At 42.6% G+C, this 256,190-nt stretch overlaps 4 protein-coding genes across 7 annotated transcripts; 1 reads left to right on the forward strand and 3 right to left on the reverse strand.

The window, feature by feature from the left end:
* Nucleotides 1-11,128: 11,128 nt before the first annotated feature.
* Nucleotides 11,129-80,117, reverse strand: PSEN1 (presenilin 1). Of its 2 annotated transcripts, XM_081100439.1 has the most exons (14): nt 80,015-80,110; nt 66,765-66,845; nt 66,534-66,673; nt 53,262-53,339; nt 52,519-52,614; nt 46,964-47,217; nt 44,643-44,784; nt 42,110-42,177; nt 32,254-32,474; nt 28,988-29,086; nt 26,251-26,337; nt 22,684-22,857; nt 14,408-14,526; nt 11,129-12,359 (listed from the first exon to the last, which is right to left on the reverse strand). In XM_081100439.1, the coding sequence occupies exons 3-14, from the start codon at nt 66,618-66,620 to the stop codon at nt 12,204-12,206; spliced, it is 1,581 nt and encodes a 526-aa protein (XP_080956565.1). In that variant the 5' UTR covers nt 66,621-66,673; nt 66,765-66,845; nt 80,015-80,110; the 3' UTR covers nt 11,129-12,203. The 2 variants fall into 2 exon arrangements, with proteins under 2 accessions (XP_080956565.1, XP_080956564.1); XM_081100438.1 differs by lacking the exons at nt 52,519-52,614; nt 53,262-53,339 and having other exon boundaries at nt 66,546-66,673; nt 80,015-80,117.
* A 3,882-nt stretch (nt 80,118-83,999) lies between these two features.
* Nucleotides 84,000-131,840, reverse strand: RBM25 (RNA binding motif protein 25). 3 transcript variants are annotated; one of them, XM_081100461.1, is made up of 21 exons: nt 131,577-131,773; nt 125,276-125,392; nt 125,044-125,164; nt 121,952-122,001; nt 121,757-121,777; nt 119,926-120,093; nt 113,097-113,154; nt 111,921-112,081; nt 107,025-107,210; nt 105,671-105,724; nt 105,365-105,448; nt 101,697-101,983; nt 99,934-100,156; nt 99,737-99,826; nt 97,540-97,613; nt 96,116-96,266; nt 93,274-93,598; nt 92,635-92,909; nt 92,216-92,314; nt 90,505-90,552; nt 84,000-85,559 (listed from the first exon to the last, which is right to left on the reverse strand). In XM_081100461.1, the coding sequence occupies exons 2-21, from the start codon at nt 125,315-125,317 to the stop codon at nt 85,467-85,469; spliced, it is 2,610 nt and encodes an 869-aa protein (XP_080956587.1). In that variant the 5' UTR covers nt 125,318-125,392; nt 131,577-131,773; the 3' UTR covers nt 84,000-85,466. The 3 variants fall into 3 exon arrangements, with proteins under 3 accessions (XP_080956587.1, XP_080956588.1, XP_080956589.1); XM_081100462.1 differs by lacking the exons at nt 121,757-121,777; nt 125,276-125,392 and having other exon boundaries at nt 131,577-131,840; XM_081100463.1 differs by lacking the exons at nt 121,757-121,777; nt 125,276-125,392 and having other exon boundaries at nt 111,921-112,029; nt 131,577-131,716.
* Nucleotides 131,841-142,269: 10,429 nt separating this feature from the next.
* ZFYVE1 (zinc finger FYVE-type containing 1) lies at nt 142,270-194,767 on the forward strand. Its single transcript, XM_081100488.1, has 12 exons — nt 142,270-142,438; nt 144,933-145,877; nt 169,781-170,285; nt 173,687-173,901; nt 184,582-184,688; nt 186,657-186,765; nt 187,315-187,412; nt 187,505-187,622; nt 189,940-190,110; nt 190,834-191,014; nt 191,508-191,621; nt 193,133-194,767. Exons 2-12 carry the CDS (start codon nt 145,365-145,367, stop codon nt 193,363-193,365), a joined length of 2,364 nt encoding a protein of 787 aa, XP_080956614.1. The 5' UTR covers nt 142,270-142,438; nt 144,933-145,364; the 3' UTR covers nt 193,366-194,767.
* A 5,299-nt stretch (nt 194,768-200,066) lies between these two features.
* On the reverse strand, nt 200,067-219,045 carry DCAF4 (DDB1 and CUL4 associated factor 4; the record flags this gene model as incomplete). The annotated part of the gene is made up of 14 exons (XM_081100501.1): nt 200,067-200,340; nt 200,558-201,547; nt 203,021-203,135; nt 203,361-203,534; nt 204,792-204,889; nt 205,019-205,117; nt 206,774-206,853; nt 210,528-210,577; nt 211,447-211,590; nt 212,841-212,943; nt 214,354-214,436; nt 215,400-215,557; nt 215,972-216,072; nt 218,957-219,045. The coding sequence occupies 13 exons, from the start codon at nt 219,043-219,045 to the stop codon at nt 201,354-201,356; spliced, it is 1,488 nt and encodes a 495-aa protein (XP_080956627.1). The 3' UTR covers nt 200,067-200,340; nt 200,558-201,353.
* Between the last annotated feature and the right edge of the window lie 37,145 nt (nt 219,046-256,190).

Here is a 256,190-nt window from a genome sequence, read left to right on the forward strand (position 1 = left end):
ACCCTGGCTGTGGGCTTGATCCCCAGCAGGGGGCATGCAGGAGGCAGCTGATGGCTGTTTCCCTCTCAATGATGTTTCTATGTCCCTATCCTTGTCCCTCTATAATCAATAAATCATTTTTTTAAAGTCACAGAACCTATGATACAGCCCACTAGCAACCCAAAAAGAAAAAGAAACACCTCACACTTAAGGATCCTTCCATTTATCACCCGCCTTCTCCCACCCTCCAACATGTTCCCTCGACAGTCATCCAAGGCGGGGGATGGGGGTGGAGAGTCTGCCCCTCAGCTTGACGCTGAGCTTCCAGATGCCACCCGATCCTCTGTCCTGCTTCTTGCTGCCCTAAGCCAGTCAGGGCCTTGAAACACCCACAAGACCGCCAGGGTGAGGAGCGCATGCTCAGTGTACCTGACAAGGGCTGTACAAGACCAGCCGCCCGGCCTCGGGAGGGCAGTTAAGCCCTCAGAGCTGGGACAGCGGTGTAGCTCCGGACGCTCCTGCAGACCTGCGGCCATCCAGAGGGAAAGAACAGGATCCCTGGGATGTTTCTCAGAGGCATCGGGCCAGCTATGTATGCACCCCACCTGCCCCACCTTCAATCCAGATCCTGGGAAAGGGCGCCAGGAGGAGGGTGAGGCCTGTGAAGAAGCTGGAGTTGGGGCAGGAGGCCAGAGCCAGAGCAGCAGCGAAGGGGTAAAGGCAGGGCTTCCAGAAAACCTGACCTGGTTGGCTCCCACCCAGCGGCTGCAGCCTGAGATCTCATCCCCTCCCTTCCACATGGGTGCACGCGCGCGCACACACACACATTCACGCACACACTGCACACGCATGCACACGCACTGCACATGCGCGCGCGCACACTGCAAGCATCTGGGCTACAATCTCCAGGGGGGTGGGGGGGGGGGAGCGAGCTGCCCTCCCTCGCCCTCCACTTCCTGAATGGGAGGGCCTGGGGACCCAGGCCCCCACCAAGGTCAGTGTGAGCTGCGCCAGCCTGCAGAGCAGTGGCTGAAGGGTCCCTCTCAGCTCAGGGTGGGCGCCCCGGCCGCCACAGCAAACCTGTGTCCTCGGCTGGAGGGGGTGGCAGCTTCAGGGCTCAGTCCTTTGGAAAGAAGGTCACCAATCTTGCTTGGGCCCTGCCCCCCCCCCCCCTTCGCTCAGTGGCTCCTGCTGTTGCTGCTGCCCCCTGGCTGTAGGGTGGGGTCCTGGATCAGGACCACAGGGGCCAGCAACCAAGGCTTTTGGATCCTTTCCTCCTGGCCTCTGCCCACTGCACTCCCAGGGCACTTCCCGTCTCCTGCTCCATTTGGACAGTTCCCAGTCCAGAAACGGAGAGGCATCTTTGCCTCGTGCCAAAGGCCTGCAAACACTACCCGGGAAGTCAGAGAACCAGCGCCTCTCGATTCGGAAACAGACTTCCCAAAGCTCAACTGGACTGAGGGGAACGTCCCCCTAACTTCACGCCGCGTTTCTCCAACCTCAGCCACGGCACCCTGTGGTCCGGGACCCGCCCTCACACAATGCCTCTTAAAACCAGGTGTAAGCTCTTTATTTTTGCAGCTTTCTTATAACTAGTATCCGATTACAATAGCTACTTCCCATTCCCTTATCAGAAGCTCTTGGGGCCAAATGTGTTTCAGAATTTTTCAGATTTTAGAAGTTTCTAAACTGTCCATGATAAACCTCCCCCAGCAGGTTCCAGGATCAAAAGCAACCAACCAGAAAGTATGACAGAAAACAAACAAAAATAAAACACACATGCACACACTCACAGCTCTGCCGAAAACACAATATTCCCTCCTCAGGATCAGTCAAGACTCTCGAGGGCCTCGCAGAGCTCAGACAGGCCAGGGCTCACACAGTTATGGGAAACCTTCCAGTTTCCAAACCTTTTTTTTTTTTAATCCTCACCCAAGGTTATTTTCCCCATTGATTTTAGAGAGGGGGGGGGGGGGGAGAGACATTGGTGGGACATGAGAAAGACGCGTCAATCATTCCCCTCCCACATTCACCCCAACCAGGGCCCAGGGCTGGGGATCGAAACTACAAACCTTCTGTGGGGGGGGGGGGGGGGGCGGGCAACATGTATCCACTGAGCACACGGCTGGGGCTGCAGCGCCTCTGAATTTCCTAATTACCAGCAAGGCTGCAGCCGGCACAGGTTTAACCGGCAGAGCCGCGGAGCGCGGGGTTCTGGTGTCTGGTGAGCAGCATCAGCACCGCGAGCAGAGACAGCGCCCGCCGAATCCGTGGGGTGGGGGCCCTGCACGGCGCCCCGCCCGGTGTGGGGGCAGCGGGGTGGGGAACGCAAAGCCCGCTCACTCAGCCAGCCCGGGTTGGGGTCTGGCCTTGGCCCTCACTGGCGGGACATCTCTGGCAAGTTTAACCTTCATGCATGGCAGTTCCTTCATTTTCAAAAGAAGACAACAGAGTCACGTAAATAAAAATGAAGAGGCCCTGGCTGGGTGGCTTAGTTGGTGAGAGCACAGCCCCGATACACCAACGTTGCAGGTCAGGGCACCTAGAAAAATCAGTCAGTGATGCCCAGTGGTTGAGCATCAACCTAAGAACCAGGAGTTCACGGTTCGATCCCGGACAGGGCACATGCCTGGGTTTCGGGGTCAGGCTCGATCCCCAGTAGGAGCATGAAGAAGGCAGCCGATCAATTGTTCTCTCTCATCATTGATGTTTCTATCTTTCTCTCCCTCTCCCTTCCTCTCTGAAATCAATAAAAATATATTTTTAAAAAAGAATCAATGAATGCATGAATGAGTGGAATAACAAATCGATGTTTCTCTGTCTCTCTCATTAATAAATAAAAATAAAGAATACTAAAATTAAAAGTTTCCAAGACACAGCAGCAGCTTTAGTGAGATTTTTTTTTTCCGGCTCTCCTCCCCAGCCGCCCTGCTCACCTGGCGCCAGCCCCCCACGGGCCCCGAACCACCGTGACCCAGATCCCCACCAACCCTGGAGCCTGGCTGCCACCGCTCGGCTCGGGCAGAGTTCGAGGAACGCAGAACGCACTGCCCACTGCCGCCCAGAGCGGGACCGGCCCCCACCTTTAGTGAGAAATTTTGAGAAACATTGTCAGACTCTGCATTTTACAAAGGAGCAAATGGAGGCCCAGAGAGGTGACCCAGAAACGGGTGTCCAGCACCCCCTCTGGAGGTAAGCATAGGCTCTGGCCCCGGACCTCCCTGGGTGGGCCAGCTTCTCCCACTTTCTTGCTGTGTGTGAGTCTGGGACTGTTACTCATCTCAAAGCTTCCGTGTTCTCACCTGTACCGTGAGGATAACATGCCCCTACTCAAGGGTGGGGTGAAGGCGACCACGGCAATGCTTGCTGTGGGCTTAGCACAGTCTCTGGGGCGAATTCATAGCAGATGTTCAATGGACATTGGTTTTATGGGGCAAGTGTGTTCCTTGGGAGCTTTTCTTGGTTAAATGAGGGGCAAGCAGAAGTATTAAGAACTGCGCTGTTCCTCTCGCGTTAGCATGGAGACACTGACCCGGGACAAACCCATACATTTCTCAAGATGTCACAGACGTGCTCTGGGGGAGGAATCCTGTTTGGATTTAGCCCTGACCACCAGTTTATAAATCCTGGGCTCTTAAGCAGGTAAGGCCAGTGGGCTTCAGGCTCCACGCTGTCCACACAGCCTTGTACACAAAGGCAACACTGGTTGATGTTTGTTCTTCCTGAAGGCACATTCCCACATGCGGGCTGGTTATCGTCCTGCATGGAAAGCCCCTCCCGTGGACCCAGAATCCACTGTTTATTCACCATTGATTGAGCAACTCCTGGGATGGGATGGTGAAGACACACACCCAGCTCCCTCCGACCTCCCGGGGAAGCTGACCCTCGCACCTCGGGGAGCAAGGCAGCCACCTGAGGGAGGTGCACCCCTCGGTCTTTGTGAGTCTGTCCTTGGGCTCCCCTCACCTGGCTCAGAGGCATCAGGGTAAACAAGACGCTTCCCTCTGCCAGCTTCCCGGGGCAGGGAGCCTATGCAGGGAGCTGGTCTGCAGCCCAAAGCTGCCTTGCTCTGAGAAACACAAGGAGTGTGTTGGGGTTGGGGGGGAGCCTCAGGGGGGGGGGGAACAAACCTCAGAAAAATGGAGAGAAGCAGCAGGGTGGGGGTGGGGGGCTCCCCCCGAACCAGGGACAGAATCCTGGGGCTGGGTGAGAAACTTAGGCTGGGGTGAGTCAGGGAGGGGCTGTGGGAAGCAGCTGGGTTGGCCCAGTTCCCAGTGGGGAGATGGGGCCAGACTTGTTTCCAGCCCCGAGAGCAGGGGCCCGGCCAGGGGGCGCCAGGCCTCGCCTTCCTCCCCGCCTGCCCCACCGGCAGGATGGAGTGCTGCCAGGGAGAGACAGGCAGAGCCTTCCAAGCAGCCAGGGGCTGGAGGGGAGGGACCCAGAGCACCGCCTGCCAGGGACATGTCAGCAGGGCCTGGCACAGTGGCTGGCTGGCGGCCCCCAGACCTGGTCTGGGTGAACTCCCACTGGGATGGGGACTCTCTGGGTCAGATCACTCGCCTCCCCTCACAAAACTGTTTACTGGTGCATTTGACTTAAAAACAAAAACCCATTCATGCAACAATGATCAAATGCTCGGAGTGCCTTGGTGAATCGTGTCTTTCATGACAAAAGGTTGCGCCAATCACTTGCAACAAGTCTGTGACTTACCCCGTGGGTTTATCTATAGCACAAGGGGGGGCGGGGAGGGGTTTCTGACCCTTGCCCATTGGAAAGAGTCCCCCAAGGATGACCTGCTGCGTGTGCACAGGACCGAGGACCGGCTCCTATCCCTCCCTGTCCCGGGGGCCACTGCCATGGCCCGTCTGACACAAAATGGGCGCTCTGGCTTGCAGGGCAGTTTCCTACATCACCACGGTGTCCAACAGGCTGTGCCATCGATGGTGCTTGAACCCCCAGGCAGGCTGGCTTCCCTGTGGAGACCCAACGGGGCTGAAGGCCCTCGCACATCCGGGAACTCACTTCTGAATGCCACTGCGGGGACCTGAGCGCCTGGCCCAGCTCTCCCAGCCCTGCCCTGGAGAGCAGACACCCTCACCCAGTGGCTCTCAACCTTCTGGCCCTTTAAATACAGCTCCTCATGTTGTGACCCAACCATAAAATTATTTTCGTTGCTACTTCATAACTGCAATGTTGCTACTGTTATGAATCGTAATGTAAATATCTGATATGCAGGATGGTCTTAGGTGACCCCTGTGAAAGGGTCATTCGACTGCCAAAAGGGTTACGACCCAGAGGTTGAGAGCCGCTGCCCTCACCCCTTACGGTGTCCGCAGACTGTGCCCCGAGGCCCCTGCAGTTACCTAGGAAAGAAAAGCCCTTCCCCTCCACTGGGATGTTGCAGTCTTCAACCTGATGATGCTTTTCAAACAGGGTGACCTTCTGCCTGGGTTATTCCAGAGCTGAGCCCTGAACTGGGGGTGGGGTTAGGGGTGGGGGTGGGGATAGAAATGGGATGCAGGGGAGGCTGGGTCAGGAGTCTCCCAAACAAGGCTTCCAGGCAGGTCCCCACAATGACAATGGCAGGATGGTGCGGAGGTCCTTTTCAACATTTCAGAAAAGCTGAAGCAATCACACATTCCCATGAACCTGGCTCGGGCAAGTTAAAACCCCGTCCCGTCATCGCACTGAACAATTCAATGAGATGCTATTTCATAGCAGACATAGGAGACTCCAATTAGTGAGCAGAAAAACCAATGATCGCGTCAGAAGCCCCAAACCTCTCCTGCTCCTTGGCAGGTTTTGGAGGCGTGGCCGTCACTATGACAGCTGTGTCTGGAGGGGACACACACCATTAAAGAACTACTGAACGGGTGTAGCTATGCTCACCTGCTCCCTGTGTTGTTTCCACTTTTAAATCACCCTGTACATGTGCCTTTGATTCTAGAGCAGTGGTTCTCAACCTTGGCTGCACATTAGAATCACCTGGGAATCTTTTTAAAATCCTGATTTCTGGGACTCATCCTCCGGAAATTCTGTTTCTTTGTTACTAATATTGTGGCCCCACCCCATAACAAAGAAACAGAATTTCTAGAGGATGAGGCCCAGAAATCAGGATTTTAAAAAGACTGTGTGGGGCGTGGCTAGTGTTTGGACAGGTTCAAGCCTTGGACTAATGGGAGGGCACAGTCCTCTCGTGGCCACGTGCAAGTCCCAGCTTGGAGGGCAGAGCCTTCCCAGCACAGTTATAGCCAGCAGCTGTAGTATAAGCCTGAACCTAAGGTCCGAACGTGCCCACGTGCCTGAGTGATGTGAGTTTGATAGAGTTCAGGTACATGTAGTTGAGTAGGACTGAAACCCAGGAGAATGTTGTAAACATCTTGATCACGCCCTTACTTTGCCTTGTGGCATCTGCTATAAAATAAAGACACAGCTTGTGGGAGCTGGCGCTGTCCCTCAGAGGAGCAGCGTCCCACCGAGACCCAGCTTTTATTCTCTTGTCTTTCAGTCCTTTCATCGCCCCCACTCGGGTTCACCCTTGGCTGTGCAGGCGTGGCACTCTTGACTAGGTCTGCTCCCCCAGAAAAGGAATCACAGTCAAGTCCACCTCGAGGAATGCTGTGGGTCAGAGGTGAAGAGAATCCGTCCCTCTTCTGCATGAGGAATTGACCCTGAGTTACTACATAATTAAAACAAGTTTAGAAAGAAACCAACAGATAAACAGAGGGATCAAGAGTGTGTCACCCCTTCTCCCAAGAACTAGGCCTCCCAGAAACCTGGTTTCGGAGGCTCTCGCGTCTCTCCCCTCCCGAGGGCACGGCATGCCAGGCTAGAAGTGCCAGCCCAGTGAGAGGATCAGTCTTTGTCGGGCACGGCGCCCCGGTGGTGGGTCAGGTCACCGTCCTCCATGGTTCCTACAATCATTCAGAAACGGATTTGGCTTGCTAACTGAGTTTTCCTCCGAATAAACCATCTGAACTCGAACACCAATGATCCTTGGGTACCTCCCACAGATTTCTTCCTTCCTGATTTTAGTGTATGTTCTTTGCCTTTTTGCCAATTCAGATTCTCCCCTTCTTCCCAAATTTGGTTCAAATGTTATGTTTCTGGAGAAACTCTATCTTTACCCTGCCCTTGGTGGATCTTTGACCCTGCACTCCCATTCAAACCGGCCGCTGTGGTTCAGTGTTTGAGTGTTGATCTATGAACCAGGGGTCGCAGTGCCCAGATTAAGAGCTCAATCCCCAGTAGAGGGTGTGCAGGAGGCAGCCAACCGATGATTCTCACTCATCATTGATGTTTCTCTCTCCTCCCTTCCTCTCTGAAACCAATTAAAAAATGATTTTTAAAAAATTCAATGAGTGAACATTGTGTGGCTTATTCTCAAGTACGGTGCCATTTCACCTTTAACCAAGATCCTATCCCTGCCCCAGAGAAAATAGTTGGGCTACACAAAACGGTGGTACTTACCTAGTGATGCAGAAAACCCGGCCCCACTACTCTCGCTCCTCAACCCTGCTCCAGGGCATTCTTCACTCTCACCGAGAGCGCCAAGGCAAGGCCCCAGAAATCAGAAACCTCGCCCAGCGATGACAAGCCGTCATGCCTCTGTGGGACCCGAGTGACACTGCCTACAAGACTCATAAAAGCAATGACACCTCTGATTCCGGAGGACATGGGCGCCTTTCCTGTTTCTTGATGCCCTTAGCCACTGCCGCCAGGGACACATTCATCTTGTAAACCCTCCTTCCAAAGGCAAAGGTCGGCTTTGGTTTCTTCCGCCACAAACATAGTTCTGATCAGTAACTCCCAACATTCTGGGTGCTATTCACTGTTTAGAAACAAGAGGTTTGGTGGAGTTTGGGGATGGTGATAACCATCGATGCTCTACCAGGCCAACCAAAGTAATGTTGGTATTTCTACTGATATGACCTGCTCAACGGTTTTTAAAAGATAATCCTCTGGCACATGAAGTAATTGCATTGTACCGCCACCACAAGCGTGTCCTGCAAGTTCTTGTCTGGACAGTTTTTACATGAATTTGAGTTAAACATTATTTTTTAAAATATTTTTTCAGAAACTAAGTATTAAGAATAATTATGTTGAGACTTCTCATAGGCTCAACACTGCACCTTCAGAGGTGCGGCCTGCTACTTCCCGCCTCACTGTGCTCCGCGGGGAGGACAGAAACAATGCCTGTGCGTTTCAAACTGTTTCCTGATCATCGCCGAGTGCCTCTCACACATTATACTACTTTCATGGAAGAAAACTCACACAACTGGATCCATGCAGCCTTTATTCCTCTGACAAACACAAGAAAATCTGCAACCATCTATCAAAATAACCATCTCTCTTACCAAGAACTTGAAAGGCATTTTAAAAAGATGCATCCACAGTCTGTCTGAATCACGTACAAGGCAGTGTCTGCAGGAGCAAAAGCCAGACCGTGAACACGTGGGAGTAAATGATCCGCTGAACCCGCATCCCAGCCCCGCCAATCACACAGGAAACAGAACAGGCCTGGACTTGCCCCTCCAGACAGTTGAGTTTGAAGCTGCCATGTTGCAACAATTATTTATTTTAAAAGGAAAACTGCTTTCTGGCAAATCCTCCCTGCTATGCAGATCAGACTGAAGTGCTAACACCACACTCCAGGGCCCTGGGGGACCCAGCTACTTCCTCAGGGCGATGTTGCAGCTGCCGGAGGCCCTGGGAAAGGGGTTCATTTCAGCTCCAGGCTGGTTTTTAATACACACATCTGTGGTGTTTCCTAGCGGAGGGGGGACCGGGCGCCTTCAGATGGCCTGGGCCGCGAGCACGCTGGCAGCCTTGCTGGTACGCTCTGCTCGGCAGTTCCAACGAGGGCTGTGAAAGCTGAAATAGTTTTTCATCTTCTGTGTTTTGGAGATTTTAAAAACCGGAGAAATCACAAGATCCCTTCTGGGCTCACACTTAGGATGGTGATACTGTTTCTTCCCAGAGCAAAACCAAATGTCCAGTTTTCAAGTCTCTTCCTAAATCACGTCCCCTTTGTAACATCAATATTGTAAGCGCTCAACAACAGTAACCGTGAAGGGCGTTAATGACCTGTACCCGATATTTTAGAGACGTTAAAGATGGCATATGCCAGGAAACAAGAGACTACAGCTGCATTCTGATAGGTCTTTTTTTTTTTAAAAAAAAAGTTTTTTATTGACTTCAGAGAGGGAGAGGGAATTGATTGGCTGCCTCCTGCACAGCCTCTCCTGGGGATCAAACTAAACTGTGAGCTCCTGGTTCATGGGTCGACGCTCAACCACCTGAAGACGGAGCTTACTCACTGTTGCGTCTTTAGACTCCAGCGCCACGGAAGAGATTGAACAAACCTTTTCGTAGTTGTGTTGGAACTTTTTCCCCCAGGGCTAGATCACAAGTGGGGAACATGCGAGGCTGGGCACCGGGCACAGGGTCTGAGGCTTCCTCAAGACGCCTGGCCCTGGAGGTAGCTGAACTTCTGCCTCACATTCTACAAATTATGAATAAGACGACCGTTGCTTCCATAGTGAAATCAGTAATTTGCTCACTTATGAATGTTTGAAGTTGCTCAGAAAGCTTCTATTTTTTTTTTCTCATCAAGAAATTTAGTCATTCACACGGAGAGCTGTGACCCTAGACGACACACTAACCTACCAAGAATCAAACACAGGAAAGCGAGCCCTTCCTCTTTGAAAAAACTAAAAATCTTCCAAATGTGGTTGGTACTTCCACAGGCTGGTCTGTAGCGCCATGCTGTACACAAAACCTTCATTCTGCTGGCCGGACCCAGATGTTAGCAGCCACTTTTTCCTACTGTTTTCCTTCCTTTCATTGAGTGGGCTGGCCCGGCTGGCCCGGCTTTCTCACTTGTGTGGCCTGGCCCCGTGGCCACCCCCGGTTGAGTGGACTTGCTACTGTTCTCTTCAGTGACCATCGATATTTCCCAGTGGAAGACTAGCATTTTGAAATTTCAGGAATGACTGAATTGATTCTAAAAAGATTTGGAAACAAAGTTCTGTGTCTGAGATTGGTGATTTAAAGAAGACGATGTGTTCTCTCTGAGCTGAGATGTGGTTCCATCTTGTAGAAAGTGACAGATTTATTGCAATCGTTCTACCCCGGACAGTAACAGGATCTAAACACACGCACACGCACACACCCCCTTCTGAGAGGACCTTCGCACAGATAAATTTCTCCAGATTAGGGTTCCCTCAAGGCGGCTTCAGATCAGATAGGTGCTCAGGAGGCTCTGCAGCAGCTGTTGAAAGGTGTGTCTTTCTGGAGTACCCACAACACTGCCACTTGTCTGAGGAGAAAAAGAGAATCTTGGAAAAAAGGGGCTAAACAAACAAAAACAGACGGGAGAGCACCTACTCCTCTCAGCCTGGCTTTCTTTGCACGGCTGTTTTCCCCCAGTTCTCAACTGCCCAATACGAGCCAGTTTTCATTGCACTCAGGTCAGTCCCAACACGCTGCTCCTCGAGGCCGTTTCTGGGAGATATCCCACGGCAGGAAGCAAAACCCTACCCTCCTACCCTCTGGGAGAAGCAGCCCAGCCCGGGCTGTACGACAGGCTGGGAGAAAGCGGCAGCAGGACGAGGAAGCGCGGGTCTCTCTCCCGCCAGATGGAGACTACGTTCCTCACAGACGCTTAGGGTCTGGTCACTGGCCCAGGGCGGCCTGCGGCAACAGAAGGGTTGTGCCCTGGCAAAGCCTCGCTTAGAGGTGCCGTGTGCCCACAGGCACTGGCTTTATGTGCGTGCCCAGCTGAACGGCCTGGGCCTGACCCCACGGCCCAGTTCACACAAAGGCCCAGTTCACGAAAGGCAAGGCAGAAGGGAAACCACCAAGCGCCCACTGAGAGGTTCTGGAGGAGTCACTTGGGCCTCCCTATCTGCCCACAGGACATGAGCTCATCTGGTGCCACGGGCTGTGGAGGCCCCTCTTTCTTCTGTCGGCACCTGGCTCTCCGCCGACTCACCGAGGGCAATAATGGGTTCCTCATCTCCTGCTTGGCACAGACACACCTGATTCCTGCCTTTCTAAACCACCAGCTCCTGGCTATCGGTCTGAACTCTGACCTACTGTCAGAGACACTCGGTTGTACTAAAAAAAGAAAACCAGGACAGAAAGTGCTTCACCGGCCATTTCCTCTTCTTTAATGCGACTGTCTTTGGGCACACACTGCATTTGCTACTGAGAAATTATGACAGCGAGGCTGATAGCACTGATTCACAACACATTCTGTGCACCACACAAAGGAAATCCTGGATAACGGATCGTCTGCTTCCACAACAGAGCTGTCTTATGAAAGAACCGTGTATGGGGGGAGTGAAGGGAGAGACGGGGCACAAAGAAGGCATCGAGGGCAAGCAAACCTACAAGTCTGTCTAAAAATTAGGAATTTGGGGGCAAAACCAGAATTTCCTAAGGGTGATGGAGAATTGTTGTTATAGTTCCATTATTTCCAGAAATTACTGAACTTGGAACCTGAGGATAACACTTTTGAGATAAAGCAACCTCAAATAAATTCATACTGGCCTTGGGAGGAAATGGCAACCATAGATGGTAATGAGTTTCAGTGCTTGAGAACGAAAATCGTCAAAATCAACTTACACATCTGACTTGACCCAAGGTGAAAAAAAAGTCTTATTTAAAAAATGGTAAGTTTGCAGCAAAAAAAGTTTGAGAGTGAAAGTTTGAACCCCTTTTCACCTTCCCATTTTGCTGCTGGTACCTGCTTTCCTCACAGTACCTCCTGAAAAGGTTTAGAGTTCCATACAGACTGATTAGGTTTACACACGTTTACGATGATGAGTCCTGTTTGGTTTCACCACTCCATTTAACACCGTGCTGATGGCAGCCCTGAGGGTCTGCAGTGCTGGTAGAATCCACCTCTGAAGCTGCTGGTGGGAGCACAGCAACTTTTTGGCCCATCATTTTTCTTTGTCCTTGTCCCTAAAATCTGGTAGTTTTTTCCAAGGGACTCTGTCCACCACAATGATGTATGTTCAAAACCATTTTCTGTAGACACCTCCTTCCAATGGCCAATAGTGCAGGTGGTCAGGAAGACGTGGAAGGAAGCTACAAAAAGTCCAGCTGGGAACTGTGACTTTGTTAGATGTAGACACAGGAAAATCACCGTTGTTCTTCCCAGATTTTATTATAGTCAAAGGAGAAAAATCCATGGAAGTCTCATCACAAATCTGCTAAATATAAAATTGATGGAATGCTAACTGGTCCATAAAGGGCTGCACAAGATAATCTGTGGCAAAGTAGAAAACAAGCCCAAAGGTGATGGAGATCGGAAGAGCTGGCAATGCTTTCTTGAAAATGGCGAGGAGTAATAATGTAAGGCACAAACCCTGCGGGGGAGAGGGGCCAAGACACAACCCAGACATCATTTTGAAAGTATTTCGTGCAAAACAACTCAATCACAAGTCTCGCATTTAATTTAGTTAATTAAATACAATCCTCTGAGGTTAAATTTTAGAACAAATGTTCCCATTAAACCTGGAAACAACTTTTTTTTCCTTTGCAACACAGAATTCATGATGCACACATTCTTGATTCTTCATTTCCTAATTCTAGGTAAGGAATAGAACCTGAAAATAAGTAAACTATTCTTGAAAAAATTTAAGTAATACCAAAAATTCTATCTAAAATATTAAGTTGGCTACTCTCAGTTAAGTTTAGCTGCCTAAAATCCCAGAATTGCCCTAGCCGGTTTGGCTCAGTGGATAGAGCGTCAGCCTGCAGACTGAATGGTCCCAGGTTCGATTCCAGCCAAGGGCATGTACCTTGGTTGCGGGCACATCCCCAGTAGAGGGTGTGCAGGAGGCAGCTGATCGATGTTTCTCTCTCTCATTGATGTTTCTAACTCTCTATCTCTCTCCCTTCCTCTCTGTAAAAAATCAATAAAATATATTAAAAAAATTAAAATAAAATAAAATAAAATCCCAGAATTGAAAAGCATTTTTTATGCTGGGGGTGGAAGTGGGCGGGGGGGGGGGGGCAAAGAGGGGTACATAGAGTATGCCGATAAAAGTTTATAAAAGTGCCCCAGCCAGTTGGTTTGGTTGGTTGTGGGTTCGATTCCCGGTCAGGGCACATATCTAGGTTGCAGGTTTGATCCCTGGTCAGGGCCCATGGGGAAGGCAACCAATTGATGTTTCTCTTTCTCTCTCCCTCCCTCCCTGTCTCTCTAAAATCGGTAAACATATCCTCGGGTGAGGAGTTTTTTTTTTTTTTTTAAGTTTATGAAAATTATATTGCTGCTCTCTTGGAAACAGAACAGCCCTATAATATAGTCCATTTTTACTCTAGTTATTGAGACACTAACTATAAATTCTGGAAGCTAAGCATCATTTCAGGTTTATCCAGAATAAATACTTTTCTTTTTAAAAGATACAACACATCCAGAAAATTAACCTCAAAAGAGAAATAAAATACAAGAAAATTCTAACTGGTTAGATTATCACTATAAATCACAAAATAAATGCAACATAAAGGCTGTCATGTAACTTCACTTGCATATGAAACATCAAAGAGAACATCTTTAGTAAAAAAAAAAAAGGCAGTAAGAAATATCTTCTGAGTTATTTACTTAAATCATAGTTCTGAAAGCTTCAGGATTCATGTTGTGGCTCTATGCGCAAGATCTACAGGAGATCATGCATTGTGTTAACTTTTCTCGCCTCATACCTGCTGCCCAAAGGAACTCTGTACCCTGCAGGTTGTGGATCAAATGCAAAAACCACCAACAAACTCAGGCACTAAGTGAGGATCTACTCACCCCTTTAAACACATTGTGTGCGGGAAACATATTAATACGTTTTTTACAGACTAGCGGTAGAATGCGGGTAATGTATAAATATGTTTATTTTTATACATTTTTATTGCTCTAAAGGGATGCTAACATGCAGATATATGAATTCCAAAGGACAAAATTTGGGTCTCTAATACATACAATGGTGAATTATGTATGTACTTCCAGGTATAACGGTAATCAATCTATTCAACTGCAAAAATGGCCCGCGCCAAGTGGCGCACGATAAAAACTACCCGCAAACAATGTGTAAAGACACAGCTAATTTCCAACATGGCTATGCTGCCTGAAGCAGTGGTTCCTAATCAGAAGTACTTACAGAATTTCCTGAGGAACTTTAAAAATAAGATACACAATTGAAACAAATTAAATAAGAATATCTCAGGATGGGGACACAGTTTTAAAAGGTCTCAGGTGATTTTAACGTGTGGCCCAGTGGAGAACTACTCAGGTGAGGTCTAATTATTTGTTTTTGAAAAGCTCCCAGGTGACTGGAACGCTCAGCCCAGCCGGGGTTAAAACGGGACTGCCTGAATCAGAGCTGAGATGAGATGTTCTGACATGTTTTTACAAGTGTGTACTTACAATTAAGATGGCTACAAAACAGGCTATGGTTGTGTTCCAGTCTCCACTGGCTGTGGCGGAAGCTTTTCCGACCAGAACACTGTAGAAAATGAAATCTCCTAATCCGAGCTTTACTCCCCCTGAAAAGGAAAGATTACAAATATAAAAAGTTTGTCACTCTTTGCTATGATTTGACAATTCAAAAATGTCACTGCTCTACCCCACCCTGAATGAGAAGTCAGTAAATGATATCATACACAATTAGGCTTGAGCTAGGTCAGTGGTGGTGAACCTTTTGAGCTCAGCGTGTCAGCATTTTGAAAAACCCTAACTTAACTCTGGTGCCGTGTCACATATAGAAATTTTTTTATATTTGCAACCATAGTAAAACAAACATTTATATTTTTGATATTTATTTTATATATTTAAATGCCATTTAACAAAGAAAAATCAACCAAAAAAATGAGTTCGCGTGTCATAGGTTCGCCATCACTTGAGCTAGGTTTTTTCTTTTCTTTTTCTCTTTCTTTCGTTATTTCTTTCTTTTTAACAATAGGATTTTCAGCTTCTATGTGGCCGACTCTGGGATCTTAACAAGATACTGTTACATATCAAAAATAATAACAATAACTAATTGTCATCTCTTGAACGCCTAGTTTATACCTGGCACTTGTTCTAATAAATCCTCACAAGAACCTCTATGAGAAAAGTAGCATCCTCCCTTTTAAAAACAACTTTACTGAGGTACAATTTATTTCAAAAAACTCACCTATTTATGTAAGTGTAGAATTCAATGATTATAAAAAATTTAGAATTGTGTAACCATTTCCACAATTCCCACATTTCCAAACCCTTATAAAATACCTTGTGCCCATTGAGTTAATCCCCACTCCTACCCAGGCCTTAAGCAACCACTGACCTGCTCTCTCTGTAAATCTTCCTTTTCTAGACAGTTCACAGAAATGGACTCAGACATTCTGAAGTCTTTTGTGATTGGCTTCTTTCACTTAACGTTTTTGAGGTTTACCCATGCTGCTTCATGTCTGCAGTTTGTTCCTTTTTAGCGATGAATACTTCCCCGTTGTATGAACATACTGTAAGTTTGTTTATCCATTTACCAAGTGATGGGCATTGGGATTGTTTTCAGTTTCGGATTATTATGAATAATGCTGCCACGAACATGACTGTACATACATATTTTTGTGTGGACAGATTGTTTTCACTTCCATGGAGTCAATCCCTACAGGTGGAATTGCTAGGTTATATGGTGAGTTTATGTGCAGCTTTTTAAGAAACTGCCAAATTCCTTTTCATACTGGCTTTGTACCACGAGCAATGCAAGAGGGTTTGTTTCCTCAGATGCTCACCAACACTTAGAATTACTAATTTTTATTCTTTAGTCAAGCCATTCTTACGTTGAGTAGCTTTTCATGTGTTTATTAGCCATTATATTTCTCCTTTGGTGAAATGTCTATTCAAAGCATTTCCTTCTTTTAACTGGATTATCTTCCTATGATGGAGTTGTAAGCATTCTTTATATATTCTTTTTTTTTTAATCTTTATTGTTTAGATTACAGTTGTTCCTCTTTTTTTCCCCTCCACCCGGTTCTCATTCCACACTCTGCCCTTACCCCCCTCCCACTGTCCTCATCCATAGGTGTACGATTTCTGTCCAGTCTCTTCCCGCACCCCCACACCCCTTTCCCCCCGAGAATTATCAGTCCACTCCCTTTCTATGCCCCTGATTCTATTATATTCACCAGTTTATTCTGTTCATCAGATTTTTTATTCACTTGATTTTTAGATTCACTTGTTGATAGATATGTATTTGTTGTTCATAATTTGTATCTTTACTTTTTTCTTCTTCTTCCTCTTTTTAAAGGATACCTTTCAGCATTTCATATAATACTGGTTTGGTGGTGATGAACTCCTTTAGCTTTTCCTTATCTGTGAAGCTCTTTATCTGACCTTCAATTCTGAATGATAGCTTTGCTGGATAAAGTAATCTTGGTTGTAGGTTCTTGGTATTCATCACTTTGAATATTTCTTGCCACTCCCTTCTGGCCTGCAAAGTTTCCATTGAGAAATCAGCTGACAATCGTATGGGTACTCCCTTGTAGATAACTGTTTTTCTCTTGCTGCTTTTAAGATTCTTTCTTTGTCTTTTGCTCTTGGCATTTTAATTATGATGTGTCTTGGTGTGGTCCTCTTTGGATTCCTTTTGTTTGGGGTTCTCTGCACTTCCTGGACTTGTAAGTCTATTTCTTTCACCAGGTAGGGGAAGTTTTCTGTCATTATTTCTTCAAATAGGTTTTCAATATCTTGCTCTCTCTCATCTTCTGGCACCCCCATAATTCTGATGTTGGTACGCTTGAAGTTGTCCCAGAGGCTCCTTACACTATCTTCATATTTTTGGATTCTTTTTTCATTTTGTCTGGTTGGGTATTTTTTACTTCTTCGTACTTCCAATCTTTGACTTGATTCGTGCAATCCTCTAGTCTGCTGTTGGATCTCTGTATAATATTCTTTATTTCAGTCAGTGTATGCTTAATTTCTAGTTGGTCCTTTTTCATATCCTCGAGGGCCTCACTAGACTTACTGAGGTGAGGGTCTTACTAAATTTATCGGTGGATTCTAGAAAATTCTTAAAAAACCTTATAACCGTGGTTTTGAACTCTAAATCCAGTAGTTTGCTTTCCTCCATTTCTGTCATTTGTGACCTGTTTCTTTGTCTCCGCATTTTGGCTGCTTTCCTGTGTTGATAAAATGGCTTTCTGTGCTAGGTGTCCTATAAGGCCCAGTGGCTCAGCCTCCCTAATTACCTGAGGTGGACACTCTTAGCACACCCCTTTGTGGGCTGTGTGCACAGTCTTGTTGTAGTTAAGCCTTGATTGTAGTTGGAATCGCTGGAGGAATTGACCTCCAGGCCAATTGGCTGTGAGAATCAGCTCTGTCTACGGTGGGAGAACTTCTGTGCTGGAGACACCCTTATGGGGCAAGACTTGATTCTGTGGGGCTTTGGTGCTCACTGAGTCTGCCCCCTGAGTGTGTCCCTTATGGATCTGAGGAGTTGTAATCTGGATCGTCCCACTCTGACCACTGGGTACACTGGCACTTGGATCTCTAAGGAGTTGCTAATTTAGCCTCTGCCTGAGGCTACCCAACAGGAGCTATGGAGAGATCTGAAGATTCCTCTTCTTCGTTTGGGATTTGGAGGTGCCCAGATGAGGCCCAGCTGTGAAGCAATGCAAGCTGCTGTGGGGCCTTGGGCCTTCTTTTGGATGTTCTGGGTCTCTCTGACCCAGCTGCAGTTTGCTAGGTAATTTTAGATTGCAAAGGGCCAGGGCATTTATATGCAAAAGCCTCTGGGCACAGCTTGGGTGGGGCGGGGTCTCAGGGGATCAACAGGGCGGAGCAAACAACTATGGCTGATCCTCAGTCCTACCCTAAGAGGCCCCGGGTCTCAGTGTCCTGTGGTAATCGCTGCAAGCACCTCTGAGAGAAAGCCACCCTTGAGTTCCACCCGCTGCCAGACAGTCCAGTTTCTCCCCATATGAGTCTGGGTCCCCAGAGACTTGCCCAGAACTGGAGTCAGGGCTGTCGGGAGCTTGTGCCTCCCTCCCGATTGAAAAAGACAACCACGTCTTCAGTTGCCAGCCCTCTGCACTTTACTTCCACACCTCCTCTGAGTCTCAGTGTGCTTTTCTCTTTCCTTCTAGTTGTAGAATTTCCACTCAGCCAGCCTTCCTGTGGTTCTGGATGATGTTCGTTTTGTCTTTTAGTTGTATTTCTTAAGTGGTTGTGCAAGGCAGCAATTTCAGGTGTTTACCTATGCCGCCATTGGGTTTCTCGCATTCTTTATATATTCTAAATACAAGTTCTTTAACAGGACTTGCAGTATGATTTGCAATATTTTCTGTGGCTTCTTTTCCTTTTCTTCATGTTTAAAACAAAATTTAATTGTGGTAAAACACAGTTCAGTGGCATTACATACATTCACACTGCTGTGCTACCATCACCACCAGCCATCCACAGAGCTCTTTTCAGCATGTAAAACTGAAACTCTGTACCCACTAAATAGTAACTCCTTCCTCTCTCCCTCCAGTCCTCTGGCGATCATCTTTCTACTTTCTAAGTTGGACTACTCTAGGTACTTCATATAAGTGAAATCATATAGCATTTGTGGTTTTTTTACAGGATTATTTCACTTAGCATAATGTCCTCAATGCTCATCTATGTTATAGCATGTCAGAATTTCCTTGATGCCTCGGTTACAGAACCCATTTCCAGAAGATAGGGGCTGAGGGTCCTGAGAAGTACAGTCTGTTCCACATGTGGGTGAGAAGTGGAGTGATGACTAGTAAGATCTTCCTGAGAAAAACCAGTGCTCTTAAATCATGGACACCAGAATGAAGTCTTCTTAGTGGAAAAGATAAACATCTGACCCATGACATTCGATGCTATGAATGACAGGGCGAGCTAGCCTTCCCAGGGTGAATACACACCCATCATTACAGGGGTGCAGCTCTACTATTTAGTATTTAAGTACTTGTGTGTTCCAGGGCAAGTGATTAACTTCTTCAATCCTCAAATTTCTCAGGTATAAGATAGAGATTACAAAGCTATTTCATTGTTATTTTCAGAGTTAAAAATAATATAGGAAAAGTTCTTGCAACACACTAAACAAATGGTAGCCTTACAAAGAATTTTGAATACAAATAGTAAACACTATAAGAAACTATAAAAGAAACTTAGTTTTTCAGAAAAAGAATGCTACAGAAAAACTTTTTAAAAATAATCCAAGCCCTGGCTGGTTTTGCTCAATGGATAGAGCATTGGCCTGTGGACTGAAGGGTCCCAGGTTCTTTTCCAATCAAGGGCACGTACCCGGTTTGCGGGCTTGATCCCCAGTGGGGGCGTGTAGGAGGCAGCCAATCAGTGATTCTCTCTTGTCATTGATGTTTCTTTCCCTCTCCCTTTCTCTCTGAAATAAATTAAAAGATTTAAAAAAATAATAATAATCCAGGAGGAGGGGAGGAATTAGCATTTATCTGATAAGGAACTTGTATCTAGAATATATAAAGAACCACTATAACTCAATAATTTGAAAAAATATATAAAAAATGGGGAAAATTTGACTAGACAGTTCTCCAAAGAAAACACAAATAACCAATAAACACATGAAAAGATCCTCAACATCATTAGCCATCAGGGAAGGCTAATCAAAACCATAACCACTTTGTGGAATGATTATAATAAAAAAGATAGACAAAAACAAGTGTTGGTGAGGATGTGAAAAAATTAGAATATTCACATATTGCTGGTGAGATTGTAAAATAGTATAGTTGCTTGGAAAATGGTCTGGCAGTTCCTCAAAAGATTAAACATAGAGTTACCAGATTGACCCAGCAATTCCGCTGCTAGGTAAATACCCAAGAGAAATAAAAACGTATATAGTACACACAAATACATTTACATGAATGTTCATAGCAACAGTTTGCATAAAAGCCAAAAACAGAAATAACCCAGATGTCCATTAACTGGAAAATGGGTAACAGTTGTGGCATATCCATACAATGGAATTGTATTTGCTATAAAAAGTAATGAAGTACTGATATATGCTATAACATAGATGAGTCTTAAAACAGTACGCTAAGTGAAAGAAACCAGTACAAAGGACCACATTTTAATAAATGTCCAGAACAGGAAAACATAGTAAGACAGTACACACCGGTTGGTGTTGAGGGGTGTGGAGGCTAATGAATGGGTAAAGGTTTCTTTCTGAGGTGATGAAAATGTTCTAGAATTCACTTGTGGTGATGACTGCCTAACTCTGATTACAATAAAAACCAATGCACTGTATACTTTAAATGGGGGGATGGAGAGATGGCACCTAAGAAGTGTGGGTTTTATGCATGAATTGTTATAGTAAGTGAATTCTATGTCAACATAGCTTAAAAAAAAATAATGTATTGAATTAAGCTTAAAATTATGGCCTGACATTTTTTTCACTTAAAGTCTTGTGTAAATAATAGCAATATTATGATAAATGCTATAGTAATACTTCACAGAATTCATTTTAATGAAGAGATAACTATAGGTATATTTTATTAGCAAAATTAAAATAGAGAAAGAAGCCTGGCTGGTGTGGTTCAGGGGTTGAGCATCGACCTACGAACCAGGAGGTCACGGTTCGATTCCTGGTCAGAGCACATGTCCGGGTTACGGGCTCAATCGCTAGTGTGCAGTGTGCTAGAGGTTCTTTCTCACCATTGATGTTTCTAACTCTCTCCCTCTCCTTTCCTCTCTGAAATCAGTAATAAAAATATATTTAAAATAAAATAAAATAGAGAAAGAAAACAAAGAAGTAACCATCAATGTTTTTCTTTAGCACTTACCAAAGGACAAATTTTATTGACCTATAACCAGAAGAAACTGAATCAGTATATAAAACCTAAGAAAAATCAGTTGCTGGGAATTTGTTTTCTTTAAACAGCTCACTTTTATTTATTCAGTCAAAATAAGACATGGCTAAACAACTAAAATCACAGCCCTGGAAAATGCTGAAGTTAGACATAATGAATTAATTGTATGCTATTGCCAAGTATGCTAAAATTGGCTGCTAGCATTTTTCTACTATTTGCTAATAATGGCAATCTAAGCCTTCTGTTGTTTTTTTGTTTTGTTTTTGCCAACGCTGAAAAATAATTTTAAGTAATTATGGTATTCTTTTAATATTAAAAGGGGCATCTGATGGTCTACCAAACACAAGACATAGTAAAGACAATGATGGTGACTGTTCACTTTAATTGTAAGATTTCTCTATATGACCTCCAGCAGCATATGTGCCTAGCTTAAATATAATAGCATAATGACTATTTTCTATTATCTTTTCAATAAATATAAACATATTAAAAACTGCCTGAAACTTACTTTACCTTTATACTACTAAAATCTCTTCCTTGAAAAAATAGCAAAACCCTTCTCTCCTTCATTGAGGTAAATAGAAAAGAACCTCCATGAGTCAACTCCCCTCTCCTGAAAACAGCAGGTACTTTCATTGCTCTGATAATTTTAAGATTAACAGTAGTGCACTGGGGATGAGACTGCTGCCCACATGATGTTTGAAGGAAGAATATTTTTGAAATTCTATAGAAGAACAACTGCCTTCACACTGAAAATAAAAATGTTTTACATTTCTAATTAAAGGCTCTGTTTAGTTTTCTGATTAAATGTTGATTTTTAAAAGGCTGTCCTGGAAGACATATGTGTCTTTTTAGAAATCAATTTCTAGTATAAACAGAGACCGTTACCAGTAACCATAAGTCTGGTTTAAAACACTAATGTAATCGGAGTGTTTGTGTGGTAGTGGATCCTAAAATGATGAAGTATTAGTTTATATTGGTCCCAGACAAAGAAAATATTAATCTGAAGTTAGGAGGAGGTTGCCAACAAAGGGAATAACAATGTAAAAGACTGAAACATTCAAACTCATTGGTCTTTGTACAGCAAAAAGTAAAAAATATTAATAAGATATTTGTAATAAGAATACTGCAGCCATGAAATCTTACTGGAAAAATAAAAAAATCTTTGATCTGCCGAAACCGGTTTGGCTCAGTGGATAGAGCGTCGGCCTGCGGACTGAAAGGTCCAAGGTTCGATTCCGGTCAAGGCATGTACCTTGGTTGCGGGCACATCCCCAGTGGGAGGTATGGGGGAGGCAGCTGATCGATGTTTCTCTCTCATCAATGTTTCTAACTCTCTCTCTCTCTCCATTCCTCTCTGTAAAAAGTTAATAAAATATATATTAAAAAAAAAAATCTTTGACCTTATAAAACAAATGCTAAAAATCAGACTGTAAAAGGCCAATTTCAAAAACCTGAGGGGCAGAATTTGACCCATAAACAAATGATGCTATGAGAAAAGCACCGACTAGCTCAGCCGGCATGGCTCAGTGGTTGGGCATCAACCTATGACCCAGGAGGTCACAGTTTGATTTCAGGTTAGGGTACATGCCTGGATTGTGGGCTCGATCCCCATTGGGGGGCATGCAGGAGGCAGCCGATCAATGATTCTCTGTGATCATTGATGTTTCTAGCTCACTCTTCCTCTCCCTTTCTCTCTGAAATCAATAAAATATATATATATATATATGCACTGCCAATTGTCATTTCCCACTAAAAGCTGTACTGTTCTTTAGAAGTAGACTAGTGCTCTCAGTTCATTTTATTTTGGGAGGGTTTGATGCTGCAGCACCTACAGGAATCCATGACTTTCAATTAGAGAAATGCACATACTTTCCTCTGGGTCCTCACTGGCTAGGATGCTGCTGGAAATCTCCTGTACAGCACTTCGTGACTCAGTTGTAGAGTGATGAGGTCCCAGGCGACTGTCCCGCTGGGCTTCCCACTCTTCACTGAAGCCACCATCATCACTCTCTGTCACAGGGTTCTGTGACTCACTCCCTGTGTCTTCAAGAAAAAGCAGAAATCACAACTGTAATATTCACAAAATTTTCTTAATACCTTTAAGAAAGTTACATGGAAACAGCAACTACTTGACTGTCATTATAACTGGTTAGCTAGCTCCTAAACCACAAAACATGGGCTGTAGCAGGGCCTGCTGATTGCTTACCCAATAGCCATTTCTCCCCTTATTCCTGAGAGCAGTCCTGATGTGTCTGGATTTCCACCTCTCACTCATGTGACTCAGGTGGTAAATCCTGATCGATCCAACTCCAGCATTCCTCTTCCCAATGAAAGCTCAGAGGCTGTGGGTTTGGTACTAGTCAATGTGTGATGAGGCAAAGACTGCTGGAAATTTGGGGGAAATTTTTCTCTCTTTACTAACTGCCCCCTTTTTCCTCTGGATGTTGTCTTATCTGGATATGATGCCTGGAACTGTACTTGTTATCTTGTGACCATGAGGAGCAGTGGGCTAAGGACCAAGCCTATATTTAAGGATGGCACAGCAGGAAGACGGAAAGAACCTGGGTCCTTGATAACACTGATGAGCCACAAAATTAACCAACCCTACAAATGTCTACACCTCAGGACTCTGGTCATGTGAGAGAACACATTTCTTCTTGTTTAAAGCAAACAAGTTGGTTTTTCTGATGTTTGCTGCTGAAAGCTTTCTAACCACTCCTTTCTGAAAACTCAGCTCTGGCTTCAGTGCCTAAATTATACAAGGAGACCACTCCTGCAGGTAGGGAGGTGAGGTGGGGGGTGGGTAGAAAACACATTCTTATGGGCTATTCATTTTGTGATGACTGTCGGTCTGAAAATTGTGAGCATAACATGCGAGTCTTGAGAACCTTCCACACATCAAAAATAATTATAATACATTAAGTAGAGCTGATATTTTTTCTTTGTTTATAAAAGTGACAAATGTTCATAACAGAGGTAGATTTACCATGAATAAATTAAGCCTGCACACTTCAGGCCTCTCCCTTGCATACATTTTTTCTGGGAGGGGGCCTCACAATTTTGTATTTTTTCTTAACCAGGTCACCACAAAATGGAATCTTCCCTGGTTTGGAGTTTGTGAAGTCATATAAGCATAAGGTTTATAAATAAAACAACAGTCCCTCTTTTGTTTCTTCCCTCCTCCTAATTCTCACTCCTACTTCCAAACTGCTCAGCTGTTTCCTTTGGTATTAACCTTCATAATTAATTATAAATAGCATGTTCATAGTGTTATATCTTGATGTTTTTATTTTAAGTTAAAACTCAATCACTTCCTACAGGGAAATGAAGCATAGCTTTCATACTCAGGCACACATGGAAATTTACCTCTCCCCATATTCTCAATTCATCATAATTTTATGTTAAGTTCAATTTTTATACTATCACAATGCAAAAAGTATTCACAACTAAAATACTTGGCTACAACCAGAATATACTCTAATTACATTTGCTTCTTCTGTATGACTTTTTGTTTTCTCTGGAAAACTGCCCAATTTTTTTCCCTTAACTAATTTTCTATGTATTACGACTAATTCATCCTCAAACTCTTAACAGAGTTCATAGGAAACCTCCCAGCTCTGTTCTGTTCTTTCCTTGTGTAGACATCCCTCCTGGAGGCCTATGCCCTTTTGCCCCAGTGTGACGTCTAGCTCCTCTAGTGTTTTCCCAGGGGGCGTTTGGAACTAACTATGCTGGAGGAGTTTTGAGTTGTAAAACCTGGAAGTCACGATTAGCATTTAGTGGGTGAGGGGCCAGGAATGTCAGATATCCTGCAGTGGGAGAAGTCCCACATGACTACCAAGAACTGCCCCACCCAAAATACCAACAGCACTCCCCTGAGGACTCTGCAGCTTATCCAGCTCCTCACTTCAAGGCCCCTGCCCACCTCTTCTGGAAAACGCTTCCATTCTTCATCCAGTATCACTTCCCCAAGGAAGCTTTCCTTGACTTTCCAGAATAAATGAAATTCTTCTACATAAACTTTCATAGCAACTTAGACTTCTCCTTTATAGAACTTATCAACAACTGTATGAATTATCTGTTGAATGTTTGTGTCCCCCTAAATCAGTGGTTCTCAACCTCCTAGCCCTTTAAATACAGTTCCTCATGTTGTGACCCAACCATAAAATTATTTTCGTTGCTACTTCATAACTGTAATGTTGCTACTGTTATGAATCATAATGTAAATATCTGATATGCAGGATGGTCTTAGGCGACCCCTGTGAAAGGGTCGTTCGACTGCCAAAGGGGTTGCAACCCACAGGTTGAGAACCGCTGCCCTAAATAGGCTACAAGCTCCACAGAACAGGGTGTCTCGTTCAGTGCTATATCCCCAGTACCTAGCAAAATATCAGGCACAGTTAGGTGCTCAATCAACATTTATCAAAAGAATAAAATCTTGATATGCCAAATAAACACACATACTCACATACATATAAACATATATACTCATAGAAATCTTTTAATTTGCTTTAGCTTAACACAGGTTAACATAATAACCAAACTTGTAGCAATTATTTCCAATATATTTCCTACTTCTCTACCAGGTCGACTGCGGGTGCAATATCACCTTGTTCTGCTGCTTTGCTCACTGCAGAATGAACCTGGAATCTTTGGGTCCCAAATAAGAATTCCCAGTTGAAAGTGTCCTTAGTTACCCAAAAGCTGAAAAAGCAGTTTTCTTGGCTCTATAAAACCTAACCCCTTCCATTCCTGACAAACAGCAGCTCAGTGAAGGTCCTTTTCATTCTCTCACCAACTTTTATTCTACTTCTGTTTTTCAGCTTCCTCATAAGGCTACCCGTTTGCTTTTCTTTAAAAAAAGTTTCCTTTCTTCTTGACTATTGATATTGTTTTGTTATTCAACTCTTTCTACTAACTTCTAACTTATATTCTCCTTAATCTATTCACCAGTTTCCATGCGTGGGCCTTCCCATCTCCCCTCTTGGGTCATCATTAGCCTCCTCCAGAAAGTCATGTCCTCCCAGAATGTTTTATCTTCTCAGTATAATCATGATCACATCTAAAATAAAATTACTTTTAAGTTGGTCTGGCCATGTCAAACAAGAGGTTCTCATTTTCAACAGGTCTGGAGAGAAAGGCTACCTGTTCTTTTTAAAATCAGCCTCCACTTGAAACTTTCATACTGGTGTTAATGGTTCGCAACGGCAGAAATTCTTAACCTAGGGTGTCTTGGCTGTACTACTGGGTTTGGACCATCTGGACTCCTTAATATTTATCTGTATTTTTACTGGGTATTACCACAGCTTTCAGGAGATTCTCAAAGGAATCTATGACCAAAGAAAAAGGTTACAATCACCACTTTATAACTAATTGTTAGCCTGTAAGATGACAATGACCTAAACCCCAGGAAATTACCAAATAAAATTTACCTACTTTGTTCATTATAATTGGAGTTTTTGGATACCTTCCTTTGGGCTTCTGGGTCTCCTTTTGCCATATTCACCAACCACACCATGGTTGCTGTTGAGAAAGACAAAAGTCCAGGTAAGCACTGGAAACACAGAAGGAAAGTGCACAAATAGACAGCAGGCCATCAGTTCTCGACACAAATCACCAATCTTTTTTTATTTTCTTTTAATCTTATTGTTGAAAGTATTACCTAGGTCATCCTTTTTCCCTATTAACCTCTTCCTACCAATCTTCTTAATGTCCTCTAAAGCATGCTTAAAAATCAGAACTAAATGCATTTTAAAAAACACAACAGGTTCTCTTTGATTCTGGCATATAAAAAATTCTGAAATTAAATGTTTGCTGTAGTGTTAAAACTGCAGCTGCTATTGTAAAACTGCTCATCATCACTTACAGTCCCTGAAAAGTTACCAAAAGGAAAACTCTTCAGGCCAGCAGGATTCCACTGCAACAGTAGCTGGACTAGTTGAATTTCCTAAAATAGTGTGAATTCATGGATAAAAACTACTTCTTGGAACTAAATTAGAGGACAAAATAGAGTTCACAAGAGTATCATATGCTTATTATAATTCTAAAAATGCATGGAATAAGTTTCCTTCATATCATGTGTCATTTCTGGGAATTTCAATAATGCTAGCCTGTGTTACATATGGAGAATAAGAAAAATATATATATACATAGATACATACATACGTATCTCTGTCACATTTTAATTAAGAGATAATATCAATACTTTAAAATGGTGCTTCTCATATATTTCATGGAACTAAAAATGGCACAGAATGGACATAAGACACTGGGGGGTAGGGGAGGCCAGGGGATTGTCAAGAGCGGGGGAAAAAAGGAGACATATGTAATACCCTTTATAATACTTTAAGCAATAAAACAATAAAAAAAAATGGCATAGACCCTACTGGAGGGGAATTTGGTAACATCTAGCAAAACTACATATACATTAACCCTTTGACCCAGGAATACCACTTTTGGGAAGTTAACCTGAAAATACACCAACAGTAATATAAAAATTCATATAAACATGTACCATACAGGGCTATACCAGGAACCAAATGCCCCACCTGATCATAGTAAGCAATTTTAAACAAGATATTTGGCGTCTGTGTCTCTCTGGCTTTTTATCACAATTTTTATCATTATACCCCTGTTCCTAATACTCTTAGGTTTCTTGAATACCTTATGAAAAAAATATACAAAAAAGAGGCTGAAAATTCTCTAATAGGCATATTTATTCATGACTTTGCTATTCTGAGGTTAAATAAGTTACATTATACAATAACACAACTAACTGATCAAAGTCAACAAAAACCAGGCAGGCAATGCACTGTTCAACTAATCCAAACCAAATAAGAGAAACAGAAGGCAACCATCATGTACCAGGCTTTTGGATTTCTGTAGCCTTCTTGGCAACACAGGCAGCAAGTGTTTGATTTTCTTTCTTTATGCAAATGAGAAAATATTGCTACAACCTCTTTTAACATTTAATATTACTACAGAAATCAGGGGTCTACTGCCTTTTCCTATAAAGGGCCAAACAATAAACATTTCAGGCTTGTGGGTCACATCTGGTTTTTATCACATATTTTTCTTTCTTGTTTCTTTATTCTTCTGCTCAAGAACCTTTTATGGTTCTCCAGTGATCATGAAAAGCATAGAGAGCTAAACCAGTCACTCAGATCTACAGTTGATCTTGCTGTAATCTGCTTCTCTAAACTCTCCCTAGTATTCTCCCCATTTTGTACTCCATGTTCTAGTCAAATTAAACACTTTAAATTTGATAAAGAGGCCCCACACTTATACCTCCAAGCCATTCTTTGTGACAAGCCCACTTATGGAACTGATTTCCCTCTGTGCTTGCTGCAATCCTACCCTATCCTTAACAGATTCAATCCAAATGCTGTCTCTTCCAGGAAGCCTTCCCTGCGTCCCCAGCCAGACTTCCCCCCTTTGAATTCTCTCCACTTGATGCCTCTTCTCACTCTGATCACATTCTTCCTTATGATGCTTATTTGTATACTTTCTTATCGGACCTCTGAGGGAAGGCAAAAATATCTTAATCATCTTTTTGTCCCCATAGTGCTCTATGGGAAAAGACTGTCAATGCCCAATAAATATTTACTGAATTATTAGGAAGAGGATGATTCTAAAACAAAAAAAGGCAAGCACATTCTGAAGGAACAGTACAATTCTTTCATAAACTCTGCAATATATGTCTATAACAAGTACTCAATAACACTTTACTAGTAAGATTTTAAGTGAGAATACTGGCTCCCCAATTTCTAAATATTACTTCTATCTTGCCCTGGCCAGTGTGGCTCAGTTGGTTGAGCATTGTCCCATGCACCAAAAGTTCTCTAGTTCAATTCCCAGTCAGGGCACATGCCCAGATTGCATGTTTGTTCCTGGTTGGGGTGAGTGCAGGAGGCAGCCGATCTATGTTTCTCTCTCTCTTTCTCTCTAATATCAATAAAAACCTATTTTTTAAAAAAACTTTAATTATTTCTTCTCTCTCTACCATGTCAAGTGGAAGGTAATAATTTGCAAGGAAACAGAGATCTGCAGGAGTTCCATTAAAATGCTTGCATTTAAGATGAGACAAAGCACCATGATAATGACCTAGTCACATGTTTCAGTTCCTATAAACTTTAAGCTGCTTCCTAATTTAATACCATTCCAAAATACTTACAGGAGTAAATGAGAGCCGGAAAGAGAGTTTCATTTCTTTCCTGAGCTGTTTCAACCAGCATACGAAGTGGGCCCTTTGGACACAAAACAGCCACTAAATCTAGAAAGAGAAAAATAGAAAAAACATCTGAAAAAATGTATTGGCTAAACTTGTAAGTAGGTGTGTTAGAGAGAAATTAGCCAATGGAGAATATTTAATTTTTTTTAAACAAAAAGATGTGAAATGGCCCTGGCTAGTGTGGCTCAGTTGGGTGGGTGTCTTCCCATGCACTGAAAGGTTGCTAGTTCAATTCCCAGTCAGGACACACTCTGGGGTCACTGCCTCAATCCCCAGCAGGGAACATGCAGGAGGCAGCCGATCAATGTTAGGCTATCACATTGATGTTTCTCGCTCCCTCTCCCTTCCTCTCTCTCTAAAATCAATAAACTATTTTTTTAAAGATGTTGAATGAATATGAAATAAATAGCAGGTAAACAAGTATGGGGGGCAACCTAAACAAAACCCTACAGATCTGTGCAAATTTTATTTTGGTTCTGACGCTATTTGGTTAGTTTACAACGTATCATTATTGAGTTCTAGGAATAACTCTTCCCAGTTTGAAGAAAAGAGGCAGAGATAATTGCAAGACAGAACTATTCTAGAGCAATTGTCAATGTCCAATAAGCGGAAAACAGGGACAAGCCATTTGCAAACAAACCATACCTATGAGCCACAAATAGGAGCTTTATTCTAAGAGGAATTTAATAGAGGGTATTTGATTGAACTTTTCAAAATAGGAAGAGCAGACAAGAGATAAATCTTCTCTCCTTTTAAAAAATAGTATATGTACTACTTATGGGTACTTGAAATAAAAGGGCAGTAAATTTAAACAAAATAAAATAATAAACTTTTCTATGAGAGAGTTTAGCATTTCTTTAGTTTTCCTGTCAAAAGCACTTCATAAATATTTAGGTCTTAGAGTATACCTGTTTTCACAAAAATAGTAACTGAGAGGGGAAGCAATATGCCTAAATTATTCTCTTTTTTTGGGGTCTAAATTAGTCTTGATTCTACCATTATCTCTTTCCAATAACCGCAGTTGTTTTTACATTTTCTATCATGAAAATTCAGAATATGGAAAATAATTTCAAACATTTAAAAATATAAAACAGGTAGAGCTACATTTTAAAGGAAAACTTGATAGCTTATGGTGACATTCCAATCATTCCGATGCATTTAAGTAAAACATCTCATGCTTGCAAATGGTCATGTCTTATAAACTACTACTACTACTACTACTACTACTACTACTACTAAAAATAATATAATACACACAGACACACACATACAAATTGCTACTCTCACTGCTTCCATTTCAATTTGTTTTGGATAAGAAGAGAAATTTGTTGTGTTCCTAAATATTTTTTGGTGTGCCTCAGAATTTTAGTATTATTATGTGTGCCATGAGATGAAAAAGGTTGAAAATCACTGCTTTAAATATTAGACACAAAAGTTTTGCATTTTAAAGGAACTCAAAGTTCTGTAGAGGTAATTATTTGTATCATATTTGAAGGAAATAAAGGGTTGATGGGAAAAACAGTGTAATGTAGTAGAAAAAAATACTGAACTTGGGATTCCGATTCTATATCAAACAGGGTAAGCTTGGGCAAATACTTCACCTATATAAACTTCAGGTTTCTTAGCAAAATGTGGTTGCTGACAATGGCACTGAACAGAACATATTAGTAAAATCTTTGACTACAAAGTATTTATTAGTTACTGATTGGATGAAGTACATCACTGACATTCTTAATCATAGCTATAGAATAATTGATGAGTACTTTGCAAATCATCAAGTACTATTCTATTTTCCTAGAGGCCCAGTCATGGATTCGTGCACCAGTGGGGTCCCTTGGACTGGCCTGCAGGGATCGGGCCAAAACTGGCTCTCCGACCTCCCCTGAGGGGTCACAGATTGCTGGAGGTAGGTTCTCAGGTGACACACAATGGAACTGGGCTCCCTCCTCTCTGGTTCTGGGTGCGTCACCCTAGAACCGCAGCTGCCAAGTCACCACAGCTCCTGCATTGAGCATCTGCCCCCTGGTGGTCAGTGTGCAGCACAGCTACTGGTTGGAGTGTCTGCCCCCTGGTGGTCATTGCGTGTCATAGCTACCAGTCAAGTAGGACAGTCGGATGGTGGCTTAGGCAAGATAACCTAAAGTCAGGCATAGAGGGCATAGGACTTTAGTTTTGTATGAGAACGGAACCAATCCAATTCTATTTCCATACACTTTTTCTTCGACACTCAATTTGGGATGATGAGGTTTCCTAATATAGGTCCCTTGACATTTTTTAATAAGCAACTGTATAGGAATAAAAAAGCACTACCTACTTATAATGTAGAAACCACATACTGACCTCTAAAAATGGATCTCTTTTTGTGGCTTTCATGCAGGGCAATAGCCACAGAGTACACACTTGTACAAGCTGCCTTGATTATTCGTGGCTAGGGCACATTCTGACTGTTCAGGACCCATGTAACACTGGTTGTTTATGAAATTGAATCTCACACTGCCCAAATAAGTTTTATTTTTAATAGAATAATTCTACCCAAGTGCCTTATAAAAAGCAGATAACCTAATTTTTATTTTAAAAATTAAGTGAGCCCAGCCAGTGTGGCTCAGGGCTTGAGTGTTGACCTATGAACCAGGAGGTAACGATTTGATTCCCAATCAGTGCGCATGCCCAGGTTAGGGCTTGATCCCCCATTGCAGGAGGCAGCCGATCAGTGATTCTCTCTCATCATTATGTTTCTATCTCTCTCCCTCTCCTTTCCTCTCTGAAATCAATAAAAGTATATATTTTTAAAAACTAGAATGAGCATTTTATGTGTTAAGCACTCTAAACCCTTACAAATTCTGGGAAGCATTGTTCCCATTTTCCAAATGAAGCAAGTGAGGCTCAAATAGGCTGAGTCATATTCCTAAGGTCACAAAGGCTGTTGGTGGCACAGATAGGATATGAATCTAAGTCTCCTGACCAGAAATCTGTATCACTGAGTTAAACTGGAGGCAGTAATAAAATATTTCTAAAGATGTTAACCTCAAAAAATTGAAATCTTTATATGAAAAAGATGCCATAGCTAATTAATTATTTACTGAAGGGCTGTGGGGTATAATCATTATCATTTTCATAAGTTAAGATTACTGGAAGAGGAAGGAAAATACACCAGGTCAGGTATCTCTATGATAAAAAAAAAAAAAAGAAAAGTCAATCCCGGGTTTTACCATATACTGAAATCACAGCCAAGATGAGCCACGCAGTCCATTCTGGGAGGTACTTGATAAATACCAGGGCCATGAGGGCACTGATCATGATGAGATACGCCTGCTGGAGTCGCAGTGGACCTTTCCAATGAATGGCAATCATTCCCACCACACCAAAATTCCAGATCAGGAGGGCAATAGTAATGTAGTCTACGGCAACATTATAGGTTTTAAACACTTCCCTGAAAAAAAAATGAAAGAGATATAAAAAGATTTATGTATAAAAATTTTCATCAAAACACTGTTTAGAACTATGGTTCCCAATCATTAGATATTCATATCCCACCTTCATATTTTTAGCATATCTTGTATCAACTGTGCTATTATGTTAACATTTTTCTTTAAATTAATTCACTTTTCTCAAGTTAGTTTAATAGAAAACTGTATCACTCATATAAATGGGAAACCAGAAGCACAGACCATACCTATAAAAATAAGTACAAAAACTTAAACAAGGCCATAATACCACCTAAAATAACTAATTCTATAATTTGGGAAACTCTTGCTTAAAATATCTGAAATTATAACAAAGGGATGGGAGGAATGATTCATGTAGTCACCTGTAATGCTGGTTTTAATTCTGGGCAGGATTAGAGAGTGTAGAAATTTTATGAAAAAACCAGCACTTCGTTTTTTAAAAAACATGTTTTCCCCCAAAATCTATGGTAGATATGTTATGGTAGAACATGTGCTATCTGTTTAAATAAAATGCATTAAAATAGATAAATAAAATACCTAAAATAGACAAAAATGAAACATGAACAATTAATTTTCTAGCTAGGATGTATGATCCTATATAATAAAAGGCTAATATGCTGCCTGGCTGGTGTGGCTCAGCAGTTGAGCATCGACACAGGAACCAAGAGGTAGCTGGTTCGATTCCCAGTCAGGGCACATGCCCAGGCTTCGGGCTTGATGCTCAGTGGGGGCTGTGCAGAAGGCAGCCAATCGATGACTTTCTCATCAATGTTTCTCTCTCTCTCCCTTTCCCTTCCTCTCTCTCTAAAAATCAATAAAAATATATTTTTTAAAAAAGGCTAATATGCAAATTGTCCCCTCGACCAGGAGTTCAACTGGGAGTTTGACCAGAAGGTGGGACTCAGGAGGCAGGGCCGGCCAACCGCCCACATCCCTTCCCCCTGGCCGCCCCAGCCCAATCTGCCCAGATCCCACCCGTGCAGGCATTCATGCACCAGACCTCTAGTATCTTCATAAGATGAAATTTATAAATCCATTAAAAGACAGACATACACACACACACACACACACACACACACACACAGACACTGCTGCCTAAAAAAAAAAAATCTCATTTCTGAAACAGTGTGTGAGTAGGAAGAGCAATATATTGATATATATAACTCCTGAAAGGATGCAGGACTTTTCTATAGATGATGGAAATCTGGTAATTTTTCTACTACTTTTCTCTTTATAATTTTGTGAAATAGGTTTTTTTACAATGCATATTTAGTCATTTTTTTTAAAAAATGATTTCAGAGAGTGTGAGAGAGATAGAGAGAAAGAGAGAGGAACATTGATTTGTTGTTCCATTCATTGGTTGGCTCTTGTATGTGCCCTGACTGAGCATCAAACCCAAAACCTTGGCGTATTGGGATGACACTCTAACTAACTGAGCTACCCAGCCAGGGCTATTTTTATAATGAAGAAAAATACTATTTTAATTGGGAGGGGAGGAGGAGGGACACCACCATCTATAATAATAAAAGCGTAATATGCTAATTAGACTGGATATCCTTTCAGACGAAGCCAGGGCTGTGAGGGAAGCCCAGGTCCCGGGTGCCAGAGGGAAGCCGGTGCTGGCAGCTGGGAGAAGAAAGGCCTACTCTTGCACGAATTTCATGCATCAGGTCTCTAGTCTAAAAATAAAGAAATTACATGTAAAAAAGATACCCTGGGTAAATGAGAAAGAAAGCACCCGTTTAATTTAAGCACAAACTTTGGGCTCCAGAACTATCCAGACAAATGGTTTTGAGATTTTGAAAATTAAAAAAAAAAACGGTTGAAATTTCTGGACAATGTAGCTATTTGCATTAAGTATTTTAGATATCCTAGCACTAAATACCCACCCCACATAAATTATTATTAATCTTTGACTAGGTAATACCTGCATAACATATAAAAATTCACATCATATACTATGAAAAGTTTTCCTCCCATAGTTCCCCTCTTCAAAGGAAAGCACTATTATAATTTCATGTGCATTCTTTTATTTTTTAACTAGTAGCCCGGTGCATGAAATTCATGCACATTAAAAGGGAATTAATTAGCAGAGGTATTTTAATATTGCTATTTGCCCTTTCTCTATAATAGAAGTGTGACAGATGAACAGAAATTAGTAAAATGTATATGAAAATAATATATAAATTAATAAACAGTAACAAAAGGATATAACAACAGAGGCATGATATAAAAACAAAAACATGATATAAAAACAACAGTGATGCAAACAATGACTGATAAAGTGATTAAACTTTAATATCTCCCTATACATTACATTAAGAGTGAAAACACTTTCAGAGTGCTTGACTAATTTCCCTTGTGATGAAGTATTTAGAACTTTAACTGTAACGTCACATGCTCTTCAAACTCGAGAGAAAGCAATATATAACTGACCATGTGTGAAAATGGGTTCAGGTAGGAATATGCCTACTCTGTCTAGAGTCTGTCCTTGTGATTTATTAATACTCATCACAAATGCTGGCATCACAGGAAACCGTCATCGAATCAATTTAAATGGGAGGCCAGTGTCAGATGGTGACAAATCAATTCTTGGAATCAGAACAACCTCTTCCCTCTGCAGATCCTGTTAATACTTCAGCTTTGATAATGTTACGTTGTAATCTTTTGATAATACATCTGGTACCATTACAAAGACCCCATTTACTATTGAGATTTCTCAATAGCATGATTATGATGATTGCACCCACTTTCAATTTTAATTTATGACCCGGCATTCCCGAAGGAGTAATACCATTAGGAAATTTGATGGGAAAATTTTCCTTTTCAGCATCATTTGTGGAATCAATGGAATCATCACTCAAATATGTGTGAAAATCTCCATCGAGTATATCCAAAATTTCTTCATTTAATTTTTGAACATGCTCATTTTTGGACAAAGAATTGCACGTTTAGATATATTTTTAATATTATCTATAGATATAGTATTTCCAAAGGTAGCTTCAATAATAGATACATTACAAATCATTTCACAGGGGATTTCAATAATATCCATTCCTAACTGAAAACTGCTATCAAGTTTGCCATCTCCAAGTTTTACTAACCATCCACTATAAGCAGAATCCTCTGATCTCATATTTGTTGTAAGAGACAACTTTCTGAAACATCCCCAAACACTGCAGTACTTTAAACTTGTTTGTACTATGGCCGATCCCATAGCATGCGGTACAATACTGAGACATTGTTCAAAATCCCCTCCAAGAAGGAGAACTTTCCCACCAAATATAACATTCAGACTCATAATTTCTCTTAGTAATCTGTCTATGGCATTTATAGCATGACTAGATGCCATGGTGTATTCATCAATAATGAGAAGTTGGGTGCTTTTAATAGTTTTAGCAACTTCACTCTTTATATTGAGTCTAGAAATTGAGTTTCATTGAATGGAATCGGTAATTTATATTGGGAATGAAAGATGCTTCCACCGATAAGTAAATTTGCAGCAATTCCTGTAGATGCTGTGGGTAAAACAGTACCACCACGACCTCTAATATAATGTATTAAAACTTTATACAGCCATAACTGGTTTGGCTCAGTGGATAGAGCAGTCAGCCTGCGGACTGAAGGGTCCCAGGTTCAATTCTGGTCAAGGGCATGTACCTTGGTTGCGGGCACAACCACACCAGTAGGGGGTGTGTAGGAGGCAGCTGATCAATGTTTCTCTCTCACTGATGTTTCTAACTCTCTATCCCTCTTCCTTCCTCTCTGTAAAAATAAAATCAATAAAATATATTTTAAAAAAAAACTTTATACAGAAAGAACCAAGATGGTGGCATAAGGTATAGACCTGTGTGTGCTGTCTCCCACAACAACATTGAAACTACCAACTATAAGACAAAACAGCTATCATCCAGAACCATGGGAAAGCTGGCCCAGTGGAAGTTCTACAACTGGAAGGAAAGGAAGAAGCGCATTGAGACTGAGTAGGAGGTGCAGAGGTGCCAAGAACAGAGGTACGGAGTCGCACGCCAGGCAGGCTACAACTGGATGCGCGGTTTTTTTTCAATAGGAAGGGGATACAAGCTCTCGAATCCACTGAGCTTGTTTGGGGCGGGATTCTGAGGTCCCAGACCCCTACGGGAAGAGACGGGACTGCCTTGCAGCGGGTCGGAGAGCGAGGGTGGCTTTCTCGCGGAGCTGTGGGGACACGGAGACCCGGAGTCACGGAGAGACCAGGAGTCGAGGAGACGCTGACAACAACCATTACTGTTTGCTCCGCCCTGGTGATTCTCTGAGACTCCGCCATACTCAATTTACATACCCACCCAAGCTGTGCCAGTGGCACAAAAGGAACCACCTGCGCTTTTGCAGCCTAACCCAACAAACTGCATATTTCAACTCCTCGAATCCATAAGGGACACACTCAAGAAGCAGAATCAGAGAGAAACCAAGATGGCGGCATAGGTAAACACCTGAAATTGCTGGCTCGCACAAGCACTTCAAAAATACAACTAAAAGATGGAACGGACATCACCCAGAACCACAGGAAGGCTGGCTGGGGGGAAATTCTACAACTAGAAGGAAAGAGAAAAGCATACCGAGACTCAGAGGAGGCGCAGTGCGGAAAATATAAAGGTGCGGAGGTGCGTGCGGAGCAGGCTGATGGCTGAGGGCACGGTTGTCTGTTTCAATCCGGAGGGAGTCTCAGGCTCTGAGCTCCAGTTCTGGGCGAGTCTCTGAGGACCCAGACTCAAACGGGAGAAGTGGGACTGCCTGGCATCGGTCGGAACACGAGGGCAGCTTTCTCTCCGAGGTTTGCAGCGGTTGCTGGGACTCTGAGAGGCAGAGCCTCTGGGGATGCCCTGTTGATCCCCTGGGACCTGCCCTGCCCAAGCCTTGCACAGAGGCATTTGCAGGATAGCCTTAGGCAAAGGCTAGATTAGCACCTCCCTAGAGGACAGAAGTTCTCCCATTGCAGACACAGCTGATTCTTACAGCCAGTTGGCCTGGAGGTCAAATCCCCCCCAGTATTACCTACAACAATCAAGGCTTAAAAACAACAAGACTGCGCACAAACACAACAAGGGGGTGCACCAAGAAAGCATAAAAAATGTGGAGACAAAGAAACAGGACAAAAATGACAGAAATGGAGGCTATGGAGTTCAAAACCACACTTTTAAGGCCTCTCAAGAACTATCTAGAAGCCGCCGATAAACTTAGTAAGGCCTTCAAAAAGACTGGTGAGACCACCGATAAATATAGTGAGATCCTCAAGAAATCTAATGAGACCCTTGATGTTGTGATAAAGAACCAACTAGAAATTAAGCATACACTGACTGAAATAAAGAATATTATAGACTCCCAACAGCAGACCAGAGGAGCGCAAGAATCAAGTCAAAGATTTGAAATGCAAAGAAGCAAAAAACACCCAACTGGAAAAGCAAAATGAAAAGAGAATCCAAAAATATGAAGATAGCGTGAGGAGCCTCTGGGACAGCTTCAAGCGTACCAACATCCGTATTATAGGGGTGCCAGAAGATGAGAGAAAGCAAGATATTGAAAACCTATTTGAAGAAATAATGACAGAAAACTTCCCCTACCTGGTGAAAGAAATAGACTTACAAGTCCAGGAAGCATAGAGAACCCCAAACAAAAGGAATCCAAAGAGGACCACCCCAAGATACATCATAATTAAAATGCCAAGAGCAAAAGACAAAGAGAGAATCCTAAAAGCAGCAAGAGAAAGACAGTCAGTTACCTACAAGGGAATACCCACACGACTGTCAGCTGATTTCTCAATGGAAACTTTGCAGGCCAGAAGGGAGTGGCAAGAAATATTCAAAGTGATGAATGCCAAGAATCTACAACCAAGATTACTTTATCCAGCAAAGCTATCATTCAGAATTGAAGGTCAGATAAAGAGCTTCACAGATAAGGAAAAGCTAAAGGAGTTCATCTCCACCAAACCAGGATTATATGAAATGCTGAAAGGTATCCTTTAAGAAGAGAAAGAAGAAGAAAAAGGTAAAGATACAAATTATGAACAACAAATACGCATCTATCAACAAGTGAATCTAAGAATCAAGTGAATAAATAATCTGATGAACAGAATGAACTGGTGATTATAATAGAATCAGGGGCATAGAAAGGGAATGGACTGACTATTCTTGGGGGGGAAAGGGGTGTGGGAGATGCGGGAAGAGACTAGGTAAAAATCGTGCACCTATGGATGAGGACAGTGGGGGGGGGGGGGGGGCGGAGGGTGGGGTGGGAACCGGGTGGAGGGGAGCTATGGGGGGAAAAAAGAGGAACAACTGTAATAATCTCAACAATAAAGATTTAATTTAAAATAAATAAATAAATAAATAAAATAAATAAATGGAATTGGTCTACAGTTTCTTTTTACTTAATAATTTACTAGAGGCCCGGTGCACAAAAATTTGTGCACTCGGGGGGGGAGGGGTCCCTCAGCCCGGCCTGTGCCCTCTCGCAGTCTGGAACCCCTCGGGAGATAATGACCTGCTGGCTTAGGCCTGCTCCCGGGTGGCAGAGGGCAGGCCCAATCCCTAGGTGCAGCCCCTGGTCGGGCTCAGAGCAGGGCCGATTGGGGAGTTGGGGCGCCGCCCTCTGTCATGCACAGAGCAGGGCAGATTGGGAGGTTGCGATGCCACCCTCAGTCACGCTCAGCGTAGGGCCAATTGGGGGGCTGGGGCACCGCCCCCTGTCACTCTCAAGGCAGGTTCGATGGGGAGGCTGCGGCGCCACCCCGTCACGCACAGAGCAGAGCCAATCAGGGGGTTGGGAGCTCCCCCTGTCACGCACAGAGCAGGGTCAATCAGGGGGTTGGGGAGCTCCCCCCTGTCACGCACAGAGCAGGGCCCATCAGGGGGGTGAGGAGCTCCCCCTTGTCACTCACAGAGTAGGGCCGATAGGGGAGTTGGGGCACCGCCCCCTGTCACACACAGAGCAGGGCCGATCAGAGGGTTGGGGCGCCGCCCTCTATCACCCACAGAGCAGGGCCGATCAGGGGGTTGGGGCGCCGCCATTGTCACACTCAGGGCAGGGCCAATGGGGAGGTTATGGCTCTACCCCATCACACACAGAGCAGGGCCCGTGGGGGGGTGGGGAGTTGGGGCGCCGCCCTCTATCACCCACAGAGCAGGGCCGATCAGGGGGTTGGCGCTCCGCCACTCTCAAACTCAGGGCAGGGCAGATGGGGAGGTTATGGCTCTACCCCGTCACACACAGAGCAGGGCCCGTGGGGTGGGAGGGTTGGGGCACAACATCCTGTCACACACAGAGCCGCAGGGCGATCAGGGGGTTGGGGAGCTCCCCCCTATCAGGCACAGAGCAGGGCCGATCAGGGGGTTGGGGCGCCTTCCCGTAAGGAACAGAGCAGGGCAAATAGGGAGGTTGTGGCCCCGCCCCCTGTCACACACAGAGTCGCAGGGCGATCAGGGGGTTTGGGCAGGGGGTTTGGGCGCTGCCCCCTGTCACGCTGATCCCGGTGCCGGGAGGCCTCGCGGCTCCGCTGATCCCGGTGCTGGGAGGCATATTACCCTTTTACTATATAGAATAGAGGCCTGGTGCATGGGTGGGGGTTGGCTGGTTTGCCCTGAAGGGTGTCCTGGATCAGGGTGGGGGTCCCCACTGGGTTGCCTGGCCAGCCTGGGTGAGGGGATGATGGCTGTTTGCAGCTGGTCACACCCCCTTCAGGGTGGGGGTCCCCACTGGGGTGCCTGGCCAGTTTGGGTGAGGGGCTGAGGGCTGTTTTCAGGCTGGGACTGAAGCTCCCAACTGCTCCTTTTTTTCTTTTTCTTTTTTTAATTCTGGGCCACCTTTAGCTCTGAGGCTCCAGCTCTTAGGCCTCCGCTCCTGAAAGCAGGTATCTGGTTTGTTTCGGTTCTATAATCGAAACTCTGTATCAACTCCAGCTCTGAGATCCCAGCCGGCTGAAAGGTGGTTTCTGGGGTTTTGTTTAGCTTCTATATGTTACAATGTTTCTTAAACTGCAGGCTCAGAGGCCGGCAAGGCAGGCGGGGAACGCTGCAGTCCTCCGTCACTGAAGCAAGCAAGCCTCATGTTCAGTTTAAGCTGCCTGGCTGCCGGCTGCCATCTTGGCTGGCAGTTAATTTGCATATCGCCCTGATTAGCCAATGGGAAGGGTAGCGGTCGTACGCTAATTACCATGTTTCTCTTTTATTAGATAGGATAGGGGTTTTTTTTGTATCAATGTTATATTGGCTTCATAAAATGATTCTGGAAGATTTTCTTCTTTTTCTGTTTTGGAACAGTTAAAATACTATTAGAATTATCCAGTCTTATGTTTAATATGAAACCATTTGTGCCTGGTACTATTTTAATTGGTAGGTAGGATGGAAACCTTTTCAACAACTTTCTGCTGTTTTTTCTTTACCTCTATTTAGATTTTCTACTGCTTCAGTGGCAGTTTTGAACTTTTTTTTCCTAGAAAACCACCGAGTTCTTTTTTTTTTTTTTAATGTATTTTATTGATTTTTTTTACAGAGAGGAAGGGAGAGAGATAGAGAGAGTTAGAAACATCGATGAGAGAGAAACATCGATCAGTTGCCTCCTGCACATCTCCTACTGGGGATATGCCCGCAACCCAGGTACATGCCCTTGACCGGAATCGAACCTGGGACCTTTCAGTCCGCAGGCCGATGCTCTATCCACTGAGCCAAACCAGTTTCGGCGAGAAAACCACCAAGTTCTTATAGATTCTCACATTTGTTTCTTTTGTCTGTCCTTATTCCCACTGCCTCTACCAAACTCTTCCATTTATGCAATAGTTGTTTTTTTTTTTAAATCCTCACTTGAGGATATGCTTACTGATTTTAGAGAGATAGGAAGGGAAAGGGGGGCAGAGAGAGGAGAGAGAGAAACATCAATCAGTTGCCTCCCTTACCTGCCCAACCCAGGATCAAGCTGGCAACCTAGGTATGTACCCTGACCTGGAATCAAACCTGCAACCTTTTTTTGGTATAAGGAACAATGCTCCAACCAAGTGAGCAACCAGCCTGGAGCAATTTATGTATTAGTTTTATTGCTTCTGTTCCTAATATAAGATCTATCCCAATGATTTACAAACTTGATTCTGTCAGTGCGGTTGAGAAATCTCTGAGCCTGGCAAATCTCTGAGCCTCTCTACTATTTTCAACAGATAGTTCTACTTTTTTCTATTTTACATGTGAAATTTTCAAATAAGATTTCATTTGAGAGAAAAAACAACTTATAAAACAATATAAAGAATTGAAAAGCAATTAAATCATGCATACACTGTCTTGAAATCCTTTGTTAACAATCTGATTTATAGACTTTTAAAAAATTCTTTATTAAAATAATTAGGTAAGTTCTTCACTAAAAAAGACTTAGAACTGATTACAGTCTTGAGTTCTTTCAGTTCTACTTATTATAAGCAAGGATCAATAAAAGAATATTCCTATTTATATTAACTCGTCTTATATATACCAAGTATGACCTACATATGGAAACAATTATAATTTAAGAGTAATTCATCAATAAAGGACATGGCTTTAAAAGATAGAGACCCCTAACAGAATTAATTTCTGAAAAACAGACCAAGTATTTCACCACTTACCCCAAATAAATGAATGAGAAAAAGAACAGCAACAATAGAGATGAAATAATAAGCCAGGCATGGATGACCTAGAAAAGAATTTCAATATAAATAAGAGAGCCCATGACCCAAATAAATTGCAAATTTCTTTCTTCAAAAATAGTATATTATTTCTGTATATGTTATTCTTTTCAAATGGCTGAACACATATGGCTTTGGGTTCAGTGCATTCTTTTTTTAAAATAATATATATTTGTATTTTTTTAATTGATTTCAGAGAGGAAGGGAGAGGGAGAGATAGGTAGAAACACCAACGATGAGACAGACTCATTGATCGGCTGCCTCCTGTACTTCCCTTAGTGGGGAATCGAGCCCGCAACCCGGGCATGTGCCCTTGGCTGGAACTGAACCCGGGACCCTTCAGTCTGCAAGGCAACGCTCTTTCCACTGAGCCAAACCAGTTAGGGCTCAGTGCATTTTTATATAGAACTCTTTGGGGCTGAACAACTCATAATGGTAAATAGAAATTTCAGCAAGACATATATAGACTCTCATTCCTTTGAAAATAGATAAAATTTTAAAAACAATGAATTCTAAAATGCCAAATTATCAATAGGGTCAACAGTTGACATTTAAACTTTAAAGCAGCAATATTTTCAGTGGAGGAAATTTTTAGTGTTCCTGGAATAAATAATAAATTAAATGAAATAAGATAATTGATAAATAACATTCAATAAACTGGAAAATCAGCTATTCAGTTAGGTGACCTTTGCATGTATACATTAACTGTACAGAGAAAATAGGCTTTCTAAACTACATAACCATTTGACAAAACCATTCAGATTAAGTTTCAATAAGTATTGCAATGCTTTCTACACTTATTTTCCATTACGAATGTATTATTATTATTACGAATTCTTTGAAAATCATTACCACGCAGAGTTCAGAGTCCTATATAAATATAAGTCTCTATTACTCATGTTCAGTTTATTAATGTGAGAAATAGATCAGAATTTGATTTTTATAATCTGTTACACAAGATAATTTTAAATGGTAATTTTATGTAATGAGTATATTTGGGAAAATACTATACAACCTAAAAGCATGGAGTTTTTAAAAACAGAATAAGCATGATAAATTGTCAAGAACTTAGTGAAATTATTCCAAGGTGCATAGAACCATTATTTGCTTAATTTCAATGAACTTTATTACTTAATGACAGAAGGAGCTACTTAATAACATTTCCAAACATATCTCTTAACCAGAACAGATCAAATCGAACCTTGAAAAAAGGAGAGAAAGAAAACCTCCAAATTAAGAATATTGTTTTGTCTTCATTTTTTCGAAATCTCCCAAACCCTAACCTCCAGATCCAGTTGTTCAGATAATCAGACTCTAAGCTAGCAAAGTGTAGATATGATTAGGATTTATGTTCATTTGCTCTTGTGGTTCTGTTTTGATCACCCAAGGTGATCTGTGATTATGAATTCTTTTTAAAAAATTACTTTGCCCTAGCCAGTTTGGCTCGGTAGATAGAGCACTGGCCTGAGGACTGAAGGGTCCTGGGTTCGATTCTGGTCGGGGGCACATGCCCGGGTTGCAGGCTCGATCCCCAGTTGGGGGTGTGCAGGAGGCAGCCATCAATGATTCTCTCTCATCATTGATGTTTCTATCTCTCCCTCTTCCTTCCTCTCTGAAATTAAAAAAAAGAAAAATTACTTAATTTTGCTGTCTCTATTTCTTTAAAAAACTTTATCAATGGAAAAAATATCCTCAGATGAGGGTTAACAACAACAACAAAAAATTTAAAAATCAGAACCAAGTAATAATAGTTTTACATTCTGCATTTTAACACTTAATTTTTTGTCACAGATATAGTCCGCCACCAAATATATTTTTAAATGGCAGTAATATTATATTTATATAGATGAACCGACAATTTAACCTTTTCCTTATGCATGAATTTGTCAGTGTTTCTTTTTTTTCTTCAATTATAATTTGTGCTAGGATGAATATCCAACATGCAAATATTTTCAGCATTTGTAGTTCTTTCTTCAGAATAAATCATGAAAGCAAAATTACTGAATCAAAGTCTAGAAACTTTTTCTAATCATTATCGACACACACTGGTTTAGTGACTTCACAAAAAAAAGGCTAGATTAATCTTTATCAAGTCAATAGGTAAAATATGTTAATTTGTTATTTTAATATGCATTTTTTTGTTGTTGTTAATCCTCACCGGAGGATATTTTTTCCACTGATTTTTAGAGAGAGTGGAAGGGGGGATAGAGAGAGAAACATCAATGTGAAAGAGACACATCAATTGATTGCCTCCCGCACATGCTCCTGACTGGGGCTGGCAATGAACCTACGACCCAGGTATGTGCCCATGACCAGGAATCGAACCTGCGACCCTTTGCAAGCTGTCACTCCAATCACAGAGCCACACCAGCCAGGGTTAAGACCTTTTTCTTTACTAGACCAAGTAAAGTATAGATAGAAAACCCAATCCTAAGAATATGGTAGAAAGCAAAGCGCTGTCTCTCATGCTCACCTTATAGCACCTGTATTTATATAGAGCCACCAGGAGAATAGTCATGACAACGATGACGCTGATCATGATAGCAGCATTCAGAATCGAGTGCAGGGCTCTCTGGCCCACAGTCTCGGTGTCTTCTGTGAACGGAGTATAGATTCTAGAACAAAACAAAACACAAAGCCCCAGGTAAGTGTTAGTGGATAGATATCCCAAGCCATACACTCTCTCCAACTTGAGTTTTGTTTCCTTGCTTCAAATGATATATCACTTCTGCCCATCTCATCAACCTAGCCAAGAAGTTTTAACCTAAGAAAAATAGCTACTGTCAAAAATAGTGCTTCAAAATAAAAGAAGATGTCTAAGATATGGAGAGTTGTGAACCAGACCCTGACTCCATCTAGTGGATGCTTATCCTGAAACAATTACCTCATCAAATATTCTTTCTCCACAGCTTATTAGGCTTTGCTAAAGAACCAGATTCTGCCACATAAACTACGGAGGACACAAGGGATAGTCAGAGGAAGTCATATGGCTTTTAAGTATTGTCTTTCATCTTCAGGGTGACTGCAGCATATCCATTTCCCCTTGTTTCTCATTCACACAAAAACACTTGTATTCTTGGTGCCAATGTTCCCAGCTAAAAGGCTTTAGTTCTGACTCCCTTATAGTCAGGTGTGGCCATGAGACTAAGTAATGGACAATGAGTTATAAGCAGATATATTGTGTGGAACTTCTAAGAAAGGAGTTAATTCTGCTGGGAGAGATGTTTTATGTCCTTTTCTCCCCTACTCCTTCCTGCTGTTTGAATGAAGGCTAGGGCTCCAGCACCCATAATAACCTAGAGTATAGCAATAAAGAAGAAAGAAAGAAGCCTGAATCCTTGATGAATGTGAAGCCACTATTCCAAACTGACTGACCAGCTCTGCACTACTCCATCAGAGAGAGATAAAGCATGTATATCATTTAAACTAGCTGTTTGATTTTCTATAACAGGGTCAGCAAACTTTCTGTAAAAGACTAGAGAGTATATATTTTAAGTTTTGTGGGTGATATGGCCTCTGCTGCAACCACTCAACTCTGCCATTATCATATAAAAGCAGGCAGAGACAATATATAAAAGAATGGACATGGTTGTGTTCCAGTAAAACTTTATTTACAAAAATAGGTGACAAGCAGAGCTGCTCTGTGGACTATGACTTACTAATCCCTGTTCTATAATATGTAACCAAGTTAAGTCTAATTTATACAGAGAATATCATTCTTTTAGCTATTATCTCTATTATCTGCCGTTACTCATTGTCTTAGGCTTTCTTTCAAAAATTAATAGCTTGGCTTTCAGAACCCCATGTAGTTTTTCAGGTATTTGCCACTTTCAAATTCTAAAATCCATTTAAAACTTGTTTGAGGCCCACTAGGGTCCTAGAGACAGAACTAGGTGACATAAGAATCAAGGGCTGACACCAACAGCACCAGAGAATCTACACAACAGTTCCCTAAGAGTAGAGTGTGCCAGTTTATACGAATTCTTCATCCTTTCATTTAACAACTTTTATTACATACCTCATCCTGGAAACAAAGTGCTCTGATAACACTTATAGTACAGAAGGAAACCAGGTGTTGAGTAAATCATGTAAATAAATTTGCATATTGTTACAAGTGAAAAAGAACAGGTTTCTATAAGAAAGTACCTATTTCTATTAGTAGGATCAGAGCCTTTGTATTTGGAATTAACATTTAAGCCAAGATCAGAAAGATGCTAGGACATAATCCACCTAAATTAGAAAAAGAAAGAACATTCCACGCAAAGAATAATGGGCTCAATGGCTCTGAGATGGGAAAGATTACTATTTAATGCTTTACTGGCTCATTACAAATAAATTCAGCCCTTAATGACAGCATACAGGAAATATAATTCTGTAGCTTTCATTTTCTCTGCTTAAAGCAGCGGTTCTCAACCTGTGGGTCGCGACCCCTTTAGAAGTTGAACGACCCTTTCACAGGGGTTGCCTAAGACCATCGGAAAACACATATGTAATTACATATTGTTTTTGTGATTAATCACTATGCTTTAATTATGTTCAATTTGTAACAATGAAATTGGGGGTCACCACAACATGAGGAACTGTATTAAAGGGTCACGGCATTAGGAAGGTTGAGAACCACTGACTTAAAGCATTAAGTAATAAATAACGCCTCACTCTCAATTGCTTTTGACTGAAAGAACTCTCCGGCCTTCATGCCCCTTCAGTGCAGAGGCCTTCAAGATAACGATGACATGCAATGAAGAAAAGCTATGACGACCTTGAGAATAATTAAAACAAAACATTCATACATACAACTGCCCATCCTTCCGGGTATAAAAGCTGACTGATTTGATGGTAGCCACCACCACCACCATACAGAGAGTCACGGGGACAAAGAGCATGATCACATGTTTGGCGCCATATTTCAGTGTCAGCTCCTCATCTTCTTCTTCATCTTGTTCCACCACCTGCAGTGTGTTACCCTGAGGTCCTCCATTAGATAATGGCTCAGGGTTGCCCCGCCTCCGCCTTTCGTTGCTGTGCTCATGCCGTTCTCTACTGTCATTCTAAAAGCGAAAGAAAAACTTCTTCAGTAAGTCTGACTCTCAGCAGAATCAAGTTATTCTGTATCAAAAACAGAAAATGTACCAGTCAGACCTGAGACGAACAACAAGGTCACAATTACTTGAGTTCTAAAAGCTTGAGGTAAGAGAACCAATTTATAAGTGAAGTGTGCAGTTAAGAAATCTAGATTATTTACCAAATTCCCTAAAGGAACCCAGGTCCTCCCTTTCACCTGGTTCTTGGCTTTCCTCGCTCTCTCGTTCCATTCCTAACCTAATACAATTACACTCATCCTTTGAGGATTAGCTTAAAACTGACACCTACATAAGAACTTTATTTGCTGCAGCTTCAAACAGAGAAATCCCAGCTTTTCCAGTTCATGAAGTGCTTTCTACCTGTGATTTTACACCAGTTATACAAAGATCTCACCCTCATTACCAATAAGACTTAAAATCCTGTACTGATGTACAAGGGATCTCTCTGTAATTATTTCTTACAAATGCATGTAAATCTACAATTATCTCAAGTATGCAATTAAAAAAAAAATCTTTACAGTGAGAAATTAGGCCTTAAACAATTATAATATCCTTGCCCTGTTCCCACTGTGCCCTGAATAGAGTCGGGGACAATAATACTTGATGAATTATGGAATGAAAGAGGACCTTTCTTAGATTCTACTTTCCCTGGACTCTTAATCCAAATACCACTGTATTACTTTTATCCTTATCCTGGGCTTCTCCATTCTTATTCTTCAAGTTTGATTTCCTTTTTGGTATCCCTGTTCTTGTCTAAACTCAGTTTTTAATAAAGGGTAGAATGAATCCCAAGGGCACTAACAATAATAAAAATCTATATATATAAAAGCCCAGTGACCAGAATGGCGGCATGACCAGAACGACCTGAATGACCGGTGGCTATGACGCGCACTGAGGCAGCCAACCAGCCTGATCCAGGTCTCGATCGGCACCCCTCCTGGCCAGCTCAGCCCCCAACACCCCAATTGGGGGTGGGGCCAGCCGGTCAGCCGCCCGTGCCCCCCCTCTCCCGCCCCGGCCCGATGGGCCCCAATCAGGGAGGGCCAGGTGGACCCCACCCATGCACAAATTCTCGCTCTGGGCCTCTAGTAATAGATAACAGGAAAGATAATAGATACTCTCTCCCTCCTCATTGACAACAGAACAGACTGATAGTCACTGTTGCTGGGAAGATGTAATCAGCTTGGTTGAGAAAGGGTTCTCTTAGGAAAACATGCTCTTCTCATACCTCATATCTAACTACAGATACACCTAATAGAGTATTACCATTATTCATTAAAAATACATTACACGCTCAATAATAGCTTAAAATTATTACAATGTAGCAACGATTGATATGTACTTGACATTTAATTCTCATACATACCCCATCATCGCCACTTTATAGATAAGGAAACAGCCACAGCTAGTGTTACAGAGTGGGTTCGAGCCCACATATGCCTGACTTCAGAAATAAAGTTCTTAACCACCTCAATTTGCTGTTCACAAGACAACACAAGAGCTCTGTAGACTGTGAGCTGAGTTCTCTTTTACTTTACTTCCAATATATTTATCCCACAGGTAATTATGAAAATTCTATATTCCAGGTACTCTTCTGTGGCAATACAGAAGTTAATAAGATCTAGATGCTTGCTATCCTTAAGAAGTCCCTAAGTTAGTTTCAATATAGAATAAACATTATATTAGAGATAAAAATAAAGTGCTACAGGACTATAATTCTGTGTGGTCAAGAAAGGCAACATAAAATATACAATTTTTGAACAGAAACTTCAAGAGTGAATGGAAGGTAAGTGGGCTCCAGGCAGAGACCACATGAACTGTGGCGCAGACATGTGAAAGTGCTGGACAGACAACCAGTGAGTACTCCAGAGTTGGCTGGAGAACAGGGTCCGTCAGGGCTGGTGGAAGGAAAGCTTAGGAAAGGTTGTAAAGGACCTTGTTTGCCATGCCAAGGACTTTAGACTTCGCCCTGTAGGCAACAGAAAGTCATAAAAATTATCTCAAGGTTGAGGAAGTGACACATCAGATTATGACTTATTTCTAAGAAACTTGACTGAGTGGGGATGGAAACAGGGATGTGTAAGGCACACTTCAGAAGCAGAATTGAAGGGCTTTGTGAATGGTCAGGAAGGAGTCAAGGATGACCCTGGAGGTTTCTAGCATAAGAGAGTAGGAAGGTGATGATGACACTGACTGAGACTGGGATCCCAGATGAGCAGACTGGAGGAGGGAGATAGGTAAATGTCAAGTATTCACACTCAGGCAGGAAAGTCCAAAGGCAGTTAGTAAGAATTTCAAGCTCAGAAGAAGTTGGGGGAGGTCATTAGTTTCTATAGTTATGGAAATGAATGAACTCTCAGGGAGAGAGTGTAGATGGAAAGTAGAACAGTATGAGCTTACTGGTCATTAACGTAATACAACAGCTGTGGAAAGAAAAATATGCTAAGGATGTTATGTTTGTGACTAATGTTTGGCAATAGAATTATGACCAACTTGACAGGTCAATTATGCACAAAATAAACTAAAAATACAATTAATTATAACTCATTATATGGTATTTGATAATGTACAAAGCACTCTCACATATCTCAATCATTCTTTTCAGATGCTGAGAGGAGTTAGTAGGTGAACACTAAAACAACTTGTCCAAAAATCTCACAGTCAGAAATCAGCAGAGACAGAGTCAAATTCAAGTTTCTTGTTTCAAAATTTGTGTTCTTCCTATGGCATCACAGCTGTCCCATTGGACTATATGAACAGTTTAACTGAGTAAGTCTAGCATGAAAGGCAATCATAGCATGCTCATTCACATTACTCAACTGGATGTTCTGGTTTGTAAAGAACATTAGCCAACCCCACCCTGCCCCACCCCCAGAAGCTGATATGGGAAACTAGAACACTGTTTAACACACACACACACACACACACACTTCCTCTTTATAGTACTTTAGATACTATTTTTAAAAATTGACTATATGTTTTAATTTCATTTTTTAAAGTACAATTTATTTATTTAAACAGTTCATGTGGTTCTGAAATCTGAGTATAAAAAGGTGTACAATAAAAAGTTTCCCACTTAACTATCTATTTAGTTTCCTAATCTCCCAGGTTACCATTGTCATTGTTCTCTGCAAATTCTATCAGAGTTTCTTCATGTACATACAAGCAAATATAATACATAGCTTCTTCCCCCTTCTCACACAAATGGTAGTAGCTGAATAAATGCACTGCCCTGCACTTTGCTTAACTATGTCTCCTAGAGATTTTTTTACATCAGTACACAAAGAACATCCTTATTCTTTTTATTTTTTAGGTTATATGCAAATACACCATTTACTCTTTTTTTAAATGCTTTTATCGATTTTAGAAAGTAAGGGGGAGAGAGGGAGAGGGAGAGGGAGAGGGAGAGGGAGAGGGAGAGGGAGAGGGAGAGGGAGAGGGAGAGGGAGGGGGAGAGGGAGAGAGAGAGAGAGAGAGAGAGAGAGAGAGAGAGAGAGAGAGAGAAACATCAAACAGCTGCCTCCTGCAGGCCTCCCCCCTACCCCCCCAACGGGAAATGATCCTGCAACCCAGGCATGTGCCCTTGATTGGAACAGAACCTGGGACCTTTCAGTCCGCAGGTCAATGCTCTATCCACTGAGCAAAACTGGCTAGGGCAGAACATCCTTATTCTTAAAACAATTTTTAATCATCTATATAGCCAGTATATAAATTAATTTATTAGGCCAACCCCCTAATGACTGACATTTAATTTGCTTTGAACTTTTTTGCCATTACAAACACTGCTGCAATCAGAATGCCCCCTATTAACTTATTTCACGTGTGGGGGCATATTTGTAGGATAAATTCCCTGAAGTAAAATTACTGGGTCAAAGTACTCATGCAGTAGAGATACTGATTATTGCCAGATTACCCGCCCTATGAGTTGTATCAGTTTAAAGACTCCACAAAATAGAAAGAGTGCCTATTTCAACAAGTCCTTAATTAAAAATCAGTGAATGCCAGGTACTAGGTGCCAGGAATATAGTATTCAACAAGACAGAAGAGGTTTCTGCTCTCATGAACTGATTTCAAGATAGAGATAGATAATAAGCAAGATAATTACAAAGTGGGATGGTACTATAGCAGGGTGATATGAGAAAGAATACTTGGGCCCTGGCTGGGTGGCTCAGTTGGTTGGAGCATTGTTCCAAGCACCAGAAGGTTGCTGGTCTGATTTGCAGTCTGGGCACATACCTAGGTTGCGGGTTTGATCCCCGGTGGGGTCATGTATGGGAGGCAACCAATCAATATTTCTCTCATATCGATATTTCTCTCTCAAATCAATAAAAACAACCACATATCCTCGGATGAGGATTTTAAAAAATTACATGGGATACTTTTCTGAGGAAGCGACATTTGATCTGAGACCTGAAGAATGAGAAGATGTGAAAAGCTTACTGTACAATAAAGGATTAACTCAGCAGGTCAGGAGTGTCCAAACCCTGCACATGACAAAGAAAGATCTGGCCTTGTTCCTGGAAGATAACCTCTAAGCCCTTTCGATATATTGCCTCTGTTTACATGAGGCCTTGGTCACACTGCTAACAATGTGACCTATGGTGGGAGTCTTGGCCCATGTGGTATCTGCTTGACTTTGGGAAGAGCTAGAGAACTACGGTCAGCCATGTCGATGTGATACCCAATAAAACTCCTGGACATTAAGGCTAAGTGCACTTCCCTGGTTGGCAATACTCCATGCAGGTGGCCACACTGTTCCTGGGAGAATTAAACACTGTTCCCATGACTCCGCTGGGAGAGGACAACTAGGAGCTTGTGCCTGCTCTATATCCTTCTTCTGTTGCTAGTTTTAATCTGTACCCTTTCACTGTAATAAACTGGAAGGGTGAATCTAACAGCTTTTCTGAGTTCTGTGAATCCTTCTAGCTAAACACTGAACCTGAGCATAATCTTGGGGAATCCCAAATGTACCTGTACACTGAAAACTACAAAATACTGCTAAGAAAAATTAAAGAACAAAAGCAAAAATAGACATATGGACCACATCAAACTTTAAAACCTCTGTGCATCAAAGAAACAATCAACACTGGGCAAACTATGGAAACAGCTCACTTAAAAACACACATATTATCAGATAATTCCATTTTCATATAAAGTTTCAAAGAGCATAGTGGTCCCAGGTACCCTTCACCGAGTTTCCCATAACATTGGTAGCTTCAGTGGTTCCAGGACACTACCACCCAGGACACGTGCTCAGGCACGTCTCACCGATGTGCCTCCCTGTGTCCACTCTGTATTCTGGACGCTGGATGGTCCCGTCACCACAAAGATCTTCGCGCCTTTATCTCTAACCCCAGACAACTGCTAATGAAACAATCGTGTTGGGGAAAAAAAAAAAGAAACAAACAATCAACAGAGTGAAGTCAACCATGGAATGGAAGAAAAATATGTATAAATCATATACAGTGGGGCCTTGACTTACGAGTGTCCTGACTAACGAGTTTTTCAAGATACGAGCCGTCTCTCGGCTGATTTTTTGCTTTCAGTTGCGAGCTAAAATTCGGGTTATGAGCCAGCTTCAAATATCCCACCGTTAGTTGGCGCAGCGAACGTCACAGTGAACGCCACAGCATCAGCCCAGCATCATGTGTCTCACTCGTTCACTCTTTGATTTGACATACGAGTAATTTGAGTTACGAGCTCCGTCACGGAACGAATTAAACTCGTAAGTCAATGCCCCACTGTATCTAATAAGGGGTTAATATCTGAAATATATAAAGAACTCCTACAACTCAACAACAAAAAGCCAACCCAATTTTAAAATAAGCAAAACTCTTGAACAGACATTTCTCCAAAGAATATATACAAACTAGAGGCCTAGTGCACAAAATTCTTGCACGGATAGGGTCCCTAGGCCTTGCCAGCAATGAGGGCCCCCGCCTGCACCAGCCTTGGCCTGGAGCTGCCTGCTCCCCGATCATCCCTACCTTGGCCTAGTGCTACCCGCTCACCTGATCCACCATCCCGCCGCTGTCCCGCTCTGGTCGGGGCCCATCGTCGCCAACGCCCGCCATGTTCCGTGCCGCCCCCTGGTGGTTAGCGCATGTCAAACTCCCAGTTAGTCGAACTCCCACCCATGGGGACAATGTGCATATTAGCCTTTTATTATATAGGATGGCTAACAAGCATCTGAAAAGATGCTCAACATTACTAATCATTAGAGAAATGCAAATCAAATTATAATAAGATACCATCTTATACCCACTAGGAATGCTACTATAAAAAAACAAAACAGAAAATAACAAGCGTTAGTGAGGATGCAGAAAAATTGGAACCCTTGTGCACTGTGGTTACGAATGCAAAAATAGTGCAGCTGCTATAAAACAGTATGGAGTTTCCTAAGAAAACTAAAAAAAGAATTATATGATCCTGCAACCCCACTTCTGGGTATATATCCAAAAGAACTGCTATCAGTATCTCAAAGAGGTATCTGAAAACCTGTGATCACTGCAGCATTATTCACAAGAGCTAAGAGATGGAAGCAACTCAAATGTCCATGAACACATGGATAAAGAGCCCTTGCGTTTGGCTCAGTGGATAGAGTGCTGGCCTGGGGACTGAGGGTCCCGGATTCAATTCCAGTCAAGGGCACATGCCCGGTTGCGGGCTCGATCCCCACTAGGGGGCATGCAGCCAATCAATGATTCTCTCCCATTATTGATGTTTCTATCTCTCTCTCCCTCTCCCTTCCTCTCTAAAATCAATAAAAATATATTTAAAAAAAAACGAAAAACAAAAAAAACATATGGATAAAGAAAATGTGGTGTATACAAACAGTGGAATATTATTCAGCCTTGAAAAGGAAATCTTATCACATGCTAAAATATAATAGTAAGTGCAATCTGCAAGTTACAAAAAGACATGTATGATTCTACTAATATAAAGTATCTAAAGTAGTCCAACTCTGTGGGTGGAGATGGGCAAAGGGGGAGGGGGAGGAAAGACACCTATAATAATGCCAACATTAAAATTTTTAATAAAAAATAAAAATAAAGTAGTCCAATTCAAAAAAACTGTAGTTGTTGGGGCTGTGGGTAAAGTGTCAGTTTTGCAAGCTGAAAAAGTTCTAGAGATCTGTTGCACCACAATGTAAATATAGATTAATACTACTACTGCACTGTATATTTGCCCTACCGGTGTGGTTCAGAGGTTGAACATCGACCTATGAACCAAAAGTTCACAGGTTCGATTCCCAGTAAGGCATATGCCTGGGTTGCAGGTTCGATCCCCAGTAGAGATGTGCAGGAGGCAACCAATCAATGTTTCTCTCTCATCATTTATGTTTCTATCTCTCTATCCCTCTCCCTTCATCTATGAAATCAATAAAAAATATGTTTAAAAAAGAAAGGATTTAAGAATAATTATAAGATTTTTTTACAAGTCAAATACACAACTCTACTCTTGGATTATATTCTACTCTCAGGTATGTGAATCATATTCTACTCTTAAGTATTTACTCAAAATAAATAAAAACATATGCTGGCCAGCATGACTCAGTGGTTGAGCATCGACCTGTGAACCAGGAGGCATGGTTTAATTCCCAGTCAGGGCACATGCCTGGGTTGCAGTCTCCGATCCCCAGTATGGAATGCAGGAGGCAGCCGATCAATGATTCTCTCTCATCATTGATATTTCTCACTCCCCTATTCCTTTCCTCTCTACAATCAATAAAATATATATTTTAAAAAAAAAAGTTTTGTAGCCATCATAAATGATTTCATTTCTGTGGCAGGGGGGAAGGATTACTCACTATATAAATGTTGTACGTTTCGGGGGGAGGCGGGGCCCCACAGGAAGTGGTATGTGGGAGGCAAGCTCCTACACCATTATGTCAGAGGCGTCATTTTAATTCTTTCTCTTCCCCTTATTCCGGAACCTGATGCAAGTTTAGGTAAAGTCACCCAAGGCATGTGGACCCTCAAGCAGGGCTAGTATTTCTCAAGCAGCAAACATTGTGGAAGTATTTTTAATACAGTGTAGTGCCTGTCTGTTTTCTTTTTTAACCTTGTTTTCTGCCTGTCTTTTAAAGGTTTATATCTGTAAATAAAAGAAATACTATAAACAAGTTTCCAAAAGCTTTTATGCTATAAACCTGTTTATAACATAGAAAGTAAGTGTTCTCCTAATGTCTGCCCTACAACATAAACATAGTGAGCAATCTGATGTACGTTTAGATTTTTTCAAAACCTTGTCATGCAATGTTTCTGTTACTTAATATATCAGATGCCAGTACATATAAATATACCTCAAACTTAAATATTATAATGCCAGCACAGTAATAATTATGATTACTGACCCATGTATATGCTAGGCACTATGCTAAGCACTGAAGTTAGTTATCACTTAATCCTAAAATGCAATTTATTAATATTGTAAACTTCGTTTAACAAGTAAAGAAACTGAAGCTAAGAGAGACCGGATAATCTGCCAAAGACCACAGAGCTAAGAAGTTCTATAGCAGAGATTGTGTGTGTGTGTGTGTGTGTGTGTGTGTGTGTGTGAGATAAAGGTAGAAGAAGTGAGTTGTGGAAGAAGTGAGCCAACTGGGCTGTTTGGACTCAGAAAATAAGTTCCAGAGGCAAAAGAAGGGCGCTAAGAGCTTGGGGGTGGGGGGAAGCATAGAGAATGCACCTGGGGTGAGAGGGAAAGGCTTGGGTATGCCCGAGTGAGAGAAAGTGTGCACTCTGGGGAAAGAAAGATGTGGGGAAAGGTGTGGGCTTGAGAGAGAAAGAGAGAGAGAGAGAGAGAGAGAGAGAGAGAGAGAGAGAGAGATACAGTAATTCAGACAGTTTAGTCAATAGATCCTATTATTAGCCATTACCTTAAATTACTGACTGGGTAAATCGTAAGTAACATAAGTTTGAGGTTATCTCCAAATTCTTACTATTACAAATAATGCTTCAATAAATATTCTTGTCTATAGTTCTTGGCACTCTTGTGGAAATGTTTCTAAATAGGATAAAATCCTAGAAGTGAATGCTAGGTCAAAAGGTACGTGCATTTTTAGATTTAATTGCCAAATTGTCTTCAAAGGGTACATGTATTTGCAGACTCAGTTGACTCCAAATACGAATTCATAAGAAGCACATGAGAATGCTTATTTTCCCTACACCTTTAGTAGCAATGGGTATCAATCCTTGCTGACAAGTGAAAAATAAGACATTTTTCTTTTTTTGTTGTTATTAATCCTTACCCAAGGATATTTTTCCATTGATTCTCAGAGAGAGTGGAGGGGAGAGGGAGAGACAGAGGGAAACATCAATGTGAATGTGTCTCATCCATTGGTTGCCTCCCTCACGCACCCCCCTTGACCGGAATCGAACCTGGGACCCTTCAGTCCACAAGCCAACACCCTATCCACTGAGCCAAACCGGCGAGGGCCATTTCTTTATCTGATTATTAGAAAGGCTGATCAACTAGTCTTTTTATATATTTACTAGAGGCCTGGTGCACAAAAATTTGTGCACTCGGGGGAGATGGGGGGTCCCTCAGCCCAGCCTGTGCCCTCTCGCAGTCTGGGACCCCTCAGGGGATGACCACCTGCTGGCTTAGGCCCGCTCCCCAGGGGATTGGGCCTAAGATGGCAATCAGACATCCCTCTGGCAGCCCAGCAGCCCTTGGAGGATGTCCACTTGCCAGCGGGGAGCAGGCCTAAACTGCAGTCGGACATCCTTAGCGCTGCTGAGGAGGCAGGAGAGGCTCCCACCACCACCGCTGTACTGGCAGCCATCAGCCTGGCTTGTGGCTAAGCAGAGCTCCTCCCATGTGAGAGCGCCCTGACCACCAGAGGGCAGCTCCTGCATTGAGCGTCTGCCCCCTGGTGGTCAGTGTGTGTCACAGTGACCAGTCATTCCCAGTCCTTCTGCTGTTAGGGTCAGTTTCCATATTACCCGTTTACTATATAGGATAGAGGCCTGATGCATGGGTGGGGGCCGGCTGGTTTTACCTGAAGGGTGTCCCGGATCAGGGTGGGGGTCCTGCTTGGGTGCCTGGCCAGCCTGGATAATGGGATGATGGCTGTTTGCTGCTGGTCGCACCCCCTTCAGAGTGGGGGTCCCGCTTGGGTGCCTGGCCAGCCTGGATGAGGAGATGATGGCTGTTTGCAGCTGGTCACACCCCCTTCAGGGTGACAGTCCCCACTGGGGTGCCTGGCCAGCCTGGATGAGGGGATGATGGATGTTTGCAGCTGGTCACACCCCCTTCAGGGTGAGGGTCCCCACTGGGGTGCTTGGCCAGCCTGGATGAGGGGATGATGGCTGTTTTCAGGCTGGTGGGTGACTGAAGCTCCCAGCCTCTCCTTTTTTCTTTTTTCTTTTTATTCTGGGATTAATTTACCTTCTATAGCTGTCACTGGAGCTGAGAGCAGGCTCCAGCTCTGAGGCCGTTGCCGGCTGGAAGCAGGTACCTGAGTTTGTTTAGATTCTATAATTGAAACTCTGTTGCCATCACTGGCCGCTCTAAGCTCTGAGAACGCGCTGGCTGAAAGCAGGTTTCTGGGGTTTGTTTAGGTTCTATAATTGCAACGTTGTTTCATCCGGAGCTCAGAGCTGAGCTGCGGCAGGCAGGGAACATTGACTTCCTCCATCACTGGAGTAAGCAAGCCTCATGTTCATGTTCGCTTCAGCTGCCTGGCTGCCGGCCGCCATCGTGGCTGGCAGTTAATTTGCATATCTCGCTGATTAGCCAATGGGAAGGGTAACGAAGTTATGGTTAATTACCATGTTTCTCTATTATTAGATAGGATTGCCACTTTTGTTTCTTCTTCTGCCATATATATTACTCATTTCCTTTGGTAATGTCATTGAGTTATTCATGTTCCTTTTGACTTCAGAAGAATTATTTGTATATTAAGATATATCTGTCATTATGCATTACCAGCCTTTGATCAGTTTATTTTACAACTTTGTTCATGGCAGTTTTGTCACACTTAAATTTATAATTTTGTATTGCTGAATATGAATTTAGGTGATTTTACAAAGATAACAACTTATTCTTACTATACCCCAAATTGCAATGTTTTTCAACACATACACATATGTACAGTTATAATGAATGCTCACAAAGAGTGCATCCTACTTTACTCATCTAATATTATTTCATGAATACATTCCCATGGAGTAGCAGGCAACATTCCTAAAAAGTTAATGTATTCCATTGTATTGATATGATAGGCTACATAGTATTACTTACTTTAAATGATTATCTATACTAATAAAAGCCTAGGTGGTCATCACCCCGTGATGCCCTCAAAGCCTAGGTGGTCATCACGCTGTGATGCCCTCACGCCGTCACAATCCATCACCAGGAGGCTGGTGCCGCTGGCCACCGGGCCCGCCTCCCGGCTCCACTCTGCAAGAAGCGGGGAGGTGGGGCCCGGTGGCTACCCTGTGCAGCGAGGCCTGAGAGTCCGCGGCTCCACTCACCGCAAAGACAAGGCCCCTGGCTCCAGCCCACCTCTTTGGGGCAATCCACCGAGGAGCCCGGATGGGTGGGCAGGGCTCCCGCACTATGAGAGGGCACAGGCAAGGGTGGGGGACCCCCCCACCCCCGAGTGCACAAATTCTGTCCACCTGGCCTCTAGTTTATTTATAAATTTATAAGAAAAGTTGCAATCCTGTAAGACTTTATAGGTACTGCTTGGATTTCTACAATTAGAAATGTGAGGCTCCTAAGCCTACACTGTAGAAAAAAACGATTAGAGTAGCTTATCTGAAGAACTGGCAAGTTATGTGGAAAACTTGAAAATATTAATCATAGGCAAAATGTTTCCAACGGCACACAAAATTCCATCCAGCACCTGTCCAAGCTTTTTGATTCCTGGAGTTAGAGCTTTCACTATTGCTCTAACATCAAGGAAGGCAGTCATTTCCCTGAACAGTGAATATTAACTGGTTAGAGGTAATATTTAACATTTATGGGCTATTGTGGTAGCTTGAACTAGAGTTTTTGTTGTTGTTTTTTTAACAAACTATTAAGATGTGTGCCAAGGATTTCTGACTTTATTCTGATACAAAAGCAAGCATTTTTCTCTGGAGCTCACCAAGATTGTAAGTTCTTTTTTTCCTTACTTCACTTTGACATAACTGGGAAAACAAACTCATACTATAAACAGTACAACAACACTGTCAAAGGCTGATTGGACCTATGAACCCAATTCAGTTTACATTTAGATCATTCCTTTATTTTTTTTTTTTCACCTCAAGATCCCAAGTACTTAATCCTCACTTTAAATAGCTTATAGGCTTGTTTTCTGTTTGATTTTATAGGATTTCTCACACTTAAAAAAAGTGACCCATCATCATCTAAAATGAGGTTAGTTCTGCCAACCTATGAGTTTCTAACAAAGTTCTTTATATTTAATGTTTTTAATTTAGAAAAAATATTGCAGATGACTTCATTTATAAAGATCAGACACGCCCTGACCGGTTTGGCTTGGTGGACAGAGTGTTGGCCTGTGGACTGAAGTGTCCCGGGTTCGATTCCAGTCAAGGGCATGTACCTTGGTTGCGGGCACATATCCAGTGGGAGGTGTGCAGGAGGCAGCTAATCGATGTTTCTAACTCTCTATCCCTCTCCCTTCCTCTGTAGAAAATCAATAAAATATATATTTTTTAAAAAGGTATTATGATTTATTTCCTTACAGACTAGAAAATTTAGATCAGAATAAACTAATATGAATGAAAATACTGAGTATTCTGCCTGGTTGCTGTGGCTCAGTGGTTGAGTATCAGCCCAGGAACCAAGAGGTCACCAGTTTAATTCCTGGTCAGGGTACATGCCCAGGTTGCGAGCTTGATCCCCAGTGGGGGCCATGCAGGAGGCAGCCAATCAATGATTTCCTCTTTCATTGATGTTTCTATCTCTCTATCCCTCTCCCTTCCTTCTCTCTTAAAAATCAATTAAAATATATTTTAAATAATTTTTTAAAAATAAAAACACTGAGTATTCAATTTATAAATCTAATAGCTTTTCTTTAATGTCAGTCCCTTTATTTCTTAACTCAAATATAATGCTTCTTAAACTATGGTCCCTGGACCAGAAGCACTGGCAAGATCTGGCGATTGGTCAGAAATGCAACTTATGTGGCCCCATCCCATTCCTACAAAATCAGGAACTCTTCCAGGGGATTCCAATGAACACTAAGGTTTGAAAATCACTGCTCTAATATACAATATAAATGAATTTTAGACTTCAAAAATTTTTTTTGTATCTTAGGAAAGCAAAAAGTGCTCAGTTAATCCACATAAAGGATCTAAGTCTATACCAAATCAAAAGATAAGTTTTCACTATTCTGGCCCTGGTCAGTGTTGCTCAGTGGTTAGAGTGTCAGCCTGCACATGGAAGGGTTGAGGGTTCAATTCCCAGTCAAGGGCACACTCAAGTACCTGGGTTGCAGGTTCACTCCCACCCTCTTTGGGGTGTGTGCAGGAGGCAATCAACCCATGTGTTTCTCTCACATCAATGTTTCTCTCTCTCTCTCCCTCCCTCCCACACTCTCTCTGAAAAAGCAATGGAAAAAATATCCTCAGGTGAAGATTAACAAAAAATAATTTTTTTCACTATTCTGAAAGATATATTTTTAATTTCCTCTAGCTTTAGTATATTCCTGTAATGTCAGTAGAAATGAAATGGAGGCTGACTTCTGGCAAAGAACTATGACAAGTCAAGGAAAAAGAACTCTACCCATCAAAATTTTGCTTCAGAAAAATACCTTACAAATAATTTTAATAGGCACAGTAAAAGTAAACAAAAGGATTATGATAGATCACAAACTATAATATTAAAAAAGGGCCACAATATTAAAAGATTGTTCTTGTATTTAACAAATCCACTATTCTAAACGAGAAATAAAAGACTACCTTTCAATTAATCCACAAAAACCCTCATCGAGTCTAATTTAAATTTGGAACTATCCCTATCCTATATAATAGAGATAATATGCTAACTGACCATCATGCCCTCACAAGATGGCGACGCCCAGTCCCCTCAGCCCCGGGGGATGGGGGTGGGGTGCCAGAGGATGGGGGTGGGGTGCCAGGCACGTGGCGCAGCCAGGCCTGCCCCCAGGCAGGTCCGGCCGTTCCGTGCAATTGCCACTGGAGTCCCCCAGTGAGTTTTCATGCAACCATTACCTTTTTAAAAAATCCTTACCCAATGATATGATTATTTCTTTTAGATCATCTGTTCTCGAGGAGCAGGCCTAAGCCAGCAGGTGGGCATCCCCCAATGGTCCGAGACTGTGGGGGGGTGCAGACTGGGCTGAGGGACCCCCCCATGTGCATGAATTTTCATGCACCGGGCCTCTAGTTTTTCATAAACAACCAGAGCATATACTTATACAAGGGCTTCTTTATAGCTAAAAAACGTAGTAAGATTCTTTTCCTCTTTCTTTGGATTGAAAAAAATACACTGGTGCAAAAATGAATACATAAACTTCATATTTTTCTTTCTCAGAATTTTTTTCACACACTATCTCCTTTCAGTATTATGATATTACACTTTTCTGATGTAAGCGACAATTTGAAGAACAGAAAGTTAACTGGAACATGTTTGGGTTTAGAAAACTGAGTTTTAAGTTCCAGGTCTGTCATTTAATTTTCTGTGATCTTGGACAAGCATTGAAACTGTAAAATGGGGGCCTAGCCAGTTTGGCTCAGTGGACAGAGCATTGGCCTGTGGACTAAAGGGTCCCGGGTTTGATTCTGGTCAAGGGCACATGCCTGGGTTTTGGGCTCGATCCCCAGTGGGGGTAGCCAATCAATGATTCTCTGTCATCATTGACGTTTCTCTCTCTCTTTCTCCCTTCCTCTCTGAAATAAATAAAAATATATTAAAAGAAAAGAAACAGTAAAATAGGAATAATAACGGTCCCATGATAACTGGAAAGTATGAAATGTACAAAGATCTTTTTAAGTTACAGAATGCATTTTTTTAAAAATATATATTTTATTGATATTTTTACAAAGAAGAAGGGAGAGGGATAGAGAGTTAGAAACATCGATGAGAGAGAAACATCAATCAGCTGCCTCCTGCACACCACCCCCTGGGTACATGCCCTTGACTGGAATCGAACCTGGGACCCTTCAGTCCACAGGCCAATGTTCTATCCACTGAGCCAACCAGTTAGGGCACAGAATGCATTTTTAAGGAGATAAACAAAACATAAACTTATTTGACATCACATTATCAATAGCAGAGTCAAAATTAAACAAATCAGGCCTGATGTTCTAGATCAGTGGTTCTCAACCTTCCTAATGCCACGACCCTTTAATACAGTTCCTCATGTTGTGGTGACCCCCAACCATAAAATTATTTTCGTTGCTACTTCATAACTGTAATTTTGCTACTGTTATGAATCGTAATGTAAATATCTGATATGCAGGATGTATTTTCATTGTTACAAATTGAACATAATTAAAGCATAGTGATTAATCACAAAAACAGTATGTAATTATATGTGTTTTCCGATGGTCTTAGGCGACCCCTGTGAAAGGGTCGTTCAACTTCCAAAGGGGCCGTGACCCACAGGTTGAGAACCGCTGTTCTAGACAGTGTGCCCTAATAGACCTGGAAGGTACCACCAAGAACATCAGCACTAAGACTTGCTAAAACTAAACCAAGAACACATGTAATTACCAATAAAAGCCCCGTGTCAACTGTACCTCCGCTATAGCACCCTTTATTTTGAAGGGATATTTTATCAGTCACTAAAGTATAAAGAATGGCAGAAAAATCCTATATAATAAAAGCGTAATATGCAAATCGACCTAACAGCAGAACGACCAGTCAGCAGGGGACGGGGCTGGCAATCAGGCGGCGCCAGCCCAGCCAAGGCCCATGCCAGCGGGCAGAGGGAGGGGATGGTGATGGGGGAGGTGGCAGCAACCAGCAGTGGCAGAGGGGCTTTGGAGGGGGGGCCATGCCGGCCCCTGATTGGCTGCCTGGTCGCCTCCCACAGAGTGAGGCCAGACTGCAGCCTGGTTGGGGGCATGCAGAAAGCAGCTGATCACACTGATGTTTCTCCTTCTCTCTCCCTCTCTAAAAATCAATAAAAATAACTTTAAAAAATATTTTTAAAAATCTTTAAAAAGAACCTAACAGCCCTGGCTGGTGTTCTCAATGGTTAGAGCTTTGCTCAGACACCAAAGGGTCTAGCGTTCAATTCCCAGTCAAGGGCATGTACCTGGGTTGCAGGTTCAATCCTCAGCCTGAATTGGGGTGAGTGTGGGAGGCAGCTAATCAGTGTTTCTCTCTCACATCAATCTATGCCCCTCTCCCTCCCTTCCTCCCTTCCACCCCTCCCTTCCTCCCTTCCACTCTCTTTAAAATCAATGGAAAAAATGTCCTCAAGTGAGGATTCAGCAACAACAACAACAAAGAACAGTGTGTGGCACTTAGTGAGCTCCCATGGTTAATGTAGAACTGTACTATTATATCCCTCACATTCACCTTCAGGGTTTGTGGGGCTTTTATGGTATTACTAGAGACCCGGTGCACGAAAATTCATGCACTGGAGGGTGAGGGGGTTGTCCCTCAGCCCGGCCTGTGCCCTCTCACAGTCCAGGAGCCCTCAGGGGATGTCTTACTGACGGCTTAGTGCCAGATGACAAGAAAGGGATCGGAGTCAAGGAAGGTAAGGCCTCACTCATACGGTGACTCATGAGGTAACCCAAAGGAAGTGAAGTTAGCCATCTGAGAAGAGTGGGAGAATGATCCGGGGCTCCGAGGCAGAGCTGGGGAAGCAGTGAGTGAGGGAGAAGGTGCTAAGAGATTAAGAGAGAAATGATGGGGATGGAGAGGGAGAAGTTAAGACCTCAGGACCAGATTTTATTCTTAAATGAGATGCCTTTGGAGAGTTTGGGTCAAATGAGTCACATATAACTGTGTGTTTTTTCAAAACTTTTTAGTTATGGAATCTTTTGTTCAAGGGATCCACAGAAGATTAATATGTAACACAGATAAGGAAAAGGTACTTAGAAACCTGACTATGCTGTTCCCACTTTCCCTCTCGCTCCTCTCAAGTTTACAAATGAGGACAGTCTGTAAGATCCAAATGTTCATATCCTGCATCCAGAACTTCATAATCCAGGCCCATCCTAACTTTCCAAAAAGCTGTTCCTAGGGAATCGCAAAAAGAGAGTAAATCCAGCTGCTGACCCATAGTAGAGGAACAAATGTGCTGCCACAAAAATCCGTCTCTGTAATACCTCTTTATCAACCTAGTACCAAGGCACAAGATCAAAGTCCACTTCCCCCCTCCTACACCTCTCAGGCTACATACTACATGGTGATAGCTTGTGTTCCCTTTCAGGGCTTCCTTACATATTCATTTTCACTTCATTTCACTTAATTAAACATGTTCGAGCAATACAATGTGATCTACCTCTGTTGACATTTTCTCTGGATGTAGCCTCCCTGTCAATTTATATTTTCGGGAAATTCTTCCTCCCCTAGAGTTATTTCATCTATCAGTACTGACTTCCCCATGTTCACTATTCTAAGCCTATGCATCCTGGAAAGTCTACTTTGTGAAGCCATCCTCCCCACATTTTGACCTTCAACTGGAATTCCAAATCTTCAGAATATGAAGGGAACTTCCAGGCCATGTAGTGCTCTAGTTCACTGCTCATTCCATGGACTAACCCTTGTGGGGAAGCACAGGAGTTAGTTGGAAAGTCTGTAAGGAGGATTCTCCAAAAGGTGGGGGCCTCTTAGGGAGACCTTGCCAAAGGCGGCAGCCCCTGCCTTGACTTTTCCAAGTAAGTCTGAGCCTCCGGGTGTTTTGCTGGTATCTCTATGCTTAATCTTTAAGACCCAACTGTGTAGAAACATGTGCTTTCTCAAAGATACTTACCCTGCTAATTGTATCTAGAGCAGTGGTTCTCAACCTTCCTAATGCCCCAACCCTTTAATACAGTTCTTCATGTTGTGGTGACCCTCAACCATAAAATTATTTTTGTTGCTACTTCATAACTATAATGTTGCTACTGTTATGAACCATAATGTAAATATCTGATATGCAGGATGTATTTTCATTGTTACAAATTGAACATAATTAAAGCATAGCGATTAATCACAAAAACAATATGTAATTATATATGTGTTTTCCGATGGTCTTAGGTGGCCGCTGTGAAAGGGTCATTTGACCCCCAGAGGGGTCGCGACCCACAGGTTGAGAACCACTGATCTAGAGGCTAATTTTAGTTCAAGCTGTAGTTACAATAAAAGCCTAAGGAGGCAGGCAATCAGGGCTGTTTTAGTGCCTCCTGCCAACCAGCCCCTTAGCCTCTCTTTCACAGAAACGTGTGTCAGAGTAATCTATTCATCCATCACACAGGGTCTGCTGGTCAGTCCCGGCAAACCCTATGCAGATGTGGCTGGTAGTCTTCTGGCCTTTGTGACTGCTTTTAGTGACAAGCACACACTGGCCCACAAAGGCAGTCCACACCCTTTCAGACATACAGTAATTGTGAGAAAATTCTTCTTACTAACCCAGCACCTGTTTCCTGGTATCTTCCACCACTGGTTCTGCCCTCTGGTTGAATAGAGGGAAGTCTGATTCCCGGTCCTTGTGCACCCTGCCTAGCTCATAGTTGGCCTTGTGTTTCCCCCCATTCTGGCTCTGCCTCTAAAAATTCTAATTCCCCAACCATCTCACAGGTCCTCTGTGGAAACCACCTTCAATCTGTAATGATTAGCTAACAGTCACAGACAGATCTGATGTCTCTGTATATAGCTGGTGAGGTCTCTGTGTCCCATGCCACAGATTATACCTGTTCCTCCTTCTCTTCTTTGAACTAGCTTAGGACTTCTACACTTAGCCTTGCATTCATCACCATGCACTTTGTCATGAACGTTCACTGAGCACTGTCAGGAACCATACTAGGTACTAAAAAAATAAAAGTCAATAAAATGTACTCAGCCTATAGAAGAGTAAGAGCAAGAAAGATAGAATAATAAATAGGTGAGGAAGTTGGAGAGGCTTCAATGGAAGCAGTGCTATCTGAGCCAGAGATGAACTATACAATGCCAATGCCTCACACAACCTTGCGTCCCCAGCACCAAATGGAACAATGCTTTGCACTCACTTGAAGTTCAGAAAATACGTGAATGTGGTAAAATTGAGAAACCTGCTTAGCCCCCTCAGCCTCTTTTGGAGGTGAGGTAGGGTGATCAGTGAATCCACAGTCTGACAAAGGCAGTTACAGAGACTGACAATGTACCTGGCTACGTACAATATTGCTCAGGTGGTTGTCCTCGGACATCTGTGCATTCTGGAAGTAGGACAAGGGTGCAGGCAACTCTGTCATTGGAGCAACTGTACAGAAATACCTTTTCACAGAAAACAAAGCCTCTTGGGGTTCTGAAAAGGGAGACAGAAAGCAATCCTTTGTGCATTACAATTACACTTTTATTTTTAAACACTTTCATAAATTACATTAGGCAAAACCAACCTTTCTTTCATGTGTCTCTTCCAGGCCAAGCTTCCCAAGGACCTCACAGGCTGCTGTCACTTGCAGACTCCTGGATTAGGTCTGAAATAGGGTTTTATCAGGTTACCCAGAGTTGGTAATCCATTCACACCAATCAAGTACTTAAAAGACCAATTTATAAGCCATCCATTTATTAATTTGTCATGAACCGATAAACATTCTTAAAAAATATTTTTTGTTAATCCTCACCTGAGGATATTTTTCCCATTGGTTTTTTAGAAAGAGTAAAAGGTAGGTAGAGAGGGCAGAGGAAGGAAGAGAGAGAGAGAGAGAGAGAGAAACATTGATTCGAGAGAGACACATTAACTAGTTGCCTCTGTCAGACGCTTTGACCAGGGCCAGGATGGAACCTGCAACCCAAGTACATGCCCTTGACTGGGAATCAAACCCGAGCCCCTTTAATGCTCAGACCAACGCTCTCACTGCTTAGCAACACTAGCCAGGGCTCAACTGACAAACCTTTATCAACTCAAGATACCTCTTTGGTAATGAGTAGATCTATTTGAGAAAAAAGTATTTTTCTTTTTAAACATTTTTTTTTATATTTTATTGATTTTTTACAGAGAGGAAGGGAGACGAAGAGGGACAGAGAGTTAGAAACATGGATGAGAGAGAAACATCGATTCAGCTGCCTCCTGCACACTCCCTACTGGGATGTGTGCAACCAAGGTACATGCCCTTGACCAGAATCAAACCCAGGACCCTTCAGTCCGCAGACCAACGCTCTATCCGCTAAGCCAAACCAATCAGGGTAAAAAAGGTATTTTTCAATCACAAAGATAATCAATGATTTCAGATTTAAAACAAAGGGAACTGAATAACCTTAAAGAATGTTCTCATCGATATTTCTTCTTTCCTTTTTTTTTTTTTTTTTTTTTGAGAGACAGGAAGGGGGAGAGAGAAACATTAATGTGAGAGGGAAATATTGATCAACTGCCTCTGCACACCCACTAACCAGGGATCAAGCCAGCAATCCAGGAATGTGTCTTGACCAGGAATGGAACCAGCAACCTTTAGGTAAATGTGACAACATCCAACCAACTGAGCCTTTAGGTAAATGTGACAACATCCAACCAACTGAGCCTTTAGGTAAATGTGACAACATCCAACCGAGCCTTTAGGTAAATGTGACAACATCCAACCAACTGAGCCACACTAGCCAGGGTTGTTTAGTGATTTTAATTTTGCCAAAGGCCAGGTAAAAAGGTAACATCCATATTTTTTTTATTTATCCTCACCAGAGGATCTTTTCCCATTGTTTTGTTTAGAGAGAGTGGAAGGGAGGGGAAGAGACAGACAGAAACATCAATGCGAGAGACACATTGATTGGTTGCCTCCCGCAAGCACCTTGACCAGAGCCGGGGATCGAGCCTGCAACTGAGGTACATGCCCTTGACCAGAATGGAACTGGGGCCCTTCAGTCCGTGAGTCGACGCTCTATCTACTGAGCAAAATCAGCTAGGGCAACACAGACTTTTTATGCCTGGCCGGGGTGGCTCAGTGCTTGAGCATCGACCCATGAACTAAGAGGTCACTGGTTCAATTCCCGTCAGGTCATATACCTGGGTTGTGGGCTCGGGGCATACAGGAGGAAGCTGATCGATGTTACTATCTCTCTATCCCTCTTCCTAAAATTAATAAAACCATATATTTTTAAAAACACATACAGCCCTAACTGGTTTGCTCAGTGGATAGAGCATCGGCCTGCGGACTGAAGGGTCACAGGTTTGATTCCAGTCAAGGGCATGTACCTTGGTTGCGGGCACATCCCAAGTTGGGGTGTGCAGGAGGCAGCTGATCGATGTTTCTAACTCTCTATCCCTCTCCCTTCCTCTCTGTAAAAAATCAATAAAAGATATTTAAAAAAACAACAACACAAAACACACATACATATTTTTAAAAAGCTGAAGGGGCCCAAGTTCAGTGACTTGGTTAAAAATCACAATTGATCAGACCAGGATAAAAATTAAAGATTTCTGACTCCCAACCTCTCCTTTGTATCCAAGTACAACCTTCTTTACATGTATCACTCTGTCCCAGAGTTCACCCTTCTGAGGGACACATTCCCATTTGCCTGTCTACCTTAATCTCCATCAGCCAATTCTTTATTTTAACTTTTCTTTTCATAGAAAATCTTCAGAAATGTAAAAGGGAAAAAAATCTGTTTGCAAACCTAAGCAGAACTCATTAATTCATATATAGTATCTATAACATTACCATGTACATATTTACAAGAAAGCATTTTGGCCGAAACCGGTTTGGCTCAGTGGATAGAGCGTCGGCCGCGGACTGAAAGGTCCCAGGTTCGATTCCGGTCAAGGGCATGTACCTGGGTTGCGGGCATATCCCCAGTAGGAGATGTGCAAGAGGCAGCTGATCGATGTTTCTCTCTCATCGATGTTTCTAACTCTCTATCTCTCTCCCTTCCTCTCTGTAAAAAATCAATAAAATATATTTAAAAAAAAAAAAAAAAAAGAAAGCATTTTGTCAACATCTGGTTTCATTTCCACTTTTCAGGATCCTCTACTTCCTAAATTCTCCACTATTTTTATTATAATGAGTTTTCATAAAAAAACACATTAAAGTAACTTTTTCTTCTAGTAAAGGTATCAAGTTCAAATTAACCCTTCGTTACCTATATTTGGCTCACTCAAAACATGACAAATTTTTTTTGGTGTTGTTAATCCTCACCTGAGGATATTTTTTCCACTGAATTTTAGAGAGAGTGGAAGGGAGGGAGGGGAAGTGAGGGAGAGAAATATCGATGTGAGAGACACATCCATTGGTTGCCTCCCGAATGTGCCCTGACCAGGGCTGGGAATCAAACCTGCAATCCAGATATGCGCTCTTGACCGGGAACCAAACCTGAGACCCTTCAGGGAGTGTGTGCTCTAACTATTGCGCACACTGACCAGGGCATGACGAACTTTTAATGACGATACCCTTTCCCTTCTATCCTATATGCTTCCATGTATCCATGCCTAGCTTTCTCCTCCCCTCCAATTTTGGCCCACAGTTAGCTGGCCTGGGATCAGGGGATTGCAAATTAATGTTAACTTAATATGACATAATTAATGTAAATTTCCTTTAAAATAAATAAAAACAGACATAATGGTTACTTTGATGAGGTTATTCACTGGAAGGGGACACAGGGGAAACTCTGGAGGAGACTGTTAACGTTTTGTTTCTTGATCTGAGTGGTAGTCACACAGGGGTTTCAGTCTGTGAAATGCACTAAGCTGTACACAATTATGATCTGTGAGCACATTTCTGTATATTCCAATTAAACATTTAAATTCACCCTGGCCCGCATGGCTGTGTTTAGAGCATCAGCCTGCGCACTGAAGGGTCATGGGTTCAACTCCCAGTCAAGGGTGCATACCTGGTTGCAGGTCTGGGGGAGCATGCAGGAGGCAACCAGTTGATGTGTCTCTCTCACATCAATGTCTCTTACCCCCCACCCCACCCCCCCGCCCTCTGCCCTCCCTTCCACTCTCTCTGGGGGGAAAAAATCAATGGGAAATTTTTTTTGTAATTGATTTTTGTGGGAATAAACCTATATCTAGGGTTACTCACACTATTGGTCCTGTCTTTTAAAATAAGTAAAATTAGGAATTAGCAATATGTATGCTAGTTTACTCAAAAGACAGGTGGATTCCAACAGAACAGTTATATTTTCTAAGTACTCAAAGTAAATGTTCCGAACTATGCTTCTAGATTTTTAAAAGTTAATTATCAACCGAAGGACTTGTATGCATGCATATAAGCATAACCAATGGACATAAGACACTGGGGGGTAGGGGAGGTCACGGATTGTCAAGGGCGGGGAAAAAAGGAGACATATGTAATACTCTTTGTAATACTTTAAGCAATAAAACAATTTTTAAAAAATCAATATTAAAAAAAAAGTATGAGCAAAGATTCTGAGTAGACATTTATCCACTGAAAATATACAAGTGGCCATAAACATATGAAAAGATGCTCAACATCATTAGCCACCAGGTAAATGCAAACAAAACCACCATAGATACCACTTCACACCCTCTAGGATGAAAAAAAAAAAGTTACTTATCTAATTAAAATTTTAATATGAATGTAATAATGATCAGCAAACAGAGCATATATTATTCCCTTCTTTTCCACAATACATTTGTGCACCCACCAACTCAGCTAACCCACTAATGCCAGAGGATGGCAAAGAGAAAAAGTTGCAGTTGATTACCTCCACTGACGGTTCTGAAGACTATATCAAATCATTGAAAATGTAGCTCTATTACAGAAAAATCCTTAGAAATCTGTCATTAATAGTCTCATATGATCCTTCAGAAACAAATCAAGTAAATAAGACAGTGTTAGCCAAATGAAAGTAAAGGGCAAGAAATAGCAATGCACAAAAGTAAATAAAGTATATTACATTTACACGTAAAAATGGGAAGAAAAGTCCAGCTGGTGTTGCTGAGTGGTTGAGCATTGACCTATGAACCAAGAGGTGATTCAATTCCCAGTCAGGGCACATGCCCAGGTAGTGGGCTCGATCCCCAGTGTGGGGTGTGCAGAAAGCAGCTGATCAATGATTGTCTTATCATTGATGTTTCTAACTCTCTCTTCCTCTCCCTTCCCTTCTGAAATCAATTTAAAAAATAAAATATATCGCCGAAACTGGTTTGGCTCAGTGGATAGAGCGTCGGCCTGCGGACTGGGGGGTCCCGGGTTCGATTCCGGTCAAGGGCATGTACCTGGGTTGCGGGCACATCCCCAGTAGGAGATGTGCAGGAGGCAGCTGATCGATGTTTCTCTCTCATCGATGTTTCTAACTCTCTCCCTTCCTCTCTGTAAAAAATCAATAAAATATATTTAAAAAATAAATAAATAAAATAAAAAATAAAATATATCTATATATATAAAAGGCTAAGTGACCAGCCGACTGGCTGGTAACTATGACAGCACACTGACCACCAGGGGGCAGACGCTCAACACAGGAGCTGCCGAGCGACAGCAACTTTGCAGAGTGCCCTCTCACACACTGGGATACCTCAGGGAATGTCAGACTGCCAGTTTTGGCCCAATCCCCGCAGGCCAGGCTGAGGGACCCCACCTCCTGGAGGGACCCTGCTCACTTCACAGACACTCTTCAAGCCCCGGCGGCGCCCCAGGTGCAGCTGGCCTGGGGCCGGCTGGGGAGGGACCATGGGAGGTTGGCTCCAGGGCTTGTCCAGCCATTTCACCCAGTCCCGCCCCACCGTCCACCTTCTAATTAATTTCCTTTCAATGTGCACAAATCCGTGCACTGGGCCTCTAGTGTGTGTGTATATATATATATATATATATATTTTAAAAAAAAGCAAGAAGAAAAGTGATTATCCATTCACTAAATAGCCGTTTACTGGCTATCTACTTATATCAAAACTGAAAGACAGACACTGAGATTTAATTATACATGTTCACTTTACCCAGTCCACATGGGAAAACAGTGTGGTACACAGAAGTTCGATCCCGGGTCAGGGCATGTATGGGAGGCAACAGATCAATGTTTCTCTCTCACATTGATTTCTTTCTTTCAATCTCTCTCTCTTCCTCTCTTTAAGGTCAATAAACATATCCTCAGGTGAGACTTAAAAAAAAAAAAGATAAGCTATAATGAGAATATAGTCCTTTTATTTTTTATTGTATTTTCATTTATTTGTTAGTTTTAGAGAGGGGAAGGGAAAGGGAGAGATACATAGAAACATCATCAGCTGTCTCCCTTCATGCCCCCTGCCGGGGATCGAGCCCAAACCTGGAATCAAACTGGTGATCTCCTGGATCGACAAGCAACCACTGAACCACACCAACTGGTCAAAAATATGGTTGTTTGAAGAAGTTTCCATTATTAGCCTTATGCTTATAGGATCTTTTCAGCTATTAGAAGAAACCATACAAACTGATTAACATACTGGAGCTTTCTCAGACAAATTTTGCAAAAATCAACAATACAGTAATCACTTTAGCATATCCCAATACTATTTTCAAAGGCACATCCATCACATTTACATGTGAAAAACTAAGTCTCAGGAAAGGTAAAAGAATTTGCCAGTGCATGATTATGGAGGAAATAACACCAGTTCCAGAACCCAGGTCTTCTGATGCCCAGTCCAGGTCTTTTCCAGTTCACCCAGAGAAAGCTCAGGCTTCCACTAATGCTTTGAAGATCAAAACACTACAAGGCAACCCTCCCCGGAAGAGCTGCTGTGTACATGGAGCTCAATATGAAGAGACAGGCAACAGGGTCAAGCTAGGTCTCCACTCAGGCCTGGCGAACAAACGAACACTGTTGGTACAAAGAAAGGAGCAGGCAGAGGCAGATTTGATTCTGGTCCAGTAACAGCTGGAAACAATTGATGACTCCGTGGAGAAGGCCAATGACCCCACTGTTAAAGCAGCGTGGCAGAAGACACTAGTGGACTTTATAACATTCTTAGCAGTGCCCTGAGAACAAGAAAAGATAGTTGTTGGGAATGAGAATATTTCATGTGACCTGGATTGCAGAGGGAGTGGCAGTGGAGACAGAAGTGGATTTTGGTGTTTTCTCTCTCTGGCCACCTGCTAAAGATTTTCTGAGACTGACAGAGCACATCTGAATTCACTGCCATCCATTTCCTTTTCCTCAACACACTTGTTCAATCACATAAAGGAAAAAGAAATCCTTTTCTGATGGGCAACTATAATTTCTATATATGAAGAGGCTAAAAGCTAAAAACAAGAGGATACAAATAATATTGAAACTTGGATGTGCTCAACAGAAAAACTTAACCAGAAAATCTTCTATCCATGAGCACCTGAAAAAGTATCACAGGAGCAATGTTTAGAATCGAAAATAAGTTTATAAAAAAATCCCATTTAAGGAAGCACCAACAGAAAAGTGCATTTCTTTCACTACATCCTCGTAACAGCTAAACCTCAAAGTCTTAGAGCATGTTTACTTAATTACTGATACCATTTTCTTCCTTTACTCTCAGTGATAAATGTAAATAAAATCTGTACTTCACAGAAACAAATAACTTCATGGAAACATTTTATCATGATCTTCTCAAGAGCAAAGGGCTTGTGGCTTGTTTTAATGATTCTAGCCACTTGATTGGTTTCTCCTTCACTTAGAAAATGACCAAAGCTATTTTTTAGAAGTGTCTTTGTATTGTAATGCTAAGAAGTTTTCAAATGTCAAATAAGCTTGTGATTTATTCTTTTTCCACACAAGTACTTAATCAACCTTAATGTTTGTTAATTTGATTGTTTAATATTTTAAATAGATTTTTAGAGAGAGAGAAAGGGAGAGGGCAAAAGACAAATATGGATGAGAAACATGGATCAGCTGCCTCCTGGCACACCTTGTGCTGGGGATCTGAGCCCACAACCGGGCATGTGCTCGCTCTGTCTGTGAATCAAACTGACAACCTCTGGGTTCATGGGACGACGCTCAACCAACTGCGCAACACTGGCCAGAGCTTAATTTTACTTTGACAGCTTCTTCCTGGACAAGCAGCCCAAGTTCTGATTATATGGATGGGGGGTTTGGAGACCCTCTATTTGTTTTTTTTGTTTGTTTGTTTTTTTAAATATATTTTATTGATTTTTTACAGAGAGGAAGGGAGAGGGATAGAGAACCAGAAACATCGATGAGAGAGAAACACCAATCAGCTGCCTCCTGCACACCTCCTATTGGGGATGTACCCACAACCAAGGTACATGCCCCTGACCGGAATTGAACCTGGGACCTTTCAGTCCGCAGGCCGACGCTCTATCCACTGAGCCAAACCGGTTAGGGCCCTCTATTTGTTTTTAAAAGCTCCCATCCAACAATAAATGCAACCAATCTCCAAAATTTATAAAAATAATTTGAAATTAATTTCAAGTTTTAGGAATGCATCCTGAAAAGACTCCTCTGAATTTTAAGAGCAAATAATTTCCCCATCCCTACAAGAGGCTTTGTGAAAGTGGTAGACTCTAAAAAGAGCAAGGATAGTGATATAGCCTATTTGGTGATTTTTTTTCCTTCTTCCATCCCACTCCACTTCTGTGAACCATCTGTGGTAGATTAGACTATTATTTAGCAAATATTCACTCCAGCATCTCCAAGAGAAAAACATACTTCCCCTCTCCAGTGATGTTAGGCTTGGCTCTGTGTCTTGCTTTGGCCTCAAGCTGGGTATAATATACTACCCACCCATGCCTTTGGACACAATCATAATGATACTGTTGTAAATAACCTGGTTATTAATTAACAGGGAAGGAGCAAAGGAAAGGCCAAATAGACACATGCCTAGAAAAGTCTGGATAAAATAGGGAAGGTACCTGTCTGTCAGTCCCACCTGGGAAAAGGTCATTGGCCAGAGTAAGCATGGCCGCAAGTGAGGGAAGATTTCAGATATTTCAACTCCTAAACCAAAAAGGTTTACTCTCTCTTGTGTGCTGGGCTCCTGGCTCTCTTGTTGTAGAGGGCATGCTCCCCTGCATTTGTCCACATGGCCACACACAATGGACTATAACTAGCCTGGTGTTACATTGGACCCAGCTTCACAATAGAATGGACACTCTGGACACACTGGCTTTGCTTCCAGCTCAGCTACAACACTTTCAGTACTGGTTTAAGGGAAATGGGACTTTTGAAACCCAGGGATGTAACTCCACACAAATACAGATCATTCATCCTCCCATGCCAGTCTTAGAAAATTCTTTTTCTCAAGATATAATAAGGACCCGACCGCAAGCACCCAGTGGAGAAAGGGATCTCCCACTTCCACTGGTGGACTATTTTCTACCCACTTCCATCAATAACAATATGACTTGCTTTGGTCAATGAGATCTTAGCAGATGTGGCACAAGCAGACACTTGAACTGTGCTGTGTAATAGGTAGGCCTTGCCTTCTTGTACTTCTGCTGTTGCCTTGAGAAGAGCTTACCATGGGTCCCTTCAGTCTGGCCCCAGAATAAGACATGCAAAGCAAAATTGCTCTAGCTGATCCACAGATCTATATCTTGAAGCAGAGCCTTGAGTGCTCTAAGGCACTGAGTTTTGAGGGAGTCTGTTATATAGTTATCGTAATTGTTTTTAAATAATAATGGTTATGTGGACTCGGAACAATAAAAATTAACAAAAACTTACAAGTCCAGAATCCTTTATCTGAAACCCTTAGAACTAAATGTGTTTAGAATTCATATTATTTTTCAGGTTTTATAAAGTAATATGATGCAAGTACCATCTATCATCTATCTATCTATCTATCTATCTATCTATACACACACACAAACTAATAAAAGAGAAACATGCAAACTGGTGTCACTCCACTACACCCACCAGCCAATCAGAGTGACTATGCAAATTAACCCACCAAAGATGGCGGTTAATTTGCATATGCAGGTACGGAGCAAAGACTGAAGGCTCCAGCCGGAGTGAAGAGTGAAGACTGAAGAGGCTTGGCTTCTCTGCTGCAGCCACAGCGGAGAAGCCAAGCCTCGCTACGGCCAGACTAAAGGCCTGGGTCCCTGGTGCCAGAGGAAAACCAGTGCCAGCAACCAGGGGAAGGAAGGCCTATTGCGCGAATCTTCATGCAACAGGCTTCTAGTATATATATAAAAGCCTAAGCGACCGGCCGACCATTCGACCAGTAGATATGACGTGCACTGACCACTAGGGGGCAGATGCTCAACACACAGGGATGGAAACATGAAACAGACGGATGAATCTCAGACGGATTCATGCACAGGTGGGTGGGGTCCCTGGACCTGGCCTGCCGGGATTGGGCCAAAACCGGCTCTCCGACATCCCCCAAGAGGTCCTAGATAGCAAGAGGGCGCAGGCCAGGCCAAGGGACCCCACCAGTGCACCAGGCCTCTAGTATGTTTTATAATAGCCTCTTGGGGTCTTAGACCCACAATATCAAACACAATAAATATGTAGTAAAACATATAAGTAACCTTAAATTACACAAACAGGTTAAATATCAAATAAATTATGAAAAGCCTTTCAGTTTTTTCAGGGGCTTTTGGATTTCAGAATTGTAGATAGGGAGCTATCTTATCAATATTTATATAATTATAAAGAATCAGCCCTAGTCTGTTTGGCTCAGTGGATAGAGCATCCGCCTATAGACTGAAGGGTCTCGGGTTCAATTCCAGTCAGGGGCGCATGCCCAGTTGCTGGCTTGATCCCTAGTAAGGGGCATGCAGGAAGCAGCCAATCAATGGTTCTCTCTCACCACTGATGTTTCTCTTTCTCTCCCTTCCTCTCTAAAATCAATAAAAATATTTTTTTTAAAAAGAATCTCTCCACCCCCCCCAAAAAAACATTTAATTTCAATAACTCTACATAGAAGATATGATTACCCTGAGTCATTGTCTTAAATTCACTGTGGAAATGGAGAGAATACAATTTATCTTTAATGGGGAAAAAAAAGACTACTTATATCTAATTAATTTGTAAATCATTGGCTATTCAACAAAGCTTGCAATTCTCTCTTTTGCTTTATTTAGATCAACTTAAGAAACTTAAGAAACTGTGCAAACTAAACATTATACCCTTTAATCAACGCTCATTGGGTTTCTTCCACATACCAGACACTGTGGCAGGTGCTGGGGATGCTACTGAATCCAGTAACGCTTCTGTTTACTTAAAGAGCTTACTTTCTAGAGGGAAAGACAGACAAATATCTTTTTATATTAATTACATGTTGAAATCAAAATGTTTTATTTTTATTTTTTTTTAAATATATTTTATTGATTTTTTACAGAGAGGAAGGGAGAGAGATAGAGAGTTAGAAACATCGATGAGAGAGAAACATCGATCAGCTGCCTCCTGCACATCTCCTACTGGGGATATGCCCGCAACCCAGGTACATGCCCTTGACCGGAATCGAACCTGGGACCTTTCAGTCCGCAGGCCGACGCTCTATCAACTGAGCCAAACCGGTTTCGGCAAAATGTTTTAGATGTCATGAATTATATAAAATGTTATTCAAATTAATTTTACCTATTTCTTTCTGCCTTTCAAAATTTATTAGAAAATTTAAAATTAACATTTGAAACTCACTTTATCTTTTTATTGGACAGTGGTGCTCTGAATCTTCAGTTCGTTTCTGATACACCAGGCCTAATGCTGACAATCCCTGACAACCCCTTCCTTCCTGGGGCTTCCCTCCCTTCCTCAGCTTTTGTGACACTGAACTAACCATAGAGGTTTTCCTCCCGCCACTCCATTCTCCTGAGCTGGCGGGCTCCTCACTCTTCCACCCCTAAGCGTAAGTGTTCCTGAGGGTGTGCCTGGGTCTCCTGGTCCCTCCCTCTCCTTACGTGTCTCATCCACTGCTTCAACACCAACTCAAAAGTCTAAGGGACTCCCATGTTTACAGCTCCAGGCCTGCCCAAAGGACTTCCTCATCTTCCTCTCTACAATAGTGCTTTGCTCCTAACTTCCTTATTTGTGTCATCAGCTCTCCCATTTTCGAAACTTAAGTGTCCTTGTGAACTTGACACTTTATTCCTTGCTCAATCGGCTGCCATGTCCTGTTCATGGTTTTTCTTTCTTTCTAAGCCTCTGCTACCATCAAAGATCAAATTCTCATTATATCTCCTTTGATTATGCAAAGTCACCTCAATTCGCTTATCCTTTCTAGCCCCAACTACCAGATTAATGTGCCTAAAGAAAGCTCTGACAACAGTGCCACACTTTCAAATCACCTTCCAAATCTGCCTGGCATCTAACACATGCCGGACAAGCAGTATTAGGGGTCTTCGAAAGGTTTTTCAGCATTTTTATGTGCAAGAAGTCTCACCCTGTAAAGAGTACTAGCCAAGGGAACCTGGAGAGGGAGGAAGAGAACTACATAAATTTTGGTAACTTTTCTGCTAGGATGATTCTCAGAGACCAACTCCAATCCTCAGGTTCTCGGCAAATGGAAATTCATGCACCCATTAACTTAAAATCCAGCAGTAAATGGTGTCCATTCGGAAGAAAGGATACCCAGAACTGTGGGGATTTTCTACCCAAGAACCAGGAGTGGTAGAATGGAAAACTAGATGACAGGTGGTACCTCTACAGTCTATTTATTTATTTTTTGTGAGGGGAGGGGAGGATCCATGCACTCAATAAATAAGACTTATTTATTCATTGTTAAAGGGTTGTTATTAAACGTGGGTGGGGTGGGGCTTAAATTGGTCGAACTCTGCCAATGAGTTAAGGAAAACTGAAATAGGCTTTTGCAGGTGACTGAAATTAGCCAAATGCAACAGGATCCAATCTACTTTCCCGTTTTAGCTTCCTTCGTAACAGTCATTTAATGTTCAGGCTGGATCATTGGACAGTAAGATCCAGAGGACCCCTGTTTGTCGTACACCCCATGGTCATAATGTCCTCCCCACTTCGACTCCAAGGGTGGAAGCCTTCCCACTGCAAAAGATAATGCAAATAACAAGATCCCCTCAAGCAGACGTGATCTCTACCTGCCTCAAACGCCAACCAAGGTATTTGCCTTTACAATGTGCTCTGCCTTATAGTTATTTGCACACTATGCATTCTATCTCCCATAGTAAACCTTGGACACGTTATTCATCTTGTTCAAAGCAGACAAATGATGCTTTTAACTTTATCATTATTTTCCTACAAAAGGAAAATAATCTGAGCGGGAAGAAAACACAAACATGTAAGGCACAGGCAAGGCATCGGACATACAAGCCTTGGGACAGTCCGATCAAGGCAAACGCATCAGACCCTGCTTTCCGCTTCGAACGTGAGACATGAGGAACTTTTTTAACCCTGAGCGCCACTCGCCTCCCCTGGACCGGGACAGACGGCATGAGGCGTGGAGTTTCCCCCGTTGCCCAACCTGGCTGGGCGCTCCGCGCTTCCCCTTTCTCCGGCTCCACTGGTCAGGAGCCAATCCTGGCCCGCGGCACCTGCGCCCTCAGACATCTCCGAGAAATCAGCGCTTCCGGACCGAGGCTCCGAAGGGCTCTCTTCCACCCGACCGCACGCTGCGCCCCGAACCCGAGAAACGGGCAACCCCTCTTTACTTGCCACACGGGGTTCCCGCGTCCCCGCCCGGCCGCGCCCCGCTTCCCATCCTCCAGGACGCCGGCTCCGCGGCCGGGACGGCGACAAAGGGCCGGCCGAGCCTGCGGCCGCCCGTGTCGACACTGGGTGAGGGGCGCCTTCCTCTCTCCCGGGACTCGCCATCACGCACCTACTTCCTCCTCGCCGCCGCCTCCTACGACCGCCCGCAGCCGAGGTTCCTTCGCGAGCAGCGCCTGTTTTGTTTCCGATGTGAAATCTCGGCCACAGGAGCTGCCCGGCTCAGGCCCCGCCCAAAAGGCTTCACCGCTGTCGTCATTTCCGGTTCTGGCGTCGTTGGGGGCTGGCCCGCAAGCGAAGGGGTGGGCCCTAGAGGGGGCAGGGACGAGACCAAAGGGGTGGGGCTTCCGGTGGTGTGGGCGCGGATTGTCGGAGTGGGGAAAGCCTGCGCTCTAGCGGGTCTGGGACCTGGGCGAACTCGCCTGGAGTGCCCGCATGAGTGGAGGTAGTCTAGGATCCGAGACAGGTCGTGAGCCGGGCCAAAGTTTCTGCGTATACTGACTGGGCCCAGTGTGTGTTCTCCAAGCCAACGAGTTATGGCATCTTAAGCCGAAAGTTTCTTTCATTCTCTGTATTACCTAGGCTAGGTTGTCTCTCAATGTGAATCAGCTGCATCAGTTAAGAGGCTGCTAATTAAAATTGTAAATGCTTGTGCCTTCTCTTTCCTCGTTGAATCAAAACTTCTGATGGGTGAAGCAAGCCTGAGAAACCTCATTTTAAACAAATGTCTGGGATTCTCGGGATCCAAGTTAAGAACGAGTCTTCCTAAATAGTAAGCTTACAGAAAGCAGGAAATGGCTTATTTTTGTAATCCCGAAACCTAAGAGTATCTGGCACAATGAGTTGCTCAAAGGTCAGCTACCGCTAATGGGTGATGTGGCAGACTTGGGAGTGGTCTTTAATTCAAACAGCATGGCTTGAGAATGTTTAGTCATTTTTGTTTATAGAAATAACTAGAGGCCTGATGCACGAAATTCATGCAAGGGGCTTGGCCCTCACAGACCCCTGGCTGGGTCCCAAAGGTCGGCCATCCGGTCTAATTAGCATATTACGCTTTTATTATTACAGATCTTTCCTTACTGGGCATTTTAGATTGCCAATTTCTAATTTGGCCTTTATGAGTCAAGTAATAAAATGAAAAGTGAATATCTGTTAAAGATGAAAATATAAGCATTCAAATGCAAATAAATATTTCAATAATTTAACGTTTTTAAAAATCTACCCATTTATCAATAATTATAAGCTAAAAATAGTTATAAGCTCACTTTGGTCTAAAGTATGAAAATAACAGTTCCTGGGTTTGAAATACATATACAGTGGGGCTTTGACTTAGAGTTTAATTCGTTCCGTGATGGAGCTCGTTAAGGAGCTCGTTAACTCAAATTACTCTGTCAACTCAAAGCAAAAAATCGGCTGAGGCAGCTCCTATGTCGGAAAAACTCGTTAGTCGGGACACTTGTAAGTCAAGGCCCCACTGTATCTGAATTCCGTTTTCTTCTTGTCATCTAGACTGTTTCTTCGCCTATTTAGGATTCCTTCTCATATCCTTTACATCCAGTAGTACTCACAAATCAATTTCACCATTTATTGCTAAGCAAAAGCTCTCTCTCAACTTTATACTATTAATAGAAGGTTAAAATATGACCAGGAAAAATTCTGACATAAAACCTTTCAGCAGTTTCTGCATAGATGTGAAAACATTTATAGAACTCATTAGAAAGAACCGTGTAAATAAGACTCATATACACATTAGTATACCTACCTGGCTTACACTTACTTGCATTAAAAAAAACTTATACTCCATATGAAAGAAGAAAAAAATAAGTTTAGTACGCTTTGACTTTCAAACTGAGTTTCCTCACTTGAGGGTGTGCCTGATGAGTACCTGAAACAGCACTCTCCACTAAGTAATCGTTAGTTTCTACTATTACATCGTTTATCAGAAAGCACTATGACAAGATTCAAATTAACATAAAGTTCTCTGAGGAGGAAATGTTCTGGGACTGGCTAGGAATGAAGCCTATTAGAACTGTTCTCAGCCAACATTTTTGCAAGAGATTACATTCATGAACATACAGGATAGGTATGTTGATTTGCCTCAAAAATGTTTTCCTTCTTAAAAATCTACTTAAAAAGCCCTTGCTGGTTTGGCTCACTGTATAGAGCGTCAACCTGCATACTGAAGGGTCCCAGGTTCAATTCCAGCCAAGGGCACAGGCCCGGGTTGTGGGCTCCATCCCCAGTAGCATACAGGAGGCAGTTGATCAATGATTCTCTCATCACTGACGTTTCTCTCTCTTCCTCTGAAATAAAAATAATCTTAAAATCTACTTAAAAAGAAAATAAAGCTGCATTTATGTAGTGTTAGGATAAAATACTGGTACTGAGTAGATACCTTAAACTGCTAATGAAAGTGTAGTCCTTGGATGATTTAGCATTCACATCATCATTGACTTCAGGCCCCACCCTACTACTAAGTCAGAGTCTGCACTTTAACAAGATTCCTCCAAGAGATAGTTTGATCTTAAAAAAAGTCAGCCCTGGCTGGTGTGGCTCATTTGGTTGAGTAATGTCCTGTACACCAAAAGGTTGCAAGTTCGATTCCGGTCAGGACACAAGCCCAGGTTGCAGGTTTGGTCCCTGGTCAGGGTGTGTACCAGAGGCAACCAATTGATGTGTCTCCCTCTCTCCTCCCTTCCTCTCTCTAAAAGAAAAACAATAAAAGTACATTTTAAAAAAACTTAAAATAACTTTTCCTCCTATAAATAGACATACATGTTTTAAATTATTTTATCTATATGGTCAAATGAGGAAAAAGCATGTTGGTTTTTTTGGTTTTTTTTTAATATATATTTTATTGATTTTTTACAGAGAGGAAGGGAGAGGGATAGAGTTAGAAACATCGATGAGAGAGAAACATCGACCAGCTGCCTCCTGCACACCCCCCACTGATGTGCCCGCAACCCAGGTACATGCCCTTGACCGGAATCGAACCCAGGACCCTTCAGTCCGCAGGCCAACGCTCCATCCACTGAGCCAAACCGGTCAGGGCCATGTTGGTTTTTTAACTGCCTTTTTAAAAAATATTTTTTATTGATTTTAGAGAGGGAGAGGGAGAGGGAGAGATAGAAACATCAATGATCAGAGAGAATCATTGATCATCTGCCTCCTGCACGCCCCCCTACTGGGGATCTAACCCACAACCCAGGCATGTGCCCTTGGCTGGAATCGAACCTGGGATCACTCAGTCCCCAGGCTGACACTCTATCCACTGAGCCAAACCGGCCAGGGCTTAACTGCCATTTTTATACCTGGAATGGGCAATATGAATCAAGCAAGGTTTCCAAACTGAAATTCAATTATGGGCAAATGGTAAAGACCCAGAAAGCTCAAGCAATTTAGTATAAATTTTATGTGTATTCTCCCAAACACTTGAATACCCCAGCAGTTTGTACATGTCCAATTCTTTACATGTAAATCTGTAAGTTTAAGCTTGGTGGCAAAACCTGACTTAACTTACAGTAAGCTATTTATGTAATGATCTTTAACCTAGTGACTGTGATCATTCCTGCTCTGCTGCAGAAATGTTAATGTATGAACTTGGATTCTGAGGCAAATCTCTCTGGAGTTGTTATGCAGTACATGGTATGTGTCCCCAAGGGTTTCAGATATGGGCCTTTTAAGATAAATATAGTGAAAGAGCAAGAGCAAAAGAAATTAATACCAATGTTGACTAAATAAAACAGCCAATATGATGCCTTAGAAGTGGTAATATGGCAAGAGAAAATAGGCATAATGAAGCTCAAACAAGATGTTAGGCTTAGGGTCAATCTGAGAAAAAGCTAGTAAATGAATTTGTAAATTTCATGTTTCTGAAATTTTCCTTGAGAAACCAGAATTTAAAATATTATAACACTAAAAGGGGATATCTCCATAGACATTTAGATTAATCCAAAATAAGGTAAATGGTCTCTTTGACCTTTAGTTACTAGTAATACTCAAAGAAATCAATTCAACCCATAATTTCAAGTTTCTAATATGCACCGCACAATTACATGTCACTTACTTAATAAGACTGAAAGAATGAGTCCCCGAGATCAAATATATACATTTTTAATATCTGAAATATTTACATAAGGGAACCATGTCATGGTTCAATGTTAAGAACAGTGTTTTCAAATGTCCTCTTAAGATGTAAAAAAAAAAAAAAAATCTAGTAACTCAAGCTCAGTTAGGCTTTATCTTCCTATTCCCAATCTTCATCTTTAAATAAATACTTAGACATGAAATAGCTGCACCTACTTTGTATTTAGAACTGTTTAAAACTTGTTATATTTTCGATTAATTTTGCTCCCTGGTGAAGTCCTGATGTACAATAAAGAAAGCCCCATGTGTGTCTCCAACACCATCAATGTATTTTTAAACTTTGATGACCAGAGGTAAACAAGGTGTGTGCTTACACACACACAAGCTATAAAGCCTTTACAAAACAAAAAATTAGTGGTAACTGCCTTAAATGATGTACTTTATCCTTAAAAATAAGATGTAAACTTTTATAAAATGCCATGCTGAAATTCTATTGTATTTTGTCAAATTTTCCTAGTCTGTAAAATTGCCTAATTTTATCTTTTGTTTTTAAAAAGTATTTTTCATTTATGCTTTTTATTTTTTTTAAGCAAAGGGGCACACCAAAATTAAACTAAGGACCAATCAGCGCAATCTAAGGATCTGTCTCATTTCTGAACAATGAGATTGGGGGGAGAGCGGGGAACCACTGATTCACACTCCCATAAAAGAAGGACTGAAGCAGCCAGCTATCAACAGGAAAACCCCATTCTGTTCAACAGACTGTTTCTTGCCGTAAGAGAGTAACATGCTCTGGGAGACTATTAACCTAATTATCCCAGACATTTGGATTGGCACAATACCATGTTTCCTTTACAATTATATTTTTCAATTAGAAAATGTTCAAGGGAGCCCTCCAAAGCAAATTAGGGAAAATACTTTTATATATACATTCACACAAACACATTCATACAGAGATACAGTAGGAATTGATGGTCTCCTAATTTTCACACTCTAATTTTAAATTTCATGCCTTCATGAAAGCCTGCCAATTCTGATCAAGGGGGTATGGGTAATAGATGTGGGCTGGTATTCTTTCTATTAAAATTGTTCATGTTGGTTCCTGTACAGTACAGTTCAATATTAAGTGCAATTCTGCAAAAGAATCGGGGAGTCATTTTAATATTTACAAGGAACAAATCAGCAGAACAAGATTATATCAGATAGGCTGTGTACAGTAGCTGTGGCTTATAAAACATACCAGTAATTTGTACCTGGTGAGTATAAAGAGAACCAAGGTAGGATTCGGATGTCTTTACAACCAAGGGAGTACACAGGGCATCAACAAATTGGAGGACAAAAAAAAAAAAATTCACATTTTCTACATTTAAAAAAAATTACAGATCTCACAAATGTCTTTGAAGACAAAAAAATTTTTCAAAGTCCTTTGAAGGATGGGAAAGACGATAGCTGAAATGGAACTCTCAATGTACAGAGTTTTACTTCACAAGACCAATTTTCTTGGCTTCTGTTTCATATATCAATAATCTCCACATTTTGACTATAAAAACTTCTGCTTCTTCATCAAGTACCTAGGAGAAAAAAATAAAGAGCAACATATGTAAGATAAGCAATCAGCAACTACCAACAATAGCGACTGCTATAAAAAGGGCTTTTACCCACTGACAAGCATTTACTTTCAATAAAATGACAAAGGCAATCTGTCTAGTGTGAGAAATGTGAATTACAAAAATGCATTCAGCAAACTTCCATGGCTTACTAAATACTGACACCACAGTATTTTCTTGGTGCAACTTTTATTCTTTTATCTTTACAAATAGTACATTTAGGCATGTTTTGAAAAACTATATCCTCAGGGAAGCAAATTTTTTTTTATAACAAATACTAGTTGTACAACTACTTAATAACTTTAATACAGAGTATCACATTTACCGCCCCCCCAAAACAATCTTAGCATCTTAATATTTATGGAGCCCTTATGTATGTGACATTGAATTAAATATTAAATGAGAGTATATATAAGGTATTTAATACAGTGTCTGAGATACAATAAACAGAGGAAGTGAAAATTGTCATCATTACAAAGGAACACAAGACAAGTGAATAAATTAAAGGTCATATCCCCTTGACAAATAAACAAATCAAATTATCTTCCTATCTACATGAGTTAGGTGCACCATGTCCTCCTCAGTACCCCTGCCCTCATCCCACACATGTAGTCAGTCAGTCAGTCAGTCCTCCACACCAGAGCTGTAGTGAGGTAAAATGGAATATCATGCTTCCTTCTACAGGAGGCAGCTGTGACTAAGCTTCAGGGTGTCACTGCCATGGTTTGTAGAATAATGTTACTAGTTTAGATTAGGAGTGAAGCAAAACGGACCTCTAGTCAGACTACTTGGGTTCCAATCCCACTTCTACCTTTTACTAAAGAACCTCTGTTCTCTCATCTGTGAAACGAAAACAGTAGCTACATCACACTGATTCATAATTTAAAATTCTATTATGTACAAAGTCCTTTGAAGAATGCCTAATATCTAAAGTGATCAGTAACTGCTTAAGAGTAGCCAGAAATTTTGATGTTTGAAAAATTTCCCTAAATTTACTAATGATGACAAACTTTTATTCAAACTTTTATGAGCCAGACTTGACCAGCAGTTCAAGAAAACTATGCTACAACCCTAATTATTATGGAAATCGTACCTTGGAAATACAGGAATCATACCTTGGAAATACAGATAGAGGCACAAAATGCAACCAAAGTTCATTAATTTATGTAAAATGAAGAAAGGCACAGTTTGAAAAAGTCCTATTTTTAATAAGAAAAAAATACTACTTGAGCTAAAAATTGAATCTCATTTATACAAGAAATAGAAGGAACCATGAGCTTTCAAAAAACTGGTTGGCAACACTAGTTGATTGGTTTCCTTCCTCCCACTGTGATCAACAATGAACCAGAAAATAATCAAACCATATAAATGATTAACTAGTAAAGAGTCTAACTCGACCTAGTCAGTTTGGTTCAGTGGACAGTGTCGGCCTGTGGACTTAAGGGTCCTGGGTTCAATTCAGATAAAGGGCATGTACCATGCTTGCAGCTCAATCCCCCGCCCCACTTGGGCATGTGTGGGAGACAACTAATCCAAGTCTCCCTCACATCAATGTGTGTCTCTCTTGTCTCTCCCCCTCCCTTTCTACTACCTCTAAAAATAAATGGAAAAATATCCTCAGCTGAGAATTACCACACACACCCCCACCAAAAAAAGAGTCTAACATCATACTTCAAATATTAAAATGAATTAACACTGACACATGGCATTTTCACTGACAAGTGGTTACAACTCTACCAAGAACAAAAACTAGAACACTGCCCGACTGGTGTGGCTCAGTGGTTGAGTATCAACCTATAAACCAGGAGGCCACAGCTCAATTCCTGGTCAGGGCACATGCCCAGATTGCTGACTCAATCCCCAGTGTGGGGCACACAGGAGGCAACTAATCAACGACTCTTACTCATCATTGAGGTTTCTAAACTCTCTCTTCCTCTCTGAAATCAATAAAAATATATTTAAAAGAAACAAAAACCCAACAAACCAATAAAAATATATTTTAAAAAAAACATCCCTCGCCCTAACCGGTTTGGCTCAGTATATAGAGCATCGGCCGGTGGACTGAGGGGACCCGGGTTCAATTCCAGTCAAGGGCATGTACCTTAGTTGCAGGCACATCCCCAGTAGGGGGTGTGCAGGAGGCAGCTGATCGATGTTTCTCTCTCATTGATGTTTCTAACTCTCTATCCCTCTCTCTTCCACTCTGTAAAAAAATCAATAAAATATATTAAAAAAGAAAAATCCCTCTGCCCTGGCCAAGTGACCGAGTAGGTTGAAGCATCATCCTGTATACCTAAACATTGCGGGTTCGATTCCTGGACAGGGCACACTTAGGTTGTGGGTTTAATACTGAGTTAAGGCGTACATGGAAGGCATATGTGGAAGGCAGCCAATCGTTTCTCTCTCACATAAATGTTTCTCACCCCCTTAAAAATAAAATCAATAAAAACGTGTCCTCGTGCCCTAACCAGTTTGGCTCAGTGGACAGAGCTTCAGCCTGCGGTCTGAAAGGTCCCAGGTTTGATTCCGGTCAAGGGCATGTACCTTGGTTGCAGGCACATCCCCAGTAGAGGGTGTGCAAGAGGCAGCTGATGGATGTTTCTCTCTCATCGATGTTTCTAAGTCTCTATGCCTCTCCCTTCTTCTGTGTAAAAAAAAATCTTAATAAAATATATATTTTTTAAAAAGTGTCCTCAGGTAAGGATTTAAGGGGGGAAAAAACTTACATCACTCTGCCCCAGAAAATCTGTCCCATTGCCATATTAGGCACCCTGCCATCATCTGAACTGATTCACTACTTGTATTCATATATAAACATATATATATATTTTTTTAATTGATTTCAGAAAAAGAAAGGGAGAGGGATAGAAACACCAATGATGAAAATATTGGGGATCAAGCCAGCAACCACAGCATATGACCCAACCAAGAATCGAACCGTGACCTCCTGGTTCATGGGTCAATGCTCAACCACTGGCCAGGCCACTACCTGTATTCTTAAACATTCTTAAACATTCTACTCTCTGTAACTTTCCAGTTGTTTTATTTCAATACACTTCCCACCAGTCCAGATTCAAACTACCAGCTCTATTCCAATAGTTTTTCCTTTTCCTCCTAGCTTGGGGTTCATAAACCATTCAATCACTCTCTATTACCTTTACCATAAATATACTTCCTCCTCCTTTTTCTCACAAAACCACAATATTAGATAAATGCAATCACTGACTCTACTGTAATATCCAAATTAAATGCAATTGGGAATTTGGTATTTACTTCCAACATTACCTGTCCAAATGACAACACATCCATACAATCTTCAAGTCTCAATTTAGATGGTTAATTCCTGTGATGCTTTCCCTACCTATTCTCAACACCATCAGATGCTCTATCTCAGGGGTGGGCAAACTTTTTGACTCGAGGGCCACAATGGGTTCTTAAACTGGACCGGAGGGCCGCAACAAAAGCATGGATGGAGTGTTTGTGTGAACTAATATAAATTCAAAGTAAACATCATTACATAAAAGGGTACGGTCTTTTTTTTTTTTTAGTTTTATTCATTTCAAACGGGCCGGATCCGGCCCGCGGGCCGTAGTTTGCCCACGGCTGCTCTATCTCCTCTGCCCCTTTTTACATATCCCCATCATAGCAAATATACTACATTATTGGTATACCTGTCTTCCTGATAGTTCAAGGGCAAATGTCCCACCTTATTATGCTTCTAACACATTGCTCTACCAAGTAAGCACTCAATAAATGTACTCTAAAGGTATTAATAGGTGCAGAACTTACATGTATACCCACAAACATGAAAAGTGGAAGAGGGGAGAGACTGGTAAAAAAAGAAACCAACCCAACTTTCATGTTGTCTAATCATATATTGTTGTGGGTGCCTTAATCTTTTAATAAATTCAAATTTTAACTTAGGCTTATAAAGAAATTCTGGACCAACAAAGTTAAAAAAAATCAATCAAATACAGAAGTTAATTTGTTCACATAGATTTTTTTAAAATATATTTATTGATTTCAGAGAGGAAGGGAAAGGAAAAGAAAGACACATCAATGATGAGAAAGAATCATTGATCAGCTGCCTCCCGCACTTCCCCTATTGGGGATCAAGCCCACAACCCAGGCATGTGCCCATGATCAGAATCGAACCCAGGACTCTTCAGTCCACAGGCCCATGCTCTATCCACTGAGCCAAACCGGCTAGGGCTGTTCACATAGATATTAATTAAAATATTAGTAAAAGCCTTAGCCATGTAGCTCAGTTGGTTAGCGTATCATCTCAATACACCAAAGGCTATAGGTTCGCCGAAACCGGTTTGGCTCAGTGGATAGAGCGTCGGCCTGCGGACTGAAGGGTCCCGGGTTCGATTCCGGTCAGGGGCATGTACCTGGGTTGCGGGCACTTCCCCAGTGGGGGATGTGCAGGAGGCAGCTGATCGATGTTTCTCTCTCATCGATGTTTCTAACTCTCTATCTCTCTCCCTTCCTCTCTGTAAAAAATCAATAAAATATAAAAACAAAAAAAAGGCTATAGGTTCGATCAGGGCACATACAAGAATCAATGAATGCATATATAAGTGGAACAAGTCAATGTCTCTCTCTCTCTCTCTCTCTCAAATGAATAAATTAAAAAATGTATTAATAAGCCCAACCGGTGTGGCTTGGTGGTTGAGTGTTGGCCCATGAACCAAGAGATCACAGTTTGATTCCAGGTGAGGGCACATGCCTGGGCTTCAGGCTACATCCCCAGTAGGTGGCATACAGGAGGCAGACGATCAATGTTTCTCTCTCAGGGATGTTTCTACCTCTGTCTCCACTTCTCTCTCTAAAATCAATGAAAGTATTTTAAAACATAAATACATTAAAAAATAAATGTATTAATAACACTGAATTTATAACTTACCATGGCAACATCATCTAAAATGCTCTGAGGTGAACTATGAGCCATAACCTAAAAGAAATTAAAAATTATAATTTTGAAAAATAAATGAAAACCTATCAACCAACCAAAAAAGCAAGAGAGTCAAGTAATTTTAAGATACTTTCAAACTAGTATGGGAATTTCTTGTGGATGAAGAATCTTCCCATAAATTTCTTAATTCCCCAAATCCCACTCTCTGGAATGGAAATTTGACACCATAACTTGGGCCCTTAATCTCTATAGTATCTGTCTTCTAATTCAAATCCAGTCTTACAAGTTTTAATGCTACAATAATTATAACTGTAAAGGGCAACCTAAATCTGCTACACCTAATGTTAAAATAGGGAGAAAAATAGCATTTTCTTAAATGTAATTAGTTATTAGTTATTCCTTTATAGAAATATGGTACTTCTACTGTGATGTCTTAGGGGATACTTGTAACTTACACTTTTCTAAGGTTATTGGGGGGTTTCAAGAAGATTGGGGGAGTTTAAAGAAAATATCCACCACATAGTAATCAAGCAATAAATTCTAGAGGCCCAGTGCATGAAATTCATGGACAGGTGGGGATCCTAGGCCTTGCCAGGGATCAGGATCCATCGGGGCCAGGCCAATCGATTGGGGTCTGCCGGCCGGGGATAAGAACAGGGGGGGAGAGACTGCGGGAGTTTGGGCATTGGCTCCAGGAGGGAGCCAGTCTTCGGCCTCCCTGGGAAAGGGGCCGCCCACGAGGCAACGGTCACCGGGCTGGGCACAGAAAGAACGTACACTGGACGCCGCCATCCCGGTTCCCCGCCTCCCCTCTCCTCCTTCCCTCACTGCAATGGCCTGGCGGGGGAGGGGGGGAGCCACGGTGTGGGAGGTTGGCAGCTGGCCCCAAAGAGGGAGCCAACTCTTGGCCCCCCTGGGAAAGGGGCCGTGTCCACCACCACCCACACCGGGTTCCCTTTCCCAGCCCAGGGTTCAAAGGCCTCAGCGGGGTCAGGAGGCAACAGTCACCGGGCCAGGCGCAAAAGGAACAAATGCCAGACACCAATCCCCGCCATCAGCACCCCCCCACCTCCTCTTTCCCTCGCCACCATGCTGCCACCATGCCACCAGGGCCTGCCAGCCGTGGGGGGGGTGGGGGGGGGGCACGGCGACAAGGGGAGGGACTGTGTGAGGTTGGCTGGCCGGGGGAGATTGGCTGTGGGCACCTCCTGCATTAAGAGTCTGCCCCCTGGTGGTCAGTGCACAACAGTGACCAGTCGTTCCGTCATAATGGTCACTTAGGCTTTTATATATATAGATTATGCTCTGACAAAAACTATTTTGCTCCTCCTCCAAAGGATGGATGACTGACAAAGAAACTGATAAGACAAGCTATAAACTATCTCCACAACACCTCAACTGTACTTCAGTACCATTCTAACCATTAAGACAAGAAAGGGGTGGGGCAAGGCATTCTCAGGGGGCAGGGAGAGAGCAAAATTGGCAGCAGCCAGCAATTCCATCCTCTTTGACCCTTTGAAATGAAAGCATGCAGCCTAGGGGTCTGAAATAGGGTGGAGGGATTCATTTAAGTAGCCATGAATCTCTTAATTGAAACTAAACTATCATGGACTTAACCCTACAAGATATTATATTTTCGAAAATGTCCAACATTTTAAAGTATGAAACAAATGTTGTGGACGAAGAGAGGAAAAAGACTAACCTTAGAACAAACGAAATCAACTAATGTAGCTTCTTCTTCACCTATGTATTCTATAATTTTCTTATTAATCCAAGGTCTAATTCGTCGTTCCATCAATATCTGAAAAATAAAGTACAGTTACTAAAGTAAAGAAAAATTTTATTAGACTTAAAAATAAGTCTACAAACTTGTGCTTTTTTCATAACATTAAAATATAATCTTTCACACTAGGAGAGATATATGTCAAGATATATTTACTTCTAATTTATGAAGACTTCAAGTACCACTACTAATTTCCCCAATAATCTACTAAATTCTCAGCAATGTCAAGATTCCAGCTACATTATCATCACTACTTGTCATTAATGGCATCAACTGAATTTATATGCTATATTCAAAACTACTTACGATAAAATGGTGAAATACAATTTACTACTCACAGAGTCCACAATAGACCAATCCAGGGGATAAGCAAAAAGCTCAGGTTTGGCTGTAGGGATTTTCTCAATGAGACTCTTAATGTGTTTGCGCTTTTCTTCAGTGTTTACGGTGCCTTTGGCAGCATTTTTATCATCTTCACCATAATCCAAGGGAACCAGTTTCCTTTTTCGGGGTACATCATCACTGTCTTCATCCTCAAATTTGTTAAAGACGCTATCTACAGGGAGTTTCTTTCTCTTCACAGAATTAGGTTGACCAGGACTATTGGAAGCACCTATAGTAAAAACACTCTATTAGCATATGACTTTATTTTGAAATGTTACATTTTATAACCCACCATCCCCTCAAAAACAGTGCAAAATATAATTTCACAAGTCTCAGAGAAAGATCCCAACTGTAAAAAATAACTCACTACTCACAAGTGCTAGAAAATTTAACTTTTCATTTCTTCTCAGAACTCGAGGCAGCTGCAGATATAGGAGCACTAGTAGAACTATGAAAACAATAGTGAGCTAGAAAGGCATTTTTGAATTTTTTCTATCTACCTACCAAGCAGCACATACTTATTTTTCCTTAAGGCAAAATTCAGGAGTTTGCAGAGGGAAAAATAAAGACAAAGGAAATAAATGCTAACATACCCAGTTTAAGACTCAGTCCTATTTTTGGCCTATGCTCCTCAGGTTGTTGTTGATCTGGCGAATTTTCATGAGGAATAATAATACCACAGGGAGACTCATCCCCAGGAGTGTTGGGGGTTGCATTGCCACTGGCAGAGGAAACAGATGGGGCAGAACTGATGGGCCTCAGAGTTGGTTTAAGACAGGGCTTCTGCTCTGGCTCTTCTTCCTCTTCAACGGGTTCCTCTCGTTTTTCTTCTTTTTCTTGCTTTTCTTCTTCCTCTTCCTCTGATTCTGGTTCTTGCTTTATTTGTGGTTGTCTGCGCCTCTCAGCCTCTTGTTCCATCTAAAAGAAAAAAATAATCTAACTCAGACCACAACTATACTCACTTCAACTGGCTTTTTGTTTTGTACCTATGCTGAAAAAAGCATAATATGCTAATTTGACCGGATGTCCTTCCAGACAAAGCCACAGTGGGGAGGGATGAAGCAGAGGTGGCAGAGACACGCCCCCCCCCCCCTGCTGTGGCAGCAGTGGGGGCCAGGACCAAGGCCCTTGCATGAATTTCGTGCATCAGGCCTCTAGTTATCTTTATAAAAATCTCCTTTTTTTTTCATTAGGAATAGTGAAAAACATTGCTCACTTCTATAATCAGAAAGCTAAGTAAATCTGTAAAGTAGATGAGATACTTCGAAAATTTAAAAAAAGATCTTACAAATATTATCATTCTTCAGTGGTATTATATAAAACTTCAGATTAACAAAGGTAAAGACATAATAAATAGCTGGCTAATTCAAAATGAAAAGTATGTTTTTATAATTTCATTAAGGACATTATAACCAGAGTCCTGGCTGGGTGACTCAATTGGTTGGAGTGTCATCCCATACACCAAAAAGATTGCCAGTTCAATTCCTGGTCAGGGCAAATAACTAGGTTTCGGGTTGAATCCCCATTCAGGGTGGGCGCAGGAGGCACCCAATTGATGTTTCTCTCTCTCTCTCTCTCTCTTCTCTCTCTCTCTCTCTCTCTCTAAAAAAAACAAAAACAAAAACAAAAAAAATCAATAAAAATGTGTCCTTGGGTAAAGATTAAAACAAGAAAAATAAACTATAGCCAGAAGTTTTAGTGTTTTTTTTATAAATGTATTTTATTGATTTTTTACAGAGAGGAAGGGAGAAGGAGGAGAGATAGAAACATCAATGATGGGGGGAAAAGGAGGGGAGGGGAGGGGAGGGGAGGAAAGGGGAGGGAGGGGAGGGGAGGGGAGGGGAGGGGAGGGGAGGGGAGGGGAGGGGAGGGGAGGGGAGAGAAACATCAATGATGAGAGAGAACCATTGACTGGCTGCCTCCTGCACAACCTCTATTGGGGATTGAGCCTGCAACCCAGGCATGTGCCCTGACCGGGAATCCAACCAGACCTCCTGGCACTCAATCTAGAGCCACATCAGCCGGGTCACAATTATTTCTTCTTTCTAGTTAATGACTAAGGGTAGTAGCCACTTATGAATTCACAAACAAAAGAAACGGCAATGGAAAGAATTTAGGACTCTTAAGGCCTATAACAATATGAACATTCCCCCTGAAATTATGAAAGATAATAAAAAATAATCATGAGAGCATTACAAACTTTTAGATGAATAGATCAATATTTTAAGCATGAAACAAAAATAGAAAATAAAAATATATCTAAGAAAACATTCAAATTCATTGGTAGACACAGAATTAAAAAATAAAATCATCACAACCTAAATGTTACAAGACTAACAATATGCCACAATAGTGAAAGTATAAAAAAAGGCATAAGGGCTATAAATTGGTAAAATTCTGGGTGGATGATTACACCTGATTTAAAAGCACCAAAAAACAGCATGTAAATGATAATCCCACTTATAAAACTTATGTCTGAGCGGAGTATATGTGACCTGTGTGGTAACATTTAAAAAGTAACTGCTCATTTATAATGATTATAAATGGCTAATAGAAATCAGGTGGTCTTTAATCTCATTATTGTGTTCTATGTTGTCTAAGCTTTCTATTTACTCACGTAAGCACTTTATCAACAGAAAAAAGAACACTATTTCACTTTGAAAAATAAAAGGGACATGTTAAGACATAGTTTCCGTTAATAAATAACATGCAACAGATTTTAAAAACTTTGTATGACACACTCTATTCCTAATCAGCATGGGGTATGCCATGTCCTATGACAGTCTTTTCCTTTTAAATGACAAACTGTTAATAAAAAAAAAAAATTTTTATTTTGGAAACAAAATATTTAGGGTGATAGTGACAGAAGAAACAAACCACAAAAGCACACTGTAAAAAGAGGTTTCTAGCTAAGTGTCATTAAAAGACACTCATTTAACATAATACTTCATAGAAATAAATGAATAAAACATCTGAAAGATTTTTAGAATGAGCCAATACTGATTATTTGTGCAATAATAGAAAGAAAAAGTAGTAATAACCTCCCCAAAATAACAAGACTCGTGGTGCCTAAAAGTACATTCCCTTATAAACTAAACCACATCATAGTCGGCTTAAGATGACATGCTACCAATTGTCACCCCAACAATTTAATAAAATAAAAATATTTTTAAAAAGGCCCAGCCAGCATGGCTTAGTGGTTGAGCATCAACCTATGAATGAGGAGATCATGGTTCAATTCCCAGACAGAGCACATGCCTGGGTTGCAGGCTCAATCCCCAGTGTGGGGAATGCAAGAGGCAGCCAATCAATGATTCTCTCTCATCACTGATGTTTCTGCCTCCCTCTCCTTCCTCTCTGAAATCAATAAAAACATATTTTTTTTAAAAAGATGACTTCATGATCTTAAAATATTGTTATGTGATAGTAACTCACCCTCTGAAGCTCTGCATCTGGATCCGGATGCCCTTCTGCCAGAAGTCGCTGCCTGATTTCCTCTAGCTCTTCCTTCTCTCTTTTCCTATCCCGTTCATCTGCTTCCATTTCCTTTTCCCTGTCACGCAATCTTTTCTGAAGAGCACTTCCTCTGCAAAAGAAATCATAACAGGCCTTACTTAATACTCAGACCATCAATTATTGCACATGATGTCTCCAAAAGCACTTTCTTTCAATACTAAAACTGCATTCTAAAAGACTAAAGACCCTTAATGTTCTGTATCTGCAGACATTGTGATCTCTACATGTTACTATTTAATAAGTGAGCACTGTCTTGTCACTTATAACCATGCCTCATTGTTGTCATTCTAAATAAGTATCTAAATCAAGCAGAAAAGTAGCTTTCAGAGAAAAAGAAAGTTCTCATTTTGTGCCTATTCCACAGGGAAACCCCAACACATAACCTATGTTGGCTTGGATGCTATGCTGTGAAAAATTAACACAAGAAGTAATAATAACAGATCTGTATCTTCAATTAAAATAAATGATTTCCCTGCAGAAAAAAGTACTAGTCGTAGTGCAGAATCAATAGAAAGCAGAGGTTCTCTCCATATAGCACTTTATTATACCTCAGAATGTTGAAATTATACACTGCTATTTTATGATTCAAAATTTCACTTTTTTGCATTTTCTAAAAAATCAAATTCTTGAAATCCTATTTAATTTGCTAATTCTGATGTTTTAGCGCCTGAATATTAAGCTTACCTACATATTAAATGCCTTTACTACATGCCTGGATCATGTGAGGCACATGAGAGATTTTTCAAAAATAAAAATATTGACCCCTATCTTCAGGGAAATTATAGTCTGGAGTACACGGAGCCAAACAAAACCAATTTTACCACCATGCCATAAGTGCTAGAATGAAAGTAGTTCAGACACGCTGTGGAAAACAAAGAGAAGAGGGAAGGCAAAGGATTCACCAACTCTCACTTCACAATAATATATCAATTGGTTGGGAGAGGAGGATGGAAGGGTAGTTCAGATTACTGTGTGGCATTCTTTAAATTCTTGAAGAAAATAATTTCTAGACCACTCCAGACAGTCATAAAGATCAATTATAACTTGCTATAAAAATTGAACCTCTTTAAAATACATGAAGAAAAATTTGTAATACTATATTCTCCTCCTCCCCGCCCCCGCCAAAGACACATGGAAATGTCAATCCTTTGCCAACAGTGCTTTCCCCCACTGCCCAAACACCCCCTCCAGAAGAGCATATCAGCTACGGGTGTGATTACAAGAGGGAATATGAAGATTTCGTTCTTTATTCCGCTGAGTGAACTTGCACTCTCCGGTAGACAAGGGGAAAATATACCTAATGAAATGCTAAAGTATGAGTTCATAAAACAAGGCTTCTTTACCTGTAATATTTGGGATCATCTCTATCATCATCATAATCTTCTAAGAATTCTTTTAGTCGTTTAGCTTCTTTTGCCTAGAAAGGATAGAGTGTGCAAAATTAACATAAAAGTCATTTAAGTTACACCCTCCCCCTTTCTTGGGAACAGATTTTCTTATCCATACCATTTGAACTTTGTAATTCTCATATACTTCATATGTTAAATGTAAATAACAGTATGTCTTTTGTCTTTTACTCATAAGACAAGTCAGAATTAGGACTTATCTATAAAATAAAAACCAGATAGTATGCTATAATAAATTTGTTCCCTGAATATAATCTTCAAAGTACAGTAATTAACTTCTAATTAATGAAACCTAAGGATATCAGTAAACAAAACTGAAAGTTATCTTACTGAATTTGTTAACTGAACAAAAATAGTTTACACATTTTCATTTGTAAATGATACTATAAGTACTTTTTGTGAAATGCAGGATTAAAAATTTAAATCATGTTCATGCATCAATTCAAAGGTAATGCCTATCTCACTTTGAGTACACAAACCTCTTATTCCTAACTTTTGGAATTTCAAATATACAACAAATATTATATTTAATAGCAGTTAAACCTAACAATTATATATGTATACATATGTAATCTACATTATTATATCACCTACAAAGCAGCATAACGGTAGGTTTCTGACTGCAGTAAAATTTTAACCACTTCATCCAGTTCAAATGTTACCTCTCTATAAAGACTTCCCCAATCTAATCATTTATCCATGACCAGCTCCTCCCCCAGTCTCTCTCTATACTCCAAAAATACTGTGAACACACCTTTACCATCTTAAACACTCTCACACATGCTATAGTAAGTACCTTATCTGCCTGACAATATTACCCACTTATTTCAAAATTAGAAGCATTGTTTATTCTTGCATGCCCAGTACTTAGCACAAGGCTGGGATATAATGTACACTCAAAATCTGTCAAATGAATAAAAGTAGATTATCAAGTAGCAATGACAATACAAATATCTAAATAAAACACAGGAGGGCCCACAAGGTAAATACTAAAACAAACTTAAGTTATCACTCCATAAGAGTGCAGAAACTTCCACTTTTTACATCCGATATTTCTGTTACTGGAACATTTTTATAATAAGCAAATAACTGCTAAGTTTCCAAATAAAAAATTAATAGGAAATGTTTTTCTAGAAAGATAGGTTTCAGATTTGCTTATAGGAAGCAAAAGTCACTTTAAACCTATTCCACAATTATTTCTTCAAATAATTATGTCTTTTACTATATTATTCTCTTCCTACTTTCTAACCTAGGGATGAAAAAGAAATTCTAGAACGGGAGCTACAATCCAGGGAAATACGAAGTATTTTAAATAATTCTATGACATTAGTGGATGTACTATTTAGAACACCCATACTATCTAGCTAGTTGCTGCATGCACCCTTTTGGTTACTTACAAAAATTCCCTCTATGTCTCATGTTCAAAACTATTTGAAGAAGATTCCTAACTTCAGTGAAGTTTTTGGAAGAATAATCTCCAAACTGGAGATAAAGAAACTTTCATGAAATTCTGGCAAAGACAGAACACATGGAACATACTACTGAAGCAAATACTATGATAAAATATATTTTTGACATTTTACTTAGTAACAACCTAAACCAATTGTTCACTGTTACAGTTTATCAAACAAAGCAAATGTGAAAAAAAAGATGTATTTTTTATGATTACGTATTATATAGTCAAAAGAATAAATAGTAACCGAAGGAAAACCTATAATCCATAAATGTTATATAAAGACAATTTTGACTTATAAAGCCAGAAGTCTTCTCAGGACACTCTCATCCATCCCAATGTACCAACCAATACAGAATATCAAAGCTTCTTCTTCAAATTCAAAAATGTTGCAGATTCTTAATCAGAGAACGTTCTATAAATTCTCATTTTATGTATTACTCTATGACAGATTTACTTTGAAAGAATGCCAAGAGATAATTTGGTATAGATAACAAAAATGTGAAAAATAGAAGGGAAAAAAGATTTTGGTGTACTGAAAGTGTCTCAAGGTTATTTGAAATATATAAAAATAATATGCTGGGAACTTGTACAATTTAATTATAAAGTTATTTCTAGTTAACAGAAAAGATTTGACCTCATTTATTCTGAAAATCACTTATTTTTAACATAGGTTATTACCATTTCTCTTCTCCTTTCCTCTTCTCTTTCAGCCTCTTTCTCATACTCCCGGGTTTTCTTCCGTTCTCTGATTTCCCAATTCTTAAGGCGCTAAAAACGAAATTGTCAGAGCTTTAAAAATATACACAGGGTTCTAAAATTTTTGCATAAGCTACTAAGTACCCAACTTTACCAATATAAGCATTTCCTCAATTTACCTCTTGATAAGCAGCTTCTTTCTCCCGGAGTTTTCTTTCAAGTTTTCTTCGTTCATACGCATCTTCTTCATCCTCTTCTCGATCCCTCTTCTTGTCTTTTTCTCTTTCTCGCTCCCGTTCCCTTTCACGCTCTCTTTCTCGTTCACGCTCTCTTTCTCGTTCACGTTCTCTCTCTCTCTCTCTTTCCCGCTCCCGCTCCCTTTCACGATCTCTGCTCTTTTCTCTACATAAAAAAAAGATTTTTAAAACTGTCATTCTTTTTGTTTTCCTTTAAAAACCAAGGTAGAGAACAACATAGATTATGAAATAGACAAGTCAAAATTGAGCATTTCATTTCTTCAAAACTGTAAACTCCTCTATATTCATCAGAGGCACAGAATGTAATTCTAGCCCCAAATTCTGAATTCAGTGTTAATGCATATTGGTATCTCAGAAAATAAACCAAGAAACCCTGGAAATAACAAATACAAAGGGCTTCCCTAGCTGATTTGGCTCAGTGGATAGACTGTCAGTCTGCAGGCTGAGGGTTCTGGGTTCAATTCTGGTCAAGAGCACATGCCCGGGTTGCAGCCTCAATCTCCAATAGGTGGCATGCCGGAGGCAGGAGATCAATGATTCTCTCTTATCATTGATGTTTCTCTCTCTCTCCTTCTCCCTTCCTCTCTGAAATCAATAAAAATATATTTTTTAAAAAAGAAAAGAAAAATACAAAAGGCTAATGAACATATTAAAAAATAGTTTATTTCACTAGTGGTCAAGGAATGAAGGTGATAAAGGGTGCGGAGAAAAGAGCATTTTGTCATGTTACACGGATAAATTACAACTATAGGAGCAATGAAAAGTTCTCAAATATTTAATTTGAAACAATAAAACCAAATTGCAGTATATGATATAATGCCATGACTCTAAATACAAATATATAGTATATATGAAACAATATACTGTTTTGTAGTATAAGTATAAAGACCCTATTTTATATATGTAAAATTCTCAATAATAGTCAAAAGGATACTGGTTATTCCAGGCGAGATGGAAAAGAAGAATTTTAATACCCACAAAAGATTAAGAGCACTAAACTTCCAGTTCCAGTAACTGATTAAGTGACTTAAAGGGAACCTCCCTTCAGCTACAATCAGATGGAAAATCTGCAAGTCAAAAATGTGTATTTGAAAACTAGCTTGAAAAAAAAAAAAAGATGTGCTTTTCTCTCTTCTCTCCTTCTACTCTCCCTTTTCCTCTCCCTTCCTTTGCTCATTTTTGCTCCCTCATTCCTAAAGAATTTGAGATCAATCAACTGAAATCAATATAATTAAGAAAAATTTTTAAATAAAACAGAAAGATGAGATTACTAGGACTTATAAGAGAGTAAATCTAGAGTTTGGGAGGTGAGTTATGGGCGTGCAGTGGGCTAGAGGACCAAATCGACACCATTGGCTAAAACTAGAACTGACTTCCCAGTATAATGGACCTCAATGAAACGGTGACTAGAAGAAAAAGGCCACCGGCCCAAAAAGACAACAGAATTCTGTCTGCCCAGGGCATTGGATGGACAGTTGATATGTTCTGGGTCTGTAAAAACTGGCTTAAGACAGAAAGTAATCCTAAAATTAAAATTGTTATTTTCACATATGTTATACAGCAAGCCAGGCATGCTCTGTGGCTAAGGAAGTCCTCATCACATAAATGTTAAGTCGTCCTACAGAGTGCTAACGTGCAGTTCAATTAAAGCTATCACGAAAACAATAACTTCTATAAAGCCTTACCTTGATCGACTCCGATCCTTATTCCGATCTGAACTCCTTTCCCGATCGCGGTCACGATCTCTCTCTCGATCACGATCACGATCTCTCTCCTTTGTCCGGTCACGATCCCTATCCCGTTCTCGTTCCCGCTCCCGTTCCTTCTCCTTTTCTCGTTCACGTTCTCTTTCCCTTTCTCGTTCTCGTTCTCGCCTTTCTCGTTCCCTTTCACGCTCCCTCTCTCTTTCTCTCCGTTCTTTCTCAATTTCCTGTCTTTCTTTTTCTTTTTTGCCTTTCTCTTCTTCCAGTTTCTAGAAACCAATAAAAGTACTTTTAGAGTTAATCTGTAGTTCCAGTATTCAGATTTTTCCCAGCACAATGCCCAATATTAACAACAACAATAAAAAAAACCACTGGTACTTTGCTATTAAATATTTGTGGTTTTACTTGACAAATTAAATTGAAGCAATCACAAGACTAGATAGATTTCGTGCAAAACCATATACTCTACACAGACCAGGAATCTCCAATCTTGGATGCTGGGAGATTGTGTCAAGTGTGGCTAGCCACTCAATGATTATATAACTAAAATGATCATGAAGAATGTGTTGGTTCATAGAGTTCTAAAAAGACAATCAGTTAGCAAAAATGTGATTCTTCCCATTATAAATTTCTGTAAATCAGTGGGATTATGGATACTAATTTCAAACCACGACTTCCCACTACCTAAAGGTTGTGATTCAGGGTTTTAAAAAGGAGGTGGAGAAGAAGAGTCAGGTCACTGTAACGCAACTAAATAGTATGTCTTCTAGTATGCCCACCCTCCAAAAGGCAAGGTAAATTCAACCAAGATCTGCCTCACTATCTGTGGAAACATTTACTCCCACCATTACAAGATGGACAGCCCACCAAATTCAAGTTTGAAAAATCACTCACTTCAAGCAAAAATTTTAACTTAACTGTAAAAGCAACATATTTGTGCCCATTATGCCTATAAGACAATAAAAATATATCAACAGTGATAAATCCATCCTGGGAAGGAATGATTGTGTATTAACTTACAGATGCTGTGTTAGGACATGGATCGCCAACACTGGATTAACCTTGCCTACAAGCTATGTTTCTGGGAGGAAGAGCAAGTACATGGTTCACAAATAAACCAAATTAACAAAGTCAGACCAAGTTTGTACCCTCACAAGATTACCAGTGCACCACACGGTTTCTATACAAACTCAGAAGAAGAAAAATACCCCAAACAGGAAAAACAAAACAAAAACAACACATTTATCTCTTTGGTTCCATGTTTAGAGTCACTGAAATGAAATTTAAACTGTAACAATAAAATGTTCATTTTTTCTTTTCTCAGTCATGTAAAGCATTTAAAACAACTTTAAAAAGCGATCTTACCTTTTATACTCTTTTTCTCTTGCTCATGGATCAGAGAACTGATAGGATTATGAAAGAAAAGCTAATGCATGAAAAATCAATATATTCAGCTGCTGTGCCAGTCTGTACCAAAGTAGAATGCAGGCAAGCTAATACTGAATACATTGAAATTACAAAGGAAAGAGAAAAAGAAATGGTAGAAAGAGGACAGAAACTAAAGGCTATTTAAAGAGGCAATTCTAATTTTTCAAACAGTTCTAATGAATTACAAAAATTTAAATTGTAAAATGAGGCTAGACTACATAACACTTACCTCAGTGTCATACACTTATAAAGAAATTTGTTTATTTCTGAGATAAATACTTACAGACTTTAGCTGTTCCAATAATTTCATTTGTAGAATTCCTCAAATTTTTTACTCTTGTTTATTCACTGCACTACTTATTTCTTAGGTGTATAGTTTCACTTATATAATAATTTGTTTCAGAACTCATTCAAAGTTTTTGTTCTAAGTAAATGAAAAAGTGAGTGAATCTGGTCCATACTAAATGCATTTCTAAAAGATTATATATGTGGTAAATAGATACAAACACATATATGTATTTTAAGACAAAGACTGAAAAAAGAGGAAATGGAGACTAAAATGGTATGAGTAATGAAATAATGAAAAAGAATAGAAAGAAATCATAAATCTTACCTTATTCTCTCTTCAGACTCGTCCGTGCTGTAAATGGACGCCCCCTGCCACGCTGATACCCTGACAGTCTGTGGTTATTTAGTAAACTCATACCAAAACATGCAAAGGTTCACTGAGCTCATTTTTTGTTACTCAAGTTTTAAACATTTCCTTTAACCATCCATCCAATAACAAGAACAGTTTTTCATTTTGACCTTTTTATTAAAGCACATTTTGGAAATTCAAAACATTCCCCCGCCCACCCTACAGTGAAATAAGTCTAAGGAAGTCAAATGCCTGACAGCTTCTCAAACTCTGAAGCAAATATCTTGAAATAATTTTTTAAAAACACGATTCTGTCATACTTTACCAATGACATGACCGGGTTTAACAAATAACAAAAAGGGGGTAAACCACACACACAACTGTATACTGTTTTCAAGGGTACTCAGACTCTGAGTTTGAAAATAAACATAACCAAAAGTATTCCTCTAAAATGACTTCCCACAGGCTATCCCTTTAACTAAAAATTAAGCTGAGGGAACTGCATTTGTACTTTTATTCATATTTAATTCCTGAAAAAGCACTGTGTATGTGAACTAGGGTTGGGCATGGATAATAAGTGTTCAGCAGCATTAATTCAATGGCATTAATTGTCAACTTGGAATTTTAAAAGCAGTAAGAAAAAATAAGATTAAATAAAAGAAAAAATAAATTCAACTTTTCACTGAGTTAAAAGTCACTCAGTCTTATGTGGAAGAACCAGTAATACCTTACTATCTTTAACATCAAAATATATTTCATGCAGTGTTTGCATTTTACTGTCCAAAAGCATCAACTTCAACATCAGCGAACATTCACAGATGCACTGTCATTGAGAGAAGCTTTCAATAGGCAAAACTCGTGAGATTTACTACACACAAATACCCATTTCCAAGCCAGTTACCCCTTTGCATATTTTTCTGAGGGGGCATCCATAAATATAATAAAAAACAGAAGCTCATACTTACATCCTATTCCTTGTTACTTTCCAAGCTGAGTGTTTCATCTTGCATTAGTCACCATATGATCTCTATCATAATGGTGGGGGTCAATGAATAGATTAGCTTTATGGGCATTTACAGTTCTTCCATGCATCTAAAATTTGGTAAGTCTGGTAATCACTGACCTACTTTTTAAAATCTCCCCCTCTCAAATTATATCTACACAAATATAAATATTAATTTTTAACCTCAGCTCTAAAGAAAAGGTTTTCCTAAGATTAAGTTAAATAAATGCCCCCAGAAATACACTACAGTGTATGTTATCCTGTCCCCTTGAATCTAGTTTAAATCTGACCTTGATGTTTATGTTGAAACCTAAAAATAAAATTAGCTTTTATTCATATTAAAGTGAGATGACTGCAGAGTAGTCAGTAAAAAAAAAAAAAAAAAAAAAAAAAAATTTAAATATGTCAAGGTCCACTTTAATATGATATTGGTCTTGTTTGTTTCTATCTAAATATCAATTAAACCTATAAAAAGCATTTAAATTTATATCCTAATGTAAGGTTGATTTTTTTTTTGTCTGTTCGCTTTGGATTCTGTAAAAAGTCTAGATTGATATCAAGTGAAAAAAACAAGAATACTACCTTGTGTGTATCTCTGAATTTGCTGATCTCTCGGGATATCAGGTCTCTTTTGTCTTCTTCCATTTCTATAGCATTTATATCTTCCTAAAAGACAGGGGACAGGAGGGAATGCATAAAGATCAATCTAATAAAAAGCAAAGGTTAGATATTCTGTACAAGTCTTACAAAAGATAAAATAAATAAAAAGAACTTATATAGTAACAAATGTAATGATCTAAGTTAGTGAAAATTCTGGTAGACAAGAATTACAAATCTGACAATCACCAGTGAACATATTTATTGTCAAAGCCTTCAATGTAAACAAACCTTAGTGATGAGTGGGTACGGGATCAGAGGTGCCACTGGAAATCTGCGGAAAATCTGCAAAACAATCCACAAAGATTTTTTTAAAAAAAACACAAGAGTTCACATTAACCTGCAAAACAATGCTATTTTATACTATAAGCAATGCTTCTGGGACATTTTCTTGATTTCAAATTACTTGATAATAAAAATATTTCGCTCACTCTCAGTCTATAACCTCTCCCATCACCTCCTCTCCCTCCAACTTCCATAAAGCAACAGAATAAGGAGGGTCTCATACTAGTGGGCTTTTTTCTTGACCCAGATATAGGAAACAATCATACCAATAAAATGTATCCATAATTCCTGCCGTAGAGCAGGATTTCTTTGATCCACTGTTCCCAATCCATATCCAACATATATGTCTAGTTACTTTCTCCTTTCCCATTAACCTCAATTACCCTGTACCTGACTAACTCTACCAATTTTCATTCCCAACTATCGGCATTTCACCAGACAGGTATTTATGACCACGTGAGGAAGAATGAGACAAGTAATAAAAATGTATTTGGCCACAAACAAAATTGAAGCTGGCCTAATAAGGCAATGAAATCCTAAATGATATGAACCTTGATATTAAATTATAATGTTCCATGTTACTTTTTCATGTATATGTAATCCATGCATATAAAATAATTCTGATATTTTTAAAGAACACTCCCCATAATTTCTCTTATTCGAAAGAAATTAGTATAAGAAAGCCAAACATTTTCTTTCAACCTGGACTCCCTAACATTCAGTTAGCTTGGTCAGACAGAGTGGTTATAATATTAATACACTGCAGAAGAGTGTGTTATCTTGTGCTGCTCTTTCACAGTCTTCCAGCTAGAATTTGAACAGCATTACTGTCCATGGAGGGGAATGAGACATGGTTATAAGGAGACACAGCTAAAAATTAAAGAATGGGTAAAAATCTTCAGTGAAGGATACTGGCATCCTGCTTGGAGCAGAGACTGAACGATAATTAGGTAAAACAAGGCCAGTCCTTCATAGCCAAAAACATTTTACTATAACCCTTAATATAAATACCTACAATTTATCACTGAAGGTGGTTTTTGCCTTACTGAATTTGAATCCACAGCTAAGTACAAGCTTCAATGCCAGTGCATTTTAAACACAGTAAACAGAAATGTTTTGGTAAAAATATTAGAAGTTAATTGGTAGAACAGGTCAAATTAGGCTTAACAGTACAATTATTGTAAATGCTAGTCATTCTTCTATTTTCCCCTCAAAAGTTAAAATGTACTGAAAGCACAAGAGTGACACCATAAAAAGTAAATTGTAGAAATGACTGTTGTCAGAATTTAGTAACACATACGTCCTCCTTCTTTTCCTTCTTCTTCTTCCTGGGGTGAGAGTCAGATTCTTGTGAAGGGGCATTGAGCTCACTGGAGTATTCACGTATTAAAATTTCAATGGCCCCTTTGATCATCTGATCTCTTCTCTTAGTTTCTTCATCTAAGGCTTCTTCGTCATCATTAGTGACAGTTTCTGGCCTAGCAGTCTTAAAACAGAAAACAAGGCAAATTCAGAAGGGGGGTTGGGGAGAATTAACCGAGAAAAATGAAAAACATTCTAAGAGTTAGCACACAAAACAAACATGTTTTCTTCAAAAAAATCTATGTAGTTTGCCTGGGCAGTGTGGCTCAGTGATTGAGCAATGACCCATAAACCAGGATGTTGCCAGTATGATTCCTGGTCAGGGCACATGCCCAGGTTGTAGGCTTGATCCCCAGTAGGGGGCATGCAGGAGGCAGCCAATGGATAATTCTTTCTCATCATTGATGTTTCCCTCTCTCCCTCTCTGCAATCAATACAAATATTTTTTAATTAAAAAAACACACATCTCTGAGGTTCTCTTAAATGTAGACCTGATTTTGCTCTTAGCTTTATAAAATAAACTTTCATCATTTCTTTCCCTTTCTACCCTTGGTAGCTAATATTTTGACCCCTACCCAGCTATAGGAAGATTAAATCATAGGACTAACATACTGCACAAAACATCTGCCAAGCTTTCTCCCAATTTTTCAGGCTGTCTTGCTTAATACTTGCACAAACTAAGTATATTTCCTAACTCAACAGTTGAAAATGTAATTATGTGAAAAAAGCAAAATATAATTTTATGTACACTATGCTAGCCACTATTTAAAATCAAAAAGCACATATAGGTGAAAGGAACAAAAAGCACTAAGACAGTTTTGTACAATTACATGCAAGCATCACACAGGTCAGAGGTGAAACAATGGCTTCTTTTCCCCCCACCCCTGCTCTCTAAAAATGTCTATAATGTGGGAATGCCACTTATAAAAATCATATACTGCCCAGCTGGTGTGGCTCAGCAGTTGAGCATCAACCTAGGAACCAAGAGGTCAATTCCCAGCCAGAGCACATGCCCAGGTTGCAGGCTAGATCCCCAGTGTGGGGTGTGCCAGAGGTAGCACATCAATGATGTTCTTGTCTCATCGATGTTTCTCTCTCCACAGCCCTTTCCCTTCCTCTCTCTAAAAATCAATTTAAAAATATTTTTAAGAAAAAATCATATACATACTAAGAAAAAAATCAGCTGTAAATACTGCACAAGTCTTTATTCCCATGACTTGCAAACCTAACATTTAAAAAAAACCCCACAAAACTCATGTTGTAATGCTTCTCACAAATAAGCAACTATTTGTAAAACTTTATTATTTTTTAAAATAAGTCTAGATTGTTACATGTGTTGATGTGAAAAAAATTACTGGATTCACAAGAATAGGTCCAGAGACAAATGGGGAAGGGGGGGGTGGTGTTAGAGAGCAACCCAAAGACTTGTATGAATGCATATTAGCTTATCTAATCGACACAGGCACTGAGGCGGTGGGGGCTTGCCTAGGGTGGGAATGGTTGTGGGGGGGGGGGGTCAACTGGGGAAAAAGAAGACAAATGTAAAACTTTAGACAATTAAAAAAAAATTATTGGCTTCTACTGTGGTACTATTATTATTATCGTTTCTAGGTTTTATTTCAAATCTCCCAGTTAAGGAATTAATCCAGTTCAAAACACAAAATTTAGAGACTGACCTCAAAACATTGGATAATTTTCCGTTACTCTCAATTCCTCTCTTCTTAAAGCTTAAAATGGTAAAGAAGTGTGAAAAAAAAAGCAACAAAATAAGCTCTTTTCAGAAAAATATAAGAGCTTCAGTAATAAAGCTACTGGCTGTAAAGCTGGGAAACAGCCCTGCTAGGCCTCTCTGGCTCCGACTTCTAGAAATCAAAAGAAGAACTTGTTTGGGCAAACGCAGAGCTCTTTCTTTGGAGGAAATGTGGGTTTGGCCAGACTGACAGGCAAAGATGTGAAGATGTTCCTACCTACAGCATCGATCAATTAAAGTGTAACGTAAGTGTCTCCTTCCAGAGATTATCTGTACTTTCAACACTTGTCAGAATTCATTCTTGAACATGAACAACCACTAACTGTGACATTCAAGCAGATAGTTCTACCTCTATTGCTGAATAGCCAAAAAGCAACAGGACATGGATGAACATGGCTACTTCAAATGAACTAATTTTTACTAAAAGTGAAAGAATTGCTTATACAAATTCTGAAAAATCTAAATGAAAGCTTTCAATCAAGCCATTAGACAAGACACATAAATCCTGTTAAAATTATGGTCAGAAAAATCTTTCTAGATGAGCTTGTGGTGTTTTGTGATTTCTTTTAGTCAAAGAGAACTACCCAACTAACTGTGTTTTTTCCTTTCTGCCTGGGAGCCAGAAAAATGCCTGAATAAAGTAACACACAAGTTTCTCAAAGTCTTATTCTCCTATCATCCACCTTAAGCCACTATTTTCTAAATTTCTCCAAGAAATCAATAAAGGAGTAAAGACAAGTAACCTCTCATATTTTATCTTGGAAAATCATGACAAATCTGCAATCTACTCCACAGTATAGTTATACCTGCCTAAGTTACTTTAAAAAAATTTTTTCTGCCCTGGCCGGTTTGGCTCAGTGGATAGAGCATCGGCCTGCAGACTCAAGGGTCCCAGGTTCGATTCCAGTCAAGGGCATGTACCTTGGTTGCGGGCACATCCCCAGTGGGGGGTGTGCAGGAGGCAGCTGATCGATATTTCTCTCTCATCAATGCTTCTAACTCTCTATCCCTCTCCCTTCTTCTCTGTAGAAAATCAATAAAATATATTTAAAAAATTTTTTTTCTGACAATTGCTTAACATTTTTTAAATCCCCATTGTTGAAGAAAACTTACATTCTAGAAAAATAATGTACTTTGTCATATGACTTCAAACACCTGGGCACCATGCCAAGTATACATAGGAGTCATGCCTATTAATTTTTTAAAATTTCAATTTATCTGAAAAAATTGTTTTTATTGGAGGTGGCTTTATTTCCATTCTTGAAGAAAGATATACCCAAATTAAAATTGTGTTTGCTCTGGCTAATGGTGATTTACAAGTTAAATGAGTCACAAAAAATAGTGCATTTCCTTATTCACTAAATGCTTATTCCGTTTTTGCTATGGGCAAGACATTATACTAGGTTCTGGGGAGGTACAAGATAAAGGGACACACTCTGTGAAGTTACTGCCCTTTCTATCTTGTAATCAGAGAATGGAGGAGGATAGAAGAATGAAACTGGGTATAAGAGGCAGTGAGAGGCAGAGAAATACAAACAATATGTACTACAAAGCAGACTGACTTTAACAGCAAAACAAAACTGCTTGATATAGGAAGAGAAAATTTAATTCTGCCTGAGAGGAATCAAGGGTTAGATATGATGAAGTAAGTAACATTTTAATTACACTATGTGAATGGGCAACAAGGACTTGAGATGTCAGCAAAGCACAACTTAAGTTCGTATGGATACATGACTGAATGGAAGGGGATGAATGGGAGACACTAGAAAGGTAAACTGCAGCAAACAGTAAGAAATTCAAAACCATTAAGGATGGATGAGCAGGGAGTAGGCATACTTATAATTATGTTTTGGAAATATAGCCAGTACTGTAAACAGTCAGATGAGAGGAAACTAAATGCAGAGAAATAAGTTAAATTATTAAAAGTCCAAGGAAACATGGGAAAAAAGCTAATTACAAAACAATACTTTAAAATTCAATCATGTATTTATGAAGGAAAAATACACATATTCCAATCAAAACTATATTCATACACCCAGAAAACTGTCTGGAAAAACATGGAACCAAAATGTCTACATGCCCAGAAGGCATGGCTCAGTGATTGAGTGTAGACCTATGAACCAGGAGGTCACGGTTTGATTTCCCATCAGGACACATGCCCGGGTTGCGAGCTTGATCCCCCGGTAGGGGGCATGCAGGAGGCAGCCAATTGATGATTCTCTCTCATCAATGATGCTTCCACCTCTCCCCTTTCCTTCTTCTCTGAAATCAATACAAGTATATTTTTAAAAAACAAACCAAAACACAAAATCTCTACAGTGGTTACCAAAGATGATGGAATTATATGGGTGATAATTTCTTTTTTATAGTTTGCTTTAATTGATGAATCTTTTTTACAAAGAATATACAAGAAAGCTATTTCTATTTTAAATGATAATAAAAGTTTGAAGAGAACAAAAGGCTGTTTTGTTTTTGTAAACAGAAAAATAATAAATCTATATTGGATCTGGTCTGCTTTAGGTGCCAAAAGGAAGTAGGAAGAAAGGAATAACAAAGAAACACAAACTCAGATTTTAGCTATTTTTTGCTTTGTTGAGATAGTAATGTATACATTACAATACAATATATAAAAGTTCCTTTTCTTTAGGTTAGCTTTATATAGCCACCCACCTGAGGAAAATAAGACTTATTTTCAGTATTTTAGAACCTGTATACTTCTAAAAGAGAGGGCAACTAATAAAAATTGTGTAGGTTGAAATATATTTTGTACTTACTTACAAAGCTGCCTTAATGAATTAGCTCTGTTTGGAATAGTCTGTACCAATGTTTTCTCTGGCAAGTTAACCTTGTCCAGCCTCCCTTACTACTTTCATCCCAACCTGGAACAAGCAAACCAACAGTCATCCACCCTCAATGGGTAGATAAAAGACTTAAAATAACTATAAACTATAAAATACCCTCCTGCATGTTAGTAGTCACAGGCATGATGGGATTGTAAAGCCCCATATTAGATTCACTTATAATAAGTATTTACACTGAAAGAGCACATTTGGTCTAGAGAAGATAACACTATGGAAAACATACCCCATTAGAAGCTTTCTTCTTTGCTTTCCATTCATCCAGTTGTGCCTTTGTCTTTGCATCAACTTTAACAAGCAGTTTCTTCTCGCCAATCTGCAGGTCATGCAATAACCTGAGTGCACGGAGGGTAGATTCAGGCTCCTTATACTCACAGAATCCAAAGGCTAGCAATAGATGTAAAGAATTAGTAAAATATCACTATAATACTGATAGATGAAGAGTATTTATGAAAAGTTAAAATCATTAAGAGATCAAATATTGTAATACAATGATTATTCATGCTGTCACTCCACCCTTTCCTTCAATTTCCTTTGAAAAGGGTTTCACTTTTACACCCTTAACCAAAAGAACAAAAACAAAAACAGGGGAAAAAGAAAAATTCTAACCAGGCAAACTACTACTTATTAGAAGTGCTGAGAATATAGTTAACAAATTCAGCATGTTTCATGACTGTTCATTATGTCATGAACTCATTCCATCCAGACTTCCTAACAGCTATAAATGAGAACAGGTTGTTCTCATTTATTCAACGTAAATACAACATTTTTCTGAGAAGTTAAACTATAAAAGTAACAATCTCTTATGCTGGTTATTAATCTAATTTTTTTCTGTATCTTTCATTTTAATAACTAGTCTATTATTATCATGACTTTATATCAGAGATATTAAAACAAAATTAAATTTAAAAAGAGTAACCCAGCCCTAGCTCGTTTGGCTCAGTGGATAGAGCGTCCGCCTGTGGACTGAAGGGTCCCACGTGCAATTCTAGCCAAGAGCATATGCCCGGATTGTGGGCTCAATCCCCAGTGGGGGGCATGCAGGAGGCAGCAGGTCAATGATTCTCTCTCATCATTGATGTTTCTATCTTTCTCTCCCTCTCCTTTCCTCTCTGAAATCAATAAAAATATATTAAAAAATAATAATAAAAATTTAAAAAAATAAAGAGTAACCTAAAAATTGGAAGTAAAATTAAACAAGTAAATCCAAACATTTACATAAGTTAATGACGTAACCATACAGAAAGAAACTATTCTGAGTGAACCTAAAACAGTAAATTTAACCATACATTTTTAGTGTGACATACCCTAAGGACGTCTAAAATTACTGTAAGTGAAAAGTGAGGTGAAACAAGCCAGTAATTACTTAATGATCTCAATAAATAAAGAAAAAAGAACCTACCTTGAAGTTTTCCAGATGCACCTTGTACTCTCTTCCAGCTTAAAACCAAGCCACATTTCTTAAAAAGGAAAAAAAAAATGTTACCACTTAACAAAATTAACTTATAATGCAAATAAGAGCACAACTCTATTATTAGACTAAGAAAAAAATAGAAGCAAAAAAGATCATATTAGCAACTAAGTTTCTTAAAATTCTCAGTTCCTACAAATCTATTATATGAAATATATAACAAATTATTTCAAAGAAAAATATAAATTCTTACTGATTCTTATTTGCAGAAAATTGTTTTAATAAATTAGAAATTTTAAAGCATGATTTATCCTACAAATATATATCAATGCCCAAGTTATAATAGTCAAAACTATAGCAAATTCAATTAAATTCATAAAGATTGTGTTTTAAAATACGTGTATATATTAAAAAGTTTAGTGACATGCGAAAGTGCTTGATATGGGATGCAAAACATGGGACATGAAATTGCAGATATACAGTAAGATTTTAATTATGAAAAAAACAAAGTGAATTTTCATAAAATGATCAGAAATATTCCAAAATGTTAAGGGGCAGGTTGGTGACTTTATTACAACTTTTTTCCCTTTTCAATTTTAAAACATTATTTCTAATTATTAAAAAACAAGTAGGTTTAAAGAAATTACTTCTAGAAAATACCTGGTTTGCCTGTCAAAGCTAACGTAAATGTTTCACATCTCCCTTCAGAGAAACCACTAAAATATTTTTTCTCTGTTTTTATAATCAAATAATATAAAAGGTAAAAACACTTGAAGTCTAACACTGCATGAGAAACAGCAGCAAAATTCAACAAAATTTTAAACAAAATGATGGATGGTAACTCATCCTATAGAGCAGCGGTTCTCAACCTGTGGGTCGCGACCCCTTTGGGGGTTGAACAACCCTTTCACAGGGGTCGCCTAAGACCATCGGAAAACACATATATAATTACATATTGTTTTTGTGATTAATCACTATGCTTTAATTATGTTCAATTTGTAACAATGAAATTGGGGGTCACCACAACATGAGGAACTGTATTAAAGGGTCGCGGCATTAGGAAGGTTGAGAACCACTGCTATAGAGCAAAGAAAGCTATCACTCCAAGTGTCTACAGAGGCAGATACTGGTGAAAAAGAAAGGCTATACAAAGCCAAGTAGATCTAGAGGTCATCAAAAAGGGGGGGAGGGTGGCCCTGGCTGTGTAACTCAGTTGGGTAGAGCACCATCCAAATATGCTAAGGTTGCACGTTCCATCTCCAGTCAGGGCACATACAAGAAACCATCAGTGAATGTATAAATAAGTAGAACAAGAAATCGATGTTTCTGCCTCACTCTCTCTCAATAAAAAAATAATAAGGTAGAGTGGAAAATGGGGTTGAAGCATGAAGCTGAATAAAAACAGATGCTTGCCTAACAATATAACTACAGCATAATTAAAGTCAAAGTTCTTCTCAAGTAACTACCTTAGTCCCCACCCCCAGAAAACAGGAAGAGTTTAGTCTGAAGGTGAACACACAAGCTTGTGATATGAAGCACCAGATATGAATGAAAGTTTGGATAAGATATCGAGTGGGTAACAAGGAAAAAAGGTAAAAAGTATAAGAAATGCTTGGAAAAGCCGAAACCGGTTTGGCTCAGTGGATAGAGCGTCGGCCTGCGGACTGAAGGGTCCCGGGTTCGATTCCGGTCAAGGGCATGTACCTTGGTTGCAGGCACATCCCCAGTGGGGAGTGTGCAGGAGGCAGCTGATTGATGTTTCTCTCTCATCGATGTTTCTAACTCTCTATCCCTCTCCCTTCCTCTCTGTAAAAAATCAATAAAACATATTTAAAAAAAAAAAAAAAAGAAATGCTTGGAAAAAGAAAAAAAAAAGAAATGTTTGAGCCTGGCCTGTGTGACTCAGTGGTTGGTTATCAAGCTATGAAAGAGGTCACGGTTTGATTCCTGGTCAGGGCACATGCCTGGGTTGTGGGCTGGATCCCAGTGGGGGATGTACAGGAAGCAGCTGATCAATGATTCTCATCATTGATATTTCTATCTCTCTCTCCCTTCCTTTCTGAAATCAATAAAAATATATTTAAAAAAGGAATGCTTAAAATTAGCCCTTCAACCCCAACCCATATACTCATGATGCATGAACCAAATTTTCTAGAGAAAATAACCAGCCTCAAAGAAAAAAACCTCCACGTGTGAATATTTAATACAGCTGGGTGTTGGTTAGATTGCTTAAAATAATGTCTAACATTTTACAAACCCAGTATAAAAAAGCCTTTTAATCCCTAACTCTTTTTTAAAAAATATATTTTATTGATTTTTTACAGAGAGGAAGGGAGAGAGAGAGTTAGAAACATCGATCAGCTGCCTCCTGCACACCTCCTACTGGGGATGTGCCCGCAACCAAGGTACATGCCCTTGACCGGAATCGAACCTGGGACCTTTCAGTCTGCAGGCTGACGCTCTATCCACTGAGCCAAACCGGTTACGGCTTAATCCCTAACTCTTAAACATTACAAACAATCTAGGATCACCAGACATTTAAGGGAACACCTAAAAGTGGAAGAGAAATAAAAGGCAGAAAAGAGATCAATTTAGGAATCCAAAGAAAGCTTAAAAACAAAGCACTCTGTTGCACATATAAATCAAGAACAAGTTTTTTAAAGGGATATTTCAAACTGAAAAAATATACACATCTCCATACAAAAATTTGTACACAAATATTCTTAGTACCAGTATTCATAGTAACCAAAAAGTGGAAACAAACTAATTGTAAATTAACTGATGAATGAGTAAACAAAATATGGTAGAGCCATTAAATGGAACACTATCAGGCCATAAAAGGGAATGAAATACCAATCTATCTACATAAAAGGCTAATCTTCGGGTATGTTGGAGAGCCATTCCTACAGCGCAACAATTTTTGCCTTTTGCCGTAAGTCGGAGCCCACCTACATAAGCACGTATGTCACTCACATGGAGCACATACATAGCAGTAATGAAGTGAAATAGTAAAAAAATTTTAAAGATAACAATCCCTGACCTTTACTTGTGGTAAATACAGTAAATAATAAGAAACATAAAGCACATATGTGCATACGTCGAAATGACAGAACGTTTGGGTTTTTTTTTACAAATAAATGGGAGATGGCGATGCAATGTAACCATGAAACGAGGAACATCGAGTCCAATGTAAATGAGGACTGTCTGTATACTAAGTGTCCTTCCCACCTTCCAACAGGTGGCTATGACACATACTAACCACCAAAGGGCAGACTCTCCATGCAAGAGCTGCCGTGATGTGCACAGAGAAATGGCACAGTGGACCTGGCACCCACAAAGCAACACTCAGCTTTCCCCAAGTGGGACACAGGTCCCGCCACCATCTTGGAGCACCAGCCCACCAAATTGCAGCCTAAGCTGCCAAGACCCCATAGTGCAAAATGCAGCCCACAGCCCAGCCCAGCCCAGAAACGGTGGCTGTGGGTGCTGGGCAATAACGTCACATAGCAACGCCCAGCTTCTTCTCCCTAGTGACTAGCCTCCCTGCGGTTTCTTCAGCCCAGGAATACGACTTGCTTCATAGCCAGGTGGAAACATTTTACACTTTAACCAAATGTCTGTGAAGCGTTTTCCCGTGCCTCATTTCATTTGATCCTCATCACAGAAGCCCTGGAGTAGGTAGACAGGAGACTCGGTGGAATCCTATTTTCTTTTCATTAGCCGGAAAACAGAGATTTAGAAAGCTTAGAAACTTGACCCGGCTGAAAAGAAGAAAGGAATGGTGGACCTTGAAAATGACTTCAGGTTTTCTCACTGCGCAGAATATAGTCAAACACTGCTGTAGTTAAATATTTTACCCTTTGTTCTCCCTGCATGATCTACAATAATAATCTGCTTCGTGTAGATATTTACTACTATGTTGGTGACAATTACCTGAAAGAGAAGTTGGGGTGCTTCGCTGGGCTGGAAAAAGTTTATCTAAATCAGAAAGCAGGTCTAACTAAGCAAGTTTATTCTTTATATATAAAAGGCTAAGTTGACTTGCCCAAGCACAATAAAACTCTTGCTGGCATGCATGTGTTTCGATCTGCTATTGTCGATCATCAATTTGGTTCACACTCTATTATAGAAAAAGAGTGAATAGCGATATTAAACTATTTCTTCTAATTAATTTCCTTTCAATGTGCATGAATTCATGCACCAGGCCACAAGTACAAACTATAATATATATGTACCTTGAAAACATTACGCTAACTGAAGTTAAAAAGGTCACATATTTATGATTGTTATATAAAATGCCCAGAATAGGCAAAACCATAGAGACATAAAGTAGAATAGTGGTTGCCAAGGGCTACAGAGAGAAAAGAATGGGGAGTGACTGTTAATGGTTACAGGGTTTTCTACTTAGAGTGATGAAAATGCTCTGGAATTAGTAGTGGTATTTGTGCCACTTTCTGAATATACTAAAAATACTGAATTATGGTACATAAATTATATCACAATGAAGATTTTTTGAAAATGTCTTTGCAATGTTCCACTTTTGGAAAAATTAGCATCATCTTGTTAAAGTGAAGATAAGCATGCCCTACCACAGAAATTCCACTTCTAAAAGAAAACATGATGCCGTAACCGGTTTGGCTCAGTGCATAGAGCGTCGGCCTGCGGACTGAAGGGTCCCAGGTTCGATTCTGGTCAAGGGCATGTGCCTTGGTTGCGGGCACATCCCCGGTGGGGAATGTGCAGGAGGCAGCTGATCGATGTTTCTCTCTCATGGATGTTTCTAGCTCTCTATCCCTCTTCCTTCCTCTCTGTAAAAAAAATCAATAAAACGTATTTTAAAAAAAAGAAAGAAAGAAAGCATGATATAAATGTATTGAGGTTCACCTCTGAAGAGGTGATATTACTAGTTATAATATCACAAAACACAAAAAACGGGACCAATCCGTATGACCATCAGTAGAAAATTGACAATTTATGGTGTATTTCTACAATGCAATAACATACAGAAGTTGAAAGTAAATAGAACTACAACGTTAGGTGAAAAAAAGCAAATTGTGAAGGAATACAGAAATAAAACTAGTGCCCTGGCTGGGAAGCTTGATTGGTTAGAGTGTCGTCCCAAGATGCCAAGGTTTCAAGTTCAATCCCTGCTCAGGGCACATATAAGAATCAACCAATGAATGCATAAATAAGTGGAACAACAAATCGATGTTTCTCTCTCTCAAATCAATAAATTAAAATATATATGTGTGTGTGTGTGTATACATATATAACTGCAAGCAATCAATCACACAAATTCAAGGGTGAGGGGTGGGTAAGAGATCAACCGAAGGATTTGTATGCATGCATATAAGCATATGGGGGGGGGGGCCGCAAAGGAAGGTCAACGGGGGGGAGGAAAAAAAGAGACATATGTACTACTATTTGTAATACTTTAAACAATAATAAAAAAACTCTTCAAAAACATCAATGAGCCCTAGCTGGTTTGGTTCAGTGGATAGCAGGTCAGCCTGCGGACTGAAGGGTCCCAGGTTCGATTCCAGTCAAGAGCATGTGCCTGGGTTGCGGGCTCAATCTCCAGCAGGGGGCCTGGAAGAGGCAGGCAATCAATAATTCTCTCTCATTACTGATGTTTCTATCTCTCCCTCCCTCTCTGAAATCTATATATATAGTCAATGTCATAAGACAAAGAAAACAAGCAAACCAAAATAAAAAAAAAGGTGGGGAAAAGGGAACTATAACTTATAAATAAAATTTATTAAAGAAGCTGTCTAACAAGGTGTGACAATTAAATGTGATGTACAATCCTTGACTGGATCATAGGTCAAAAACAAAAACATGCTATTTTAGAAATTATAGAGAAAATTAAATTTTAAAAATAGAGCATGCATATAAGCATAGCCAATGAACATAAGACACTGGGGGGTAGGGAGGCCGGGGGGAAGGTCAAGGGGGAAAAAAAAAGGGAGACATATGTACCATTCTTTGTGATATTTTAAGCAATTACGGTCAAGGGCATGTACCTTGGTTGTGGGCACATTCCCAGTAGGGGGTGTGCAGGAGGCAGCTGATCAATGTTTCTAACTTTCTATCCCTCTCCCTTCCTCTCTGTAAAAAAATCAATAAAATATAATAAAAAAAAGAAGACTTGACACTTTAAAAAAAAAAAATGTGTTAAGATGGTCCAAAAAAAAAAAAAAAAAGAAATTAAGAAAAAGATCTAGTCCTAGTCAGTTTGGCTAGGGTCCCGGGTTCGATTCCAGTTAAAGGCACATACCTTGGTTGCAGGAGGCAACCAATGGTTCGATGTGTTTCTCTCACATTGGTGTTTCTCTGTCTTTCCCTCTCTCTTCCAACTCTCCCAAAAAATTAATTGAAAAAAATCCTCAGATGAGGATTAACAAACAAATAAATAAATATAACTTATAAATAAAATTTATTTAAAAAAGAAAAAGATCTATGTATATTAGTTAACAATACTGTATCGTCCTTAAATTTCTTAAATGCAATAATGATTTTGTGATCATATAGGAGAATGTCTTTGGTCTCAGGAAACACAAGAAGTATTCAGAGATGAAATGTCTTATCACAACTTACTCTCAAATTACTCAAAAAAGGTATGTAGCGTGTGTGTATATAAAGAGAGTAAATGTAGCAATATGTTACAAGGGTAATCACTGTACTGTTTGTTCAACAGTATTGCTGGATTAAAAATTTTCAAAATAAAACAAAGACAAATTCAGAGTCCTCTTTCTGCTTTTTGTTTAAAATTTATAACAAAAATAAACCTTTTAAATGAAAATTAAACAGTTTAACTTACAGCAAGGAGCTGTCTTATGAGCATGTCTGAGGCTTTCTCAGAAATGTTGCCAACAAAAACAGTAGTAGTAGGACCACAATTTTCATCATTTTCCTTTGCCTTTAAGCCTGGATGATCCTTTCTGGCTCCCAAATGCTTTCCAACCATGGACACAGTGGGTACTAAGACCTAGAATTAAAAAAGGCAATAAAATTTGATCTGGCAATTAAACTTCCTATCATGTTTAATGTAACATTAGGCTAAAATCACCAATGTTAAATTAGTAAATACAGGGTGGGGCAAAAGTAGGTTTACAGTTGTTCGTATGGAAAATACAATAAATAAATAATAAAGCAAGAATAAACTGTTTCATGCACTTACAACTGTAAACCTACTTTTGCACCATCCTCTATGTAGCACATTAAAAGGTCTACATACTTAATCTAAAGCTCTTAGCATTTCTCATTAATACAAACATTCATGACAAGGAAAGTCCCACTTTTAGATTACCTTTCTTTAAAAACTTGGAAAAGCAAAAATAACTTGGATAAAAACTTTATGTTTAAGACATCATAAATCATTTAAAATTATCAACTACATCCACAAGTTTATTCACAACTGTACTCTGTTTAGCATAAAAGTTCAATTATCCCTGCTAAACCTCTTATAAAATATTCAAATACTCCCATAGCACTCCCCCACACTTTAAATTTACCCTTTATCACTTACTTGAATTTCTAGCTTATTGTCCCTTTATTAACTTTAAAGTTCCCAAAGGAAGAAATAGTCTTACTCTTCATTTTATCTGGAAGTGAATTTAGCAAAACACCCACAATAAGCACTGAATAAATACTGGTGAACTGGGGGAGCTGCTCCAAACTCCAAATGCTATCTTTTCTTAGGCTGAAATGTAAGAAAGTAAGAGTACCTATCATGTGGAAGCTTTCCAAAATGACCAAACATTGGTGCCTAATGCAAGAAAAGCTGGACTCCCCCCCTAGTATGCAGAACCTATCTTCTTAGTGGTCTGCCTCACAGCAGATTCCTATTTGTCCACCTACTTCACATCTCCCTTTTAATGTGAATAACACCACTCCCCTCACTTTTCAAAACCATAAATAGAAAAACAGTTGAAAGTAACATCTAGCCTCTCTCATAGTGGAATTCCAAATGAAGCCTGATATTCTACCAATGAACTCAGAGAAATATCTGGTTAAATAATAGTTAAGAGGGTTATTATTTATTCATGTGTTATAATATATTAACATTCTTAATTAAGATGCTTTGATGAATGTGGAGAATTAAGGTTCAAGACCTAAGAATAAATAATGAAACACTTCCCTAGAGGAAAGGTTTCATTAAAACTACAAAGCTTGAAGGTATCATAGTAGAAGACACACAAAAAAATAGCTCGGAAAAGGCTAAATATTACGTAGGTAGGAGGAAAAGAATAGAACTATATTCAACAAAAATTTCATTTCAAAACTTTTATTTCTGCTAGGATAATTCTTACACTCTTTTAAGAGATCATATATATCATATCATTCTCCTATCTCCAGAAACCAAAACATGAGGAATAATGAAAAAGACAATGTCCTAAATCTGAACTAATATGTAAATCAGTCTAGAGAATGAGAGAGAAACCATAAAACTATCTGGGGAGCAGTTTTAGGAACATATGCACAGCTGAATGAAAACGTTACTTAATCAAGTAAGTAGTAAGATAGAAATGGATGCCCACATCCTTCCTACTATTCTTTTAAATGCTTAAAATAATTTATCTAAGTTTATCAAGCTTTTTAGTTTTAAAAGCACTAACATATCTAATTTCCTCAAAATTAATTATACTTACAGCCGTGGATGGGTAATTCAGCTGGTTAAAGCGTTGTCCCAATACGTTAAGGTTGCAGGGTTTGATAACCAGTCAGGGCACATACAAGAATCAACCAATGAATGCATAAATAAGTGGGAAACAAATCAATGTCTCTCTCTCTCTCTAAAATCAATCAATAAGTAAAAAATTTACTTACTTAACAATTATACTTACAGTTGGAGCAGGAGCCATAATGCTCATTGGTACAGGAATCATTGGGGTTCCTAACGAAAAAGCATTGCAAGTTGTAAGCACACAATTATATATGACTGTATTCTGTATCAACTACATGCCATATATACAAGTACTAGAGGCCCAGTGCACGAAATCTGTGCACGGGGAAAGGGAGGTCCTTCAGCCTGGCCTGCACCCTCTTGCAATCCGTTCACTCCTAACCGCTTGCCTGCCTGCCTCATTGCCCCTAACCCCTTTGCCTGCCTGCCTGCCTGCCTTATTGCCCCTATCCACTCTGCCTACCTGCCTGATCACCCCTAACTGCCTCTGCCTCGGCCCCCACCACAGCTGCTTCATCCGGAAGGACATCTGGAATGTCGTTCGGCTGTCTGGTCTAATTAGCATATTAAGCTTTTGTTCTTATAGATACTCACTTATAGTTAATTTAAGTAGAAATGTACAACTAATAAGATACTGAACATCTTAGTTTCAAAAGCAATGTGGTATCAGGTCAATCTATACAAGTTTACCTACAACAAAAAACTACTCTTAAAGTAACAAGGCTACCAGAACATGCTTTTGACTTAAGGAGTATAAAATTCTGGATAGTTACTGATTCATGTTCATCTTATTCAGTACACCCGCAAAACCTGCACTATCACAAATACAGATTCATTTATGTATTAACAATATTAATTGCCGAAACCGGTTTGGCTCAGTGGATAGAGCATCAGCCTGCGGACTGAAAGGTCCCAGGTTCGATTCCGGTCAAGGGCATGTACCTGGGTTGCGGGCATATCCCCAGTAGGAGATGTGCAGGAGGCAGCTAATCGATGTTTCTCTCTCATCGATGTTTCTAACTTTCTATCTCTCTCCCTTCCTCTCTGTAAAAAAATCAATAAAATATATTTAAAAAAAAAAAAACATTATTAATTAATCCTTTAAAAGTAAAAAACAGCCCTAGCCAGTTTTGCTCAGCAGTTAGAGCATCAGCCCTTGGACTGAAGGGTCACGGGTTCAATTCCAGTCAAGGGTAAGTACCCTGGTTTCAGGCTCCATGCCTTTCCCTCAGTCGGGGAAGGTGTGGGAGGCAACCAAGTGATGTGTGTCTCTTTCACATCGATGTTTCTGTCTATCCACCTCCCTCCTGCTCTCTCTAAAAAAAAAATAAATCGGAAAAATATCCTCAAGGGATGATTAACAAGAAAAAAGTAAAACACAAATCCTTTCACATTTTTTTTCCTTTAAGTATCAAATGATAAATTATCTGAAAACCTAGGAAGAATCTTGTTATACCTGGTTCTTTAATAAAAACAAAAAGTGGCCTGGCCGGCGTGACACAGTGCTTGAGCATTGACCTTTGAACCAGGAGGTCACAGTCTGATTCCCGTTCAGGACACATGCCCAGGTTGCAGGCTTGATCCCCAGTGTGGGGGCGTGCAGGAGGCAGCCAATCAATGAGTCTCTCTCATCGTTGATGTTTCTACTTTTCTCCCTCTCCCTTCTTGTCTGAAATCAATACAAATATATTTAAAAAAAAAAAAAAATTGGCCCTGGCTGGGTGGCTCTGTTGGTTGGAGCATTGTCCCTTACACCCAGAGGTTGGAATTCCAATTCCCAGTCAGGGCAAATACATAGGGGAGGCAAACAATTGGTGTTTCTCTCTCTTCCACTCTCTCTAAAAATCAACTAAAAGTAGTATCTATCCTATATAATAAAAGTATCTATCCTATATAATAAAAGCCTAATATGCTAAGTGTCCGGTCATCCATTCAAAAAAACCAAAGCATAATATGCTAATGATATCCTAAGGCTGTTCAACTGCTCGCTATGATGTGCACTGACCAGCAGGGGGCAGATGCTCTGACCAGTAGGTCAGCTCGCTGCTGGGGTCTGGACCATTGGGACTGAGGGAGAAGAGCCGGACACACCCTGGAGCCTTCCCGCGGTCCCTCCCAAACTGGCCAACCTACCTTGTCCCTCCCTGACGCCAATCGTGCACCAGTGGGGTCCCTCGGCCTGGCCTACGCCCTCTCACAATCCAGGACCCCTCAAGGGATGTTGGAGAGCTAGTTTTGGCCTGATCCTGCAGGCCAGGCCTCTAGTATATATAAAAGGCTAATATGCAAAGTGTCCCCTCGGGAGTTCTCTCACTCGCTATGACATGCGCTGACCACCAAGGGGCGGCGCAGAACATGGCAGGTGACCAGCGACAGCAGGGCACTGAGAGAGCAAGGGAAAGAGGCAGCTGGGGGAATCGCTCGGTGGCGGTGTGAAGGTGGCAAGGGAAGGGAGAGGCAGGGAACGTGATCAGCCCTGATCGCTGGCCAGGCCTAGGGACTCTACCCGTGCATGACTTTCGTGCACCGGGCCTCTAGTATATAGAATAATACTTTATATCTGTGTTAAAAGAAAAAGTACTAACGGAGCCCTGGCCAGATATCTCTGTTGGTTGGTTAGAACATCGTCCTAAAATGCCAAGGTTGCATGTTCCATTCCTGGGTAGGGCACATACATGAATCAACCAATGAATGCATAAATAAGTGGAACAACAAGTCAATGTTTCTCTCTCCCTCTCTTATATAAAAAAAAATCAATTAAAAAAACCCACTGGTGAATAAAATAATATAGTTACGTGGCTTATAATATGCATTAGAAAATGTCTGGATGGACAAAGAAAAAACTAAAAATAATTCTGTGGGAATGTAATAAAATTTTTTCACTGTGTATTTTTTCTTTTTTTTTTTAAATATGGAACGCTTCACGAATTTGCGTGTCATCCTTGCGCAGGGGCCATGCTAATCTTCTCTGTATCGTTCCAATTTTAGTATATGTGCTGCCGAAGCAAGCACTGTTTTTTCATTTTTGAACCTCATGAGCTATCTATTTTTTTACGTAACTTTTTAAAAAAATGTCCCAAATGAGTTTATACTCAGTCAGATATGAAAACTTCTGCCATAGGAAAATGAGACATCACATTTCCAGAATGACATTAACAGACAGCTTTACTACTAACAGTCACACACATATCTTCCTAAAAGTAAATACTACAAAAGTATAGGCTAAAACAACTACAGTACTCACAAAATTACCTGGAGGTACAGGTGGAGGAAAGCCAGGAAACTGTGGTGGTGGAATCCCTGGTGGGAGTGCTGGGATTCCCATGGGAGGGCGATTCAAATGAGGGGGGAAAGACATTCTTACTGCAGATGTCTAAAAAAGAAATCATGACAAATCATTTTATTTGAAAACTTTACAATTCAATATGCCTGGTTTGTTGGCCTTCATTTTTAGAGTATCTGCAAAATTCTAAAGTTTTCTTACCCAAAGAAGTTGGCAAAGACCCTCTTTTCTCTGTCTGTCCATTGAGAATTTTTAAAATTTAGATCTTTTCTAAAATAAGTTCCCAAAATGTACACGATCTAAGTTCAGGATAGACTCCTACAATCATATGGGAATACATATAAAGGAAGAAAAAAATTTTGAGGTTCAGTTAATATCCAAAATTAAATACGAAATATCAATGAATCTTTTTAAACCAAACTCAGAATCCAGGAAGGTTTCTAACAGTTATTTTTTAAAAAGTGTTCTGATACATTCATTTTTAATACATATCAGCACCTTTCTGAAAACTAATTTACAAAGTTACACAGTATTTATTGATTCAGTGTTGGCCAGTTCCTCAAGTACAAACGACTGTCTCACTAAACTATAAACCTGGGGGTAGGAGACATCTTAACATCAGGTCACATAGTAATCACTCAAATGCAGAGAACTGCCCTGGTCTTTGTGGCTCCGTTGGTTAAAGCATTGTCCCGATATGCCAAGGCTGTAGGTTCAATCCCCAGTCAGGGCATATACAAGAAGCAACCAATGAATGCATCAATAAGTGAAACAAATCAATGTTTCTCTCTCCCCTCCCCATTCCTCTAAGAATCAATTAATTTAAAAATAGAAAAAATTTAAAAACAGCCCTAGCCGATTTCCTCAGTGGATAGAGCGTCAGCCTATGAACTGAAGGGTCCTGGGTTCAATTCCAGTCAAGGGCACATGCCTGGGTTATGGGCTCGATCCCCAGTAGGGGGTGTGCAGGAGGCAGCCAATCAATGATTCTCTCCCATCATTGATGTTTCTCTCTTTTTCCTTCTTCCTTCCTCTCTGAAATCAATAAAAATATATTTTAATAAATAGTAAGTAGGTATCAGTATAAATTAAAAAGGGGAAATGCCAACTAATTTTACTATGTCTTATATTTTTAAATAATCCTTTATATTTTTGCCCAAAAATAAAAACAAATACTCTATAAGAAAAAATATATCTCCTTTTAAAACAGAGACAGCTACTGTCCTACTTACAGAAGCTCTTGTATTATAATACTCTATCTCAGCACTTTTCTTAGGAGGACAGTTGGTATTAATACCTGTTGAATAAATGAATGAATGAGTAAACAAATTAACTCTGAGGTTTTCATTAAACAAATCTATTAAGAAGCTCCCATGTGCCAGGTACTATGCTAGCCTTACAATAATTATAAATGGAATAAATATCCTTAGGTGAGAATTAACAAAACAAAAAAAAAGAATTAAAAAAATTTCATCAGACTACACGTTTAATTTTAGTATATGCCATTATATCCATTCCATGCACTTCTAATTTTTCTATGAAATATTTCCCTTTTACTTCACACTGTTCAAAACTTGCTTATTCATAGGTTGAACTTCAAAGGTTGAGGCAATCTTATTAAGACAACAGCCCTTCCATGACATTCAGAGCAAACATTTCTGGTAACCTCTAGATAAATATTATTCACTTTCAAACATCCTAAAATGGGAGTCTCAACCACTTATTTCAACATAAATTTTTATATATTTTGATATGTGAAAATGATTGAGGAAAAACTTTTAAAACCATAAGCAAAGCTAATCAGATTTTACCTATAATTGATCAACTGTAATACTCTTCTAATAAATTACATAGATATTCAAAGTTGATACTTTGTAGAATGAGGTTGGAAAGAGAGTTAGGGAGTACTTTATTTTATTTTTATTGATTTCAGAGAGGAAGGGAGAGGGGGAGAGAGAGAAACATCCATGAGAGAATCACTGATCAGCTGCCTCCTGCACACCCTACACTGGGGGATCAAGCCTGCAACCCGGGCATATGCCTTGACTGGGAATCGAACAGGTGACCTCTAGGTTCCTGGGTCGATGCTCAACCGCTGAGCTACATCCTGGGCGTGCTTTATTTTAAATACAGTGAGTGGTCAGAAGATGACAATTGGACAAAGACTTGAATGGGCTGAAGTAGGAAGCCCTATTTAATATTTAGGGACAATAGCCCCAGCTGTGGGGGCTCAGTTGTTTGGAGCAACTACCAGAACACCAAAAAGGTTTCAGTTTGATTCCCGGTGGTCAGGGTACATACTGGAGGCAATCAATGTTACTCTCTAAAGTCAATAAATATATTCTCAGGTGAGGATTAAAAAAAAAAATTTTTTTTAATCTGGGGCAATAATCTTCCAAACAAAGAAAATACAAAAAGCCAGCGGTGGGAGGAATAGCAAGGCCAACAGCTGGAGTGTAGTGTGCAAGGAAAGTCAGACAAATGTAAAATGTTACTGGGGGAGGGGCTTCAGAGAGTACAGGGCTTTGTAGGCCACCGTAAAGAATTTGGTTTTTCCTCTAAATAAGGATTTCTTATTTGGCTTATTTTACCAGTGTTCCTGGTCACTATGTTAAGGCTGAAAAACAAGGGTCAAAGCAAAACAGGACTTCAATAATCCAGAGAAGAGGGGGCCCTGGAACAAGTGGTACAGTGAAAGTGGCAACAAGTTGCTAGATTCTAGATTTATTATGAAGCTCGCCAAATGCTAAGGGGAATGTGTGTGGGATTTAAGAAAAGGAGCGATGGAGAGGTTATTTTTATTAGCACTGAAAAAAATTTAAATAGTATTTTAAAAATACTTGAATAGGAGTTCTTCACTTTTAGAAGAGTCAAAGCATTTTAACCAGATAAGTAAAAAATTAACAAAAACATACAGTGTTATGCACTTATCAAAATTCACTGAAATTAAAATGGGTGCATTTTATTACATGTAAATTTTATCTCAATAAATTTGATATTACCCCCACCCCCAAAAACCAAACTTCTAAATAAGATTTATCTCTACCACTCTACATATGCATGCACTTCTGCTTTTCTTTTCCACTTTACTCTTTCAAACCAGTCTTTTTTCCCTGCACTCCTGAGAATACCATCGCTGCTTATATGCATTCCTCCATTGCAGATTTATCCTGATAGGAACAAAATATTTTACCAGGGATAGACTTACAGGCGCTAACCCCATCAAGACACTGCCAAATTTCTGAAATTGTGAAAGGCAAATGAACCAATAGACTCTCCTCAGCAAGTAATCCTATACATCTACATTCACTCAATAAATATATATGTGCCCGGTTCTTTTCCAAGTATTATTTTTATTAGTTCTGAAAGAGCAAATTTAAGTTATATAGATATACACCAAGTAGTGGTTCTACACTGACTATAAGAGATGAGTGCAGCATGCACTGTTTCCTGCTCTGCTTATAACCTGGCAAGATCCAATGGACTGACATAACCTCCCCAGCCTAAGCAAAGCAAGACCCTCAAAACATCATTTCTCAAACTGAATTTCCACAGACTTGCTGGAGTCTTCAGAAACTATTTCTAGGAAAAAAGTGTTCCCTGTCCAAAAATGAATGGGAAATGCTTAACCACAAGTTTCTTTTATAAGAAAGCTTTTCATAACATTATCAAAGTGTTTTGAGTCTCCCAAAAGGGAGCTGATAATTAATTTTCTGAGATTTCCACTTTGCCATTTTACCATTTTCAATGATAAAGGTAGTGATAGTCTGGAGTGGAGTGGGAACGGAAGTGACTTGTAAACAGCAAAGAGGAATCCGTTGGGGTAATGGTTACACAATTCAGTGCATTTGCTAAAAATCATTGAATTATAAGTTTACAATGACTGAATTTTATGCAATTACACTTAAATAAAGCTGCTTTTAAAAAAAGCAATACCAATTCAGGACAATTTCAAGCAAAATCCAATTAAGACCTGCAGATTAGATAATACTATAGCAATATTAATTTCCTGACTTTGACCATTGTACTGTTGTTAAATAAGAGAATGTCCCTGCTTTTAGGAAATACACATTTTGGGGTTAAGGAACACCATGCATGAAACTTACAAGTAAACATTTCAGAAGAAAACTGGAGAAAAAGGGGAAAGGATAAAGCAAATTGGCCAGGTGATTTGGGTAATATGGGTGAAAGGTATTTGAGAATTCTTTGTACTATTCTAACTTTTTTAAAGGTTGAAATTATGTCAAAATAAAGTTTATAAAAAGCATTATCACTATTCTGGTTAGTGGGAATATCATATTTTCTTATTTTCAAATTTCAAAAAAAAAGCTAGGTAAAAGCTATTCAAAAACTTTGTGAGGAATCGAAATTATAAATGGTAGCAGCAGTGTCAAAAGACTATCGAGAAATTTAAAAACAGAATGTTTTTGTAAAACCTTAAAAGATTCAAAGACTGCTTTTGCTTCCAATGTTATAAAATACTTAATGTAAGTTTCCCTTAAATTATGTATAATTAAAAAATTTTTTAAAAAAATTATGTATAATTAAGTATAAAGTTCATTTATCTGGGGACAAAAATGTTGACTTTAAGTCTGAAGTAGTTACCCAACATTAAAATGGACTTATTGGACTTATTTTTAAAATATATTAAGAGCCTTAACACTGGAATAAAAATATAGCAAACACAAAATAAACGTATTCAAACTATAATTAGTATATGGTGCCTATATGCAACAGTGGGATAGTAATTTTCTTCCTATGTGTTCTCTACCAAAAAAAATTTTTTGAATTACACTCTGGGGACCAAAAATGGAAATTCGGTAACTCCAAGAAGATGAATTATTTAATAAAAACTCACGTTTTTATTTACTTTCATTTACAAAAGCCTTCAACATACATTATCTCACTTAATCTCCCAAATTACCTTGTAGATATATTCTCCTTTTACAGATGAAGACGCTAACTTGTCCAAAGGAACACAATGAGTGGGTAGGGACCCCCTCAAGGTCCCTAATATCCTGCAATTACCAATCCAAGGGCTGTTTTCACTGTGTCATAATGCCCCTTTCTAGTAACATACCAATGAGAAACTTTGCATTAAGGATTAACTTCTACTTTATAAGACTATTCACAGAAAAATAGTCTATTCACAGTACACTGGAAGAAATGTTAGAATCAGGGTTAGGCTCTTGTCCTTCCCTGAAAATTCTTAAATAACAATACGTACCGGTTAAAATGGACTAAACACTACGTTATTTGGGTATTGCACTAAGGATCTGACATACATTGAATGAATTTCCAATCTCAATCATCCATGAAGTGAATACTATCCTAATCCTTATTTTACAGATGAGGACACCAAAGGCTTTTAAGAAAAGTTAAAATTTGTAATAGTGTAGCGTCTACGTATTAAATCACGAGCAACTGATAACCAACTGAACGGCCTTCCTAGGCTTCTGAACGTTGGCGGGAACAAATCTTAAAAATGGAAGTACCCAAGACAAACGTGGGAGTTGCGTCGACACTGCTGTCAACTACCTAAGGCACAGCACTTCACACTACGGCAGTCCGGTGCAAGAGAGGTCCCATCTCTTCCCTCCTTTCGGTCCGCGCCACTCCGCCCGGGAGCAACATGGCTTTTCCAGGGCCATACAAATCCACATTACATAACTGCAAAATAATCTTCATCCTCCTAGATCTAGTTCGAAAAACGTATTTAAGAAGTAGTACTGAATTCCAAAGAAGGGTGAGAAAGAAGTCACACATTTTAATGTGCAAGCGTGGTCATCGCCTCCCCAGACAGAATGAATGGAGGTACAGCTCACGGCAACCTCCGCTGGAGGAAAGGGGGCAGGACCACAACACTCATCTCAATCTTGGACAAGCACACGAGGAGGGCGCTTTAAAAAAAGGAAGAAAGCGGGCATTAACTACATTCGGGGGCACGGAGGTAGGTGGGCAGGTCACACGGGGGCGGGCTCTCGGTGACCCGAGGGGGAGGGAGAGAGATCCGTTGGTAGCCGGCACCTCTCTGAAAAGGGTGGATGCGGGCTGGCTTCTCGGCCGAGCCCAGGCCAAGGGAGTCCTAGGCCCGGAAATTGTACCGTAAGGCTCCGACGGGGGCCTCCGCGAAGGGCTCCCCAGGGGCGGACCAATCGTTTTGTGGCAAACGTGGATCCCAGGAGGTGCCGACGGGACTCCCGGTGGCCATCCGTGAAAGGAAAAGGAAAAGTGGGCGACAATGCGAGGAGAAAGGCTCTGGCGGTAAGCGGGTCCGGCCTCCACGGGCTCCTGCTCGGCCCACTGGTTTCCGAGGCCTTAGAGAAGTGAGGAAACCCAGGCCTCGCGCCCCTCCCCTCCCCCACCCGGCCCCCCTCTTTACCCTCGTCCCACCCCGGGCCCTTTCGGAGCCTCCCGGCTTTTCCTTCCTTCCTCCCCCCCCACCCCACCCCCCCGAGCCGAGGTACCCGGTTTCCACACGCGTTCAGAGGCGTGAACTCACCCGCCGCCAAGACAAGGGGACTGTCTCCGAGGCCCTCTGGGCTCCTGGTTACGAGAGACTCCACCGGTTCGAGGTTTCTGCGCGCCGCTCACCGGGAGACTGGTTCAGAGGCGACCACTCGCAAAGGCCGCAGCGCAAACACTGCCGCGCTACGCGGGGAGCTTCTGGAGGTCTTCCTTTTGCCCGGCGTGCACTGCGGCCGAAACCGTGGAGAGAAGCACCATAGAGAAGAACGCGTATAGAGAGCCCTCACTGTCGGCGCTCAATCACCACGCCCCGGCGAACGACCATAGAGAAGGGACGCCTAGAAAGGCTCGAGCTGTAAATTACGACCCACCCGGCCATGTTTGATTGGAGCCGATTAAGTCTTGTGACTGCGGGACGCCATCTTGAGGTCAAGGTTCCCGCTGGACCCTGCGCGAGCGACGTTAGAGGATTTCTCACTTGTTATAGTTTGTGTCGAGGATTAGATCCTTGTGTGAGGTTCGATGGGCCGACCAGTGGGCCCTCGCACAGCACCTTAAGCCCCAGCGGCTGCTCTTTCCCTAGAAAACGATGGCTTTTTATTCCAACACCATTTCTCGCCTCTATGCCCTCTTCCACCCTCACCCCACCCGGCCGAACTCGACGACTCTGGGTACCGGGAGAACTGGCCCCGGTAGGGTTCTTTTGTTTATTTGTTTTAAGTGCACACACACCTCACATAAATGCTTATGCTCGCTGGGAGGGCCGGTGAGGTAACGAGATGTTGGAAATACCTCAACCGACCTGTAAAAACATTTCCCGTGGCTTTCATTCTCCAACGAAAAACAAACAAAAAACTCCGCTAACTAGATTAAGGAGAATAAGCGGATCACGCGTGATTAGATTATTCCCTGGCTGGGCTGAACGGTCAGTAGCTATTGACAGGCCTTTGTTTCCCAACCGCTTGCTTCTCAGAAGGCTCATAATTTATTCAATATGAAGTTACTGTCTCCATAAAGGACTGTGCTGGGCTGAGTGCTAGGCGCTTGGTAAATGGGAGTAAGATGTTTTTGTTGTTGGTTTTTTGGGGGGAGTGAGGTTTTATTTCTGTCCTGGAGACCCTGCTAACGACGCGGAGCCGATGACAAGTTTTGATCACTGTATGTAAAATGGAAACGTATCTAAACAGTTCCTACTTGCGTTGTTTCCTATTTAACTTGACTTTAGAGAACGAATCACCATCTACTGTCCTATGTATTTTTTCTTATTCTGTGGTCTGCCCGCCCTACCCCACTAGAATGTAAACTTCAAGGCGCAGAAACGCTGTTCGTTGCTGTATTCTCAGGGCCTAGATTCAACAAAGCCTGCATGCAGCAGGTGCTCAATAAATGTCTAATAGAAGGAATTAGTACAGCCCTGGCCAGTGTGGCTCAGTGGGTTGAGAGTCACCCCATGCACCCAGGGGTCCTGGGTTCAACTCCAGGTCCAGGCACAAGCCCAGGTTTCGGGCTTAGTCCCCAGTAGGTGGGCAGGAGGCAGCGGTCAATGTTACCCTCTCACATCGATGTTTCTCTCGCCCTTTCCCTTCTGTCTCTCTAAAATCAATGATAAAAACATATTTTTTAAAAATGATACATGATGAGCCCTAACCAGTTTGGCTCAGTGGATAGAGCATCGGCCTGCGGACTGAAGGGTCCCAGGTTCGATTCCGGCCAAGGGCATGTATCTGGGTTGCGGGCACATCCCCAGTAGAGCGTGAGCAGGAGGCGGCTGATCGATGTTTCGCTCTCATGGATGTTTCTAACTCTATCCCTCTCCCTCTCTGTAAAAAATCAATAAACTATATTAAAATAAATAAATAAATCGACCTTTCACTACTCCAGATATTTGTAGTTTGAATAGGAAGTCCCAAACCCTAGCCAGGCCCCTTAGGACACAGGGAGAGACTTTATAACCCAGTTAAAGCCCTAACATTGTACCAAGCACTGTTTTATTTCATATTATTTTATACTAGAGGCCCGGTGCATGGAATTCATACATGGGGGAGGGGGGGTTCCCCTCAGTCCAGTCTGCACCCTCTCCAACCCAGGACCCCTCAGGGGATGTCTGTCTGCCAGTTTAGCCCCAATCTCCCTAAACCGGCAGTCGGACATCCCTCTCACAATCTGGGACCGCTGGCTCCTAATCGCTCACCTGCCTGCCAGCCTGATCACCCCTCACTGCCTCTGCGTGCCAGCCTGATCGCCCCTAACTGCCCCCCTACCAGCCTGGTTGCCCTAACTGCCCCCTGCTGCCAGCCAGGTCACCCCCAACTGCCCCCCTGCCAGCCTGGTCACCCCCAACTGCCCCCCCTGCTAGCCTGGTCACCCCTCACAGCCCCCCCGCCAGCCTGGTCACCCCACGCAGCTGCTGTTCAGTCGTTTGGATGTGCCTCACTATCCCCCCTGCTGACCTTGTCGCCCCATGCAGCCTGCTTGTTCAGATGTTTGATCGTCCCTCACTAAGCCCCCTCCTGGCCTGGTTGTAGGCAGCCATCTTGTGAGGGTGTGAGGGTTAATTTGCATATTATCTCTTTATTATATAGGATATTTTATTGAGGCTATTTTATTGATTTTTACAGAGAGGAAGGGAGAGGGATAGAGAATTAGAAACATCGATAACAAACATTGATGAGCTGCCTCCTGCATAAGCCCTACTGGGGATCGAGCCTGCAACCAAGGTGATGCCCTTGACCAGAATCAAACCCAGGACCCTTCAGTCCATGGGCCAATGCTCTAGCCACTGGGCCAAACCGGTTAGGGCCCAAAGCACTATTTTAAGCATCTTACAAATATCAGCAACTTTAATTCTCACAGTAACCCACACGAAGTAGAAACTATTGTTAAACAGATAATGAAACTTAGCCCTGGCCTGTGTGTCCAATGGTTAGAGTGTTGCCCTGTGTGCAGAAGGGTAAAGGGTTCAATTCCTGGTCAAGGGCACATACTTGGATTACAGGTTCGATCCTCAGCCCCAGTCCAGGCACATGCAGAAGGCAACCAATCAATGTGTCTCTCTCATGTTGGTGTCTCTTTCTCCCTTTCTCTCTTTCTCTCTCTCTTTCCACCTTCCCCCTTCCACTCTCTCTAAAAAAAAAAAATCAATGGAAAAAATGCCCTCAGGTGAGGATGAACAAACCCAGCCAGTGTGGCTGAATGGTTGAGCATGGACTTATGAACCAGGAGGTCACAATTCGATTTCCAGTCAGGGCACATGCCTGGGTTTTGGGCTCAATCCCCAGTTTGGGGCATGCAGGAAGCAGCCAATCAATGATTCTCATCATTCATGTTTCTCTCCCTCTCCCTTCCTCTCTAAAAAAATAAAAATAAAAAATAAAAATAAAAACTTTTCTTTAAAGAAAAAATTTTCTTTTTGATGATGACTAATTTACCTACTTTTTCTTTACTTGTGCTTTTGGTGTCATAGTTACGATCCTGTTAACCTAATCTAAGGTGTCTTACTCTGTTTCAGCTGCTATACTAGTACTTATACTAGTAAATAGCGGAAATCGATTGCTAATAGTTCTGGAGGCTAGATCCAAGATCAGGGTGCCAGAATATCAGGTGAGGACCCTCTCCCAGGTCTCCAACTTACTGTGTCTGCATATGGTGGAAGGGCCTAGGGAGTTCTGTGGGTCCGCATTCATGAGGGTTCTACCCTCAGGACCCAATCACCTCTCAATGACCCCACCTACTAACACCACCTTTAGGATTTAGAACTTATTTATTTATTTTTGTTAATCCTCACCCAAGGATATTTTTCCATTGATTTTTATTTATTTTTTATTTTTTTTAAAATATATTTTATTGATTTTTTATAGAGAGTTAGAAACATCGATCAGCTGCCTCCTGCACATCTCCTATTGGGGATGTGCCCGCAACCAATGTACATGCCCTTGACCGGAATCGAACCTGGGACCTTTCAGTCCGCAGGCCGACGCTCTATCCACTGAGCCAAACCGGTTTCGGCCCATTGATTTTTAGAGAGAGAGGAAGGGAGGGGGAGAGAGAAAGAAACACTGATGTGAGAGAGACACATCAATTGGTTGCTATATTTTTTAAATACCTTGCTATTGATTTGAGAGAGAGATCAATGTGAAAGAGTAACATCTATTGGTTACTCTAACTGAACTTGCAAACTCACCCAAACCAGGGACCTAACCCAAAACCTGGGTATGTGCTCTGACTGGGAATCAAACTGGCGACCTTTTGGTGCAAGGGACAGTACTCAACCAACTGAGCCATACTGGCCAGGGCTGGTCATTAGGATTTATACCAGGGGTGGGCAAACTTTTTGACTCGAGGGCCACAATGGATTCTTAAACTGGACCGGAGGGCCAGAACAAAAGCATGGGTGGAGTGTTTGTGTGAACTAATATAAATTCAAAGTAAACATCATTACATAAAAGGGTACGGTCTTTTTTTTTTTTAGTTTTATTCATTTCAAACGGGCCGGATCCGGCCCACGGGCCGTAGTTTGCCCACAGCTGATTTATACCTATATTTTTTCTAAAAATTTTATAGTTTTGACTCTTACATTTAGGTCTTGAATTAATTTTGATATATGTTGTGATAGGTGTACAAGTTCACTACTTTGTATATGAATAATCCAGTTATCCCAGCACCAGTTGTGGAAAATACTATTCATTTCCCTATTGAATAATATTGAAACCCTTGTCAAAAGTCAATTGACAAAAAAAAAAAAAAAAAAAAAAAAAAATCAATTGACCATAGCCCTAGCTAGTCTTGCTCAGTGGATAGAGCATGGGCCCCAGGACTGACGGGTCTTGGGTGCGATTCCTGTCAGGGCACTTGTGAGAGGCAACCAATCTGTGTTTCACTTACATCTATTTCTCTCTCTGTGTGTTTCTCCCCCTCCCTTCCACTCGCTAAAAATCAATGAAAAATATGTCCTTGGGTGAGGAATTGAAAAAAACACCGATTGACCATAAATGGAGGGGTTTAATTATGAACTCTCACTTGTATTTGATTGATCTATATGTCTATCCTTATAGTACAACACTGTTTTGTTATTGTTTTTTGCTAAACCTCACCTGAGTTTATTTTTCCCATTGATTGTTTTTTTTTTTTTTTTTTTTTTTTTTTTAGAGATAGTGGAAGGGAAGGAGGGAAGGTTGGGGGGAGAGAGAGAGAGAAACATCATGGGAGCCCAGCCAGTGTGGTTCAGTGGTTGAACATTGACCCATGCACCAAGATGTCGCCAATTGGATTCCCAGTTAGGGCATAGGCCTGGGTTTCAGACTCAATTTCTAGTGGGGGCCAGGTGGGAGGCAGCCCATTGAAGTTTCTCTCTCTCTCTCTCTCTCTCTCTCTTTCTCTTTCTCCCTTCTTATCTCTCTAAAAATCAATAAAAATATCCCTAGCCAGTTTGACTCAGTGGAAAGGGTCAAGGGCACATACCTTGGTTGCAGCTTTGATCCCTGGCCCTGGCTGGGGCATGTGCAAAAGCAACCAATCAATGTGTCTCTCTCATATCAATGTTTCTCTGTCTCTCTCTCTCCCTTCCACTCTTTCTAAAAATCAATGGAAAAATATTCTCAGGTAAGGCTTAACAAAAAAGTAAAAATAACTAAATAAATAAAACATGTTTTAAAAAGTTATGTGAGAGAGACACGTCGATTGGTTGCCTCCTGAACATGCCCCCTACTTGGACAGGGATTGAACCTGCCAAGTGACCTTGACTGCAATTGAACTGAAGACCCTTTGGTTCAAGGGCTGACACTAATCACTGAGCACCCAGCCAGGCTAGCACAATACTGTTTTGATCGCCGTAGCTTTGTAATAAATTTTGAAATCAGGAAGTATGAGAGTCTTCCAACTTTGTTGTTTACAAGATTGTTTTAACATTGTTATTCAGGGTTCCTAGCAATTCCACACGAATTTTAAGATCAACTATCCATTCATAATAAAAAAATTTAAGAAATGCCCTAGCTGGTTTGGCTCAGTGGATAGACCATCCACCTGCAGACTAAAGGGTCCCAGGTTCCATTCTGGTAAAGGCAATGCCTGGGTTGTGGGCTTGATCCCAAGTAGGGGAAGTGCAGGAGGCAACCGATCTCTTTCTCCCTCTTCCTTCCTCTCTGAAATCAATAAAAAATATATTTTAAAAAAATGTGGAAATTCTTATAGAAAATTCAATAAATACGTAGGTTAATTTGAGGAATATTACAATCATAACAATAGTCTTTCAATCCCAAAACACAGGATGTCTTTCTATTTCTTTCTTTCTTCTTTAATTTTGTTCAATAATGTTTTAAGAAATATTTTATTAAAGTGTAATTGATACACAATATTAGTTTGAGGTGTACAATATAGTGATTCTACACTTATATATCTTACAATGTGATCACCATGATAGGTCTAGTAACCATCTGTCACCATACAAAATGTTTACAATATTTTTGACTCTTCCTTTTTTGTAATATGGCACATCACATGGCAAACAGGTCATCCTCTTGAACATAACGAAACATGTTGGTAAAATATTGAAGAGTCAACAAGAAGATAAGGAATTATCAGACCAAAATCTAGGTGAAGGCAGGATCCAAAGAGTAAGTAGAACGGTGATGTCACTTTGCCCTGGGCATTTACCTTACTTGGCAATTGAAGCTTGGTTTTTCTAGGCCTTGTGGGGCAAGTGGGACAGATGGGTGCTTCAAAGCGCCACAGTTTCAGTGTCAGGGTGAACTGCAAGTAAACACTGTCGCCCAGCAGACTGGGAAAAAAGTCCTCTTGGAAGGGGGAGATTTCAGGGAGCAGTAGAGGGGACACAGGACCATCAGACTGCCCTCTTAGGGATGTGTAACCCAAATATACATCTCAATGGTTAAAAACAAAAGTCCCAAACAATGAATATAGTTTAAAGTGGTCCCTCCTGGCAGAATTGAAAGCAAATCCTCTCTGGTGGAATTAACCTGTATCCTAGGCCTCAAAAACTTCCCAGAAATAATTTTCCAAGGAAAACCCAGCTCAGAGTAAAAAAAAAATAAGCACACAAAAAATGAGAATGAGTAAAAACAACTAACAGAAACAGATCTGATCATTCCAACCATCTGTTAGCCCAGCCGGGTGTGGCTCAGCAGTTGAGCGTTGATCTAGGAACCAAAAGGTCATGATTCTATTCCAGGTCAGGGCGCATGCCCAGGTTGTGGGCTCAATCCCCAGTGTGGGGCTGCAGGAGTTAGCCAATCAATGATTCTCATCATTATTTATTTTTTTACATTATTCAAAACATATTTATTCATCATTATTTTAAAACATTTTTATTGAGTTCAGAGAAGAAGGGAGAGGGAGAGAGAGAAACATCAATAGAAAGAGAGCCGAAACCGGTTTGGCTCAGTGGATAGAGCGTCGGCCTGCGGACTGAAAGGTCCCAGGTTCGATTCCGGTCAAGGGCATGTACCTGGGTTGCGGGCATATCCCCAGTAGGAGATGTGCAGGAGGCAGCTGATCGATGTTTCTCTCTCATTGATGTTTCTAACTCTCTATCTCTCTCCCTTCCTCTCTGTAAAAAATCAATAAAAAAAAAAAAAAAGAAAGAGAATCATTGATTACTGCCTCCTGCACACCCCACACTGGAGATTGTGCCCACAATCCAGGCATGTGCCCGACCAGAATTGAACCTTGGCCTCCTGGTTCATAGGTTGATGTTCAACCACTGAGCCATGCTGGCTGGGCTTTTCTCTTATCATTGATGTTTCCCTCTCCCTCTCTCCCTCCTTCCCTTTCTCCAAAATCTGAAGTCAATAAAAAATAAATACATTAAAAAAAAATTAACCAATGAATGCATAAATAAGTGAAACAACAAAATGATGTTTCTCTCATTCCACCCTCTCCCTTCCTCTCTATCTAAAATCAATAAAATAAGAAAAGTTTTTTTCATTATTATTGACACATTGCACTTACATAGAAAAAATTTTCAAGAGTATAAACATATTCAAAGAAAGTCTTCTTCCTCACCTTAGTATACTCCTTAGAGGCAACCATTTGCCACAGTTTAAGGGGTTCTTATAACTTTAGAAAATATAATTTCAAATGGGTAGTTTTGGCTTTAAAAAGGATTAAATACCATTTTGTTCCCAGGGTATGTTAATATATTTATTTTATAATTACTAAGTAAATTATTAGGGCTACAAAAAGTTATAGTGGTGGTCTTAGGAACAAAACTCTCTAGGGAAATTTTATAGCAGGCTAGCCATTCTCAAGAGCATAGCTAAAGACTTGCTTTCTTAATCTTCTTTCTAAAATTTCTTCTTTTGCCCTAACTGGTTTGGCTCAGTGGATAGAGCTTCAGTCTGCGAACTGGAAAGGTCCTGGGTTCAATTCTAGTCAAGGGTACAGGCCAGGTTAACAGGCTGGATCCCCAGTGGAGGGTGTGCAAGAGGCAGCAGATCAATGATTCTCATTATTGATGTTTCTATTTCTCTCTCCCTCTCCCTTTCTCTCTGGAATCAATAAAAATATATGAAAAAACTATTAAGAATGCTAAAATAAATAAATAAACAAATAAATAAATAAGAGTTTGTGACTAAATCAGGAGATAGGGTCTTTTTAAAAAAATATATATTTTATTGATTTTTTACAGAGAGGAAGGGAGAGGGATAGAGAGTTAGAAACTCGATGAGAGAGAAACATTGATCAGCTGCCTCCTGCACACTCCCCACCGAGGATGTGCCCGCAACCAAGGTACATGCCCCTGACCAGAATCGAACCTGGGACCCTTGAGTCTGCAGACTGATGCTCTACCCACTGAGCCAAACCGGTCAGAGATATCTTTTTTTTTTTTTAATGATCTCACTTATGTTTTTTTCCAGTAAAGTCTTAGATTATTTATTTATTTAATATATATTTTAAATATATATGTATATTTTATTGATTCAGAGAGGAAGGAGGAGGGAGGGAGGGAGGGAGGGAGAGAGAGAGAGAGAGAGAGAAACATCAATGATGAGAGAATCATTGATCAGTTTGCCTCCTGCACACCTCCCACTGGAGATTGAGCCTGCAACTCAGGCATGTGTCCTTGACCGGAATCGAACCTGGGACCCTTCAGTCTGCATGCTGACACTCTATCAACTGAGCCAAACAGGCGAGGCTTATTTTTTATTTTAAATAATTTTTCAGTTACAGTTGACATACAATATTATATTAGTTTCTGCTGTACAACCCAGAGATCAGACACTACATAACTTACTAAGTGATCATCCCGATAAATCTAGTACCCATATGACACCATACATAGTTGTTAGAATGTTATTGACTACTAGAGGCCCGATGCACAAAATTTGTGCTCCGGTAGGGTCCCTAGGCCTGGCCAGCAATCAGGGCTGATCGGGGCCTTCCAGCTGCCGGCCAGGGCCTTCCTTCCAGCTGCTGGCTGAGGAGATGGGTTCTTGTCCCAGCTTTGTCAATAATTTGCTGAGTGACCTGTCAAGTAACTCAACCTTAGTATTCTCTCCTGGGTTAACAATGATCAAGATAGAATGATATAACGTTACAATTGGCAGAGACTTCAGAGTTTATACAGTACAATTTCTTCATTTCATGGGGTGATTGAGCGACTTACCCATGAGCTTTCTAGAACAAGCTTTCAGTCTTGGCATCTTTTTTTTTTTTTTAAATATATTTTATTGATTTTTCACAGAGAGGAAGGGAGAGAGACAGAGAGTCAGAAACATCGATGAGAGAGAAACATCGATCAGCCGCCTCCCGCACATCTCCCAGTGGGGACGTGCCCGCAACCCAGGTACATGCCCCTGACCGGAATCGACCCCGGGACCCTTCAGTCCGCAGGCCGACGCTCTATCCACTGAGCCAAACCGGCTTCGGCCAGTCTTGGCATCTTAGATCAGTGCTCTTTTGACTACATCAGGCTTTTTTTTTTTTTTTTTTAGTGTTGTTTCAAGATTCAAACAGACAGAAAAAACAAAAACAACCCCAAAGTGAAAACACTAAACAAATATATGGCCTTTCACATAAAGCCAGATAACACTATTAATTATTACCCTGCACTGAAGCCTGCAAGCTTACCTGACAATATACTCTGTTTAACTTAAGGATGACTTAAAATTCAGGAACTATGTAAGGAAAGGTCAGAAAAAATAAGGGGAAATTAATGGTTGGCTTGGCGAATACTGGTAAACGGAAAATAAAACTCACGGGAGTACTTTTATTCTCTTACCAATTCTTTTTTTCCCCCTAGTTTGTACATAGTGAAATTGAGGAAGTGGGGGCTGTTTTTATACATTTCTGAAGGAATGGTGGGAAATAAGGGTTATTTGAGATGAAATTACCTTGCGTATACTACACATTACATCAATTCTCTAACTTAACGCCATCCTTTCTGGGGCCAATGCCCAAAACAAGGCTCTGAAAACAGCAGAAACCACAGTCAATGCAAAAACTCCAACTCCCGAAATGCTTCATGGCTTGTTTCCACCACTTCCTGGCACGAGCAATCTCTTCAGTACTGGGAGTTGTAGTCATTCAGGGCCCGCACTTCCGGCGCGTAGGGGAGGATGCCTCTCCAGGAAACTACATTTCCCAGGAAGCTGTGCGTACCATTCTCCTCGTTTGGAGCGTCAGACTCCACCCCCGCACCCTCCTCCCTCCTAGGGCTGTACAGCTCACGCCTTCCTGTTAGTCGGACCTGGTAGAAGTTCACTCCGATCAGCTGATCACAACTGACAACAGGAGAGGAGGAAGCCCGAGAGGCTGCGAAGGAGGTGGGGGGCGGAGATGGAGATGAGGATGGATCCTCCGGTGCCCTGAGAAACAGCCCCCGCCCCCACCGGCGCCCCGTGGTCCCCCGACGTCGCCTGGCCGCAGCCGAGCTGCTCCATGGTGGGGTCCCCTGGCCGTCGCGGGAAGGGAGGGAGGGAAGGGCACGGCCCTGCCTAGGGGACGAACCGTAGTCCTGGAGCTCAGTCTGCCCCCAAGGGGGGGTGGCGGGTGCGGCTGTTGTGGGGGTGGGGTGGCATAAACAATAGATTCGGCTCTGGCCTCTGCCAGTGTTTGTGGGGGGTTTGGGGAGACCTTCTTTGTTCTTCGACTCTGCTCCTACCCCTCGGGTTGTGGTGGTGGTGCCCGGGAGGAAGGAAGGGTGAGGAATCCCCTGGCTGGAGGGAGACACCGAGGTAGGGGGCAGAGTGGGCATGTTTGCTTTGCCTGGCGGGCGGGGAGGTGTTCTTTTGAAGGCTGATTTTATATTTCTCTCAATTGCGACAAATTTTTGTTTTAGTGTGGGAGCTAGTTTGGGCACGTCTGAGGTTAGAGTGTAAATAAGGTTTCCTAGTCACTCCCTTCGCCTTCCTTGTTTATCTAAAAATAAGATTGATCGGTTGATTTCTGGGTAGGAGGGGTAGGAAGGAATTATCTGAAAAGAGGGCTTTGCAGTTCGTTGGGGCTTTAGAATGGGTGTCAAGGCGAAGGGGAGTTTGGAATATAATTGTAGAAGTCACAAAAGCCCCTTTCCTGCCCCAGTTATATATTTTTTTAAAGAGTTATTTTTAAGTTTTTGAGTAACAAAGAGAAAAATGGTTTTAACTCACTGCAGGTCCGGCTTTGCGGTGGGCCATAGTGCAGGAATTCTGTCTCCTGTTGCTCTTTTTTTTTCAGTTAGAGAAGGAACAAAAGGAAGTACAGTAATTGTTTTATATATTGTTTTCAAGCATGAAATGGTGATTCTTGTTGCTAGGTTTAGAGTTCTTAATAGACATCTGTCTAACCTGAAACAACTCTAGTACTTGGATGGTGCTAAAGTTTATTACTATTATCATTTCTTTAGCTTTTTCAGGCTTCTTTTTCCATCGCTCCCAATTGTGGAGTGCATGTGGGGGTGCAGAAGGTTGTCGTCCCTCCAAGGATTTTTTGCTTAGTGATTTTAAAAATATCTATTTTTATTTGTTTCATAGAGGAAAGGAGAGGGAGGGAGAGATGGAAACATCAGTGATCAGAGAGAACCGTCGATTGGCTTGATCGGCTGCCTCCAGCATGCCCCACACTGGGAATCTAGCCCTCAAGCTGGGCATGCGCCCTGACAGGGAATCGAACTGTGACCTCCTGTTCATAGGTCGATGCTCAACCATTGAGCCACGCCGGCCAGGCCAGTGATTTTTATTCTGAATTTAATAACTGAGTGAACAGAAAATTTCTGTCTGGGAAATAAAGTAGCAAAGTCTCTTACATGCCTTGGGCCTAGAGGTAGTGGTTATTTTCAAAGAACAACTTGACCATAATTTTGAGAAGAAATTGCTAAGTCAGAATGATTTTTAGAGAGAGGAAGGAAGAGGAATAGAGAAATAGAAACATCCGAAGAGAAAGAAACCTTGATCAGCTGCCTCCTGCACGCCTCCTACTGGTGATGGTGCTGCAACCGCTGCATGTGTCCTGACCAAGAATCTATTCATTGATCTCTTGGTTCATGGGTTGATGCGCAACCAGTGAGCTACACTGGTGAGGCTGAGCCAGTGTAAATTTTACAAGCAAGAATGAGATTTCTGCCGAAACCGGTTTGGCTCAGTGGATAGAGCGTCGGCTTGCAGACTGAAAGGTCCCAGGTTCGATTCCGGTCAAGGGCATGTACCTTGGTTGTGGGCACATCCCCAGTAGGAGATGTGCAGGAGGCAGCTGATCGATGTTTCTCTCTCATCGATGTTTCTAACTCTCTATCTCTCTCCCTTCCTCTCTGTAAAAAAATCAATAAAATATATTTAAAAAACAAACAAAAAAAAAGAATGAGATTTCTTACAGGAGTTTTGGTGTTGTATTTAATCACAGTCTTTTTTTTTTTTTTTTTATCCTCACCTGAGGGTATTTTTATTTTTTCCAGTGATTTTTTTTTTTAAAATATGGAACTCTTCACAAATTTGCATGCTATCCTTGCACAGGGGCCTTGCTAATCTTCTCTGTATTGTTCTAATTTTAGTATATGTGCTGCCAAAGTGAGCACTCCAGTGATTTTTAAAAATAATTCTTTATTGTTGAAAGTATTACATATGTCCCCCTTTTTCCCCTATTGACCCCCTCTGGCCTCAGTGATTTTTTTAGAGAGAGTGGAGAGGATGGAGGAGGTGGGGTGAGAGAGAGAGAGAAAGAGAGAAACATTGATGTGAGAGAGACACATCGATTGGTTGCCTCCCACACTTGCCCCAATGGGGCTGGGGGTTGAGCCTGCAACCGAGGTACATGCCTTTGACTGGGAATTGAACTTGAGCCCTTGGGTCCGGTGGCTGATGCTCTAATCACTGAGCAAAACCGGCCAGGGCTTTTTTTTTTTTCTTTAAAGGTGTACTTCTGTTTTTAGATGAGTGAAATCCTTTTCCTTCCTTTATTTTAGGTATCCCCTGAAGTATTGCCTTGAGGTTGGATTATGTTGAAAGGCTTCTGACCACTCTCTTTCATTACCAAAACCTTATGCTTGAGGCCCAGCGAATGAGTCCACCTCAGTGAACACGTCAGCTCTCTCTCAGATAGCCATAAAAGACCCTTCCAAGTTAATTTGGACCACATACTTGTCTGCACTTTATGGAGGATGAAACCATCAAACCAAATGAACATTGCTGCTGATACAGAAGCCTTGGAGGCCGAAAATTAAAAATTTGAACATTTGTGAGTGTGTGAAGAATTCCGATGGGACACTGAGTGTGTCTGTGTGTGTCTGTGTGTGTGTGTGTAAGTGTAAGGTGTTCAGAACCCTGTGGTGTTTCTGTGTGGTCTTCATCCTCAAAGCCTTTGTTATCACTGCTGGGGAAAGCCCAGTGGCTGTTTTATGGTGGTTGGTTTCCTTACCAACCTGAGTATGAGTGCTCAGACTTCCCCAGCACAGAGGGGCCTGAACCCAGGGCTCATGTGCCAGGAAAGTTACGCCTGCAGCGGGACTGACGAAGCCGTCTTTGAGTGTGATGAGTGCTGCAGCCTGCAGTGTCTCCGCTGCGAGGAGGAGCTCCATCGGCAGGAGCGCCTGAGAAACCACGAGCGGATAAGACTCAAACCTGGCCACGTCCCGTACTGTGACCCCTGCAAGGGCCCCAATGGGCACTCACCAGGTGTTAGGCAGAGGGCCGCCGTGAGGTGCCAGACCTGTAAAATCAACTTGTGCCTGGAGTGCCAGAAGAGGACTCATTCTGGGGGCAACAAGAGGAGACACCCCGTTACTGCCTACCATGTCCCTAAGGGCCAGGAGTCACTGGAGGAGGAAGAGATGGATGAGGAGGCCAAGAGGAAGAAGATGACTGAGAGGGTTGTGAGCTTCCTCCTGGTAGATGAAAACGAAGAAATTCAGGTAAGCCCTGGGGGACTCATGTGGTGGTGGAGCCGATCTGTTGTTGGGAGGTAGCTCTCAAAAGGAGAGTCTAGGAGGAGCTCCCATTTTAATCATTAAAAGGCAAGACCCCTAAAGCTTAAATTGCAAGGAGTCAGGTTTAGTTCCTTTCCAAGTTGTGTGACCTTGGGCTCAATTTCTTTCTCTTTCTCGCTCTCTCTTTTTTTTGGGGGGGGGCTGAATTTCTTTACTTCTCTGAGCCTCAGTTTTTTCATCTATAAATTGGGAACATTGAGACTTGATTGGTTTGTTGTGAGGATGAAATGGCAGTTATGTATAGCTTATTGCATAATAAATGCTCAGTATACGATAGCTGTTATTATTATTAGGAAGAACCGATTTAGAACAGTTTTCTGAATGAGAGCCTTTGGCACATTGTGAATAAATGTGAATGATGAGGGATCGTACCTGTGCAGGGAAAAGAACCACTGATAGTGAGTACCATGGGAGTGATAGGCAATAAGTCATAAGCCTGCTCGCTCCATTTAGAGAAGCAGGTCTTTTTTTTTTTTTAAAGTATGTTTTTATTGATTTCAGAGAGAGGAAGGGAGATGGGGAGAGGCATAGAAACACCAATGATAAGAGAGAATCAATGATTGGTTGCCTCCTGCACGCCCCCTACTGGGGATTGAGTCTGAAACCCTGGCATGTGCCCTGACTGGGAATCAAACCATGATTTCCTGATTGATGGGTTGATGCTCAACCACGGAGCCACACCAGCTGGTCTTTAAAAAGTGGCATTTGAGCCCTGGCTGGTGTGGCTCAGTTGGAGTGTTGTCTGTGCACTGAAGGTTGCAGGTTCAATTCCTGGCCATATACCTAGGTTGTGGTTCAGAGTATGGGAGGCAACCAGTCCATGTGTGTCTGATATTTCTTTATCTCTATCATCTATCTCTCTCTCTCTCTCTCTCTCTCTCTCTCTCTATCTCTATCTCTATCTCTATCTCTATCTCTATCTTTCTCTCTACCCTCTCTCTCTCCCTCCTCCCTCTCTGAATTCAATTTAAAAAAATTTTTTTAAGTGGCATTTGATAAGGATAGTATTCTCTCCAGATGGGCTCTTCTTATATTTTCGTGTATAGGCTTCTGATTAGTAAAAGCCAGTGAGGCACCTGGGATTCCAGAAGGACTGAAGAACATTTGATTTGATTCTGAGTTGGGGAGAGGGTAGTGTATGACCACTAGGGGCGATTGGGGAAGGGGTGGTATAATGTTTATACTTTCCAGAGAAGGTAGTATATGTAAGGTCTATGCTTTCGAGTGAAGACTGCTTGATTCATATCCTGGCTATAACACTTACTGGCTACATAACCATGGCAAGTTATAAGCTCTGTGCCTTCTACTTCATAGTAGTAGTGGAGAGGATTCAAAGATACTAGGAATGGGAAGGATTTGTCATCAGGCCTGGCACATAGTGTCCATTACCCGTCTGTTGCAGTAGTTTTTTTTTTTTAATCTTTTTTGTTGAAAGTATTACATAGGTTCTCTCTTTCCCCCAATTAACCTCTTCCAGCTGGCTCTTGTCCTCCTCCCAGTCCCCCCTTTTTTTTAAATATATATTTTTATTGATTTCAGAGAGGAAGGGAGAGGGAGAGAGAGATAGAAACATCAATGATGAGAGAGAATCATTGATTGGCTGCCTCCCACTCTGCCCCAACCAGGGCCAGGATGGAGCCTGCAACCAAGGTACGTGTCCTTCATAAGGACCCTTCAGTCCGCGGGCTGACACTCTTATCCACTGAAACCAGATTGGCTGGGGCTCTTGGGTCTTTCATAAGGGACCCATATCATTCCACTCATGAGGCTTTATGCTAATGACCTAATCCCTTCCAAAGGCCCCATCGCCTAATACCATCATATTGGGGGTTAGATTTCACCGTGAATTTTGGAGGGGATACAAACATTCCGTCTGTAGCACTGTATTGTATAGATGAGGACGCCGAAGCACAGAGAGAGGAAGTAACTTGCCAAGATCACGTTACAGTCAGTGGCAGAGGATTTGAACACAGGCATCTGGCTCTAAGATCCTTGCTTTGTGAGACTTCTGCTATCTCTGACCAAATCATTTAAACTTTCTAATTAAGCTTTATATGCTCAAAAGCATCAGATCACCAGTTCATCACGGCTGCTGTAAGAATCAAATGAAACAGCTCTATACTAATGTAAGACTTGTCATTGCAGAACTCCTTCCTCATAGCAATAGATATTCTATGAAAGAAAAAAAAAGGGGGAGGGGGGAATAAAAGAGAAAGAGAAAAGACCAAAAAAAAAAAAAAAAGACCACAAAAAAAAAAATTCATTGAGTTAGGCCCCAACTTTGTTTTTATTTTCTTGTTTCTAGGCATCCGTGTACATAAGGAACATTTAGCAGCTTATAGGCTGCTAATGTTATGTGTGGTTTCCTCAAATTCTATGGCCTAGAGAGTCTCCTAAGATTTGTTGCTTGTGATTCAAGTATTCAGTTTCTTCTGGAAAACGTAAAGGGCAAAAAGTTACCTTTTAGAGGTGAAAATTTTTTTATGACGTTGTTGTCATTTGAGTCGGTACTAGAATTAGAAATTTGACGAGAGACTAACTTTTGGTTTCAGAAGTAGAAACTCATTTGTGGCCTGCTAGCCAAAGCCACTCAATAATTCATCACAGTTATTGACCATATGTTATGTGCCAGGCACTTTCTAGGTTCCAGGGATACATGGTTAATAAAACTTGGTCCATGCCATCATAGAACTTACCATTTAAGTGGGGAAAGCACAGTTCACATATGTAAAACACATAAACAGATGGTTTTTAGCGAGAGAGAGGAAGAGGGAGAGAGAGCAACATCAATTTGTTGTTCCACTTAGTTATACATACATTGGTTGATTCTTGTATGTGTCCTGAACGGGGATCGAACCTACAACCTTGGCGTTTTGGAACGATGATCTAACTGAGCTACCCAGCCAGGGCCTGCAAGATGATTTGGAATCCATTCTTGCAGGAGAGTCAGGGAAGGTTTTATTGTAGAGGTGACTCATACGCGAAGACCTGATGATTGATACTACCTGGGCAAACAGACCTCCAGAGGGAAATGGGAACAAAAAGAAGGTGGGACTGAATGTTGGAGCATGCCAGGGTGGCTGGAGTGTGTTAAGGAAACAGGTGCAGAAACAAGCAGGTGCCAGATCACATGGGGCCTTGTAGACCATAGAAGTAACTGGATTGTGAGAGTAACGAGAAGCACCTGTCTGTTTTATGCCAGAGAGTCACATCTGATAGAACTTTTTAAGAGATGTCCCTTGACTGGAGTGTGAAGACTAGATTGTGGTGATTGTGGGGGGACAAGTATGAAAGTGGTGAAACCACGTAGGAGGCTATGGCAGAAGGTGAGGTGAGAGGTGGCTTAGATTTGGTGTTATCATTGACATGATGAGATGGAAAAACATTAATGGATGAGGCACAAAGTTTGGATGTAAAACGAATGCTGATTTATTGGGTGGAGGAGTGAGGGGATGAGAGAACCTAGTGGTGACTCCTGGGCTTTTGGTTTGTGCAAATAGCACCTGCTTAATACCCCAACTTTTATTGAATCTATAAAACTGAAAGTCTTTAAGAACAAAATTTATACAATAGAGAGCTAAATTAGCCTCATTTGGTATTAAACTAACACAGTAATTCTCAACCAGGAGTGCTTTTGCTTCCTTAGGGGGCATTTGGCAATGTTGAGACGTCTTTGCTTGTCACAGATGCGGGTAGAGGGGGGTGTGCTACTGGCAAGTGGGTAGAAGCCAGGGTGCTGCTAAGTATCTTACAATGCTTAGGGCAGCCCCCCACAAAAAGAATTATCTGGCTCTAGCTGGTTTGGGACAGTGGTTAGAGCGTCGGCCCATGGACTGAAAGGTCTCGGGTTCGATTCTGGTCCAGGGCACATACCTCAGTTGCAGGTTTGATCCCCAGCCCCAGTTGGGGTGTGTGTGGGAGGCAACCAATCGATGTCTCTCACATCGATGTTTCTCTCTCTCTGTCTCTCCCCCTCCCTTCCACTCTCTCTGAAAATCAATGGGGAAAAAAATCCTTGGGTGAGGATTAACAAAAATAATAGTTATCTGGTGCAAAATGTCAGTAGTGCTGAGATTGGGAACCTGATCTAACAGATGAAGGTTTGGTTGAATAGGAGACCTGGATTCTAGTGAAGTGGAAAATATATCAGGAACAAAATATTTAATCGGTACACTAGTTTTTTTTCTCTCCCTCTTTTGGTCCTGTTCACTCCTCAGAAGTAATCGAGGTGAAATCAGTATTTTCTTTTGGCATATTTTGTAACCTCTCCAGTGAAATAGTTAGACTTTTTGGGTTGTGTTCATTGATTTTTCTAGGCCCAGTAGAATGGTGCTAGGCAAACCAAAGGACTTAAGGATCCATTGTTTACAGCCCATAATAAGTAGATGATCCACACTGACAAGTCATTGTAATCTCTTGAGGTTAGAGACAACACCCTTAGCAAATAACTCAAAGGTTAGAAGAATAGTTCTAATAATTAGGGTTCTTCGAGGGGAGGAAGAGGGTAGTAGGAACTCAGATATCTTATCAGAATGTTTATTAGTAAAAGGGAAAAAAGATTCAAAATTTTCTCTTCATTCTTATGTGCACATACATTTAAACCCCATACAAGTTTTTTTTCATAATCACCTCATTCTCCTCTTTGTCTCTTTTCTACGAACTTCCTATAACTGTCCTCTTGCCAAGAGAATAGAGCAGCAGCCTGACAGGAAATTTCCCCTGTTTCCTCTTCATGCTGACTGACCCCCTGACTGGGATATTAGGAGAAGCAGGGAGGTTTTCTTGCCAAAAGACTCCTCATGGCAGCATGCAGGTGCTAAGGAAGCCAGGGAGCCGGGGTGGTCAATGAGAAGCTAAGAAAATACCCACTGAGGCAGGCCCCCCTTGACTCAGAAAGTGACGCCTTGGGCCCTCCAGGGAACGGGAGACCAAGGGAGTCTTCTTTGTCCTTCCCTCCGCGCAGTCCGCGCAGTCGCGGTGGGCCTCATCTCACTGAGACCGTCCCTTTAAGGAGACCATCACGGTGCTTGGCTGCGTCACTTGTTTACAGTCCCAGAATAGTGTGGCTCAGAATACTGGGACTTGGCTTTTTTTTTTTTTTTTTTTTTTGGTAAGTTGGCTAAAAGAGGCATTATTTTAATGGGATTCAGGAATGGAAAATAGCGGAGGATGTTCTCAGACTATGGGAATCCTGAACCACACACTGGCTGTGCTAGACTCATCGTCTGATGACTCCTTTGTCTGCTTCCGGGTCTAGGGTACCTTGCTGGGCGGGGCTCGCTCTTTCCAGGCCCTTTGTTTCAGACGGATTGGCAGAAACCCCTTAAATCTGGCCAATAGGTCATGAGCCAGGGAGGTCATCATCTTCTCAGTTGTGGGACATCCCCATTTTTCTCTCCCTGTGGCCGAACTCTTATAAGGACCAATTTTGGTGCCGTGGCTGTTAGCCTTTTGGTAAGTTCTGGTCAGAACACGAATATATATATTTACTTTTGGTCCTTAGGTGCTATATTTTAAAAAGTAACACAAAGCCATAGATCTGTTCAGGAGCTGTCTGTCTGTCAAAATAATAAGCAATAATTGGAGGAGTAGCAGAGGCTCCTGCCACTACTGCTGCCTTTTACTTCTAAAAGCCCAAGTAAAAGCCCCTTTTGTTTAGTAATAATGGCGGAGGGGGAGGCATGTATGGGATTACTGGGAAGTGCAGGGTTGAGGATGACTCAGACAGGCAAAAAAATGAAAGAGCCCCTATTGTGTGCCTTCAGTGTCTGCTCTGCATCTTCTGCTGTTACACAGGCTCCTGGCATTTCACCTGGGAAGCTATTTTGTTCAGTGCAGGGCTGTTTAAAATGTGACCCATATAAGCCATCAAAATCACTGTGAGTCAGCTTTTCAGGGAACCTATTTTTTTTTTTAATATATGTTATTGATTTTTTACAGAGAGGAAGGGAGAGAGAGAGAGAGTTAGAAACATTGATGAGAGAGAAACATCAATCAGCCGCCTCCTGCACATCTCCTACTGGGGATGTGCCCGCAACCCAGGTGCATGCCTTCGACCGGAATCGAACCTGGGACCTTTCACTCTGCAGGCCGACACTCTATCCACTGAGCCAAACCGGTTTCGGCTTCAGGGAACCTATTTTTAACTATTTCAAGTTACCTCCAATTTGTGCAATTCTATTGTTTTCTGGTCTGTCACTTCCTTAAAGTGATTGATTTTTTCTGGAATTGGTCAAACATTTGGCTTTTTGAGTTGGGGGTAGTAGAAGAGGAAGCTTTCCTATTCTGTTGACCTTATATGTTTTCCCTGTGGATGCATCTCCTGGCCGTACCACCTTCGAGTTTATCCTGGAGATGGTGTAGCAGGGAAGGGCTTCTGAGAGCTGGCTAAAGTTTTCCGGGGAGTCTTGCTTGCTTTGGGAGGAGCTCCCATGAGATCATTTCTACCTGGGCTTAGAACTGCTGAATGAATTGAGCACATTTGATTGGTGGTGGGAAATCAGAGGAAAGCTAATGGATGCGACCCTGAAGAAGGGATTGTGGAAAGTTGCAGGCAAGAGGAATTGGAAAGACCTATGGGAAGGAAGGACATAGTAGGATTTCTGGAGGCGGGAAAGGGTGGATGCTTCCTTGGAGGATGTTTTGTTCATTTTGCCTCTCTTTCCAATGACTGTTGGCCAGAAATTAAGAGGCTCTCTTTAAACTGTTTGTGTGGTTGTCTTGGTAGTGGCTGGCGTTCTCGGGAAAAGAGCGTGTACCAGCCATATGGAAGCACTTGACCTCTGCCTTCGCTTCACTGGAGGATGACTCTACTTTCTAGCAGCGCTGGAAAATTTCCCCCTCTTCCTGATTTCCTTCTGCTTGTGACTGACTTCCTGCTGTCTTTCCCAGGGAATTTGAGTCTAGATGGTGGAATGCTTGAACAGAACTGACAGAGCTTGGTTCTGACTTGCAGGCACAGACACCCCAGCCTGAGGTTGAGCGAGCACTTCAGCAGCCCCAGAGTATTTTAGAAGTTCCTCTGCTTTCCAGCCCAGTCGCTTCTGCCCAGTGAATATGTCATCCTATGACTAAACTGTTTTCCATAATCTCTCATAACCTTTTTCAAAGAGCTCAATTCAATTTACATGTGTCATTGAACAACAGTCGTAAACATTTATTGAGTGTCAATTATGTGCCTTATTAGTTTGAGTAATCTCTGAAAAGTCTGTCGCTTTCGGGGGGGGGGGGGGGAGTTTCTGTCTAGAACTAAACATAAATGATTTCAGGTTAATGTACTGTTTTGCATTATTTGTGACATTCCTTTTCCTTTCATTACCACAGAAAATGGAGTTGCTACTTTTTTTTTTTTTTTTTAAAAGATTGACCTAGATTTTGGCATTAAAGTGCAGCCTTCTCTGACTATCATATTTACAAGAGCAACCCTTATCCCCACCTTGTAGTCCTAGTCTTATATCCCGATTTCTTTTTATACCACTTATCACCATTTGACATGACATAAAAAAGTACATGACGTAACAAGACTTTTAAAAATAAACTCTTTTGTGGTATAATTTACACATTATAAGTGTACAGTTCTATGAGTTTTGACAAATATATATACACGAGTAACCCCCCCTGTCCCCTACCAAGGTCAAGGTAGAGAACATTTCTATCCCCCCAGAAGATTCTCTTGTGCCATTTAATCAATTAATTAATTAATTTTAAAGATTTCTAATTGGTTTTTAGAGAAAGAGGAAGGGAGGAGAGAAAGAAAGAAACATCGATGTGAGAGAGAAACATCAATCAGCTGCTTCCTGCATGCCCTCGAGCCAGCAACTGGGCATTTGCCCTGACTGGAATCAAACAGTGATTGCCTGGTTCAAAGGTCGACGCACAACCACTGAGCCACACTGGCTGGACTGGGCTGTGATTTTTACCTCTTCTGTTCATCAGCATCTAGACAGTGTTTGGCACTGTATGCACTCAAATGTTTGTTGAATGAATGAAATGTGCTAATGAGAGTAAATAAATGTAACAATTCAACAAACATTTAATGAGTGCCCACTATGTGCTGAGAACTGAGGGAGATACAGAGTGGCAGTAAGACACTGAATTTGCCCTTGGTGAGAGGACAGTCTAGTGCTGGTAGAAGACAAATAGGTAGAATAAGGTGGATAATGTCAGAGTGGTATGGAGAAAATATGGCCATTCAGAGGAGGGTGTTATTGCTGGAGGAGTTACTATTGTTAATTGACTTTAAAATAGTTACTAGTATATGCTATATTCTTACTTAACCATGGCTCTACTCTCTCACTCCATATTGAATAGAAACCAGACCCCTCTCAGTTTTGGACCCAGACACCAAAGATATTATAAAGCTGTGTCATCTATTAAGATCTTCGGCATAAACTGTGAGAAGAACGCTTTAGTGAGTCTCTGGTGTAGTGATAATTCTTGGAATCATTCTTTTGAAGATTGAATGCTTTCTTATGCATAATATATGTATTATGCAACCTTATAGCAGCTTTTTTCCCCATTAAATTGAAGATACATCCTTTTGAGGGAGGGAGTGGTAAATACTGAGTATCTTCCTTGTCCCATTATCCCTAATTCTGTAAGGAGGCATTTATTGGAAAACTTCCCTCAGGAGGGTTTTTAATTGGGATAATGGAATGAAAATTCTGTAGTGACTGCAATAACTGGCCTGGAGGTAAACCAGATAGCTACAGCAATAATGTCAGGCAACACTTCTCTAGCATTTGCTATATGCCTCCACTGTGCAAAGTGCTTGATGTACATCCTCTCATTTAATCCTTCCAGCAAGCTGAGGTTCAGAGAAATAACTTTTTTAAGGTTATTCTAAAGTCAGTGAGTGGTGGAGGCTGGTTGGGTGAACACTTAATGGTAATATGGACTGTTTCGTTCTAGAGAGACTGTAGCATCTGCATTTTGTGCTGAGTTTATTAATTTGTTTTAGCAAATTAATATGTGTTGATTTCCTATTATGTGTCAGGCCCTGTGCTGGGGCTGCAGTGGTGAACAATACAGACCAGACCCCTTGCTAGCATGGAGTACATTCTCTTTGGGAATCTCAGAAGCAGGATGATGTTAACAGAGATGATGGGTTGAGAATGAAGACTGAGAAAGAGAAAGGTTGAGTAAATTATCTCTGGTGTAATTCAGGTAGAGGTGGACTTAAACCTAGCTCTCTTGTCTTCTCTCTAGCCTCAGGTTTTCACTGCTAAGTCTTAGAGCCTTTACCAGCCCTTATGCTCATTGTTGTTTTTTTTGAAAATATTTTTATTGATTTCAGAGAAGAAGGGAGAGAGAGAGAGAGAGAAACATCAATGATGAGGGAGAATTATTGATCAGCTGCCTCCTGCATGCTCCCTGCTGGGGATCAAACCCACAACCCAGGCATGTGCCCTGCCTGGGAATTAAACCGGGACCTCCTGGTTCATAGGTTGACACTTAACCACTGAGCTATACCAGCCGGGCTAGGCCTGTTTTTATAGCTGGTCACGTAAAAGGGGAGCTGCATCTCCCATCTGTAAGCTCCTTGGAAGAGTCCTTTGAGGACCATGTAGCTCTTGAGGATGCCTCAGTAATTCCAGTCTGCTCAGAATTCAGCTTTGCTTTGGAAAGCTTTCTATCTGTCTGTATTATTTAAAAGACTAATATGCTAAGTGTCCATCCGACCGGTAGCTATGACACACACTGACCACCAGGGGGCAGACGCTCAATGCAGGAGCTGCCGTGACGTGCACTGGCCATTTACAGAGAAACAATACTGCAGACCTGATGCCCACAAAGCAACACTCGGCTTCCCCCAAGTGGGACACAGGTTCCCACCACCACCTGGAGCACCAGCCCACCAAATTGCGGCTGATGCTGCTGAGACCATATGGTGCAAAATGCGGCCCACAGCCCAGTCCAGCCCAGAAATGGTGACTGTGGGCGCCAATAACGATGTCATGTAGCAATGCCTGGCTTCCTCTCCCTAGCCACGACTAGCCTCCTTGCAGTTTCTTCAGCCCAGGAATACGACTTGCTTTATAGCCTGGTGGAAACATTTTACATTTTAACCAAATGTCTGTGAAGCATTTTCCTGTGCCTCATCTCATTTGATCCTCATCACAGAAGCCCTGGAGTAGGTAGATAGGAGACTCAGTGGAATCCTATTTTCTTTTCATTAACTGGAAAACAGAGATTTAGAAAGTTCAGAAACTTGACCCGACTGAAAAGAAGAAATGGTGGACCTTGAAAATGACTTCAGGTTTTCTCACTGCAGAATATAGTCAAACACTGCTACAGTTAAATATTTTACCCTTTGTTCTCCCTGTGTGATCTACAATAATAATCTGCTTCGTGTTGATATTTGCTGTGTTGGTGACAATTACCTGAAAGAGAAGTTGGGTAACTTCATTGGGCTGGAAAAAGTTTAGCTAAATCAGAAAGCAGGTCTAATTAAGCAAGTTTATTCTCTATATATAAAAGGCTAAGTTGACTCACCCATGCACGGTACATATAAAGCTCTCACTGGCACCAATCGCACGCATGTGTTTTGATCTGTCATTGTCAATTGTGAATTTGGTTGACACTTCTATTATAGAGAAAGGGTGAATAGCGATATTCAAATATTTCTTCTAATTAATTTCCTTTCAATGTGCACAAATTTGTGCATGGGGCCACTAGTTCAGACATAAATGGAGAGCTGAATAGGTTGAAGTCAAAGGGACTGATCATGAAGCTAAAAATGACTATTTTTTAAGAATTTATTGTGTGGGTCATCTCTACATAGAAACAATCTCTCTCTTGCTCTAGAGTAGGAGGGGAGTGGCAGGCAGTGTCTGTGAGGCCATGTGTCAGAAGACATGGGAGAATTCCTGACCTCTCAAGTAATGGAACACTTTGGGGACACTGGAGTGGAAGAAAGTGATCTTTGCCCTTACCGAATGTGTTCAGTGTATTTGTGAAGCCAATCTCATGCCTCCAGTGGTCTTAAGAAAACATTTGATTGAGAAACAGTTGTTTTTATATGATGCTATTGATACATACATTTATAAACACAAAGATATACAGTTCTTTTAGGATAGAATGAGAGGCCTTTTTCTGAACTCTCTGGGTTAGAGAAACAGGTTTACTAGAACTTTCTGGCAGTAAGGGTTTCCTATTGGAATGGAGCCTTCTTATCATTTGGGCTTTAAAATTAGAGTGGCCACTGACTGGTTGACATTGTTTAAGTAAAATCCTGTTTGAAAATTAGGCCATGGGCTTAAATCATTGCCTGGAGCACTTTTCTTTAAAAAAAAAATATAAGGCTGCGATGCCCCCTGCGAGGCTGCGACGGCCGCTCTGAGGTTGCGATGTCCCATGCGAGGCTGCGTGAGGCTGTGATGGCCCCTGGGAGGCTGCGATGGCCCCTGTGAGGCTGTGTGAGGCTGCGATGGCCCCTGCAAGGCTGCGACGGCCCCTGCGAGGCTATGATGGCCCCTCTGAGGCTGCGACGGCCCCTGTGAGGCTGCGTGAGGCTGCGACGGCCCCTGTGAGGCTGCGTGAGGCTGCGTGAGGCTGCGTGAGGCTGCGATGGCCCCTGTGAGGCTGCGACAGCCCCTATGAGGTTGCGTGAGGCTACGACGGCCCCGGGAAGCCGGCGGAACCGCGTGAGCTGCCCAGACGGCTTCGTTGTTGGCCTGCGAACCAGCTCGCAGCCCCACGCACAACTATCACCCGAAGGGCGAGAGGGGCGAGAGCAGCTGTAGTGTTGCTTTCTCCTCACTTTTGGTAGCAAAATCCTCATTTTAAACATAAGAGGATACATTATTTTAAAAAGCCGTTAGGTGGCTCCGTACCCTTTCTGAATAGAGCTGGAACAAGTTGTGAGAGACCTTTCTGAACACAGGGACACGTTGCGGATGGAAATAGCTACATTTTCCATGTGTATGACCTTTGACCCGGCGACAAAAAGCGTACACCTATGGATGAGGACAGTGGGGGGTCATGGCAGGGGGGGGGTGGGAACTGGGTGGAGGGGAGCTATGGGGTGAAAAAAGGGGAACAACTGTAATAATCTGAACAATAAAGATTTATTTAAAAAAAATAAAGTACCAAAAAAAAAAAAAGACAGTTACAAAAAAAAAAGTAAAAAATATATATTTTATTGATTTTTATAGAGAGGAAGAGAGAGGGATCGAGAGTTAGAAACATCAATGAGAAAGAAACATCAATTAGCTGCTTCCTGCACGCCCCCTATTGGGGATTGAGCCCACAACCAAGGTACATGCCCTTGACCAGAATCAAACCTGGAACCCTTTTTCAGTCTGCGGGCCGAAGCTCTATCCATTAAGCCAAACGGGTTAGGGCTGGAGCATTTTTCAACATGATGAAAGTCAGTCTGGATTTTTCAAGGAAGAGTTCCCTCACCTTCCACTTCCCTTCCCCCTTCCCTGGAATAAGGAAACTAACCCAAGTTCTATGCCTGTGCTGCTCTCAATTAAATGAAATAATCAAGTTATAGCTTCCTTTTGGGATAATGGTCCCAGTTCTGATAAGAGTGAGACTCTGGTTGGTTTCAGTGGGTTCGGTCTCTTCCACTGAACTCAGCCAAAAATGGAATGAAAGCAAAGTAAACTGGAGGCCAACCAGAAAAGTATTGAAGAGGAGCTTAACTTTGGGAATAACTATTGACTTAGACTGGGCTTTATTTTTTTTATTTATTTTTTATATTTTGTTGATTTTTTACTGAGAGGAAGGGAGAGAGATAGAGAGTTAGAAACATCGATGAGAGAGAAACATCGATCAGCTGCCTCCTGCACATCTCCTACTGGGGATATGCCCGCAACCCAGGTACATGCCCTTGACCTGAATCGAACCTGGGACCCTTCAGTCCGCAGACCGACGCTCTATCCACTGAGCCAAACCGGTTTTGGCTGGGCTTTATTTTTTATTTATTTTCTTATTAATCCTCACTCGGGATATTTTTTCATTGATTTTTAGAGAGAGTGGGAGGGGGAAGAGACAGAAAGAGAGAAATATGGATGTGAGAGAGACACATCAATTGGTTGCCTCTCACATGCACCCCGCCCAGGGCCAGGGATCAAGCCTGCAACTGAGGTATGTGCCCTTAACGGGAATCGAACCCAGGACCCTCTAGTCTGCAGGCCATGTTCTATCCACTGAGCCAAACTGGATAGGGCAACTTAGACTAGTTTTAGAATCTCAATGGGGAGGTATGAAATGATTTGTTGGGTCTTAGCTGTATGGCTCAGTTGGTTGAACATCATCCTGTGCACTGAAAGGTTACTGGTTCATTCTTGGTCAGGGCACATGCCCAGGTTGCAACTTGATCTCTGGATAGGGTGCTTGAGGGGAGGCAGCCAATCAATGTTTCTCTCTCTCTCCCCTCTCCCCCTCCCTCTCTCTCTAAAACAGTGGTTCTCAACCTTTCTAATGCCATGACCCTTTAATTCAGTTCCTCATGTTGTGGTGACCCCCAACCATAAAATTATTTTCGTTCCTACGTCATAACTGTAATGTTGCTACTGTTATGAATCGTAATGTAAATATCTGATATGCAGGATGTATTGTCATTGTTACAAATTGAACATAATTAAAGCATAGCGATTAATCACAAAAACAATATGTAATTATATATGTGTTTTCTGATGGTCTTAGGCGACCCCTGTGAAAAGGTCGTTCGACCCCCACAGGGTTCAGAACCCACAGGTTGAGAACCGCTGCTCTAAAATAAATAAAAACATTTTAAAAAAATAATCTTTTTGGTTCAGGGGTGGAATTTATGATAAGCATTAGCTTTTTATTGAAAGCAAGCAAGTGTCCCTCAGCTCTTCCTATTGCTTTGGGTTAGGAGCTGATTTTTGCCCTTGGCCACAGGGAACACCTTTGTAAAGATTTGAAGGACTGTATGATTGTAGTTGGTACTGTTATGCCCAGAATTCAAGATCCCCAAGAAACCACGCCAGGGAGCCAGTCCGATGCAAAAGCAGAGGGTCTCTTATACAAGCTCGCTTGGTCCCCCCCTTGCCTCCATTACTGGATGCAAGAGAGAGCCCCGAATCCCAAGAGAACAAAGAATTTATAGGGCTTGGGGTCGGGGGTTCGGGCAGGGTGCAGCTAGGGTCTGGTTACACAAAGACAGGGGGGGTGGCCAGCATACTTTTGGCCTTGGGCTAGTTTCCCCCGCTTTCCCATTGGCCGAGATAAGGGCAGGCTGAGTAACTGATACACCCTGCGGCTTTTTCTTGGAAAGAGGGGTTAAGGACACAGCCATCAGTCCTGCTCTGTCCTTTCATTCCCCCCTTGTCTTGGAACTTCCGGCTCAATCATGAGACAGACTGCATTTCTATTCCACCGTTACTAGAGGCCCGTACTGGGCACATAGAACCATCAATTGAACTATTAACAAATGGTCCGGTGGAAGGGAAAGAAATCATTTTAGCTTTAACAACTTCTATTGAAATAGGATTTTTCTTTTTAAAATTCTTCCATGGCTATTAAAAAGCCAAATCAAGATTAATTTATTTACTGTCCTGATGTTTGCATAAACACAACAAGAATGGTAACTGACTACCTTTGCTGGAATTTCATGGTTGAACCTTAATGTGCCCCGTAGGGCCAGGAAGCCAAGCCATCCAGCTGCCATTAGGCCTGCCTGCAGTATCTGCTGAGTTAGGTGAATCCCTCACCTGTAGCAACTCCACCTGAGCCCACGCTCCAGGCTTTAAGGCCCATCTCAGTAGCCCTCCTACTCGTTGCGGCCCAGAGTGTGTGGGGGTTCTGCAGGGATGCAGAGGCATCTTTACTGCTCCCCTTCTATTTTTACCAACCGCCAGTGATGGTAGGGCATGGGCCTGACGCTCCAGCGCCAGCCATCTTCAGGGCTCCCAGGCAGGATACCAGGCTTTCTTCGTGGCATTCTTAGTGGCTTTAAGTCTTTAGAGTTCAGATAGGGCTCTTCAAAACATGACACTCCAGTCAAAGTTTTCCGTTAATAAAACCACTATTAGGAACCAGTCTTACTGAATCTATGCAAAGAAACGTACTTACTTAGCATTGCCAGATTTCGGAGGAATTACATAAGGAGAAAAACATACTGATTTACTCTAAGATTTTCTGACTTTCCTTGCTAATTTTTTTTCATGGATTTAAAACAAAACAGTAACCATGCCTCAGACTTTCTAGTCTAAACAGGCTTTTTCCAGCTTTACTACCCCTGACATGGGCATGGTGACTCAGGCCTGCAAGACAGTATTACAGGCTGTCAACTGTTAGCTGTCTCTCAACAGAGACCAAAACCTGATGGGCACCCTTCCCTGCCCAGTTGGGCACTTGTCCTCTTGGCAGCTAGACACCCTTTACTTTTGGGGGTCACCCCACACAGCTCCCTTCCAGGACAGCCAACATACATTCAAACCTGCAAAAGAATCAAAGGTTAATATAACATATCAATACAATGAAACATAATATTGGCATCATGGCCGCTTCAGGTAGCCAAATCTACTACTAAACATGTGATCCTATAAATGGTTCTTGTCTCTTTGGAGCCATGTTCATGAAGATGCAGGCATTATCTAAGTGTATTACACAGTATTGTGGGGGCTCCTGGTGACAGGAGCGATCGCGAGTCATGTTACCGGCATCAGGCAGGTCAAGCACTCCGTAGCCTGAGCTTGAGCGAGTTGCGTTGATCTCGATCAATCGATGCTCCATTTGGTGATGAAGTCTTTCCGGATGGACCCAGGTCGTGACGCCGTCTACCTTGAGAGCGGTGGGGGTCTTCAGCACCACGGTGTAGGGACCCTTCCAACGTGGCTCTAGGGTCGCCCAGCAGTGCCTTCTGACATAGACCCAATCCCCTGGTCTGTGCTGATGAGGAGTTGGGGTTGGGCTGGTCTCGTAGATGGCGCGGAGGCGCGGCCAAATGTCCTCGTGCGCCCTCTGGAGCCCTCTCAAGGAAAGAGATAGTTAAAGAAAAACCGCCCAGTCCTCGCCAGTCTCTGAGTCAGATTCCTCCTCTTTTGGAGAACTTCAAAGTCCTGATGGCTTCTAGGTAACCCTGTTTATCAGTTACAACACTCTGCTTTTTGTCTTTCTACCAGTTCCCTTTGTGGCAGAGCAGCAACCAGGCCTCTTTCAAGGGAGTGCACCAGAAGTGGGTACATTTGACCAGCTTCATTCCCGCCCACCTTTACAGATTCTAAGGTCCATGTTTTTCTTTAACCAGCAAGCTAGATGACACTGGCCTGTATTATTTAATTCAGCACAGGCAGGGGGAAGGGCCCATGGAATCTCTGCCCTGAGGAACTGTGAGCCCCACCCTTAAATGTCCCAATCAGACTAGAAAAGTCACAAATATCTTTTAAATCTACCCCAGAATTCCAAAATTCCAACCTAGCACAGAATATATTTCCACACTTACATAAACAAATACAGTCTTGGGATCTTGAGCAGGTAACAGGAACACCGCCCAAGTCCCCTGATGGGGGCCTGACAGGAACAGATGTGGGGGCCTCCCTTTCCCACGTCCCAGGATGGGATTCTTGACCTATGTTTCATCCAGATAGAAACGGTACTCATATTGAACAAGGAAATCAAGACTAAATAGACACGATAACTAGATACATTTCCCATTAAGAACTTTGAGGTGCATGCCACATTTATACCACAAAATACCAACAAATCAGTTTCAGTTGTGTCAAGATACAGAACAAGTCCCTGAACAGAGGCGGTAGAAAACTGCCTAGGAATGCTTCTTTTCCTATCTTTCTAAAAGATAGGCTAGATTCGAACCCTTAGCTAGTCCGAGTTTCGACTTCCCCCCGGAAGTCCCAGAGATGGTGAATACCATCTAGAAGCCATTCCTCCAGATACAGGACAAGTCCCTTAGAGATTTTTGATAATCTACATCAGTAATCCATTTATACAATCCCCTAAAAGTTAAAGAGGAAGGAAAGAACCATTCAATGTCCTTCAAGAGGATTAAACACATTGGATCCTCTGACGTTTCACTTAACATTTTTTTTTTTTTTTTTTATCACACCAAGGCCATGCTTTCCAGGTAGCTAGAACTCTTAGCCTTAATTCTTAGGTGATTAGCAATACATTTTAAGGGACACAGAAAAAAGAAAAATCTTTCTTGGGTAACCTAGGTAAAACTTAGGAAAACATTTTCAACACTTAAAAACAGTTCTCAACATAATAGGATTTAGTCTTGACCATTGAATCAATTACTCTTAATTTGTGTATGATATATGTATAACTGTGCTTTTACTGAGAATTTAAGATATCTTTTAAAAATGTATCTACAAGCCTTTTAAGAAATATGAGCTCTATTGTCGGCCCTTATAAAGCCAACTGCTTAAAACGTTGGTCTATCATACCACTGAAATTATATTAAGACCATGATTGCTAATTTATTAAGCATTAAAAATATCTCCTTAAAAATAGTATTAAATAAATCTGAGAGGCAAGCACACTTTTTGCCCCATCCGCATTTCTGCAGTAAAACTCCGCCTTAAAACTCCACCCCTGAAATTCTATCCTCCCTTAGTAAGCAGACACTCCTTTTGTGATTGGCTAAGTCAGAGGGCGGGGCTGTTCCAAGATGGCGGCCCCCAGGGGCACGGCATGCCATGCGGCCAACATGGCGGCTGCCAAGTCAGGCAGCTCAAAGTGGCGGCTGTCTAAACTGTTCTTTTAACAGAAAAGATGATTTTCTTATTCTTACAATAAACAAGGGAAGAGGAAACCAAAATTTCTAAAAGATAGATGGCCAACATTATATTGTAGACAAACAGAAATCTCATTAGCTGTTTATACCTTTTATAATTATCTTAAAGAATATTAAGTTTAAACTGGTTTTTGTATTAAAAATCTTCAGTTGAGGTCACAAAATCAATCCTCTCTTCTCAATCAGATTAATAAGCAAAGGCATTTTCAATTAACAGGTTAACTTCTATCATTTAGACCTCATATTAGGCATATTTAGATCAACATTTCAGTATTATAAATTTCAATGCTTTTAGATGATTTGCACTTAAAAGTTTTAAGTTTCCAGCCAATAAGCCTGTCATAGCTGCTAAGATGGTCACAGTTTTCCTGCTGGGGAAGTCAAGAAACAAAACCATATTCACATGCAAACTTGACCATCAACTTCCTGGTGGTACTTGTCTCAGGGCGGGAAATTTCAAAAGCTACTTTAAATGGCCTTGAGAAACCTGCCTGTATTTCTTTCTTAGGTTCAACTTCGCCATTTTTAAGACCAAAACAGTCCCCAGTTTTTATTCTGTACGCAGCAAAAAGTCAAGTCCAGCTCAAAACTATGTGCACTCGTTTTTAAACTGGCCTTTTCCCTTTACATGTGCACAGAAATCCTGGATGCATTTATAAATTTGTAAACGCTTTTCAATTACAAGAAGGATTTTAATTTTAGAATACTTGGGGAGGGGGTAACCTGTTTCCACAGACCCTCACTCAGGCAGCCGCCCGACCGCCACACAAAGGAGGGGTGAGAGCAGTCCCCCTCCCTCCACATTCATACACTTTCACCAGACATTCATTCAGAGTTTAAACAATCTATTCAATTCCTAACAATTTCCCCATTCCTGAGGGAGCTCTAAAGCCTTCCCCAATCTCCCTGAAATTATTAATCCAGCAAGTTCACAAAACAAAACGGAAACACAAACAACCAAAGGGCCCAAAAAAGTACAGCCTTCCAACTCCATGGAACCAAAACAAACAAACAAACAAAACAAAACGAAATCCAGACGTTGGCTGTGCGCCAACTAGCAGGAGCGACCTGCCTTTTCTCAGATTGAGGGGTTCCTACAGACCTTCCGACTCCGCGGAAGCAAAATTTCCCCTCTTCAGATGGAGGATTGGGGCGCCCGACTCCTCCTTGCCTGTCTCAGATTAAGGGGGTTCGTACAGACCTTCTGACTCCGCGGAAGCAAAGCTATACCCCTTCAGATGGAGGAGCGAGGCGTCCCCCGTCTCTTCCCGCCTGTTGATCCCGTGCATCCACTCAGATCATTATTACAGGCATTTACAGGCATTTACAGATTTCAGAAGTGAGCTCACACCGGATAGATACACAAAACACACGACATAAACAAAACAAGAGACCTACCGCGGTCAGTCAGGCCCTCCGGACTAGGAGTCCCATCGCTGGCGTTGGGGATCCCGGACGAGCCCCCAAAATGTTATGCCCAGAATTCAAGATCCCCAAGAAACCACGCCAGGGAGCCAGTCCGATGCAAAAGCAGAGGGTCTCTTATACAAGCTCGCTTGGTCCCCCCCTTGCCTCCATTACTGGATGCAAGAGAGAGCCCCGAATCCCAAGAGAACAAAGAGTTTATATGGCTTGGGGTCGGGGGTTCGGGCAGGGTGCAGCTAGGGTCTGGTTACACAAAGACAGGGGGGGTGGCCAGCATACTTTTGGCCTTGGGCTAGTTTCCCCCGCTTTCCCATTGGCCGAGATAAGGGCAGGCTGAGTAACTGATACACCCTGCGGCTTTTTCTTGGAAAGAGGGGTTAAGGACACAGCCATCAGTCCTGCTCTGTCCTTTCAGTACCAATTAGATCCTCTTCATCCAGAGAGGCCAAAACTGAAAGAACCTCAATGCTGAGCTACTTTCCTTGGGATTGTTTTCTGTTGTCTTTGGTGTTTAATTTCAGGAGTCTGACTGTGTTCTGTTGGACTTTACGGTACTTTCCAAGGCTCTTTACTTCAGCTCCTTCCCCATCTCTTGCTTTTTCCTTCCAGGCCTCCTCAGAACAAAGCCCATGTGGTTGGTCATTCTTCCTGGATGATTCTGTGAGGGCTAAGAACGAATTTCTTAAGGGAGACTCATCATTGTGTTGCCTGCCTGGGTCAGAGGTTGACTGCTGGATACTTTTCACTACCATAAACTGCTCTGAATTCTAACTTGGAACAGTGAAGTTCACTGAGTACTGTTATTTTTCCTTTTAGAAACTTTAATCTTTACACAAAGTGAAAAGCTTTGTGAGTGAAGTGAAGAGGTACACTGTTTTCTTAAAGATGTGTATGCTATTAGATGCCAGCTTTACTAAGAGTCAGCTATAAAGCCAGTACGAGTGATAATATGTTGTTTTGATTTGAGGGAAAGAAGGTATCAGAAGCAAGCAACAAGCTTTTTTTTAGGTAGAATCAGTTTAGATTTCACCATTGCTGCTTTCGTACCTGAAATGAGCAACTTCTGAGCACCAAGCAGGTCCCAGCTCAGCTGCTACTGCAGTGCACCTGGATGTTTTCCCAGTGCTGGTCTTTAAATATTAACGGCTAATATTTATTGAGTGCTTCCTTTGTGCCAGGCATGGTGCTATGCAAAGTGGGATCATTGATTACAAACAGGAAGAACCAGTGGAGCAGGAGCCTTGTTCCCTTCTGGCCCTTTCCTTCCCTCATCAAAGGGAGTCTTCTTTTTACTTTTTCCTCCCCGGACTGAAAACTAGTCTTACTACCACCTAGGCCTAAGCTGTTCTCTCCTTCTGGCTCATTTAAAGATGAATTGAGTAGTAAAACTGGGAGCAAAATTATGTGAAAGATACAGGAAGGAAAAATGAACCATGTTTTCTGTTTGCAAGGCATGTTTCATTTATCTATTTATTTGATTAGCAACCACTACCCTGTCAAAGGAGGCAAAAGTGGTTATATCCCCATTTTACACATGAAAAATAATGCAGTCAGTGCATGTTAAATGATTAGCCAGGCTGTCAGTAGAAAAACCAGCCTATGGCCCTGGCCGATGCGGCTCAGCTGGTTGAAGCATTGTCCCTGTGTACTAGAAAGTCTTGGGTTCTATTCCCACTCGGGGCACATACCCAGGTTGCATATTTGATCCCCAGTTGGGGTGCATACGGGAGGCAAACAGTCCATGTGTCTCATATTGATGTCTGTCTTTCCCTCTCTCCCTCCCTAAAATCAATTAAAAGGAAACAAAACAAAACAAAACCCAGCCTAGAGCTTTGAGCTTCTTCTCCCAGAATTCTTTGCTCTAGACTCAGTTGTATATGCCCAACACATGAACAGATGTGATTAATACATTACCCAGGATACCAAGTGCCAAAATAATATCCCAGATGCTTATAGGGAGTGTTTTATTTTCATCCCAAATGAAGTTATGTATGTTATGTACATCATTTAGTCAGCACTTAATCAATATGAGTAATGAGACATTTCTGTATCTGAAGGCTCCCATGTGTCCCTTTATAGGTGCCTGCTCTTACATATATGGGTAACTGTTGTGGGCTAGCAGATTCATAACAGAGCAGATTTCTAGGGGAGAAAATCTTTAGATGTACCCTTCAACCCTTATGGTTACTGAGGGGACTGTTTGAGAAGGTGAATGGCTCTTGTGGGGGATCACTGACCTTACCTGACTCCTTGCTAGTAGTTGTTTATGGAGCTTTGTAAAAAATATATTATTTTGTTGATTTCAGAGAGGAAGGGAGGGAGAGAGAGATAGAAACATCAATGATGAGAGAGAATCATGGATCGGTTGCCTCCTGCACACCCCCCACTGGGGATTGAACCTCAACCCATGCATGTGCCCTGAATCAGTAATCGAACTATGACCTTCTGGTTCATAGGTCATTGCTCAACCTCTGAGCCACACCAGCTGAGCTTTATGGGGCTTTTGTTTTGTTTCTCCTGCTGGCCAACTTAGCAGCTTGGAACCAGGCTGGCTGAGTGACACCAGTCTAAAATGGGCTGTTCGAGTGCAGAATCTCAGAGGGAAGGCGGGGGAGGTGGGTGGGTGGGAGGTAATCAACCGAATTGCATATATATATGCATAACCCATGGACATGGACAATTAGGTGGTGAAAGCCTGGGGTGGAGGTGGACTGGAGGGAGTTACTCGGGGGGAAAGGGGGATATATGTAATACTTTCAACAATAAAGATTTAAAATAAATAAAATGGGCTGTTCCATGTAACTTCTTGTTCCTCTCAGTTGTCTGGTAAATCATGAGCCCAGGTTGATTGAATGAGGCTGTGTATTAAGCCCTAAGGAAGATATAGGGTGGAGAAAAGTAATTAAAATGGCAAACAGGGTGCCTAGCATTCATTTATTCAATAGCTGGACATTGAACTCCTCCTCTGTGTCAGGTGGTGTTCTAAATGCTAGAGATGTAAAGAGAAAATAGACAGGGTCCTGCCCCTTGAATATAGTGGGCATTTAGAAAATTATTGGTATGATCATTAACATTAAGGCTCCTAACTAGGTAACAGTAGTGATGTTATTAATAGAATAACGAGTGGTTTACCATCTTGAGGTTATGGGAAATGAGGGCTGATATGATTACATCCAGTGGTCTATTTACATTTCTCTAGCTGCTCTTTTTCAAACCAGCATACTCTTGAGTATCAGGAAGGTGTTTTTTCTCCTATGGCTGGAGGAGACTTGCTGTAAAGGTTCATCACTCTTTTAGCTGGAGTAAAACATTACTTGTTTGGATTAGGAGTTTTGTTCTTGGGAATCTGTGTTCTGAGAGTAGTGACCCTGAGAATCTTTTTGGATCTCCTGGTATTTCATTCTCACCAGGTCTCTTCCTTCCTGGCCTTACTTTTAAAAAAAAAAAAAAAATGTATTTTTATTGATTTCAGAGAGAGAGAGAGAGAGAGAGAGAAACTTCAGTGATGAGAGAGAATCATTGATTGGCTGCCTCCTACACATCCCACAATGGGGATCGAGCCCGCAACCCGGGCATGTGCCCTTGACCAGAATCGAACCTGAGACCCTTCAGTCCACAGGCCGACGCTCTATCCACTGAACCAAACCAGCTAGGGCCTGGCCTTACTTTTTAAAATATATATATATACATATATATGTGTGTGTGTGTGTGTGTGTGTGTATGTAATACATATATTTATATATGTATAAATGTAATTATTATTTTAGAGAGAGGGTAAGGGGGGAGAGAGAGAGAGAGAGAGAGAAACATTGAGGTGTGAGAGAAACATCGATTGGTTGCCTCCTGTACACGCCCCACTGGGAATGGAACCCTCAACTCAGGCATGTTCCCTGACTGGGAATATAACTGGCAACTTTCCGGTACAGGAAATGATGGTCCAACCAACTGAGTCACACTGGGTGGGGCCTGGCATTACTTAAAAAAAAATATATTTTTTTATTGATTTTAGAGAGGAAGGGAGAGAGAGAGAGATAGAAACATCAATGATGAGAGAGAATCATTGATTGGCTGCTTCCTGCATGCCCCCTACTGGGGGTCGAGCCAACAACCCGGGCATGTACCCTGACCGGGAATTTAACTGTGACCTCCTGGTTCATAGGTTGACTCTCAACCACTGAGCCACACTAGTCAGACTCGTGTTGAGTGCTTTACATATCCTGAACACTAGTCCCTTATCAAATGATTTACAGATATTTCCTCCCATTCTTTGGGTGTCTTTTCACTGCCTTAGTGATATCCTTTGCAGAGTGATAGCTTTCATTTGTGATAGTCCATTTTATCTATTTTTTCTTTCATTGTATTGCTTTTGCTGTATTAGCTAAGAAACCCTGGCGTAAACCAAGGTCATAAAAATTTGTTCCTATGTCTTCTGAGAATTTTCTACTTTCAGTTCTTTATGAGTACTGAGTTCCGATACTGACTGAGGCTTTAGAAGTTCTCTTAGCCCTTTGCTGAGGGTACAGGCTGGGTGGGGCTGTCACACTGCGGCTTCGTTTCCGTGCCACTTTAACAAGTCAGTCATGGACCTTGACTTTGGGAAGCACTTGTTCTTCTTGCACATGCTTCTAGCTACTTTGCCATTTCCTGATTTCATTGTCTTTTTTTTTTTAAGGTGTCTAATGAAGAGGACTTTATTAGGAAATTGGACTGCAAGCCAGATCAGCATCTGAAGGTTGTTTCCATTTTTGGAAATACTGGTGATGGGAAGTCTCATACCCTCAATCACACTTTCTTTTATGGCCGTGAAGTCTTCAAAACCTCCCCTGCCCAGGAGTCCTGCACCGTGGGAGTGTGGGCAGCATATGACCCAGTCCACAAAGTGGCAGTGATAGACACGGAAGGGCTCCTGGGGGCTACGGTGAATATCAGCCAGAGAACACGGCTGCTGCTTAAGGTCCTGGCCATCTCAGACCTCGTCATCTATCGAACTCATGCAGACCGGCTGCATAATGACCTCTTCAAGTTCCTTGGGGACGCCTCAGAAGCTTATCTGAAGCACTTCACCAAGGAGCTGAAGGCTACTACTGCCCGCTGTGGCCTGGATGTGCCCTTGTCCACCCTGGGCCCTGCTGTTGTCATTTTCCATGAGACTGTGCACACTCAGCTACTGGGCTCTGGTGAGTAGATGGGGTGCTGTGTCACGCAGTGGCCTTTCTTGGTACCAGGAGGCAGCCGTTGGGCTGTAATAGCAACTTGATGGTGGTGATTGGGCAAGACAGAAGGAAGTGTTTCCAGAAGGACGGAATGAATCAACCATGTCAAAATCTTCTGTGGCCGTAGCCAGTTTTGCTCAGTGGATAGAGCATAGGCATGTGGACTGAAGGGTCCTGGGTTCGATTCTGGCCAAGGGCACATGCCTGGGTTGTGGGCTCGATCCCCAGTAGGGGGTTTGCAGGAGGCAGCTGATCAATGATTCTCTCTCATCATTGATGTTTCTATCTCTCTCCCCCTCTCCCTTTCTCTCTGAAATCCGTACACACATATATATGTATATACTAGAAGCCCAGTGCGTGAAATTGTGCAGCCCCGCCCACCTGCGTGGCCTCCCCGTGCTCACAGTCCCTCCCTCCCGCGCTGGTCTTTGGTTATTACAGCATTAGGGCCACAGGCCTTTTGTAATACACACACACACACACACACACACACACACACAATCTGCTTACGGTCAGGATGAGGATCAAGAATTGTTGAATGGCTTTGGCAAAATAGAGGTCCTTGGTGATCTGTATAAGACCTGTTTCCCAGGGATGGTGAGTATGAAAGCCTAGTCAGAGTGGGATTGAGAGTGAATAAGAGGAGAAGAATGAAGGTAGTGAGTATATGCAACTCTTTCAAAGAGTTCTATAAAGGCTAGCAGACAAATAAATGATAGCTGCAGGCTAATGTAGGAATTCAAGGAATTTTCCCTTTTGAAAATTTAAGATGAAAGATATTGCAGATATTTGTGTACTGACGAGAGTAATTCACTGGAAAGTAGATTAAGAGACAGCAGGGACATTGGACTAATGCATAATGGAAGAGTTGGCCTTAGGAGCATGGACAGTTCATCTGTAACAATGGGAGGGAAGATAGAGTATTTGGACACAGTTGCAAGTAAGAGGTGTGTGTGTGTGTGTGTGTTGTCTTATGGTTTCTGTTTTCTTAGATAAATAGGAAGCAAGATCATGACCTGAGAAGGAGGCTGAGGGAGCAGGTACAACAACAGTAACTGGATGCAGGTGGGAACATTAGTATTGTCCCTGAAAGCAGTTCCACCATTTACCTGTTCATTCAGTTAACTAAGTGCACAATGTGCTGAGCGCTGGGGCACCAGGCTGAAAAGGAACACAGTTCCCTCCTCAAATAAATCACAGTCTAGTTGGAGGACCCACAGGTGTTCTGTTCCGCAGGTGATGTAGGTACTGGCGCTGTGGGAGTGTGGGAGAGGGACACGCTACACCTTCTAATGGGATCTAGGAAAGAGGAGGTGACATTTGAACTCTAGAGACTTGGCTAGGTAGCAGAGGGGAAGAAGGATGCTCTAGGAAGGGCAAATCCCTAGTGGTTTGAAGGAGGAAGTTGGGTCCAGGGAACTGTGGTGGTTCTGTCACAGCTTCCCGACTTCCATTGTAGCCCCCTTCGGTGCATTGCCACACAGCCTCCGGAGTGATCGTTTTAAAAGCTTAGTTTATAAATTAGATCATGTCATACTCCTGCTTACAGCCTGTCAGTGGCTGTGTACTACATCAAAATAAAATCCAAACTCCTAATTACGGTGTCCTCACTCTACTCCCAGCTGCGTCTCTGAACTTCTCTAGTTATCCTCCCTCATTCCCTCCCCTCACCCACTAAATGCCCTCCCCTCTTCATGCGTTTGTGTACGTGCATACACACGACATCTGTGTATACTCCCTCCACTAGTCCTATAGGCTTTTCTCTGCTGACACCTTTGCATATGCTGCTCTTCCCCCAGCTAGTCATAGGTTTTTCAGAGTCACCTCTCATCTCCTCGGAGCCTTTCCTGACTGTCCCGTGAAGTTGTTCCTGCATCCTGGTGGTTGTACTCTCATTGCATCCCCCTGTTCATTTGCATCAGGGTACCTTTCGCTATCTGAAATCATGCTGCATATTTGCTTACTCATTTTGGATCTTTTCCCATTCGAATGGAAACTCCACGAAGGCAGGAACCTTGCCTGTCTGACTATATCTAAACTGGCCTCGTGCTTGACACATGGTAGGCTCTCCACCGATGTTCACTCAGTGAATAAACGAAGAGGCTCAGTGTGTCTGAAGCATAGATTATATGGGAAAGAATGGTGGAGATATTCTTGGGAATCATCATGGATGGCTGTGACAGGATTTTAAGCAGGGAGTTACATGGTCCTATGTTTTCAAAAGATCCTCCAGCAGCCTGTTGCAGGATGAACTGGAGAGGCATGCCTCGAAGAGGCAGGGAGACCAGCCGGGAGGTTTTCACAGTTCTAGGTGGGAAGTGATGGAGTGGGAAGTGATGGGGGGTGAGCCAGGGCAGTGGTAGTAGGAGGGAAGTGCACTGGGACCATATTAAGAAGTTAGAATATGGAGGACTTTGGTTTGGTCGGAAGACAAGAAATGTAAGTGTTCCAGAATGGAAGAAGAAACTCATAGCAATTGATGGTCAGGTAAGGAGAGGAGGTTGGAAATGCTAAATTTCGAATGCCTCTGGCATCAGCATTTCTGTGGTACTTTGGATCTTTACGGCCCAGGATGATGCTCTAACCAACTGAACCATACCAGCCAGGGCATAATGAGCAGATTTTTAAAAAAAGAGTTTCTTGAAGAATAATGTACAGAGAGAAAAGTTCACATCATATCAAAAGTGTATAACTTGATGAAATTTCACTACCTGAACATACCTGTGAAATCAGTTCGAGGTCATGACACACCAGCACCCTGTTCATAGAAGTCCTGCTCAGTCCTAGACAAGGGTAAGCTGAATTCTAACAGCCTGGATTGGTTCTGCCTGCTTAAGTATTTTGTATATATATGGAGTCAGACTTTTGTAATGAAAGACGGGTGACTTTTTAGTTGTTTTTTTTTAAAGAAAAGTCACTATTGCCCTGGCTGGGTGGCTCAGTTGGTTAGAGCACTGTCCCGTACACTAAAAGGTTTTGGGTTCGATACCGGATTGGGGCGTACGAAAGGCACCTGGTCAGTGTTTCTCATTCTCTCTCCCCCTTCCTCTCTCTCTCAAGTCAGTAAAAACAGCTCAGATGGCGTGGCTCAGTGGTTGAGTGTGGACCTATGAACCAAGAGATCATGGTTCGATTCCCAGTCAGGGCACATGCCCGGGTTGCAGGCTTGGTCCCCAGTGTGGGGCGTGCAGGAAGCAGCCAATTAATGATTCTCTCTCTCACTGATGTTTCCATCTCTCTCCCTCTCCCTTCCTCTCTGAAATCAATAAAAAATAAAATCAATAAAAACATATCATCAGGTGAGGAGTGTAAACAAACAAATAAATGAAAGGTCACTGTTCATGTACCTGTTTTTGCTTGTCCAGATCACCCGTCAGAGGTGCCGGAGAAGCTCATCCAGGACCGTTTCCGGAAGCTGGGCCGCTTCCCTGAAGCCTTCAGTTCCATTCACTACAAGGGAACCAGGACGTACAACCCTCCCACGGACTTCTCTGGGCTTCGGAGAGCTTTGGAGCAGCAGCTAGAGAACAACACCACCCGTTCTCCCCGACACCCAGGAGTCATCTTCAAAGCCTTGAAGGTCAGTTGGCTCCCGCCTCGCCTCGAGTGCTTCTCACTGGAGTGCCAGTGGGTGGTGAGAACACTCAGTTCTCCAGCTTTTGTTGATACTGGTGATTGGAAACCTGGGCTGAAAGAGAGGTTATAGGAAAAGGAAGCGCATGAGTGGAGTTTACACCTCTCAAATGACATCATCTTGCTAGGAGCTCGAGTGCAGAGGAATCTTAGGTGATAGTTAAAAAGTGATAGGTCCTGCCCTAGCTGGTCTGGCTCAATGGATAGAGCATCGGCCTGCAGACCAAAGGGTCCCGGGTTTGATTCTGGTCAAGGACAAGTGCCTGGGTTGTGGGCTCGATTCCCCAGTAAGGGGCATGCAGAAGGCAGCTAATCATGATTCTCTCTCATCATTGATGTTTCTAACTCTCTGTCCCACTCCCTTCCTCTCTGAAATCAATAACAATATATTTTTTTTAAAAAAGTGATAGGTCCTTATATCAGAGAAAAACTAGGCTTTTAGGGAATAGGGAAAAGCATTAATTTAGGGTGGTGTGGCCTAGCTCTGGTGAGCCGACTCATGTTGAGGCTCAGATATGTGGACAGCCCTTTTATTTTTCTTTATATAGACTCACCTGTTTCTGTTTTTAACCTAAATTAATTTATTTAAGTAAGCAACATTTTGTAATCACTATAAATGGAAAACTAGTATCACAGGTAGAAATTTGGCTAAGAAAAAAACAAAAACATATGGATAACAATAATTGCTGTTTATGAGGTACCAAAGTTTACAGAATTTGTTCATTTAATCCAGGGGTGGGGAACATCTGGCCTGCATACTGTATAAGTTTATTCTTGTATTATTATAATCATAACTTGCATGTGTTTTTCTATACCAACAACTGTAAACCTCCTTTTGCCTACTCTGGTATATATAAACATTGAACATCTATCATTTTTCTATCATCTCATATAATTGCATATATAATCTAATTTTAAGTATTTTTGCTTATTTGGTGTCTTTTCTATTGCTTATTTTTAGTATTTCAAGAGTTTTATTTCAGCACAGTATTTTATCTTCACTCTGCACTTTTTATTTTTTTTTAAATATATTTTTATTGGCTTCAGAGAGAAAGGAGAGGGAAAGAGAGAGAGAGAAACATCAATGATGAGAGAGAATCATCGATTGGCTGTCTCCTGCATGTGCCCCACTGGGGATCGGGCCCACAACCCGGGCATGTGCCCCTCACCAGAATCGAACCTGGAACCCTTCAGTCCGCAGGCTGATGTCTTATCCACTGAGCCAAACCAGCTAGGGCTGTACTTCTTTATTTTACCATTATTTATAATGAATTCATGAAATCCATCTGGGTGAAAAACTGCGTATTTTTTGTGGTTTGCTTTGTGTACATCTCTGTGTTACTATGGCTGAGGCTGGGGACAGAAGTGCTGGAAAGGAGCTGGGCCTTGGGGGCAGTGCTGGGGCTGCAGGGCCTGGAGAGAGAACAGGGGAATGTTAACAAGAAGACTGGAGCTGGGATATGAGGATGCCCTGAGGGTGAGGGGACAGACTGGGACTGGGAGGGGAAGGGAGGACGGGGTAGAAGTGAGTTTGGCACAAAGCTAGGCAGGCCCTGGTTTACACAGGGAACAACTTGGGCCCTAGGCTGATCTGCTTAACCCATTGAGTTTAAAAGGTCTGCAATAGGGCACAATGTCAGCAATTAGTGAATCTGGGTAAACTGTGTATAGGAGTTCCTTATATTATTCTTGCAATTTTTCTACAAGCTTGAAATTATATATCAAAATGAAAAGTTACCCTCCAAAAAAGGTTTGTGGTTTTGGCAGAGTTTTCTACAGGCTGGATGTTTGTGTCTTCCCAAAATTCCTATGTTGAAATCCTAATGCCCAGTGTGTTAGTGTTTGGAGGGACTTCGGGAGGTGATTGGGCCATGAGGATGGAGCCCTCATGAAGGAGGGTGATGCCCTTATAAAAGAAGCCCCAGAGAGCTCCCTGGTCCCTCCCCCCAAGAGAGGACACAGTGAGAAGACACCATTTATGAGCCAGAAAGCAGGTTCTCAGCAGAACCTGACTATGCAGGTGCCCAGACCTTGGACTTCCAGCTTCCAGAACTCTTAGAAATAAATTTGTTAAGTCTGTGGTATCTATAATAATAGAAGTGTAATATGTTAATTAAACTGGACGTCCTTACGGACGAAGATGGAGCTGTGAGGGAAGCCCAGGTCCTGGGTGCCAGAGGGAAGCTGGTGCCGGCAACCGGGGGAAGGCAGGCCTACTCTTGCACAAATTTCGTGCATCGGGCCTCTAGTTTTGTATAGCAGCCCAAATGGACTAACAGTGGTTAAAAGCTTGGGCTTTGGGGTCAGACTTGTGTCAGATCCCAGTTCTGCCACTTACCAGCTGCTTAGTCTTGGCAAATGAATTCAGTTGTTTGTTCATTAAACAAATAAATGAGTGCATTTTGTGCCAGGTAGAATCTGAGGTGCTGGAAATAGAGTGGAACCCAAGATAGACAACACTTGTAGCACTTTCTTCAAACATTTTTCCTCATCAGAACAATCTATAATAATAAAAACATAATATGCTAATTAGATCAGATAGCCAAAAGACCTTCCAGACGATCTTCGGATGAAGCTGGGGCTGCGAGGGCTGAGCCTCTTGAACGAATTTCATGCATCGGGCCTCTAGTAGGGGTAATAATAGAATGTTCCTAGTGAAGTTGAGGTGGGGAATTAAATGAGAACAACATATGTTAAGGAGCAACATACTAGTTCAATAAGTATTAACTGTTGTGAATAATATTAAGAAACTATGAAAAATGATTATATTTGAATAATTCATAATATACATACTTCTAATTAGAAGTTGAGATTAAAGTGTACTTAGATGTATAGGCTAGTGGCCATCTAAGGGCTCAAAGGTAGTCAGAGTGGAAGATCACACCCAAGTATTGCAAACATTCTCCAAAGAGGCTGAATCCATACTTTGTTATGCAAAGGGCTCTAAATCCGATCAATATGAGTTTTGACTGCAAGGCCAATAGCTGGGTTAATGTTTAAATAAGACCATCATCAGGGACACTGAGTGCTTAAGCAGTAATTAGTGATTTTACCCTTAAGAGTCTTGGGTGGCCTACTCCAGGCCATTTGTTGGGCACTTTTAAGAAAAATAGTTACACTGTATTCTTAGGAGGTGATAGGAATCTCGAAGCTTTCTGAGATTAAAATGAGCATCGTCAGCTGAGTTCTGATGATTTTTGATAGTGGTGTCCTCAGAGTTTCACCTGGACCCTACCCTACGTTTTCTGTTCTTTGAGGTAGGTAGTCCCTCCTTAACACTAACACACTATGCTGTACTGAGACGTGGGACCCACTGCTCTTGTCCATGACAAGGCATTTTTTGTTTAAGCATATGTTTTGGGCTCTCCCCAGGAAATTGTAGGATTCTTCTAAAAATTTTTTATTTATTTATTTTAGAAAGGAAGAAAGAGATGAGAAATCAATTTATTGTTCCACTTATTTCTGCATTTGTTGGTTGATTTCTGTATGTGTCCTGATTTTTGTATGTGATTGAACCTGAAAATTTGGTGTATTAGGATGACGCTCCAACCAACTGACCTACCTGGCCAGTGCCAATTTACTGGGGTTCTTGCAGTTTACTCAGATCTTTGAAAAAAATGTTTTTGTCTTTTTTGGGGGTTGTCTGGTTTTAATCCACTTTATATTAGAAGTTGTCAATTCTCTATCACTTTAATAGGAAGCTACCTGTGAGGACTATATTTGGCAAATTGACCCACTAGAATTTTATTGCTGTTAAAATACATTCTAGCCCTAACCGGTTTGGCTCAGTGGATAGAGCATTGGCCTGCGGACTGAAAGGGTCCCAGGTTTGATTCCGGTCAAGGGCATGTACCTTGGTTGCGGGCACATCCCCGGTGGGTGGTGTGCAGGAGGCAGCTGATTGATGTTTCTCTCTCATCGATGTTTCTAACTCTCTATCCTTCTCCCTCCTCTCTGTAAAAATTCAATAAAATATATTTTAAAAAAAATACATTCTAACTGAAGTCTTCATAGTTCATAGCAGTGTATAATACAATGGCTGTCTATTCTTCTCCACCTTTTAAAAATTTTGTTTTATGTTGTATTTATTTTTACAAATAGCATTGAGTCCTTTTTGGAACAAAAGAGTGGGGATGGGCATAAACCAGTGATTTTAAACCAGTGTGCTGCAAGAATTTTTAAAACATGCAATATCTGACTATTTAGTCAAGGGCACTGACCTCTTTTCTCTTAGATTGTCAAATAAAACAAATGACGTTCAGCTGGTGTGGCTCAGTGATTGAGCGTTGACCTATGAACCAGGAGGTCATGGTTCAAATCCTGGTCAGGGCACTGCCCAGGTTGTGGGCTTGATCTCTGTTAAGGCGTGTGCAGGAGGCAGCCAATCAATGATTCTCTCTCATCATTGATGTTTCTCTCTCCCTTCCTCTCTGAAATCAATTTTAAAAAATTACAACAGCCAACACAACAATAGCCATCTGCTGTAAATGAATGAAAATTATACCATTTATTTTGTCAGATTGGCAGAAAATATATTTTTTGGTGTGCTGCAGAATTTTAGTAATTAGTTTATGTGTGCTGTGAGATAAAAAAGGTTGAAAATCACTGGCATAAACAGATAAATTATCATTGCCAAAATAACTTGTCTATCTTCCTGTTTCATTTTTTTCCTTCTCTCTCTCTGGCATTCTTTACCTTGTCTAGTTCCTCCCTAACTCACTGAGTGAACACTGAGAAAGCTCGGGATAGATTTATATGATTATTTTTTGTATGATTTTTAAAGTTTTAGATAAAATACACAGGAATATTATTAGGAAAAAATATAAACCTTTTAGGAAAATGGAGAGACAAAACACATAAAAGGCAATAAAAAGTGTGATGCACCAATAAACTTCAGCTCTCTAGTGCAGCAGTTGCCAACTGGTGGTCTGTGGACCGCTGGTGGTTCGTGAGATCTGAAAGGTTGGCGAATGCTGGTTTAAGGAAACCTTTGGGGCAGCAGTCGCCAACCGGTTGTCCGTGGAACACTGGTGGTCCATGAGGTCTGAAAGGTTGGCGACCGCTGCTCTAGTAATCAAAGAAACAAAAATGAAAATCACAATGATTCAAGGACAAACACTGAGAAATCTGGCAATAAAATGTCTGTATGAAGCAGTAAACTCTTATCAACTGCTAGTTGAGTTAAAATTCTTAGAACTGCTTTGAAAAGTAATTTATAAATATCTAGTGTAGGTAAAATATGCATAATATATGTCCTAGCCATATTTCTAGGAATTTGCCTTAAAGAAACTTCCACAGGAACACAAGGAGACTATATGAGGATGTTAATAGCACTTTGTAATAGCAACAAAATGCAAACTAAGTGTGCAAAAAATGGATAAATTGTGGTATTTTATAAAAAAGAGAATTGGGTCATGCCCTAGCCAGCTTGGCTCAGTGGATAGAGTATCAGTCTGCGGACTGAAAGGTCCTGGGTTTGATTCCAGTCAAGGGCACATGCCTGGGTTGCAGGCTCCCAGCCCTAGTTGGGGGCATGTGGGAGGCAACCAGTCGATGTGTCTCTTTCATCACTGATATTTCTATCTCTCTTTCCCTCTCCCTTTCACTCTATGTAAAAATCAATGGGAAAAATATCCTTGGTGAGGATTAAAAAAAAAGAAAAGAAATGGAGACACAGAGAGGTGAATTAATTTGCTTGAGATGACTTATCTAGTAAAAGTGGCGGAGAAGAATTTGAGTCGGGTAGTCTGGCTCCAAGTCTATGCTTTTAACTCTGCTCTATTCCTTCTCAATAGTTATTCCACTTCTAGGAAGGTCAGAGCATGTGGCCATCTTTTAAGGTTCCTGATACATATTGCTAGTGGCCTCTAGAAAGGACATTCCCATAAGTTATATTTGTGTACTTGGTTATTTTCATTGAAAAAAGTAATTTTTTAAATTATGAAAGCAATGTGTGTTCATGATAAAACAATTCAAATAACACAGAAATGTGTATGGTATGAATTGAGTCCCTTTTTTTCCTCTCCCCCTCACTCTATGATAACCATTGTTAATATTTTCTTGTATATGTTTCTAGAAATTTCCAGTGATACACATGTGCATATATAAGTATATGTATATAATATATTTTTCTCCCTAAATAAAAGGGATCATAAAGTTAAATTCTTGTAACTTCCCTATAATCTCTTACTCTGCAGATAACCATTGTAAGTAGTTTCTTGTATATTCTTCTAGAAATTTTCAGTTCTATATAAGTGCATGTACACACACACATACACACGCGCGCGCGCACACACAAACACCTACTCAAAATTTTTTCCCTTCAAAAATGGGATCATACATTCATATTATTTCAGAACTTGTTTTTATACTTTTAAAAAGTTATTAGCTGCATCTGAGTTACGTGGTTCCACCTGATTGATGTAGCACTGTTGGAGCCAGGGAGAGCCAGCCCAGGTGCTGCTTTTCATGGTCATTATCGAACAGGAATGTGTTTAATGAGGAAGATTGAAGAGTTTGGAGGGAGAGAGAGAGACAGTCACTTTCTGTTTTAGTGGCTTGCCCTTAGGCTTCCTGATTAATCCCGCTGACCTGCCACATTGTGGTCCAGGCTTGGTGCCTCTTTTGCAGCTGGGTGATTTCCCACCTCCTGACCACTCACTCCTTGGCGCAGGTTCTATAGTAGCAGCAGGCCAGATACCTACAAGCAGAGCATACCTGAGTAAGCAGGTGAAGAAAAGAGATGCTCAGATCCCTATTGAGTAAGGGAATTTAATATTGAATTAACTATGTTGTCTGTATTACAGTTCTTAATAATTGAATCATTTACAAGTTGAATTCATGTAGGTTTTATTTAATACCTCTTTTAGCCTCCGATATTTAAATGTAGAAACTCTGACTTTTATCACAGAGTTTATCACAGGATGCATTTAAGTATTTAGAAAGTTATTATATTCCATTGGGGGTGGCATCATTGATTGCATAAGAGTCCATTTTGAATCAGAACATTCACTGCCAGCCCTTGATGACTGGGGCTAACCTTTCAGGTTCAGTAGAAAGAGCCACACTGTTGCCAGGACAACTAAAGTTCAAGATCACCTGGTCTCCAGGCAACCTTTTCCAGACTTACCTCAAATGCTTTCCCAAGATTTTTCAGGGGCGTTCCTTCCCTGCCTCTCTCTCACAGCTTTGGGACCTCAGAAGGAGGAGAGCCCAAGATCCCTGGAATGATGTGAGGTTTGGAATTTTTGAAAGACAAAGTATATGGATTAGGTGGTAGTATCTTTACTGGAAAGTAACAATCAGGAAGGAGGACAGCTTCTCCTTACCCTTGTATCCAAAACACACTAACCTCAGATTTTTAAAAAGCAGTTACTGAATATTGCCACACTATTGACTCATGTGAAGCCCTCCTGAAGCTTGTCATGGTCTGACTCATTATTCCAGTGACTTGTGAGGGAAGTACCATGCTTTTCGTGTGTCCCAGCATTTCGGAGGATGGGTGACCAGCATATGAAGTGCTGCGGCTGGTTAGACGAGGAGTTCTCTTTCTGATGTCATAAGAGGGTACTGTTGCCTTGGCCAGCATAAGCTCACAGTTGATTTGTTTAGGGCAGGCAGTGATGGAGGTTCTATGGGCACATGTACCATGGGAGTCAGGCTGCAGATCGTTTCGTGCCCAACTTTGAGATATGTGGACATGCCCCGACTTTTCCTTCTAGTATCCGCATTTTATAGATGAGAAAATAGGCACAGAGAGAGCAAAGCTGCCACTGCAACCTGAAGTGACTTGGGGGGAGGGTATCTCATGTTTAATTTCTGCAAATTTTCCATTTAGTTTCATACTATGTCCATGCTTGTTTTTTATGTAATAACTAGAGGCCCAGCGCATGAAATTTCTGCATGGATACAGTTTCTAGGCCTGGCCTGCGATCAGGGCCATCTTCCCTGGCAGCCAGCCCCACCTCCCACTGCCACCCACTCCTGGTTCTCTGTTCCCCATCAGGCGATTGGAGCCTGCCCACCTGGGGAAGGGACCAAGAGGTTGACCAGCAGGCCCCAATTGGGCAATTGGGGACTGCAGGTTGGGGGCAGCTCCTGCGTTGAGTGTCTGCCCCCTGGTGGTCAGTGTGTGTCGTAGTGACCGGTTGTTCCACAGGAGGTCAATTTGCATATTACCCTTTTATTATATAGGATAGTTTGCTCCCCAGATCTTTCTGTAAATTGATGCATTAGGAAGATAACACTACATTTCCCACCAGCGAGCCCCAGAGGGTCATGCACACACCTGTAAGAAATACAGCCTACAAGGTTATCAGTAATTTGGCCAATCAGGGAGTAGTTAACCTAAAATTAGAGAGGGCCTGTGGGCCTGGGATAAAGCCTGGCACAGAGGCAGAGCCAAGGTAAGGAGGGGGAGAACAGAAGTTGGTATGTGCATTGGGGGGGGGGGGTGGGGGTTGGTGCTGGCACTTTATTCCTAGGTCCTAGCAGAGGAATCAAACCATGACCTCTTGGTTAGGACCTTCGCTAGGAGTTATAAAGGTTGGAAACTTCTTTCACAATGTTTAGGAGACGAAATACAACAGATCCATAGCTTTGCATCATTGCCTAATTACTCATTACTGATTTGGTTGTTGAATACAAAAGGGCTTCAGAGAAGGCAGAGGGTAGTGTGTTTAAAGTGATTGAGAAGGTATTATAAAAAAGGTGAGCCCAAAAAAGAACCCCGAAGGACCAGCCAGGGTGGCTGGGTGGTTGGGTATTGACCTGTGAACTGGGAGGTCATGGTTTGATTCCTGGTAGGGGCATATGCCCTGCCCGGGTTTCGGTCTCGATACTCGGTTGGGGGCATGCGGGAGATGGCTGATCAGTGACACTGTCTCATCATTGATGTTTCTATCTCTCCCTCTCCTTTTCTCTCTGAAATCAATAAAACAATATATATTTTTAAAAATCGCCAAAGGATGGATCACATTAAGAAGTAGGAGAGAGGAGAGCAGTTTGGGCTAGAGAGTGATTCTTGCCTTGCTTCTCATTTATTCTCATTAATATTCATATGCATATTCATTTATCTTTTCTCTCAAAATCTTAGTGTTTCCCTAAGTTAGTCTTTACAAAATTACCCCCAAGGCAACAGGATTTACATGTATTATTATTTGTCAGATCTTTTTTGGGGTCTAAATCAAGAATTGCCACTGGGTTGGCCATTGCTGGCAGTTGATGGTGTATAGGCCCTGCGTTATCCTTGCAGAAGCTGAATTTGAATGCCCTTAGGTCAGTGGTTCTCAACCTTGGCTGCACATTAGAATCACCTGGGAATCTTTTTAAAATCCTGATTTCCAGCCTAACCAGTTTGGCTCAGTGGATACAGCGTCGGCCTGCGGACTCAAGGGTCCCAGGTTCGATTCCGGTCAAGGGCATGTACCTTGGTTGCGGGCATATCCCCAGTAAGGAGTGTGCAGGAGGCAGCTGATCGATGTTTCCCTCTCATCGATGTTTCTAACTCTCTATCCCTCTCCCTCTCTGTAAAAAATCAATAAAATACATTTTTTAAAAAAAATCCTGATTTCCAGAGGATGAGGCCCAGAAATCAGGATTTTTAAAAGATTCCCGGGTGATTCTAATGTGCAGCCAAGGTTGAGAACCACTGGTTTAGAACCTAATCTTCCCTTTTTCCAAATCTCATCTTAAAATTTCTTTTGGCTTTTACCAAAGGAAGTAACATCTTGTCCTGTTGCTTTAGGCTACTTTTCCTTCTCTTCCCGTGAATAATGATTGTCTGCCTCAGTATGGGAGACGAAAAGATAGAAGCTTGGAACAGTGTGCACTTAATGATTTTTGAAGCCTGGAAAGCCCATTCCTATTTAATTTACATTACTTTTTCCACTGAATGTGACTAAGGGCCTGGAAGGAGGGGAAATCGGCTTGAAGAGTACTTTCAACAAAGTGATGCGTGAAAACAGGATTAGAAATGGAAGTGCCTCTCAACATAAAAATTTCAGTTTGCCTCTGCAAATACCCTATCTTTCTTTTTGGCATTTTTTTTTTTTTTTTGGCCCTTTGCTGTCTTTTGGGTTACTGTAGTTGATAAAAGGCTGCCAAACACTACGATAATTCTTGTTTTTTTGGCCGATGACATATGTTTCTGCATTGAGATAGTTCTGTGGCCTAGTAAACTCTAAATGCGTGCCTGTGGTTAGAACTGGATAGAAGCCCACGAAACTCTTGCTTACTGCTCAGCTGTGTCTCTGACTTAAAGACGAACCCCCTTCTCAAGTCTTGGTTTCTCGGTCCCAGCTTTACAAGGATGAAGTGGGCATTAGTCAGTATCTATGGAGGTTCTGAATGAATGACTGTGTGAGGTGTTTATAACCTCCAAGGTAATTAGTGGAGAACAGTAACTTGGTTCACTTCCAACCTCTCGGGAAACGGGCTGGTTCTTTCCAGGCAAGTTGGGCCTAGGAGGTTGAAGGTAAGTTCCCTCTTCCTGCTGTGGAGCCTGTAAGAAATAAGGTGTTTGTGTGGGGGGGGGGGGGGAGGGGGGGGTCTTAGAAAGGAAAGTCTTGGAAGAGCCAAAGCACAGGGCTCTCTGCTGTGCCTTCATGTCACCTTCCCTCCTCGCTAGGCATTGAGCGACCGCTTCAGCGGTGAGATCCCCGATGACCAGATGGCGCACAGCTCCTTTTTCCCAGACGAGTACTTCACCTGCTCCTGCTTGTGTCTCAGCTGCGGGTAAGTGAGGCCAGCCGTCTCCCCATCTTGGGAAAAGAGACTCAGAATGCTGCTTCTCAGTCACCAGTGGGCATGCAAGTCACCTGGGGTCTGGTTACATGAAACCTTCTGATTGACGGATGGGGTGGGGCCCGAGGTGGTGATTTCCAAGTTCCCAGGTGATCCTGGTGGTCGGGGGACCACACTTTGAGGTTGCAGGGGATTCCGGGACACATGGTTATGAAGAATCTCCTGAAGATTTTAGCCTGGTTTAGATGTGAAATTGACTGGTTTCCGGTTTGGGCAGTTTTTACTATAGAAAACTTTAGGTTGCCTGTTTCCCCATGTTTCTCCTATCAGGGCTTTCAATCATAGTTATTCCATTTACTCAGCTAATATTTGAGAGAGAGCCCAGTGTGTGCACAGCACTGTAGTCCATGTGAATCCTAGTTGATTCCTTTCACTGTGAGGGCAAATGCTTAGAGCGCATTAGAATTATCCAGGGAGCTTGCAGCAGTATCCAGGCCTGGGCCCCACCTCCAAGGAGGCTGGTTTAATGGGCTGGGATGGGGCGCAGGCACTGGAATACTTAAAAGGCTCCTGAGATTTTTCTAATGAGCAGTCTGAGTGGAGGACATTGCATTAGAGCAGTGCTTCTCAAACATCAGTCTGTATATACACCACTTTGTGATTTTGTTAAAATGCAGAGTGTGGACAGCAGTTCTGGGTGAAAATCTGCCTTTCTAACAAGCTCCAAGTGATGCTCTGATGCTGGTCTGTGGACCACACTTTGTTACAGGGGATAGGGCATTGATTCTCAACTGAGCATGCATCAGAAACAGCGGAAGGACATGTTAAAACGGATCGGTGGGTCTTGGCCCCACAGTTGGGTTTAATAGGTCTGATTAGGGCCTCAGAACTTTTATTTCTGGTAAGTTTTCAGGTGATGCTGATGTTGCTGGTTGGGGACCACACTTTGGGGGTCACTGGATTAACTTGAGCTGTTGAGGGCTGTTAAATCACAGTTTGGTGACTTGGCTGAAGCAGCCCAGGGGATTTAAATGCAGCGTGTCACAGTCAGATTGCAGTCTCCACGTCGTGTACTCACTCTCTGCCTTTCCACCCCTTCACCACTGTATTGTCCTTGCTCACATTTGCCCATCTGCAGGAGGAGGCCTTTCTGTTCTGAGCCTTTTTGCATTGGACCCAGCAGGCCACCGCCAGGCACTGAACCGCTTGGCTCTGAATTTGTAAAAAGGACTTGGGTGTTGGATTAGATGGCCTGGGGTGGGGGGGGCTGGGATTATCTTGGACAGAGGGATGTTCATTGCCAGCGTGATTTATCTTCCTTTTTGCTTGCTCCGTGAGCCCAGCACGAGGGGCTAAGCTCCGGTGGATCGTTGCTTTTCCAGTCTAGCTGAGCTTCCCCAGGGTTCCCAGGACCTTCCTTCTCCATAGGGACGTTCGGAAGTTCTGATCTGTCTGCTGCGCTGTCAGGGTGGCCGGGATCGCTGTTTGTTCGGAAGGTCTTCTCGTCCGGCTTAAGCCTTCTCTTAGTGCTTTGCCACATGTTGGGGGATGTTTTTGTTTGGCATCTTGGCAGCCTGTCCCGCTTAAACTTAATTCATGCTGTTTGGGTTTTTCAATTTCCTGAGAGCCATTCAAGACTCATCTCTTGTCAAGGTGGTATCTTCTGGCGCCTCCATTCCTACTGAGGGGCCAGGTGGTGTTTCTAAGAAGAGTGTCTCCATTTCGCTCTTTCTCCTCAGACAAGGTCCTCCTTGCTCTACCTTCGTAGTGGTGCTGAGTGCAAGGACACGGGAGGCCTGTGGTTCCTGAGACGAACTGTCCTCCGTGCTCAGTGCCCGGGGCCTCCTTCATAACCAGCGTCTGGTTTGGGCCCCATCTCTGGCTCAGGGTCAGATTCTTCTGTGCAAATAGCATCAGTTCCATTGGCCGCCTCATTGTCAGCTTTTGGGCTTCACTCAGGGCTGGATGTAAGAACAGCATGAATCATGGGAAAGAAGGAGTACCTCACGAAGCCAAGAGCCGCTGCAGCTACTCCCACCAGTATGACAACCGAGTTTATACCTGCAAGGTGAGTCCCCGAGCTTCTCCCTGCTCCAGCAGCTGGCTGCTGGTCACACTCCTGTCGGAAAGATTGGCTTGGGGCAGCTTTGCTGCATCCCAAAGTATTTGATGTTCAGATGGAATCTCTCTGGAACTTCTCCCCAGCTCTAATCAAAATAACTCACCCATGTTTGCTGCTGGGGCCTCGTGGAACTTTTTTAAAGGTTATTTTCCCCTTAGTCTCTTGAGCTTGTGGGCAGGGGTCACATACACCGGCTGTTTGTTCTTCTTACGCACGGAAGTGTTCTTCAGGAACCGAGTTCTGATTTCTTCTGTCTGTGATGGGTGTAAATTGACAGCTTAGTTTTTGGGGCCTCGGGTGGGGATACATTCAGTTCATGACCATTCAGGGCACTGGCTTCTTTAGAGAAATGAACTTTCTTCTGATGTGCTAAACTCGGCGTCTGTAGACCCTCAGACGGTCTGGTTTGTGGGGAGTGGGTGCTGGACAGGGATGTGAAGAGGCCACGGGGACTGGTGTCCAGAGAAGAAGCTGGCAGAGTGCTCCATGTTTCAGGCCTGCTATGAGAGAGGCAAGGAGGTCAGCGTAGTGCCCAAGACATCTGCTTCCACCGACTCCCCCTGGATGGGTCTTGCAAAATATGCCTGGTCTGGGTGAGTGTAAACAACATAGCTAAGGGTTGTCTGGTGTGTTTGTTTCCCCAGAAACCTGGCAGGGTAATAGTATCTGTTTGCATTCCTTGTAGGTATGTGATCGAATGTCCTAACTGCGGCGTGGTCTATCGTAGCCGGCAATACTGGTTTGGGAACCAAGATCCTGTGGATACGGTGGTGCGGACAGAGATTGTGCATGTGTGGCCTGGAGTAAGAGCAGTTTTATTTACTATTCTTTCTCTTGTATCGTTCAGTTATACATGTGTGTGGAAAAGTGGAACTTGTTTAGAAATAAGGTTAACCATGACTTTCAGTATTTTGGTGGTTTAGGAAGGCATGATCTAAAGAACTTTTCTTGTTCTAGTTCGTTAATTATTTTCATTTCTTTTTGCATATATACTAGAAGCACAACTTGAAATAAAGTAAATGAAAAGTTGATCTATTGTTATACTGCCTTTGCAAATAAAACTTCATTTTTATTTATTTTAAAATATGTTTTTATTGATTTTGAGAGGGGGAGAGAGAGAGAGAGAAACAGCTATGAGAATCATTGATCTGCTGCTTCCTGCACACCCCCTATTGGGGATCAAGTCCACAACCCAGGCATGTGCCTGACCAGGAATTGAACCTGCAACTTCTTGGTGCATGGGTCGACACTCAGTCACTGAGCCACACTGGCTGGGCAAAACTTCATTTTTAAAAAAATATATTTTATTGATTTTTTATAGAGAGGAAGGGAAAGGGAGAGGGATAGAGTGTTTGAAACATCGATGAGAGGAACATCGATCTGCTGCCTCCTGCACACCCCCCACTGGGGATGTGCCCGCAACCAAGGTACATGCCCTTGACCGGAATCGAACCTGGGACCCTTCAGTCTGTAGGCCAACGCTCTATCCACTGAGCCAAACCAGTTAGGGCAAAACTTCATTTTTTCATATTCTCTTCAGTCATTTTCCATATGCATATGTTTATATAGTTGTAATAATAATTTACATGCCATTTATCTGCCTTTTTTTCTTACCGTAATACTATTTCCACATTGCTTCCATTTTTCATGATTCCATTTGTAGTCACTGTGTAACATTATGTCTAGTGTTATAGTTTGATACTCCATTCCCTTTTTAAACTTTCATGCGTGCTGTTTATGATTTTTTTCTAATCAAAGAAAATGCGATAGTGACCATCTTTATGTAAGAAAACCATTTCTTTTTTTGGAAATTTTCTTGACGTATATTCTAAGAAATGGGATTACTATAGACCCTTACTATTTTTTATTTATTTATTTTATTTAAAATATATATTTTATTGATTTCAAAGAGGGAAGCAGGGGGAGAGAGAGAGAGAGAGATAGAAACATCAATGACGAGAGAGAATCATTGATTGGCTGCATCCTGCATGCCCTACACTGGGGACCAAGCCAAGCTGGCCGGGCGACCCTCACTATTTTTAATTTGACTTTTGAATTCCAAATGTTAGAAAAATAAATTTGTTTATGAGGCATTTATATGTTGCTTTGATTCTGCATTAAGCCACAGTTCATAATGGAATTACTCATAAATCACAACATATCCAAAACCTTTCCCTTCATGGAAAAAAACAAGCAGTTTTCTCGAAGGGACTTATTTGGTGATGTTCCCCTTGTAGGGTGACTCCTAAAGCCACCGGTGAGTCCACCTTTGAGCTTGCCTGGATCCTTCCGGTACCACATAACTGACAATTTCCTGTTTTATTCCTCTTCTTCCCAGTCTCCCCTGACCTGATGGTCCAGGCTATTCTGGTCCAAGGGTTTAATATGGCCTCACACTAGTATAACTTTCTCACAAGGTGTTTTGTGACTGTCTTTTGTTTTTGATCTGCTTTATTTATTTCTTGCGAAAGCTTTCGTCTCTGTGGCAAGATCATTTATAGTCCAAGAAAACAGTGACACTGTAATGTACTTTTAGGCTGCACTCCTTATCGTCCTCGGAATTAGGGAATACAGGCTCCTCTCCTTCTGTTCATTCATTCATCCATTCATTATGTCAGCATATGTTGTTGAGTACCCTGTGCTCAGAATTGAACTAGATACTTACACAATACAAAAGTGAAAAGGATAGGTTATTGTTCTCAGAGAGTTTACAGGCAACTACATAAACAGATACTGTTCTTACATGTGGAAACAGGATTCCTGGAGCTGTGCAGATATTAGAGCAACTGAGAGGAAGGGTTCCTAATCCAGCCTGGGCTGGGGGTGTCCTGCGGGAGGTGTCATCGTTATGTGAGTGTTTCCTGGAGTGTATATCTTGTTTGTGGGCAAACTCAGTCCTGATTGAGCAGCGGCGCACCAAGTCTTATGGTCGCCTTGAAGAGAATCATTCGTCATGACTGGTTGGTGTGATGGTGCCTAGAAGGTCTGTCCCTGTTTTTCTCTGCCAGGGAGTTTGTGGCTCTGAGTTGGCGGTGATGAGTGTGCAGCTCTCCCAGGACCCCCGCCCTTTCCCTTGAGTCCCTTCCCTCAGCGTGACGGGAGCCTGCATTTTCATTTCAGACCGATGGATTTCTGAAGGACAACAACAATGCTGCCCAGCGCCTCTTGGACGGGATGAACTTCATGGCTCAGTCGGTGTCTGAGCTTAGCCTTGGGCCCACCAAGGCTGTAACATCCTGGCTGACAGACCAGATAGCACCAGCCTACTGGAGGCCCAACTCCCAGATCCTGGTACGGTGCGGCAGGCTGCTCCTGTAGCCCCGGCCTGGCCCGTCTTGCTTGTGTCGCTGCACCCTGTCCCAAGCTTGCTCTGTGGGGGAGGCGAGGAATTTCTCTCCCTGTCAGGTTAGCTCCCCGAGCATTGGAACGGGGGATGCATTAAGGCAGGCAGCGTCCTCTTCGCCCCTGGAGTTCCCTTCACGTTATTCTGCAAGTGTTTTCTTTGTGATAGAGTTTCGCTTCCTTACCTGCAGGGGCCAATCATTACTGATGAGATGCCTAAGTTCATAGATACAGAATCTGAAGGCCAGGAGCCTTAAGGGATCTGTTAGAGTCATCCTGGGCTTGATCCATAAATCTCGACAGCACCCACGGCAAAGGAGCACCCAGCTGTGGCCCAAATCCTTTGACGGGGAACTTGCTCCGCACCAGCTTCCCAGAGGCTCTTTTGTGGGCCATTAAAAAAATAGACTCATTTCTCTTCTGGCTAGATTAGCCTTCTGAGAACCCTGTGACTCAGCCACATGATTTGAGAACCTTTCCAGGCACTTCTTGGAAGAAAATGATAATCACAGCTGCTCCAGTGGCTGGAGGTTTTAGGGCCCCTCCCTTAGGACTGGCGGGGTCCTGCCGTTTCAGGGTGGGCCCTGTGGGCCTCCCCCTGGGTATTGGTGGCTTTCTCAGCTGAGCAGACATGAGTGACACCTGCCTCTGTCTGTTCTGGGCTTGGAACAGAGCTGCAGCAAGTGTGCTACGTCCTTTAAAGATAACGACACCAAGCATCACTGCCGGGCCTGTGGGGAGGGCTTCTGTGATGGCTGCTCATCCAAGACCAGGCCGGTGCCCGAGCGGGGCTGGGGCCCTGTGCCCGTGCGGGTGTGTGACAACTGCTATGAAGCCAGGAATGTCCAGTTAGGTAACGTGGGGTCTGGGAGCTGCAGGGTGGAGGGCGGGACCTCTCTCCTTGGCACTGGGTGTTGGGAAGTAGACTCCCATAATGCCCACCCCATTCCTAACTGCAGCTGCTCCCTTGGTCTTGGTCAGTCTGAGCACTGGGGTGCTATTTCTTGGGGGTGGTTGGGGGTGGTTAATCCTGTCCTGTGTTTACCAGACATGGCTTGGACTGAGTCTTCTCTTGGAGAAGGTTCTAGGTCATGCTCCTGGAAGCTCTCTGCTCTACTTTAAGGAAAGGTTAGAAGATAGCTCTCGAGGGTTGAGGTAAAGGACTAACAGGTGCCACGGGTCTCAGGGTCTGGGCTGACCTGACCCGCAGCGCAGCCCCTGGGGGTAGTTGCCGGGCAGCACAGTGGTACCTGGGGAAGAACCCAGAAGCACTCTGCTGCTGCCCTGAGTTCTCCATTTGGGAAATGACTAAGAGCTGACGGCTTTTCCTTTATCATTGTCTACAGATGTCGCTGAGGCACAGGCAGATGACGAAGGTGGGACACTAATTGCTCGGAAGGTGGGCGAGGCTGTGCAGAACACTTTGGGAGCCGTGGTGACAGCCATGGACATACCACTAGGTGGGCCCAGCAGTGCTGCTCTGGGTGTAGTGTGTGTGGGATGGAAGGCTTCAGAGGGCCCTGGGCTGTCATTTTGTCAAAGGCTTGCAGACCCAGGATGAGTCGGGCAGCAGGAAGGTGACTGAAAATTGATGAACATTTGCTTAACTCTGTGGAATACCTTAGTGGTTTCGTGTTTCTATCCGGAGGCCATTCTCTTACACCACTGATGGCTGCATAACAAACTACCCGAACATGTGATGGCTTCAAACCACCACCATTTTACCACATCTCACAACTCTAAGTCAGGGAGAGTAATTCTTCTGTTTCAAGTGGCATTGCCTGGTATTCCAGTGTGGCAGCTGGACTGTCTTGAGGGTCCAAGCAAACTAACTCACTTGCTGGGCCTTGGCAGGGATGCCTGGAAGTAGACCCTCCCTCTCTCTGCATAAAGCCTCCAGGCCTCTCCTGTGGCTTCTTCGTTGGTAGTTGGACTTCTTTACATGGTGGCTCAGGCTCTAAGGCTAATATGCCAAGAGACAAGTAGAAGCTGCCAGTCACTTTTAAGGCCTGGGCCTGGAAACGTGTACAGTCTTCTGTAGGCACAGAGCCTGCCTAGATTCAAGGAGGGGGCACGAGTGTCAGAGAATTTGTGGCTGTGTTTAATCTGCCACACCAGCCAAGCTCTTCCTCATTTAGGATGTAAGATAGCTCTTCACGTCTGGCCTGGTGGAATGGGGTGAAGACCAGACATTGTAACCAAGATGGGAAGAGGGAGAGGAAGGGAAACCCACCAGTGTGTGGAGGGCTTAGGCAGGGTTGTCCGGGCTGGGGTACTGCAACCCTTTGTAGGGGAGAGACCAAGGTCTCCTGGGTGGGTGGTAATGAAAATGGCTTGTAACAGATGTAATCACTGGTTCACAGGACGAGCAGACAGTGAGCTTTGACTCCAGGGTGTAGGAATAGATGGATTTGCCCAGGCTTGAAGTTCAGGTTGCATCTGCTGTCACGGTAACTGGGAGAGCCGGCTGCCCTTGGCGCACAGAGCCTGCCAACTGTGCTCACCCGCGGTCGGGTCTCAGGCCCGTGCGTAAGACATGTTAGTGCTTGTAATCCCCATAACAGCTCTTGACGGTGGGTTGTTAAAGATGAGGAAGCTAAGGCCTGAGAAGTAACCTCTTGTAATCTTGCAGCTGCTAGTTAACTGGTGCTCAGTGGAACTGGCATTCCAATGAAGAGATGTCCTGACCCCGACTTCTTGCTGCTCCAGTGGTTCTTAATGCAGCTGCACCTTAGGAACACCGGGAGAGCTTAATAGATACACACATTTCAGGTCCTGGGCCCCCGCCCTGAAGATTGCGGCCTGGGTGGAATGGGTGAAGACCAGGCATTGCCCGTGTCAAAGGTCTCTCGGTGACGCTGTGTGCAGTTGCATTGGGAGCCCCTGGAGGGTCTGAGGACTCCTTCGTGCACCGTGGGACGGGGCGTGGGTTCCGCGTGTCCCGCCCAACACGGTTCCTTCCTCGCCACAGGTCTGGTGAAGGATGCGGCCCGGCCGGCGTACTGGGTGCCCGACCACGAGATCCTGCACTGCCACAACTGCCGGAAGGAGTTCAGCATCAAGCTCTCCAAGCACCACTGCCGGGCCTGCGGCCAGGGCTTCTGTGACGAGTGCTCCCACGACCGCCGGGCTGTCCCATCTCGAGGCTGGGACCATCCTGTCCGAGTCTGCTTTAACTGCAATAAAAAGCCCGGTGACCTTTAACCCCAGCTCCCTCTCCCCAGCCTTCACAATCCTTAGGTTCTCAGGGTTAGAAACAAGTCTCATCGAGGTAGGCCCTCCCTCTGGTCACCTGTGGTGGTGTGTATCCTCTCTGCTCATCCTGGGGCCACTTTCCCACGGTGCGGGGTGGGCAGATGGCAAGCTGGGGTGAGCCTGGCGGCAGGCCCGAAGGCAGAAACCCCTCGGGGCAGAGGACTGAGCAGCTTGTCGAAGCCGTTGCATTTATATCAGTTAAAAATAATAAATATATCCCCACGTTGACATACGAAAGGCATATGGAGTCTCTCCAGGCTGCTGGCTGCAGACTGAATGCGGTCTGTCCCCAGCGCAGGGATAAGGTGGCAGTGGCAGCAGGTCTTCCCGTAAAACCGAGCCAGGTACAAAGCCACTGTGTTGCTGGCCACCGTTTCTTCTTCCCAAGCCTTCGAAGCCTCTCCTTCCCTTTCCCTTTCGGCCTCTTGGTTGCCTGGGGAAGTGAGCTTCCCAGGTGCTTGCTGGGAATAGCCCGGAAGGGGTCTCCCTGGGCCTCCAGAGGTGCATCCCAGGCCTGGGCCTCAGCCTGTTTCAGAGACCACTCAGCCGAGCGTGCAGGTCACCGGCATGGGTGGAGGGCGAGGGGTAGGGTTCTCCGCCCCGAGAAGTCAGAGTGCGGGGGATGTGACAGCCTCGTACCCGGGGAGAGCTTGGAAGGAAGAGGGTCTCCCCAACAGTGTTCCCTGCTTGTCGCTGCTTCTGTCTGTGCATCCACTCAGCTTCCCAAAGGCCATACCCTGCTCCGAAAGAGAGCACCCGCTTCCCGCCCCCTCTGACCTTCTCAAGCCACCATCTGCTTCTGAGTGTTGCACTAGGATTTTTATTGCTTATTTTGAAGTGTCTTAATTCTTTGTTACCAGACACATGACCCCTCTAGCTATTGGAGGGGCGATCATGAGCAATCTTCCAGGGAAACAGAGCACAGAATGGACTGTTAGTTATTTTCTGTTTTGGTTTTTTTTGAGTATCTATAAATATTTCAACAGATCATGAAGAAACAAATTCTCTCTGGTCCTTGCAAGAGAAGTCAAATGAACTTTTGCTTCTCATTAAGAGCTGGGACGTCCATCTCTGGCGTGACTGGACAGACTGTTGTGCTGAATCCTGTCATCATGGTGGACTTTATCTTCAATGGCCAAAAACGAAGATATAAAAAGTGACATAGTTCTTGACTGAACTGGTGGGTGGGCGGAGCTTCAGGGGGTACTTGGCAGTCACTCTGGTGTGTCAGTGTGACGGGAGCCCTGGAATGTGTTGGTCTGCAGACCTGCTCCCTTGCTCCCGTGGCCGTGACAGGCCCTACTCTAGTACTGTGTATCAACTGCGCTGTTATAAAGGACTTCCTGCTGAACGTGGGCTCTGCGGCTCCTTCCTTTCACGTCATCAGTAAGTCTGGCTCCCTCTCTCTAGCTGATAGGAAAGTAGCTGGTGGCTTTCCAAGCAGAAGCCAAGCGAGTGGCGTATTTCTAGGGTGGTCATATTTTACCGGGAAATGCCTCAGGTTATTACTCTAGTAAGAACTTAAAAAGCATAACCAAAAACCACAAAACCATGACATGGGTTTAAATTTCGTGACAATGGGCTGTTTTCCCCAGCTTTGCATAGATAGCATGCCCCAGCCCAGTTGGCTGACTTGGACCAGGAACTTGGTGGATATTCCTTAAGTGTGTTCAAACTGATGGTCAGAGAACTCTTTCTAGGGCTCCGCACCTGCTCACTCACCGTGCTGTTCTCTTGTGCTTGGGCTGTTCAGCAGAGCTTTCCACGGAGGTTGAGACCAGGTTTTGTGGGGTGGGGAGCTCAGAGCACAGGCTAAGCTATGCCGGCCTGGTCCCGGGCAGGGCATCGTGGTGGGTGCTGTGTGGTGCCGTGGTAGCAGCTGCTTAACTTGTGTTCTGAGGGTTTCACTCTGGTGGCTGTGGGCTCACGTTCCCTGGGGAATCCGCCCTCACAGAGGGGGCGAGTGTTACTAGAGACATATGGAAACAAGGTGGGGGGTGGGGGGTGGTGGTGGAGGAATTTTTGTCATTCCCCTGCCCTGTCTTGTCTGTCCAACTCCTGTCCATCCTCCACTGTTGCTTCATTCTGGTGGCTATTAATTACACTTTGGTCTTTGTCCCTTCTCTTCTTCTTTGCCCCATCTTCTCTTCCCTTGTCTTTCTCATTCCTGCTCAGGGTCCCTTTTCTTCTTTTCTCTCTACTTGGGTCAGTGGGCAGGGTGTGGAGCAGGGGTCCTCAAACTACGGCCCGCGGGCCACATGAAAATACAAATATTGTATTTGTTCCTGTTTTGTTTTTTTTACTTCAAAATAAGATATGTGCAGTGTGCATAGGAATTTGTTCATATATTTTTTTTAAACTATAGTCCGGCCCTCCAACGGTCTGAGGGACAGTGAACTGGCCCCCTGTTTAAAAAGTTTGAGGACCCCTGGTGTGGAGGGTTAGGGGAGAGATGTATAGGGTGTGGCCCTGTTAGACCTGCTGTTCGTACTGTGGCCATGCGGGGGCGCCCCTGAGCATGGGAGTCTGCCTAGCCACAGGAATGACGCAGAACAGTATTCTGAACTTCCTTCCTCACACTAGTCAGACCAACAGGAAAGAAAGGGAACCCAGTGTCAGTCACACAGGTTCTGTCTTCTCGCTCCACACTCCAGTCCTGGCCTCCGCTGAGTCTCAGGTGGAAGCCAGCTCAGTGCAGAATGGAAACAAAGACCTAAACCCCGCTGAGCCCGAGTGCACGTACACATGTCAGCGTGGTCACTTTTCTGAAACTGAACATAGAGCCAGCGCCCGGATGAAGAAACAACGTAACGACACCCCAGGAACCCCTGGCCCCTCCTCACAGCAGGAGTATCCACTATCCCAGTGGTCGGCAAACTCATTAGTCAGCAGAGCCAAATGTCAACAGGACAACGATTGAAATTTCTTTTGAGAGCCACATTTTTTTTTTTTAATATATTTTATTGATCCTTTACAGAGAGGAAGGGAGAGAGACAGAGAGTCAGAAACATCGATGAGAGAGAAACATCGATCAGCTGCCTCCTGCACATCTCCTACTGGGGATATGCCCGCAACCCAGGTACATGCCCTTGACCGGAATCGAACCTGGGACCCTTCAGTCCGCAGGCCAACGCTCTATCCACTGAGCCAAACCGGCTTTGGCGAGAGCCACATTTTTTAAACTTAAACTATATAGGTAGGTACATTGTTATTAACTTCATTAGGGTACTCCTAAGCTGGCCTTTGCTAAAAACGTCCTCAGTCTGATGGAGGTACGTTCGCTGAGGTCGACCCCTTCCAACTCTCCCATCCACACTCGTCTTGTATATTTGTTTTGTGTATCTCCTTTCGTTCGTCCTCTCTATATGTCCAAACCGTCTCAACATACCTTTCTCAGTCCTCGACACTACATCTTTCACTCCACAACGTTCCCTAAAATTAACTTAATAAACTTTAAAGTTTTAAGTCAATTTCGCACTGTACGTGCGCGCCCACACATGGTATTTTGTGGAAGAGCCACACTCAAGGGGCCAAAGAGCCGCATGTGGCTTGTGAGCCGCAGTTTGCCGACCACTGCACTATCCCAATATGCATTAGCACAGATTAGTTCCTCCCCATGCCCTCCTTTAGGGAGGGGCTACATGAAGTTGTTTTTTAGATTTTTTTGTGTGAATTTGAGCCAAATTGTCAACAGTTGCTGGGAAGCAAAACTTAATGGATTGAGATAATGCTCCGCATAAAGTTGTTTTTAAAAACCTCTTATTGATTTTAGAGCAAGTGGATGGGAGACACTGATTTGTTCCACTTATTTATGGATTCATTTTTTTTCCTTTTATATTTTTATTGATTTCAGAGAGGGAGAGGGTGATAGAAACATCAATGATTAGAATCATTGATCTGCTGCCTCCTGCATGCCCCCATGCCCCCCCCACCCCCCAGGGGATTGAGCCTGCAACTCGGGCATGTGCCCTGACTGGGAATCAAACCGTGATCCCCTGGTTCATAGGTCAATGCTCAACCACTGAGCCACATCGGCCAAGCTTAATAGTTGGACTTTTCAGAGGAAAAGGAATGGAGGATAGTTTGAGCAGAGCGCAGGTAAGGGAGGAACTTGAAACGTGTGTCCTGAGAGCACCAGGTAGAAGGTGGAGATGGGGCAACAGGATGAGGCATATGTGATCAAATCTCAAAAGAACATTTTATTCTGAGGCACAAGAAGCTGTTGAAGGGAGGGGTGTTAGCCAGGCAGTGGGAGGCCTGGAGAGGCAGACTTAAAGGAGTGGGCCTAGGTCAGCCGTGGGCAAACTACGGCCCGGCCGGATCCGGCCCGTTTGAAATGAATAAAACTATTGAAAAAAAAGACCGTACCCTTTTATGTAATGATGTTTACTTTGAATTTATATTAGTTCACACAAACACTCCATCCATGCTTTTGTTCCGGCCCTCCAGTCCAGTTTAAGAACCCATTGTGGCCCTCGAGTCAAAAAGTTTGCCCACCCCTGGTCTAGATGCTTTTTACATCAACTAATGGGGAAATGGAAGGAGAAACTGAGTTTAGCCTGCAGTTGTTTTCGGAGATGGTTATGTGAGAGATTTAGACCAGGACAGTTGTAGGGCTGACAGGTAAGTAGGACTAACTTGGTCTCAAAGGATGCTGCCAGGGACACTGATTCTGAGTAGCCTCCAGAGCCTGTGGGGCCAGCTGAATTCTAGGGTGGCTACCCAGCAAGATGGTGTGTGAGGCACGTGTTTATCTGAGGGCATTTTTGATAGCCAGTATGTGCCATTGTTCTCATTTCTTTATAGAAGGCTACAAGCAAGCAAACACGAGGCCATTTGACAAAGGGCTTATCATAGCTCAGGGCTGCTGTCACCGCTGCCTGCTCATTCTCTACCTGGGCAACAGGGCAAAATGCCTAATAGACATGCAAGTGAAAAATGCTTCGAGACTATAACATACTAATCTTTAGAATACTATGTTAATAAGCAAACAGATCAAAATGCTTAATCAACTTCTCAGCTAAGTTTAACTGCTTTTCATACAACCTAGACTAAATGTTAGGAGCAGTGACTGCTAACTAGAGATCAAGAATAAATTGCTAAATTTAAATTAGAACTTTGAAAGCATCCCACTTTTTAAAAATAAAGCCTAATGAAAATCTAAAATGGTTCTTCAACAAATGTATTTACTTAACAAGAACCTGGGCTATGTTGGTAAGAGAAGTTATACGGTGCTAGGGCCACGCTTGTCAAAACTCACCTGGTATTCTCTTGAGTAGTCAGAATGTCTCCACTGTCTGGGAGAGAGCGAAGTTGAACTGAGTAGCCAACTGTGGGCTTTGGGCTCCACGGACATAGTACAGAACTCTATTGGTAGTGGGGGAAGCTCTGCAGTGGACGTGCAGTAACCAGTGATTCTAAATTGCAGATCCTGTAATGAATGAACTTGTGTATTGTGTTAACTGAGATCTTGAGAGAACAAAAGTATGTGGATGTTAAGGTCATGACTCAGCATTTATTATGCTTGTTTGTGCTCTTGGGCAGGGGCATGTCACCAAAGTTACTCCAAGAGACTGCAGTAGGTGGCCACCTGGACCCTTCGATCATATAGATTATTTCCTGGGACCCATGTACAGGCCAGTATGCCAGGGTTGCCAATACAGGGACAAATCTAAATGATTAAACACAGAAGAATTAGCAAGCTTCTTACCCACTGGTGCCAGAAAATTTCATTTACCTGGTGATTAAGTATCATGAAATGTTAGCATCGCGTGTTTATGCTTGCACCGAGTCACTTCCTGATTTCTCCAGACCACCAGTTCTAATGGCAAGTATGGTCAGTGACGGGAGGAGCATGAAAAATAGAGAACGTGGTCTCAGGTCTTCCGGTTCCTAGTCCCAATTCTCCACTAACAAGGTCTGTGATCTGAGGCAAGTCACTCCACATCTGTGCGTGGACTTCTCTACCTATTAATGATGCTAGTAATTTTCATATTACTAATACTGTCCTATCTCCTTTATGTGTAGTTATTAGAAACAAATCAGGTAAGATGGTAAAGGTCTTTATAAAATATGAGGCACTAAAACCTACCATGTAGCCCATTTAGCAGATGACCAATCATTCTCATCTGTTTTTCTTTTGATTTGTTTCTCTGTACACTAAGTTGTATTAGTTTGAGTTCTGGCAGGAAGCAGATGAATGCTCATGGGGGTAGCTGAAGCATTCTGGGCTAGCAGCAGTGAGGTGCAACTACCAGCTGTAGGTCTGAAGGGACAAATGGAGAGAAGTTCCTGGAACCCAGAGAGCTGTGTTCCAACAGAAGCTGTTGGAATGCAGCCACAGCCGAGCAGGAGGGGAGCCAGGGACAACAATCCCATCTCTCCTGCCCTTTGCTTTCCTACCGGTAGGTCCTCCTGGCTAAACCCACTATGGCTAGGGAGCCAAGAGGTCAGCTTGGGGAACACAAGAGCAGGTGAAAAGGGCACACAGGTGGATCTGTGGGCAAATGAAAGCTCCCCAGCAAAGCCCTTAGGGCTGGATCCCAATCTCTATCCCCTTTTCCTCACCCAGGATTTAAGTACATGTTCGTGCAGCTGGTTTGTCCCTACAGTAGCCAAGCACCATGATCAAGTCAATATCAACGACCATACCAAGGTTCTTTCTGGTTTATTGTTTGGTAGAAAGACATGCTCTTTAACATTTGGTATAAACATCTCACAAACTGCTTCTCTTAGACAGTAAAAAAGTCAATGCCTATTTTCTTTGAGTTGGGGCCCTTGAATCTGACATTCAAGTCCCCATGATAGAAACAGGAGCTGCAGTGGCTAACATTTTGAAGGATGCCTCAACAAAAGGCATGCGAAGGCCTGCTTAAAACCTCTAGTGGCTCTATTAGCTTCTAAAACAGTGGTTCTCAACCTTAGCTGCACATTAGAATCACCTGGGAATCTTTTGAAAATCCTGATTTCTGGGCCTCATCCTCTGGAAATTCTGTTTCTTTGTTACTAATGTTGTGGCCCCACCCCATAACAAAGAAACAGAATTTCTGGAGAATGAGGCCCAGAAATCAGGATTTTAAAGATTCCCAGGTGATTCTAATGTGCAGCCAAGGTTGAGAACCACTGCTCTAAAATGATCCACCTTTCTGCCCAATGCCCGTGAATGTAAGAAAAGGAGAATCCCAGACATTTGTTCCTGATACTGAGTGGGAGAAGGCCAAACTCCAGCCTCAAATCTTTCTCTAGAAACTCGAGGAAAAGGACTTTCCTCTTCCCCTTCTCTCCAGCTGGCGTTCTCAAGTACAGATGCATGTCTTTTTGGGACCCAGGCACTGACTAGCCCAGCCGTGGGCAAACTACGGCTGCAGGCCCGTTTGAAATGAATAAAACTATTGAAAAAAAAGACCGTACCCTTTGATGTAATGATGTTTACTTTGAATTTATATTAGTTCACACAAACACTCCATCCATGCTTTTGTTCCGGCCCTCCGGTCCAGTTTAAGAACCCATTGTGGCCCTCGAGTCAAAAAGTTTGCCCACCCCTGGACTAGCCTATCAGTCTCATTAGGCTTCTTGAAAGGGCTTTTGGTGAAAGAAGCTTTAATTTAGGTATTGCTAATCTTCAGCCCTTAGAAAAAGTAATTTTTGTTTTATAAAAGGGGGAAGGGACTATTCTAAGGAATTCAACAAAAGGAAATAGGTACCTTTTATGAAAAGGACTTTCAAGCTCGCTGAGCCCACAACTTAACTGACATACATCACTAAAGTGTCTCCACATAAAACATAGCACCTTCATGTCCGCAGCAGCATGGATGGGATCCGTGCACAAAGAGCATCCATTTAAAATGCCTTCACTGCAAATAGCATACGGCAGAGGTATGGCTACTCTTTACTCCATTCAGTCAAATCCACATGCCTGCAGGCTGCTCTCTGCAGAATTAGCTGTAAGGGAAGTAGTAAAGGTCCTGCTGGACGGCCATGAGCAGCCCCGGTGCTCCCTGCACACCCCCAAGCCGAGAAGAGAAGGCCACACTGGGAATGTTGGTCCTGGAGGTGGGATGTGGGGAGGGTATGGTTCTGAGCAGGTGGGTATCGCGGAGGCTCCAGATTCTCGTGTAGCAGTCCTGGCCCACTAGGAGAGGGGAGACAGACACGGGCAGGTTAGCGAGTGCAGAGAACTCGTGTACATGGCTTCTCATACTCTCTGGGAGCCAGAACACAAACCCTCAAATGGAAAATTTTTCTACTGATAATATGTAGTTTTTGAAAATCAAAGTTATGGGTCACCCTGGTGCTCTAGAACCATAACTAGTTGCATGTATTCCAAGTGACAAGCTGCACTGACTGGCTGTGTGACACCCTGGAGGACTTGCTGGTTGTCCGGCTAACGGGTGGGCACTGCGCTGCTCTTGGTGTCAATGGCTGCTCAAGAGGGAGCCCAGTCCCCACCTGGTCTTGATGACGTGCAACCGCTTTCCTATTTATAAAACAGGAGGCAGGAAGAGCTAATGACGTCATTACATCTGGGGACAAACTAGGTGCAGCTCTCCCCAGAGCTCTTTCTGGCTTCACGGCTTAGTTCTCAAGACCACCTGGCCGTCAGGGCTCAGTGATGAGGAATGCGACACTAGCACCACTGGTTCCGGTGGTCCAGACACATGGTATGCGTCCTGGGGAGCTTCAGGGGAAGAGGGCAGGCACCCGAGGGACATATAGCCGGTTGCTCCTGCGGCTGTGGGTGGATTCAGGTAGCGCAGGTCACTGACCACTGCAACTGGCCCCTGACCCCCATCTACCTGTCAACAAGGTGTCTCTATTCTCTATTAGCCAGAACACTAAACTCTTCTGAGCTGAAAACCCGTGGAAAACAGACTAAAAGGAAGCTAACTGCTGCTGATGGTGAAGGTAGTAAAGGAGCCTAAGAAAGTTCTAACCAAGTGATGCTGCTGAGCCACAACAAGGTTTCAGGGAGAAGTACTTTCTGTAGGAGTAGCAGCAAGCTTGAGGATCTAAGAAGGCTGAGAATAGATTCCTTAATGTCAAGAGCCTACTATTTCATTTGTCCAACCACCAAACTTCCAGCTGCCAGAATATCCTATTGTCCACAAACAGGATACTCTTGTAACAGCTTTCGATGGGGCTTAGTGGCTAGACAGCTCTGCTTCCTGTTCTACAAATCATGGGCCCAAAGGGATGGTGTTACAGGAGGCAGGCATCAGTTTCCTTACAATGGCCTTCACTTCTTTTTCCAGCATCCTCTTCTGGAAACACACACAAGTGCAAAGAACAGGGAGCCCAAGCTTTTTGACAGGAAGTTGCATAATGGGATAAGGTCACACTGAATGCTGACCTGGTGAACAGATGTAAACCCTACATCCAAGTCTCCCAACCTGTTGTGCTACTGCACCTGACCTGCCCATTACTGAAATGATGTTTGTCCGCTGATGTGGGAACGAAGGGCTGTCCCATGTAGTCTTCCCAATCCCAACAGCCCACGATCCCTATATTCTGTTCTGTTTTAAAGTAATGTCTCCCTCAGCTGCTTCAGATGCTGGGGGCCTAAGGGATAGAATTCGGTGGATGGAACCTCCCCTGCCCCAAGTACCGGCCACCAGGAGTCCTTCTTCTTCGTGCATGTGCAGGGGCAGGAGGGCGTACTCGTTCACGTGACCTTCGTACTGCCTTACACACTTGGTGGTCCGCAGGTCCCACAGTTTGATCTGAGGAAAGAAGCACAAGGGACCATTAAGGAGGGTCCAGCAGGTACACTGGTGAACCCCAGGAATGAGGGAGGACAGGTGGTCTCCAAACACCTCTTCCGGTTAGAAAAATCTAAGCCTCAAACTCCTGAGACCTAGACTCCATCAAAAGCACCAGAACCAGTTCCACGTCTGACTAGACCAGATTGGGCTCCCAGCAAAGCAGCTGCCTGCAGTCTACTGTACCTTTCCAGCCATGTCGGATGCCACCAGGCACTGCTCCTCCTGGAGGACTTTCACAGATGTCACCGCTGAGTCGTGGAACAAGCTAGCAGCCTTCCAGTTATTGCCTTGATTTCGACATCGAATATCAATGGCAAAGATCTCCCCAGAGCGACAGCCATTAAACAGCAAAGGAGTCTGTGGAAAGAGGGACTGCTTGGTACCTCCCGCTAAGGCCGGGAGGGGTGTGCCCTCCCCCGTCCCAGCTCTCCTGGATCAGAGGTGTGGGTGGTCAGAGCTTGAGCCTCAGTGAGTTGGGAGGGTTCCTAATGAAAGCAGAGAACTGGGCCCCATGTGTCCCCCCAAGGTCGTCCCCACTGGCTGCACTGGCCCCTTAGGTCTCACTCTAAAGCCCAAGGGATAGCGCCCTGTCTCCACCAAGATCGTGTGAGAAGCTGGGGTGATGAGGATGGAGTAGGAGAGGTCACAGGTCCAGGTAAGACATGGGGTCCTAAATAGAGAGGGAAGATGGCTGAAGAAACCTGAATTAATGAACGCTGTGCTTACTGCTGGAAGCAGATTGGCATACAACCTCCTCTGTGGAACAAGTTTTTGAAATACAATAAGACTAGAATTTTGATTTTTAAATTTATAAAATGTGTAACTTGAAAGCTGTGTATGAAACTATTAAGGACTATGAACTGGGACTTAATTTATATACTAAAAGAACTGCTTGTGCCCTAGACAATTTGGCTCAGTGGATAGAGCATCGGCCTGTGGACTGAAAGGCCCCAGGTTTGGTTCCGGTCAAGGGCACATGCCCAGGTTGCGGGATTGGTCCCCAGTGTGGGGTGTGCAGGAGGCAGCCAATCAGTGATTCTCTCTCATTACTGATGTTTCTATCTCTCTCCCTCTCTATAATCAATAAAAATAAAATTTAAAAAAAAAGAAAAAGAACTGCTTGCCAGGCCGGTGTGGCTAAGTGGTTGAGTATCGACCCATGAACCAAGAGGTCCCCAGTTGATTCCCAGTCAGGGCACATGCCCGGGTTGCAAACTCAATCTCCATTAGAGGGTGTGCAGGAGGCAGCCTATTGATGTTTCTCTCTCATCAATGTTTACATCTCTATCCCTCTCCCTTCCTCTCTAAAAAAACCAATAAAAACATATTAAAAACAAAAAACTGCTTGTCCTATTGGCTAATCCAAGTGCTACTTAAGAATTGCTAACAGTTCATTTAAATAGGAAGTTGTTTAAAGCCAGTTCAGCCAGGCCTTTCTGGATCAGTCAACTTTCATTCAGTAAAGACACATTTAAGAAACCCTTAATCCTTCCTCATGCCATTTTCCTCTGTAAAGTGGGGGATGAGGAAGAACTGTCACACGGGAATCCAATTTCAATCCGGCAATATATCCACTCTTGGGGAACTGTATTAGGCCCTTCCAATCCCACCAACCATGACAGCAAACTGCTGGGCCAAGACATCACTGCTCGTCCCAAACGACAGCCGGTGTCCCGTCACCACGTTGGTCACCAGGACCCACCGAGACAAGCCTGACAGAGACAGAGATGGGCGGAGAGACACGTGTCACTTGTAATCTGGGAGAGGGATTGCGGGATATGGGGATTTAAGGTCTGAAACATCCTTCTCTCTGGGAGCCTGGGGTGGCAGCCCTGGCTCACCTGTGCTGAAGCAGTTATTTGCCTGGATGTTCGAGGACCATGCACAGGACCAGGCCCCAGGGATCCGGAAACTGCAGAGCATGCCAGGCCGGTCTCCTGCTGAGAGAAGCAGTGAGTGTACAGCATGGCTGCCCTCGAGGGACAGAGACCTTCCCTTCACGCTGCCATGCCAGTAACCACTGATTTGGGAAATCTCCAGGAACAGCTGCTCAGGGGCGTGCAGGAGGCAGCTGAGCAAGGATTCTCTCTCATCATTGATGTTTCTATCTCTCTCCCTCTCCCTCTGAAATCAATAAAAATATATTTAAAAACAAAAAAACAAACTGTGGTGTCAGAAGTCAGGACAGTGGTTCCCTTTAGGGAAATGGTAATGGGGAGGGTATTGGAAATTCCGTTTAACTTGGGTGGTGGCTATATTTACCTTGTGATAGCTGATTAAACTATATACTTAAGATTTGTGCCCTTTATGTTTTATCAATAAAAAAGTTTATTTAAAAAATGTTTTGCTTGATATTGCACATCTAATAATGTGATCTGAGACTGAAGCCCTCTGATCTGTGACTACATTGCCTCCCCGACAGCTGCTAGTCTTTTTGACACTTCTTCTGGAAAGGTTTATATATTCCTTCTCAGAATGGCCACTTTTGACCAGGGACCCCAGAGAACCAGGGTGTTTTTTTGCTACCACAAAACCCAGGATGTTTTGTGGGATTGAGCCTATAGCCCGGCGGGGGCAGGGCTGGGGGAGGGGGCATGTGCCCTGACCAGGAATCAAACCGTGACCCTCAACCACTGACCCACATGGATCAGGCCACAGATTAGTTTTAAAGGCAAATTCTGAACTTCTCTTGGCCTGTTTCTTCATCTGTAACTTGATGATAATACCTGCCCCATACACTAGCTGTTCAATGAAATGCCAGGCCCTATGCCAAGTGTACGTGACTTCATTTAACACTCCATGTAACCTGATGGGTGGGTATCATCTTCACTCTACAGAGGTTAAGTAATCTGTTCAAGTTGGGATTCGTGCTGGTCTGCCTGAAGCCTGTACTCTTAGAGGCCTGACCCTTGTCTAATTGATCCTAATTCTCTGAAAGGCTGGAAACTTAATTTTCAGAATGCTGCCAGGAAGAAGTCCAGAATTCTGAACTGCCTTCAGCCAGAGAATGTAAATATCCCTAATAACACCAGTGGGCCACACCTTTGTGAATGATCTGTACCAGCAGCTCAAATGTTTTGATTTCTTGCATTGATTACACATACTTTTAAGTGTTCTGGCCCCTGAAATGATCCAAAAGAAGGAAATACGTAAAGATGCCAATGCATCCCTGACCAGTGTGGCTCAGACAGTTGGGCATCGTCCTACACACAGTTCGATGCCTGGTCAGGGCACTTGCCTGGGTTGCTGGCTCAACCCTCAGTAGGGTACGTGCAGGAGGCAGCCAATCAATGATTCTCTCATCATTGATGTTTCTCTCTCTCTCTCCCTAAAAAATAATGGAAATATTTTTTAAAAAGAAAGATGCACATGCTTCCAGTACGAATCCTGGGTCAGGTGTAAGGCCTCTCCACAGGTGCTTGCTGTCCCCACCCTGCGAGCTCTGACTGGTTCCCTCAGCCTGTGGTTCCCACCCCTCCTTGTCCAATCCTTCGCCAAGGAGCTTCTGGTGTTGCTGGCTGTAGCCTCGGGGAGGCAGAGGACAGAGACCTCTGTCATAGTATCTCCTTATTAAAAAAAAGGGGGGGCCCTGGTACCTGGATGACTATTGACGAACAGTGACGCTGGGAGCAGGGTGGCACAGCCCGGAGTCTCCGCGATCCCCATGAGGCACAGCCTGGAAACTCTGTTAAGGACAGTCAAGTACAAGCTCCCCTCTGGGAGGAGAATGGGCATCGGTGTCCTTCAAAAAATTATAAAAATAACACCCGCAAAGCCAGATTGAACACACTCACATTTCCCACATTTAGTTTCAGATGTTTTTAAAGGAAAAAATGTCACAGACACAGCTAACGGCCCTCTCTGACCCCTCCCCAGCCCAATTCTCCCTTTCCCTCACCCAGAAGGAAGCACCGTTCTAAAATTGGTCTGCTTTCTAGGCCATGTCATCCTGCCACAGCATATTTGTCCATGAGCAATAATAGAAAGAATGTTACTGTTTTAAAAACATACGTAAACAGGATCACACAGATCAATCTCCACTGTCTTCTAGATTTATCAGTGTTGAGGTTTGTAGCCCCAGTTCCTTCATTTACACCATTCTTTGTATAAATGCATCACAACTGATTTATTCGTCTTCTGCTGGGCACTTAGGTGGTTGCTTCTCTTTTTGCTCTATGTGTGGGAGCCTTTTCTAAGGCAGTGTTTCTTAATCCCAGAGTAAGAATTTAATTTTACAGTACTACATGCCACACACACACAAATATTTGAAATAAAAGTTTTATAAAATATTAGAGGCCCGGTGCACAAAATTTGTACACTGGGCGGGGGTGGAGAGGTTTCCCTCAGGCTGGCCTGTGCCTTCTCACAGTCCAGAGCCCTCTCACAGTCCAGGACCCCTTGCTCCTTACCACCCGCCTGCTCGCTGCTTCTTACCACTTGGCTTGCTGCTCCTTAGCGCTGCTGTGGACTGTGCTCGCCAGCCCTTTGCCCGGCTTCTGGCTGAGCGGCCCTCCCCGTGTGACCTCCTACATCAAGCGCCTGCCCCCGGTGGTCAGTATGCATCATAGCAACCGGTTGTTCTGCTATTTGATCGATTTGCATATTAGGGTTTTATTATATAGGATTTGCCCTTACTAAGTATGAAACTCATATTTTCTAGTCTATTTCACTTTAAAAATGCTGCTCACAAATTCCTTTCATAGCCCACTGACAGGCCATGACCTGCAGCTTGGAAGCTGCTCCTATGTCTATACCTAGAGTGGATGGGCCTATGGGTTGTAAGATTCTTGCATCCCCAACTTCCAACTTAAAGTGGTTATATCAATGCACTTATCCAGCACTGTTCCCCATTCTCCACATGGGTCAAATCTTGGCACTATCAGACTTTGAAAATGTGTGCTTATCTGAAAGGGTAAAAATCTTCCCCATTATTTAAATTCGCATTTCCCTAACCATAACTGGGTGTACCGATTCATCTGATTAGTCATGTGGGTTTCCCTTTTGAACTGTCTCTCTATATTCATTGCCTACTTTTCTATTGTACTGTCTTCTGATTGATTTGGTTCCTCTCCCTTTCCCTTCACAGCCTAACTTCTCTCCATCAGAAACTACATTTATCCCCACTCCTTGCCTTTCTTTCACTCAACTCACTAAAATCCAGGTATGACACCTTTCCAGTAAGTGTCCTCCCCAAGGTCTCCAATGAGCCCGTTTCTGAATCTGATGAACACCCTCCAGTCCTGTCCTGTGATCATGCAGCACAACTTCTAACTACACACTCCTTGTTCTCCACACCACCTCTCTTGGAGTTCCATCTTTGGACTCTTCCAAACACCAGCATTGCCTGGCCTGGATCCCACGCCTCTCAGACGCGTGCCTCTCCTCCACTCCTGCTCATCACTCACTCCCTCTCCACTGCCCGCTTAATCTTGCAGCAGCCTTCTGTCTGAGGTCTCACCGTTGTCAGCCTGTATAAGAAATGACTCCATGATCACAGTCTTCCACGGGCATCCCACATCCCTGAGGATTCAGTCTTGCAAGGCCCTCCTTAGCCAGAGACATCATGGATGCCCATGTGCATGGTCTCCTGACTTTCTCCTGATGGAGCACTGGCCCCTTCTTCCATGTAGGAATCTCCTCCAGGCCGGCTGACCCAATACCTGCATCCCTCTTACATCCAGCTGCAACACAGACATCACTACAGACTGATCACCTGTGGAGCTGCCCATTTCCAGCACTTTGCACAGGTATTGTATATGCTCAGTAGATGCTGGGGGAATGAATACACATACACACCTCATCAAAAATATAAATATTTGCAAAGCAATCAGGCAACATTTTTGGCAGTCTGTCTGATGCGTGTGTGTCATGTTGCCTTAGATAGTAAGTATCTCTAGTATGGAGGGCTATGATGTGGGGAAAATGTCCTTACACATGCACTTTCAGTTACATGGTTGAAACCCAGGTTACAGCCGAACTTTGGAATGACTTACAGGGCCAGAATTGTAGATTTAACCCTGTAACAGGCCACAGGTTAACAAAGAGCCCAGCAAGTGTAGAAGAGAATTTAGTCTAACCTTCCACCACTCTTTGGGGAAAATGCAGAATGCAGGTCTCAAAAGGTACCATTTTTGTAAAGGAAGCAAGCTCCATGTTCTGCAGCAGGAGCAGCAGGTGCACAAAAGCCCGAAGATTACCTGAGATGACCACCAGAGGGCAAGCCGCTGAGCAAGCAACAACAGACCATACTCTTCATACTCTTCAAACCCAATTACATGGATTTCTATCCCCTTCTCAGCCCACAGAAACATGAAAAAATACCATACTGTTTTTAAATTTAAAAATGAGAGTGAGGTTGTTGTTTTCTCTCTCTTTTAAGGCTTGGCCTCTTCTGTCCTCTGGTAACATCATCACAGTCATAGGTGGTGCCATCACCCCAAAATAAAGCCACATAAAACTTTCAATTTACCAAACACACAGTTTTGTTTGTCTATGTAAAATTTATAATCAGATCTCTAATTTAGGCTCGAAAACCCTCTGAAACAGAGTCACTGTCATACATTTAAAAACAGGTTCAAATTCAGCCATCATTTGTTGAGGACCCATACATGCCAAGCACTGTGTTAAGTGCATTCACAGATGTTAACTGTTAACTGCATGGCAACTCATGAAGTAGGTGTTGGGTACCAGTGGCCATCATTTTAATAACTCATTTATTATGGAAATGATTCAAGGCAAGACTCATTAACATGTGGCTTTGGCTTGGGGTCATACAATATTCTTTTGTGAATCACATGTCGGACAGTTGTCCTATGCATCGAGAAACCCCATGGACCCCAGACGAAGGGCCCAGCTACCTTGACACTGCACTATTGTGCTCCCAGCAAAGAAGCCCTGATGGCTCTCTGGGGAGGCAGAGACTAGAATGAAGAGTGCTCCAAAGGCCATCTCTGCAGGAACCCCAAGTCCAGAGCCCACAGGCCCATGCCCCATGCCAAAGGAACCCCCTTTCTCTGATGTCTGCCTCAGCCGCCCCCCCACCCCCCCGGAGGCCCACCCCACCTAGGGACGACTGCAGCTCTTGCTCCTACCTCTGCTTCAGGAGGATTGGGGGTTCCTTCCCAAGATTTTACTGTTCCTTTCTCCTTTATTCTCTGCTAAAGTTCATAGTGACCTTAAAGTCACCCCAAGACCTCAACTACTTCCCTGAGCATCATGGGAATCCTTGTCTTCTACCATGTGCAGTGCTCTTACTGAAAGAGTGAAGTACGTGCAGAAGGGTCCAGTCTTCTGACTTCTAAGATACCACTTTACAAACCCCACCAAACCTCTTCATCTGCCAAAAGATACAGAATGTGAGAATCCAAGTGATTCAGCGAGGCCCAGCACACAGAGTTCACCTGGTGAGGAAGCACATAGCAAGACGGAAAGATTGGTCTGACCACCAACTCATGGGGCCAAACAGATTCTTTCTTGTGGAATAACTTGTGGGGATAGATCTCCCCTTTACAAGGGGCTGGAACAAGCATTCTGAGAACAGGAAGCTCCTGTCCTAGCACACAGAGCCTCAAAGAGAAACAGGGAGGAGGTAGCGCGTAGGCCTCAGTCCTGCATGGGCCTCACAGTGAGACATCTGGTAAACCCTGTAGGGCAGGAATGACTTCTCTTCAATGGCAGGAAACACACCTAACTCTGAAGGCATACTGGATCTCACTTTACCCAGAAACCATTTCCATATCTTGTGGCTCATATCCCAAAGAACAGAAAGTCACAGCTTCTTACCGTATAGATGTAGCTGTCACCCCACTGCAGTTTAAAGGTTGCCCCTTAGACATCAAGCTTTTCACATTTATGTAAACCTGTGTCAGCCATAGACTGGCTGAGCGACTGACACATCGTCCTGACACACTGGGAGGACCCTCCACCCCGGCTACTGCAGCCCACCTCCCAGGAACTGTGTGCCTTGTGTGGGCTCCTTCGAACCAACTCAGTCCTCTTGAAGGGAAGTCCGTACAACCAGCTAAGGAAGCATCACTTCAAGTCTTCCCACATCTAAATTCTTTTCTCTTTCAAGACAAGGAACTCCTGAGGCCCTATGCTTCCTCCATGGTTCTCAGGATCTATAACTCCACTTCTCCCTTGGGGAAATGAGGCACAGAGCGCTGGCTTCCTCCCAAAGTTCTCTCCTCTACCTGACTTTGGCTAACCACTGCAGTGCCCCTGGCCCAAAGGCAAGTGGGCTGCAAAGCTGAAGGGGAGGGCGGAGTACCTTCCGGTTGGTGAAGTAGAGGTTTTCGTGCATATGCACCCGGAGCGTGGGGGTCTTCAGACCGCGCAGGCTGATGATGCCGTACTTGGAGCCTCCAACCTTGACATCATTCACGGTGAAGAGCCGGTCACTGTTGGTATCCGCCTGGAAAGGGAAAGCGGCTTGTAGGTGACTTCGCAGGCCTCACACCATCTGCCCATCTCTCACAGCCCCGTGTCTGCGTATTCACCAGGCAAGGGCGCCTGTCCGTGAGGGAGCGAGGAGATGACCTGAGGGGAACTCACTGCAAGAAAGTATTCAGGTCAAATGTCTCCCCAAACACAAATGGGGGGAGTGAGTCCTGGCCCCTGACACCCTTATGAGGAAGGGCTCTGCTACTGAGGTCTCCTGGGGCAAGATGTCAAGGGTCAATTCTGCAGCTTCAGCCCCTGGTCCTGTTAGGAGATCATCAGGCTGAGGCTCTTTTTTTTAAAAAAATATATATATTTTTATGATTTCAGAGAGGGAGTGAGAGAGAGATAGAAACATAAATGATGAGAGAGTCATTGGTTGGCTGCCTCCTGCACGCCCCTTACAGGGGATTGAGCCTGCAACCCAGGCATGTGCCCTGATGGGGAATCGAACCTTGACCTCCTGGTTTATAGGTAGATAAGCAACCACTGAGCCACAACGGCCAGGTGAGACTCTTTGCTTTGTGTGTCTCTCTCACTTTCCTGGGTTTTCCCCAGGCCTCCAGGAAAGACAGGGCTTGCTGGGCAGGCCATGCTCTACTGTGACCTCAAATCCCCAGTCTACCTGAGCAGGCTGGCTCCTGCCGTTTGCAGTGGATCCTCTGCCAACATTTCCCTGGACCCTGGACTCAAGTAGTTGGCCCTGGCTTCCAGCCTGGGTCTAACCAAGAGAAGAGGAGATTTTTGCTCCCTGTAAATGGCATGATGAGGGTGGGTGTGCAGGGCAAGGGTCACAGGCTTACAGGCCACTGCTACTCAGGTCAGAACAGCAAGCAAGGGAGTAACGTGCTGTTGCTACGGAGGACACGGGAGCACTAGGGTTGGCCACCAAATCCTGCCCAGTATAGGGAAGACTGGAAGCTCCCGAACCACTGTGTGCCCTTCTGATGGGCCTCAGTCAATGTGAGGTGGGCCCTGATTCTCATGTCAAATGACAGAGCTGTAGTAGGGGGGGCAATGGTCGCCGTGGCCTTCCTTGCTAGTTCGGCACCTGCCAAGGGGTAGCCAGTAGGTGCCTGTTAAAACTATAAAACCTAGTGGACACCTGCTTTTATGCAACTGGCATCTACACAGCCAGGCGTGATGGGAGCCAGTGCCAGGGCACCAAGTGTCAGGCACGGCAGCAATACCCCTGGCATCCACATGTGGCTCCCTCCCACTCACCAATATGAGGTTAAATCGGTCGCTTGCCAAAGCGGAGGGATCAGAGCTGTGAATCTGAACCTTCTTCCTCTGCATGCAGCTCACTCGCAGCTCGTGGGCTAAACTGCAGGGGGAAAGAGAGGGGCAGGGAGGGCATGGGCACCACACCTAGACACCCATGAGGAAGATTCAGAGCGTCTGCCCTGCCCCACACCCTGAAGACCACCTCACCTCGTTAGCCCTCTCCCTATTATCTCTCAGCAATGGAAATGAGCAAGATCCCAAATAAATCCAATTGTAGAACTCTCAGGAAAACTAAAGCAAAGAAATGAGCGGCCCATTTACAGGGTCAAAGAAAGTTAGAACTCGAGGAATCTGTTTTGGGATCATCTGGTACAACTCTTTTTTAAAAATATATATATTTTATTGATTATTTTTACAGAGAGGAAGGGAGAGAGACAGAGAGTTAGAAACATCGATGAGAGAGAAACACTGTTCAGCTGCCTCCTGCACACCTCCTACTGGGGATATGCCCGCAACCAAGGCACATGCCCTTGACCGGAATCGAACCTGGGACCCTTCAGTCCACAGGCCGACTCTCCATCCACTGAGCCAAACCGGTTACGGCCGGTACAACTCTTCCTCGAGACCAAGAGAAGGTGCCTGAGGGCACACACCCAGCTAATGGGAAGAGCCCAGGCATGCGGCCGTCCATCTTACTGCCCCTTCCCCCTCCACGAAGGAGAAAGCATGTTTTAGGGAGAAGAACAGGTCTTTTTACCTAGATATTTATCTCTTTTAGGGAAATGAACGAGAGGCAGGTTCCTACCTGCCCTGCCTCACACCTCCTGCAGGGCTGGCCTACAGGGAAGGCGGCCTTGCTCCAAGATGAGAGCTGTGTCCCCTATAAACCACCCACACTCAGGGTGCTTCTTCCCCTGTCCACACAGAGCGGGAGGCAGCAGAACACGGGTCAGGAGCTCAGGTTTGGGAGTCAGATCCCATCCTTTCTAGCTTTGCCGTGAGAAAATCACTCCGCTCTGAGCCTCAGTCTCTTCCAGAAACCAGAGGAGGTGTCTACCTATCTCACAGGGCTTTAGTTAGAATTATATCAGGAATCACAAGTACTTAAATAAAGTTTAGTGCACATACATCTATTTAATGTTCCATTTTTTGTAACTGTTTAGGTAAAGAGAAAAGGAGGCAGAAATCTCACAGGAATAAAGTGATAAGACCTACTACTAAACTAAACACGATTTATAAGTAACGGAGAAAACATCCTGAGAAATGTCTGCCCAATTTCTCTGCCTAGGTCCCCTCGCCTCTCTCTGGCCTCCTGCAGACGTCTGCCCCGTGCTCTGGAGTGATTCTCTCAGGGCTGGTTCAGCAGCAGATGGCAGGCTGTGAGCTAGAGCTCCTCAATTGTGAATGCTCCTCACAGAGCAGCTATGAGCTATGTGGTCTCCTGATTGGATTCTTGGACCATGGAAATAAAAAACAGAAAAAGAATATTCGTGAAGAGGCACTGACTTACCGGCAATAACTGGTGGCGTTGAGAAAACCCAGCTTGCTTTTTTGTAACAAGGAAGTGGCATTAAATCCCATCCTGGTTATTTTCTAAATTAAAGAGAAAAAAAAGAAAAGATAGATTCAGTGAAGTTTTATGTTATACAGTAACAGAGAATATTTTTAGTTCCATAGGATGCAATGAAGAAACAGGTACTAAATTGGCAGAAATTATATGCATATAAACCGATGATCTCCTTGGCTGGTCTCCCATCATGGCAAGAGGAAAAGCCTAGCCCTGGCCGGTCTGGCTCAGTGGATAGAGCGTCGGCCTTCGGACTGAAGGGTCCCGGGTTCAATTCCGGTCAAGGGCATGTACCTTGGTTGCAGGCACATCCTCAGTGGGAGGTGTGCAGGAGGCAACTGATCGATGTTTCTCTCTCATCGATGTTTCTAACTCTCTATCCCTCTCCCTTCCTCTCTGTAAAAAATCAATAAAATATATATTTTTTTTTTAAAAAAGAGGAAAAGCCTATCACAAGCAAGAATGTGTGACTGGGAGTGCCTCTGTCCAAGCCCCCCAGTCAAGCTATACCTGGGGAGAAGCCGCCATGCTAGCGAGTGCAGGAATGGCCCTGGACACTCAGGTCTGCATCGTGCTTTCCATTCGACCTATGGGGCCCCAGGGCCCCGGATTTTCCATTCTGTTGCCCCGTAACCATCCAAATGTCCTGGCATCTAAGAAACCCTCATATCCAAACCATGTACCCTGGTTTTCTATTTAAAATATACAGTTACTGAAACTGTATCATGCTGCTTTTCAAGATCCCCCCAGGGAAGGACAAATGTGAGAATTACTGATGAAACACTGCAAATTGGGAAAGTGGAGTGGGAGGGGATTGCTCGCTTGTTCTGTTCTCTTCGTCAGGTTGCTGTCAGGGAAAAGCCACCACCACATCCCAGAAGTGCACGAAGCGGAGCGTGCAGGGGCGCTGAATGGGCACCCGCCTTCAGCCGTGGATGCGGGCTGGCAGGGGTGCAGGGGACGGGCGGCCCCCCGAGCGTGGAGCCCACCTTTGTCTGCCTGTCCTCTTCCTCTAGCAGCTGCAGCCTTTTGTCCTCCATTGCCTTCTGCTGGATGCCCTCCTTCGTGAGGGGGTTGCAGTTGTTATGTCCAGGGAGCAAGCGGAAGTACCGATTCTTTTCGGGGTCAAAGTAATATCCTGGTAGATCTTTAGTCAAAAGAAATAAAATCCAACTTAAAACACTGTGACCTGACCCTTCTAGAAAGGAGCCCAGTGGCCTGTCCACCCCCGCTCACAGCTGCCTATCTTTTCTAAGGGGTGGGAGGTGGGCTAGCATTGTCAGTCACCATCCTGGGCCCAGTTCAGGGATGGGGGGTGCTGTGTGCCTCAGGATCACAGTTCTTGGCGTACCCAATTCCTCCCTTTACTGTTCCCATTTGCTCCCAGAATTTCCTTTAAGCCCAAATGAGCTGGTAACACACATGGAGTTCACCTTCATGCAAGTGCAGACACACAAGAGGAAGGGCAGCCTGAATAGACATAACCAGTTGACGAGTCAGGACTAGGTTTCATCTTTCCCTGTGGGGAGGGCCAGGAGTCCTAACCAGCAGACTGCCTTACCTGGCACAGAAGAACTCCCAGCTGTGCTGGTCGAGGTCGACGGAACCTCCCCATCGCCATGATCGGAATCCTGTGGGCTTTGCTGTGCCCCTGTGTTACACCTGTCGACACAGTCATGGTCACTTGCAGGGAAGGGCTGGAGGCCCAGTCATTCTCTGACTGTGGGGTCCTGGCAGGGGTAGCTCAGGCAGTGCCACAGCCTTCACCCCGGACCCTCTCACCTTCCATTACTTGGGGAGCATTAACCCCGCTTTTCCTTAAAAGTGGTTTACCTATTGCAAACACACCAGTTAGAGCAAGGTTTTGTCTCTTATCCTTAAGAGGATGATGTCACAGTAATTCCCTTTTCTCATCTCCTCACTTGAGCACTTCATGAGGTCTTTTGGAATTTTCTGGATGAAAAGAAGACCAGAAATCTTTGCCAATAAGAATTCTACCAAGCACCCCTATGTTCATAACAGCACAATTTACAATAGCTAAGATTTGGAAACAGCCTAAGTGCCCATCAGCAGATGAGTGGATTAAAAAATTGTGGTACATCTACACAATGGAATACTATGTTACGGTAAAAAAGAAGGAAATTTTACCGCTTGCAACAGCATGGATGGACCTGGAGAGCATTGTGCTAAGTGAAATAAGCCAGTTGGAGAAAGATAAATATCACATGATCTCACTCGTATGTGGGATATAATGAACAACATAAACTGATGAACAAAAACAAAAACAGATCTAGAAACAAAAAAACACTGAACAGACAGTCCAACCTCAGAGAGAAGGCGGGTGGTGTGGTGGTGGTGGTTTAAGAGATCAACCAAAGGGCTTACATGCATGCATATTAGCATAACCAATGGACAAGGAAACTGGGAGCGGTGGGAGCGTGTCTTGGGGGCGGGATCAATCAGGGAAAAAGAAAGGAGACATATGTAATACTTTAAACAATAATAATAATAATAATAATAATAATAATAATAATAAAGAATTCTACCAGCTGGGCTCATTTATAAAGCCAGTTGAATTTCATTCTTTACTGGATCCAGCAATACAGGGTTTAAATTGTACTTGGCTACCCAACTTTACAGATGGAGAAATTGGGGTTCAGGACACAGAAGTGATGTGCTCAGTGATACAAGAGATAGAGCCATAGTTTAAACACTCATTTTGCAAAGCTACAGGCAGCGTCCATGGCAATTATAGGCTAAAGGATATAATGACAGTGCAAAAGACCTAATTTTAGAATCCTGATAAAATCCTCTTTAAAATCAAGAACTTCCCCTCTCCCTCCTCCACACCAAAAGGAGCACAAATTGCAAAACGAGGTTGAAGGAATGAAAGAACTTCCTCTTTTGTCTATAAATACTAACGATGCATGGTTTCAGGGAAAATTTATTCTCCCTTTTTATGGCCCAGACCTTCCTGAGGCAGCTCATCTGTGATCAGCAGCAGGAGGAAAGGAGGATGAAGTGTCATGACAAATGTCTTTGTTTCTAGTCCAAGGACTGCCGCCCCATTCTTTCCACATAGAGCTCAAAGGGTGGCTGTCCAGTTTGTTTCCACACAACTCTGCCAAAGCTGAGTGGAGACTCTCGCACAGATCACATTGTACTACATACTGTGCTCTTGTGGGAAGGCCTGGGGCACAGAAAGTATCCATGGTTCTCCTTTCAAAACATACAAACACTGGGCACTGCCCCCATCTTTCTACAATATTGGTCAAGTCTGGGACTTCGGCTGACAGTAACGTTTTATTCGGCACCTAAAGAGGCCCATCCCGTACGGAGGGCCTACCGGGAGCCAGGCAGCCCGTTGGGGGCTGTATATACACTGTTGTGAACATCACAAGAGAAGTATTGTACAAGAGTAACTCAGAGTGATTAAGTAACTTGCCTATAGGAAAAAGCAGTGTGTCAAGCTCAGACTTATTAATTCCAAGCCCTTGTTCCTTCCACATTTTTAAAAAATGTTTTTATTGATTTTTTATAGAGAGAAGAAGGGAGAGGGATAGATAGAAACATCAACGGAGAGAAACATAACCAATTTGGCTGCCTCCTGCATGTGCCCTGATCAGGAATCAAACTGGTGACCTCTTGGTTCCTAGGCTGATGCTCAACTGCTGAGCCACACCAGCCAGGCCATTCCACAACATTTTGATGCTTTTTGTTATTGTTTGGTTTAAGCTGGTCTAAAGAAGCATCATGGCCTTTGACACCTTATAACTAGAAACCTATTCATTCTGAAAGGAGGTCTGGAGTATGGAAGAGTTTAAAATTGTCAGGTAGGTCCCCTTTGGTGAGGTGGGGGCTGTGCAGACTTCTTATGGCCAGAAGACACACCAGCAACCCTGACTGTGAAGAGGTGTCCTCTCCTGCCATGAGGTGATGGGGGGGATCTTGTTCTGAGACTGGATGCTTGCATTTCCTTCATGCAGAAAAATAGAGTGGAAAATGTTCATATTGGGATTTCAACTAAGTACTGACTAGGCTTTATTTTTTAAGCTGGGTGGAAGGTACACATTCATTGTACTATTCTTTATACCTTTTTGTGTTTTTAAATACTATATTTTATATATATGTATATATATATATAGCTTCTTTCTCAGGATTTACTGAATTAATTAATTATAATTCCAGAATGCTATTGTCATTGGATGGGGGGAAAAAAGACAGGAAAAGAGAGAGGGAGTCTATAAAATGGAGAAACAATGCTCCTTCAGTAGTAACAGATAATGTCTACTCTAATCTCATGACTAATGCTCTGGCCAGAAGTCATGGTCACTCTGAAAACAAAGAAGAGTGTGGCCATATCTTCTCACTGCTCAACGTGTGGGAGGCAGGCTGACCTGCAGCAGCTTCCCCTGGGAGCTTGTCAGAAGTGTTGACTCTCGCTGGGCCCCAGCTCAGACCCTGCATTTTGACGAGATGCCCAGGGACCCACGTGCACGGGCGGGTGCTGGACAATGCCAGAATGGCACTGGGGAACGGCACTTGCCTCTCGCTAGGTCTGTGTTGTCTGAGTCTAGGGTTCTGCCGCTGGCTCCTTCTTCCATGTCTTCTACTTTTCCAGCTGCTTTTATGCATTTCTGCTCCTATATGAGAAAAAAAGAAAATTACATACAAACATGTGGGTGCATGCACTTTTCTGTGCACTTCTTGATAGTTCCTTCATGTTCACAAGCAAACCCAACCTGGTTGTCATCAAAGCCGCCTCCCCAAGCCTCATCTGTAAAAGGCAGCCTTCCAGGTGGAGACAACGATAAAATCCAATGTGTCTGAAGCCACTTTTCTGGCTGAGTTCTCCTACCTCACAGTTGACACCTGGCCTGACAACCTGCTAACCTCCGTCCCCTGGGTCACTGTGTGAGCTGCTGACAGACTCTCACAATTACTTTAAGACAACAGTTTGAGCCTGACATGAGATCTCTCTGAAGTGTGCTTCTTTCTTCTTCTTACCAGATAATACCAGAGCACATACTTTTTCCTTCAATCTATACACTTCCTGTTTGCAGAGAATAGTTTAGTATTGAGCAGGGAAAACTGTGAACATAATTAACCGGGGGCTAGTGTGCATGGCTTCTCAGTATGCTTTATAAGGAGTCTTTTAGCTTTGAGCGCACGCTAGCAGATAAAAGGAAGGATGTGACCAAGCTTTTTTAAAAAAGAAATAAGGAATGAGATGAAAGCACTTCTTAATAACACTGATATTGCCATATTTATTTCAAGTGGCTTTTAAAAATCTTATCTTTTATAACCTGAATCTATCACTTAATCATCAAAATATCACAAGTTTTCGCAATGGGAATACATTCATTTTATAAAAAGACTAAACTGTGGTCCAAGGACCAACTGCTGTAAGTTTCAGATTTTCTCAACAGCTGGTAATTTTTATCTCTCCACTCACTGGAGATGCTGATGACATCTGACCTAATACATTTAAAAAACACATTCAAATGCCGTAACAAAATTGGGAAAAAATGGGTTGAATGTAACCAAAGAATAGAAGTCTATTTGCCTTTACTTCTCATCTTATACTTAAAAAATAAATAAAAAATATATATGTATGTATGTACTGATTTCAGAGAAGAAGGGAGAGGGAGAGATAGAAACATCAATGATGAAAGAAAATCATTGACCAGCTGCCTCTTGCCCACCGCCCCACTGGTGATCGAGCCAGCAACTGGGAATCAAATCGTGACCTCCTGGTTCATAGGTTAACGCTCAACCACTGAGCCATGCGGGCCTGGGCCTCAACTTCTACTTTTGAGTTGAGAGTGCCTGTTAGCATCAAACAGAGCGCCAGAAGTCTGGACCTACATTCCAGAATTCAGCATTTACTCAACCACTTCTGTGTCAACCTATGATTGTGAGTTGGGGTTATTTCGATACAAAGAAAGAAAGAAAAATTTAATGAGTATGGCACTTAACCAAACATTTCACAAATTCTGTAACAAATTTCTTGATTTGCTAGTGGGAATGTAAAATACTGCCACCACATCAGAAAGTTTTGCAGCTCCTCAAAAGGTTCAATGTAGAGTTACCATATCAGCCAGCAAAACCCAGCAGAAATGAAAACACATGGTCACACAAAAATTTTGAGAGGAACATTCATAGTGGCGTTATTCATAATTGCCTAAAAGTGGCAACAGCCCACATTTCCATCAGCTGATGAATGCATAAAAATGTGGCATCTCCATGCAACAGAATGTTATTTGGCCATAAAAAGAATGAAGTACATGCCGAAACCGGTTTGGCTCGGTGGATGGAGCGTCGGCTTGCGGACTGAAGGGTCCCGGGTTCGATTCCGATCAAGGGCGTGTGCCTGGGTTGCGGGCACATCCCCAGTGGGAGGTGTGCAGGAGGCAGCTGATCGATGTTTCTCTCTCATCAATGTTTCTAACTCTCTATCTCTCTCCCTTCCTCTCTGTAAAAAATCAATAAAATATATTTAAAAAAAAAAAAAAGAATGAAGTACATGACACAACAAGGATGAACCCTGAAAATATATGCTAAGTGAAAGAAGTCAGACATAAAATTGAATGATTCAACGTATATGAAATCTCCAGAATAGGCAAATACAGACACACACACACACACACACACACACACACACACACAGTATTTTATAGGGGCTGGGGTGGAGGGAGAGGAGGCAGAGAATAAGGAGACTAATACAAAGGTCTTTTTTTTTTTTTTTTTAAAGCTTCTTGCTAGTCCATTTTTCTGTTATGAAGAACTGTTCTTCCCAGTTATCACAAATGAGATGACAAGTGCTGATTAAATTGTTTTATACTTCCAGGAATAAGAGACTAAGGGAAAGGTTATACCTTATTAACTAGGTGGTAGCTTGATAAAATTTTTATAGAATTTTAAATGACTTATGATAGTCTATGTATACTTATGTTTTCTTAGATTCCACCAGATTACTAGCTTTTCAAAAGCTGGAGCACTGCCCTCGCCAGTTTGGCTCAGTGGACGGAGCATCAGCCTGCGGATTGAGGGGTTCCAGGTTCGATTCTGTGAAGGGCATATGCCCGGGTTGTGGGCTCGATCCTCAGTGGGGGGCATGCAGAAGGCAGCCAATCAATGATTCCCTCTCATCAATGATGTTTCTATCCCTCTCTTCCTCTCCGAAACCAATAAAAATATATATATTTAAAAGCTGTAGCACCAGATATACTTTAGTATGACGGCAGTTTTGTTTTAAAACCATAATCAGGTTATTGTGACTTTTATCTAAACTAAAATTTATGCTTCAGGAATTTGTAAAACACAGATCTATTGGTATCATATTTCCTTTATTCTCTTTGGTAAATTTACAGATCAAATAATGATACTTTATGTTTCAGTAAAAGCTTAAAAATGGAAAACGTCTTTTTACTTAAAGTTTCATGCAATAGAATTTACATTTAATCAGAATGACGAGATGAGATCTTTTTCTGGAGTCAACCTCAGAGAAGCTAAGTGGAATTGGTAGATCTTTTAGATGTTGTTGCCTACTTACTACTTATAATAGCACTCCCAGCCAGGTACAGTGCGTTAATATGAAGTACCTTGAAATCCAAGGCGAGGGCTCATACAAAAGGATCACATCTTACTAAGTAGGAGTTTGAAATGCCTAGGCATGTAATATTTTTAAAACCTTAATTTTTCAGTCAGCATAAATTTCCTTTAATTTTCTCTATTTTCAGTACCATTTCATTTTGAGGCTTAACATAGCAAGCCAGTATAGTTTTAAATATAGTAATCCTGGATTCTGAGTTATTTTAAGATGAAAAGGGAAAAAAGAAGTATACTTAGGGAAATTAATTTCTTCTTCTTCTTTAACATCTAATTCTTCATCTTCTGCTTGTTGATCCTTTCTTAGTCAACAGGTGGACACCTGTCCTGCTCCAGAGACCCTCTCAGCTTACAACAATCTCTGAAAAAGCAACTGTGAATCTGCTCTTACAGTATCTAAACAAGATGGATAATCTGGCAGATACCTAGAGCTTCTGAAAAACCTCTAAATCTTTTGTGTATTTTGATAGACAGCAGAGTATACCTCCAAAGTCTTGCTGTGAATAACATTTCAGTAGTGATAAATTTTGAAAATATTTTCTTTATATCCTATATCTGCTTTTTAAACCTACTGTTTCCTCCAGATGAGAGCATCCCCTGTAGCTCTCTGTAACATGAAACATGTCCATCGGTTTGCTGACTTGTCTGCTTAGCTTCTCCATTCCTTGCAGCTAATGTTGCTCTGCGGTCATCCCATTTCAGTTTTACAATGGTTCCAATGAGCTTTCAAAAGTTCAACTCTTTTGGCTGCAAGTCTTTCCACCTCCACTTTTCCATAATCCTGAAGTTCCAACCTTCACTTGTTGAAAACACCTGAGCAGTTTTTCAGGACCTGCTTCAATTTGGGGTCTCTGTACAGACCTACTCCTGGATCTCATTCACCCAGCGACTGGCTTTGTCTCGCAGCCTGGCAGTTTTCCGCACAGGACTGGCAGAGATTTGGCTCTGCACTCCAAAGTACCAGTGCTTTTGTTTCGAGCATTTCACAGGTTTCTGGATAAATGGTGTCTTTGCCCCAAGACACCATTCCGGGCCTGCCTGAAAAATCCGCAAGTTGTAGGCCCAGAAAAATCCCAGACCCAGGAACCTTAAGGCTTGCGGGGTGGGGGCCGCGCTAGGCCACAAGAGGTTGCAGTCAGCCTCCTCCCAGGCTGCACGCCTCAGTCCCCTCCCTGTAGCCCAGAGAGGTAGGTCCAGAACTCCCCGAAGGCTGAAATTCAATGTGAGCGAGAGGCTCTATTTGCCCCACCTAAGCCTTCAGGTGGGGCAGCCCAGGCAGCAGGGCCCCAACACCCTGCCTAGCACAGGGCTGGGGCTGGAGCCCAGCAACACCACTCGGAGGTGCCTGGGACGCACTGGGGTCATACGGTTTCTTTTTAGGGTGATGAACATGTTCTGGAATAAGAGATATCACGTGATGGTCACACAATCTTTCGAATATACTACAAACTGTACACTTTCAAAAAGTAAATTCTATCTCAGAAACGAGAAAGATTTACTACAGCAGTACTATCATATTTAAAGAAACATCCTAAATAATTTAGGATGAATTATTTAATGAACAACATAAACTGATGAACAAAAATAGACCTAGAGACATAGAAGCATCCAACAGACTGTCAAACCTCAGAGGGAAGGCAGGGAAGGCAGGGAAGGCAGGGGTGGGATCAACCAATGAACTCATGCCTACAGGCATAACCCATGGACACAGACAATAGGGTGGTGAAAGCTTGGGGTGGGGGTGGAGGCGGGGGTGGGGTAGGAGAGATCAATGGACGGGAAAAGGGGGACATATGTAATACTTTCAACAATAAAGATTTTTAAAAATAAATAAATAAAAGGAAATAATGATACCACTTAAAAACAAGGATACACATTTGGAGGGGGTTGAACTTTTTGTGGAGCTATGTTGGTAAGGGTCCCAATAAAAATCCACTTTCAGAGGGAAAAAAAAATCCTAAATATCCAACAACAGGAGAATTAAGATTATAGAGACTACTGAACTGTAATGTGGAAAATGCTGATGCCATCGGTTTATGGAGCAGAATACAAAATGACATCTACAAGGAGCTTGCTGTGCCCACCCTGGGTGGGTATATATAAGTATTTTTTAACTCTACAAATGAGGAAACAGGCGTAGAGGGCCAAGTAGCGTGGCCCTGCTGGTCTGGCGCCTGGGCTTGGTGACCACAGGACGCCCAACTACAATTGTCACCATTATTTAAAACTAGAGTCTGGAGCTTTGGAATTTTGTTTTCTCCAGAAAGTCACACACGCTTTCTTTCCTTCTGGCTGTTTGATTTACAAGACAATGTCCCCACACCCATCAAGGGGAAGGGGGTATCATGGTTTCTTAGGTAAAGGGAGACACAAGGCTTTCTGGACACGAAGGTACTGACGCGGAAAAGGCGGCTTTCCCACTAATGCACTCGATATGCAACCCCGAAAGTGGGTCCAACCCTGGGCTCCACTACTTGCTACTTCGTGCGGTTACCCAGGGCCAGTGGCAGCCTCGATGGGCCTCTTACTTGTCTGCAAAGGTGCTACCTACGACCTCTCCGGGCCCGTGCGCGGGGAACCTCACGATTGTCAGCATCTGCGGCGCCCAGCCTGCGGCAGCTGTTCCACTGCCCGGTGGGCAACAGCCAACCACAACCTGAACTTCCAGCAGTGGTTCTCAACCTTCTGGCCCTTTAAATACAGTTCCTCATGTTGTGACCCAACCATGAAATTATTTTCGTTGCTACTTTGTAACTGTAATATTGCTACTGTTATGTATCGTCATGTAAATATCTGCTATGCAGGATGGTCTTAGGCGACCCCTGTGAAAGGGTCGTTCCACCGCCAAAGGGGTCGCGACCCACAGGTTCTCAACCACAGGCTGCTCCAGGGGACCCGCCGCCCAGAGCTCGCCCACCGGCCACTGGAAGGTACTGGATGGCACCTTCGGCATCAGGGTTTAGAAAAGCGCTCGTTCAGGTCCGACATTGAGCAGCGACACTCGGAGCTCCCTCCGCCCCCACCGTGTCTGCGGCTGCGGAACCGACCGGACCGGACAAACCGGGCTCCTCCAGTCCAAGACCCCAGCTCCCACCCGCGCCACAGTCAGGCCGACGACCCACGTGCTCGGCTCCTCCCCCCACGCCCCTGACCCATCCCGAGCTCTGTCCAGGGAGCAGCTGCAGCCCCTGGACCGACACCAACGGTCACCCCAGCCGGCAAAGACTTACTCGATTAGAGGGTGCTCCCCGGCTCGCCCTCGGGCCCAAGCTCGGCAGAAGCAGTGGCGAGGCGTGGAAGGACCCGGAAAGACCAAGATCCAGCGCCCACCAGTTAGTGGCGTCCGTTTTAGTGCTTTCGCAGCGGATAGGGCCATGGCGGCCGCCCCTTCCTTATCATTGGACGAGGCTTCTGACTGTCTACTCCAATAGGATGGATCCTACGGAGAGGGCGGGGACTGGGGGTTCGGCTCCGCCCACGGCTGGCGAAGTGTCCGCGTGTCCGCAGGCGTGTTTGGGACCGGCGCGTTTGGGGGCGGGGCATAACGCTAGTGGGCGGGGCGGGGCGGGGCGGGGCGGGGCTGGAGGCTGCGCTCGAAACCTAGAAGCTCCTGGCTGCCTTCCCTAGAGGGGTGGGTGGCGCCGGCTGCCTTCTCTGTTAGTTAGCAGCCCATTGATCCAGGCTGTGGAAGTTCTCCTGCCTCTCGGGGAGAACTGAGACTTGGGGAGGAGGAAGGATTGTGTTGTGGGAAGGGCGAAGGAGGCTCGGAGATGAGGGAGGGAAAGAGGAACGGGCGAACAGGTGGTGGTGTCTTCAGCAGTGACAGCAGGAGGCTGAGGCTGCTAATCCTAGGTCCGCGTAGCTCCAAGGTGCAGAGGAGATTGTCCAAAACTGCACTCAGAAGGCCTCGCTTCTAGTTCTAGGTTTAGTTCTGTTTCCTACTTGCTGTGTGACCTGGGGTGAGTCTCTTCCCTTTCTGTGCCTTGATTTCTTATGTTGAAACAAGGCAGTTGACCTGATGTTCTGATGTTCTTTCCAGCAAAAAGTTTGTTCACACAACCAATATTTTCAGCATATTCTCAGTGCTGTGCCTGTTTCGGGTATCTGCTGACAGCCATCAGATCTTCTAAAAGGGAAATGGAAGCCTGTGATGGGCACTGGACCAGAAATGACAGTTTTGGGAAGAGAGCTGGGTTCAAATAGGACAGGGTTGTTTTTTGCCTCAAATGGGCCTGGTGTGCCATGTGCCTTGCCCTGTTAACCCAGGCCCCTGTGAGTGGTTGAACCCATTGGAATTTAGGTTGTAGGATTTATCAACTGTACCTGTGTGTGAAATCATTTAATCAACAACAAAGAAGGTAGGATTTCTGCTCTCAAAGAATTTACAGGCAGCCCAGCGCAGTGGCACAGTGGTTGAACGTCGACCTACGAACCAGGAGGTCATGGTTCAATTCCCAGTCAGGGCACATACCTGGGTTGTGGGCTCAATCCCCAGTGTGGGGCGTGCAGGAGGCAGCCGATCAATGATTCTCTCCCATCATTGATGTTTCTATCTCTCCTTTCCTCTCTGAAATCAATAAAAATGTATTTAAAAAAACAAAGAATTTACAGATAAATGCACGGTGTGGAGTAGGAAGAGGTGGTGAGGGGAATGAGAGAAGCGAGTATTTTCAGAATAAAGGACAGCTTCATGAAGCTTGAGTGGCCTGAAAGAGAAGACAGAGAGAAATTTCAATCTGTATACACAACCTGATTCAAGGAATAGTGAGGCATTCATTCCTTTTGGCTGGATGGGAGGGGAGACTTGGAAGGAACACCAACAAGGTGGGCTGGGTCAACTCAAACAGGGAAAGGAGCAAGCAAAGGTAAGCCTCTGAGGGACTGAGCGTTGGGGGCTAGCACTTTTGCTAGGAGCTTATTGCAGGAACAGTCCCCTTGAAAGGCAGCGTAGAACCAGAGTGTGGTGGCTGGGGTGGAAGGAAGGGATGGGAGACACAAACTTGAACTCTGTGGGAGGACTCAAACTGGATTCTCAGCTGAAAAGCTGGGGGTCACTGGAGGAAGTCAGAAGGTGTTGGCTGGGGGCTTGCTGAGTGAGCGAATGGCAAACAGCCAGTTAGTGGCTCTATTGAAAGAACTGTGGGGTAAGCATCAGATCACATTTGCAAATCAATGCACAAAGGAAGCTGGGCTTTCACAAACCATTTGGTATCTTTGAATCTGTTTCCAGGTAGATGAAATGAGGGTAATGATAAGGTTGTTGTGAGGAGCAAATGGGATGACTGTAAAACATCAGTGCCTTCTTTTATGAGGATGGCTTGGTACCTGAATGGTGCATATTATCAGCCAAACTTAAAATGATTATTTTTTAAAAATTTCATTTCCGGAATTGGAAGCCAAGGCAAATAAAAGTTTTTCTTTGAAATGGCACCTGCAATGGCTCAACATTACATTTGACTACATAAAAAACAACAACAATACTTTTATGGTAAAGTCGTTGTCATGTGCCACTTATTTTCAAAGCCTTTTTCATTTATTCATTCTGTTAATTACAACAGCACTGTGAGGTAGGTACTATTATTATCTTCACTTCACTGATTAATTGAGTCACGGAGAGTTAATTCACACAGCTGGTTCATGGCACAGCCAGGATTCAAACTCAGGCAGTTTGGTATATTTGTATTTTATCCTCATCCTGAGCATATGTGTTGGTTGTATGTATGTTTTTTTAAAAAATATATTTTATTGATTTTTTACAGAGAGGAAGGGAGAGGGATAGTTAGAAACATCGGTGAGAGAAACATTGATCAGCTGCCTCCTGCACACCCCCTACTGGGGATGTGCCAGTAACCAAGGTACATGCCCCTGGCCGGAATCGAACCTGGGACCCTTCAGTCCACAGGCCGACGCTCTATCCACTGAGCTAAACTGGTTAGGGCTGTATGTGTGTTTTTAAATTGATTTTTAGAGAGAGAGGAAGGGGAAAGAAAGAGAGAGAGAAACATTGATGTGAGAGAAAAACATCTATCAATTGCCTCCTGTACGCATCCCAAACAGGATCAAACCCAAAACCTAGGTATGTACCCAGGAATTGAACCCACAACCTTTGGATGTATGGGAAGACACTCCAACCAACTGAGCCACACTGGCCAGGGCTAACTTTCACTTCTTGATTAGTGTGATGTTGGTCAGCCTTCTCCAATCTAAAGTTACTCTTTTTTTTTCTTTTTTTTAAATATATTTTATTGATTTCCCACAGAGAGGAAGGGAGAGAGATAGAGAGTTAGAAACATCAATGAGAGAGAAACATCGATCAGCTGCCTCCCGCACACCCCCTGGGGATGTGCCCGCAACCCAGGTACATGCCCTCGACCGGAATCGAACCTGGGACCCTTCAGTCCGCAGGCCAACGCTCTATCCACTGAGCCAAACCGGTTTCGGCTAAAGTTACTCTTTTTTTTTTTTATTATTATTAAAAATCTTTTAAAATTTTGTGATAAATTATAAACTCAATGGAAGTTGCAAAAATAGTAGAGAGGTCCCTACAGCTTTCATATAACTTCCAGCTTACATAACCATAGCTCAATATTACTCTTATTCTTTTTGTAATTTGGTTAGTATTTGAGAGTTTTTATAAATACTAGAGGCCTGACGCATGAAATTCGTGCAAGGGGCTTGGCCCTCACAGCCCCTGCTGCCTCGGCCGGCCCTCACAGCCCCTCGCAGCCTCAGCTGGCCCTCGCAGCCCCAGCTTCATCCAGATGGTCATCTGGACGTTCTGCTGTTTGGTCTAATTAGCATATTAGCTCTTTATTATATAGGATTCTATTCTTTATTAAACAGTCAATCGATTTACTTATTTATGGACTCATGGTTTCCTATGTTATTTAGTGGGTTAAATCCATTCTTCTTATTTATTTTGATGTTCAAATAGTCCCAGTTTGGCTAGTAGGAATCTCTTCAAATGGTCTTCTGGTTCTTTTGACATGTCCTCATCATTCTTTGATCATTTCCTTGCTTTCTGGGAAAAGATGTTCCAGGTACATCTTGTGCTTTCCCTGTCCCAGGGATGAATTAATTCTCTAAGGAGTCCTAGTCCCATTTAGTGGAGATTGGTACTTAGAAACTGAGATCTGAGGGTGTCCCTGTTCCAGGGCCCACTCAGTGGTTACAGTTGGGAATATACACCCACACATTTACTAGTACATACACAACACACACACAAACACATACACACATTTACAACTATATTTACTTGCATATCTATCTGATGGGGAAAATAAGACATTTTGGGGGGGCTAGCAATCTGACTCTGTGCCAGTAACCTAATGTACATTCTCGATAGCCTATAATTAAGTCACTGCCCCTTTCTCCACAATCTGGTCTTGCAAGACCGGTTTACCTAAATACATTTTACAGAGGCCATAAACCATGAGCACTACACAACCCCCAGAAGGGGTTATCGGTGCTGGCACCAGGCCAGGCCTTTAGGTGTGGTCTCACGGCCCCCATCCCAACACACGGGGCTTTTTGCAAAGCCCACGAAAGGTCCGAAGTCCCATCCATATTTCAGGGACAAAGAAACCAAAGGGTATAAAGGGAGAACTTCCTCCATATTGGTTTGCTCAGGATGTGGAGAGAAATCTCCCTTGAGTCACTGTACTAGTATATGTGAAACATCTGAAAATCAATGGGTTTTTCCTGTATCTCCAAGTACTCCTGTGTATTTTTTGGTGGCCTGGTAAATTCTGTAACATAATATCTATCTATCTATCTATCTATCTATCTATCTATCTATCTATCTTATATCTCTCCATCTATCTAAATATCTTGAAAACCATGAGTTCACATCAATACTTCCAATTTTAATCCATCGCCCCAGAGCTCATTGAAGTTGTGAGAAATAGCTCGCCTGTCCAATTTCAAATGACAGACTAGGAAACAGAAGCCAGGCAAAAATGAGACTTTTAATAACACTCTTGAGAGTGGGCGCCCACAGGAACACATGTGGGGCAGGGAACATAGCCTATTTATTGAGACCCTCCTCCAGTTCCTCATTGGCTGAGTACTATTTGGTCACCTATTTCCCAATAGGTTGCCTAGGTCTTGCTGTCTCCCATTGGGTCATTTAAAAAAATGGGCGGCGGCCTTTTCTAGTTACCTCTACCTCTCTTTGTCTAGGGCAGTGGTTCTCAACCTTCCTAATGCCGCGACCCTTTAATACCGTTCCTCATGTGGTGGTGACCTCCAATTTCATTGTTACAAATTGAACATAATTAAAGCATAGTGATTAATCACAAAAACAATCTGTGGTTATATATGTGTTTTCTGATGGTCTTATGCGACCCCTGTGAAAGGGTCGTTCGACCCCCAAAGGGTTGCGACCCACGGGTTGAGAACCGCTGGTCTAGGGGAATCTTCCTAGGACATGTGCTATCGGCCACGTGTACAGTATAAGGTTTAATGTAAGGTTTAATCTGAGATGTAAGATTTAATCTGACCAAAGCCAATACATTGACCAAGACAAGCAGGGTAAGAGCGAAATATCGCGTTTATTGGAAGCTCTCGGGTGAGGTCCCAGGGTCTGGGGGTGCAGGCCGGGGGAGTCACACCCGCCTATGCCTGGCAGAGATTTTTTATGCTGCTGTTGGACCAATCAGGTTTATCTGAGGTAGCTTGTGGCGGGTGATTGATGAGCGGGAAGTTGGTGCAGCTGCGCCCTGGCCATCTTGAGAAGTCTCCGGTGGTTATTTATTGGCCATCAGCACAACAGGATGCTCTGGTGGGTCCCAGGATGGCAGCTATTGTCCAGCAGGATGTGGCTCGGCAGTTCTGGGTTGTTTTGTCCAACTCAGCAGGTGGGATCAGGAAAGACCCTCTTTTCCCAGCCCCAGACCTTACATGCAGCTCATACCCTCTCCCCACCCCCCACATCCTGTTTGCTCTGGGGAAATTCAGTGATGGCCTGGCCACATGCTGTTTCTTTTCTATGACGATAAGTTAGAGGCAGGTTTCTTACAAAGTTTGCTCCATAATTGTGTCTCCCTTCTCTAACAGTGAAAGTCCCATCATCTTGAATTTATTTACTTACTTGACCAAGTCCTCTGGACATAGCCGTACATATCTTTGCCACCACCCCCTCCCCAATACAGATGTCCTCCTAACCTCAGCGGGCTTTGAGAACCTGTGCTGGCCACACTCTCCATCCCCACCAAAGAGGACGCCTTCCTCGTTCCACCTGGGCAGCAACACTCCACGTGGGATATCGTTTTGGACAAACAAAATCCTTGCTTTCAAGGAACTTAACATTTGGCAATGTAAGATACAGTCAAACCTGTGAAGAATTTTTGTGAGTTTATTTGAGTCAAATTGTCGACAATTGCTGAGAAGCAAAATCTCAACGGATTGAGAAAATGCTCCGGAGAGTGGCATTATTCCATACATTCCAATCAAAAGAGGAGATGTAAGTGGGTGACGTAAAACCCACTGGTGATAGATTAGGAGAAAGCAAAGTGGTGAAATCTCTGGGATTGGATAAAAAGTAGAATGATAGACATATACTTCTCTTGTGGGTGCAGGATAGTTAACAGTCAACAATTAATTCAGTAACAATGAGGGGACTTACGGTCTCTGCTGAGCGGTGCCTGCACGTCTAGAAAAAGGAAGATTACTGTGACATTCCAAAGGTATGTTATCATGGAGGCAAAAGGACAATAGACAGGCTGTCAGGGTAAAGATTGACCTTTGTCAGGGAAGATGCCGGCCTAGGACATGACTACCCACCATCAACTGCGTTTCGTTAAGAAGTTTTAATTTCAGACCATCCTTTGTGGTTACTTTAGGTCTCCGAGTTTGCAAGGCTGCCATGCAGGCTTTCCCTGAGCTAGTCAGGTTAGTGAGCCTGTCAGGTTAGCATGTGGCCCCTTTTCGTCCACACATTCTAATGGTGGGAAAGGGGGAATAAAGAAATAAAAATAAAATTGTTAAGGTCTGATCAAAGAATTGAATTGAAGTATGGTACCTATTTGCTTTGTTTAACAATGGACAGGTTATTTTGATTTTCTGAATTGTATAAATCATCCCATTCGATTGAATGCCTTATTGATTGAATGACTAGCCCACTGATTGTTATCTTACTAGTTTTAGAAAGCACATTTTTCCTTCACCTGGGAAGGCCTAAATTGTTTTAGTGGCCACAGGTGGTGCGTTCCAGCTGACTCAGTGGTCCCGAGACCAGGACAGCACAATTACTCTAAATTGTCCTGACAACTCAGTGATCTGGAGACCCCAAACTGTAATTTAGATAACATGCCTAAGTTTAACCCAGGTTACCCAAGGGCTCTAGATAATGTATTTCTGTCAATTCAGTGACCCCAAGACCCGAAACTGTAATTAACATGCTTAATTCTGCGTCTGTAATCTGCTTTTTTGCGAGCCAGGTGCCTCATTTCAAACCCTGGGATGTAATCAATACCTTTGTGATTTTTGCCTATAGAAGTTTGGTTTTGCCACCATCTTATGGCTATGAGATTTGGGAATGCCCCCTCATAGTCCCGGATTGCAGTAAATGTACTCTTTAATTCGACTTCTTGAGGCGTCCTTCTGTGATTCTCGGGGTACATTACAACAGAATCAATACCTCTGCCCCAGGAACTGGCTTTTCAAGATATTTCACTATGGACATTCTCTTTTCTGAGACCACATTTCACTTGCTGCGACCACATTCCATTATCTCCCCTCCAGGTATGCATAAAGAAATCTCCACCCAGAAAAAGCCGGCCAAAAGTCCTTTAAAAGCCGCTGACTCCTGTCACTGGGTGCTGGAGCCATCCAGGCTCAGCTATCTGCTGTGCGGATGATTGAATAAATTCGTAATCCCTCACGATTCTGGCCTCGTGCATTCCTCCTTCAGCAACCTGACAAAAATATTCAGCAACATGACAAAAATATCATCAGGTAACGATAAGAACAGTGGAAAAATAAAACAGGATAATGTGATAAAAAATGACTGGGGTGCTGATGCCTGTTGCTGATGTGTTGATTAGTCTCTTCAGGCTCAATCTCTCCCCGGCTCCCTCCATCCTTCTTTACCCTGCTCTGTGCATACCTACAAAATGCATAACATTGGCTCCTCCGCTGCCTGCCTTCTGATGGAGTTCAAACAGTAGGAGACAGGCGGGTGGGAGGAGGGAGAAATCCCTGCCTGCTTTGGGATGTACTTTCTGGCAGTAGCCTCTCCTCCAGGTGCAGCTCTCCTCAGGCTCCAGAAATTCCATCGCCTCTCCTGGTTCTTTCCCACTGTTGCTAGTATGTTGGTGCCCCTATGGCCTGCTTACACCTTTGTTAACAATTCCTTTGTTCAAGTCTCTTGAATTACCCAAGTTGAATTGTATTTCAGGAAAGAGCTCCTTGAGGAAATGACTAATTACTTAATTATTGTGAATCATTATTTTCAGGTTCATACATCTTCGTATACAATGCGAATTTAAAAAATGTAGTCTGATTAGTTAAAAGAGAAAACCATTAGCCAGACTTATCTTTCTGGAATTGAGTGCAGAATGGATTTTCTTCTTGTCCTGCCCTTGACCTGAGGGCCAAGTAGCTTGTGTTGTGCTTTAAAGGAGGTGTTATGTACACTGCTGTGACTCTCCCCACCAGCATCGAGATTATTCAGTAATGCCATTTTTTAAAATCCTCACCCGAGGATATGTTTGTTTGGTTGTTTATTTATTTTGAAAGAGAGAGAGAGAGAGAGAGAGAGAGATTGAGAGATTGACTGTCTCCTTTATGCACCCTGACCGGGATGGAACCTGCAACCTTTTTTTTTTTCCGGTGTATGGGAGGACCCTCCAACCAACTGAGCCACCCAGTCAGTAAGGCCATTTTCTTTATGATCAGAGCTCTATTTCCTCCAGCAGGCTCCGTCCTCGGCTGTGCATATCTCCACTCCCCGTCCTAGGGAGGGTCTCAGCCATTAAGAGTCAATGGAGCCCTTGAACACACATGCCATTGTAGGATCCTATTTTTTCACCTTCTTTTATTACCTTGTCTGCTTGGTGCCAAGAATCATGCTCGCATTTAGAGGATTCTTTTTCCCTCCTCTGTTATTGAATTTATTGGGGTGACATTGGTTAATAAAATTATATAGGTTTCAGGTGCACAGTTTTATAATGCATCATTTGTATATTGTATTGTGTGTTCACTACCCCAAGTCAAGTCTCTTGCCATCACTATTTATCTTCGCTATACCCTCTTAGAACAGTGGTTCTCAACCTTGGCTGCAGATTAGAATCACCTGGGAATCTTTTGAAACTCCTTATTTCTGGGTCTCATCCTCCGGAAATTCTGTTTCTTTGTTACTAATGTTGTGGCCTCACCCCATAACAAAGAAACAGAATTTCCAGAGGCTGAGCCCCAGAAATCAGGATTTTAAAAAGATTCCTAGGTGATTCTAATGTGCAGCCAAGGTTGAGAACACTGTCTTAGAGGATTCTTAAAATAATTTTTTAAAAATTTCCCCGCCTCTACTTAGCATTTGCAAGCTGAGGGTCTTCCAAGAATGGTCTAAATTGGAGAATGAGAAGAGTACCTTATTACAATTTCCATGAGCATCATTTATTTTCCCAGCAAGATAGCAGAACATTAAAAGGATGTGCATTATTTTCCATTGTTACCAGATCTTGAATGCCAGGTTCTTGAGTCTCAAAGTCATAGAAATGAGCACTGAACTCTGTACAAGATCAAGCGGATAGAGTTTATTGAAAACAGCTTATACCAGGCCTGGCTGGTGTGGCTCAGTTGGTTGGGCATCGTCCTATGCACCTAAGGGTTGTTGGTTCGATTCTAGTCGGGGCACATGTACCCTGTTATTCATCTATGGTAGGGGGCGTGCAAGAGGCAGCCGATATGAGTGTTTCTCTTTCTCCTTTTCCCTTCCTCTTAAAAAGTATTTTTTAAAATTTAGTCTGTTAGAAAGGAAGGAAGGAGGACGGAAGGAAGGAGGAAGGAAGGAAAAAAGGAAGGAAGGAAGGAAGGAAGGAAGGAAGGAAGGAAGGAAGGAAGGAAGGAAGGAAGGAAGGGGCTTGTGCACAAGAGGGTGGACCAGAAAAGAGAAGTCCAGCTTCCGGAGGGGTTCTTGGGGATGGCGTCTATAGGGGCCTTCGGGTGGGTGCAGGGCTTGGGGATGAGGATGAGGTCAGTTTTCTCTAGTTTGTCATCTGGTGGTGGTTGATCCCGGGGAGTCACAAGATGTTTCCCATGGCCAGTGGGCCACTCAAAGGACCTGCACAATAATGCTTGGGCAAATATTCTAGCTACTGTTTAACTGACAAAACAACTATTTTGCAGAACATGATGCGAACAGAGGATGTGATCGTTGCACATTCTTTCTTTTAAGGATGTGGTTAGGTTAATTTCAACTACAGAATTTTACTGAAAGCAAGGAGCCCTAGTCAGGCTTCTAAAATCGAGTTCTTTTGGTCAAAATGGAATCCAGATTTTACCCTTATACTGTCTCACCATGACTGGTTTTATCAGTGTCAACAGCTTCATAGACATAAGAAGCTATAGATTGAGAGAAGGAAAAATATCCTGTAGAATAAAAGCAGGGGGAAAGAAAATGACCCCCAGCCAGTGCTGCTCAGTGGTTGAGCGTTGACCCATGAGCGTTGACCAAGAGGTCACGGTTCAATTTCCAGTCAGGGCACATGCCCAGACTGCAGGTCGGTCCCCCGTAGGACCAATAGATGATGTTTCTCTCTTATCAATGTCTCTATCTCTCTCCCTGCCCCTCTCTCTAAAAATCAATGAAAACATATTAAAAAAGAAAAGAAAAAACTTGAAAAAAACCTGAGATACATAAATGTTCCAAATCTCACTGTCTGTCTGGTTTTTTCTGCATTTGACATCTGTTTAAACCTGATGGGAGGATTGTCTTTAGGGAAAGGTGTGAAAAATAATATAAATGGAGCCACTTCAAAATGGAGTTGGAGTTGCCATCTCAGAGGAACTGTCTGGCAGGTGTTACTCCTCAAACCTTTGGAGTGCTTGGACTGGGCAAAATAACCTTTAGACTGGGCCTAAAGCAGCGTTATATGCCAAACAACTGTTTGCGAAGCTAACAGGAAAGCAGACATTCTCACTACTGGACTGAAAATTAAAGACATTCTTTAGAATTAGCACCACCACGTATAGCTAAAGAATAACTTAGCTTATTTGCACCTATAGAAATTCCTTCCATGACATAATACCAATAGAAATTCCTTCCTTCTATTCATGTAATTATTCCCCTTTTCTTTCTCATAAAACCCCCTTGCCTTCACCCCTAATTAGAACATTATTTGGGTTGCTGCCTGAATTAGGGCTTCCTGACTAGCTATTCTTCTGGCTCTTAAATATATACTTGTTATCTCTCACTTTGGCCTTTTATTTTTAGGTAAACAAAGGGACTGGGGAAGATCTCAGCTTCAGTTCAGCCTTAGGAAACTACAGTAAGACTTGAAGCAGAACTGAATTCATCAAGAAACTTGTGTGTTCAGTGGTTGAGCATCGACCTATGAACCAGGAGGTCACGGTTCAATTCCCAGTCGGAGCATATGCCTGGGTTGTGAGTTTGATCCCCAGTGTGGAATGTACAGGGGGCAGCTGAGCAATGATTTTCTCTCATCATTGATGTCTCTCTCTCTTTCCTGAGAAGGCTAAAAAGGGCTAATTCCAATGTAATCCTGATATTTGGGGGGCTAGCAATTGGAATCCATGCCAGCAAGCTAATCTATAATTAAGTCATTACCTCCTTCCCAGAAATTGGTCTTGCAGAACCTGTTACAGAGGCCATAAACCTGTGAACAGTGCACTGCCTGGAGGGAGGGTTGTTATGGCGCCAGGCCAAACCATCAGATATGGCCTGGAGACCCCCCAACTCCTGAGGGCCTCTTGCAAAGCCCGTGAAAAGGGCCGGAAGCATAATCCATATTTGTGGGACAAAGACCACAGGGAGATATAAAATGAAGGCCCCTGCATGTTTCGGTATTCTGATTTGGAAATTATTTCCCGGAGTCCGCCGGTGTAATTAAAACAGTGTCTCTCCACTTCTTCAAAGCGTCACTTGGTTTTTCTGGGGTCTTCTGCAACACTCCCTCTCCCTTCCTCTCTCTGAAATCAATAAAAAAAAAAATATATTTTTTTTTTTAAAAGAAAGAAAACTGTGTGTGCATATGCCTGAGTAGGCTTAAAAAATCTGATGGGTATATTGTTCCTGACCCCAGGAGAGGACATAAGGTACTGGACTCAGCTTTCCTGTTATGTTTTCTGGAATCACACAGTAGAATATCAGATAAACCAAGAAGGCTAATGTAAGGGACCCCTTCAGTCCCAAAATATCTCCCCTCATCATCTCTCAGATGAATTGGCACTAAAAGCTACACCCTCACACATAATTAGTTTCTTTCTTTTTTTTTTTTAAAAATATATTTTATTGATTTTTTACAGAGAGGAATAGAGAGTTAGAAACATCGATGAGAGAGAAACATTGATCAGCTGCCTCCTGCACACCTCCCACTGGGGATGTGCCCGCAACCCAGGTACATGCCCTTGACCGGAATCAAACCTGGGACCCTTTGGTCTGCAGGCCGACGCTCTATCCACTTGAGCCAAACCAGTTAGGGCCATAATTAGTTTCTCCTCGTCCTGTCCCAAAGTTGATTCCTAGTCCTTTGCTATGCATTAAAATAGGTAATTTGAGGTACTGTAACCCCACCTTTCCAGATTAGAAAACGATTACACTGTGGATAAGTGAGATGATGTACTCGAAAAGAAGACAGTTTATAAATACTGTTGTTTATTATTAACCATACAGCCTAGAGGTTCAGACAGTGTGCTCTGGACCCAGTTGGCTTGTGTTCAAATTCCTGTTTCTTCAGGAATTTGGCTGTGGGACCTTGGAAATATTACTTGACCTCTCTGAGCCTCATTTCCCCCAAAAGTGAGGATACTAAGGGTATCCACCTCAAAGTGAGGGTTGAATGCACTTGGGTCATGCAAGTACAGAGCCTGACCCATTGTGAGCGCTCGGTAACTCAGTGCAACTGAGCCCAAAATTGCATTATAGCCTTCTTCCACAGAGCGAGAATTCAGTCATTCAGCTGGACTGTCTTGAGAGAGCAGGGAAGGGAAAGAAGAGTCGCAGAGGGAGGTTTTCCAGGCATCTGTCTTCCCACTCTGAGGCATGGTGAGACTTCCTACATCTCCTCTTACGAGGCAGCTTCTTCAAAAGAGGGCAAGTGGCCCTGGCCGTGATGCTCAGTGGGTTGGGTGTCACCTCCTGCACCGAGAGTTCACTGGTTTGATTCCAGTTGCATCCCTGGTGATGATCAGGGAACAAGCCTGGGTTTCAGGCTCAATCCCCAGTGGGGAGTGTGCAGGAGGCAGTTGATTGATGTTTCTCTCTCCCCCTCTCTCCCCCTCCTCTCTCTAAAATCAATAAAAACATATTTTTAAAAAAGGGTGTCCGCCATAGTGGATTTCTCCCATAAGAGCCATAACCACTTTATCTTACCAGGAGGGTTCAGCAAAACACGCTTATTTCTATAAATGGCTTCCTCTCAGCGAACCTCTATGACAGTGTCTAATGGTGGGGTTGGCTCATTTTCTGGAACCAGATAAACATTTGCTCCCACTAGCCCCATGGTGACAGCGTCACCGTTAATGAGCTGCAGTGTGGCCCACTGCTGCCGGAGCCATTAGGCAGCCCTGGCAGAGTTCTGTCTATTGCCAGGGGAGGTGTCAGAGGCAGAGGCAACACAGCGGGCGCTTGCAGCCCCAGCAGCTCATGCAGTTGGGAAGCCAGAGCAATCATTCTTAGACGTTAGGAGTGAGGACAGAAATTCCAAGAGCAAGAAAAGTGAGTGAGATAAAGGTTTTGAGGTCGATGATTTAAAATTGTTTCTTCAGGTTTCTGAAATTTTGAATAAGTTAAGGTAATGCAGTAGTGCAATGGAGGGCACACTTCTTAAGGCAGTATCCATTTGAGCAATGCCCTATTAAGGAACAAGCTTCGAGCTGGTTTGCTTGTCAGAGATTGCACTCTGGTGGAAGACTATACTCTGGTGCTCAGTAAATACGCATTGTAGATGCTGTGGGTGGGCTGGGCCATTGGAGAGATCTTCAGAATGAATAGGACCCATAGCAGTGCAATAGGCACAGAATATATGTTGTGACACAATCCATTGGTCCCTTCATTAAACCAGCCTCTACAAAACACACTGAGATTGTGCACGGCCAGTTGGGTGGCAGAGAATACTGAACTTGCATGAACATGAGATTGCTACAGAAATAGGCGCTGAGGCAGGTTGATCTATCCATCACAAAGCATTTGTAGGTGCTGATTTTATTTTATTATTATTTCTTTTTTTAAAAAGATCAGGGAAACCAAGAGCTGTTTTTTAAAAAATATATTTTATTGATTTTTTACAGAGCAGAAGGGAGAGAGATAGAGTTAGAAATATCGATGAGTGAGAAACATCGATCCAGCTGCCTCCTGCACACCTTCTACTGGGGAAGTGCCCGCAACCAAGGTACATGCCCTTGACCGGAATCGAACCTGAGACTTTTCAGCCTGCAGGCTGATGCTCTATCCACTGAGCCAAACCGGTTAGGGCTATTATTATTTCTTAAAATAGATTTTTACTGATTTCAGAGAGGAAGGGGGGAAGAGAGATAGTGAGAGAGAATCACTGATTGGCTGCCTCCCGCACGCCCCATACTGGGGATTAAGCCCACAAACCTGGGCATGTGCCCTTGACCAGAATTGAACCCAGGACCCTTCAGTCCACAGGCTGACGCTCTATTTACTGAGCCAAACCAGCCAGGGCTGTAGGTACTGATTTTAGATGAGGATGTTCTTGTATGGATGGACTGAGATGTGCAGGCAGGTGAATGTTCTAGTCACACCTCTTTGTGCAAAGTAGTAGAAATCCAGTTAGGCTAGCTAGCACTAGCCAAAGTAGAACTTAGCGCAGTGGTGGCGAACCTTTTGAGCTTGGTGTGTCAGCATTTTGAAAAACCCTAACTTAACTCTGGTGCCGTGTCACATATAGAAATTTTTTGATATTTGCAACCATAGTAAAACAAAGACATATTTTTGATATTTATTTTATATATTTAAATGCCATTTAACAAAGAAAAATCAATCAAAAAAATGAGTTCGCTTGTCACCTTTGACACGTGTTTCATAGGTTCGCCATCACTGATTTAGTGGGAGGATTTTAGGAGATGTCCTTGTATCCAGGAGGAGGCTGCACTGGAGTTAGGAACCTCTGACCTCTGCTCCTCTACACATCTGATTGTTCTCCTTGACACAAATCCCTGCAGCTTTGTGTCCACTCTGACGGGCAGTAAAATAAAATCTAAAAAGTCAAACAATGTTTTAGAAATGAGTAGATATAACCTAAAAAAAAAAAAAACCCAAGAAAAGAGTTCAAGGACAATGAAAAAAGATTCAGATTTTCCTGGCATCAGCTGGTATCACCAGGGCATGAGAGGGAAGAAACATCCACGTCCCCCAATAATAATAACATGAGAGGGGAGGGAACCAGGACTGTCAGACCACCCTGAGAGAGGGACAGGGCAGGAACCTGGGTGGAGCAGAAAGAGGAGAGGTTTCTTTAGTGTGTAAATATCAAAACCAGGCCTGTGTGCTTGAGAACTTGTTGATTTCTGCAGGACCGTCCTGCTGACTCAGGTCTAGGCAATCCTATCTAATAAAGAGTGAATATGCTAAATGACTGCCACGCCCTCACAAGATGGCGGCACCCACAGCCACAAGATGGCAGCGCCCAGTCCCCTAAGCACCCCCTCATCCAGCTGGAGTCCCCCAGTCCCCTCAGCCCCACAGGGGAAGGCAGTTGGGGGCGATCATGCTGGCAGGGGAGCAGTTAGGCATCAATCAGGCTGGCAGGGGAGCGATTAGGGGCTATCAGGCTGGCAGGCAGGTGAGTGGTTAGGAGCCAGCAGTCCTGGATTGTGAGAGGGATGTCCATCTCCTGAGGGGTCCCAGATTGGAGAGGGTGAAGGCTGGGTTGAGGGACATCCACCCCATGCATGAATTTCATGCACCGGGCCTCTAGTATAGGTAAGAAATTGAACATATCCTTGTAGCCTCACCTGTGCTATCTAGGGAAAGCTGGCCTAGAAAAGGTAAAAAATATCCTGTAAGAGCCCTAGCCGGTTTGGCTCAGTAGATAGAGCATTGGCTTGCTGACCAAAGGGTCCCGGCTTCGATTTCAGTCAAGTGCACATACTTTAGTTGCAGCTCCTCCCTGACCGGGGCCCTGGTCAGGGCTCGTGCAGGAGGCAACCAATTGATGTGTTTCTCTCACATCGATGTTTCTTTCTGTCTTTTCCTCTCTCCCTAAAAATCAATGGAAAAATATCTTTGGGTGAGAATTATCAACAACAACAAAAAATAATAAATGTAATAATAAAAAAAATACCCTGTAAGAATGAAGGTGAGATTTAGACCAAAACTCATTAGGTAAGGCTGAGTGACGTAGACATCCATGTAATGGGAGTATTAGGGGCATCCGGGTCAGAACCTGATGGGGTAAGGAGGCCACCAGCACAGAAGAGTGGTAGCGGGGGCTGAGGTGGTCCAGTATAGGGGGTCAGAGCTGTAGTATGGTGAGGAGGGCTTATATACGGGGGAGGGATGCTAGTGATGTTAGTAACAGCAGGGTCAGCCCACTGGGGTATTGGAGCTGAGTGGGGTAAGGAGGATATCTCTTCAGCTGAAGGGTGGGCTGGGGAGTGTGTGAGGAGCACTGATAGGAGACTGGTTATATAATGGGGCAGAGGTAGGAAGGTGGGGGAGGGTGACAGGTATTTGTTTGCTCGAGTTGCCATAACAAAATACTACAGACTGGGTAGTTTGAAACAACAGAAATTTATTGTCGCACAATTCTAGAGGCTGGACATCCAAGATCAAAGTGTAGAAATCATTGATTACATACTGATATAACTAAGTGAATAAGTAAATGAAAAGAGAAAGAAGTTTTTCTTACAGTAGAATGTCAATGATTAAATAGAAAAGGGATGGTGGAGTTGGAACATCGCTATTTGGCAGCAGGTATAGTAATAATTCAGCAAAGAAACATTAGTGGATGCTGAAATTAGAGGGCAAATGTTTGATGAGATAATTTCTCAGTATCTCCTAAAAATATTTATTAATTATACTAGAGGTCTGATGTACGAAATTCATGCAAGGGTCTTGGCTTCCACTCCTGCGGCAGCTGCCTCTGCCTCTGCCCCGTCCTCCATGGCTTTGTCTGGAAGGAAGGACGTCCATAAAGATGTCCAGTCTAATTAGCATATTACGTTTTTATTATTATAGATAGTGGACCAACCTGGCAGATATCACCTTAATCAAGTGACCAAAGTTAATATCATCAATTATAACACAAATCTAGACTGGGGACCATCTGATAGGGTACAATGAGAAGAACACAGCATCACTTTTGTAGTATCCCTGTGAAAAACACATAACCAGAATCTAAGGAACATCAGACAAACTGGTATTGAGGGACATTCTACAAAATAACTGTCCTGTAATCTTGAAAAGTTTCACAGTCACGAAAGACAGGGGAAGTCTGAGGAGCAATTCCAGACTGAAGAAGACTAAAAAGACATGACAATTTAATGCAACATGTCATTTAAATTAGGTCTTCTAATTTTCCAGAGGATATTATTGAATCAATAGGCAAAACTCGAGTGGTCTGTAGATTAGATGGTGATAATGTGTAACATTAATTTCCTGATTTTGATGCTTATGTTGGGTTATGTAGGAGAATATCCTTGCTGGTAAGAATAATATATTAAAACTAGAGGCCCAGTGCACAGATTCGTGCACAGCATCTGGTGCCTGAAGGTTGGCTGAGTGGCACTGCTGCTGTGGGAGCTCACTAACCACCAGGGGGCAGCTCCTGCATTGAGCGTCTGCATGCTGATGGTCAGTGTGCATCATAGCGACTGGTCAAACGGTCAACGGGTTGACCGGTCGACTGTTTGCTTAGGGTTTTATATATATAGGATGTTTAAGTATGATGGGGCATCATATTGGTCACTTATTTCAAATGGTTCAGAAAACAAGAGGTTCTTTGTTCCAGTCTTGCAAATTTTTTAATGCTTAAAATCATGTCTGTTACAAAATAATCTAGACCAAAAATGAAAGTAAAATATTGTATTGGAAAACATAAACTGAGAGTTTACTATCAGCAGATTAACTAAAGGAAATTCTAAAACACAATTTTTTTTGCTAGGTAGAATGACAATGATCTCAGAGAAGATTAGAAATAAAGGAAGGAATAAAGAACAAAGAAAGGGGTAAATACATGGGTACTCTAGAAGACCTTGACTGTAGAGATTTAAAATACATGTCAATAATAAAATAAGTTAGGAGAAGGATATGTGGAATTAAATGCTATAAAATGTCTTGCACTTTCTAAGAAAAATGTAGATACACTGCCCTAGCTAGATTGGCTCAGTAGATAAAGCGTTAGCCTGTGGACTGAAGGGTTCCGGGTTCGATTCTGTTCAAGAGCACATGCCAGGGTTGCAGACTCAATCCTCAGTGGGGGACATGTAGGAGGAAGCTGATCAATGATTCTCTTTCATCATTGATATTTCTCATTGATGTTTCTATCTCTCCCTTCCTTTCTGAAGTCAATAAAAAAATATATTTTTAAAAAATGTAGATACACTTATTATATTTGATTTAGATAAACCAAGGATGCACATTCTAATTTTTTTTTTAATATTTTTTTATTGATTAAGATATTACATATGTGTACCCTCTACCCCCCACCCCCCCACCCCCGCTCATCCCCTCACCCCCCCGTTGTCCGTGTCCATTGGTTAGGCCTATATGCTTGCATATAAGTCCTTTGGTTGATCCTTCCCCCTTGCCCCCACCCTCCCCTACCTTCCCTCCAAGGCCCAACAGTCCAATCAAAGCCTCTCCGTCTCTGGATCAGTCCTTGTTCATCAGTTTATGTTGTTCATTATATTCCACAAATAAGTGAGATCTTGTGGTATTTATCCGCTCTCCAGTTCCATCGATGCTGTGGCAAATGGTAAGAGTTCCTTTTTCTTCTTCCTCTTCTTAAAGAATACCTTTCAGCATTTCATATAATGCTGGTTTGGTGGTGATGAACTCCTTTAGCTTTTTCTTATCCGTGAAGCTCTTTATCTGACCTTCCATTCTGAATGATAGCTTCGCTGGATAAAGTAATCTTGGTTGCAGGCTCTTGCTATTCATCTCTTTGAATATTTCTTGCCACTCTCTTCTGGCCTGCATGGTTTCTGTTGAGAAATCAGCTGACAGTCGGATGGGTACTCCCTTGTAGGTAACTGACTGTCTTTCTCTTGCTGCTTTTAAGATTCTCTCTTTATCTTTTGCTCTTAGCATTTTAATTATGATGTGTCTTGGTGTGGTCCTCTTTGGATTCCTTTTGTTTGGGGTTCTCTGCGCTTCTTGGACTTGTAGGTCCATTTCTTTCACCAGGTGGGGGAAGTTTTCTGTCATTATTTCTTCAAAAAGGTTTTCAATATCTTGCCCTCTCTCTCCTTCTGGTACCCCTATAATTCTGATGTTGGTACGCTTGAAGTTGTCCCAGAGGTTCCTTACACCTATCTTCATACTTTTTGAATCTCTTTTCTTTTTTCTTTTTCGGTTGGGTATTTTTTGTTTCTTTGTATTTCAAATCTTTGACTTGATTCTTGGGATCCTCTTGTCTGCTGTTGGATCTCTGTAAATTATTCTTTATTTCAGTCAGTGTATGCTTAATTTCTAGTTGGTCCTTTTTCATGTCCTCCATGGTCTCACTATACTCCTTGAGGGATTCATTAAATTTATCGGCGGTTTCCATAAAATTCTTGACAAACCTTATAAACGTGGCCTTGAACTCTATATCCAGTCATCTGTCCTCCTCCGTTTCTGACAATTGTGACCTGTTTCTCTGTCTCCGCATTTTGGCTGCTTCCCTGTGTTGATAGAGTGGCCCTGCGCGCCAGGTGTCCTGTAGGGCCCAGTGGCTCAGCCTCCCCAGTTACCTGGGGTGGGCACTCTTGGTGCACTCTTGGTGCCTTGGTTGATGTAGGATCACTGGGAGGAATTGACCTCCAGGCCAATTGGCTGTGGGAAGCAGCTGTGTCTGAAGTGGGAGAATGGTCCCCCTCTGACCACTGGGTACAGTGGCTCCTGGATCTAAGGAGGTGCTAATTCAGCCCCTGCCTGAGGCCACACAGCCGGAGCCGCCACGAAGAGGCTCAGCTGTGAAGCAATGCAAGCCGCTGCGGGGCCTTGGGCCTTCTCTTGGAAGTTCCGGGTCTGGCTGGCCCGGCTGCAGTTAGGTAATTATCAGGTTGCAAAGGGCCGGGGCATTCACATGCAAAAGCCTCTGCCGCAGCCTGGGTGGGGCGGGGTCTCAGGGAGTCAAAAGGGCAGAGAAAGAAGCAATGGCTGATTCTCCGCGCCCGGAGTCGTGCGTCTCAGTGTCCCGGTAATGGCTGCAAGCACCTCTGAGGGAAATCCGCCCTCAAGTTCGCCCGCTGCCGCCTGAGAGAGCAGCCTCTCCCTGTATGTGTCCTGGGTCCCCAGAGACTTCCCAGAACCGGAGATCAGAGCAGTCGGGAGCTTGTGATTCAAAAAGACAGCCGCGTCCTCAGGTGCCACCCCCTTTCCGCGCGCGTGAGCTGCCGCCGTACCTCTGCACTCAGCCTCCGCAGCTCCTCTGGCTCTCAGCGTGCTTTTCTTGTCTTCTAGTTGTAGAAATTACACTCAGCCAGCCTTCCTGTTTTTCTGGACGATGTTTGCTCCGTCCTTTGGGATAATTTTCAATTGCTGTGGGAGGCGACTATTTCCCGGTGTTTATCTATGCCGCCATCTTAGTTTCTCCTCCACATTCTAATTTTTAATATACACATTGAAATTAAAAAAAGAAAAAGAATATATAACTGCAAAAAGTGTAAAAAATAAAATAATAAAAAATGCTCAGTCAATCCAAAAGAAGTCAGAAAGGTGAGAAAAGAGAACATAAAATATATGGAACAAGAAGAAAGTACATAGCAATATAATAGATTTTAATCTGAATATATCAGAATTTATATCAACTGTATGTAGACTAAGTGCTTCAGTTAAAAGACAAAGAGTATCGGATTGAATAAAAAACAAAACAAAACAAACCCTGCAATTTACAAGAGACACATCTAAAATGTAAGGATAGAAAACATTTGAGAGATAAGGGAAAGTAAAAATACACCATGTTAACTAGAAAAGAGCTGCGTGGCTGTGCTAGTATTAAACAACATGGATTTTAAGGTAAAAAGCATAACTGGAAATAAAATAGTCACTTCATAATGATTACAGGTTCAATTTACTAGGGTCTGATGATAAATCTACCTTTGATGCATCTAATAATTATGGCTTAAAATATATAAAACAAAAATTGACAGGACCACAATGAGAAACTGAAAAATCCATAATAATGGGCTATTTTAACATGTCTTTCAATAAATGACAGGACAAGCAGACAAAGATCAGGAAGCACATTGAAGATTTGAACAACATGATAAGCAAGCTTAATTTAATGGACATAATCAGTTTATGCAACACTCCAATAACTGTAGAATGCATATTCTTTCAACCAAGTAATATTATCACTTCTTGGCCTTGTGGCTAAGATCAAGTGTAGTATCTGTTCTTATCCGTTTAATATCTGATATGTCCTGTATCCGAGGACAATATATTAAATGGATTTTTGAAATTAGGAGATGGAATAGGAACTTGCTCTATCCACTCCACGCATCGACCTGGTATTACAGTACTTCTAGGAATGATGCGCGCGCACACCACACACACACACACACACACACACCACACACACACACACCACACACACACACCACACACACACCACACACCACACACACACCACACACACACCACACACACACACACACACACCACACACACACACACACACCACACACACACGCACACTACACACACACACCACACACACACACACACCACACACACACACACACACCACACACACACACACACACACAAGACCAAGTAATATTTATAAAACCTGAATATATATACTGGACTATAAAGCAATTCTTGATACATTTTAAATGATTGAAATAATAGAATGTGTGTTTTATGACCACAATGCAATTATGTCAGAGACCAATAACAAAGCGGTAACTAGAAAGTAAATCCCATTGTACTAGCTTTAGTTAGGTTAGCATGCAAACAATCTCAGACTCCCCTTGCCTTGCAACACATGTATTTCTCATTCATGTTAATGTTGTCGCTATTGCAGCTGTGCTCCAAGCTAGGTTAACTTTAGGGCTGCTTTCTGTGTCTTTTTATTTTGGGATCCAGGCTGATGGAACAACCTCTATGTAGGACATGCCATTCTCAAGGCAGAACACACTAGAGTGTAAAAGGCTTAGCCAAACCACACAATCACATTTGAAGCTCTGCATCAATATAGCATACATCTATCTGCTCAATAGTCCATTGGCCCAAGAAAGCCACATAGTCAAATCCAAAGTCAATGGTATGTATTATACTACTACAGGTTAGGAGGAAATAATTAATTGGGGAAAAAGATATCTATGACTTCAATCAAGAAATACATTTATTTTTATTTTTGGTTGATAAATATTGAGAAGTCTTTAATGACTAAAGTCTCAGTGTTAACAAAGCAGAGCGAAGCTGCCAGAAAGCCAGTTGCCAGAAGGATTTGTCTTATATGACGTCATGAAAGCCTTTGGAATAGGAAAGTCACCACCCCACTTCCTTCTGAGAGAGATTCCAAATGCCACTGAAAGTTCAAGGTACTAAAATACCCTGATTTCTTACAGATCCACACTCCTAGAATAAGGATCCAGGATGTTTTAAATGTTACTTGGTTAGATTGACAAAAATAATCAGTCTTAGAATGCTCTTGATCTTAAACTTATTTCTTAAGCTTTGTCAAGTTATAGAAAGTATTATTATGAAATGACATAGAAATTGATTGCATCCTGACAAATAAAAACAGTTTGAGCTTAATGATTGAAGCTGTGATAAAATTTAATTCATCTTCCTTACTGCATAAAGTTTTATTATATTTGAGATAGGTTGATTTATAGGTGGCTTTCCATTTAAAACCAAACATTTTTTTTTTTTCTTTTAATTAAATCTTTATTGTTCAGATTATTACATTTGTTCCTCTTTTTTCCCCCCCCCATAACTCCCCTCCTCCCAGTTCCCACCCCACCCTCCGCCCTCACTCCCCACCCACTGTCCTCATCCATAGGTGCACGATTTTTGTCCAGTCTCTTCCCGCATCTCCCACACCCCTTTCCCCCCCAAGAATAGTCAGTCCATTCCCTTTCTATGTCCCTGATTCTATTATAATCAACAGTTCATTCTGTTCATCAGATTATTTATTCACTTGATTCTTAGATTCACTTGTTGATAGATGCATATTTGTTGTTCATAATTTGTATCTTTACCTTTTTCTTCCTCTTACTCTTCTTAAAGGATACCTTTCAGCATTTCATATAATCCTGGTTTGGTGGTGATGAACTTCTTTAGCTTTTCCTTATCTGTGAAGCACTTTATCTGACCTTCAATTCTGAATGATAGCTTTGCTGGATAAAGTAATCTTGGTTGTAGGTTCTTGGTATTCATCACTTTGAATATTTCTTGCCACTCCCTTCTGGCCTGCAAAGTTTCTGTTGAGAAATCAGCTGACAGTCGTATGGGTATTCCCTTGTAGGTAACTGAGTTTCTTTCTCTTGCTGTTTTTAAGATTCTCTCTTTGTCTTTTGCTCTTGGCATTTTAATTATGATGTGTCTTGGTGTGGTCCTCTTTGGATTCCTTTTGTTTGGGGTTCTCCGCGCTTCTTGGACCTGTAAGTCCATTTCTTTCACCAGGTGGGGGAAGTTTTCTGTCATTATTTCTTCAAATAGGTTTTCAATATCTTGCTCTCTCTCATCTTCTGGCACCCCTATAATTCTGATGTTGGTACGCTTGAAGCTGTCCCAGAGGCTCCTTACACTATCCTCGCATTTTTGGATTCTTTTTTCATTTTGCTTTTCCGGTTGGGTGTTTTTTGCTTCCTCGCATTTCAAATCATTGACTTGATTCTTGCGCTCCTCTGGTCTGCTGTCGGGAGTCTGTATAATATTCGTTATTTCAGTCCGTGTATGCTTAATTTCTAGGTGGTTCCCCAATATACGATCGAGGGTCTCATTAGTTTTCTTGTAGATCTCATTAAGTTTATCGGCAGCTTCTAAACAGTTCTTGAGAGACCTTAAAAGTGTGGTTCTGAACTCTATATCTTCCATTGACAATTTTGTCCTGTTTCTTTGTCTCCGCATTTTGTTATGCTTCCTTGGTGCACCCCCTAGTGGTCTTTGTGCGCAGTCTTATAAACCTTGATTGTTGTAGCTAATTCCAGGGAGGGTTTGACCTCCAGGCCAAGTGGCTATGAGAATCAGCTGTGTCTGCAGTGAGAGAACTTCTGTCCTCTAGGGAGGTGCTAATCTAGCCTTTGCCTGAGGCTATCCGGCAAATGCCTGTGTGCAGGGCTTGGGCGGGGCGGGTCGCACAGTATCAATAGGGTGGGCCGGAGAGAGCAGTGATGGCGGCTCTCAGTCCTGTCCCCAGGGGCTCTGCCTCTCTGAGTCCCAGCAATGGCTGCAAACCTCGGAGAGAAAGCTGCACTCGCTCTGACCGAAGCCAGACAGTCCCGCTTCTCCCTTTTGAGTCTGGGTCCCTAAAGACTCGCCCGGATCTGGAGCTCAGAGTCTGCGACTCCCTCCCGATTGAAAACGCCAACCGCGTCCTCCGCCGCCAGCCGGCTCCGCGCACTCCGCACCTCAGAATTTGACTTCAGCACTGCGCCTCCTCTGCGTGTCCGTATGCGTTTCTCTTTCCTCCTAGTTGTAGGACTTCCACTCAGCCAGCGTTCCTGTGGTTCTGGGTGATGTCCCTTCCGTTTTTTGGTTTCACTTTTGAAGTAGTTGTTTAAGGCAGCAAACTCCGGCATTAACCTATGCCGCCATCTTGTAAAACCAAACATTTTTTAAAAAGAATCTCAGAATTTGTTTTTGAAGCTATGTTAATGCAAAAGGTAATTTCTATACTTTTAGACAACACAGTATTTTAATTGTTGAAATAATATGAATCCATGGTTATTGCAATGTGTGAATTTCGAATTGAAAGTTTGGATGACCTCATTTCAGCTGCTAAATTCAAGAAATAGACTTTTGTTGACTTGACATCTCCTGACATTACTCAAATTTATCTTTAAGTTCAAATCCTGAAACTACCAATCATTATTTGCTTCATAAACGTTTTTTCTCGGCTAAGGAGGCCTTTGATTGACAAGATAAGAAATATTTAAAGTTTTGTCATTGAAATAAACTGCCCAGTTTCTACCCATATTATTTCAGTGGCAAGATATTTCCTATCTTGGAGAGATTATTAATAAATTTTGAAAAATGTTCCTAATTCTTTTCTTCTCTTTATTCCCGTTATAACAGTCTATATGCCATCCAACCATAAGGCAGGGAAACTAGGAAAATTAAAAATAAAAATTATATCCCGTTTAAGAAGCTGGATGCAGAAATAAACTTTTATCTTATTTGTGTGTTTTATAATGCATTATTTCACTGACAACATAATTTTATCTCTATCACAAATTTTTATCATAAAAATGTAATACTTTAACAATATATTTATTTCAGAGAGGAAAGGAGAAGGAGAGAGAGATAGAGACATCAATGATGAGAGAGAATCATTGATCGGCTGCCTCCTGCATGCCCCACACTGGGCATGTGCCCTGACTGGGAATCCAACCATGACCTCCTTGTTCATAAGTCAGTGCTCAACCACTGAGCCACGTGGGCTGGGCAAAATGTAATACCTTTTCTTTTTAACAATTCTATAACATCATTTTATATTTCCAGATGTTGTGACAAAAAGCTTTTCTTGAAGAAAAGCAAAAAGGTTCAACATTAATTTATAATGTTGAGCATAAAATTAACCTTTATGCTCGTTAGTAGGACTAAGTCAAATAATGATAGCTCTCTCAAAAATACATAGTAATATCTTGGTTTAGTGTAAGATATTTATGGAGGAGTTTTTACGTTAAATTTGGTACAACAACATTATTCTTGGCAGATACATTTATTCATTTTTTTTCAAATATTCATTAAGGCAATATAATACATCATTTTAGGTAGTGGAATCCATGGCCCTTGTGCTCAAATAGGGATTGTTACAAAGTGAAGATAGGTACCAAAAAGTAAGTACAGTAATTGAGTACTTGTGAGGAGACTCTAACCACAGGCAGCAAAATCTTAGACATCTCTCATAGCAATGTGTTTATGGATACATCTCCGAGGGCAAAGGAAACTAAGGAGAAAATAAACAAAACCAAAAGCTTTTACACAGCACAAGAAACCATCAACAAAATGAAAAGGGAGCCCACTATATGGGAGAATGTATTTGGTAATGATGCATCCAATAAAGGGTTAATATCCAACATATATAAGGAACTCATACAACTTAACAAAAGGAAGACAAAGAATCCCATTAAAAAATGGGCAAAGGACCTAAATAGACACTTCTCCAAAGCGGACATACAGATGGCCAAGAGACATATGAAAAAATGCCCAAAGTCACTGATCATCAGAGAGATGCAAGTTAAAATGACAACGAGGTATCACCTCACACCTGTCAGAATGGCTACCATCAACAAATCAACAAACGACAAGTGCTGGCGAGGATGTGGAGAAAAGGGAACCCTAGTACACTGCTGGTGGGAATGCAGACTGGTGCAGCCACTATGGAAGACAGTATGGAGTTTCCTCAAAAAATTAAATATGGAACTGCCATTTGACCCAGTGACCCCACTTCTAGGACTATATCCTAAGAAACCTGAAACACCAATCAGAGAGAATGTATGCCCTCCTATGTTTATAACAGCACAATTTAAAAAAGCTAAGATCTGGAAACAGTCCAAGTGCCCATCAGTAGATGAATGGATAAAAAAGCTGTGCTACATTTATACCATGGAATACTATGCAGCAGTAAAAAAGAAGGATCTCTTACCCTTTGAGACAGCATGGAGGGATCTGGAAAGTATCATGCTAAGTGAATAAGTCAGTCAGAGAACGATAAGTATCACATGATCTCACTCATCTGTGGAATCTAATGAACAAAATCAACTGATGAACAAAACAGATCCAGAGACATAGAAGCATAGAACAGACTGCAGAACCTCAGAGGGTAGGCGGGTGAGGGTGGGTGGGTGGGAAGTGAACAACCAAAGAACTTGCATACATATATGCATAACCCATGGACAAGAACAATAGGGTTGTGAAGGCCTAGGGCATGGGCGGGGGCCAGCTAGGAGAGTCAATGGGAGAAAAAAGAGGAGATATGTAATATTTCCAACAATAAAGATTTAAAAAAACCAATTTCCATTACACTCATCATTATAATTTGACTGGCAAAGTGGAAAACAAGAGAAAAGCTATTCTTTCCCCCCTGATGATATGATTTACATACTTAGAAAAACTGAGAGACACTATCAAAATAAAAAAGGTACTAGAATTAAGAAGATAATTGGGTAATGGAGAAGGATTTTAAAACGTATAAAGATCAAGAAATTTTATCTACTAAATGTGGAAATGGGAAAAAGTACTATATTTATAATAGCAATAGACATAATGAAATACTTAGATAGAAATCTAACAAGATACAGGACCTAAGTAAAAAAAAAAAAAAAAGCTACAAAATATTATTATAAAACCCCAAATGAAGATCTGAATAAATGCAAAGGCATACTATGTTCTTGAATATGGGGACAATATTTTAAAATGTCAATTCTCAGGTATATATATATACACACATACACACACACACACACACACACACACACACACTTAATGCAATTCCACTTAGGATGCGTATAGGATTTTTTTCAATTAGATAAAATAATCTTAAACCTTACACAAAAGATAACTGAGAAACTATGGGGGAAAAAATCAGATATTGGAACTTATTACTATCTATCACTAAGTAGAGCAGTGGAGCCGAACCAAGAATTGAGAATTAATATACATGAGAGGTTAATATATAATAAAAAGAAGCATTTAAAAATTACATTCTCTTTTAAAGATTTTTTTAGAGAAATGTGTTTTTATTATTAATTTTAGAGAGAGGGAGGGGGAGGAAGAGAGAGAAACATCACCGGGAATTGAACTAACAACCTCTCAGTGCATGGGGCAATGGTCAACCAACTGAGCCACACCAGCCAGGGCAATAAAGGAAGCATTTGAATTCAGTAGATAAAGGGTGAACTATGAAAAAAAAAAAAAAGGATGAACTATGTTTTAAGTGATTTTGGTTCAACCAGTTATCCTGCCTGATGAAAGTAAGTTTGAATCCCTATCTTACTTTATACATACAAATTCCAGATGGAAATAAGATAAATGTAAAAAATAAAATAAATATTTTACAAGATAATTTAGGAGGCTACATGCATTTTGTAAGGATCAAGGAAATCTTTTTAATCAAGACTGGAAACCCAAAAATTATAAAAGAAAAGTAAATGTATTTGACTAGAAAACATTTTTAAATTATGTTACAAATGGTACCATAAACAAAATTCATGGGCAAATGATAGATAGTACTTGTAATATAGATTGTAGTCAAAGAGTTAATTTCTATAAAGTAAATTTTAGAAATTTCAGCACCTATACATTGACAAGAAAAATACTAGATAATAATGCAATAGAAAAATGGGCAACAGATACGAAGAGAAAATTCACAGAAGAACAAGCCCAAATATCCGACTGCCATATAAAAAGATGCCTGGATTTCTTGTTGGTTAGGACAAGGCCATTGGCAGTCCTTCCCATGAACTAGAAAAAGTTGGGGCCTTTTCTCTGTGCTGAACGGAGTCAGGATGCCAGGTTTTGCAAGCCATTTGCGGGCTACATTTCAACCCCATAAACTGCACAATGCATGCAATGGTCCAGACTCAGAGAAATGCAAATTAATTATGAAAGATTGCTTTATATCCATTAAACTGGCAAAAACTTAAAAAGAGCTATAAACCTGTTGCCAGGAGGGATATGGGGGAATGTGTGCTCTCATACATTGGAGTTGTAAAGCGTTCCAGCCTTTTAGGAAGGCAATCTGGCAATATCTATTAAAATTAAAAATACATATTCCACTTCACCCCAGAATCCTACTCCTCGGAATCTATTCCATAAAAATAAAAGTGCTGATTTGTACGGACATGTGTGCGAGCACGTTTATTGCAGCACTGTTTGTGGCTGCCAAGAACTGGAAACATGGTGAATGGCCATTAATCAGGGAATGGCTGAAAAATTAAAATATATTACCCCATAGAATATCACATGGCCATTAAATGGGATGAATTACAGCCTTACCAGATGTCTGAGAGAGATTTCCATAAGTTACCGGTGAGAAAAGCAAGATGCAAAATGAGCTTAATATGATTCTATTATTATTTTAAAAAGAATCAAAAAAATCTTCGTGTGTGTGTGTGTGTGTGTGTGTGTGTGTGGTAATGAAGGGAAGTGTATGTGGACACACCCTAGGTTGTTAATTGTAGAGGAAAGTTGTCCACAATAAAGACACTATGATACAATCCCATTTATGTAAAACTGTATGAATGTCTGGTGTCTGTGCATAGATGTGTGAGCACATACATAATTGTGTACAGGCCCTGGCCTGTGTAGCTCAGTGGGTTGGGCACCGTCCTGTGCACTGAAAGGTTGTTGGTTGGATTCCCAGTCAGGGCACATGCCTGGGTTGTAGGCTCCATCCCCAAGAGGGGGTGTGCAGGAGGCAGCCGATCGATGTCTCACTCTCACATGGATGTTTCTCTCTCTCTAAAAATAAAAACGAATAAAAATAATAATAATAAAGAAATGCATGCAAGGAAGCTCCCTTCAGCGTTACTGATTCGGATGGTGAGATTTCAGGGGATTTTTTATTTTCATGGTTGTTTCTTTATATGTTGCTCCCACTCTTTATAATGGACATGTGTTTTTTTTTTTATATCCAGGAACAAGATGAAGTTATCTTCATCTCAATAATAAAATAACAACAAAAAACAAATTTACCCCAAACTCAAAGTACTAATACGACTCAGTAACACACACATTCTTATTTATAGTGGGCTTGAGGGGACTCTGCTTGAAAAAGGGATGGAAAAGAATGAACAAAGCAAATGTCTATTGCTCTGAAGTATTACCTCCATCACAAATTATGGGGCAGTGGGGAAAATGTTTAAAGCCACACATATATTTGTTACAGCACATCCTTTTGATGGTTTCACGGTGTCAGCAGAATTATTTGCTGCTTTTTGCAAACTTTTAAAAACTTTTAGTAGAAGTTTGGTATTTATTTTTTCTTTATGGGAGAACTTCGAGATGAGGGGGAGAGAGGTACTATATGTTAAAGGTAGGGAGGCCTCTCCAGCAGTTGGGGGCACTGGCTGAGTGTTGCCTGCTGCTTTGAAGATGTAGGGGTTTTTTTGTTTGTTTTTTAAAAAATATATCTTATTGATTTTTCACAGGGAGGAAGGGAGAGGGACAGAGAGCCAGAAACATCGATGAGAGAGGAACATTGATCAGCTGCCTCCTGCACACTCCCCACTGGGGTTGTGTCCGCAACCGAGGTACATGCCCTTGACCGGAATCGAACCTGGGGCCCTTGAGTCCGCAGGCCGACGCTCTATCCGCTGAGCCAAACTGATCAGGGCGAAGATGTAGGTTTTGTCTCTTTGAAAGAGGTTTCCTTCCTGCTTTTCAGATAGCTAATCAAAACAGCATTACGTGAGATTACAAACCCAGCATTGCAAAGGTTAGATGGAAGAGTGAAATTTATTCTTGTGTTTTGGACTTGAGAGAAGAGTTGCTTGGATGGGGGGTTTAGAGATGGGAAACTTGTTGATCTAGTTTTAAGTCGAGGCTACCAATTAGGAGGGATTTGCTTCTACTCAGTTGTCCTTTTACAAACCGAGGAAAGAAGGGAAATCTTTTCTGCCTGTGCATGGAGGGTCCTGAG

Source organism: Myotis nattereri (genome assembly GCF_964212035.1).
Source record: "Myotis nattereri genome assembly, chromosome: 1".
NCBI lineage: Eukaryota > Metazoa > Chordata > Mammalia > Chiroptera > Vespertilionidae > Myotis > Myotis nattereri.

What these genes read in the sequence shown, in the direction of transcription:
- PSEN1 (XM_081100439.1), bottom strand. Translation starts at nt 66,620, where the DNA reads ATGACAGAGTTGCCTGCACCCTTGTCCTACTTCCAGAATGCACAGATG. An exon ending in GGACACAGGGAGGCACATCG is followed by an intron (nt 47,218 to 52,518) that starts GTGAGACGTGCC and finishes TTTCGCTTTTAG; the next exon opens with AATGACAGTAGAGAACGGCA. An exon ending in CTCCAATTATAATGAACAAA is followed by an intron (nt 22,858 to 26,250) that starts GTAGGTAAATTT and finishes TTTTTCTTGAAG; the next exon opens with ACACAGGGAGTGAGTCACAG.
- RBM25 (XM_081100461.1), bottom strand. Translation starts at nt 125,317, where the DNA reads ATGGACAGACAGAGAAAAGAGGGTCTTTGCCAACTTCTTTGG. An exon ending in TTATGGCTCCTGCTCCAACT is followed by an intron (nt 121,778 to 121,951) that starts GTAAGTATAATT and finishes CGCTTTAACCAG; the next exon opens with CTGAATTACCCATCCACGGC. An exon ending in TCATAAGACAGCTCCTTGCT is followed by an intron (nt 113,155 to 119,925) that starts GTAAGTTAAACT and finishes TTCCTTTTTAAG; the next exon opens with AAATGTGGCTTGGTTTTAAG.
- ZFYVE1 (XM_081100488.1), top strand. Translation starts at nt 145,365, where the DNA reads ATGGTGGTTGGTTTCCTTACCAACCTGAGTATGAGTGCTCAGACTTCC. An exon ending in CACTCAGCTACTGGGCTCTG is followed by an intron (nt 170,286 to 173,686) that starts GTGAGTAGATGG and finishes TTGCTTGTCCAG; the next exon opens with ATCACCCGTCAGAGGTGCCG. An exon ending in TTGTGCATGTGTGGCCTGGA is followed by an intron (nt 187,623 to 189,939) that starts GTAAGAGCAGTT and finishes TTTTCATTTCAG; the next exon opens with ACCGATGGATTTCTGAAGGA.